This window comes from Siphateles boraxobius, unplaced genomic scaffold (genome assembly GCF_051911475.1).
Source record: "Siphateles boraxobius isolate OS27281-9 unplaced genomic scaffold, OSU_SipBor_1 130, whole genome shotgun sequence".
NCBI classification, from domain to species: domain Eukaryota; kingdom Metazoa; phylum Chordata; class Actinopteri; order Cypriniformes; family Leuciscidae; genus Siphateles; species Siphateles boraxobius.
This window is the reverse complement of record NW_027508734.1, coordinates 22,876,305-23,096,191: the sequence shown is the minus strand read 5'-3', so window position 1 is coordinate 23,096,191 and position 219,887 is coordinate 22,876,305. Positions and strand designations below refer to the sequence as shown.

General features: G+C 38.3%; 9 protein-coding genes across 16 annotated transcripts; 5 read left to right on the top strand and 4 right to left on the bottom strand.

Annotated features, from left to right (window-relative positions):
• The first annotated feature begins 7,289 nt into the window (after positions 1-7,289).
• Positions 7,290-36,964, top strand: cd81a (CD81 molecule a). Its single transcript, XM_077228699.1, has 8 exons — positions 7,290-7,849; positions 14,614-14,728; positions 32,834-32,931; positions 33,238-33,312; positions 33,402-33,521; positions 33,641-33,730; positions 33,825-33,908; positions 34,023-36,964. The coding sequence occupies exons 1-8, from the start codon at positions 7,784-7,786 to the stop codon at positions 34,083-34,085; spliced, it is 711 nt and encodes a 236-aa protein (XP_077084814.1). The 5' UTR covers positions 7,290-7,783; the 3' UTR covers positions 34,086-36,964.
• Positions 36,965-46,223: 9,259 nt separating this feature from the next.
• pkp3b (plakophilin 3b) lies at positions 46,224-66,216 on the top strand. The gene is made up of 13 exons (XM_077228695.1): positions 46,224-46,688; positions 51,006-51,100; positions 51,768-52,399; positions 55,083-55,206; positions 56,522-56,726; positions 59,487-59,661; positions 60,288-60,405; positions 60,614-60,778; positions 61,575-61,754; positions 62,017-62,170; positions 62,629-62,824; positions 63,940-64,027; positions 65,441-66,216. Exons 1-13 carry the CDS (start codon positions 46,493-46,495, stop codon positions 65,480-65,482), a joined length of 2,370 nt encoding a protein of 789 aa, XP_077084810.1. The 5' UTR covers positions 46,224-46,492; the 3' UTR covers positions 65,483-66,216.
• A 1,818-nt stretch (positions 66,217-68,034) lies between these two features.
• On the bottom strand, positions 68,035-83,919 carry ano9b (anoctamin 9b). 2 transcript variants are annotated; one of them, XM_077228697.1, is made up of 24 exons: positions 83,646-83,919; positions 81,778-81,834; positions 81,273-81,404; positions 81,041-81,186; positions 80,879-80,928; positions 79,919-79,977; positions 79,706-79,791; positions 79,488-79,622; positions 79,259-79,352; positions 72,276-72,336; positions 72,107-72,189; positions 71,916-72,020; positions 71,620-71,784; positions 71,492-71,528; positions 71,287-71,398; positions 71,141-71,198; positions 70,875-70,972; positions 70,576-70,772; positions 70,230-70,382; positions 69,967-70,114; positions 69,684-69,800; positions 69,455-69,548; positions 69,228-69,340; positions 68,035-69,092 (listed from the first exon to the last, which is right to left on the bottom strand). In XM_077228697.1, exons 1-24 carry the CDS (start codon positions 83,664-83,666, stop codon positions 69,050-69,052), a joined length of 2,364 nt encoding a protein of 787 aa, XP_077084812.1. In that variant the 5' UTR covers positions 83,667-83,919; the 3' UTR covers positions 68,035-69,049. The 2 variants fall into 2 exon arrangements, with proteins under 2 accessions (XP_077084812.1, XP_077084813.1); XM_077228698.1 differs by having other exon boundaries at positions 81,273-81,384; positions 83,646-83,866.
• Positions 83,920-85,522: 1,603 nt separating this feature from the next.
• tssc4 (tumor suppressing subtransferable candidate 4) lies at positions 85,523-88,320 on the bottom strand. 3 transcript variants are annotated; one of them, XM_077228692.1, is made up of 4 exons: positions 88,254-88,320; positions 87,809-87,933; positions 87,523-87,541; positions 85,523-87,301 (listed from the first exon to the last, which is right to left on the bottom strand). In XM_077228692.1, the coding sequence occupies exon 4, from the start codon at positions 87,219-87,221 to the stop codon at positions 86,334-86,336; it is 888 nt and encodes a 295-aa protein (XP_077084807.1). In that variant the 5' UTR covers positions 87,222-87,301; positions 87,523-87,541; positions 87,809-87,933; positions 88,254-88,320; the 3' UTR covers positions 85,523-86,333. The 3 variants fall into 3 exon arrangements, with proteins under 3 accessions (XP_077084807.1, XP_077084809.1, XP_077084808.1); XM_077228694.1 differs by having other exon boundaries at positions 87,826-87,933; positions 88,254-88,314; XM_077228693.1 differs by lacking the exon at positions 87,523-87,541 and having other exon boundaries at positions 88,254-88,314.
• Positions 88,321-89,267: 947 nt separating this feature from the next.
• On the top strand, positions 89,268-130,035 carry ano5b (anoctamin 5b). 2 transcript variants are annotated; one of them, XM_077228668.1, is made up of 20 exons: positions 89,310-89,587; positions 97,792-97,836; positions 103,385-103,446; positions 107,018-107,125; positions 108,389-108,457; positions 109,804-110,208; positions 116,392-116,507; positions 116,690-116,824; positions 117,474-117,579; positions 117,656-117,716; positions 118,223-118,374; positions 121,830-121,904; positions 122,000-122,228; positions 124,438-124,616; positions 124,718-124,815; positions 124,978-125,108; positions 125,891-126,096; positions 126,294-126,496; positions 126,587-126,692; positions 127,835-130,028. In XM_077228668.1, the coding sequence occupies exons 1-20, from the start codon at positions 89,512-89,514 to the stop codon at positions 128,063-128,065; spliced, it is 2,793 nt and encodes a 930-aa protein (XP_077084783.1). In that variant the 5' UTR covers positions 89,310-89,511; the 3' UTR covers positions 128,066-130,028. The 2 variants fall into 2 exon arrangements, with proteins under 2 accessions (XP_077084782.1, XP_077084783.1); XM_077228667.1 differs by lacking the exon at positions 97,792-97,836 and having other exon boundaries at positions 89,268-89,587; positions 127,835-130,035.
• A 490-nt stretch (positions 130,036-130,525) lies between these two features.
• On the top strand, positions 130,526-143,381 carry slc17a6b (solute carrier family 17 member 6b). The gene is made up of 12 exons (XM_077228676.1): positions 130,526-131,348; positions 132,707-132,962; positions 133,609-133,727; positions 135,814-135,928; positions 136,378-136,465; positions 136,760-136,846; positions 137,209-137,351; positions 138,930-139,079; positions 139,710-139,842; positions 140,070-140,180; positions 140,953-141,080; positions 141,412-143,381. The coding sequence occupies exons 1-12, from the start codon at positions 131,263-131,265 to the stop codon at positions 141,751-141,753; spliced, it is 1,758 nt and encodes a 585-aa protein (XP_077084791.1). The 5' UTR covers positions 130,526-131,262; the 3' UTR covers positions 141,754-143,381.
• Positions 143,382-154,509: 11,128 nt separating this feature from the next.
• On the top strand, positions 154,510-173,798 carry gas2b (growth arrest-specific 2b). Of its 2 annotated transcripts, none has more exons than XM_077228679.1 (8): positions 154,510-154,584; positions 159,193-159,355; positions 162,685-162,794; positions 162,909-163,050; positions 166,323-166,386; positions 166,479-166,842; positions 166,941-167,048; positions 171,872-173,798. In XM_077228679.1, exons 2-8 carry the CDS (start codon positions 159,211-159,213, stop codon positions 172,079-172,081), a joined length of 1,143 nt encoding a protein of 380 aa, XP_077084794.1. In that variant the 5' UTR covers positions 154,510-154,584; positions 159,193-159,210; the 3' UTR covers positions 172,082-173,798. The 2 variants fall into 2 exon arrangements, with proteins under 2 accessions (XP_077084794.1, XP_077084795.1); XM_077228680.1 differs by lacking the exon at positions 154,510-154,584 and adding an exon at positions 158,330-158,531.
• Positions 173,358-191,293, bottom strand: tmem276b (transmembrane protein 276b). 2 transcript variants are annotated; one of them, XM_077228684.1, is made up of 5 exons: positions 190,911-191,293; positions 189,205-189,898; positions 177,483-177,596; positions 176,014-176,151; positions 173,358-175,709 (listed from the first exon to the last, which is right to left on the bottom strand). In XM_077228684.1, exons 2-5 carry the CDS (start codon positions 189,581-189,583, stop codon positions 175,459-175,461), a joined length of 882 nt encoding a protein of 293 aa, XP_077084799.1. In that variant the 5' UTR covers positions 189,584-189,898; positions 190,911-191,293; the 3' UTR covers positions 173,358-175,458. The 2 variants fall into 2 exon arrangements, with proteins under 2 accessions (XP_077084799.1, XP_077084800.1); XM_077228685.1 differs by lacking the exon at positions 190,911-191,293 and having other exon boundaries at positions 189,205-189,942.
• Positions 191,294-192,765: 1,472 nt separating this feature from the next.
• Positions 192,766-205,556, bottom strand: slc39a13 (solute carrier family 39 member 13). 2 transcript variants are annotated; one of them, XM_077228661.1, is made up of 10 exons: positions 205,392-205,556; positions 203,394-203,750; positions 199,701-199,808; positions 198,644-198,777; positions 195,888-196,016; positions 195,611-195,700; positions 194,918-194,968; positions 194,590-194,722; positions 194,134-194,233; positions 192,766-194,018 (listed from the first exon to the last, which is right to left on the bottom strand). In XM_077228661.1, the coding sequence occupies exons 2-10, from the start codon at positions 203,740-203,742 to the stop codon at positions 193,943-193,945; spliced, it is 1,170 nt and encodes a 389-aa protein (XP_077084776.1). In that variant the 5' UTR covers positions 203,743-203,750; positions 205,392-205,556; the 3' UTR covers positions 192,766-193,942. The 2 variants fall into 2 exon arrangements, with proteins under 2 accessions (XP_077084776.1, XP_077084777.1); XM_077228662.1 differs by having other exon boundaries at positions 203,394-203,769; positions 205,392-205,552.
• Positions 205,557-219,887: the final 14,331 nt, after the last annotated feature.

Sequence of the window (219,887 nt, the reverse complement as noted above, 5' to 3'; positions counted from 1 at the left end):
AATTTAGAAGTCCATTTTTTTATAATTTATTTGCATGTAGGCTATATTTGAAGTTAATTTTATTTTTGGTTGAATGAAAATGCCCTTGCATAGACTCTAATAAATTAGATAACAAATATTTGAATTATTATTAATTAATTTAATTAATGTAATATTATTAATTTCTAACACTAAATTGAATGTATATGTTGGGGTGCACTTTATTTTGATATGTCCACTTACGTGTAGGCTACTTACAGTCTACTTAACCTACCTAAGAAAGTATTGGGTAATATAAACATAGGTTAAGTTTATGTTTAGGGGTAGGTTGAGGGTTAATACATACCCCGTTACTGCAATTACTATAATAAGTATAGTATGGGGAACAGGACTGTAAAATAAAGTGCTACCTGTTTATTAATATCAGAATATCAATCCATTAGATGTCAGATAACCGTCCAGTCCTTGTAATCTTTGAAAACTTAAAACATAACTTCAAATCATGAAACATTATTTTTTAACAAACTGCAAAATTTGATCTAATATATTTTAAAAATCACATTATTGGTGACTATAGACCATTTTCAGTTCACATTTTGCTGTTATCTGTTTATTTTTCTATAATCATTCCCGACAATTTAAAGGCAGATTACAGTAGCCTATGCTTTGTCTCAGAAAACACATAATGGGATTTATCCCAAATTATCCTGTTCTGGTGAGGAAGAAAAGCAATTAGGCTTCAAAGTATAGATAATGTGGGTTCTTGGTGCGTGGTCCCATGGGCATCACCTCCACTGTCAGAAACCCATTAACCCATTAGTAGCATTCGTCTACTGCTTGTAATTAAATTAAAAGTAAGCCAATGCATTATATAAAAATACATATTTCATAAAATTGTATAATAAAAACGATACTCGGTTACTAACGTAACCTCGGTTCTCTCTAGAGAGGGAACGAGTATTGCGTAAGTTTAGCTTACGCTATGGGAAAGATTCATCTTCTCGAGATACTGAAGCCAAAAAATTATCCTTAATTTTGTATTCCTTGTCAACGCAGTGCAGCAGCTAGCAGACCTAGAGCAGGCCATCTAGCGTGCTCATTGGCTGCCCTGCGGGCAACTGCTGCAGCCTACCAGTGAGCCCGGCGTGACGTCACGCCCAATGAAGGGCGCCCGCGCCTTCATAGCGTCATAGCCCGCCAGAATGGGCGTGGCTTAGCGTATAACACTAGGGGCTGTAGGCTGACTTCCCTGGTTTTCGTCGACTGAAGCGAAGTCGCTCGTGGCGCGAGCACGGCCGGTTACGCAATACTCGTTCCCTCTCTAGAGAGAACCGAGGTTACGTTAGTAACCGAGTATCGTTCTCTTACGAGAGGTTCTCTCGTATTGCGTAAGTTTAGCTTACGCTACGGGAACACTTTGTCAACGCCGTGCGCGCCAAGCATCCACATGAGACCCCGAGCTTTCAGGGGAACCCCATAAGTGGAAAAAATAAGGTGGCCAGCCACGCGGGCCATCACTTGTACATAAGCACACATAGGGAATACAGAGCAGCGCGCCGGTCTGTATAGGCACATACCCTACTTAGTGCAGCTCAACCAGGAGAGCTGAGTCATGTGAGAGTGATCTGAGCAGGAGATCTGGGCAGAATACACCTCTCCTTCAGACTGACAACAGTTTAGCCTGCAAGGCAGGAACTTCTAGGTTATAAAACCTGACAAAGGTAGACGGGGAGCTCCAGCCCGCTGCTACACATATGTCATGGATAGAAATTCCACTGGACCATGCCCACGAAGAGGCCACGCCTCTCGTGGAATGAGCCCTGATGCCCAGAGGGCATTGCAGACCTTTTGACGCGTAAGCGGCCGCTATAGCGTCTACTATCCATCTGGACAGGCTCTGTTTCGAGAAGGCGAGACCCTTGGTGCGCCCACCAAACGAAACAAAAAGCTGTTCCGAACGCCTGAAGGAGGCAGAGCGCGTAATGTAAAACCTCAGCGCTCTGACAGGGCAGAGGAGATTCACATCACCTTCGCTGTCAGATGCTGGGAGAGCTGACAACGAAATAACTTGCGCTCTGAATGGAGTGCCCATCACTTTAGGGACATAGCCATGTCTAGGTCTGAGGATGACTTTAGAGTCATTCGGTCCGACCTCAAGACCCGACGCGCTGACAGACGGCACATGCAGGTCCCCTACACGTTTTACTGACGACAGTGCAGTCAGAAAGACGGTTTTCAGTGATAGATATTTCAACCCCACGGTGTCTAGTGGTTCAAATGGAAAAGCTTTCAGGGCCTCGCGGACCAATGAAAGATCCACATGGGAACCGACGGGGGGCGTGGCGGATTCATCCTTCTAGCTCCTCTAAGGAAGCGGATGGCCAACTCGTGTCTTCCCAATGACTGGCCGTGCGTCGATTCTGCGAACGCTGCCACGGCCGCCACGTATACATTGAGCGTGGATGGGGACCTTCCCTTATCCAACAGCTCTAGTAGGAAGGTGAGCAGATGCGCCACCCCGCATGTCCGCGGGTCCAGACCTCTGTCGGTGCACCATCCAGAGAAAACCGACCATTTAGACGCGTAGAGCCTTCTCGTGGAAGGGGCTCTAGACTGCGTGATCGTGTTCATCACTCCTTCTGGCAGGGCAACGAGTACCCGTTGATCAACCAAATCTGATTCTCCCAACGCGGGGCTATGAGGAGCACCGAGTGGCGCGTTTCCCTGATTCTCTTGATCACCTGTGGCAACAGAGAGACCGGAGGGAAAGCATATAGCGGGAGGCTGGGCCAAACCTGGGCCAGCGCGTCCTCGTCCTTCGAACAGACCGTCGGGCATTGAGCGTTGTCTTTTGACGCAAATAGGTTGACTTCTGCTCTGCCGAATAGGCGCCACAGTTTCTGGACCGTTTGGGGTGCAGGGACCATTCCCCTGGGGGAACATTGTCCCTGGACAGTTTGTCTGGGCCGTCGTTCAAATGGCCAGGCACATGCGCCGCCCTCAGCGAGCGCAGGTGCATCTGAGACCAAATAAGGAGGTGTTCTGTCAGATTGCAGAGATTTCTGGATCTGACACCGCCCTGACGGTTTACATAGGATACCACAGACATGTTGTCCGAGCGGACAAGAACATGCTGGTCCTGTATGAACGGGAGGAAGCACTTCAGCGCGTTCTCGACCGCTATCATTTCCAGACAGTTTATGTGAAAACCCTTCTCCTGGTCTGACCACTGGCCAAAGGCCGGTCTGCCCTCGAACAGTGCGCCCCAACCCGAGTTGGACGCGTCTGTCGAGATGACTTTACGATAAGAGATGGTTCCCATCATTACTCCCTGCTGGTACCAGTCGGCCACTAACCAGGGCTGCAGAGCTGCTATGCAGGCCTGAGTCACTCTGATTTTCTGGCCGCCAGACACCCGGCGGGACACGCAAGCATTCAACCAGCGTTGGAGCGGGCGCACGCGCAGTAGGCCCAGCTGGAGCACCGCTGCAGCTGATGCCATACAGCCCAACATCCTTTGAAATGTTTTCAAAGGGAGACAGCTGCCCTTCTGGAAAGATGCGGCTAGGTGGCGAACACGGCGCGCGCGCTGTGTCGATAAATGAGCCGTCATGGTCACCGAGTCCAGTGCTATTCCTAAAAAGGAAATTGACTGGCTGGGCAGTAATGAGCTCTTGGTCCAGTTGACCGTGAGACCAGAGCTTTCCAGATGACTGAGAAGCACTGTTCTGTGAGATAGCAGTTCTGTCTCTGACTGTGCCAATATCAGCCAATCGTCCAGATAGTTCATTATTCGCAGCCCCTGACTTCTCAGGGGGGCGAGCGCCGCGTCCATGCACTTTGTAAATGTACAGGGTGCCAGGGACAGGCCGAACGGCAGGACGGTGTAATGATATACCTGACCATCAAAGGCGAATCTCAAAAATTGCCTGTGACGGGGTACTGTCTGAATCTGAAAATAGGCATCCTTCAGATCTAGAGAAATAAACCAGTCCCTCGGGCGAACGTGCGCGAGGATTTTCCTGGTCGTAAGCATTTTGAACGGTCTTTTCGCAAGCACTTAGTTCAAATGTCTCAGATCTAGGATAGGTCTGAAGGCTCCGTCCTTCTTGGGTACGAGAAAATATCGGCTGTAAAAGCCTGACTCGCTCAGAGAAGGCGGTACCTTTTCTATAGCTCCTTTGCACAGCAGCTTTGCTATTTCTGCGTGAAGAAGTTGTGCTACTTCCGCATTCACTATCGTCGCGGTCCGGGCTTGAAAGCGCGGGGGACGGCGAATGAATTGAAGTGTATAGCCCTGCTTTATTGTGCTCAACACCCATTCTGAAATCCCTGGGATAGTTTCCCACGCAGCTATGTGAGCCGCTAGGGGGCGAATGGCCTCCGGGTTCAGACCGCCGCCGTTTGCGGGCTTGTGAAACTGAACCGGAGCCGAAAGCGCGGTGCGCGCGCTCTCGGTTCTGGGCAATGGCTGCTCGCTGAAAACCGAGACCGGCTGATTTATGTGAGATGTCCCAATCATAAGGAATGGGGAACATTCTTTTTTTTTTTTTTTTTCACTTTTTGACGCGCGAGCAGCGCTCCGGGCTGAAAAGCTTCCTGTAAGCGTGAGCGCGGGCACGAGACTTACAAGTGTATTTGACGCCCCGATCATAATGGATGTGGAGCGTTTTATTAATGCCCTGCGTTTTGTGAGAACACTTAAAAACGTGCGGGCGGAGCCCGGGGGGAGGTTTGTGTTAGCAAGCGTGAACGCACTCTGGCGGGCACGAGACTTACATCCATAACCTGCTTTCTTTTGTGAAACTGACCCGGAGCCGAAAGCGCGGCGCCCGCGCTCTCGGTTCTGGGCAATGGCTGCTCGCTGAAAGCCGAGACCGGCTGATTTATGTGAGATGTCCCAATAGTAAGGGATGGGGAACATTCTTTTTTTTCACTCTTTGACGCGCGAGCAGCGCTCCGGGCGGAAAAGCTTCCTGTAAGCGTGAGCGCGGGCACTAGACTTACAAGTGTATTTGACGCCCCGATCATAATGGATGGGGAGCGTTTTATTAATGCCTTGCGTTTTGTGATAACACTTAAACGCGCGGGCGGAGCCCGGGGGGAGGTTTGTGTTAGCAAGCGTGAACGCACTCTGGCGGGCACGAGACTTACATTCATAACCTGCTTTCTTGATCGTGTAACAGAGCGGGCAGATAGTGGGCACAGACTTGTGGACACATTTCTTACATTCAACACTCGAGCGGCTTTTCTGCGCATCATGAGAGTGTGCTCTGCGAGGTTCGGAGTGCTTATGTGTAGTGGTGAACACTGGGGCGTGGGCACTTTCATTACACTTACAACACCGACGGCATGAGCCGGACCAGACATTAAATACTCTTTGAGATTTTTCTGGGTCGCAGTGAAAACGGCGTTTGTGTGCAGGCGAGAGGGTCAACAAACCGGCTCGTTGGCTGCTAATTGAACCACTGCAGTAGCCTGTTTGAAAGGGACTGACAGGGAATAAACTTAAACACGCATGTCTTTTCGGAGGCGATGTGTCTGTTAGTAAGCGTGAGCGCTCGTGAGCGGGCACGTAACTTACATTCTTAATCTGACATTATACTCACTTGACCTTTCTCTGGGTCGCCGCGAGAACGGCGGATGTGTGCAGGCGAGCGGGTTGCATTACCGGCTCGTTGGCTGCCAAATACACCACTGCAGTAGCCTTATCTAAGGGGACTGACATGGCGAGACATTTCGACGGCGGCGCGCAAGCCCGTCCGGGTCATGCAGAGAGCTCGAGAGGGCTCTGCATGACGCGTGAACGGGGACGCGAGGGCGGGATAGCTCTCTTGTAACGTAAAGAGAGCTAGCCGCGTGCTCGGTGGTCGAGCAGAACTGGAACAGTGTTTGTACGAGGGCGCGCGCACGAGTAGTGGGCACGGGACCTACATGTAACACAGATGATGCCCGTCCGGGTCATGCAGAGAGCTCGAGAGGGCTCTGCATGACGCGCGAACGGGGACACGAGGGCGGGGTAGCTCTCTTGTAACGTAAAGAGAGCTAGCCGCGTGCTCGTACGTGTCCCTCGGCCTCATTCTCAGATGCGACGGCAGTGAGGCTCGTGAGCGGCAGCTGCGCGTCGGTGAGGAGAGGCGGGGGGTGTTGAAGGCTTCGAGTCGAGCCCGCAGGGTCGACAGCGGAAGCGCTTCACAGCCGGAAGTGCGAGGCGTCTTAAAAAAAGACACTCGCTGCTCTTTTAGAATAGGTTCTAGAATAGGTTTTAGCAAGGTAAAGGATACGTCGCCGGATAGCGTAGCTCGCACGGATGGCTGAAGGTGGCGAAGACGGCCGGCTTCCTCAGCGCTCTCCTAAGCTGGCTGTCCGCTGTTCGACGGCGGCGGTGGCTTCTCTCAGATCCAGCGATGCGAAGAGCTCGCTGAAGAGACGAAAATCAGGGAAGTCAGCCTACAGCCCCTAGTGTTATACGCTAAGCCACGCCCATTCTGGCGGGCTGTGACGCTATGAAGGCGCGGGCGCCCTTCATTGGGCGTGACGTCACGCGGGCTCACTGGTAGGCTGCAGCAGTTGCCCGCAGGGCAGCCAATGAGCACGCTAGATGGCCTGCTCTAGGTCTGCTAGCTGCTGCACTGCGTTGACAAGGAATACAAAATTAAGGATAATTTTTTGGCTTCAGTATCTCGAGAAGATGAATCTTTCCCGTAGCGTAAGCTAAACTTACGCAATACGAGAGAACCTCTCGTAAGAGAACCGTATAGCCTATTCTAAACCTATAGGCTGAAGGCTATATCTTTACCAATTTTGATTTACCAGCTTTTCTACTGGTCACTATGTGAACAGATGCTATAGTATGTATATCAAAATATTAGTGATATCTAGCGGCAGAAAGTTTTTTTTTTTTGTACAGTCTCCATAAAGTTTTTCTCTATGGTTTTTCTTCACATGCGTAAAACATACTGCACCTGCCTACTAACTGCTGAAAATTATAGCACTTCTACTTTCAATAATAAGTGTAGGGTAGGCCTATAACTAATATTAAATAAATATAGGGCATAAATATATGGATCAATATGTATTAGAATGATTTATTTAATTTGATCATTATGTTTATAATAATTGTTATATGAGAGTTACCAATTTTAGGTGAGAAAATAACACAGTTATCTTTGTCTTAATGTTTGGCTATCATAAAGTTTCTGTGGTGGCGATTAATGCATCCATATTTATAATTGTCACAGTTTAAAATCTCTGAAGCTCTGTTTCCTTTTCCGCCACAAGGTGGAGACATACACATATTTTGAATGAGTGAAACGCAAATGTCCTGTAATCTCATTTATAGGCCTAACGTTACCCCTGGCCTTCCATTATTTGTTCAACATCGTTATTTTTAACATCCCAAATCGATTTTAAAATCGGCGTGACTGAAACGCATCAGAGGATAAGAGCACTGCTTTTGAGCTGTATTAATAAGAAATCAAAACAAAGAAAAAATCGAAATGTTCAGAAATGAACCAGACAGCTTATGTATTTTGAACGAGTGTCTACTCAGTATATTTATTTGTTTAGTAACGAATATTTTTGTACGGTCTCTATGGTGTTATTTGGTCGTGTTTAGGGGGACTCTCTAAGGGGGAGGAAACTGGGTGTTGCCCTTTTTACGTCGTCTGAATCAGAGGAGCAGCAACACACAGACACGGAGATTGGAGTTCAGTCTGCGCGAGCACTGTGTAAGTTAACGGCGGCTTCATCGAGACACTTCTTCGTTAACCGGCTTAAAAAACATCCTCAAAAAACCGACACCATGGGCGTCGAAGGGTGCACGAAATGTATTAAATACATGCTCTTCTTCTTCAATTTCATCTTCTGGGTAAGTGGTCATTCATTCTGTGTGATATTCCTGCGTCTGGCCTGAGAAACCGCCATTGTTTTGTTTTATTATTATTATTATTATTATTATTAAGATGACTAGTATCCTTAATGTAATCCATTATGAACTGGAATTTAATTCGCAGGCTTGCGCCGCTAATCTTGTGTAATATTAGCTAACTTCTGGTAGGATGTGACTAATTCGTTGAACATGAATTTGTTCAAATACAGATGTTTTATGTTAAAGGCACGCGATGGTAGAATCGCTGAGACAAAACGATAAAGATGTTCGCCATAAAATGCTATAATAGGAGCTCTTTTTTCGACCTCAGAGCGAAATAACGGACATTGGGAGGAGACCATCAACAAGACTTCATCACAGCTGTCGTCTATTAAAACTCCCCACAAAGAATAGTCTTGTGTTTATTATGCCTGTCAAACTTTTTTAATTTCACAAAACTACTGACTAATAGTTTCCCAATTCACACTTGGCGACACACTGAAGGAATAAAATAGCGCAGTAATAAATTGGCGTTGTCTGGTCCCTCCCACTCGCTGTAGTTTGGAAAAGAACCTGAGAAAAGTGAATGGTACTAAAATATTCCACCATAGCCAGATTCTGTTAAAAGTTGTTGCTCATCGTGCAGGCGTGTAATAGTCACATTAGTCATGTTGCATGTGTCTTCATTCATTTCTAAGTGTTTTTTTTAGCAACTTTCTCTTACCAAACAGTCTAAATGGAAATCATTCACACATGTGTAGGCCTACAGTGTTCCATCATATGTCTCATCTACAGCTCTTTCTTGTTGTTAGTCAAGCATTCACATTGTCCTCTCAAAATGGCTGGTAGATTAATCAGGTCTCAATTTACATTTTACATTTAGTCTCTTGGTTGGTTAGCCTATTTCTAAACCTAAGAAATGAGAACATTGCGTAACTGCATTAATAATTACGTACAAAAGTACCACGGGTTTATACGTGCTAAAACTAAAATTTTCTTATTTTCTTCCCAGAAAGTGGCTTCATGAACAATTCAATGAACAGGAATTCAATACAGTTGCAGTGTTTAGGCCCGTTCACACCAAGGGCGATAACTATAATTATGAAGTTGCTTGTAATAATTGTTCTAGTTCAATTCTATTTTCTGAAACGATAATAACACAGAAGATATTTCAGAAAGATTTTTTCCCCCAGCAGATTCCTGATGAAAACATTCAGAGCCAATCCGAATCCACCTGCCTTTAAAGAGCTTAAACATTTAAAGCGGCAGAGACAAAACTGCAGTGCACACTAGGGATAAAGCAAACATTATTGTCCGTTGGTGTGGATGCAAATATAGTTATTATCATTATAGTTATCTTTAAGGTTATTGCTCTTGGCATGAATGGGCCTTTAGGCACATTGAGAAACTAAATCTTGTAGCCATTGAGATGAAACAAGAAACCAACATCAACCATTAAACAGAAGGATATTTTCCTGCTGGCTAATGGGTTTAACACCCACACTCATTTCTTTACAGGCCCAACAGGTGGTGAGACCACTCATGTGTGAATGAACATTTCAAAACAGCATAATGGCTTTTTACTTTAAAGAATTTTGCTTTGAGAACTGACCTATAGAGACGGTGTTGGAAAATACCTATAAAGAAGGTGTTAGATCTAAGAGTCCATTGCCAAACCCATATATGACGAGTTTGACAGTAAGTTGTGGTTAATGCAGAATGGCTGCGGGGGTTTGACAGAATGTCTGGACCTTCTTCTTCTGTGCCTCATGCTTTGACATGCCACGCATTCTACAACAACCTCACATTGGGTCATGGGTCAAAAATAGAACCCACACCGGACTGCTGGCAACAGACAGGAGAGGTCTGAGAGGGGGCTCTATTTCTAATACCCTTACACATTTTGATAACAGTGTGTGAGTGATAGGGAGAAGTGTGCGTGGGAGTGCAGATGCAAATTTCGCCATGTTACTGGAAATATTAAGCAAAATGATGGTGCAAACAGTTTTTTGTATACTCAACCCAGGGCATTGGCTTCTATTTGTGTTCCCTTGACAACCCACTTATGAGGGTGAAAATTAGTTCATGGCTGACTTCCTGTGCTGAGTTAAATTTATGCATGTAAGCCGTTGTATATGGAAGGCATTTTCTGCCAATTTTAAATAAATCAATTAAACAATAAAAATTAAAACTTAAACCAGATGCATCATCCCTGTCAAATTGAAAAATAAAATGGAATTGGTGATTTGACATTTTCATTTACTCTACAATCTGGAGGCAAGACTGCCAAAAAGGCAAACGTGAAAAAGAAACTGCAAATACAGTTTTTACAAAGCTTTTTATTAATGCTCATGCAATAATAGTGACACAATTCAAATTAAAATGTAATGTTTAGTTTTATTTTAACTCTTTTATTTCACAGTTATCGTTTTCATTTTCAAAGTCAACCTGTATGCAAATTATATGTTATTGAGTGGGTGTGGCTTATTCAAGTAACTCAGAGTTTATGAAAGTGAATGAGTGAGTGTGGAGTGCGGAGCAAGTTATTGAAACTACAATGTCGTGATCATATTGTATTTGAGACAAGTCACGATAGCCAAAACTGTAAGCCAGCCTTGGAACAACAAGAACAGAACAACACAAACCAGACTTTCCAAGCATCAAACCCAGGCCCTTAGTCTGGCTTCATCGGTTGCCGGAGAAGCTGTTCAGCGTAAGTAGGCCATGTCACTAAGTTCACAAGGATTGTCCTCCATTATACTTTCCCTCAGGGTCAGTAGGGAAGATGATCACAATTTTCAGTTCATGCCAACTTAGTATTGGCTATTTGCACTCCGCTAAATATTTTTTGCACTTTTAGCAACAGATTAAAAAGCATTGATTCACCAAGCATTTTGTGACTCACAATTCTGCAATGATTGAGTAGTTGCTGTCCATGTTTTTTCTGTGTAAACGGGCCATTTGATGTTTTAAAATTCACAATAAAATGACAAAAAAAAAATTGTAATTCAATGAGTAAAAGTTTTTATGAGCATACTCCGCTTATATTTAAAAGCATTGTAGCATGGATTGCAATATTATTTCCTGTAATAGCACCTTGTAATAGGGCCAAATATCCTGTATGACAAATAGATTATTATTAAATTAATCCTTGTGTTTGGCTCTACAAAATGAATGGCATTTCCTGCCTTTTTTTACATAAATTCAGTTAAAGTATGGAAACTGAGAAGGGAGGATGCCCCCAGATCGCCCCACAAGAATAATGGCTTATTCTGGTTATAACTCCCCCTGACACCTCTGGTCAACTGGAAACTCCTGTGTTTAGGGGAATCTCCGTTTACTCCGATAATCCCAAACTCCTTATGAGTGAATCAATGTAATATGAATCCACCGAGAACTTGCTTGAAGTGACAGAGCTTCTCCATGAACATCACTTCAGAACCTCTCCCTTTGGCTGGCCTCTGTTTACCCAGTTGCTAAGCAGCGGGGCTGCCTGAGCTCTGGAATGGGCCTATCTGGCCTTTGGAGAGAGACTGAGAAAGACAGAAAGAGAAATGGAAAGAACTCTCTCTCACAAACTTTAACCCTCTCTGGAAAAGATTTTTCTTCTCTGTGTTTAGCCGCAGAGAGAATTCCTTATTCAAAATTTGTTTATTTTCAGCATGCTAGTCTGTAAATTTAAGCAAATAATTAAAAAATCTAATTGTATTAGATAAAACATGTGTTTAAACAAATTACATTTTGAATTTTAATTTTATATTTTCAGTTATTTTTTATACGGCTCGTATTTTAGTAATCTTGTCGTGCCTTTGTCATGTGTTTTTTTCCTATTTCTATTTAGCTTTAATTTATTTTAGTTTATTTTAGTTATTTCAGTTAGTTCCCAAGGCAGCATTTCTAATTTTTACGTTTAAGTTTTTATCTACTATTTATATTTATTTTATTTTAGCTTTTTCAATTAACAAAAAATATTTTTGAATGTTTTAGTTTCAGTTCACAATACCAACAATGGTTATAAATGCTCCAAAAATTTGATTTTGTAGAGGAGAGGCTGTGGTTTCTTTTTTACATCAACAGGTGTGAAAGACCAGTAATGGTGGGGAAAAAAAACATTAAGAGAGAAGAGAACGTGCCCAGTGTTTCCCTTGTGATCCTTTATAGGGGTTATGGTGTAAGAACCTCACCAACAAATGCTTTTTGGTTTGACCTAAAGCAAATAACTTTGGCAATGCAGCTGTTTGCATATGTAGAGCTGGTGCGAGAGTTGGATTCTTGATTGGAAAGGGGTAGCAGAACAAGAGAAAGGAAAGGAAGAAAGTACACGTCTATTGTTTTCACAGCCAGAGCTGCGCGTTCTGCCCATCCCAGCATTCCTGCTAATGGTCTTTGCTCTGTCTCACATTCCCGTTACTCTCCCCTGTGCGGTGTAGCCGGATCACCTTGCTTCTAACGGCACCCACCATATGCTTGGCGGTCTCCTGCGCTCTTTATCTGCACTCTGCATTCCTCCACAGAGCCTACGCATTCCTGACAAGATCCAGCTGCTCACACAGGGCCCAGCTCTTGTCGGATTTGACAGTGATTTTGCTGTAAATAAAGTTGTATAAACAAAGCCAAATAAACCACTGCTGCAGTCGCCCCTCCCCCGCCTTAACTTTCCCGCTTCTTATCCGCTTGCGCATACAATACCACACATTGTAGCGCTACTTTAAATGGTCTTCTCGACCGCCTACGCCCTCTTTGCTTTCCCCCCATTTTCTATCTCTCCCTCCCCTTAGCCGCAAGAGTCTCTCTTGTGAATATGCCATGTGTTTATGGGCCTCACTCAACTGAATGCTCATCACTGTGAGCCGTGTAAAGAGAAAGCGGGTTGAATCATACTGCTGTGGCATACAGTGATGTTTTGATATTCTTAACCCTCGGCACTGTGGGCCTCTAGATGGGGTCTGTAACAAGATCCCTCCCTTCCCCTGCCTCAGAGAATGTGTCTCTCTTTCTCTTTGTTGAATGGAAAAAAGGCAGACTATAAGAGATAGATCCAAGGAGACTGACAAAATGCATCCTCACACCACTTTATAGGAGAACTTTTAATATTGAGCTCATTTTTGTGTAAATTTGGAGTGCTGTCAGTACAGAGAACAACGACAAAAATCGGTGTTGCCTACACCGTGTTATCCCCTTTTTAAAATTTGCACCCTGTTGACTTAAATGGGGCAAGTTTTCACATACCTGTATTTACTTCCTGTTTTCGATCGAAGTCCACAGTAGTCGATTGTCGAGTGCGCGTGCGCGATCATTGGTAACTAAGCAACAGTGGAGACCCAGAATGTCAGCTGTCAGCCGATGACGGTGCTGTGTGGTGTTCTGAGAATATCAGCTCAAATGGATAGTTCATCCGAATCAGATGTTGAACACACGGAAGAGGTTTTTTACCAATGATCGCACGCACGCACTCGACAATCGACTACTGTGGACTTTGACCGAAAACAGGAAGTAAATACAGGTATGTGAGCTGGCTGAATTAACATCACTTTTATTCATATCTTTCACATCTACTGCAGTCAGATTCCCATGTTCTCTCTGAATAAAATCACTCACATGGCTGTGCACTTGTAATGACACATAAAGGATGTTAAGAGGCTAAAAGCAGGTTTAAAACCTGCCCCATTTAAAGGGTTAGTTCACCCAAAAATGAAAATTCTGTCAGTATTTACTCACCCTCATGTTGTTCCAACCCTGTAAGACTTTTGTTCATCTTCGGAACACAAATTAAGATATTTTTGATGAAATCTGAGAGCTGGATCACTCCTCCATAGGCTTCGAAGGGATTGAAACTTGCCAGCCCCAAAAAGTTATTAAAGATATCGTTAAAATAGTCCAAGTGACTACACTGGCTCAATCTTAAGTTTATCAAGCGACGAGAATACTTTTTGTTTTCGCAAAAAATAAATAAATAACGACTTTATTTCAACTATTCGTTTCCTTCTCTGTAGGCCTCGAGTCAGTTCACTAGTGATATAGCGCAGTTCTTGTGTTATCACACGCATCACACACATGACCAGCTTCGGCCAATAGTGAGGCTACGTGTGACGTAGCACTGCCCTATCACACTAAGTTAACTGACTCGAGGCCCACAGAGAAGGAAATGAATAGTTGAAATAAAGTCGTTATTTTTGGTTTTTTTTGCGCACAAAAAGTATTCTCGTCGCTTGATAAACTTAAGATTGAGCCACTGTAGTCACTTGGACTATTTTAACGATAGTATCTATCGTTATCTTTCCGGGGCTGGCAAGTTTCAATCCCATAGAAGCCTATGGAGGAGTGATCCAGCTCTCAGATTTCATCAAAAATATCTTAATTCGTGTTCCGAAGATGAACGAAGGTCTTACGAGGTTGGAACAACATGAGGGTGAGTAAATACTGACAGAATTTTCATTTTTGGGTGAACTATCCCTTTAAGTCAACAGGGTGCAAATTTTAAAAAGGGGATAACATGGTGCAGGCAACACCGATTGTTGTTGTTGTTGTTCTCTGTACTGACAGCACTCCAAATTTACAAAAAAATTAGCTCAATGTAAAAATTGACCGGAGGTCTCCTTTAAATGTTGAGATGAAAAAAAGTTCTATTATGTAAATACTTAAAGATTAGAAAAAAAATTATAAATTTCACAAAAAGTCTTGCTTCTTTACTCTTCTCTGGTTTCTTTACTGCATTTAATAACAGTGACCAAATGTGTTAAAGTTGCACAATTTCTCTTCCTTAGCTGGCTGGTTGTGTAATCTTGGGGGTTTCACTATGGCTTCGTCATGACAATAAAACAAGCAGTCTTCTGGACCTGCGGTTTGAGGGCACAGAACCACCCACCACCTTCTACGTTAGTAAGTACATCACTTTCTCTCTTTATTTCTCTCATTTAGTCTGTTTTTTTTTTTCCATCTCTCATTTCTCAGTCTCTTAACCCATCCATAAATCGTATCACACAAAGTCTTGAGTCTTGAGTAGCACACACACACACACAAATATATATATATATAATAATTTCTAATAAGTAGGGATGCACCGAAATGAAAATTCTGGGCCGAAACCGAAAATTACTTTTTTTTTGTTCTAAATTAAAAAAAAAATTTTTATTATTATTAGACTTTTAATTAAATTCAATAATTTTACTGAATCTGAATTTTAAAAACACAAGCCAATAAAATAAAATAACCACACTTTTATTTAAAGGAACACCAAAATTGGACAGAAAATAATTACTAAGCAACCACTGCATGGAATAACACAAAATAGGTATCATTTTAAAGCTCAGACATCAGCTTTTTAATGCATATAACCATTTTGATCAACTCTTAATTAATAATTAATTAATAATCATATTTTTCAAAACTGCTGCCTTGATCAACACAACATGTGTCATTTGAAAGCTTAGAGCCTAAACTTTACAATGAATATAGCCAATTTGATTAGCTCCTAAGTAGTGCTAAGTTATTTGCTGATAAATTTAAGAAAGAAAATCATAATTTATCAAATACTTTTTTGTACTATAGTATGTACTGTAATATGTCAAAAACATCATACAGCTCAGATAGTCATATGTCAATTGAAAGGGCTCACATAGAATACAACATGCATAATTGTTTTGGGCTTTGACAAACTTAAGCGAGTTTTTGAACGTGAAGCCCCGCAAGACTGATATGTAAATAATATACGGATGTGGCATTTATGTCACGTTTTCACTTGTCACGGTTCCCACGGATCCATAAAAAGTCTTAAATTAGATTTTTAAAATTTAAGGCCATAAAAAGTCTTATTTTTACTTATGAAAGGTCTTACATTTTTGATGGCACTTTGACTTAGACGTATCTGAATGATTTCCAAATTAAAACTGTCTAATTAGCATACATATTCTTTTTTATTATTCAATTTTTTGTGGATTTGCTTGTTCACATGACAATTCGCGTCATTCGCAGCAGCATATTACGTCTGTTTCCTGCACGCGAAGGGAGGAGAGGAGAAGAAAGTTGGTAATTGTCAGTTCAATTGTAAGTTCATTCTTTATGTGCTTAGGAATGTGCGATATGTATCGTCTATGATGTTTTAACTATGTACGAGGAAATGCGAGCTGACATCGCATTTGTCTCTCATGCTTGCTTTCACTGCGTGATGTGCCCCTATGTCCCCGAATGAGTTTTTTGTCTTATATTTATATCATATTATGTTGTTATATTAGAATATCACATGAGCAAGAGTGCAGTTTTCCTGTGCACAATTGCAAACGTGATACTTATTTTATACAACAGTTAAATTAACAATAAGTTAACATTGAGTTACTTTTTAGACACAATATTGTCAATTTTGTTTATTTTCACTTTATTTTGCCGATGAGAATTTCAAAATGAAACCGTAGCAGAGTCTCAATGCAACAGACAGCGATGATTTTTTGACTGAAATCCGCGTTTTGAACAAACAATTTTAACAATTCAATGAACAATCACTTGCTTTTTCTGAATGAATCAGCCGTTTGAACAAATTGGTTGAATGAATGACTCCCTCAACTCAATAAAGACGTAAGTGACTTGCCGCCACCTACTCGTGGTTTCATATTTAAAGTAGCTACCCTTTAAAGGGGTGGTAAAACACAATTTCACTTTTCTAACTTTAGCTATTGTGTAATGTTGCTGTTTGAGCATAAACAACATCTGCAAAGTTACAGCGCTCAAAGTTCAAAGCACAGGGAGATATTTTCTTTTAAAGAAATCAATTTCTAAGGACTACAGCAAGCGGCTGATAGCGACTATATGACATTCCTCCAGGGTTGTTGACATCACTAACCCCAATAAACCCCTCCTCCGAGAATACGAAATATGGGGGGCGAGGCCATTTTATATTGCTTTGGAGAAGAGTTGTTGTGGTATACTAGGCTATTGTTGCCACAATGCCCTCGAAACGCTGTTATTTTCATCCGGATTGCAGGTCCGCTTTGTTCAGCCTTCCTAGGGTCAGGGGAGTTAGGGATCAATGGTTAAAATTTATTTTTAACTCGGTCCCTCATAATTATTATGAGCTGTTGTTTACGGGCCACAACCTGTAAGTATGATTTATTTTTCGCCGTGTTGTCCTGTAATAGTTCGCATTGTTAATTGTACGTTGTAGCAACGAAGTAAACAAATGACAACGCTGTTTGGCTCTGCAAACCAGTTTGTTAATGCTCATTCATACTTAACGTTATCCGACAAAAACCTAACGTTACAGACTTTTTTTTAATCTCAACAGCGAACTTGGAATTAGAGTAAATTATTCTTTGATTAGAGCTTTTATGTTTTGTTTATCTACATGCTTGTTTATCTACAGGCATGCTAAACATTGTTCTGTGTTTGATTTGGCTACTGCAGTAAAGCCAATTTTTAGTGTTCGTTTTGCGTTAATAGTTCTGTCGAAAGATATTTGGCTACAATCATTCTAAAAATACAAAAGTAACCGTGCCATACAGTCAGTAACGATCACTATAGATCCGCAGTCTTTACTCAAAAAAAATCCCTTTGAGGACTGTAGTATAATTTGTTAGAACGATTATATGAAATTCTTGTTTATGAAGCTTATTTTTTTGTAATATTATAATAATTAGTACAATTAAATAACAGCATATCTAAAAAGTAATGAGAGGACAACAAAAAAACAAACCTTTCTGAAACATCGTTTAACAGCCGTTCTTGAACAGGTTCTGCTCGATCATCTTCACTAATAGGGGTGTCACGATTCTCCTAATCCTCGATTCGATTACATTTTCGATTCTAAGGTCACGGTTAGATTCGATTCTCGATTATTATTTTTTTTAAGCACAGCTTGCTGTTGCTCCTAAAAAGCTGACATCAGTTCATCGCAATCTCACACATCTCTGTTATTATCAGTGAAGCTGACTGGACAATGAATCTTTCATAATATATAGCCTACACTTTGTTTGTTATAATTAGAGGATTTGCCAGCTTACAGAATTCAGCACTGAACAAAAAGTCTGTTTTGAGCGGTGTGGAGAGTCTATCTTAAATGCTTTTGATTGGTCATTGCGTTCAAGAAATCAACACATATGTCTGTGATTGGCTAAATCGCTCAACGCTGCAAACATGTTATAAATAGAAACTCTGGCCTGTAAATCGTTTCTATTTTGTTTTAGTTGTTCTTGTTGCTTTTCTGCAACAGATGAAAAAAATGTATTAGTTTATGTATTATATGTTTTATTCATAGATATTTCTAGTTTGCGGGAGTCCCGCGAATCTTTTTATTCTCCCGCACACACAGAGTGAGTGCATTACCGCCCGCTCTCGCACTCGGCCATCAAATCTAGTCCCGCGCCGCACTCTATTGCGTTGGGAGTGCAAGTCTATAGATCAAGAGCCCGGCCCGAGGATAGTGACGGGAAATATCGGCCAAGTTCGGGCTCGGGCATAGAATCCAAGTTAGAGGACTCACAGCCTTTCAACGTGTGTTTTTTTCCCGCGCCGTGAGTCGTTCATGAACGATCCGTTCATTGCCTCTGTCACGCGACAAATGAACAAAAGACTCGGAAGGTAAAGTAATTATTAATGTTCCCTGTAAATTACTTTTGAATGCATTATAATTATTTCTTAATTCAGAATATGATCAAGATTGCGTAGGTGGATGTGTTCGGGGAATTTGCCTGTTAAAAGTATGACATTTAAAGCCCCTGAAATGACTAGAAAAAAGATTAGTTAATTTTGATGAATGAGATTGAACAATAGAGTCAGTAAAACGATCCGAACTTTCCATCACGGGCGCGACATGGGGGCGTGGCAGTATCGACGATTCCATTTTTTATTTCGATTTTTGAGTTTGTGAATTAATTTCGATCGATTTCGAATTAAAATCGAAATCGTGACACCCTTATTCACTAAGCATGTACTCACACTTGCCATGAACCGGGCCCGAGGACGATTGTCCCCCCTCCCCACTCCCCCTCTGGCCTGCACTCACATAGGGTTTCAGCATTCGTGCCGGAGCACGCTTAAGTCATTATGGTGCGACGGTTTCGGGATAAACAAGAAGAGCGGCGCTTTCTGAACACAATGGAGTCCATCGCTCTGTTTTCTTTGTGGATAATTTTGTGTCGTTTGGTCCACGGTGGTCCACAGCCCTCTCACAGCCTGTTGTTAAACAGATGTGTCGCCTTAGTGGTGTGAAAATTTTCACGTAATCGTGCTGCTCGTATGAGGAGGTTTGCAAGGTACCAGCTGAAGTGCAGCAAGGACTTTACAGCTTTGATTACGGTCTACAGTTCCCGTACATCACGCGTCCTGTTCCGTGCTCCAGCACAGTTAGCGCTCACACTGCATGCGAACCGCGCCCAAGTCCAACTGAACCGTGCTCTGGCCCACCTCTTCCAAGCGGGCCAGGGCCGGCTAATCGAGCCGCGCCCGGGCACGGTTCGGAGCACTCACACTAGTCAAACGAACCGCGCTTTTGTGGTCAAACGCACTCGGACACGGTTCAAACTGGCTAGTGTGAGTACACCCTAACATTCTCTGGGTCCGATTGGTTTTATTGACGCCATTGTTTATAATACACCAAAGCACAAACTACCGGTAAAGGCAAGGGTGTGACGTTTCCGAAAAACGTGCACTAGGCGGTTAGCGAATCACAACACACTGGGCCAGCTAACCAATCTGAGCCCATTGCGTATTTTTGAGGGACTGGCTTCATAGAACCCGGAAACCATCAGACCGCTTTTACAAGGAGGGACAGAGCAGTGTAGAATAAAGGTAAAATATATGAAAAATAATGTAATTTTTTTGTTACAGCAAACAGGCCTAAACCAGCCATGGTACCAGTACAAAAACACAATCAGTAAAATATCATCTAATTATTATCAGCAAAACTTTGAAAGTATCGAGGTATATTTTTGTCAATATTGCGCTCTCCTAATGTACGGTATTAATTTTGAGGTCTTAAAAGGTCTTAAAAAGCCTTAAATTTGACTTTAAAAAGTGTGCAGCAACCCTTCATGATATGCTCTGATCATAACATCATTACTTAGAACAGATTATCACGCTTACAATGAGTCTAAATTCAAACCATTGCTTCGATCATGAGTTATTCCTCACGGAGTTACGACACATAAAACTCCACAGGCCCTAATTAAAAACAAATGTAGCTTTCACGTGGTGTTTTCGCTTGTAACTTTATGAAACATGCACAGATCGTAGAAAGAGTCATTACTTACAGTTGATGCTCCTGACTGAAATGAGTCCAAAATCAGCATAATCCCTTGCGTTGATCACAAGATATTCCTTACGGAGGAACAACCATTTAAAAAATGTCCATTAGGGGGTGTCAAGGGCTAATCAAAAAGGCTGCCTTGTTTCCAAATGCTGTAACTTTTGATTACGGTATGCTATCACCACAAAATTTTATCCAGATTCAGCTCACAAGGGAACTTCACCAAAAGAATTGTCCTCCTATTTTATTTCCTTCCTGAGTTATTGCATGTCATATAAGAAAGATATCAAAATATATATATAATATATATGTTTTTGTCTTTTATCAGCAGTTTCAAAGCATGAGATGCCCAAATGTGATATTTTTTTTTTCTACAAATTTTAAAAGTTTTATACAGTCTATGGTAATTACAGGCCTATTTCCTACACATATTTTTGGGGACATGTCAAACAAATACTTCCAATTTAGTCTGTGTTAGTAAATGTTACGCTATTTATGAAATGCAGGCGTAACATTATATGACAACGTTTCAGACTGTTTTATACAGTCTATGGTTTCAGTCTACAGCTAATCACAGTCTGTCGGATTCTGGAGTGTAGTAAAGTTTTAAATAAAATTATAAATAATAAATAAAAATGGAACCCAGACTTCTTGGACGGTCTGTTAGTACAATTAACCGCACAGCACGCCATATTATTTGATAATTGTATGAAATGATGAATGGCAGTTTAAGTCTCTTCCGTGTTGGATTCATGAGAGAGACCGGAAGGTTGCCGCTGGGTTTCAAATGATAAGCCATATCTGAGGTTGATGGATGATGGGTGAACATTTGGATTTCCTGCCTGACATACTGTTATTATCACAAGGACCTTCTGTTAACAATCTGTGTGTCAAAGTGCTTGACCTCACAACTTTCTGTGGCGTTTTCGGAAGGCGAAATGCACCAAATTGAAAATGTGTGTTTTATTTATTTGTCATTACCATCTGTACTGTCCACACTCCACACTAACACGTTTTTGTTTGAAATGCATCTTTTTCTCTCCGTTTTGGCCTTCGTCCACACTGAGATGGTGTTTTTGTCCTGCGAAAACTGAGCTTTTTGAAAATGCTTTCCCAAGTGGAAAGATTTGAAAACAGTGTTTTTGCGTTGTAGTGTGGGCTGTGTAAACAGAGGTATTTAAAAACACAATGATGCATGTTTAGTCATGTGACGCATGTTGAACTGATAAGTTGGTTCACATGGATATTTGTGAGGTCAGAGGTTGTCAAGGACTCCCAACAGATGCACCACTGGGCTGTTTCAGGTGACGAGGGGGAACTGTTAAAAGCCTTTTATTTATTCAGGAAGGCCCTGTGCCTGTTCAGTCACAGAGGTTAACAACTGGGTAAACAATTCTCCAGTTCTTATTAATGGTATTATAAGACCTAAAAATTGAGGAATGGATTTCAAGAGAGAAATATCTTATCTATACCTTAAGTGTTAACCAAAAAGTATTTAAAGTCAACCTAAAATGAAAATTCAGTCATCATTTATTCATCTTTTTTTACATTGTTATAGATTTCGTTTATTAGATGTATGTTAATGCCCTGCAAATGTAAACATTGAGTTTTATTGTAATATTGTGCCATCAGTAAGAAATTATTAGAAATTGCTTACCAGGCAGTCAGATATGTTTTGCATTGACTATTGTTTTCCAGCTGTATTGTTTATAAATATAGATTTCATAGACATGCATTATAGCTTACAGCTATTATTTAAAATTAATATAAAAAGGGAAAAATCTAAATACTAAAATATATTCTCATATTTTAAAGTGTGTGTGTGTGTGTGTGTGTGTGTGTGTGTGTGTGTGTGTGTGTGTGTGTGTGTGTGTGTGTGTGTGTGTGTGTGTGTGTGTGTGTATATTAGGGGTGGAGCGGTACATGTATTCGTTATTGAACCGAATCGGATCCAGGCGTCACGGTTCGTTGCACGAATTTACACGTAGAATACACGGTATAAAAATAAATGAAACTCTTAATAGCAATAAAATTCGATCAATTCGCGTTTGGTCTGAACGCAGCATAATGAACAGACTGTGATGTCAATATTGCAATGCTGAACTGTGTGTACGCGCACGAGAGAGGGAGAGGCGCGGGCACGATCGAACTGTGCGTGTGTGTGTGTGAGAGAAAGAGAGAGGCGCGGGCGCGATCGAACTGTGTGTGTGTGTGTGTGAGAGAGAGAGAGAGAGAGAGAGAGAGAGAGAGAGGCGCGGGAGCGATCGAACAGTGGAAACGACAACATACTCCGTAAACGTATAATTCAAACTGCAAAGTGTTAACATATATTTGTGTACACTCGCAATAAAACACAACATTGTGCTTTTGTCACACTCTCTTGTCAAACTGTAATCTACAACTGTCACCCAACCAAAATCGCACGCACGCACACACACACACACATACACGCACACAAACACTCACACAGTTTTACTTTTAAATTACACATTCTACATTGATTAAAAAAAGAAAATCAAATATGGTTTTTAATGGTAGCCTAGTATTATTTTATACGGAAATCAATTATTTATAATTCAGGGTTAATTAAAATGAAGAAAAACAAATATATTGATCTAAAATATGGCAAATTAATTTTAAATTCATTCAAACATATTGCAAGGTCTTTCTTTTTATTAATTTAATTAATAAACTAATTAAATTATATAAAACTATTGTCAGTGCACTACAAATAAACTGGTTCTATGCCTTTGTTAATAAGACTTATTTAAAAAATACAAGGCTTAAGACATTTATAAAAATGCCTTCTGCATTTTTGTTTTGCTTTTCACTCCATTGTACCGAAATCGTACCGAACCGAGGTATGAACCGAACCGTGACTTCTGTGAACCGTTCCACCCCTAATATATATATATATATATATATATATATAATAAAAAACAAAACAAAAATTATTGTTGGAGCTCTGCAACTGAAGCAAACAAACCAAATTGATACTAGGATAGAAGGACTAAAGAGCATAGAAAAAAGAAACTGAGGAAATAGAGTGGTGTTTACTCATTCTAATGTTTTGTTGAATAATGCATATACCTTTTTAAAAAACATCTCTTTGTCATTTTATTTTTAACTCGGCTGTGTATTTAATCTTGTGATAATCTTGTGGAAACTGTAACATGTTTGAGTGCAGATGTCTGCTTTCTCAGGCTGTGGAAAAACCCTCTCGGCCTCTTTTTGTGAAAACACTGTTCTCTCTCCCATTTACTCTCTCCTATCTGTTGGTCTTGAAGGTATTTGCCAGAGTTTTTCAGCTTGATCAGTTTGCTTGCATTTCGGAAAACACGTGGCTCACATTCATCCAAAAGTGAAACCTAGTATTTCCAACATGTTTTTTTAACAGAAAATATGTTATGCTTAATTGGAGATATTATTGCAACTTTGTGTGCTAAAGGGAGGAGTTTAATACACGTGTTCCTGTTTAGGGTTTGAAAAATGTGAAATTCCCAGTGAGTCATGTTAAGTATTTTGCTGAACATTTAGGGCTGGTTACAGATGTGATTAACTGTGTGTTTATGTGTGTGTATGTCTTGTGTGTAAACGTGAATATAGCTTAAACAGTAGTACGAATAACACCCCTGACCGGATTGCCTGAAGCAAAATGTTTGTTTCACACCATTTGAAACTAATTTTGAAAAACTAGCCTATTTTGGCAAATTGGCACAAGTTTCCAAAAGGATTTTTGTGTCTGTAATGTTAAGCATCACCAGCTTTGTGTCAATATTTCTACTAATTAATGTATGATTCCCAAAGTTTTTTCAAATATAGTTTCCTTTATCTCAATATTTGATTATATTAACATGAGAATATGTGAAATAGTGCTTTAGCCTTAAAGGGCCTAAATATACATAAATCAAAATCAAAGAATCAACTGGTGATTTCGAACAAAATCAGGCCAAAATCAAGTTCATTTCGTGTAGGGATGCACCTGTCATGATTTTTTATGGGCGATTATGATTTCCAATTTTTTAAAGATTTAAAGCAAAAACAGAATGATTTGACTTGTGAAATGACATACCTGCGCGGAACAAACACGGCTGACAAGCTGAATGAAAATGCAAATTCACTTTCTGTCACTAGGTGGCACTTGTGAAACAGCAGCGACATAACATTTCCTTGGTTCCAAAGCAGCACTACGCTTATAAACACTACTTTAATAGGAATTATACGGAGGTAAGAGGGGAAAAAAAGCTACTGAAACTTTTCTAAAGACAGTCAGTTCCCTTCAGAGATACAATATAAACCCCCACCTCCAATTCAATAAATATATTTTCTTCCAATGTTTCGTGAACAGTGAGCTTGCTGTGCCTGGTACAGTATTGGGTCTGTTGGTGCTTCTGTGTTCATTTTGGCAAATTATTGCAATTCAGTTTGTGTGCAAGTCTAGTACAAAAATGGGCATTTTTTACAAAATCAGTTTATGGCCCGGTCCATCAGTTCCTCTTGGCAAAGCAAACTTTCCAAAAAAGTTCACTTTGACTGGTAAACACCTTTGAACAACGATTGGTTGCTGACAGTATATACTGTATTACGGCTCAGGTATTTCAAACTTCATTTCACCCCGAAACAAAAAACGAAAAGGCCTAAACCTTTTGACCATAAAGGTCCAGCGCTTCAGTGGTATATAACCACTATTATAAAAGCTCAGCGGGTGGCCTGCCTGATGTCTGGGAACAGCTGAGGGCTTGACTGGACGATCACACATGGCTCAGGCACGATGGGAGTGGCAGTGGTTGGGGGGTCGGGGGGCGGGGGGTGGCCATAAAGGCGAGAGGTGAAACTCAGATTTGTGGCATCCAAGCACATGGTAAACTAATAAAGAATACTGTCAGGAAAAAACAGAGCAGCTTATTTCTGTAACTTAGCAGATCTGAATGCAAAGCCAGAGAACCAGCAAATATGCTTTTGGCAGAATTCGAGATTTAGGGGAATGATGCAACACAAGTGATGAATGACAGAATGCGCATCACTATACTGTGATCTTTTGTCTGTCTGCAAAGTGCAAAGATGCTATGTAAGGAGCTGCAGATAAAACATTACAGCTCTCAACATCTTAATGTGAGGAAATGGCCTGCAGCCAGAAGCTCTATACACCCTGCCTTGCTCTTTATGGAGTGTAATGTGAGAGAACACAACTAGAGCTCATGTCCATCAGAGAAAGAGCATTGGACGGCTCCAGGTGGGGAAGCTATTCGTTCTGATCTGAATAGAATAAAGGATTGTGCTTGCTTTAATAGTCTCTTTAAAAGTCATCACTTCGTCTTGTGGCTACAATATAGAATGCGATTAAAGAATAAGCACTCATAAATATTAAATAGTAAGTAAATTATTAATTTCCGTAAATCATTGTTGTGATATTTACTAATAGATTACGTTCTAGAAACGGCATCAGAATGTGATATGCTGTAGCTGAACACAAACTCAAATGACTAAAAATATCCAAGACTCATCATTGTTTTTGTTGTACACAGATTTGAGATGCTTTTCCTTCACTTATCTTTACTTGAGCAATTCCCATCAGCCATTGTGTAATCTCATGGTGGTGTGTGGTCAGGTCAGCCATTCCCTGAAAATGCCTGCTGCTGAGTGTGAGGGGAATGGAGCTGGCCCGGGTGACTCAATTATTCCATATTGGCAGGGGAGGGATGTATCCATAGCAACACAATTAGATAAGTGGCTGCTGCTGTACTTAAACAACACAGTTTGAATAAGACTGAATTCACGACTCAAACAAATATGACTTAAGTGTCATTAGTGCATCTTCTTGCTGTCTTGGCTCTTGTTCACAAAGTTGCCAAACTAATCGTAGAGCTCAGCAATAAGAATGTTCCTCTTTTAGTGGTCAGCCCCACCCAGTAACCACAAGCTGATTCTGGCTAAAGACAATGTATTTTTTTCGACCAATATCAGACACATGACAAACTATAAACTCAATGGCAATCTAATAAAAACATCCCATGGAGATCCCCAGTGGGAGCTGTCAGTCTGAAAGAAAAACTCAAGTACTCCTGCATGAATTACAAAAAGAAACCTTGTTGACCAACATGATACTGAAAGTAAGCTTAACATGGTTGAATGTTCTCATTTGAAAAGTCTCCACCCTTTGGCATAACCTACGTGTGATAGCATACCAGTGTCAGCAGGCCTCATGAAACACTTAGCTAAAATGTTTTTTCAGTCAATACCTAGAATTCATTTATATTTAGTTAGCACAAATGGCTTCCTGTTCCTATGATCGCAATCACTTTGAAAATCCATCAGCACTCAGCATTAGCTTTGCAGCTCATAATCTTGAGTCATTTGTACCACAGAACTGATGTGGATTTATGCTCTTCTCCACTGAAAGCCTATTCAAGTGTACAAATTAATTTCAGGAGTTTTACTGGTTGCCAGGTTGAAGCACTTTGTGAAGAGTTGATGAGGAAAATAAACAATCGTCAGACCTTACTGAGATACATCTTAAGCAATCCTGCTACTGCTAGTAAATGTAATCATTTAGTAATCATTTAATTTTAGTGTTAATAATGTAGCTTGTTTTTTGTTTCTGTTTTGTACAGTGTACAAATATTATTACTATATCACATTTTAATAAATTTAAAAACATAATACATTAATGCTAGTTTTTTTTCTTCAAAAGCATGTTGTATACTTCCTTGGAATACAAAACTAATGCAATTTGTTCCGGTATGCTCTTGCTTAACAGACGGCTGTAGACGTGCATTTGTATACTTATCTCCAGTTCTTTGGCTTAATTTGCTGTATTTTAAAGTTTCTTAGCTGATCAAACATTACACTTCCTTCTGAGGAAGTGACCTTGAAGTATTGTGACATGGCCTTTTGTGTTTTTTATTGTTTCCTGCCTTCGATTTCTCTAGTTTCTTTAAATTTGAATGGCACATCTGAAGAGTCCAGTTTGGGCTGTTAATTCCTGACTTGCTAAAACAAAGTTTGTTTTTTCATCTGTGAAAGAAGAGTACTATCCCACATTTTTCCGACTCTCTCTTTTCTCTACCACTTTACAACAAAGTCTGCACCAAGGTCTGAACCAAAGTTCACGTTTTGATACATTTTTATACTTTCATAAAGTTTTGGTTTGGTTTCACGCTGCAATTATGCGAGCGCACTAAAGAACTTTTCGTGACGTCCTGTCGTCATCATCTATGTTGGCTGCATCTCGACATTGATTGGTTTGTAAATGGACGTGCGTCTGACATCAGCGTGTTGTCAATTCGGCGGGTAACTTTGACAACATGAATGAACAGACGCATATCGTTGCTACTGTATTGTTATTTTTATGGCATAATTACCTGCAGCACCAACTATACACAAGGCTAGTTCAAATTCGCCAAATGAACGTCCTCGTCGTGCGAACATTTTATCGTCGCCGGCAGGAAAGGAGGAGAAGACTGCAAGCAATCATGCGAGCTCTGGCACCATTAAAAACCTCGTCTCCTCCTCTCCCCATGTGCCACCACGGCTCATTTTTCCTGCCACCTTCTGTTTTTTCGGCTATGTGGGAACCAACGGAACTTCCTGTAAAAGGTCTGAAAGTCCGAACCATACAGAAATGCTTTCACACTAGAAACGAACCAAACCTTTGTTCAGTTTGATCCGGACCGAGTCTACCTCTTTTCGTCGAACCAAATTTTGTATGTTTGGTCCGGACCGTGGTCCGGGGGAGGTTTCACACACCTGTAATTTTGATTTGGACCGAAAGTCCGGACCAAACAAGGTAGGTGTGAAAGGGCCCTTACTTTCATAGTTCGTTGATACCATACTATCAAATATTGAAAATCAGTGTCTCAAAATAAGCTTTGGGAACCAAGATGAAGGGTGAACGTGTGAATCTTGAAATCAGTCAGAGATGAGATTGGGAACACAAAGGTCTTGATATCACATCTTTGAGACTGAGTGATTAGTGATGTTTGAGACTGAGGAAAACAGGAAAAGGAAGTCATTATTCTTAGAGAATCAACAAAGTGTACTTCCAGAATAATACTAGCCACAGCCTACACCTTAAAAAGTGTTTCCTCAAGGACCTATTTCCACTTGATCCGGCCCTTAAAATTATATTTATTAGTGTTACTTGATGTATTTAAGTTGATTTCAGTAATATTTGTTTTTCTTGACACAAAAAAAATTGTGAAATGTTATGAGAAGCGTAAATGGATGGAGAAGCATAGGTTACTGTAAAGCTACGTCTTAGTTGGTGCTTATCTTGGGGAAAGCCGAGTACAAATCATCATGAAATTTTAACATCTACTCTCGTGTAATGGGAATCTTTTGTTGAAATGTAGGCCTGATGATAAATTGCACAATTCGAGATTGATTGCTAAGCATCAAGTATAGAGAAGTGTAAATGTTCCCCTAAAAATGTGCTAAAAAATGTGGTAACATCCAAATTATTGATTTTATTCAAGTCAAAAAATGTTATTTAACATCACTAAATCAGCCTGAATATATTAGGCTAAACCAAAAAAAAATTTAAGGCTTAGGTGAGGTAGAAACAGCTCCTTATAGGTAACAGTTTCAGGTTACCATGTTGCTTTATTGTGCAGACACAAGAAAGCAAATCAAATGTGCATGTTTGGACTTTCAAAAGCAAAGATGTTTGCGTTCAAAGGACACAAGTTACAGAAAACAGTCTCTAGAGAAAAAAAACGAAAGGAAAAATTTGCTCACACATCCCGGCACCCCTCCTCCACTACAGCTCCGCCTGTTGTCTGAGAACATGCCTCCCTCCCTCTCTCCCTCCCTCTCTCCCTCCCCCTCTCCCTCTCTCTGCAGCTTTTCCACTCACCATTACTTCCATTGTGGTTCAACTCTGAACTCTGGCATCATCTGTTTGTGCTTAAAGTTTGCAGCGTGTGCACTGACTTTCCCATTCCTTTTTCTCCCTTAAGAGGTGGAGTCACATTAGCAAAATTTTGCTTGCAAAAAAGGTCAATTATATCTTGTCAATATTTTAGCGATGTATGAAGCACAGAAGTCAATTACAAACCAAGCAGCTGGTTAATGCGGTGAATCCGCTTGATAAACTTGAAACCGTAGCAAAATCTGTCTTGGGACATTTTCCGCTTTCACGCGAAATTCCGTGGATGCCTGTTGAAATGACTGAATTTCAACCGCACCTTTACCCCTGTCCACTCCTTCACCTCCTTTCCTTGGTCTCATTCTTCTCATAATTCTTTTGTCCACCATCCTCCTTTTCCTGTTCTTCTCCATCATATTTTCCTGTTTTTTCTCTTCTCTTCATATCCTCATGCCCTCTCTCTCATTTTCTTTTTGTTTCTCTCTTTAACTGGCTGAGAGCCAGGCGTCTGCTCTTGGAATTAACGAAAATTGCAGCTACATTTGGCAACTTTCTTTGCACTCACAAGTGAATTCAGACGCTCTAACAGAGGCTCACGTAGACTCAGACAGAGACGCAGACAGCAGAGTCAGTGTCTCGATCCAGGAGGTTGAGGGTCTCTTCATTGTATTGTGTCATAAGACATTCCCTACTGGAAGCACCTGCAACTAAGCAAATGCTTAGACACATCCTTACATTCTTCTCTATTCACATCAGTTATTTTTGGATTGTACAAGAAATTCATCTCAAAGTAATCACGCTCTTTACAGCTAGTCAGTGGTACAGTCATTATGGACTTGGTAATTGGACATGGATATCCAAAGACATCCGAAAGAGGGTTGTTTAAAGAGAAAGTGAAAGTGTGACAGAGGGAGAGTTTGAGTGTATTATACAGCTGTTCAGTATGCTAGTCACATCGTAGCGCTCCACTCAGACCTGTCACGCTGAGAAATGGCCTGGTGGCGATTCCTTTTAGCCCCGTACCCACTGCAATTAAGTAAATGGAACCAGAACTCAGTCAGTCCCCTCCCGGGCCACCCAACATCCCATTGATTTTATTAATTTTTTATTCTCTTGCAAGGGAATGGGCACAGTTGCTAAATGACAGCGGGACATTTAGACATTTTAAAAACTTAATTTAATTATGCTCTGGAGATTCAGTTTGTGTTACCAGCAGCATTAGAGAAGTGCCATGGGCGTGTCTGTATGGCCGGAGGATGAGAGCGAGGGGGGCTGGCAGGACAGAATTAACTGAATTTGAATAAGACCTTCAAGTTACAGGTCCGACTCTAACCATTAGGCCACAACTGTCCACATAAGTTCAAATGGCTTATTTTTTTCAATTTTAAATTAAGTTTATTTGCTTAACAATTTTAAGGCAACGGATTTCCTCATTTTTTTAAGTTATGTCAACTGATCACTTTCTACAGTGTACAGAGAAAGAAATAGTGTACCGAATGTCCCTGCACAAAGTGATTGACAAGATAGAATCAATTAGTGAATTGAGTAAACCTGACAAAATTTCAGATTTTGATCAGATTGCAAGGACATATTTTTTTCCTGTGGATTAACTTGCACTTAGTTACTTTTGATTTCATGCAGACTTTAAGGGGCCATTTCTGCTTAATCTGACTGTTAAAATTGCATTTGTCATTGGAACTCTGATGTATTGATTCAGTAATATTAAATAATTGTTTCTGACTTAAAACCATTCGATTTAGAATCTTTCAATTTTAGATGCTACCATGTAAAGCACATTTTTACTTATTTTTTCCTGACACAAAAATAGCTTTTGTTGAAATAGGCTTATAAATAATAAAATGTATGATTGAAGTGTATGCATTGTAACAAAAATAAAGGGTGTTGTTGGGACATTTTATTTTATGATTTTGGGTTGGGAATTGAGGAGAAGTTCCTGTAGAAGTAAGAAGGTGTGTTTCATATACCTCTGCATGAAGTGATTGACACGATAGAATCAGTCAAACAAAACAATTTCCAGAACAGTTCACCAAATTGGATTCTTGTTGTTTTGTTTATGTATGCATTTATGTATTGTTGGAGGGAAGAAATAATAATGATTATTGATGTACTAATGATGTTAATAACAACAAAAATAAACAACGACAAACCAAGGTTATTTCTGTAAACGAAAACTGAAAGACTAAACTATTGGTCTAAAAACATTTCCGTAAACTGAAATAAAATAGAAATTTCTAAAGCGAAACGAAACTAACAACAGTTACTGAAAAACGAACTGACATAAAATAATAATTAGCATAAATGAATAATCGTTTGCGTAATTAAGAAGCTCTCAATCTGTACCGGAAAGATCACGTTCCACATATGAGCTGCGTTATTTTATTTTTCAATGTAAACACAGCGCCCGTTGTTATCGCGTCTTCTGAGGCGTCTCGCGCATGACACGGCGTTCTAAATTGCGGCACTCAAGTTAAAATAAGTTCAACTTTTAGAAGACGCATCTTGAGATCTTGCGCTTTTTCCTCATTCCATTGCCCGCGTCTCGCGTTTTTCATGTCTAGCCCACAAATGTATGAGTAGCCTATGTGATATTAAAATATAGCTACAATAGACAAAATGCATAAATGGATCAATACAAGAATAATATTTGAAAGAATCCATCATAGAAATAACCATAAAAGAATAATTATAATAATATAAAAAATATATATATATTTTTCTGATGCACCACACGTTTAACAAGAGTTCAACTTTAATATGAATGAGTACGAATGAATAATATTTACTTTTATACTTTATAAGTTGCATTTGTTTGGTTCTTTGTTCAATCTCAAACAATTATTTTATTTTTATTATTAAGAGGTTTGCACGAAAGTTAACTGAAAAATGCAAACATCAAACTTTGCTGAAATTAAATGTCTTTAACTCAAAGTTTTGTGTTAACTCATTTAACTAAAACTGAAACTAAATATATGAAAACTAAATAGAAATGTGTTCACAAAATAAAAACTAAACTAAAACTAACAAAACCATTAATGAAACTAACTCAAACTAAACTGAAATTTGAAAATGCTATTAAAATAAAAACTATTTTATAAATGCAAAACTATTATAACCTTGCAAAAAAAAAAACATTTAAATATCAATGGTAAATGAACAAAACAAAATAACCGATATTACAAGAGAGGAAAATACAGTTTCAAGATAATTCATGCTCACTCATTCTGCATGCTGAGTCACAATGATTTCAGTTTGTGTGTGGCTTTTTGTTTCTTAAGAAAGAGAGAGAGTTTTCTGTTCTATTTCTCTTTCTCTATCCCTCTATTCTCTGCCATTGGAACATCCATGCAAACACTGCTGCTGCGCCTACTGGGGTTGCTATGGTTACAGCAGTTATCACTGAGCCTGTGTTACTAACCGATGTAAACACTTGGAAAAAAATCTTTCTTTCTGAGAAAGCTGTTGAATCTTTAAATCCACAGCTCTCTTTTTACCCTTCTAGCAGTTTACGTCATGTTACATAAGAACCCTGATTTGCTATTAACTGAAGGCTTTTTTTTATGTGAATGAGGGAATGGAAACAAAAAGTTAATTTGGGCCTCTTAGTATGACTTCCAAATGTCCTGCAGTTTTCCTTCTGCTTAAAGTAAACTTACCACCCTATCAAAGTGAACACACAGTGCCTCCTGCTGGTCACGATGATGTAATGCACCCTCGATATATAAACTATTTTGATTGGATGACTTTTCAAATCTAGTTTGGCTGTTCAGATTGCACTGAGCTTCATGGCTCCCTCTTTGATCTCAGTTTTTTGTTTAAAGTACGTAGATATTCCCTTAGGATAACACACATGCTTTTCATTTTGTAGGTGTCTACATCTTGATTGCTGTTGGTGCTGTGATGATGTTTGTTGGATTCCTTGGTTGTTATGGAGCCATACAGGAATCCCAGTGTCTTCTCGGAACAGTGAGTAACAAATCCTGTGACCACTCAGCAAATTCCTCAAATCACATGTTGCCTAACATTAACCAGAAGTAAATATTAATAGAATGACTGTAAAAGCAACACTGATGTTTGAATTGCTTTTCAGTTGAATTTATCGAATTATTCTAAGTAAAGCATTCGCTGAACTTGTTATGGTGCCATTACTTTGTCATTATTTTAACAATTGCTGTTTTAGACTTCTGTTGGTAAGTTTGGGTTCTTGCACTGTACGGAGAACAGACTCTTGCCCATATGCAGTACACATCCTTTTTTGTTTCTCTCCAACAGTTCTTTGCCTGCCTTGTAATTCTGTTTGCCTGTGAAGTTGCTGCTGGAATCGTGGGATTCATGAACAAAGACAAGGTTGGTTTCATGTATACACCGTGTCAAGCTGACACATACACGTCTGTTTACATATTTTTGTTATTATATCTTCTTCTTTTTCCTGTCAGATCTCCAAAGAGCTGATCACTTTCTATGACAATGTGTATGACAAAGGCAATTCAATTCCAATCGGACAAAATGAACAACAGCAGGCTGCCGCTACTGCCTTGAAGGTCTTTCACGAGACTGTAAGTAGTCCTTGTGTACTGAGGAGCACAACAATAATCAAGCTAACACAAACTACACTCAAACCAGATAATGTTCTTGTAATGACGATTCTCTAATCAGTGTCATCTCTGGCTTTCAGCTGAACTGCTGTGGCAAAGGAACCTCATGGGTAAATCTTGGAGTATTGCTCACAGATATCTGTCCTGGACAATTGAAAGTTACGGCTGTAGTAAGTCTCCCCCAGTAAACCCTCGAGAAGCAGAATTCTCATCCAAATCATCTCTCATAGCATGACAAAAAAAAACCTTTTCTCCGTTTTTCAGAACTGTCACTCCAAGATCAAAGAGCTTTTCTCAGAGAAGATCTACCTGATTGGCATCGCCGCCCTGGTTGTTGCTGTAATCATGGTGAGGGATTCTTGAGTGGTTTTGTATAGGGGCCTGTGTGTCAAGTTATATTCTACTATCATTTGATGTTGCTTACATCACATTTTACACTTATTGTGCCCTTTTTCCTTTTAGATCTTTGAGATGATCTTCAGCATGGTGCTCTGCTGCGGTATCAGGAACAGCCCTGTTTACTAAAACACAGGGGCAAGATATGTCCTTTAAAAATATCAGCCCAAAAAAATTTTTTTTTGTTTTATATCTCCTATTTTGTTTTTTATCTACCATCGTTTTATAATATAGTCACTCTGTCCTGTTCCTAAAGTCTCAGAACATTTTTTGTGCATTTTTGTTCAAATGTGGCAGTGGAACCACCAACAACTAGTCTGCTATTGTTTACGCTGTAGTTGGCGATGACTAGTTGCGATCTGTAGCTTAAGCAGTAGACTTATAAACACATACATACACACACACACACACACACACACACACACAGTACATTATCACATGAAGGATGGATACATTTATTTGCTTGTAGTTTTATTTTGTGTGTTAACTGTTAAGTTCTGCTATTGCTAACGGTTACTATCATTCTTTTCATATGTACATGTATAAACTGTATATATTTGCAGCCCTGTATGGCTGAATAAGCATGAATCTCGTATTGAACACTCCTGTCCATCATCTTCTCTGAGACTGCTGCTTGTATGTACACGTTTCTTCCTGAGAAACCACTAAATAAACAGTGTTAGCTAGGTGAGAGAGAAAGTCAGAATACAGTGCTTATTGGAGGTGAGAATGTAAAGATTGAAGAATGTTTAAAGACCCGTTTTCCAAAATACTCCTCCTAGCGGCTAGCGCACAGTTGAGCGAGAAAGTATACTCTCGTGACCGTGCGCGTGCACTACCAGGTTGACCGTTGTTATCAAGCGCTCAAATCACTCGCCCAGACACAAAAACCAGGCTACACGCGCCACGCGACAGGGGAAGTATACTTTCGTCTTAATATTACAGAGCCGACAAGCACTACGTTTGCTTCTTACTCTGTGCCATTCAGTAGAGCTCAGTCGGTGCAAACAAATCTTAAATGTATATTCCAGATTCAGTAGAAATGAATATCAGGAGACAGCACTTTTCCAAATGAACTTTAGGCTACTTCATTTTCTTCAAAAACAGCTACAATCTGGGTTACAGCAAAGTAGGCTACTTACATGGGGGTTGAATGGGGCTGATTCACAAAAATTGTATATAGTATATTCAATAGTATAGCCTCAGGACGCAAATTACATGCATGCTGACATGATTTTAATGTGAAAACCTTTTTTTTCTGTGTAAAGTTGTATCCAATTTTACAACTTTGTTGCCATGAGAAATTAAGTCTAAAACCTTATAATGACTGTAAAAAAAAACATTAGAACTAAAGTTTTTAACAGAAACATTAGTGCTTTTAAAAGTACACAAGCTACACATTTCTCCAGAAATGTGCTCCATTCACTTCCATTTTAAGTGTCTCACCGCAGCCAGAATTAGTTTATGTGGCAACAACGATCCACAAATGCTGTCTGTTGAGCTTATCAACCTGTGAATTGTATTGAACCTGTAATATTCCTTTAATGGCAGAAAGGGCGCTGATCTACTGTATGATCATTGTGGATCTTGTATGTGGAATCACACGGACGAAAGAGCTGATCCTAGATCAGCGTTTTGCTGTAGAAAGCTGGAAACACAGCTCCTGATGCCCAATACAATCTACTATCTTTGTATGTTCTATAAGACTAATATAGTGCAATGTGTTTTTTTCATGCAAAGAGTTGGAGTAAGAAGTACTGCCCCGGTCAAGTTCTGCCTCTCTTTACAGTAATCGCAGCCATGGACAGGATCCTAACAGCCTTAATGAATAAATGAAACCCACTATCCCTTAATCACTCAAATCTTGTCAGATTTTCGCAATGTGAGAGACGCAATGAGAGATGAAATGGCGATAATAGTGTTTGTACTGCTTTTCAGATGAAGTCGTGTTATGCTTCTGTCTTCTGTCAGCTAGCTCTCTGGTTGTGTATCGTTTCGTTCCCCCCCACACAACAGGATTTCATGTCGGATATGTACGATTTGATATCGACACGGTCCCGACGTTTTTCGCAAACAGATTCGCTCTCTTAATACACCTCACACCACTAGAAAGTCTGATAAAATAATCTGTGGACCATCAAGATAATCGGGACTTTACCTATGGTCGTCGGAAGGGACAAATTGGTTCCAAATTAGGCCCGATTATCTTGTGGGTGCCTGTAATGTGTAATATCACTCAACTGAAAAATCCAGTGAGTTTGTGTGAATGTACATGTATGCTATATGTTGACAGTGAATTCAGATGGACAGGCTTGAATGGTTATAGAATGGACAAGCTCTCTTCACTGCCATCTCTATCACAGATGTAGTTGCTGTAATGCCGTGCCACTTTCACTAGGTGGCAAAGATGTTTCACTTTTACTGGTGATTACACCCTTACTATGCCTGTGTACATGTCTATCGTGCACTTATTCTTCTAGACCGCACTAATACGAAGCGTTGTATAAATACCTTCAGGTTTGTGATTTAGGCTACTTCATGCATTATGCAACCCTTGTCCTGTTAACACATATTGCCTATGCTGATATGCTTAAAAAGTGTCTTGTACAGCTATATAGTATACTAATGACCATGTAAAGACAATGTATGCCTTTAATTGTGATATCTTTTTCCTGGTACTTGTCAAAAACAAAGAGAGAGAACCTCAGCAATGATTTCAGTTGAAGCATGTAAGAATTTTAGGAGGTCCTGACAAGTCGAGCATGATCTTCTAACTATTACGTATTATGAAGGTGAAACAGTTGTTTATGAAAATAACTGCTGTAGTTAAAACACATCAAGGTATTTCAACACTATCAAATATAGCCTTTGTGTTGTAAGGATCTCATACTTATTTGATACCTAAATTGACAGCTGTTGCTCAAATTTCTACCCTGACACACCAATTGTAGATTTTGGTCTGGTTTTGTTTCCCAAATATTCAGGAATTAAATGTATTTTACAAATAACATGTCTTCATTTTGTTCTTGTCTTCATTTTTGCCTTGATGGTTGTAAATAAGAGATGTAAAAGTTGTCATCAAGTACCATTCCGTGTCAAATCAACCAGAGGTCCAGATAAATATTTTCATTTAGTTTCAAAAAATAATTCTGGTGAAAGAAATACATAAATGAAGAAGAAAGCCAAAATATTAAATGTTATGGATTGATATTTACTGAGAAATACACTAAAGGATGGTGAAAATAACAATTTTCAGGAGGGTAAAATGGCTTTAGAAATTAAGATGGCAGCATCATGATTTTATTTTTACACCGAGATTGATCCTTCTATTGGTAAAATATGTTGATCCTTCTATTGGTAAAATATGTTGAGCGATCTTTGTTACATTGTATGCCAATGGTGACAATTCAGAAATGGTAAAAGCCAATGTGCTTTACCCCCGAAGTTTTTATGTATTTCAAGTATTTAAGATCATTTTAGATTCGGGTATAATGAACTTTTCTAAGCTATCTTATTTTTTAAGGCTCATGGTTAATTTCCAGGGGATTTCAATGTGGTTCCATCAATAAATGGGTAAATTAATTTTCAGTGGTCAAAAACCAAACCAAACTGCATCCGACTGCTTTCTCTTTTAAAGAGGAATATCTGAAGAACAAATAATGTTGAAACTTGAAATGTATCTTGTTTCTTTTTTTTTTAAGTGCAGCTGTGTAATTGCCATAAATATTGTTTTTACAAGTTTGCGTGCCTGTAGCCCAAGAAGTATTATCTTGATATCCTTCTAGATTCAAATTCTTCATAACATTTAATTTTGTAGTCCCCATTTTTAAGGCCCAATGTAGTTCAAGCCCTTATGGGGATCTTCAGAAGCTCTTAAAATGAAAAAAAAAAATCCTGAAACTAATTCAAATATTCTTATAAATACACTTTTGAGAGCAAGTTAATGTGCATCAACTTGACCATTTCAGTGTTTATTTTTGGCACTCAGAAGAATGTCATATGTAATTGTTTGATTGAGGGAAACAAGATACTTCAGACATTCCCCTTTAAACTGTAAGGCGGGTGCCAGAAAGTCTGGGCTACCCCACGAGAAAGCAAAAAGCTCTCCTGAGAATTCATATTTGAACCCTCTCATGCATAATTATGACCCTGGATCACAAAACCAGTCTTAAGTAGCACGGGTATATTTGTGGGAATAGCCAACAATACATTGTATGGGTCAAGATTATACATTTTTCTTTAATGCCAAAAATCATTAGGATATTAAGTAAAGATCATGTTCCATGAAGATATTTTATAAATTTTCTACCGTAAATGTATAAAACATTTGTTTTTGTGATTGAATGCATTACAATCGCGAACATAAATAGACGACTTTAAAGGCAATTTTCTCAATGTTTCGATTTTTTTGCACCCTCAGATTCCAGATTTTCAAATAGTTGTATATCGGCCAAATATTGTCCTATCCCAACAAACCATACATCAATGGAAATCTTATTTATTCAGCTTTCATTTTATGTATAAATCTCAATTTTAAAAAAAATGACCCATGTTGGTTTTGTCATCCAGGGTCACAGTTATGTAACAGCAACATCCGAGACGCAGCAGCACACAGTGCACCTCACACCTAACTTTGACAATCTCCCCCTTCAACTCCTCACTTGAAACTCACCGAAAAACCCATGAAATGTTAAGTGTGTACAAAAAAGAGTAACTATACAATGTTTGGTATCATTTAAAGTGTCTCAGTGCGTCTGGTAAAATGGTCTCATTCTCCCAACCATAATGAAAAGCTAAAAGAAGTTATAAAATATGAGAAAAGGGATGTGTACCTTAAAGGTGATCCCTCACCCAGATCCTCCATTCTGATCTCACAGTTGTGAGCCCCTCATAGGGGACCAAAATCTAATTATACTATAATGACAGACACCACCATTTGGTAAGAAAATTGAATTATCTGGGTTTGTAAGGAAATTGGGCAAAAAGGTTCGGGGAGTCTGTAGGTAGACTTCCCACACGATTGCTGTTTTTCGTTGCAGGTAAACATTGAATTTCCTTGATTTCCAAATTGTTGTTATTATAGACTATTTGATTGATTAATTGATTTTGAATTATTGTTCTATTACCTGGTCAATAAATTGTAAACATTTGATTTTATTCTGACTGACTCTAAAATTGTTTTCCCGTGTAGATTAACTGGATTCGTATGTTCCCGCAAGTTTGCGTCAGATTAGTGACGACTAATATTTGGCACTAATTCAAGTGTACTTGTTTTGCAGAGACAAGTTATTTCCGTTTAGGGCAGCAAACGCACTGCTTGACCAACCTAAATCTGGGTGTATACTTTAAATTCAAGTCTATGCAAATTCAAGGGGGCTATTTAAAAGTATCTTTGATTGTGTAACGGTGAATCCGACCATCTAAGAAATTAGCCAATTACCTCTGTTTGGTGACCGAAACTGGCGAGATTGTGAGCGTGAGACCCACAGACGTGAGTATTATAGCTTCCTAATCTGAGCGGGTAAAACTTCACTTTTATTGATGTATTACATCATTAAAACCTTTTTCATTTATGGAGTCAGATGAAATAACGAGTTGATACATATGGGAAAATGTATTCCATTTAATCTTGAATGTTGCGAAAAAGGAAAGACAGTAACACGCAGAGACCTTCACCCGCTGATCGGAAGACCTCCTTTGGGCCGATCGAGCCGTCCCAGACTAAAATGCATGTTTGAGCTGTTTTAACTGAAAGCAATTTGCATGGACATGTCTAACAAATGTCAGTGCCATTGTTTTGTCTTAAGATGCACACAGTAATGTTTTTTTTCTAAGGCATGTTTATAAAACCCTATTAAATGCCCTAACTAAGGCCTAATCCTGGCTTAATCTAAGCACTGTCTGTAAAACCGGGCCAATAAGTATCAGCTGCGTGCAAAGTGAACCACATTTTATTTTCATCAATTTGAACATAGAGCAGCAATGAGATCCCCAAATGGGGTTAAACCATATAGGGTTAAAAAAAAAAAAATTAGTTAAGAACCAGAATCTAAAATCATGTTGAGATATCTTTAATACTTTATTGGCACTCAAATAAAGTAAAACCAATATGCCAATCAGAGAGGTATGTTCAATGCAATTGTGTTGATAGAAAATAACAACATACATTTCTAGTTTCAACATAATTTGTTATGTAGATGTTCTTCTTTGTAAGAAAAAGTATCAGCCATATCTAAAGTGACCCACATTTAGTTTTTGACCACTGAAAATGGTTAATACAACAAACATTGCTAAAGTCAACATATTTTACTAATATAATTACATTTTTTACTTACAGATTAATAGATTTATTAGACATAGTTACTAATAGAGCCAATCTCTGTTTAAAAAAATAACAATAAAATAAAATAAGTATGCTCCCATCTTTCTAAAGTAATTTTTTTACCCCTCTGTTATTTGGCTCCAAATCTCATGTGAAAACTGACCCCCCTCTACAAAATAGTGGATTACTCAATATATACATCCATGACATTTAATATTTTGTCTTTCATCACTATTTATGTTTGTATTTCTTTTTGTTAAAAATATTAACAAAATAAAAAATTTGAGGTGAGGAAGTTTCTGAAATTTGGCTGATTTGTGATTTTACATGAAATGTATATATATATATAGAGAGAGAGAGAGAGAGAGAGAGAGAGAGAGAGAGAGAGAGAGAGAGAGAGAGAGAGAGAGAGAGAGAGAGAGAGAGAGAGAGAGAGAGAGAGAATTTAGTATAAAGATAATAAAGAATTTAGTATATTTCGAATATGCTTTGTGCATTGGCTCATACATTGTCAGTCAAATACAATTAAAAAAGAATACTTTTGTTTATTTATTTAGTCAAATACCTCCAGACATATACAGCAAAGGTGTCATTTTAGTAGCAGTTTCTCGGTTTCATTGTTATGGGATATAGTGACCTGGGGCATCATTTATAAAACTTTGCGTAGGATTTGCGTCAGAAGTGGCGAACGAATGAAACATAGGACGTGCGTACACACAGAAATATTCGGATTTATAAAACCGTGCGCACGCACATCCTACGCATTTTCCCCTTAATAAATCACAATCAATTCTAAATATAGCGCAGCTTTTGAGGCTTCATGTCACGCCCATAGTTGCCCATAAATAGTCCGTGAAACGCCCACAAGTTAATATTCATCAATTGCGAAATCATGGCAAACACAGAGAGGAAATCAAAAAAACGTAACTTCACTCAATGGCCCTCATTTATCATTCTTGCGTAGAAACGGGCGTATATGTTGGCGTAAGATTATGCTTACACTCCTCTCACCGCCTGATTTATGAAGCTGTGCGTACCTTTGAAATCCAGGTGTACGCAATACCTGCCCTTGATAAATGCCGCGGCTGAAAACGATCGTCATTAGAATAACACGCCCCTATATATTCAAGTATCCGCTTCCCCCACACCCTCATTTTACGCCATGGACACACGGAAGACGGCAAAGAGGAGACACTTCTCTGGAGATCGAGACCATCACCATCATGAAAAATTATTATTAAATCAAACAACAATATTGTTGATGATAAATTCAAAGTTAATTGTATTTTTTTTCAAAACGCTATAAATCCATCCATTTTTTTGTCTAAAAAAACAACAACAAAAACAACAAGAAGAGAACATGCAACATATAATCAGGGACTCATACTATAAATTAATATAAATTAAATAAGTGCAACTGCATGAAATAAATAAAAGCCAAACAAAATAAATAGTAAAATAAATAAAATAGTAAAAATAAAATAAATATTTCCAATGTCACGTTCCAATATTGTCCACCACATAAAACAAATAATTTAAAAATAACACACAAATACAGTCCTTAAATACAACAATGTTAAAAATACATTCAAATCATTTAGTAACACATTTAGGCTAATAGTAATTCGTGCCGAACTTGAAAAAAGTAATGATAACAATATTCAGGCCTACTATTAGGCGTGTTGTAGCCATTAACTAAGTGCATTTAGTTTCATATTTGTTAAAAAATAATAATGTTATTTTTTCCCCATCTATGTTGATTATGAAAAGTGAACATAGGCTAAGATAGGATGCGCAATATATCGGGAGACATGCTCAGACATGATTTTGGCCACTTAATTAAGTTTTGTTTTGTTTTGTTGAAAGCCTTTCTTTAAAGTGAATTTCGTTTTGTATAAATTGTATCTTAATTTTAATATTTTTTTCATCAACCAATTGCCTGGATTTAATAAATAAGAAGCAAATAGCAGACAATATAATCATGAGTCATGACATGGAGGCGCTGGCGCGGTCCCTTGCATTGCACGTGAACTGGGGCGCATCTCATCACAAATTAACCGAAACTCAGTACATGCCTCACAGACATGAGAAATATATCTATAAAGAAAGCTTGAAATGTCTTTAAACGAAACAATTATAAACGAAAAGAAATAGGCTACTCTCTCTATAGGCGCGTTCACTACGGAGATGGTGATCATCAATTTCATCTTTGCAGACACAACACTAGTTTATTAATAGAAATAAAATACAAATTTATTTTTAAAAATGCTGTTTATCGCGTTTTGGAAAAGAGCTCCTCATAACTTTTAGTTTGTCAGTGCGTTTTGTGGTGTTAGGAATTGTTTTTCTGCGCATTTCCGCACTAACTCAAAACGTGCGTACATGTACACCACCTCCTGACCTGGCGTAGGATTTGAGCGTGCCGTAAGCCAACGTCCATATTGATAAATATCAAAGTCACCGTGGTTTTGGGTGTACGCCAGGTGTACGCTGGAAATTTGGTGTATGCACTTTTGATAAATGAGGGCCAATGTGAATTAGAAGTTATCGTTGGCGAGGTGGAAAAGAGGAGAAAAATGTTGTTTGGAGGGCACAGTGTGGGCATTACTAATGCCAAAAAGGCACTTGAGTGGCAAAAGGTTGCAGACGCCGTAAATGCTGTAGCCTCACAACCTCGGACTGTGGCAGAAATAAAAAAGAAATGGCCGGACATTTGCCTCATTTGCCAGCAAGTCTTCTTGCTGTCTGAAGATGCGTTCACTCCGAATCCTTCCATAAAACAAACTAAAGGCATATGCATGAATACCATGATTCCTTAGCTGATGAAGACATTTTTACTATGAAAACAACTTTCCCCAGTGGACAAATAATAGGCTACATCTATCTATCTATCTATCTATCTATCTATCTATCTATCTATCTATCTATCTATCTATCTATCTATCTATCTATCTATCTATCTATCTATCTATCTATCTATCTGACTGACTATCTAATTGCATCTATATCTGCTCCGCCAGACGGACACATTGGCGAGAATATCAGTTTTGTACATTATTTCGTTCTGTTTACCATCTTATTTATGAGGATGAATTGTATAACATGCCAATATTATTGCAGAACATATTTCACTTTTCTTTTTGAAAATATGTGTTAATTTGCATTTCTGTTGCAGATCGATCAAACGGGTTTTCGTGTAGGCTGTTAATTGTAAGACTTGCTTTGTGAAGTCTTCGTGTTATTTATGAGAGGCGGTATTGCCATTCATTTTACACAACGGTCTACAGTTTCACACACTTTCACGTGTTTCTTCCATCTGCCGACGGTGTCGCCATTTCTCATTTCACCCGTTTTTGTGCGTACGCCTGGGTCAGAGCTTGCGTGAAGGACTGCACATTTTACCGTCAAGTTTGCTTATAAATAACAATTATTGTGTAGAGAGCGGCGTACGCCTTCTTTTGTGCGTACAACGTTTATAAATGAGGCCCCTGGTCTGGTGCATTGGGTGTGTCTTTCTGAACTATGCGGGGTTTTCCTTTGTTTACAACAAAAGGCAATGGCCATTTCAGTAAATGGATAAAGCAATCAGCCAAAATAATGCATTCTTTACTGTATGAGTCACTGATGCTTCTAATCGTATACGCAGAATGTAATCACCCCCCCCCCAAATGTCTCTCTGCCTGTTGACTAAACAGTTTTCACATCCTCTCCTCCTTAAAGGGATAGTTCACCCAAAAATGATTTTTAATAACTTACCCTTAAGTTGTTCCAAACCACCTGTATGAGTTAAAAAAAATCTTTAAAAAACATATTTTAAAGATTGTTGGTAATCAAACAGTTGACAGTAGCCATTGAATTCCATAGTAGGAGAAAAATGAAGTCAATGGCTACCGTTAACTGTTTGATTACCAACATTCTTTAAAATATCTTCGTTTGTGTTCTGGAACAACTTGAGGGTTATTTATTGATGACAAAATTTTTATTTTTGGGTGAACTATCCCTTTAAAGTGGGATTTTTTTTCTAACCCTGCATTTTTTCTCCAATCTTTCCTCAAAAAAAGGATTAACTAAAGTTCCTGGGAGGATGGATGATGCAAGGTCAGTATTTGGGTGCAGCACACATTTTAAGATACTCCTCTTTAAACAGAATAGTTAAAAACAAGAGAAGAAAGAGAAATGAGCAAGAGTTGCTTATAAAAGGATATTGTGAGGCTGTGTTATCTAAAACCTACAAAAGACAAATAAATAAGGAGGAGGAACATATCAAACAATGAAACCAGAGTCTTTATTGGAGGTGAGTAATACATTTGTCATGTTTACTTATATATAGTATTAGTTTTAGGTTCCTTTGAAAAAAATGATTTGTAAGCGATATATTTATTCAAAAAACTGTTAAGCTACCCTAAAATAACTTAAACGGTAACACTTTATTTATTGTGTCCTTGTTACATGTGTTATGTAGTTAGTAATAACTATAAATTATGCATAATCACATGTAACTAACCCTAAACCAAACCCTCATCCTAACCCTATAAGTAAGTGTAGTTAATTATTATTACTCAGCACTTAAATGTATAATTACACTGTAAAACGCCTAAACCAAAAAAAGTTCTGTGGTATCAGATAGTAATAGGCATGACCCTCACTGTTTAGCACATTCAAGTATTTGTGAGCTTAGAATTATACAGTTCTATCTCCGTTTAGGGTAGTTCTGAGATATGGAGCATCAAAGTTTTTAAATCCCTGCTGTTTTGTGAGATGGAACCTTTTTATTTTATTAATAACTACTAACAAAATAATTTTTTTTACAAAAATAACACCACACAGGCATTAATAAAATTATGTCAAAAACTCAAATCGGCCAAAAGTGTAGATAGAACCATATAATTCTAAGTTCACGCATTGTAATTACTCAGAGAAAACCATAGCATGCCCATGGTACCATGTCAAAAACATGGTAAAACTACTTTAAGGTGAGGACATAATGTACATGTGGATCTAGGGTGACTGACCACCATCAAACAAACCAAATGTGGGACGATTATAAGTTTTTGTGGGACAATGAGGACATGTTAACATTAAAACATAACCTGAAACTGTTATATAATGTTTATCTAACTTAATAAAAAAACATTTGTATTCTGCCTGTCAGCTGATAAAAAGTCTTTGTTCTTTAGTCCCTTCCAGAAAACACCATTACATCACAATGTAACATAACATGTCTTTATTTTACATGACATTTAAATTCAACATCACTGAGCAAGGCAGCATGCATCATGCAGATAACTATTTTAGAAACAGTTCTGACCAAGTCCAACTAAAATCCAACAAAATTAATAATGAACAAATAAAATATAAACCAACATGAATTTAGATCATTGACAGTCTTATATATTAAACCAAAAACTTTCATATTTTTTAGAAAGGATGTGAATCCAGCAGGTAACAAGTTGATAAATTCTGTTAAATTTTAATTTTAATTTACCGAATTATCCATATGTTTTCTGAAAGGGAAAACATGGAACGAATCACCGCTCCACATTTTGATTGACAGCCGTCACAACCCTCTAGTGACCATGTTTACTCCTGTCCTTTCAACCATTGGATAGGATTTTAAAAACGGCTGTTATTTGTAGGCCTACATCTGACAAAGTGCTGTTAAATATAGATGAAAAACTACACCGCAAAAAAATTAAATAAAATGCTTTCTTAAAAAGGCAAAAGAACGCATGCACGTTTTCTTAATATGATATTCAAAAACCAACAGGCTGATGAAAATGCGGGACATTTTCTCAATACGCGAGGTGCGGGACAAGGGGTGAAAATGCTGCGGGAGGGGTGGTCACCCTGGATCTCATATTACCATTGTAACTCTAAACTATGTGATAAACGCATATCTCAGTGCTGAGAGCATGTTGAATGAGGACGCCCCGCCCCCGTCCGGCCACTCTCTCCCTGTCTCTATTGACGACAGTAGCGCACTCACTGCTGCCTACGTAGAGCTGGAGATCAAGTGTACGGAGCGCTGTTCATTTGACCTGCGCTCCGGGCAAATTACTTTTATTTCATATTGGAATTCTTTTAGAAGAACATTCGTGGTGGGGAAAAATATACTTTCTCACGAAATTCGGATTTCGAAAAAAATCTTTTTCAACGCGCAAATAGCAAACTATTTGGATTGTGTCATTTTTCGAGCGAGTTTTCGGACTTCACGATGAGTGCAGTTGTGGCCACTGAGGGCCTATTCTTCTCCGCCTTACAGCCCAGCACCTCGGTCACTACATATGCGATCCCGACCGACGACCATCCCAGGAAGGATCACCTATCGAAAGCCAGACGCGTCCAGCAGCAGGTCCAGCAGCGCATGGCGGAGAAATCCTCATCCTCATCCCGACTCAACGCCTCTACAGGTGAGTAAAACCTGCTGAGGATGATCCCGTATGAGGTGCTGTGCTCTTCACAACTCGGATAGCATATAAACTGCCCTGGAATGTGCACATTGGACTTATTTATTTTTTTTTTATTTTTTTTTACATTTAGTAAACTACAGTGTACAATTTTAAACATATTTCAGTTTACATAGCACTGTATAGCAGCTCATCAAAATAGTACATGAAGAATTTTTAATACTAAGTGAATTTAGGATGATTCTAAAGACATACCCCCCCCCCCAAAAAACAAACAAAAAACAAACAAACAACAATTTCAACTTTGAAATACAGTTTAAAAAATGTAAAATTGTTATTTCCTCTTTAAGTAACTTTTAAAAATGTTGGTGTTTTCAAATGTTAAATTCGCCAGAATTACTCTTTTTTTTGTCTCCTGTATTTTAATAGTTTAAAATTCTAACTAATTTGTTATACCAGAAAAAACCAAGGCTCGTCATACCAGTAATTATGTAAATATAACATGGATACTATAATATGAATAATTCTATTATATATTCTGTAGTTTAAGGAAACAATCAGAATATAAGAAAAATCTTACATCATTCCGGCTGAACTTTTGAACACAATAGCTCTGCATATACTCTGGGTGAGACAGATAGGATTTGATTTGCATCAGTATGCAAATATCTGTAGGTCTTCATGTGTTCATTGCATATGCTGCAGGTGTGCACAGCATGCTTGTTGTGTTGCTTTGTATCTTGGATAATAGAGACAAAACACTGACTTTTGTGAGTGATCATTTTCATTCATTTTGTTTTGCATTTGGCTGAGTTTGGCTGCTGGGAACCCCCTAAAAACAGGACACAAATACTTTGGAACAGCTGATATCCTGACGTTTTCCTGAAAACTAAACGGTCAATTGGCCCTCAGAATGGAGTTAAACTTGTAAACGTTACGAATGGAATAAGCTTGTGTAAATGGGCCCATTGTTCTGCAATGAAACCTTGACAAGATATATAGAGGCATTCAAATGCAGATGTGTAAAATGAATCACTCAGCACTTGTGATTTAGAGATGTAAGCCATTGTGAGCAGTGTGTATGTAGATGTTTGTGGAGGAGGTGGAGTGTAACCCGTGGGAAAGGTATCGCTTTCCTCTCTGGCTTAGAAAGACAGGTAGAAATTAGGCCAAACCTCAGTCTCCACCTCCCCAACACCCCACACCCCACCACCCACTGCCCTGTAGCGAAACTTCTCTTGTCAAGAAGGTGGCTGAAATATAACTGAACTAATGCTTTACTGAAGCACTTAGGTCAAAAATCACAAATTAACAGGAATAGGTACCTAAGGATTAAGCTATAGTGTAGTATACCATTCTTAAAGATGAAGTATACAGCAGATCTCATGCAAATTATAGCAAAGTCCATTTCTTATTTAATATTTCACTAAAATTGTGACGACTGATTAATACGACTAGAAAAAACGAGGCTAACCGGTAACATTTAAATCCGGCAGAAACTCTTGCCTTTGGGATGCCTGTTAGCAAGAGGAATGTTAGGCATTTAAACTTTGACCCTATTGTTGAGCCTAATCGCAGCGAGTGACTTTGAGAGCTCCTATCTGGCTTATGTTCAAAAATGAGCTCGGACGTGACCTTTTGAAAAGAAGACGAAATGACCAAGCTGCTGTTCTTCAGTGATTTCTCCCAAGTACAGAATGAACTACAACAGAAGAAATCATTGGAATATATATTTGGTATATTTATCTTTTACATTTGTTTATGCATATTCAGCTTGAACATGAGCTCAGTTTGACCTGGTCTGTCGCACACTTGGTCACACTTCCACGTCCTTTGCAGAAGAGTTTCCTGCTTTGATTCAGAGTGTTTTGTCAGTACGGCAGTGCTATTTTAACTTATGGGAGACTTGAATGGGAGGATGTGAAGAATGAGTAACTGTGAAAAAACAGTTGTCTTGTTTTTAAGGTGCATTCACTGGCATGCAACAGACAACATGCTGCTTTGCAATTATCCTAAATATGGCGCACAGTGCTATTGAATTATCATCAAGATTTATGCTCAGTTACTCAGATTTGGTAACCAACATGTCAGGGAATTTAGGGATTGCATGGGTTTTAATCATCCTCAGACTCATTCTAGTGATTTATTGAGCATGTGCATTAAGAATCTCACATTTTATCAATTCCAGCAGCAGTGTTGTGTTGTTATTGCACTTGGGCTTATAATGGGACAATTTTAGATGGTCCAGTGACAGTCACATCCCTCGTAAACACGGGGCGGATTTGCTTTTTTGTAATAGTTTATAGTTTGTTTGTTTTTTATGTATATTTTAATTTTTACATTTTGCTAATGTTTTTGTAGAAAACAAAGTAATACAACTAATTCTGTAGTCTAATAATGTATGTATTTAAAATCAACACCACCGTTGAAGTATCAATACAGCCTGCATATCAGTAACATTAAGGAATTAATTAAGGTTGTGGAATGTACTCTTAATCTACTGAAAAACAGAAGGAGATGAGCAAAGACAAAAATGTCATGCCAAGGATCTCTAAAACAAAACAGATGTTTAAATTTTAGAAGTTATGTTCCTTAAACACTCTTCCGCAAAATATAAATGAATTTATCATTTAATAAACTTCTGTATTTACTGGCTATCCGTGCCGGGAACCCTCAATACAGTGCACTTCAAAGGTCTGAAATAGTGCCAGTTCAAGAAAATGCTGATTTAAAAAAAAGATTTATAGTCACAGTGAATCAAGATAAAGACAGCTTTGGTCAGGTCTCGAACCTTTAGACATTCTTGCCAAGACTTTAATTTGGGCGTTTGTGTTTCCTGTCAGACTTCCCACGGACAGATTAGAAACGTCAGTGGAAACAGGAATTAGCTAGACATTTGAATGGGAAAATGTTTTACGATAAAGACAGTTTGAGGAGAAAGGTGTGATAATGAGGATAATTAAGAATCTTTAAACATTTTAAATGATTATGGAAATGGAGATCACTGCATTTTCTGCATTATTATTGTCTTATTAGATTCCAGCATTGAATAAAGATATTAAGATAGATGGTTTTAGTCTAATAAGTTCCGTAAAAATAGTAAGTTCAGAAAATATTATAAAGATCTGCCAAAGTCAATCTGATCTTTTCATCTATTGAGCAACATCGCGACACATTTATATGGAGCTTCGGCTGAAATTCATCTCTCCTCTGGGAGGAGCAATATATGGTTGACCTCATCTTTCAGTCATCACAAAAACTGAAGCAATTCCACTCCTCTGAACCCAGTCATATGGGTTTGTTGCTTGTCCTTATATCCAGTGGTACTGGAATGGATTGCTGACTCACTTTGGTTTGTTGAATGTTGACAATTTCTGTTTCTTACTGTCCAACTGCTTTATCGTGAGGTTTTCTTTCATACAGGGATCAACCACTCAAGTTGTTTTTTGTTTGTCTACAAAAGTCAGTGTACAGAGGAAAGAAAGAGAAAAAAAGAGAATAAGAACATAAAAAAACGAGAATAGAGCACTGAAGTACCTCCAAAAAACAGAAAATAAGACAAAGGACCACCCTATGACGTCATCGTCTTTTCCCTCTGTTTCATTCCTTTACGGTGTGATTGCTATAGCAGACTTCCTCTCTCACCCATGAAATAACTTCCTTTGAGCATGTTTTGGAGACTTAAACCTAATGCATTTTCACGTCTATTATATGTGAACAACTAGTAGTCAGCACTGTTTGAAACAGACTGGGTTGAGAAGCCATGCACTGATAGAAACCTGATCTTTTAAAATTTGCTGAAGCACAAAGTCAGAGAGCTGAATGGCAAACAAAGATCAGGTGACACAACTGGGTCTTGTGTCACTTTTGACCAAGGTAATGCTTTGGAAGAAATCCCATCAAAATGAAAGCCACCTGGAAAGTTTCATGAGTTGTTCTTGTTTCTACGAATATAATTATCTGGATTGCAAAATGGACCAAAAAAACTTTTTCTGTGAAACTTAAAAGAAGATATTTTTAACAGTTTCCTCAATGTTGTATTGAATATCCCATTTAAAATATTTTTATTTTCTGTTTCAAAGAAGAAAAGTATGGACAAAAAACAGTTGAGACATTCTTTAAAATATTTTTATTTTCTGTTTTTGGAGAAGAAAAGTCATTAATGTTGTAGTTAAGTTAATGATGACATAATTTATTTATTTATTTATTTATTTTTGCTAAAGGGAAATAATATATGTATAATACAAACATGTTAGCCATAAATATGCTCATAAACAAATACATTGTTTTAACATTTTATTTAATGGTCCTCTTTTCTAGAATTTAATGGCCACTCATCCACTGTGAGATACCAATCCAAAAGCCCTGGATTCAGTTCCAAGTCTCTTATCTACAATGGCAACAGAACAATGGCGGTAAGTGTGACCACATTCACAAAATTTTCAATTGCATCCTCACTTATTTGAAACAATAATATTCAAGCTTGTTTTAGCAATGGATTTAGCCTTGCAACATTTCCATTTAAAACCCTGCAGTAACACATCCATTTAATTTCAAGGTCCAATTTTAAAAGAACTTTAAAGCCTTTAAGAAATTACATTGTTAATTTCAATTGGTACGTTTTTTCTAGTTTTATGCTAGCTACTTACTAAAATTCTTTAATTTTACATACTTTTTCACTGTTAGCACTTTTAAAATCAGATCAGTACTGCCTACTATGAATGTTTTTTTATTGGATTAATTTGCCAAGTCCACAATCCCTTGACAATGACACCCTGTGTGGCTGCACCCTGCACACACAATGATGCGGTATTTTGCGTATTCCTGTGGGAGCTGTGTTTAGAAAGTGAAGTGCAGTTTCTAGCAAGCTGCGGAATTGAGCTCAGAGCCCAAAGTGCATCTGAAACATTCCTAACCCAAGACCTCATGTGCCAAATGGTAGACCGGAGGCCGTTACGTTACCCCTTCTGTGAGATAGCAGTGAGCCTTGCAAGAAGAGTTAGCATGTACTTAATCACTCATATCAGACAAAAATGTTGCTTTTATATAATTCTAATATTCGTATGACTTGCTTTTGCACAGACGCCCCGACTGTCTCAGTACGCAGGGGAATTTTCCTCTCGCTCTGTGGCAGAAATGGGCACACGGAAAAGAATAAGCCATGGCGTGCCCATTCCCGCCGTAGTGGGCCGCCCGTACATGTACAACGATGATTCACATCTGAGTGGCTCTTACAACCAAATGCAAACATCAGAATCGAGGACACTGAATCGGACTGAGCAGGAGATGGCAGCAATGGCCGGGCTCACGTTGCAACGGCAGCCATCTCCTGAAGCGAATTGGGTGCCGTCCTATGGCCACAGCCCTTCACCCAATGCGGTGCACAGGCAACTCAGTGGGACCCTGGCACGGGAGGGTTTCAACACAGGATGGAGGGAGGCAGAGTTGGCTAATCAATATTCATTTAAAGGCCCTTCCCACCGGACCATCAACCGCATAAATAATCGTCAGGTGCAGCAGCAACAGCAGCAAAGGCTTAGCGGCAGCTCAATGCAGTGGCAACAGATGTCCACTGGGGGCACCAGTCTGATGGGTGCTGGGCAATACCAGAGCACCATGAGGAGAGCAGGTTCTGTGCATAGTATGAAGAGTGTCGGTCGTGGTGTGGACGTTTATGATGGATTTGCCAATGAAACCGTGGATACTCTTGGCGGGTAATATACAATTTTCTTTTAACTACAAAAAAGCAGTACATCTCCATTTAGCTGTATTCTCATGCTATGTCTACAAAATTCTTCATATATGTGGCTATTAATGACTCAAGGTTAATAAATATACAACATAGAAGCATTCATACAATGCAGTGTACATGATAAAAACTTTTGAGGGTACAAGGTATCAACACTTGATACATCATCAATTAGTATATCTTAAACACATTCACTGCCGTTCAAAATTTTGGGAGCCGTTATTTTTTTTAAAGAGTTAAGGCCCGTTCACACCAAGCACCATAACTATAAAGATAACGATAAATATATAATTCTAAAAATCGTTCTCCATATTAAAGAATAACAGAGTTCACACCACAACTATAACGATAAAGATATGAGGAACGATATAGTTGGGATCACTTTCAGAACGATTTTTTCCCATCTGTCTAATGATAAAACACTGACAGCCAATCAGAATCCATTCTAATTCAAAGGTCTCGCGCGTTTAAAATGTAAGATGACACTGCAGAGAAGTTAATCATCGAGGTTCAAAAAAATCCCCCAGTGTTTGACAGGTCAAACCCCCTTTTCAAGGATACGTTAAAAAAGATGGATATATGGAAAGCAATCGGTCGTATCCTGGGAATAAATGGTGAGAAGTATTAACGATGAGATATTATGCAGTTTAGCATAGTGTAACTTAACAAAATTACCTCAGGTAGGCTATCCAGCGCTAGTTTTGACAACATTGCTGGAGTTGCAGTGAAAAAGGCATTGTATGCATAAAGTTGTTGACTAGTTGATGTTTTTATCCCATCATTGACTTCGTCAGATAAATTCACTGTTAGATTAGATCGATTACACTAGACTTGCTAAATTCAGTGTTTAGATGCACTCGGAACATAGCATGCTGGCTGAGGACATCTGCTGGGAAAGACATGTAAAGGCAATAAGAACAGCAAAAACATATTCAATGACATGTTGTAAACAACAATTATAATAAAATTCGGATTCTCCCAACTCCTCTCGTCTTTTAAGGATATCGTGTACCCAAAAGCGCCTGTTTTTCTTTTGATATTTTTTTGTAACGTAAAGCAGCAGCAGGTCATCCATTTTCGCTACTTTGAAACCGCAGCGCGGGCGCGCGCATGCTTAGAATAAAAAGACCGTTATCGGTCGTTGGTGTGGACGCATATATAGTTATCTTTATCGTTATCTTTATAGTTATCGTGCTTGGTGTGAACGGGCCTTTATGCTCACCAAGGCTGCATTTATTTGAATTAAAATACAGATAAAACAGTAATATTGCGAAATAGTATTACAATTTAACATCTAATTAAAGGTGCAGTGTGTGACTTTTAACGACATCTAGCGGTTCGGTTGCGAGTTTACACTAAGGGCTCAGCCCACCGCTCACCCCTCCCTTTCGAAGAAGCTACTGTGGCGAAAACGGGACAAACATTGTCGTCTGAGACGGCAGAGAATAGCCAGAGTATACCAAGTTTCTGTACCACAGTCCATTATAAACCACATCATGGATAAAGTTTACAGAGCCATAGTCAGGTGAGGATCAAGGGTCTTAATACGTAATATAATAATAGTAATTAGTTGATTGTCTCACGAACGTAACAAGCACATCTCTCCCCACATAGCAAACCCATAATACAGCGAGGGAGAAGAACCACATGAAACTATGCAACTATATATTTTTTCTAACAGGGTATTAAACGTTTAGCTGGCTAAATATGAGCTGTTACTGTGGCTTCCGCATCCCCTAGACACCATTTACTACACACAATAGGCTTTTTTTCTCTGATTTTGGAAACTCGATCGACTTAAAATGCTTCCAAGATCGACGGGTTGGTGATTCCTGTAACTGTTTTACGGTCAATGACAAGAGTACTAATCAGCTGTCTCACGAACGTAACCAGCACATTTATCCCCACATAGCAAAGCCATAACACAGCGAGGGAGAAGAATTAAGTTACATGAAACAATCCAACTACATATTACTGACAAGGGAAAAGTCACTACTCAAGGTGTTTATGGCTAGCTTCTAGCTTTCTGCGGCTTCTCTTTCAAGGTAGTGACGAAACGTGCTCTGTAACGCTGTTTGTTCGCTGTCGGCTACGGTATAAACATGACGTCACAATATGTCGACCTTCATAGAAGTGGATTCCCGCACTTATGTAGATATAAATGCTCATTCTAAGGTCATAAAAACCTTACGGTTTATTAAGTAAGTTCTTTATACACAACTGAACACATAGTTATGGATGTCATATTGCATTTCTGTTAATAGATACTCAAAATTTTACACATTGCACCTTTAAATATATTTTTATAAAAACAGTCCACAAAAACAGTAAATATTTTTGTGGGAACTGTGATACATTTTGTCAGGATCCTTCGATGAATAGAAAGTTCACAAGAACAGTATTTATTTAAAATATAAATATTTGGTAACAATGTAAAAGTCTTTAGCCTACTGTCAATTTTGATCAACTTAATACATCCTTGCTGAAAAAGAGTGTTTCTTACTCTTACTTACCCAAACTTTTGAATATTAGTGTATTCGACTTATATATTAAATGTTATGTTTTTGTTTAAACACATTAATGTATGACTTATTTTAAGTATCATATATTTTTGTAACACTTTCCATTTTGTTTGTGTTAATGAGCAGAATCCATAACCTGGACATGACCACAGCAGTCAGTTACATCTCTTCTACTGACGTTGCAATGCAGATGTTGGGAGCAGCCTACATACAGCATCAGTGTTACCACAGCAATGAAGCTAAGACCATGGTAAAAACAAAAACAAACATTATATTAGTTCAGCAATAAGCATCTGAAACAATGGACACTATGGAAATAACACATACGATGGAAGAACTAAGGAAAATTTTGACTTCAATCAACAACAAAGTGAGATCGTATTTTAAATTTGGTGATTATTTACGGTGTCCAAATTTCTGGTACCTTGGAGTCCAACCAGGGCAAAATTTGCTTGTGTTGTACATGAAAACCTTTTGTCCAGGGCAGCAACAGAGCTCTGTTTAGACAAGATTAGAGGGCGTACACACAGGATGTGTTCTTCCTTTCAAAAACAGCCAGATGAAGTGCATCCGACAGGAACAGAATGCCGGGGTCTAGTGACGTTTTTTTGAAAGGCAAAGTGTTTTGAACTATACTCAGTCTTAAAAAGTGTGAAGTTCATGCCGCGAGACACTGAAGAAACAGAAATGATCAGTGACAAAAGACTTATACATAAGTACAATAACACATCATTTAAAAAATAGCACAGGTGGAAACTCCCCCCAAGTAGTTGGAAGATTTGTCTGTTGAGTTGTAAAGTAGACAAAGTTATCGAAGCTTGTTTCCACCACAGAATAGAAATTAAAAATGTAATTGCGACTTATTATTTTATTTCAAAATTAATTTCTCACTATTCCAAGATTATAACTCACAATTCTGAGAAAAAATGTAAAGATTTAAACTCGCAAATGCAAGAAATAAAATCAGAATGGCTATATATAAACTAGCAATTGCGAGTGTATATCTCACAATTCTGACTTAATTTCTTGCAATCCAAGAATATAGCTTGCAATTCTGCGAAAAAAAAGTCAATATCTTGCAATTATTCAAAATTAATAATAATTCCATACAAAATGACAAAAATCCCTTTCTAGGCCATGTTCAAGGGAAAAAAATTATTCCTGTCCTCTTAGATGTAAGTAAAATATCTATTTGTATAGCTGATTGAGCATGGTCAAGCTCTAGGCTAAGCTACTTTTTCTTCACTATTGTTATATTTTATACTCAAGCCAGATGGAGAGAATACCTTCACCCTGTCCTCAATCTTTATCCTGAACCTCAGGGAGCAGAACATTCCGCCTGAGAGCACATGATGGCAAAACATAGACAGATGTCAGAGCAGGTTGCCATGTTAGGCTGAAAAAGTGTTGTTGAGTAGATTAACTATTTTTGTCTGCTAAGTGTGAAGCACAGAAATGGGATTCAGAGACCTGGGATAATTTAGGAATCAATATAAGTAATGAACTGATTAAAAATTATTTTTCTTTCTCGCCGAACTAAACTAGATGTTTTTATTCTCGCGCAGGTGCGCAGTTTGAAGGGCATTTCAGCATTAGTACAGCTGTTCAGCAGTGAGAACCAGGAGGTGCAGCGCTATGCGACAGGTGCTACACGCAACCTCATCTATGAGAATATGGACAACAAGACAGCACTTATCGAAGCTGGTGGCATTAGCAAACTAGTTGGAGCTTTAAGAGAACCAGATGATGAACTACGCAAAAATATCACAGGTACGCATGTTTGAGTGAGTTTTTTTTTTCAGAGCAGGGCAAATGTTTTGGACTATGAACTTCACTTTGGGAATAAACAGCGGCACTCATATATTAGCTAGAAGGCCGGTGTATTTAGTAGTTTTGATTGAGTACAAAAGTCCTCCACATCAGAAAGGTCTGGTGATTTTAGATGACAACTTGGAGCAGATTTGTCAGTGCATACAGGTGGAGAGTTAAGTTAAGCAGTGAGCATATTCAAAGAAAGAGACAGAGAGAGCAGAAAAGAAAAGTTGTCTGGCTGTTACCTGGAATCACTCCAAGTCTCAGAGGCAGTGGGAAGTAGACTCCCAGAGGCCTTTGTGCTTTGTGAGCTCTGCTATCACTCCCACCCCCTCACACACTCACACTCACTTAGTAAACAATCCTTGACATTCTTTCCTGCTGGACTCAGGGTTGCCAGGTCTCTTAGTGGCATTTTATGACTTGTACTCTTATCTGTGATGAGTTTAAAACCTCACAAGACACTAGCAGCTTAGTGATCTGTGTACTAAACATCTCCCAATGGTTTTATACATTTGAGAATTTAGTGTTTTTTTTGTTTCGTTTTCAAAATTAATTTTAGGTCACACTTTAGATTAGGGTCCAATTCTCACTATGAACTAACTATTAACTACGACTTTTGCCCCAATAAACTCATAATTATTGCTTATTAATAGTTAGTAAGGTCAGGGAACTACACTAACCTTTTCCACTGGTGGCACTTGCACTACTAACTTTTTCAGTTACTAGCGCAAAATATGATTTGGTCGCACAAATTATTTATAGTAAGCCGCTCTGGATAATAATGAACAATAATGAAACTGTATTGCATACAGATGTGCTTTTTATTTTACTTGCCATGTTTTAAACCACATGCCGCCTTGTTTTTGTTTTCTTTAACATTGGTTGGGATAGATTTACTGCAATAGAAAATACTGTACACAATAAAGAGCAAAATGGATTTCAACATGCTATGGTTTGCACAGATGGGCAGACTCGTGAACTCGTAAGTAGTGATGCACCGATGTGAAAATTGTGGCCGATACCGATAACCGATATTAATATTGCTGTTATGGTCGATATCTTTGTATAGAAAACAAATTTACTGATAATCAAATAAAGAGATATTTTTAAAAACACTTTTCTTTTCTTTTTTTAACTTTAGAAATGACTGATATTGGGCACCTTTACCTGTGTGCAAAATATGTCACACATAGGACACGCATGCATTATATTGCATTGCATATAATGTGTGCTGGTCAACTTGTCTAAAATTAAGAAACCCCTAGAAAAGAGTAAAAAAAAAAATGCTGAAAAAAAAAAGTGTTGTATTTATTATTCCAATATCCAGGGAAAACGGCTTCTATTTGTGACGTGCTGTCTTTGCGTTTGAACATTGCACATTTTAAACAGGACACGCATTAGCTGAATAAATGTTAGCCAATACAAACATATTTATAGAAAACAGTTGACAATGAATAGAAAGAAGTCCAATAATAGCATAACAAATCACTTATTATAAAAATAATATCAAGTATAAGTTAAATGAATCCGACATAGGCCTATAATGAGGGCTGTGTTAGCAGTAAAACGGCCGTCATTTAACGAATTTTAAAAACACGGATGGATAATACAAAATGCTTTCTGACATTTTGACAGAAAAAAAACAAGCAAGAACAAAATTTAAACTATAGCCAATTTTCATTTTACAATTATCTTCTCTCTCTCTGTGTGCGCGCGTCCGTGTTTCTGAGAGAGAGAGCTCGCGCAGCACTGATACAATGGTACGTTTTAATCTAAGTAACGGTCGCGGGGCTGTAGCCAACTTGATGTGTTGAATGCTCAGAGCACGTTATAAAACGTATTCTTAAAATACACATTTCTGTTTTAATAAATGCTCATAGTAAAGCATAGCATATTGCCTAAAAACATAGGTACAAAAATAATCAGTGATACATTTGCGACCCATTAAAAATTAGGGTCGCAATGGCATTTCAAAAGGTCGCATATGCGACCATTTTGGTCGCAGTGTAGTTCCCTGAAGGTAGTTGTTAAGTTTAGGTATTGGGTAGGATTGGGGGATGTAGAATATGTTCAGGCAGAATAAGGCATTAGTATGTGCTTTATAAGTACTAAAAACAGCCAATATCCTAGTAATATGCATGCTGATAAGCAACTAGTTAATAGTGAAAATTAAACCCTAAACGCATTTAATACTATTTCTACCAAACTATTACTTGTAATATGTATAGTAGTGTAGCAGTTTAGCAGTTTTTTGTAAAAAAAACAAAAAACAAATGTTATGCTTGATAACCATGACTAGGCAGTCATGTGTTAATATATTCATCCCTACATGTCAGTTAATTAGTTTTTTTCATAATGAACTTAATAAACTATATGATTACATAGCTCATTAGATCATTTAATTTAATTATTTAATAAAAATGTGATGATATTATCCCTTTAAGGAAATTTCTTATGTAGTTTTATGTAGTCTGAATGATAAAAATCCGCATAAATGGCGTAGGTGGAAATATTTTATGTAAATAATTTTTTGGGATACTACACATATGTGTGTTCATAAAATTGTATATATACTGTATATACTGTAGTGAAATATAAATATAAATTTAAATATAAATATATTAGTTGTTATACTCCTTCAAGATGTGCGAATGAATGTTATATTTATAAGTAAAAAGAAAAAAGAGGTTTAAATTGTGAGTGTCTCTTCTGTAGGCATTTTGTGGAACCTGTCTTCTAAAGACAGTCTGAAGGAGAGACTGGCCAGAGAGAGTTTGTCTGAGCTGACGGAGAGAGTGCTGGTGCCTCTATCTGGAGGAGGAGATGCTGGTGTCATTCAACAGAGCGCGTCTGAGTCTGATATATTCTACAACACCACAGGCTGCCTCAGGTACAGCCATCACACATACATGCCTGCATTTAAAAGCATTCATGTTCTAATACCTGCAAGCATACCAATCCACAGCATGGTCAAAAATTAACCAGAGCATGGGGCAAAAATGTCAACTAATGTTGTAACAAGCCCACGATATTTAAAACCTGGGGTTGTAAAATGTATCCATAATGAATGCCTCTTATTTAACATAAAAAATAGTATTCGAAATTTAAATTTTCTAATATTGAAATTATATATTGTATATTTCATAATATCATAATATCATATTATAGAGCTAGACCTGATGTTGTCTATTATGTCAGGTACTATTTGCATTATTTCTAGTACTTTTTACTTAAATAAAAATAAAAAGAGTTCAATTCTGACACTGATGCACAGACATGCCGTACACACTATCACTCATATGCTTTCACTGGGTGACAATCACAAATATGAATGTTTATGGCTGGTTGCTACTGTGTAGTTTGCAAGTTTGTAAAAGACACCAGACAAAGAGTATACAACATATCACATTTCCTGCTGGAAAGATTTATAGACCTGATTTAAATATTTAAAGACAAATGCATGAAAAAAACAAACATCTTGGGATGTTAACATCACCCATTTGTATGTATTGAAAGGAACCTGAGCTCAGTGAATGAAAGAACCAGGCAGCAGATGCGGGAATCTCGGGGGCTGGTAGACTCTCTGGTTGGATACATCGAAAACGCCATACAGGAGGGGAAAGGAGAGGACAAGGTCAGACCTGAGAATCAACATTCAAGTTTTGTGCTTGATAATATGCTAGCCTTGAGCCTGTGTTAGTGTGGCATTATTTATAAAGAGAAAACCATTTTCAGGTGGCAATTAGAAAACTATTGTTATTAAATCAAGAACATCAGTTGCTGTAATCTACAACATTTCCAAAACCATTTGAAATCCTTATTCTGTACCTCTGTATCTCTAGGGTGTAGAAAACGGTGTATGTGTCCTGCGCAACCTGTCGTACCAGCTGTACTCTGAGATCCCTGCTTCGGTTCAGATGCGTTTGGAAGGACCCACTCGAGCACAGGACGTGCGACACAATGACCCAATCAGCTGCTTCACACCACAGAGCAAGAAAGCAAAAGATGTCAGTCACTCTTCCCCTCTGCCTGTTATATGTATAAGCAATATTATTCTATTTTATATTATTCATATATGATTATTTCTTTGAAAATACAGTATAGTGATAATAATAAATACTATTGTTCAAAGTCTGGGGTCAGAAGAAGTCTCTAATGATCATCAAGGGTTCGTTTATTTGATCAGAAATACTGTAAAATCAAAAAATAGTAATATTGTGAAATATTATTACAATTTAAAATAACCTTTTCTAATTTTAAATTTATTCATGTGATGTCAAAGCTGAATTTTAGATTTTTTAATTTTTAATTTTAATTTTTTCCGATCATTACTCCAGTCTTCAGTGTCACATGATCCTTCAGAAATCATTCTAATATGATGATTTGGTGAAACATTTCAAGATTCTTTGATCAAAATTTATTTGAAATAGAAATCTTTTTAAACGTTATTTATAAATCCTTACTGTCACATTTGTTTAATTTAATTATTTACTTGATGAATAAAAGTATTATTTTTTCTCTTTCAAAAAAAAAAAAAGAAAAGAAAAAAATTCGTATTGACCCAAAACTTTTGTATGGTTGTACTGCATTTTTGTGGAAACCGTAATACTTTTTTTTTTAGGATTAGAAAGTTGAATAAAAGTATTCATTTCTTTCAGAAAGAAAAAAAAATCTCACTGACCCGAAACTTTTGAACATTAGTGTGGTTCTGTGCTCTCAGCAGTGTACTGAAAGTATTATTATAGTTCATCTAGTCGACTCCCTGCTGTCTGTCTTTAATGAGTTTATAATGTGTCTCTTTAGAGGAATCAAGAGCTGTCCACCTTCTCTGAAGTGGCAAGAGTCCCTAAAGGAGCAGAGTGGCTTTGGCACCCTCAGATAGTCGGTCTGTACAACCGCATTCTGCAGAGCTGCGAGTCAAGCACAGCCACACGTGAGGCAGCAGCGGGAGCCCTGCAGAACATCACAGCGGGTGACAGCAGGGTGAGATACCAGATCTGACATTATCATATTCCATATCAGCTGCATCTGTCACTTTTTATCACTTTTAGTGTTAATTGTCAGTGTGTTCTTCAACTCTCCAACTTATTCCATCTGTATGTTCCCTTTTTTTAGTTTTTCCATTGCTCTAATTTTACAGCATCCCCCTATGTTTCTTTGTGTTTTATCTGGCTGGACGTTTAACTAATTGTTATCATTCTCTCTCGTTTTCCTTCACTCACGATTTTCCTTTGTTCTCTCTTAGTGGGCCTCTGTGTTGAGTCGTGTGGCACTGGAGCAGGAGCGGATGTTGCCGGTGATTCTTGACCTGTTGCGAAGCCCCACAGATGCTGAGCTCCGTTCTCTCACGGGTCTGCTGAGGAACCTCTCCCGACACTGCAAAAACAAAGCTGATATGGGTTAGGGAATGACTTTCTGTCCCAGCTCTCTGTCTTTAATTACATTTCAATGTGTAAAACGCCCCTGCCAAGATTGCAACATTCTGGCAAAGAAAATGTCTAGATCAGCAAAAACCTACATAACGTTATTGCACAAGCCCATAACTATAAAAAACACTGATTACAACTAAACTTCCCTTCTCATTGCCCATTGTTCGCCCCCACCTTAGACAGATTACTTGCACATTTTTACTCCCACACATTCTTTTCGGTTCCCATCAGACTCATACTTGTATCATTCCCAATATCCGCTGAATTCTTCCCCAGCCTGACCTCAGCTCTCTGCTTCACTATAATCCATCCCTGCTGGGCCACAGGGCGCCTCCTTCATCAAACTACACTTACAGTACATCAATCACTCTTACACTCTTCTTGTTTGTGTAATTCCAGCTAAATTTGTTTTTGCTTCCTATCCGTAGCTACCAAAGTGGTGAATATTCTGGTGAACAAACTCCCCAGTGATGGGCATCAGAAGGAACCTTCCAGTGACGTGGTGGTCAACATTTGTGGGGTTCTCAACAATCTGGTTACAGGAAGCTCTCTAGCTGCAAGAGATATCACTTACTTTGATGGACTACCCAAGCTGGTCAGCATTAAGACATCTCATGACAACAGGTAAAACAGTTGCAATGCTATTTACGACAGCTTTACTTCACTTTTTTAATATTGTCAATGTTTCAGATGAAAACCAAAAACATTATCATTTCTCAAGCCTGGTCTTGATACTGAACTGAAAAAAGTGAACGTTTTTTTCAGGAAGGATGCATTAAAATGATTAAATGTGACAATAAATACATTTATAATGATACAGAAGATTTCTAGTTCAAATAAATGCTGTTCTTTTTATCTTTCTATTTATCAAAGAATCCTGAACAAAATGTATCACATTTTCCAGAATAATATTAAGCAACATTGATGATGATAATACATGTTTCTTGAGCAGCAAATCAGCATATCAGAATGATTTCTTAAGGATCACGTGACACTGACGCTGAAAATGCCATGAGATGAATAAATTACATTTTAAAATATATTCAAATAGAAAAATATTTATTTTAAATTGTAATAATTTTTTATTCAATTCATAAATGCAGTCTTGGTGAGCATAAGAGACTTTTTTCATAAACATTAAAAAACTCTTACCAACCCCTCTTAAATACTTTAAATAGACAGTGTAAAAACATTATGAGCTTGTCACAAATATAAATGCTTTAATTTGTGGGCAAATGACTGAAAAAAGCCTTACACTCTATGATACATTTGGGTTATTATCGGGAATATTGATATAATAGACTTGATAATGGGAAATAAATGAAATTCTTTGATGGATTCACTGTAACTCTTTTTAATTTGTAATAGAATAAAATCTAATTATCTTCCAGCTAAAATGTGCCATAAAATATAAGCTTTACTGTTTATAATTTGTGAATTTACTGAAAAAAAGTGGTGATCCCCAAAGTTTATGGTGCTTACAGTTTTGTTACTTTAGAGCTACAGTAAGGTGAGAAAGCATAATTTCTTTAAATTTCACCGGTAACCCAACTGATATGATAAGAAATAATTTTATCAGGCACTCTAAATGACCCATTTATATTGGACCTCACCAACCAGCTCTCACAGAACTACTGTTGTAATATAGCCTACAGGCTGTTTCATTATTTAGCTGTTTAATTAAGAGCACCATGTCCCAGCATTGCCTCTCATGTTTCTCCCTTCTTATTCTATCTCAGTCCTGGGAAGCTGAAAGCAGCTAGGGCCGCCTCCACTGTTCTGTCCAACATGTTTCAGTACAGCAAACTTCACAGAGACTACAAACAGGTGAGTCTCAGTATAAAACACGGCTAAAAGCACAAATTAATGTTACTGTTCAGAGTTGCCAGTAGTAGGCGTGTGCGACAAATGGCCTGTTCTCTGTAATCTGATATGAAAATGGATACCTTACTGTATACAGACTTTGCACTGATGGGTATTCTGTGCATTTGCTTACCGAGTATCAGCCTGCTTGGCCAATGGTCAGTTATTTTATTATGTCAAGTCAATAAATATGGGCGGTTACAGTGTGTGAATAGCTCCTTAAGGATACTGTAAAGCTGTTTAACTGTAAAATTGCTCATAACTGTGCTCTCCTATGTGATATGAGCTGTGTTAGTCAGTTATATAACTGAACTGGAATAATATTTACCCACAACCCGTTACTGATTACCAGACTTTACTTTAATTAAAGAAAACATGTAGTCTTTTCTGTTTTTACTGTTGAAATTACTTTTCTTTTCTCACGTCTCAAATTATATTGCTGCATATTTACAACAAAATGAATTTACTCAGAAAGAATGGCAAGCACACTACCAAAAACTGCTGACAAAAGCAACTATTTAACACTCGAGCTGAAGGCCGTATCAGTCAGGTTATTTCTCTGGCATCAACACAAGATGCAGTTAAACTGATTTTGAACTCACTTAAAGCTTTCCCCCCCAAAGTGGTTCTGTTGTTTTAAATAGTTAAAGCCTAGCCTTGTAGACAATGGCCAATTACACAGGAAGAGACCTTCTGACTTACTGTATATATGACTGTCCAACCCTACATTCTTGTAAAAGTACAGCACGATATCCAAATCTGAAATGCATATAACAATAAGTCGGTGAATTAATGCACAGAAAACAATGACTCAAATTTGAGTCAATTGTGATCAGAATACATGTACAGATTTTTTGAAATGTGGGCTAATGCAGACAACTAAGTGAGATGTACAGTTCTCCTCATATCTAGTAGTGGCCCAAACTTAACTTTTGAATGCCAAGTACCTCAAAAAGTGTGCAATCCAGTGATTTATTCTTCTTTAGAAGCGTTCATTGTTAGAGGCCAGTACTTTGTTTCTAAAGAGGCCATATTTTACCAGCTCTTGCCATTTTTATGGGCGGTGTGCATCAAATGGTCAGTAAATGAACTGTGGGCGGTCCATGGACTTACCATCCGAGGCTGAGACTAGTTAAAGTCTGTTGTCTGTGGTGTTCAAAATGGCGTTGGTCAGATCAGTGGTCCATGTGGAATGTGACAGTGGAATGCAAGAAGTTCCTTTTTGATCAAAGTTTGGGGCAACTTCTTTCCTTTCCATCATCTAGATATAATATACCAATATATTTATTCATATGACAATTACCTTTTACATTTAGACTATTATATACTTCTAATTAAGAACTAATTTCTCTTTTTTTTCTGTTTTCAATTTTACAGAAAGGGTTCACAAGACGAGATTTCACTGATGTGGCCATGTAATCTGTGTCCATGACTCGATGCTAAACTCAGTGGACAAGATGGCATTTAACATCTATGGGATTTTACTTTACCACCAAAGTGAATGCTACCAGCCTGTTTATCTCAAACACACACATATTGTGACATGTACCGGAGAGAGTGAATTCTAATGTTTTCAAGTAGAGTATACATTTTAGTTAACAGCACCCTTAAAGTATTACAACATGGCAGAGATGTTGAGGAATGCTTGCGGAGCACTTAGTCTAACAGACAGGCTGAGATGCTTGTGTGTGTGTGTGTGTGTGTGTGTGTGTGTGTGTGCGTGCGTGCGTGTGTGTGTGTGTGTGATAAACCTCAAGCCTGTTTGAGAGAAGACATTAACAACCATTAATTCCATTACATACCGTGGCAACACGTCAAGTCAAAGACTAATTCATCTTCATCAGACAGTTTTTTTTAACATAGATTTGAAGTTGAATTTATATATATATATATATTCACACAGATTCATAGTTCACAGACTAAAATCATGACCTTTAGAGAAAAAGAGACTGAAGTGGACTGTGAACTAAAATGTTGTAGTTATTTACAACTAAAGAAACAGATTTGCTGGCTTTGCAATAAATATTTTTGCTTTTCATGTAACATTGCTGCAGGCTTTTTACGATAACTTGTTACAGCAATAATAGCTTTGGATTTTGAGTGCAAATGAGCTTAAAAGTGACATCGCACCTGAAATAAACCTTTGAAGCAAAGTATCTTGTTAAAGCCTTACTCTGAAAGCACAAAAATTACACACCTATTGCCTTTGGAAACAGATAGAAATGCATCTTTAAACATTTGCATCATCATTTCCAAAGGATTGTATAACAAAAGAATTTGTGTGCCACTTGTAAAGGTTAAACAGGAAACACAAATAATTTTTATATAACATATTGATGTCAATATTTAATGTACTTCATCCCAAAGCACAATCAAAATGGTTCTGATGGTTATTATGTATAAAGAGGTTCATGAACGTTGAACGTTACACTCTCCAGAAAAGGAACTGACACAAAAAGCCTTGTGAAATACATGCTCAACTCTTTTTCTATCTTTTTTTGGGTAGGTTTCTTGAGGCTAATGACTGATAGGTTAGAATGCATTATGGGTCAGTGTTCAATTGTTGTGGCCTTTAGTTGAGTGCATGGGAACATGCTGGGCAGCCAATAACCAAAAACAGCTCTCTCTTCAGTATAAAGACAGAATTGTAAAATGCTGAAACAGAGCTTTGGCCTAACTGGATGAACAGAGTGCAATGTTTGATTTAAAAAAAATCTGACCAGATAAATGGTTCTAACTGTTTACTCTCTAAATACTTTTTTTTTTTAAATAGAGGTAAAATCCAAGACAGTTTATCCACAAGAGAAAAGAAATGATAATTAAAAAGGAAGATTAAGATCTTTAATGTTAGCAAATTACAAAGGCAGTCCACATTTTATGCATATCGGGTTTGCGTGGTATGAGCCAAGTATGTTTGGCTGAAAGAAAAGTCCAACTCAGCCACAGAAATATGCACACATGAAATTACTCAGTTCCCCATATGTGGCCCAGCAACACTTAAATGAAGCAGTACAAGACTATAATTTCTTTAAAAAAAAAAAGTTTCTGTTTCATATAAAAAAAATGCATGCACACACTCTAACACAAGATTCACAGCTGCCTCATCTCAAACAGCTAGTCTTCCGTATAGTGAAAAATAAATATACCATAATTTATTTGAAATAATTTTATTTTATGCAGCACTTTTGGTATACTATATTGATATACTTAAAGTCTGTACTTAATGCACTTTAGTTATCCAGAAATAGTGCTGAGGTCCAGCTAAAGATATACTTAAGTATTTTTGATTGTGCTAAAGTGGAACTGTTGCAAGTATACTTTAAATACACTTTAAATATCTTTCATTTAAAGACTGATATGCACACATAGTGATGTGTGTGACAGTGAGTGATCATACTATCCTTAATAATAGTGAGTAAAACATAGTTTAGGCATAATATTACCAAATGTGTATTGTGCAATAAAGAAGTACTCCAAATAAAGTTTAAGTATAATATTTACATCAGTAAGTCTCAAGCGATATGTCAAAAAAATTTTTTATGGATTTAATAATGTATTTTGATAACGTAATAAATGTATTTTAAATACATTTTGGTGTAGATATTTTCACTAGGATTCAAGGACTTTTATTATTAGATACATAAAAAGGTTAAATAAAACAATGCAGCTTTGTGCCAACAGAGAATGACTTCAGATGTTGCGTTCCAAATCCAGGAAAATAACAAAACCTTTCTTCACATTGTATTTACTATAAAAATCTTATTATTATTAGAATATAAATATTAGCTTATTAATAACCCATCAATAACAACGTAATAGAAATCTTAAGCAACTGACAGAATAAGACAAAACGCATTTTCCAAAAGTAACTTTGTCGAACGCAAGTATTCATCCTTTGTCTGAAGCAACTCAGCAGAGTAGACATGCATTTCTACTGACATCTTGTGGAGGACAAAATGGATGGACAACGGTTTAATTTCAACTTCACCTTCAATATTTATTTCACCCTTTCGTTCCTGGAACACAATCCCCGGTTTCACAGACAAGGCTTTAACCCAGTCCTAGACTAAAATGCATGTTTGAGCTGTTTTAACTGAAAGAAACTTGCAATGACATATCTTCAAATATGCCATGGTTTTGTCTCACAATGCACATCAGTAATGTTTTTTTCTAAGGCAAGTTTATAAAAGCTACTTCAATGCCTAATCCTGGCTTAATCTAAACCCTGTCTGTGAAACCGGGCCAATAGGACAATATCAAAAATACAATATCAAAATATATTTATATGTACTACTGAGACAGTTGTTTAGAATTGTTATGTACAGCATTGTAAAGATAATAACATTGGCACAATTCCTGATATTTTTTGTTTGTCACATTCGGGTCTTAATATTTAAGTAAAAGTCCTCATGAAACTAGGTTTTCATTGTGAGGCTAAAAACCGCTTTTTTTTACTTTTATTAAGAGTAAACATTAAAACACATTAATATATTCTGTTAAAACATTCTATGTAATTGCCATAAAATGTTTTTGGCAGCACAATGAATGGATTATTTTAGGCTTGTTGGACTTTCTCTAAGACGCACACACACTAAACAAAATAATAGGCATCATCTGTCTGATTTGACATTTTCACATTTTTTTTCTTAAAAAAATTCCCATTTTCTTTCATTGCTCAGAAATATAGTTCATTTATGACACAACCAGAAACATGCATGGTGTATCCCTCTGAAGCAGACCAAATATGACTCATCTTGAGGGGAAACTGTAAACGGCAACGAGAGCTTTCCACTGAGTTCCAGTAAGATTCTGAAGGCTCTGAAGTAGTGAAGTGAAGAGATCTGTCCCACGTACTGAACTGATGCAAGTGAGATAATGATCTCAGTCAAATACAGAAATCTGCTTTGTGTCGAGTCTTGTTTGCACACTGAGGTCAGAAAGTTTTCAAATCTCTCATATGAAAGAACATGGTTTGAACCTTCACTGTCACACCTCAGTAGATCTGCTTTCATATGTTGCATTTGCTTCCCTGTTAAAATCAAAGAATCAACAACTGTAAATAAGCATCACAGTGAGGCTTGAAATTATACTCTTAAATATTTGTATATAAATCTACAACATGAGCAAAGCAGCGGTTACATGTGAGACACATGAAAATACTTACTGAAGTTCCTTTTTCAGTCTTCCCAGTTTGTCTTTTAGCCTTTCATTCTTCACTCTGGTGGGATTGTCAGGTATAAACCAGGCAGCAATAAATTTGCACATCACCACCACATGCTGAGCGAAGAGAAGAACAAATCTCAGGCAATATTGAACAAAATATATTAATGTTTGTTAAAAACCAAATAAAATAAAATAGAAAAATAAGTTAAATAGCTCTAACATTTGTACCTCAAACAGAATAACAAAGGCAAAGCGGAGTGCCAGAATGAGCCAAAATTGAGAGGTGAGGCTCAGGTCTTCATCACTGCGATAATCTTTGTAACTGTAGTACACACAATACACATTCAATGCAATGACTCGTATCACATGAAACATTTCCTCATTAGCCCGTATGAACTAACCAATCAAATTCATCCGTATTAATATTAGTAGAAGTAAAAATCAACAAAGTTTTCACCTGCACTGCGTAACATTATACCCGTTGTCTGTGATCAATTCCTTGAAGTCATCTTTCACTCTCTTATTGGACATGAACGCTGTTGCCAGAGTGTTGTTGATATACCCTGTCATACAGCTATCAGAAAAAATAAATGCACTCATTACAGAAGTAATCTACTATCATATATGCTTGAAAACAAATAAAACAACTCTTTGGATATGACACTTTTTTTCCAATATTGTAGTGGTGAGAGAAAAAGGTGGACAAAAACAGCTTATTTTGTCTTAGCTCAGATACTCACTCCAGGTCTGTACTATTGCTGACAGCACAAGGTCCATAATGGTATCGATACACCAGGCGAGGTATGAAGTCAGAGGAAATCCCAATCACTAGTCCATTAGCAATGACAGCCATCACACCAACAGCTTCTAATATTCCATTCCACACACCTGCCACAGGAGAACACACAGCACATCATGGTTTACTCAATGACGATAGCTAAACTCACACATCGCCACTACACAAATACATGTACAAAAAGAGCCAATACAGTTAGCTATTCACCAATGTCATTTGTCTTTTTGGGCACAAGACGGCGCTCAAGGCTGACCATCTTGATGGCATCCAGCCTGATCTCAAATATGTTATTGATGAGAGCCAATAAAGGAGCCAGAGGAAATGCAGCCACAAAGATGGTGGTGAAACTGAACTGAAGAACTAATGACACAGGGAAGAACAGCATGTGTTAGTGTACAATATTTTAGCATAGCAACATTACAGCCACATTTGCACTAAAATACATCTTTACAATTCAAATATGATATTACAATCAAAAAATAGATTTTATAGAAGTCAGCAATACTGTAAAAATAGTTTGTGCTGAAGACTGGTAAAAGAGAGAGATACAAACCCATTTCCAAAAACTCATTAAACAAGCTGAAAGCATTAACATCATTCAGGTCGTAGTTTTCCTGCCAGTTACGAAGGTTGCAGATGTCACATGGGAACAAGTTACTATCCTCAGCTCGACATGCCTTCCGGTAACAGTTAACACACTTTCTGCGTAACGACTTAGCTTTTGTGCGCCTGAAAAACAGCTTTAACCAGCTGCAGAGAAACAACATAGCCAGGGATAGAAAGTGAGAGAACAATTCTATCAGCGAAAGAAGACGTCATTGGGTTTTAGTGTATATTTCTGAAAACACTTACGGAACTGTGAACTCAAATATGTTGTTGATTGTTTGTTTGAGCACCAGAATCACAGCCATCTGGATGAAGAGATCCGTAAGGCAGCCGCTTGGATGACACTAAATCAGAGAGAGAGATAAAAAATGACTTTTACCTCTTATTTTTGTTTACAATTACATTTGAAGATTTGATTCAGTTTTGGATAAAAGCGTCTGCCAAATGCAAATATGTAAATATGCATTTGTAAATATAAATGTAATGTACAATGATTCCTGCATGAATCGTACCTCTTCTAGCCTCCATTTCCCTGCAATTCGAACATAGTTTCCAGGATAGCCATTGATCCTAAGCACAGCATAAAGAGAAACTTTGAATAGATTGTTAAGAGTAAATAGCTAGATACGCACACACTCACACAGACGCACACAATTACCTTCCCAGAAAGAACGCCACATAAAATAGTGATGAGAAGAGAGTAAAGAATTGAAATGTGAACATCTTCACTGTGAAGCTCTTCTCTGTGGCTGCAAAGGAGCGAGTCTTCTCTACAAATAAATAAAAGAGACATTTTAAGTACTTAGCCTGTTTACTGACATAATGGATTTCATGCAAACTACTATTATTATTTATTTACCCACCAAACTCACACAGTTTGAATGCCACAATTCTGTTGATCTGAAAAGAATTATATTAATTAGAGAGGTGCTATGTTTTTTAACAAGCAGGTGCTTTATGCCCATTAGACAGTTTATCTGTCAGTTCTTACCCGAGTCATAACCTGAATAGTAATGTAGTGTAGCACTGCTCCGAACAACATGGCTATTGTGGTAGCACGCTCACGCAGAAAGTGCCAGTTGCTTTCGTCCAATAATATTGAAGTTAAAACACGGCAGATCACCAGAGCCTGGGTCAGACCAATGATCACCACCAGCTGAAAACAATGAAGATACAGTTGTATTGTATGTTTATAAGTGTATATTTTTTTAAACAATAACAACTTTTGAAGTAATAATAATGCTAATGCATATATACACACATAGTAAAAATGAATGTGTTTCTCACCACTAATGTGACCAACAGAAGCACCACAATGCTGCGCAGGTAGGAATGTCTGAACTCTGTGGGTTTACACTGAGGGTCATTTACAATCTCCAAAATCAGTTCTTCCTGTGGACAAATAGTCATCCGGCTCCATCAGCAGATGCAAATTAAATATGCCAAAAGCAATGATCAGAAAAAAGTAATGAGTCTACCTCCTCCTCGCACCAGTCAAACACTTTCCACTTTGAAACAAACAGAGCTCGATGTCTCTTCCACATCTCGAAGAACAGGGTTGCTAGTCAAACAACATAACACTACCTTAGCATTTGTCAAATGACAGAGAAATATGTACTTTGCATTAGCTAAAGGTCAAAAACTCACCCCAAATCGCCATGAACATGGCAAAAGCCACCGTCCCTTCATTGTCAAAAAGTTGGCTCACCTGTTTGTAAGCATTTACAGTTAACACAACTAGTCCAGATGACACAGAGAAGCAAAGGCAGAAAATAGTGTGGCATTGAGCACTCACTTATTTTGAATATACACTACCAATCAAGTTTCTTTTTGAAAGAAAGTACTTCTTTCATTCAAAAAGGATATATTACATTAGAGTTTTCTTGATTGCTTAAACACTATAACCAGGCTGTTGAACTAAAATTTCAAAACCATAACGCCATTTATCAAAAAGCATTTCCCATCACACCCTAAACTATAAACACTATTCCTCTGTTTTGACACACAAGTCAGATTTGTTGAACTGTCACTGCAAAACACAAATCCCTTAATTTCTCATTGCCTACACCCTGTTGTCATTTAGAAAGCAAGAGCATTCAATATTGTTCAAGTGGTTCAAGTCACCACAGCTTCAACTCAGTTAGCACACAATTCATCAAAATTCGTCAAAATTGATCACACACCAATTAGAACCTTCAATAAGGGCCAGAGTCAGTTCATTGGGTTTTGGAACAATGGATCCAGAAAGACATGATGGAAGAGGTTGAGGACACTGGAGTGGAGGAGGAGGATGAATATGATGATGATGATGATGAGGAGGAGAAAGAGGAGGAGGAGGAGGCAGAGTAGATGGGAGTGGAGGAAGAGGTGAAGGAAGAGGAAAAGTAGGAGGTGGAGGGGGATAGAAGAGCAGTAGGGACTGGAGGAAGAGGTGAAGGAAGAGGATGAGGAAGGTGAAGGGCAAGGCCAAGGCCAAAGAGACAAGCATTGCCACTCTAGTTGCCCATGTCTTTGTCCTTTGACTGAGGGAAGATGGGCAATGAGTACAGCCAAACTTGAGTCGCTTCACCGTCGCCTCGATCATAAGAACTTTCATGGAGAAAAACAGGTACAGTAGATGTACTTCAGACTGCTCTCGACTGTAATTTTTGAGTGCAGTACCTGTGATGTTATCACACATACATGTACTGTACAGTAGTTGTTGCCCTATATTACTGTATTTTCTGAATGCTTCCATTTTGTAAAAAGGATGTGTTACAGTTACAGTAATCAGTATTCTATCAACACAGAGACGATGAAATGGAAGAAGCCTGCCAAATATTTCAGTTGATGCGTGCCAGCGAGAACAGGCATGCAAGTGGACTTTACCCCCGCTGCCCGGCTAAGGCCAATATAGCCTGATGCTCAGTGGTCCAAAGTACTTTTTTCGGATGAAAGCAAATTTTGCATGTCATTCGGAAATCAAGGTGCCAGAGTCTGGAGGAAGACTTGGGAGAAGGAAATGCCAAAATGCCTGAAGTCCAGTGTCAAGTACCCACAGTCAGTGATGGTCTGGGGTGCCATGTCAGCTGCTGTTGTTGGTCCACTGTGTTTTATCAAGGGCAGGGTCAATGGAGCTAGCTATCAGGAGATTTTGGAGCACTTCATGCTTCCACCTGCTAAAAAGCTTTATGGAGATGAAGATTTCATTTTTCAGCACGACCTGGCACCTGCTCACAGTGCCAAAACCACTGGTAAATGGTTTACTGACAATGGTATTACTGTGCTCAATTGGCCTGCCAACTCTCCTGACCTGAACCCCATAGAGAATCTGTGGGATATTGTGAAGCGAAAGTTGAGACACGCAAGACCCAACACTCTGGATGAGCTTAAGGCCGCTATCGAAGCATCCTGGGCCTCCAAAACACCTCAGCAGTGCCACAGGCTGATTGCCTCCATGCCACGCCGCACTGAAGCAGTCATTTCTGCAAAAGGATTCCCGACCAAGTATTGAGTGCATAACTGAACATAATTATTTGAAGGTTGACTTTTTTTGAATTAAAAAAACACTTATTTTATTGGTCGGATGAAATATCCTCATTTTTTGAGATAGGAATTTGGGGTTTTAATAAGTTGTATGCGAAAATCATCAGTATTAAAACAATAAAAGACCTGCAATATTTCAGTTGGTGCGCAATGAATCTAAAATATATGAAAGTTTAATTTTTATCATTACATTATGGAAAATAATGAACTTTATCACAATATGCTAATTTTTTGAGAAGGACCTGTATATGATGTCTATGCACATTACACGCATACACGCCCCCATCCAGGATCCGGCTAGCTATAAGAACAACTATCGTCCCATGGCAAAGCCGACATATAAGAAGCAGAAAGCTAGAAAAGCATTGTCGGAGAGACAGAGAAAGAGGAAACGGCAGACTGACCGAGCGAGGAGTCAGACACGAGTAAACATCGGACCTGCGTTTTCAGAATGGCGAAAAAAATGAAGCGCGCGCGGTCGGAAGGGTCTACAAAAAGGTAACGAGAATCTGACAGCGCGAGGAACCAGACAAGAGTCCCACTCGCTCAGGCTTTCACTGTTAAAGTTGATTCCTGCGATTATCATGAGAACAGTTGTCAATTTCTCACATAATTATCAGGACATAAATAAGCCTACGCTTTGTAAATGGTGTAAATGAGAGCAATTTGCAAACTGTTATGATAAATTGCAATAATCATGTCTAACAACATCATAACGGACATTGTTACGAAATAATGCGACGTACATGTAACTTTATTGGTGTCATCTGGCATTTAGGCTCAGGTAATCCTTACGCGGTAGGCTACTTTATTATTATGAAGTGCAGAGGCTGTGAGTCCAGATCATAGGTGCAGATACGCTCTGCGTGAGTTGTATTTACGACAGTAACGTTAAATACAAGTAATCTACAGCGACTCTAGGGATGGCTGTTTGACAAAAACAGAAATCCTGCATAGTGCCGCTTTAATCATGTGAAAAGGTTTGTGAGGGGTGGAACCACAAGCAACATAACTTACCAATTTTGAAAAATGTTGTTTTGAATTTATTGCACCAGTGTGTAAGACTATGTTAGTGTGTGTGTTTGTGAGAGCTTGTGTGTGATGTCTGAGGGCAAAGTTTGTTTTTTCAGCAAGAGTGAATGGTTTTGAGTGTAGAGCTTCATTTTGACCTGAAAATAGGATGTTTGGGGAATTGGGTGAGACGTTATGGATTTGTGTTTACTGGTTTGAGAATCCGAGGCATAGTTTCAAGAAATGTGTTTAAAGTAATCGAGAAGAACTGTAATCAAAAGTAAAAGAAACGTCTTTGGTTACGTATGTAACCCTCGTTCCCTGAGTAGGGAACGGAGACGTTACGTCGGATGACGACGAATGGGGTTTCGCTTAGAACACCTATCGACTTCGAGTATTACAAAACGAGCCAATGGCAAAGAAATGCCATGGGTCTGCGGAATTTGCATAGCGTATCTCCGCCTTTCCTCGTGGGTATAAAAGGAGGACGCCGGCAACATGCAGATATGTTTCTTCGCTGAGGAGCCAAGACTGAGCTCAGGCGATCCCCGCGGTACAGCGGAAAGTGGCAGGAAGACGTAACGTCTCCGTTCCCTACTCAGGGAACGAGGGTTACATACGTAACCAAAGACATTCCCTTTCGTTGTCACCCCGAGTTACGTCGGATGACGACGAATGGGGTTACCAGTCTAATCACGCCACCTTCTCAGCGGTCTTCCAGTGCCCTGCGTAAATCGAGATCCCTGTCGTAGACTGGACGAAGGACTCCATTTATCACAGGAATACCAAGGTACACTGGGAAGCATATCCCAAGTTAGGGGAAGTATGCAATTAATGCCAACCCAGAGGGGGGGGGGGGGGGGGGGGACTTAGAGAATACACATATGACCCGAAGGAAACATATGGAGAACACTGGGGTATCCAGCCGCAGGTGGAATATTTCAACCCCAGAGGTGACAAGGTGGCTTGCCAAGGGAAAGACACATGCTCAGAGAGGCTTACAGTGGAAATACACATGTGGGGGTCGCTCAGGGGAGGGACCATGCACACGGGAGGCACCTAGCCGACGCGCAGGCAATAGACAATGGCGCCAACGTCAGGAGTGCTGGAGGAACTCAGGGCTTTCGGGGAAGCTCACCTGAGGAGAATATCGCACGTATCCAGTCCGTGGAGTGGAATGCCGAGCAAGCGAAGACACCTGAGCGGGTCCAGTACTAGCTGGTTGAAGCGAGTACATGAGTGGACACTGGCTCCACTCGGAGATTGTAGAATCTGGCGAATGCCAGAGGAACTGAATGAGGAACAGTCTCAATCGCACCCATCGCCAGTAGGGTAGCAACCTCCGCTCTCATGATAGGGGCATAGCCACCGACCAAAGTGGAGCAGACTCCCCTGAAGCGGGGAGGAGACCGTGCGAACTGAATCGCAAGCCGAGCCGATGGTTCGCGCGACCCAGCGGAACAGAAGGGAAGCTCTAGGCAGGCTCCCAACTGTGCCAGCGGCGTCAAGAACCACAGACGTCCCCCCGGTGGTGCAGCGAAGCGGATTGACCGGCCCAGACGTGGACGGCATAGCGGCCCGGTGTGGGGTAAGGTCAAAACCGCACCCCGACAGAGGAGGCCAGGGAAGGACCAGCGTTCCACGGGGGCCTGCTCTGTCAGGGGTCTGGCGACAGAGGAGGACAGGGGCGAAGCGGTCCGTGGACGGCACGCTGTGTCAACCGCCTCTGGGACAGAGGGGGACGAGGAGAGCACGGCTTGTGGGCGGCGCTCTGTGTCGTCCGAGAACTCTATATGCTCAGAGACGAGAGAGTCAGTTCTTTCTGAATAAGGATTCTTCGCCAGCCCTCCACCGGGGAAAGGAGTGGCCCTGCTACCAACTCCTGGAAAGAACTGAGTCTCATCTCTGAGCAGCCCATCTCAAAAGTGCCGCTTAACCCGGCGTTTAGCGGGGGGCGGGGCTGGAGAGGGCTGTGGCATCCCCCCTACGGTCTTCCAGAGCCAGGCCCTGTGAACGGGCGGGGTTGGAACCGTAGGAGGGCGCCTTCGGCGGTGGGCAGACTGAGGGATCTGAGCGGACGGCGGGGCCGTCGGGCAGAATAACCTCAATCTGCTCATGGGCGGTTGAGAACTGTTGGGCAAAAGGACTCAACCGCACCGCCGAAGAGGCCGACCTGGGAGATGGGGGTGTCGAGCAGACGGGTCCGCCCGACATGGTGCACATCAGACCGGTCAGCCTCAGAACGGTGAACATCACCTGACTCCGAGAGCGTACGGCCACTTTCGTTGCTCGGAGAGCAAGGTCAGTGGCGGCGCGCAGCTCACTGAAGAGCCTCGGGTCAGTCCCGCCCTCCTGCATGTCCATGAGTATCTGGGTCAGGTAGACCAGCAGAACGGTCATGGGATGCAGTGAGGCGGCTGCCTGTCCTGTGGCACTATAGGATTTCGCTACAGATTAGTGTAGACGAAAAGAACTACAGGCTTTGGACGGGTGCTTAGGATTGCGCCGGGAAGCACTCTGAGGACACAGTAGCATGGCAACAGAGCGTTCAACCGGGGGGACCCCAGTGTACCCATGGGCAGCGGCCCCTGAGGGGAGGAAAGGCGGATGAGACCAACGAGCGGACCCGTGATCTCATCATGAACGTCCGGGAGGAAAGATATTGGGGTTTGCCATGGACGCGGGTCGGCGGCCTCACCCAAAAACCAATCGTCCCGGGAAAGCATGGCTGTCATCTCCGGATCAGACTCAGGCACAGCTGTATGCACACCAGAGGGTGGCAGCTGTGACGAGTCGTCATTTCCAGAAGAATCAAGCCAACCTAGTGATGCTGCTACAGACACAGCATCATCCTCTGTAGCTTCAAATGAAAACACACGGGTCACCCGAGGGTAGACTCGTGGAATCATCAGTTCGCTAGCGGGCACCGTCATTAAAGAGGGGGGCTGGGGTCGCGGACACAGAGTCGGCGCCTTGTTCCAGACCAACACCCTCAGGTAACCCTGGCCACCAGCCGAAGATCGGGGGGTGGATGAGGGGACTCTCACTCTTGCGAGTTCACCGAGTCTCGACCTATATATGACGCGATGATCACGTTCCCAGAGAGAACATGAGTCATCCACGAGCGCTGTTCAAGCATGATCAAAGCCCAAACACACTAGACAGCGCTCGTGCCCATCAGAGTCCGATACCAGTCTGCTGCAACCAGAAATGCACGGGCGAGCCGTCTTTAAAAAGACGTGCCGCGTGCGAGCTCTTTTAAGAGATGAGAGAAAAACTCTGCGATGTTGAAGCACACAGGGAGACACACACACACTGGCAGATCACTGCACAGATCAGCAGGCACTGTGAGCTCGCTGCAGATCGCCGTCACACCAACATCGGAGAGAGAAGCTCGTCTTGTAGAGCGAAGTTAGAGATGACTGTGGAGTGAAGAAATATTCTTGGCTCCGAAGCGAAAACATATCTGCATGTTGCCAGAGTCCTTCTTTTATACCCACGAGGTAAGGTGGAGATACGCTATGCAAATTCCGCAGACCCATGGCATTTCTTTGCCATTGGCTCGTTTTGTAATACTCGAAGTCGATAGGTGTTCTAAGCGAAACCCCATTCGTCGTCATCCGACGTAACTCGGAGTGACAACGAAAGGGAAAGACATTTATAATGTTAAAATAAATGCTGTTCTTTTTCTTTTCAACATTCTATTCATTAAAGAATCCTGAAAAAAAGCATGGCGGTTTCCACGAAACTATTAAGCAGCATCACTGTTTTTAACATTGATAACTATAAGAAATGTTTATGAGCACCAAATCAGCATATTAGAATGATTTCGGAAGGATCATGTGACACTTTAGACTGGAGTGATTATGCAGAAAATTCAGCTTAACCATCAGAGGAATACATTTAATTTTAAAATATATTTTAAATCTTATATTATATTGTAATATTCACAAAATCATAAGAGACTTCTTTCAAAAACATCAAACAAATCTTACCAACCCCAAACTTTTGAACAGTAGTGTATCATTTACAACAATTAATGGTGTCAAGAAATGCTCAATTATAATCAAAGAGTGACATGTTTATTCACTGACCTTGGCATATGTACAAGTGTCAGACAGGTTCCACACGCTGCATCTTGTGTCACATCTTGGACACATGATGATGTTGGAGTCACAGACTTCATGACTGTAAGAACACCCAGACACCACGATTTAGAGATAATTGGGAGTTAATTAAAATCAGATTATTCTGTCTGCATACGATCTGTAATCTATCTCTACACCTCAACACTCATCATTTGTTTGCTGTAAATATACTCACATGAGTGGACTGGTATTGAAGAAGGCAAGGCCGTATAAGAACACAACAATACCAATGATAGCTGCAGGGATAAGCATCCGTGTGTACCAGCCCAGCCACAGGTAATACAGTGCCACTTTCTCCCCAAAATAGTCCCTAAAAATTACATATGTGAACATAGTGTTAAAAAAAAAAGATTTTCAAGGAACAGAGAACAATATAAAACCAGTAGAACTTACTTGACATCAGTGACAGGCTGTTTAAAAAGCTTCAATACTGAGAGCCAGCTTGCCCACTTCTTCCTTAGTTTTTTCTGCTCTTTTTTCTGAAGAGACAAGTCAAATAAAGTTTTATATGACCTTTTACAATGAAAATCATCAGATGTTTATTTAATGTTTTCCTAGCTACAGTCTATAATATATGAATATACTCAAACAAATCAGGGCTTTCACCTCATGCAGACAGAAGATGGACTCAAAAGCACCTTCATGCAGCAGCTCATCAAGGCTCTCTTACAGAGTAAAATAGCGAATAGAGACATTGATAATATTACAAAGTTCAGTCCTGGTCCCTTTCATTATTTCTTTAAAAACATTGAACATGAATGGGTGTCTTTGTTATTTACTTCTGAGCCCTTTTAATACATGCATAGGAAAATTTAAACACTTTTAGATTCAATGCAGTTTCATATTACATACATTTTATGTGAAGCTTTTTGTAGAAAAAGTGTTTTAAAGGTTTAAAGATAACAAACTCAAGTTATACAACCGTAATTTTTTGGGGGGCAAGTAAGATATATTTTTTAAAGAAAATGAATACTGTTATTCAGATAGGATGCACTAAATTGGTCAAAAGTGACAGTAAAGACATACAACTATATAAATAAAACTACAAAAAAATCTATTTAAAATAAATGCTTTTAAATTGTATTACATTTTTCAAAGAAACCTGAAAACAATGTATCAGTTTCCACAAAAATATTAAGCAGCACAACTGTATAGCACTGATTATAATAACAAATGTTTCTTGAGCACAAGATCAACATATTAAAATGATTCCTGAAGGATCATGTGACACCGAAGACTAGAGTAATGATGCTGAAAATTCATCTTTGCCATTACAGGAATAAATTACATTTTTAAAATATATTCCAATAGAAAACAGTCTTTTTAAATTGAAATAATATTTCACAAAAAGTATTGATTTTAAAGGTTTTTTTTTTTTAAATCAATTCAGCCTTGGAGAGCAAAGACTTTTTTCAAAACATCAAAAATTCATACAGACTCCAAACTTTTGAACAGGGTAAGTTTTTAGTTTTAGTTTTAAAGGTTTAGAATGAGTCAAGACAACAATGGGAAAAATATGAAGTGAAAGTGAAAAGGAAAGACAGAGAGTGGAAGAAAAAAGTGTACCTCCTGTTCCTATAGATGTATTAAACAAGACAAAGTGGACAATCCTGATTCTATGAAACAAAGGAATAGAAACCCATTACAAAAGCTATGAAAAGAACGTCTTATGTGGCAGATTTCAAATTCAATTTTAAGCAGTGTAGAGGTGCTTTCTGTGACACTTACCTGGTGCAGAACGACACAGATGATTCACACTTTTGCTCTGCGCTCCAGTTACAGGCATCAGACACCTTTAGCAAGTACTTGTACTTTGCAAACATCTCCTCAGGTGCACAGATACCGAAGAACACCTTTCCAGCATGTTCAATTCTCTGTTCAACAGTAAATAGAGCCTTGAGTAAGACAGTCAAATTGAACTGAAAGACACAATACTATGTGTGTGATGGTGACAACTTACAGTCACTTTAATGTTCTTCCGTTTCAGTTCGCCAATAAAGGCATCCTGCTTCTTGAAGGTTTGGTCCTCCATGTCCTCCACTTTATCAGCCACCAGGACATAGTCATATAATCTAGGGTGGTATGAGTTATGCTGAACGAAACAAATGCAGAAATAACCAAGACAGAAAGAAACATGCTTGCAGAGCAGACATACCATTTTCTCTGAATATCAAATAATGATCAGACTGTATTACTTCTGCTGACTGTGGGATTGTTTTAGTTGAGAGTTTGGGTCTGTGACTGTCACCTGTTTTTTCCAAAAGTTTAGGTCATCTAGGGTAAGAAGTTATGTGAATGTGACATTATGACCATAGTTTGGTAAGATATACCATCGTCATGTGCTTTGCATGTGAAGTCATCATAACTGAACATGTGCTCGGGTAGAAATGTGACTGTGGTGACTGTGGTATTTAAATCCTATTGGTCAACAAATGCACAAAAACACGTCTGGTCTCTTTTCTTACCTGTGGTGCAAGTAAAGTCTCATTTGCACTGTCCAGCTCATACATAGCCATTTCATCCTGCAATACATAGAAATAACAGAGAACTATAAATAGGTAAAAAATAAAAAATAAAAAGTTTACTGACCAATGCACAATTTCTGAATATTAAGTGCATATATTGTAAAAAAACAAAACAAAAAAAACAGTGTTTAATTTCACCGTATTTGTAAACTCCATCTGTCATAAACAGAATTCATCTACTGCCAATGTCATTCATGTATTGAGGACAGCATAAGACTTATCTATGTAGTTAATTCAACCCGGTATCACCCTGAGACAGAGGAAAATGTGCATTGTGCAAACTGACATTTGTGTGCGATGCCAAACCTTATCTCAATTGAAACGCAAATTTCTAACCTGCATGTCTTCATGCAAGCTACTACAGTAATACTTAATGACTAACCAGCTTTATATAAAGCAAACATACAGCAGGATCCAAATATCTTTTTAAAGTTTTTCGTTCACATTGTTATGATGATAGTATAATTTGTATTTATACTTTTTAAAGATTAAATATAAAATAAAAAAGCAAAATAAAAGACTTTTCACCAGTTTTGTCAAGTGTAACCGGACTTCAATGGAGCTCACTTACAGTCTTACAGAAAACACGTGGCCATATAAAACCGTGTGTTTTGTAGAAATTAAAGCCAGTTGGATGGGAAATGTATTATTGTAGATATTGTAGGATGAATTCAGGTTGATTGGGACAAAAAAAATCTGAATTTGTATGATAATTTCTTGTAGCATTAAAGCTTTCTTTCCCTTTTTTTCCCTACATCTGATTTCACTTTGACAGCAGCTACTCCTGCTGGTATGATGGCAGGTCAAGACATGCCTCTGGGTAACCTTATACTACAACTGTTTGCTAAGAGTTTGTGTTTGTGGGTGTCAGAAAGACAGGAATCACTAAGAATTTAGATTATTATTCCTCACCTCTGCCTTACTAAACCATTAACTGAAATCACAGTAATAAAAATATGTTATTGCTCTAGTCTCTGACGTATTAAGAAGCAGCAGATGACAAATAACCTGTTTAACCACAACATAACCATTATTCATTCAGTTTTTGCCTACATTTACGTAATATGAACACGTACCTGATCAATTTTTCTCTACCAAAATAGATTAATCAATAATGAGTCTAAAAAAAAATCTAATTCCCTAATCAAGTTTTTGTATTATGCAAGATTAAGGGAGGTCATAAGCAAAATACTGAGTTGTCTGTTGTGAGCATAAACATGTAAATGTTGATGTACAACTCATGTTTTATACAGAGTCTTTCTTCTGAAACGTACACATGAAAGATCTCAACAACAAGATGTCCATGTCAGGTGAGTGTTCTGCAGAATAGTTCATCCTTTTCTGAGTACATTAATCTTTCCTAAATAATGCATTTTAAACTGTCTGAAACAACTATAATAGACACATTTTAATAACAGTTACTTGTAAATCCTAAGACAAAGTCAGTCACTAAGAAGAATTAAAATATTAAATAAAATAGGATGCACCACCCTATTTTAAACAGTGTTATGGTGTATACTATTACTGTTGGCTATGTTGGATATGACAGGATGAGTGCAACACAGAGACTATATAATACCAAATATTATATATTTAAAACGGTATAAACTGCACATTTAATATTACTAAACAGCATAATTGTGTAACTAAACATCTGTAACTAAAATACTAAGAAAATAAAATAGTATTTTCTCTTCGACCAGTTAAATTAATAAACATCTCAAGATCAATCAGACAGGCATTGACCTATGCACCTACACGCACAAACACACACACACACACACACACACACACACACTGTAGCCTACCTCTCGATCAGTGAAGAACATTCTCAGATCAAAGTTATCAAAGCAGCTCAGTTAAGTTTAGGCAGACCGATGTCAGTCTCTCTTCTCTTATCCTCACATACCCGAAGACCAGCTTTAACTACTGAGAGAAATTCAAACCGATCGAAAGCAGTGTAACCTACACTTCCGCATTTGCCATCTTATATTTAAGACATCCGCGAGCTCGACGGTATGATCGTGATGCCTTTACAGGTGAGACTACAGACGTCATCGCTTTCTGATGAAGGGCGGGTCCAAGGTTGTATTTCTCTAAATACCAAGCTCTATACAGAGAGATCTATTCTGAAAACCTGAGATCGAAACTCAGACGTTACTGCATTGGCAACAGTCATTCGGCTCTGAATGTGTTATTAAAGTCATAAAAGGAGTTAGGATAATTGGGCACAGTTGTCACTGCACTGCTATATTTTTTTTTACATGCAAATACTTGCTGCTTTAACCTCCTAGAATCCAGAAAAAAAGGAAAAAATAAAAATAAAACTTTGGAACCATAGTATTTCATTTTAAAAAAATGGTACAATAAATAATTGTATCTCAGTCAAGAAAATGAAGGCAACACATTATGCTAAGACAGAACATGAGATAAAAAAACCCTGCAATAAAACTGCCATTTGGACATTTAAGTAGCTTTTATAAACTTGCCTTAGAAAAAAACATTACTGGTGTTGCATATTAAGACAAAACAGTGGCAGTGATATGTCAGTGCAAGTTGCTTTAGTTAAAACAGCTCAAACATGCATTTTAGTCTGGGACTGTCTGACTGAGAAACCTGGTGTAAAACTCAAATCTGGAGAAATGATCTCAAAGAAAAAGCATAGGAAAACGCCCAGACTTCTATCCTCGTCCATGAGCCCCCCTCTCCTTACTCCCCTCCTTTCACATGGCTCAAGTCACTGTAGGTTCACTAATAATGACGATATAAAACATGATGTATCTTGTGAATCTATTTTTTCCTCCTTTCATGTTTTTTTTTTTTTTTCATTTTAAATAATGTCTCAGTGTGTTCGGTAAAATTTTGGGTGGGGTCTCTTTAAGATACAGTATAATCATTGCTCCTCTCCCCCGAAACCAGATTCAACCATTTGGGGCATAGGAATAGGTACATCAAGATAAATCTAAAAATATTTGTGTAAATAAAATCGTACAACTCTTTTATTCTAGTCTGGGTATTTAAGGGAAACTGGCAGAATAGTCTTTGGGGATTCTGTAACCAGAAAACCTCCACACACTGCTGTGTGTGTATCTCCACTGTCAGGTATACATTTCTTACTCTTAGATTCATTCTTTGAGCAATTGATGTTATTTATTATTTCTGAATTGGCTTCTAATTGCTTAGTTGTGTACTTGGCATGATTTTTTACCTGACGAATAAAATATTATATTTAATTTATTCTGTATTCTTAAATCATTATGAGTACATTATGGTCAAACTAAAGGCTCATGAATAAATGGAAAATTAGGCACCTCATCTGAGACCTTTTGATTTCTATCGATCACTGACTTAGCAATTTGTACGGCAGTGGATGAGTAAGCAGTATGCAACCATCTAAAGGTAATAGCTAACCCTGTTCGTATTCCACATAACCAGGCCGGCGTGCGACTCCATGTGACATCAGGTACCTAATGAATGAATAATTGAAAGTATGGGATACCCAGAATAAAATCTAAATGAATAACCAATATTTATGATTTGTTCCTAATTAGAAACAGTCTAAATTTAATAATCATTTGAAATTGGAGTCAGATTAAGCAAGCAGCTTAAGTAGGCCGTTCGATTCCGTCGTTGGGCCAGCAAAATTGTTTGCATGAAAATGCAAAATAACTACAAAACACAGGGATTGCATTCACAAAGTATTTTTAATCCAATTAAATACTTTATAACCAAGTATAACTACTAAGAATTATTCAGACTACATACATTTCAATGACTTTTCTAGACCCGCAAATTGTGCTTTTGCAATACCTTGATTTTTCCAGGTTTACCAGGACCATAAGGTCATTAAAAAAAAAAAACTAAGGAGAAAGTTGGTGAAACCACCTAACATTTGGTTTCTCTGAAAATACCTGGATATTATTCTAAAGACTTTAAACTGTAATAATTTCCTAAAACACAAATGCTCTAAAGAGGAGGGGAAAATGTGTCTGAATCCAAGAATGGTGTACAGTGGGATTTGGCTGAAAGCAGATGTCCTCAAACTCCATGGTTCATCTAGCCTTTTGCTGCAGTACCAGAAGTGGGATTAATCTCCTCATTTGCATTGTTCATCATCAACCACATGACCATGCAAAACATTGAGCAAACACTTCCACCAACATTAAGACAAAGCATACTTATTTAATGTGATCTCAAAGTACACAACAGAGTCAAATTTATTCATGAAAAGTGGTCATAAAAATGACCACAGAATAATTGTATACACACTAAACCACTGATACCACTGCATACAGGTTTGCAATCTATAGATGTGGGTTATTTTTTATGCTATCCTTTGAGAAATAACCTGTACAGTACGACAGAAAGAGCTTTTCATTGATTATACAGTCTAAACCAAGATAATTGGATTGTCAAACCACTTTATACAAAACGACGTTATGTTTGAAGTACATAAACATTAAAACAGTAGTTTTAAATATTTAGGTTCAAAGTGCTCACTCTGCGCCACCTTCATCATCTTCCAGTGTTTTACGGAAGTGTTTGCGATTTACTTTCTTGCCACTGTTGAAGACAGCACTGGACACCGTTTTGTCTTCTTCCTCTTTCTCAGACCCCCACTTCCTTTTTTTCTCTTTATTGCCCCATGAAATGTGATGATCATCCAAATGTTGAAGGCCAACTGCTTCCTTCTTAGCATGGTCAAGTTTGCTCCCACTTTGATCTTTGCTTTTGGGTTTAGTGAACACAATCTTATTATCACTGCTGCTGCTGTGATCCTGGTTGAAAGTTGGAGTGAAAGTCTCCAGCGTGGCTTTTTGAGACCTCCGGCTGTCTTGAAGCTCCTGAATGTACTCATGAGCGACCTGACTATTCTTTCTATCACTGGTTTCAGCAATATCTTCAAGACTGTAGCGGGTCCAGCGCTCGGGGTTTGCTAGGTAGTCTGGGAGTTTTTTACCTGGAGGTTGTTTTTTGGTTGCCTCTTGGCCAACACTACACTTCCCTTGAGCTTCCTGCGGAGGTGACGGTGGAGCAGGACGGGCAAACATGCCATCAAGAATGTTGTCTTCACCTAGATCCTTAGACGTGAGCTTCGCTGCACTATCCAACTGTGCAAAGATGTCTTTGCTCCGATCACAGAAACCAGAGCTCCCACCTATCAGTCTGAAGGTGGGATTTTCTTGAGGAACAGACTTGACATGCTGCTGAGTCTCACCTTCATCCTCGGAGGATGATGACAAGTCCTCAATCTTTCTGCCGAAATGCTCTGTGGGTTCATCAGAGTCAGAGTCGCTCAGGGAGAGATCATCTGGAAGTTCAATCGTATCTCTATTAGACAGACTGTTGGGAGCATCCTTTTCTTTGCAGTTTGGGTCACTCATTGTGCTACAACTATTCCGAGGTTAGTTCAAGAGATACGATTAGAAGGTGGATATTTATGCTGTGATGCTGAGTGAAAGATCTAAAGAAGAAAGAAATACTTGTATTAGTAATGCACAAACAGACAGTTTATTCAAAGAGTAGCATATAAAGTAAATAGGAAAGGCATTGACTCCACATAACACTAGTGCTAATAAACTTCATAGAATGTTGATATTGAACTTTATTTTATGACAAACTCATAACAAACCAACTGACATGAACTATGGAGAGAAAAGCAAAGATGAGGAACTTCTCACTCACCAAAAGGCTCTTGAGACACCTATAGGAACCAGAATGAGAAACAAGCAGTGAGATCTTCACTCAGAAAACATATAATTACATAACAGTATTATACGGTGATCTAATAATACTTAAGGACATGCATTTCAATAGGCTACATTATCTATATTAAAATCCATATTCATTTATTTTACAGATCTTGTGATGGTGTTGTTCTTTATGCCCTTGTTACATAATCCCACTAATCTTAAGAAAGTAAAAAATATATACAGCTGGAACAATGCTTGGGTGCATGGAGGTATCTTACTGCGGTTGAAGACTCACAGTTACTGCGAGCTGTTCCGTTTAGCTAAAATCATTGATTCCAGAGTATTGATCAAAGTTATGGCCATAGCGTTTAGTCTGAAGGTTGTCCTCTTCTTATGGTGTAAGCTTGAATAAAACAAAAACGGAATCAGCATGTCTACGTATTAGATCAAGAAGAAGAAATTTGCAAAACTACAGGCATTTAAAACAAATCATGACGTTAATGTAATGTCAGTGAGCATTATCTTCTGATGACACGTTAAGCCAGCTAACGCAGCTAAGTTATCCCGCCTAGCTGTGATGATAAACGTGATCAAAATATCTCAAAATGCCCTCAGAACCTACGACATTTACGGTAACACGCTGGTAGAAATATAACAACCATAAATTATAAGTTTCTTAGTTATTTGACACGTATCTAGTTGTCCACATAAGCAGTAGCATACCTTTAGCTGCAGTTAGTACCCATAATCAATGAAGAGATGCTTTGTGGGAAATGTAGTTTATCTGTTAGACTGAAAACAACAGCTGCGTTCTAGTTCTCACATGGTCAGTGTTCACAGCTCCCTACATGCATAGCAAGGGGTGTATGAATATAATATAATATAATATAATTTAATTTTAAAAAAATTGTCAGTTTACAGTGTTGTTCAAATATCTGCGAGATTATATACGATTTTATTTATGTAGTTTTTAATAACTTAATAATTATTATTTATACTTGAAACCACTAAATTTAGTGATAAATTAATGTTTAATATGGTTAATTTCACTAATATGTCTCAGATTTACAAAAAAATGGCTACTCCGGTTGCCCTGCTCGCTCCCTAAGATTTCGGTGCGCCACGCCATTACCGTAACTATTCTGATTTACGTGATCGTGGAACTCATAATTGAAATTTTTGCGAGCTACGACTTGTACCACGTGACCGCTGTACCACGCGACCAGTGCAAGGAAAAGTATCTGAATCCGAGGACGTTAACAGCTCCAAGTACAGCGTCATCTCTTATTTACGGTAATTCTTCTAACATTGCGTGAACGCAGCCTATCAAAATACATTGAATGGCTAAATGCCTTTAAAGTCCACTTCACGGGGCACTACGGAGGATTGGGAAACCCGGCGTCTGTCTGTCCAATAACCAGCAGAGGGCGCCAATGCTGTAAGATAGAAGCACGAGCGAACTGACCCAGTGTACTTTAATTAAAAATTAATTGAGGTAATGGATTTATAGAATAGTATAAGATGCATAATGCCCTTAGCAGTGCAGTACAGAAATGCTCAATAGATATACACTTTTACAGATTAATCCTGTATTCTATTTTTTTTTTAAATGTAGAAATGACTGAACATATGTAAAAAAGAACACAGTAATAAAGAACGTGACCTTATAGAGACCCCGTAAATAATACTTTTCAGTATTTTAATGTCAGTATGCCGACGGAAAGTCACTCCCCTTTAAGACATCATCATCATCATCATCACATCTCCAGTCATCAGCTCGCCGCTGCTTGCTGTAACGTTAGTTATTGATGTTATGGAGAAGAAAGCTAGCGACGGATTCACAGCTTAGCCACTAACGTTACATTCTCCCTACTAAAATCTTAAAGCTTGAAATCGAAAATCGCCTCCGGCCAAAAAGGCAGACTGAATTACAGATTTTGTTTCATTGTCCCGTGGGAGAAAAGAAACGCACGAACTTAACATGAAGAGAATAACGGGGAAGACGAAAGAAGCTACTTTAATAGAAATGTCCCACACTCTGGATTCTCAGATTGAAGGTAAGAACTGCTACAATAGTTATGTAAATCTTACATGCAGTATTCAAAATCGTAATGAGAAGGTTAGTCTGGGAGTTGTCATCGTAAATGAAAAGATAAATGAATGTGACGCTGCATTAAATCAGCTGACAGGATCACTTCAAAGACAAAGAACGATGAAAAAACAATGCAACATGTTCACCAGGTCAGGTCCCTTTAACAAAATATAAAGGTATAAACAGTACATGTATTCAAATAAGCGGCGTTGAACTGAAATTAAAATAGGCTAAGTTCCTAAAATGGCAAAGGTATGGAAAAGTTGCGGTCTAACGTTACACCCAGAGACTGGTAGCTGCTACTACCTCATCGTGCTGTATTACAAAAGTGTGTTTTTGACATTGTTTAAATCCACAAAAACAGCCCTGGTTTGAGTGTAGAGGACAGACCAATTACATGAGCATAGGCTACGTGACCTACGGATTTCGAAAAAGAACATAAACGTGATATTTATTCATACGCATCATTGTATGAATGGTAGTTTTAAAAGCAGTTTGAACCAGCTCTTTTATTAGCTTTCACGTTACTCCGTCTTGCCACATGCCTTGACCTCAGTCCCATAACTTGAGAATCAAACAGTCCATGTTGAATCAGTTAAATGTTTGCTGTCATTCTGACTCATTCACAGTTCATTCAGTTCCCCTGCACACAGGACATTTTTTGACTAAAACATCAGGCGTGATGATGTTTTCACACTAATAATGTGGTATAAAGAAGTGGAGTGAATGGTCTTTGTATTCATATTGAATAGAGTAGTGTATTAGTTACGATTTTGAAGTAACCAAACAAAGAGAAAAATCATATTATATTTATATATATTTGTAGGATGATAACCAATGAATAGGCTCCATAGAGGATCTTAGTGGGGCCACCTTTGACACAGGACCTAGGTAGGAACATATTCCTGATTTTCCCCCTCTGACAACTAAATGTGAGGTATTATCTAAACAGAATATCCTGCGCTGATGTTTTAGCTCAGGGATGTGACAGATGTTTGATCCCACATTTAATATTACTCGGCTTGTTTTTTAATAATGTAAAATGAATAATTGAGCAGAGCTGAAATGAATCAGTATTGGGTCTGATGTGGCTCTTGCCGTCCCGAGGCTTGTTGCACAGCTAGAGTAAAAGCTGCTAATGCATTTAGGCTAAGAGACTTATTAAGTGTGAGGTGTGTAGGTGTATGTTTATGTCCACGGCTCATGTTCACATTGGTGTGTTTGTTTGCCCGAGTGACTTATTATTATTATTATTATTATTAATAATAATATTATTATTTGCTCTGCAGTTTTTCTGACTGATGCCGAGGTTTGCCTGTGTCACAACAGTGTATGTTTTGTAAGAGGGAGTGGTTGAAAGGAATGAGAAAATGTAGAATATAAGGGATATACTGTATTTCAGGGGAACCCCAGCCTAATCTCTCTGTTCCCTCCTGCTTTGGATTTCACTGCAACTAATTAATCCATGTACTAATCATAGGTGATTCACTGGAAAGTAATATGATTATGCTTCTCGACCAGGACTGTGGCAGTGCCATGGCTCACATTGTTAAGTCTGCAATGTGTGATTAAAAAACAGAGGGATTTACAGTGACTCTGAATTTTGTGTCTATATATCTTACTTGCACTTTATTTTATTAACATACGGAAATATTTTGCACTGAAATGCATTGAACCTCAAAGTTAATTATTTTTATATATTTAATTAATTTTATATTGGCCAGATGCTTAGCGGCAACCAGAGGTGGACAAAGTACACAACTTCCCTTTTTAAATATAAGTAATATTATAAATATAAATATAACAAATAAATATATTTAAAATAAATATAAATAATATATAAACTTAAACTCAAATATTACTCTGTTACAAGTAAAAGTTGTAAAGACCGATTTTTACTTTAGTAAAAGCACAGAAGTACTCGTTTTTAAAGTACTTATTAAGTAGGCCTATCAAAAGTAAATGTCAATGCATTGTTTTATTATTGTTACATTGTTGTATGTAATACTTACAGTATCTTATGCCTCTGAATCAATGCCCGCCTACCTACCCTTATATCAATATCACATTTATTTCTAGAACAAAATTCCAGTTGTGGGATTGAATGTGAGATTGAATAAATGTTCTCAATAACGTCCACAATGGTTTCAGACACCCAAATGCTGATCCCTTAAATAGTGGCCTATTTAAAGTTTTTTGCCGTTTAGCATGAATATGTTTGCCTTACTGTTATCTATAAGCTAGTGTGCTCCAAAACAATGACAAAAATAGCATTTAGAAGACCAAACCCAATGTTGAAAATTAAAATCAGGTTGATGTCAGAATCCAAAGTCAGAATGATGTCAATCCGACTTTTTATTTCCGATCAAAATCATCCACTGACTGATGTTACTACTTTTCTACTCAAAGGCATTGACAGAATTGTAGTGGAGTAAAAAGTACGATATTTGTCTTTCAAATGTAGTGAAGTTAAAGTAAAAAGTTTCCAGAAAAAAATAATACTCAAGTTAAGTACAGATACTCAAAAAGTGTACTTAAATACAGTACTCAAGTAAATGTACTAGTACTTTGTTACTGTCTACCTCTGGCGGCAACAAGTGCACTACAAGAAACCACAGCTAATGGCCAACTCATTAAATCTGCATAACATAACTTTAATATCACTAATACAACTATAAAACTTCCTGTTGCTGCAGTAATTAAGCCTGGTAATATAGGATATTGCTTCCTATCATCATCCTCGTAATTGCTGTAAAAACAATATAGTTTCATCATTACTGGGCATCAGTTTAATTGTGTTTAGTGTTAGATAGCTTGTTAAAATGGTCTTTTATATAAATTACACTTCTTAGATATGCTAAAATATTTAAATCCAATTACTTTTTTGTAAACATTGAGTTGGACTCGGGTAATCAATCCCATGTCGTCCAAATAGAGGTTACTTGACCATTTTTTATTTTTCTAATTTTGTTTGCATGACTACCTCTGTTTTTTTTTTTTAGTATTGCAATTTTTGTTTTACTTGGTTTAATTACAGCTGCCTTCTTTATGTCATGGCCCACAACAAATTTTGGTTATACAGATGTTTACGTAAACCTCAGTATCTCAACTCAGGATGTTCTGAGCTCCTTGGAACAGAATCTGTAGAGCAGTGTTTCCCAACCAAATACCTAAATAAATTAATAAATAAAAATAAATGCTACAAATAAGAATATATCGTCACTCTCAGGTGGAAACCACGTTTCTTATATTTAGTAATTTTTGTTTGAAGTTTTACCAAAGACTTTATATACAGTAAGACGGTCACTCGTATTACTATGAATTGGAGAAAGTGCAACGCGCAATGTGGTGGAATAAGTCCCGCCTTCTAAAGAAAAGAGCCAATCGACAATTGGTAATGTCATCGCTGACGCAGCTGCCGTTGGAAGCTCCGGTTCCATTATCGGATCCTCAAACCGTCGGCCAAACCCAAGCGTGCCGCACAAGCCCTGAAAAGTGAAGCCAAAGCGTCTCGATCGCCCCCCGGTGACTGGTCCTAGTATAGGTCATAAACCCCGCCTCCCTGTGTTATTCAATGGGACGTGAGACCAACTAAACAATTAAATTACACTTCACATATCTTTTTTCCAAAGATAGTTTCTGTCATTTACTGTAGTTTTCATCACGATGATGTAATTTCAAGTGTTTGTTTTTAAAATAAGTTTGTTTTTAGTTAGTTATTTGATGCTATAAAAACGGTGCTGTGGCGTACATGATTGACAGCTGTGATTGACAGGTTCTCTGAGCAAAGTAGTCACTGAAGCTACAACTGACTTTTTTTCGGGATCTTTGGAGGACTGAGGAGATTGGAGCTTTAAATTTAATATCTAAATTTCTATAATTAATTATTTCACACCGACATAATGGTTTGTTCTGCAGCAGAGGCGCGTGCTTACGCTTGATTCAGCGAGAGTGAGGGTGGGACCAGAGCGGGACGTTGATTTCGCGGCTTTACTTCCTGCTCACTACTGCGCATGTCTGGTCCCGAAATCGCAACTGCGCAGACTCAAGTCCCAAGATGTCAGCGCCATATCGGGACAATGGCGGCTTCACTTCTCGACAATGGAAGAGAATGAAGGGGCGTCGTCCATTTTTTTTTACAGTCTATGGTCAAACCTCATAACTCCACCTGCCTCCATCGTAAATTATTTGCACACATTTTGGATATCTTTGCTTGTTTGCAATGCAAAGGTAAATAAAGAACTGATGTTTGAATAAGTATGTTTTCTTTACTCAAGAAACACTATGGGCCCTATCTTGCACCCAGCGCAATTGACTTTGTACACCGACGCATGTATCATTCCTATTTTGCACCCGACGCACAGCGGAATTTTCCCTCCACTGACGCATGTCCGTCTCGCGTTATAAGTGACTCAAACTCGCAGTGCTTTCAGATGGAGCAGCGTTTACACAGCCGTACATCAATGACAAGCTGCGCATAAAAAATAATTGCAGCCCTTGCGATTTCAAAATCGCGATAAGCCAACTTGATTTAAGTGCAATTTCATGTAAATTGCGATTAATCGCGCAGCCCTACTCATCATTTTTACAGCAAAATGGACACATTACAATTGTTAATAATCCAACTGGATCATAGAAATGCCATTATTAAAAGATTATTTTGAAGTTTACCATCTGAGCTCTCGTCATCAGAAAGTAATTTTGTCAATGCAAAGTGTTGTTATTTCTGTCCTGTGGAAAAACTTGTATTTAGTCTCTTGCTTTTCCAAGGGATTGTATAATAAACTATAGTGTCTGACAGTGTGAATGGTCCTATCGTCTCTTCAGAGTTTATCAGTGCATTGTCACGCTGGACTGTCACACAGAAGAACGAGTCTCTTATCAGGGCAGACCTCATGGTATCCTCTTTAGAGAATGCGACATAGACACCCGGTGTGGACCCTGATTAGATTCCCGCGCCATCCCTGCCACACCATGCCTGCTGTGTTTGTATGTGTTCTCTTGATCTGTCATGTAAAGTAATAATTCATTTAGTTACAGAGGTACTCTACTAAAATGTTTTATTATTCAAATAGCATAAATAAAATTACTTGATTTTGTTTTGTTCAAAAGAGCACATCTGAATTAAATTGTTTAATTGTCACAACACTTGCAGACAACAGCCAACAAGTGTGGCTGCGCTTGTTGGTGAACAGGCAAAAGAAAGTGAGAGTTGTTGCTATAGCAACATGCAGTTTAATTTAGTTTTTTCTTTGATAGCCATACTTTATGAACTAGTAGTTGACCCAGTAAAAGTCATAAATAATATATATATTTATATGTATCATGGCCCTTGAGCATCAACAGAGTGATAAGGAACATTTAAAAAAAATTAATTGAGATAAGGGAGCTGTTCTTTATTAATTCGGAGAACTGTATTAGGATTTATGCATTTTTTTTTGTGTACGTGACTCAAAGTTGTTTGTATACATCTAATTTGAATTATGAATATTATCTGTACATCTATAAACACTCCTTCTCCTGACCTCACAGTATACTCATTGTTTGCTTCGCTATTTAAGAGTAAGACTTTGCTGGAGATCCCCAATTACTTTCCGAGCCACCATTGCATCCTGTTGATAAAGATACGGTTCCTGTGTTATTGTGCAGCTTTTTCAAAGACTTTGCCATGGATACAAAATGTGGTTGGGAATTGTGGTTTAGTTGCCGTTAATGTGAAATCTTCTCTGACCTGAATCTATGACGTTTCCCGACACACTTTTCCTGTTGGGAGTTATGTGTTTTGCCATGCATTAAGAGTGCAATGGTTTAAGCTTGATTCATTCAGCCGATAAATTCAGTTCACTTTATATTCATACTACAGCTAGTCATGTGACAGTGTGAGGCTGAATTGGAGTTGTGAATATATTTTCTGCCCATCTGCTGAGCCCATCTCTGCTGAACAGTAAATTTATGCTTTAGCACACAGATTCAGTTAAACAACTGTTGATTTGTTTACTAGGAAATTACTGTGGTGGCCACAGGTTTGTATTCAGACAGGTTTTATCAACACTACTGCTGCTTGTTCCCTCTCTGCTTCAAAGTATTACACAAAGGTGTCATTATCAAAGCCTTTCTTTCCCAGAAGGCCTAATCATCACTCATAATAACATGATCAGAGGAAGCCTGTGAGACCACACCCGTTGGCTCTGCTCGGAGCAAATATTAGCCTTCTCATAGAATGGAAATGATAGAGACCAGCCATCTATACAGGGGTGCACATAACTTTTTTGGTCTGGTTCTCAAAGGAGCACCTGGAGAGCTTGGTAGTCACACTTCAAGTTGTCGTCATCACTTTCCTCCTGACTGCTCTCCTCACTGTCCTCTTTTCTCTCGAACATGGTAGAAGATGATGATGTTTTTGTTTTATTTGTATTAACTAGGGCTGGGTATTGTTAGGAATTTCAAAATTCGATTCGATCTCGATTCTTGAGGCTTCGATTCGATTTCGATTCGATATTGATTTATTAGCTTCGATATCGATTCAATAATAAGTAAATACAAAAGTAATTAAGTACCTGAGTATATTTTTAAATAATGTTTGCAGTATTGCCAATGTTTAAGAACAAATTGACCCCAGCATGTTTCCTGTCATGGTTTATTTAGCAGAACAAACTGTATAATATTGTAAATGTGTTGAATACAAACCACAACTGTAACAAACAGGTGCTTTATTAACACCTCTAAAGTGCATGTAACTGTAAGTAGTAGAAAGTATATTTCTTTCTTCCTATACATTCAAGTTATAAAAGAAATGTACACAGAAGCACAAAATGTGCATACTCAAAAATGTGCTTCGTGAGGCACACGTGTGCACATTCGCACACACACGCACGGGCTCTTCCTCTGTCGTGCGCGCGCTACGCGGTTTGGAGCTCGCGAGCTCTAGATTCCGGGAGATTTGAACTAATTTGCGTACATCAGGGAGCCGCTATCAATATGCGGGAGACTCCCAGATACTTATGTTGTTCTTATTATCATTTAGGGGGGCTTAGGAAAATTTTGGGGTAGCTTCAGCCCCCCTAAAATAGGCCTAACGACGTCCCTGGTTGGTGGTGCAGGCTTGAACGGAGTGCAGCTGCTGTCCGTCATCTTGCTGTTTTGGTAAAGCGCCTCTTGTACAACGCTGAACGCTCTCACTAGAGTGTTGCACACAGCGCCGCCACTGGCCGGTGGGCTGAATCGATTAGTAGGGTTTGATGAATCGATATTGAATTGAGAAACAAATAATTGCAATGCATTTATGAATCGAAATTTTTACCCAGCCCTATTATTAACATTAATGAGGCAGACAACAGCAGGAATATTAGGCTGATGTCACTTTAAGACCGAATGAATGGACGGAATATACTGCCACACATCTAGTTTCTTTCTCAACTGTTCACTTATGACAAACAGAAAGAATACTTAGAGAGACGGCTATTTTGGCATAATAAGCGCAAGTGAACATGAAAGAGGAATCAATTCGGTGTTCAAACACTGTCTGAAACGTCTCTCTCTCTCTCTCTCTCTCTCTCTCTCTCTCTCTGACTGTGTGTGCGCGTGCTTTGGGTGTCTGTGGCTGTGTGCACAGATAATAGCGAGCGAGTCCCGATTTTTGCCTCTTCTTCCGCATTTACAATCGTTTTAATGTGTAAATTGGCAAGACAAAACATTTCCAAATGATAAACTTTCACTCTATGATGGTTAAACTTAGCAGTTAATTCGTGAATCATATGCGGACTGAACCACGGGGTCTGGTCAGTATGGATCACGGACAATTGCGATCTGTTGCACCCCTTTTAATTAATGAACACACTTATCATCAAGATTGCCAGAGAACAAGTAAACATTTCCAAGTAAATGTGTCCCTGTCCCCAAAAATGTTGGTACTCAAAAACGCTTCCCTCCATTTTCTGCTGCGCTTCGTTTCTTTTTACCACACATGTGTACCTGCGCACCAGTTATGTGCACCCCTGCCTTTACACCTATTTACAAATGCAGTTTTTTGAGATTTTAGTAATGGGTTTTAAATGTTAGCCCAGACATGTAATAATTTCCCCCTAAAAGAAATGCATGTAGAAAGAGTTGCTTGTGTGGATTTAAATTTTTATTTCCATCTTTACACCCCTAACCGTCTCTTGAGTTAAGATGGCTGTGCCGTTCTGACGGGCTACCGGAGGACCTTACAGGCAGGTACGAACAGAGCTACGTGTGCCGCTTGTCTGTCAGTCCCCCGCTCTGCCATCTTCTCATCCTCTGATACTCTTTTGCTTCATAGTCGTTTCCTGTCATTATCATTTTATTACGCTTCATCAGCATCTCAGAAACCATATTGTGACAGATGTGCTTGTCTGTGGTACCACATATTTGGAGATGTAAACTTTGCTCCAAATGCTGAAGATGTTTTAAAAAATGTTGACGTCTTTGTCTGTTCTTTCATTCCGTTGGCCTTGTCAACTTGTTACGGTTCATGCCTCTGCTTTGAGGCTGGGTATGAGTGTGTGTTTAAAGCTTTTTTTGTCAGATTTGCACGAAAGTTTTACCTTGAATGTGTGAGAGATGTGTTTGATGACTGAAGTGTTGTGTAGCTTTGTGTTTTTGTTGTACATATTGATACCAGTGTTGTTCCGAAAGAACAAAGGCAGCGCAACTGAAAATCCAAAATTTAGTAAAGCAGAATCAAATTAACAGAACAACCAGTCTGAGACTGTAATCTAATCTGTCCATGGTGGAACATATATTTACTTGCACTAATTTTCAGTGTTAAATATATGTAATTTGATTGGGTGGTGATTTAGTGCTCATTGATTTAGTGATATCATGCACTAGCCACTAGCCAGGAATTATATGTTGTGTGTATCCTGTTTCAAAAAGAGAACACTATGTCTGACTGTTCCCCACAGGAAGTGCTTCTATCCCACAAAGTCGGCTGCTCAGCATTTAAGTCATTGGCTGACTAACCAATGGAATTTCTGCCAAAGTATGTGGGGGAGAGAAAGAGGAGAAGGGCCACAAAGACAAATAACACAACTGTAAAACTTTTTGTTAAAATGATGTGCTATGTGACCTTCACTTCAGCAGCTTTAAAATCGAATACGCTGCATAACACTGAATTTGTTTAAGTTGGAGCTGCTCTTCTGCAAAGGAAAATTAAATTAAATTAAATATTCTGAAAATTGAATGTGCCTCTTTAAGCATAGTGGAATGATTGTTATTTAAATACCTCTAGTCTGTAGTTTACATTAAAGGTGCAGTAAGCGATTTCTGAGAATCATTGTTGAACACTGTTGATATTTGAAATCAACCCAAACAAACAAACAATTTCCTTCTTTGCTCCGCCCCCAAACATGCAATGGATGTCTCTTTATCATAAGCGAAGCAAAATAAAGCTTTGGAAAAAATAAAGCAAACATGACGAACGACTGAAAAGGAAGAACACAATATGAACATGCAGTACACAAGAGTTAATATTAGAAAAGCGTTCCAGTGCTGGAGAAACTTAAGCAGGAAGGCCTGAAAACAGATGCCGAGGTTGTGTTGTTTCTGATCCATATGTGATTAACACAGTTTTGTCTGGAGCTGGTGTACTGCTGGCGACAAACAATGACACTCAAAACCAGTGTTACTCAACAACACAACTAAAGGCATCTGTTTTCAGGCCTTCCTGCTTAAGTCTCTGCCGCACTGATACGCTGCTCTAACCCTTCTTTTTCCAGTGATATGATTTGACCTTTTTTCTTTTGTAATGTCTCTCAGCCATCTCTCTTTCAACAGTCTTCAAATCTCAGTCTCTCCTTCTCTCATCATGAGTGGACACTAGGGCTGCTCGATTATGGAAAAAATCATAATCACGATTATTTTGGTCAGTATTGAAATCACTATTATGTAACACGATTATTTCACATGACTTTGGGAACATGTTGCATTTATTAAAAGACACCTTTCAACAATTCTTAAAAAAATCTAAATTTGAACATTTATTGTACTTTTTGAAATATTAAACAGACCTGCAAACTCACAAGTGGTGAAAAAGGTGACATGTTTACAAAGTAATTTGTTGTAGGGGGTCACCAGGGCGTTATTTGCCTTTATAAAGGACAATTTATTCAACCTTACTAAATATATATTTTATGTCAAATTCTTACATTTGATCAAATTCAGTTTTAATAAAAAGGGCTGTTATAAGGGATGTGAATTTCTGCCAAAAATGGCATTCGAAAATCGAGGAGCAAAAGTCGATTATCGATCGAAAATCGGAAAAAAAAACGGAAAAAAAACCCCCACACTCACAATGACAGAAAGGGAGGCCAATTTCATCTTTAGCGATTTGTCATCAAACAAACTGTTTATTAATTGAACAAGTAACATGTTTTCGTAGTTTTTTTTTAACATAGTTAACATAGAAGAAGAAAACAATAAGCACGACAGTCCGTTTTTGCATCGCCAAACCAGATGCTCGTTAGATAAAAAAATAATGTCATATGTCATAATGATTTTATGCGAACCTGCCTTGTTACGGCAATAGCCTACTTTTTAAACAAATTAGTTTAAATCAAAACCATTCGTGTGATGGCACTTGCGCAATATACACACATTACTGCGGGATGGCGGGTGTTCATTTCATAAACTGTAGACAATGGTAGCTTATTTAATGTAAGTGTTGGGTCCGAGTCCACCTTTGTCGAGTCCGAGTCGAGTCCAAGTCCTTAACAATCGAGTCCAAGTCCGAGTCCAAAGAGGGCGAGTCGGACTTGAGTCCGAGTCCTTAACATCCGAGTCCGAGTCGAGTCCGGCCGAGTCCACAAAGTTTTAAATGATTTGAAATTGACCTTTCACAAAGACCCGTCCCTCTTAGTTACTGTTGCTACGTCCGACAAGCCGTTCTGCTCTCACTCCACATGTTCTCTCACACATTGAAAAATATATTGCGGAGCAAAAGTGGACACTGACAATCTGCCAACATATAAGACAGAGCAACCTACTTTTGGTATGAAATAAAGTCTCATCTTTCAAATTTTTATAATTATTTTGAAATTCAAACAATAAATACTGTTTTGTGGTGCTTTAATGTGTAGGCCTCAGTTCAAGCAGCACATGAACTGATCTCTTCTAGTTATAGCACAAATTAAACATGAATGAAAATCAGAACTGCAAAAAGAAATTAATACACACCATTTTTCAAGTTCAAGTCCTCTGACTTTAATCTACTAACTGGTTTGGTTTGTTTGTCTGACAAAAATGGCGTGAATCTTCATTATGATTGGTCAGATCGGCTACCAATCAAATTCCGGCGAAAGGTCTCAACACTGAGCTCTTAAATTAATATTTTAAACCTTACAAAATGGTTGCAATGTATAGTCAAAGTCATACATTTACCTATTGTACATCTTTCAAAATCTGCAAGGTAATGCTCAAGAATGCAACACGATGCATTAAGAGCCAGGGGTAAACTTTAGAGCAAGATAATGGTGATGTTTAAATGTTTCTTATTTTGTTTTACTTGCATATATATTTTTTAGCCTCTGAAGGGCAGGACTAAATTAATATAATTTTTCAACAAAATAAGAACAATTTACATCCAGTTCCATCCTTAATGGACTTCTTGAGCATCACTAAATGTTTGCAGGGTTTGTGATAGTTGTGTTTGAGTCCCTCAGTTGTCAACAGTGCGAAAAGATGGATCTCACAATCATAGTCACTGCTAGTAAGTTAAATATGCAGAAGATGCTGGAAAAGCAAAGAATGTGCAGGAGCTGGGGGATTGTTCCTCATGAACAACCATTACAAAAACAAAAAACAAACATAAAAACAGTTGTGGATCATTCAGGTAATGACACACAATATTACAATCAAGTAATTTGTCTTGTATTTTGTGTTTGTATTTTGTCTTGTGGACTAGGCTATTAAACATCTGTTATGTGAAAAAGTTTTTCAATGCAGTACTAAAAAGAAACAATGTTTTTATGATCCTTCGTATTAATAAATAAATAAAAGTTACATTTTGGAGATTCTGAAAGGTGTATGTAAACTTTTGACTAAAGTGTAAATGTAACAAAAATCATAAAATGATTAGACGCCAAAATGTTGCTATGGTTATCACTTTCGCAATTTCAAGACTAACAGGACTAAAATTTAGCGGATTCACTCTCAAATTTAAATGCATTTATCACTCTTTATAATTTACAGTGTGAACGTAATCTCTGGTCCTCTAGAAGCACGAAAAACAAAACTATTAGTTAGATTGTCAATAGCGCTTGCTCCCGCTAAGCCATCACTTACCGCGTTCTGCACTCTCCCTAAAACTCTCGTCATAAACACTGAAGTGTCCACACTGCACAGTGAATCTCTCATTTATATCGAGTCTAGACTTTGTTTACGAGGGGATTTGCGAAAGGATAAAGCTTGTGCTGATTCTGAACATACATTTTAAGCGTATTCTCCGCATGTTGACTCTAAAATGCCTCTGATTTGTCACTTTGTTCATGCACTTAATATACATGTCTGTGATTGGCTAATGTTCAACGCGGAAACAGCACAAATAGTTTTGTTTAGTTTTTGAATAATATTGTGTCCTCCAGTGCCCGGACTCGACTGGACTCGGACATTTTTCTGAGTCCAAAAGGTCTGAATCCGAGTCAAGTCCGAGTACAAATTCATCCGAGTGCGTGACAAGTCCGAGCTCATTCAAAATTGGACTCGAGTCCGAGACCGAGGTCGAGTACCCCAACTCTGTTTTGTTGTAAAATGTATTACCTCAATGAAATGAACTCGAATGTATCGTCCTGTGGAATCATTCATTCACAGACATCATACGAAGATGTTCAACTAGATCTTCATAGCTGGCAAAAATATGATGCATTTGCAGATTTGCTTTCACTAGACTAGACTGTAGACTAGACTAGACTGTCTTGATGTTCTTAAATCTTCCTGTTACGACTCTGAGTGTGAATTGAAAGTGCTTCAGACGATTCAGTGCGTGCAGGAAACTGAACAGATCATTCCAACTGATTCGCGAACTGATTTAGACAGATCTGCCAACTTGTTTGATGAAGTCTTTGAACAGAATCGACTCGAAAGAGTGATTCATTTGTGAATTGAGCATCGCTCATGCCCATAAAAAAGATACAGTGCGCTTGGAATAAACTATGCATTTAACAGCATGTATTGCATTAAAATAAAGTAACGAGAGGAACGTCGCCCTAACGTAAGGAAGTAAATGTAGCCTACTTTGTTACTACCATAGACGGTTACAAGACAAAATAACATGACAAAATAATCGTTTTTACTCGATTGTACTATTTTGGAGATCGTTGGGAGCTAAAATTGAAATTGAAATCAAAATTCGATTAATTGCACTGCCCTAGTGGACACGCCCCCGTACTGCTGATTGGCTACAAGTTTATTATGGCGCTCGGTCCGATCCACTTTCTACATCGTTTTTCAGAAATTGCTTACTGCACCTTTAATACTGCCCACCTTTGGTTTGCGATCTACTGTGCTGAAAAAGCCCTATTTTAATGTAATCAAATATTTCCTGTTTTTATACTCAATCTTAAAAACATACTAAAGTTGTATAGCTTTACATTTTAACAGCACAACAGCTTGTTACCCTTAAAGGGAACACTTTGTACCTTATCTACCACTAAAAGGTGCAACGTTTTGAACTATATAGCATTTGTGGTTCTGATATATATGTGTATATATATATATATTAATGTCATTTCCCCTGTGTCATTTGCAGGTAATAATGGCAGCATTAACTCCATCTCTGACCGAGGGACACAGCTGCCTGGTCACCGGGAGGTAAGATATCAGATATTTTCATCTCAGTCAGATATATTGTCATAGTTTATGGTTCAGCTCTACCCTGTTCGAAGAAGCAACAGATTACTACTGTACTATTTTGTAATGTGGTAAGTGGGTCACATTTTAAGGTTGTGGTACTTTAAATGTGTGTGAATGTACTCACAACACGAGGTCTCCCAACTGCCCTCAACATCTCTGCTTTAAACATTTATGTTGGGCCAATTTGAACTAAATATCCAAGTATAGCTCTTGAAGACAGGTCAAAGGGATTTGGGGGGTTCTCCCATTAATACACTTTTATAATGTCCACCAAACGCAACATACAATGATTTACACTCTTTATCATAATAGAATTTGTGAACAAAAAATGACATTTGTTGACAAATGATTTTTGTTGATTGTTTTGAAAAGAACCAACTCTAAAGAACAATTTGCCCACAAATCAAACTCTTTTATGGCATGTAAAATGGGTTTTACTCTATTTAAGGAAAATTAAGACTAGAAAATAACTATTCAATTGACGTTTCCATGATCTTAAAGATTGCATTAATTTAATTGCAATAATGACTTTTCTTGGCCTCAAAACACATTTTTAACATTTCCTGGTATGTTGATGACTTAAGCAACCGCGAAGATATTCAAATTCTCACACGTTTAGAAAACTCTTATGTTTATTATACAGAAGGAGATTCTGGTTGTTCCTGAGATGGACATTGGACCTTTTAGTATATTTTTCCACTGCATTAAAAATATAAAAGTACTCACTTTCCTCAGTCTTAAGCATTGATTTTGCCATATTTACATGAAGCTATGTAAGCAGCAATCATCAATAGATTATGCATTTGCTTTGTTTCTCTTGCTGGTGCACTTTGCTAATGATACTTTCCTCATCTTAGTGCAGTCAGCAATAAAGGAGTGTTTTGGCAAGCCATCTGCAATGGTACATTTTTTTCTCAATATTTCTCTAAACCTGGATGCTGAATTACTCACTCGTGTGTTACCAGTTTAGTGAGGGGGCATCTAGAACTGAAACTGTAGCTCTGCTTTTTAGTGAATAATGAAGTATTACAATGAGCATGTGATTGTGATCTCAGTCCCAGAACACAGTGTAAAGCAGTTCATCACAGGAGAGTCTCCAGGCCAAGGCATGTTTCCTGCAGTTCTCTGCAGTGAGGGGGAGTGACCTACTCTTATCAGAGGTCTCTGTGTGAGAGAGTGTGCAGCTTGCTGTTTACATTTGCTAGCACTATTTTGGACAAATACCTCTCTGTGACATAACACCATTGGAGCACTTTATGAAAATTATGACAGCTCGAACTGAGATATGGATGCAACGTTCACGTCGAGGGCATCAGAGATTGTTGCTTACTTCCAAGCGTGCCGCACAAGTCCTGAAAAGTGAAGCCAAAGCGCCTCGATCGATTTTTTACATTCTGTGCTTACTTCGTTAGAGCTGTTTTTTAAATGACTCTTTTTAAAATTAAACCTTTTTAGGGTTGAACATTAAATTTCTTGAATAGTGCATTGTTATTCACAACAAATCTTTAAACCACAAGTTCCCTATGAAATATGCAGAATGTGTAATGTTTAAATGATTATAGTTTTTATTCAGTGTACTATATATTAATAGCATATACTGTATTATTATTTTCCATTGATGATAGTCTTTTTTCCTGAACACATTGAGACTGGACAACATCGACATATTTTATTTCGATTGTTTCACTTTGGGAAAGTTTTTTTTTTGAGAGAGAGGTGAGTCATAAGGGGAGGAAGGGTGGACTTTCAGTATCTGTCTTGAACACAAGCCATGATTTGTCACTGTTTTAACACTTCAACAGCTCTGTTGGAATAATGGGACTAGTGCTTTTTTCATCTACTTGGCCTTGATTTGAACACCCAATGTCTAGTGCTTAAATTATTCAGATTAGTAGAAATTAATTTGTATGAGTAAAGACATTAAATAATGAGAATTCCTGGAGTTTAAATGATTTTGTTGATTTGTTGTTGCTTTATAGATTGCTTGGAAGCATTTGATTGTCATTTTGACGTCAACAGTGATCAATAACCCTCCATGTCCTTTCCTAAAGGAGCAGCGTGCAAAGGTCCCATCTGACCAGTAATGCTGATTAACAAAGAACCTCTTTGAAAATAAGTGCTCCTGTCAGCTCTCTCACATTTAATTAGTGGTCTACAATAAAATGCCTTCACATATGGCACATTGCCTTGACTTTATTAGTTTAATGACTTTCCCTGGTTTGATCACTGACTGGCCTTTTTTAGACGGACGTGGCAAGCAGGCAACCATTTTTGTGATTGATCTGTTTTGGCTTGTTTTACTGTCTGGAGGAGCATATTTGTAGGGACAGCTGCTATTTCCTCCTCCTCTGTGCCTGTGGGATTTGTATGCAGGATGAAGAAGATAGAGTACAGTATGTTTCTCAATAGCAAAACAGGTCTTGCAGACATACCTCAAAGGCATGTTTGTACAAGTATGATGTTAGATGTATTGTGAATCTCCTTAGGTTTCCTGAGGTTTTATTATACTCCATTTGCATAATTGTATTAATGTCAGTGGTTTCGGTATTTTGGTTTTGTGTCTGGGATGGCTGGGGTGTTTGTTTGTTTGTCTGTGTGTTTGTTTGTTTTTTGTCTTTTTGCATTTGCATTTTTTGCATAAAACATTCACAACAAGTTACCATAATATTAGCATATCTTTTATTGACTTGTGTCTGGATAAAAACTTTGCCATTGTTTGAAATGTCTTGGTATATAAGATAAATACTAGGACATCGATAAACAAATTATTCAATAATCATCAATAGCAAGAAAATACCAAAGGAATTATCATCTGATACAATCACTGTATCATGGCAGCATCACAATTTTATTAGAGAAGATTGACTACAAATTTGTCACTTGATGTGTTCTTTTAAATTCATATTTTTGTACAAAAATGTGTACCCAGAAGTGACATAAACCTGAAAAAACCTTCTCTTGACAACACCCTCATCTAAAAAATAAATATATAAAATGCTAAGCAGTTTACAGTAGCAGGTTACAGTAATTGTAACTAGCTGTATAGGAAAAACAATAGAGGTCACCACTATGGAACGTCACCATTTAGAGAGCTAAGCCAGTGTGTGTGGGTGTGTGTTGATCTTACACTCAACATGTGTGCAGAAGTAACCGCTCTGTTCATACTGTACCTGTGGTTTTCTCAGCACATCTTGCTGCAGCTCTTCCTGGAGCCTCTCATGCTGTCATGATACTATTTCTGCTGTGTTAGTGGGATGATGTTTTTCTCGGCAGTACATTTCTGCTCTCACTACCCTGAGCACTAAAGTGATTTATGCAGTATGTTGAGCATCACCTCCTTTGATGTTTTCTCCACTGGTCTGTTGGGGTTTTGTCAACTGAAAAAATAAGCACAGTTAATAGAAATCACTTGCGTCATGACACATTTGTTTATTGTGACAGGAGGCAACTCTGAAAGCCTGTATGGTCATGTAGTTGTGTATAAGTGGGAATGCTGTTGATATGAATCTTCAGAATGTTTCTTTTTTAGATAGACAAGTTTGAGGAGAACAGGGACTCTGTGTACTTCAAGGATGGTGTACGGCGCATCGACTTCGTCCTGTCCTACGTTGACGACAAGGATGGAGACAAAAAAGCGGTATGACACTAATATGGGGACTTTCGTAGTAATATTATTAACAACACACTTCACAGACAAGACAGTCACTTATTAGTCCTATCTTCTAATTCATTCAAAGATGCATTTAAAATGCAATTCACACAATGACTTGAATATACTTCCTACATGATAGTTTTTAAAGCAGAAATAAGGTTGCAAAATGTGCCGCAAATCCCCCAAAAACTTGTATTAATTAATTAATTTGTTATATTTGTAAAAAAAAAAATATATATATATATATATATATATATATATATATTGAAGAACATTATTGAAAATAGTTTGCACTCACATATTCGAGGTGTTTAAAAAATACTTTAAATGTATTTATTTTCTTAAACGTTTTTCAAAACCATATGAAATCAACATAAATACAAAGAGTGTTTAAAAACAAAAAATCATTTCATTTTCATGCACACTTTGAGACTGACACATACTCATGCACAGATTTTCTGCTCCCCTCATTAATAGTTTGTTTTCCACAGTCCTCATCTCTGTCATGCTTAAAATTCTGGTATTGCTCCATCATCTGTAATTACTATTGATGGAGTAATTCTAATTAGTGTGTGTTCTCTCCAAAATGTTCTGTACTTGGCCTTGTTAAGCAATCAAACAATGGCTGGTTTAATATACTTCACTGTGTACTAAAATAGTGTGATGGGGACCTATACGTAGGCATGCTGTGGTATGGAGATGGGTGAGATGTCTGCTGGGTCATAAGGCACAGTGAGAAACAGTGAGTCAGAGTCAGATAGAAGCTGTTGCACAATAAACTGCACGACAAACAGTCATTGCATAAAATGAGAGCAGGGGGTCAACCACTTCTCTTTAGTCAGACCCTTCATTCAGTTCAATCGCTGAAAACACTGAAGGGTTTGCTGGTGAACCGGCTTGATCCTCTGTTTTCTCCTGTATACAGAGGTTGATGTGCGGTCAGGCTCTCTGCTTAATGAAGGTCATATCCCTTGAGTCACCCATTTGAGGTGGTGTTCCATAAGATAAGATGTGGTAGCCATAGGTCACCGGTGCTTGTGGGAAAAACGAGTTTTCTCTAAAGACGTAGTCCAAAGCTTGTTTACAACCATCAGGACTTTAAATATCACATATAAAATAGCCTCATGTACAAAGCTGAATCAATCGATGACTTAAAACTAATGATAAAAAAGAGAAAGAGACCATGAATGATATAGTACAATGATAAAGTTGAAAGAAACTGATGTTTTTGTGTGGCCTTTCTTCCAGGAGAGAAGAAGAGAGTTTGAAGCCAATCTGGAGAAGTCTGGTCTTGAGCTGGAGACTGAAGATAAATCGGTGAGGTTCTGAGCCTCAGATGCCCCCTCATGGTTGCACTTCTATTATGGATCTTTTATTTTATTATTTAAAAAATATATATTTTATGCATTTATTTTATTTATATATATCAGCAATATCACACGAGTAGCCGTGCAATATGGCTGTAGGCTATATAAGCACGGCTGTGATTCGGCCGTAGGTAATCACAGCGCGCCGATATACAGCCATATCGCACAGCTACTCGTGTGATATTGCATTTATACAACCGTTCGACTGCACACGTGAGTAAAAAAATAAGAAACAACAACGGATTGTCTTTAAAAACCCTCTTTTGTGCTAAACTACTTCCACCATGGATTCAAATCTCAAGTTGACAGTTTGACAGTTGAGCCACCTTTACTAATTCTAAAATGTAGCTTTAGAACTAGTAACGAAGGAACATTGAGTCGCTTCATTAAAGGTTGAGGTGTTATGTAGAGGACAGTATGGTATTAAGAGAGAGAGATCGACTAAACGAGTGTATTACCTGCATCTGATATAGCATTCATTCTTCAGGTCGATGTCCATAATATTATGTCCAAAAATGACCGCTGAGGAAAGCGATATCTCCGTAATTGTCCTTCCCATGACAGCGCTAAAACAACTTCCTTGTTCTGGCTCACAATAAAGACTGTCTAATGCCGTAATAATGTAACTTTCATTGAAGTCCATATCACAGTCCTTTCTCAATACCAAATACGGCATATTATTTATATAAAATATGTATTGTGCAAAAATATTTAAATTAACAACAATAGCCATTATAAAAGACTATAGGAAATGAACACAAGCAAACAAATCTCTCAAACGTACAAGCAGCACTCTAGTACAGGATTTAAGTGAAATATAGCCTAAATATAGAGTTATGAAACTTAATGTTCACCTTAACCAAAAACGATTTGCTCTGGAACAAGTAATAGATTAATAAGACCTAAGATTGCCCAATTTATACATACACTATATATATATATATATATATATATATATATATATAGTGTATGTATCTCCTATATCAAAGCACAGACCTTAATCTTGTTTTTTCTGCTTTATATAAAAAATATATATTGTGCATTTATTATTCAGATTTTATTTAATTGTATTTGTTATGTTATTTTATTATATTTATGATTAAAGGTCTATAAGCTTAGACCCTTCACTTGTTTTTTTAAAGCTTTATTTAAACTAACAAAATTGCAGTTAATGTATTACTTCAAGGTATCTTTTGATGTGATTTTGTACAAATGCTGTTTTGTTATGCATACTGATATCTTGTTACGCATTTTCCAATATAACACTTCCCCTCTCAAAAAAATCTCCCCCTGCAGGAGTCAGATGATCGTAAGACACATTATCTGAAAATCCACGCTCCATGGGAGGTGTTGGCCACCTATGCGGATGTGCTAAAGATCAAGGTGCCCTTTAAAGCGAGCGATATTCCCAAAGCTCGAGAAGTTCCTCTGGAGTGGCTCACTCACCCTTTCCGGCTTCCAGACAGCATCATGAGGCCAGAGCCGGACTACTTCACTGCACCTTTTGACAAGAACAAGGTTGACTTCTTCCTGATTGATGATAAGGACACGTTTTTTCCTCCCTCCACACGCAACAGGATAGTGTACTACATCCTGACCCGCTGCCCTTACTACAAGGAAGACCGCAAAGAGAAAGATAAGACGGGAATCAAACGACTGCTGAACAACGGCACCTACACCTCAGCTTATCCCCTTCATGACGTGAGTGTGAGATTTATGCACTTTTGTGTTTTTGTGCTGTGACTTGTTTCCAATTTAGTATAGATCCATCTAGAGCTCCATTCATGTTAATGTTATCTAGCAGAAGTTGTTTGTGGATTCCAGTGGATTTTGAATACATATTCCATAATAATAAAAATAGATTATTATTATTATTAGTAGTAGTAGTAGTAACAACAATGATATTATATTATATTAAACCAAAGAAAACTACAAAGGTAAAGGGATCATGAATTGAGAAATTTTCCTTGATCATATAAGAGGTATTACTATAAAAATATCCTGTAGGTTTCAGAACTTCCTCGTAATTCCAAAAACAGCTTTTACTGAAACCAAGCTGGCAAAATGGCTCATTGGGTTGTCTCATTATGAAAATGCAATAAAAAACTGCCTCTGCAGAAGAAGCCTACTTCTACATCATTGCCTCTTTAGCCCCGCCCACTGATTAGCATGTCATGTTGTCATGTCAAGTAAATACGAAACTGACGCAAACACAGGATTACTGCTCCAGCAACAAAACGATGCCTCTGAGGATTTTGAAGTGGCAAGTTTTGGAAAAAAACTGTTTTTGCATTGCAATCATGTGATCCTAACATTAAGAAAACACAAATGAACATTAATTTTAACGTAGTTCCCATCAGATCGTGTCAGTAAGACGGTTAGTTTTTCCTCATAATCTTTACTACAGATTCATTTTTAAACAAGGCATAGTTCGACAGGCTTTTCAGTAGGGTTGGAAAGACGTGTCGACGTAATTGATTAATTAGTCGATTTGTGTGGAATGCGTCGCTTTGTCGTACTGTTTATGTTCCCCAATGATGGCGGCTCTCAGGCATTCTGAAAATTGCCCTTATTATTGCCCTCATCATTATAACAAAAAAATAGAACCTAATGTAAAGTGTGGATAGTCTGGAAATGTTTTAAACTGGCGAAGCTGTGACACGTGCTGCTCAAAAGTACTCTCTGCAACTAGTTGCAAAGGATTTAACACTGTTGTTGGTTATTTAAATATCTAATGGATGAACTTGCGCCTCGATTGGACTCATTTATTTAATTTTATTATTTAATTTAATTACGTGCTGTCGATCATGGTAAAACTTCATGGTTTTATGGACACCGCCATGTTTGAAAATGTTGCTATGGTTTGTTAGACTCAAGGGGGTAATCCATCAGCCGGAAACTGAAGCCTCGCGGGAGCCGCCATTGTAGCAGAACTTCACCTGCTGTTAGCATTCCATTGACTCCCATTCATTCTGGCGTCACTTTGACAGCTAATAACTTTACATCTGAGGCGTCCAAAGACTTAATTTGTCCATTGTTTATTTCTAAAGAAACACGACAATGTATAAAAGGCTCCATTACTTTGTATCTTACGTTATGGCCCCGTAGAAGCCGTTTTTGTAAAAATAGGCTAACGATTGCATCATAACCACGCGACTCTCTTGTTGCATAATAGTGAAATTACCGTATAGACAGGAGGAGAAGCTCACAGGCAATCTTTTACTGTCTATGAGCCAATCGGGGGGACATGGAGAAATAAAGTCAAGGCAGAAGCCCATAGATAGGCTTCAGTTGCTGCTCTAAATCCCAAAAAGTGACTGTGAACTCAGCCATAGTAAAACACCTTTCCTAATTAGGCCTACACAGCATAAACCTTATCTTTTGTGATTAAATATTATAATTAGGTTAAAGTTCATACATAGATTAGTTGCGGTTATTATTTATTTGTAAATTATTGGTTATTATTTATCAGTAAATGAATCAATGGATTAATCAATTATTCAGAAAAAAGCAAAAGATTCACCAGTAGGAAAATAATAATCGTTAAATTATTCGATTAATCGAGAAAAATAATCGATAGACCCGAAATTATGGCGTTAATGGGAAGACTAATTAACTAAAGGTTTAGTAAACAAAAGTAAGTAAACTACACACCCACTTCGATATCACTGCTTTGTCACATCAAAATAAATCTTGAAATGGCCTGAAAACATGACGACAGGCTTTTTAATGAGCAATCAGCTTGGGGTAATTAAAGATACATCTTTTTGTCTGTGACAGACAGTGTTTAATGAACATGACTGATGATCTGAAAATAAGTTGACTTACAAAGAACAGCTGAACATTCAATACACAAATAAAATATATTGTTTAAATACTACCTTTAGTTATTATTTTGGAATAAATGTAAAAATGCTTTAAACACTAACTTGAGATTTCGATCTAAGATATTCGCTGTAATCCTGAATAAAAAAGCTTAATTGAGCGACATCATCTGTTTTGTCATCAGTAAGTAATTACAACACGTTTCATTTTATTAAAAAAATGTAAAAGTTTTTCACTTTTTCGAAAAGGATGAACTATGAATAGCCTATAAGAATGACAGTGCAACAAACGATGGTACATTCATTCATAATTCCGTTTACATGAAACACCATAAGTCATACTTTGTCAACTATAACTGTGGTAACTCCGTACTTTAACTTTAACTTTATTTGCCACAACAAAGACTTATAAAGCATGTGTAATATGCATAAATGTTTCACATTGAAGCAATTTTCGAAACAACTCCGGATGTAATGGCAGGGACGTTGAAAATAATTTTAAAGGTACAATATGTAGGATTTTTGCAGTAAAATATCCAAAAACCACTAGGCCAATGTTATATATTTTGTTTAGTTGATTACTTACAATATCCCAAATGTTTCAAACAATTTGTAAATCGTGAGAAAATTGCGATTTTAACCAAGGAAACGGGGCGTGTGAGCAGAGGTGAGGAGTCGACAGTCAATGACGTCATATCCGCGTAACCCTCGGTCTGTTATGCCTAGCAGGACGCTCACGCTGTTGTTGTTTTGTTCAAACATTATGGACCATGGCAAGCAGTCTTTGAGACAAAAAGAGGACTAAAACGAAGATCAGCATCTTTCGAGATGCCGAGAGCTCCACGTCCGCGACTAACTTCGACTTGACAGAGACGCGAGTGTTGCATGTACTTTATTAGACAGGTGAGCAAATGTACATAAAACAAATGTTATCAATGTTATTTAGTTCAACACGATGAAATGTTAGAATATGATCTGTATGTTATTCTAATTTTGATCTAGCTTAACGTACTTAGTCTCATACAGCCATCACACAACCTAACTACATTTAGATTTATTCATTTAGCTGACGCTTTTATCCAAAGCGACTTACAATTGCTATATTTCAGAGGTCGCACGCCTCTGGAGCAACTAGGGGTTAAGTGTCTTGCTCAGGGACACATTGGTGTCTCACAGTGGATTCGAACCCGGGTCTCTCACACCAAAGGCATGTGTCTTATCCACTGCGCCATCACCACCCATAAGGCATAACTAACAACATTCAACACACTCATTCAATTCGTCTAATAAACTGACCTGTGTGAGTATTTATTCAGCACTTGTGCTGCGTGTAGTTCGGTAGAATGAAATGTCCTTATTCTTTTATATCAGCGGGACTCGCGTTGCGACTGGCGCTGGTATACGTCTAGCAATCATGCCCTGCTTCACACCACAGTCATGTTAAAACATTAATGTATTCACTCATCCATAAAAGATCCATCAGCTTGAAGACAAGATCCATAATTCAGCTTAAAGGGACATAAAGTAAGAATTACTCCCATCTAGCGGTGAAATTGTATTTTGCATTCAAACGAATTGTGCTCTCCAGCGCCTCAGGTTTCAAATGCGTGTTGCATCTACGGTAGCCGTTATGTACCAAAAAGCTATGACAGGATGTCTTCAAGTAGCATTTCGTCGAGTTTTCCTTCGGGTGAACAGGTTTGTTATTTCAAACAAACTTCAAATTGACACAACGAACAAACGAATGTTACAGTATGAAGTAATGAGTGTCAAAAACATGAACTATTGTAATTAGTAGTTATACCTTGTTTACTCGTTATATTTTTTTGAAGTATGTGCATTGTTAGATATCATCATCAGATGATTCAACAGTAGGGAGAGGAAGAAGTAGAGGTAGAGGAAGAGGACAGAGAGGCAGAGGATCAGTGGGATCTAGGCAAGGAGGTGGACGACCAGGAAGAGGAGGAGAGTGAGTGTCAATACAACGACGACAAAGATGCCCGGCAGTTACAAGAGCTACATACAGAATTTATTCGTCTGTATTATTCAATGCATCTGTTTAACTTTTAATTGTAAATGTTATTCTGTCTATATAATAAACAACCAAGCATTTAAAAAAAACTTGTAATTAAGACTGTAACATTGATTTACCTGTCGAGGAGAAAGCAGGACTTCAGCGTCTCTTTTGTATTCTTTCTCCTGCATTATCCTTTTCCACCGGGAAAAAGCAATCCTGACATTCACTCGTGTTTTTTGTATCCTCCGGTCACGTTTCCTTTTACGATCATTTTTGGTCTGTGTTACGACCCGTTGTAGGTCTAGGGCTGGTACCGCAACATTTATATATTGAGTATACTGCTGGAAGTGGCGCGTGGTGAAAAAACACATGTCAGACTCATTTTGAAGAGAAAAACTGGAATTTATTTCCATAAGCCGAAACCAATGAATCCAGTCAAATAATAATGTGTGCTATATACAATAAATTATAGGGTGAGTAAACAAACAATAAATAGGAAAAGAACAAAAGTGGCGCCAAAAGAAAGAACGCAAGATAACAAAACACTCCTTAATCTAAACTAATCTATCCAAAGTAAAATTTAGAAAATAAACCGAAATCTTCGGTGCATCCGGCACCCTAACTAAACTATCTAATAAAACAGAAATACAAGGAGTGGCGCTCACTTCTTACCTGGTGTGTCTAACAATTATCTGCTACGGGTACAATGTATATCGCGATATACTTGCCTATGTTCTTTCCCCAGAAAAGCAAACAAAAGGTAGACAACACAAATGAATCTCACCCATCCAAAAGGAAAACATGTCCAGTACAAAGCACATAGCACAACACTCATTCAGGCAAAAGCATACACAAACTCATTCCGCTACTAAGAGCACAGATCACTACAAAGAGCACAGAGTTTGCTACCAAAAGCTACAGAGAGAGAGTGCATCAATGAACACAACATTCTTTTAACCAGCTAGGACGGCCTCCAATTAATCATCAAGCCCTGCCTTAAAGATGAATGACGTCCGACTCGGCCAATCACAGCAACCTATAAGCAGAGATAGGGTGATAGAGACAGAGAGAGGATAATGAGCATAACATAACACACACGCGTGGAACGTAACAGTCTGTTTTGGCGAAGAGGATTTCTTATCCAGTGGCTCAGCATAGGTATGGTCCGCCATTAAAAATTAAAAAGTGACAAGCGGCTCTCACTGCTCTGCTCCTCCGTTTCTGCTGCTTTCAGTTACGTCACGCTGGCTCTGAACGAAAACGCGTTGTGGAAACGCGTTGGCGTACTTTTTGTCCCTCTCTGCTATTGTGGAATCTCTCTGCTAACTTTAGCTGGAAAAAACTTTTTTTAAGAACCACTATAAAACCAAACCAAATCTCTGTTACCTTAAATTATATGTTTATCTCTGTAAAGCTGCTTTGAAACAATCTACATTGTTAAAAGCGCTATATAAATGAGGATGACTTGACTTGACTTGACTTATAGTTTTTCAAGATGGCGGAACTACATGGTAGCCTCCGTGGACCAACCCGTCCCATGTATATAAATATAATAAATTCTTCGTTTACGAGGATAAATCAGATAATTGGCAGAAGTATTTGTACACCATTGGGGACATATTTATGAATAAAAATATTGATTTTAGATTATAAATTACCTAAAAAGTTACTTATAGTCCCTTTAATGTGGAATATATGTCATCAGTATACGCCTTTGTTATTGTAAGATGTTAGCTACCCCTGGTGGCGAAAAATCCTTGCATATTGTACCTTAAATATGCAAAACTGTTATCCAATCATAGCATTGGGCGTTTACTTCCAAGTCTTGAATTTTGAATTTTGAGCTGTTTTAAAAAGAGTCAAAAACAAGAGAGTAAATAACTTATTACTTCTAAATTAAGATGTTTTTTTTTTTATGTAAAAATATTGATAACATTATAAGTGGACCTCAGAGAACAATTACATATAAAAAATGCAGTTCATGAACCCTTTAAAAGTTTGTGTATATCTTTGATTGACATTTATCTGCTGTTTGTTCCTCAGTGTCGGTATTGGAAGAAAGCACAAGACATGCAGTGTGAGAGTGAAAGGTATCACCTGTATAGGCACTGGGCTCGATTCCTCGGCTTCTACAAGGAGCAGCCACTCAATCTGATCAAGTGAGGACACTGCAGACATGAAATCTGAAATCTGTGCAATAACCAAATCTGGAGCAGACAGTTAGATGCTTTATCATTAGACTGCTGATTGCAAGAGTACAACTTAGTGAAGCAAAACACCTCACTTTTCTAGTGCAGCATATCAAACCAGCATTACATTTCCTGTTTGTATTTTGTCATAGGAAGTACTATGGTGAGAAGATTGGTATCTACTTTGCCTGGCTGGGCTTTTACACAGAAATGCTGTTTTTTGCTGCAGTCATGGGTGTGATCTGTTTTGTTTATGGTGTGCTCAGTTACGATGACAACATCTCAAGGTTGGTGGCACTGGCAGGATATATGAACGCAGATCTTTACCTGAGCCTCCTGAGTCCCATACTGTGTGGTTACATGCATTGTTGTTGCCCTTAGCTATTTGTAACTAGTGGCTGATAACTGTTAAAACTAAGCCTTCAGGAGCTTGCTTTGTTTCTTAATTATTGTGTACAGTCAGTGTGTTTTTGCAGTTGCACACTAAATGTTGTTATATTGAATAAGATGCAATATCTGTATTCTTTTGTTGACCATAACCTCTGATAGCAGCTATATACTTTTCAGTCAAATGTTTCTCATTTGTCAAAAAAAATGCTTTATCAAATGGCATCGAAAATGAAAAAAGATTGAGTCGGTGTGTTGAGACTTGCCATACAATCTGTAATGTAATGTGAGGACAGAGGGACTCTAGAGGCTCGATACATTTGTTTTTCTTGTTTCAGGACTATAGATGTTTATGGAACATGCTCATTGAATGTGATATTTGTTGTTAAGCCTGGTTTATTTGTGTCCAAGTTTTCCATGTTGTGGTAATTGCATTACGTCAGGAATAGGGGTAGTAGAAAATGTTGTCACAGAGATTTTGGACATGTTCACTTCTGCATTACAGTAATATTTCTCCCCATCTCTCTCTCTCCCCCTCCGTCTTTTCAGCAAGGAGATCTGTGACCCAGAAATTGGAGGGAAGATTGTCATGTGTCCGCTCTGTGATAAAAAGTGTAGCTACTGGAAACTCAACTCAACATGTCTGTCCTCCTGGGTGAGAAAGGAAGTTTTAAATGCACTGTCCCTTCATCATAGACAGATTTTCCTCATATGTGATCCTTTTTTCTCAGCAATCCCATCTATTTGATAACGAGGGGACAGTGTTCTTCGCCATGTTCATGGGCATTTGGGGTGAGTGCACTTCTATTGTTCAAATATTAGCTTAATAGCTCCATCTAGAGGTCAGCAGGATATCTCTAGGGAGACTCAGTATCTAATGAGAGATTAGTAGTAACTGTGAATGAAGCATTTCAAAGTATTCAAACTGTCACAGAATTTGTTCACTAAATAAATCTACAATGGAGGAGGATAATTTGTGTATGCTTTTTGATAATGTGTCTGTAATCACTTTAGGGTAGTGGTGCATGCTGATTATCCATTACTGAACACTGAATTAATTTTACACAGGGCTCAAAATGAGCTCTGCTTATGCAGTGATTTCATTAATCAGCACTGTGTTCCTGCACCCAGTGCACTGTGTATTCATACATTTTAAAAATGTTTATTTAGTTTCTAATCTTTTGTAAGATTAACTTGAAGTACAATTATTTTGTATTAAGTGTGAGCATATACTCCTAAAATGTATTTTCTCTTTCTTCTACTCTGTTTGTCTCTTTCTTTCCCTGGGTGATTTGCAGTGACCCTGTTCCTAGAGTTCTGGAAACGACGGCAGGCCCGTCTGGAATATGAGTGGGACCTCGTGGACTTTGAAGAGGAACAGCAGCAGCTACAGATCAGGCCAGAGTATGAGTTGAAGTGCACAGGCCACAGACTCAACCGCTTCACTCAGGTACCTGCGAACACTACAGCGTGATTTAAAGGGTTAGTTCACCCAAAAATGAAAATTCTGTCAGTAATTACCCTCATGTTGTTCCAACCCTTAAGAATTTCTTTCATCTTCGGAACACAAATTAAGATATTTTTTATGAAATCTGAGAGCTGGCTCACTCCTTCATAGGCTTCTAGGCAATTTCATTCTGCCGGCCCAGAAAAGATAACTAAAAACATTGTTGAAATAGTCCAAGTGACTACAGTGGCTCAACCTTAAGCTTATCAAGCGACGAGAATACTTCTTGTGCTAAAAACCGCTCCAAAAAATAACGACTTTATTCAACTATTCATTTTCTTCTGTGTGGGCCTCTGACGCAAGTTCACGAGAGCGCCACGACGCATACGCGAGAACTGAGAAGATGCCGCTCACGATCATTTGATGGGAAAGTGTGAAAGGTAAGGCACTTTTACGTTTTATTGTTGGTTTCTCCATTTTCGAACCATTTTAAACCCTACATCGAGACCCATCTGTGTCATCTTCTCACTTCTTCTCGTGAACTCACGTCAGAGGCCCACACAGAAGAAAATGAATAGTTGAATAAAGTCGTTATTTTTGGGGGTTTTTTGAGCACAAAAAGTATTCTCGTCGCTTGATAAACTTAAGGTTGAGCCACTGTAGTCACTTGGACTATTTTAACGATGTCCTTACTAACTTTTCTGGACCGGCAGAATGAAATTGCCTAGAAGCCTATGAAGGAGTGAGCCAGCTCTCAGATTTCATCAAAAATATCTTAATTTGTGTTGCGAAGATGAACAAAAGTCTTACGAGATTGGAACAACTTGAGGGTGAGTAATTACTGACAGAGTTTTCATTTTTGGGTGAACTAACCCTTTAATACTAGAAGTGCCAGAATTCCATAACTACTAGAACTGCCACAAGCGGTCATTTTGACCGCTAGATTCCAAACTCGATACCGCCTACCCCAGAGGGTTAATGATAAATATCAATTGAGAGATTAATGCATTTATTGTATTAGGATATCTTTTAAAAACAAAACAACACCAAACTGTACATTTAAACAAGTTTAATTATACATTTATAAATAATAATATCATTAGTAGTCTACCGTAATTATCACATATGCTGTGGGAGAAAGGGGGAATAGGGAGCTGTTCCTTTCATGTTGTAAGGACGTGAAATTGTAGGTCAAGCGGGAGGGAATTATGGGTAGTGTAGTCCAAAACAGGCATGGTCGCATGTGCAGCGCTGAATAGAGCGGAAATGTATGTTACCTTATTTTCTTGTTATATTCAGTGGAAATGAACAGAGTATTTATGTTCACTGCAACATTGAAAGTCATGTGGATGCATGCCGAAGAGATCAATAAAGCAGTATACTTCTTCTCACTCATCATTTGCACGGACTTGAGTAACTAGTGAATTGTTACGTACACACATAACGTTACGGCTGCTGAGACGGGTAGCGCAGAAGAGAAAAGGTAACACATATTCACAACAGATAGGCTATATTTTCATATCCATTCAACATAACTCAGAACAAGACAAGAACAACTAAAAGTATCTTATTTAGATATTCTGTTGACAGTGAGAGAGACAAAGGTGGGGGGAATGTAACAAAAGAATACCGCGAAATTCAGTGCGGTCAATATGACCATCTATGGCCGAAATAGATAAATATGTTCATTTGTTTTTTTGCCTTATGTGTAATTTATATGAAAAACATTTTAAAATTAAAATACAGACACTTTTAGGAAAAGTCAGGTACCAGCAGGATTTTATTTATTTTTTCATCAAAGTTATTGCAGATATAAAATTCAAAATGGCCGTCATGGCCGTTCTAGTGTTAAGAACACATTCCTGCATCAGTAGTCTGTGTTAGTCCTGGAGCAACATACCCTTCAAACAATCATAAGCCTAACTCTAATCATGACCAGATCCTATACTACCATTCATAAGTCTGGTGTCTGTAAGATTATTATTATTATTATTTTAATTTTACTCAGCAACACATTCAAGTGATCAAAATTATAAGCAAAGCATCTTTAATGTCATCGAATATTTCTATCTTAAATAAATGCTGTTCTTTTGATGACTTTGATGAAAAAAAAAACATTTTGTGGATACACTGAGACATTTTTTTAAGCAGCACAATATTCATAATAATAATAATAAATGTTTCTTGAACACCTAATCAGTATATTAGGAAGATTTATGAAGGATCATGATTCATTTAACACTGAAGACTGGAGTAATGATGCTGAAAATTCAGGAATAAATACATTTTAAAATGTATTAAAATGGAAAACATTTATTTTAAATGGTAATATGTATAAATTGTTATAATGTCTATTTAATAATGTATGTGTCATTTTAATAATATGAAGTAATATTACAGTTTTACTGTATTTTCAAATAACAGACAACACAGTTTTTAAGCTTTATGGTATGCAGACATAAAGCTTAAAAACTTTGTCTAGGATATTTGAGAAATCTACAATGGAAAACCAAACAAGTTGTTGGATCGAGGTCCTTTTGGTTGACAGGCAAAATCTAAATAAAATATCATGTCATAGAAGTAGAATATTGATAGAATTGGTTGAATGAGAATATAACAGGAGACAAACAAATCAAAAGCAGGGTGAAGAATGTAAACTGAACACTTCAAAGAGCTTCTCTTAACAGGACATTTCAAGCATGTTGCTTTTTCAGATTTCAAATGCATGCTGATAACACTATCTTAATAGGCTTTGTCATGTGTGGATTTGTGACGGAGAATCTGCCTGATATGTTTTAAATCATTTGCATGATCCGAGTCAATATTTGCATTTGTCTTCTGCCCAAACTGGTTTTTGCCACATCATTTAACACGTTATCATAAACATGGCAAAGGCATGGCACATAAACATGGCAAAGGCAAGTCTTCTGCTGTGAAATCAGCCATTTTTGTTTTTGTTCCATATCACAAATATGCTGTCCTTTTTGAACTTCCTATTAATCAAAGAATCCTGGAGAAATTAACAGAAAAAAACTTTTGAATGTTAGTGTAAATGTACTTTGCTTTGGGTTCTTCAAATCCAGTCCTGGAGGGCGAGTGTTTTGCTGAATTTTGCAAACAAGCCAACCACTGTGTTCAGAATAACTTTTAAATCACAGACCAGTGTGTTTAATTAGGGTTGGAACTGAAGTCTGCTGTAGAAGAGTCCTGTTATACAACAACCTAGACATGTTTATTAAGAACCTAAATGGGATCATTTTGGATTCCATGTTAACTTTGAGAATTCTAAAGTTTGTTCAAAATGAATTTATTCATCATCTCATATATTTTTTCATATGTTGTTTAACATAGTCATTTTTATTTACACAAAATACATTTACATATTGTACCATGACTGCAGTTGCACTTAAACACTTGTAGTACTAATTGGCTTCCTGATACTCTCTTTATTCTAACAGGAAATGGAGCCTTATCTTTCTTTCCCCAGCAAGTGTGCTCGATTCTGCCTGTCTGGAGCAACTGTTCTCTTCTGGGTGAGTTTTCTACCAATTTCCTACACTGTTTTAGTTAGCTAATGTAAAGAAAGTTCAATCTGTTTAAAAGTCCCTTCTTCTCTTTGTTTTGTCAGACGTTTCTGATAGTGGCCTGTATAATGGGGGTGATCGCTTACAGATTAGCGGTTTATGCAGCATTCGCCAGCATCATGAAGGACAGCCCCACCAGTAAAATCCAGCTTGTTGGTTCTCTCATCACTCCTCAACTTGCCACCTCTGTCACTGCTTCATGCATCAACTTTGTCATTATCCTCATTCTCAACTTCCTCTATGAGCAAGTGGCCATCTGGATCACTGATATGGGTGAGCGAAAACCGCATCCTCATTTCACACAGAAAAGCAGTTTCGAGATATATTTATTGAGTGTGTTTGACATGTTCAATCACAAGTTTACAGTTTGTATAATTAAAGGAGCCGTATGTAAGAATGTGGCCAAAACTGGTACTGCAATCACTTTCAAATTACTGTAGAGCGGTGTATCCCCTCCCCCTCCTCCCTGACTCCAGGTTGCCAGATAGGCTGCAGGATCCAGCAGGAACGTATACAGGCTGCTACAAGAAGCTTTTTCTGTTAATTATGTTTATGCTTCAAATGAGAGATGTTTTGCAAAGTAATTATATATCGCAAAATTTTACTAATGGTGATTAGCCAAATATAATCGTAAAGATGTACGCTCGTATGTGACAGTACATTGTTAGAACAGTAGCTGTTAGTCTAACTTGTAACGGTAGGTATCTGTCATTTACGTAATTACAAGCACAAGCCTCTGTCACTGTGTCTAATCGATATCAAAGATACAGCTATTCATTTAGCTGACGCTATAAGTGAAAGCGACCAGCTGTATTTTTCAACTTACCCTGCAGTACACGTCCATAACGCTAAAATATGTGATGTGAAAGATTACATTTCATTCTATTATTTTTGGCTGTAGAACTTGCATGATAAACAGTAATGGGCGTACTTATGTTGTTTTCCTCGGCGTCCCAGCATAATGACAGAGAAACGGGCTCTGATAATGCATTGCTAATGATAGTAATGACGACTCGCCGTTTTTATTACCCAAACAATTCCTTACCTTTTCAATTCGATGACCCACCTCCTCCATATGAGCTAACGTAATGTTACTTTGCACGAACATGCATAACTTTGTTCGACTGTCATGAATATTTGAAATGTCCATTTACATAAAGTACAAGTTAGCCAAACATAGATGAATCTTAGTTACCAGTCCAGAAATTCTTCTCCGTTTTCAGCCGTCTCCATCTTTCAAAGGCATCTCCTATACAGATCCTTGTTTTATTTCGGACCTGGTCACAAAGTATTTTGGATTCATAACGAGTTTTTTTTTGTTTCGCAACGTTAGACATTTTTTTTATCTGATTCCCACACGTTTGTAGTTGCAGCTGTGGTAACTAAAGCAGAGCTGGCAATCCGGATGCCGCAACACTACTGACTTCGTGATTGGTAGATAGGTGGAGGGTGACGCATCAGACCAAAACACAACATGACAACATAAACATCAGTTGAGGGCTGCAACTTCACTTTTTAAATGACAATATCCTGGCCAGACTATTGTTGTCAGTGATATAAGTATTTGAAATCAACATGATTTCTTAATGTCTAGTGACATATCAGAGCCATTTTATGATTAATTGAAATAAATTTATTACATACAGCTCCTTTAATGAATTACATTAATTACAGTTTGGAATAAATGAATGTGTCCACTTTGGTGTTATTAGTTGTGTACTAAGCTGGATAATGTACAGTCAGACTGTAGCCGCGTTTCCATTACCCTTCAATTGAAATTGCGAATTGAAAATGCGCCCAATTTCGCAAAAACTCCCATTTATCACAAAAATGTTTTTACGCTCGCATGAGGTGATTTTTCAGGCAATTCGAAAAAGGAATATTTCGCAAAACTGCAATGGAAATAGTTTTTACCGCATTTACAGGTCACCTGACATAGATGAACACGGTATGTTTGGACAGAAGACCAGACAGAGTTCTTTATTAAACTCATAAAATACAAAAGAATTACGAGAATACTTGATACTAAGACTTTGAGGCAGATAGAAGGGAGAAACACCCAGAAGCCGCTCCTCAGTATAAGGGGCTTTCCTTGCCAATAATGCTTGGATAACATGACTAAGTCTCCTTGATTAAAAATAGTGGCTTTGATATATGTAAACCTACCAACACCCATTGCCATGATTTTTGGAATGACTTATCGCAAGTGGAAAAAGTTATATTTTATTTGCATAACATCAGTTAATGAAAACGGCGTCATTTCACAATATTTTTTTTAGCGACATTTAGGAAATAACGCAAAAGTTTTGTGCAAATCTGCAATGGAAACGCGGCTTGTGATTATTACAAAATAACAATACGGTATGCGTTTATTTTACGATAATGACCATTTGACTACATAATCCTTCACATATTTGCTCATCTGTACAGCTGAGCTGTATGAAAAAATATTTTAAGAACTTCCTCTATTTTTAACTCTCAGAGATCCCCAAGACCCATCTGGAGTATGAGAACAAGCTGACCATGAAGATGTTTATGTTCCAGTTTGTGAACTACTACTCTTCCTGTTTCTATGTGGCCTTCTTTAAAGGGAAGTTTGTGGGTTATCCGGGAAACTACAGTTATATGTTTGGAAAATGGACTAGTCTAAGAAATGAAGAGGTGAGACAGTCTGAAATATCAGTTCTCCAGAGGACCTAATGTTCTTCAGGTGAATCTCAAAATAAGTAGGTCTAACATGAAACATGCATTTTAATATTTAGTGTGCCCCCGGGGGCTGTCTGATTGAGCTGACCACACAGCTGCTCATCGTCATGGCTGGAAAACAGATGGTTGGGAACGTCCAGGAGGCTCTGCTTCCGTAAGCGTTATGAACTTTGACCTATAACACTGATTTGGTGTTTGTTTTATACTTGCATTTTTATGTCGCATATGTATTTTTAGAAGGTCAGAATGTAGTTGTCCTCTTGGCAATTTTCAAATCCAAGAAAACACATAATGGTCCCTTGTGTCTGTGTCTCAGACTTCTCAGAAACTGGTGGGGCAGCAGGAAAGGGCGGAGTCATCCAGAAAGTACATACAGTCGATGGGAGCAGGACCACGATCTGCAGAACTTCAGCCAGTTTGGACTCTTCTATGAGTATCTGGAGATGGGTACGATTTTACACACGTATACTATACATGTTGGAGTTATTTGGTGTTGATATAACAAAACACTAGTGAATTATAATTAGTGTACTAGAATTACTATTATTATAATTTATTTAGTTTTGCAAAATTAAATAATATTGTATAATACACTTTTTAAAAAAATATTAAATTGATCAAAAGTGACAGTAAAGACTTACATTGTTACTAATCTTTCTATTTCAGATAAATGCAGTTATTTTGAACTTTCTTTTAATATTTCAAAAATGTTAAGTATCACTACTGTTTCCCCATTGATAGTAATAATAAATGTTTCTTTGAGCAGAAAATCAGCATATTAGAATGATTTCTGAATGATCACGTGACACTGAAGACTGGAGTAATGTTGCTGAAAATCCAGCTTTTTTTTACATTTTAAAATGTAAAACAGTTGTAACCATATTTCAGATTATTGCTGTTTTACTGTATTTCTAATCAAATAAATGCAGCCATGGTGAGCATAAGATACTTCTTTCGAAAAGCATTAAAAAATCTTACTGACTCCAAACTTTTGAACAGTAGTATATATTAAATATAGACTATATATAATACATTTTGCTAATATAATATAATACTATTTTTAATGTTCATTTCTTTATCATTATACATAAAAATATATTTGTTATCTTTAAGTTCCTGTAAAAGAAGTCTCAAGTAAGGATCTGGATCTTCAAATCTGCTAGGGTTGTCTGTGAGCTTTTTCATTCCTTGATCAATTAAACCAGTTGTTCCCTGTGTGTTTTAAACAGTGATCCAGTTTGGCTTCATAACACTTTTCGTAGCCTCTTTTCCACTGGCCCCTCTTCTTGCCCTCTTCAACAACATCCTGGAGGTGCGAGTCGATGCTTGGAAGTTTACCACACAGTTCAGAAGGCCAGTGGCAGCAAAGGCACGCAACATAGGAGCGTGGGAAGAGATCCTTAATGTGGTGGCCATCTTGTCCGTAGTCACAAATGTAAATGCAAACTGTTTTGTTCTGCTTTCTATTTAATTGACTCATCCCATAATGTTACTGTCTTGTGTAAAATTGGATGTGGTTTGCTTAACTTGCTCATTCTCAATATAGCTTACTGATTTTAGTGAAATCAAGCATTATTTCCACCATACTTAAAATCTATTGTGGTTTCTTTTCTCCTCTCATTTGCACTTGAGGCCTTCATCATGGCATTCACCTCAGATATGATTCCTCGTCTGGTCCATCTGTACGCCTACCACCAAGGCAGCGAGGCCTCTATGAGTGGTTACATCACCAACAGCCTCTCCTTTTACAACATCTCTCAGATCCCTGAAGATAACCTACCCGAACCTGGAGAAAACCCATCCTGGTTTAACAGCTCTACCATCACGACATGCCGGTTTGTGATTGCCTTGTGGGAATTATAGTTTGAATTAGATCTACACCTCTATATACTAAATTAACAGCATGATCAATTTATTGTTTCCAGGTATCGGGACTACAGATACCCACCCGGCCATGAAAAGCAATACACACACACAATGCAGTTCTGGCACATCTTGGCTGCTAAGCTAGCCTTCATCATCATCATGGAAGTAAGCAACTGCATGATCCAAAGGACTCTTCATTTAATTTAATTGAGCTAATATGGTGGAATATGCAGGAGAATTTGAAATAACTTTTATTTTTTTTTATTGGGATATAAAGCCTGTGATCAGGAAATTGAAGTAGAGAATTAGAAAAAGCAAGTAAGAGAAAGTAAGCAGTCATTAAGTTCAGTAGCTTACACTACTATTCGAAAGTTTCAGTCAGTAAGATTTGTATTAATTAAATTAATCAAAACTGACAGGAAAACCTTTTACATCGTTACAAATATGTTCTATTTCTAATAAATGCTGTCTTTTTGAACTTTATATACATCAAAGTATCCTGGAAAAAAATGCATCATGGTTTCCAGAAGCAAAAAAAACAAAACAATAGGAAGCAGCACAACTGTTGTTAACATTAATAATTAAAAATAATAAATGTTTCTTGAACACCAAATCAGCAAATTAGACTGATTTCTGGATCAAGTGACACTGAAGACTGGAGAGTGTTTATAGAAATGTTATTTGAGTTTTTGTTAGCTTTAGTTTTTATTTATTACCAGTTCATATTTTAGTGCTTCAACTTCAATTAACAGAAATGTTTTAATAGTTATCATTTTAGATAATAATAACCCTGGTATGTAATAAATAATAGGTCTGTCTGTTAGTTTAAAAACTTGATACTTGAAGAAAGAAATAGTGCAGAAATAGAAAATGGAGGATTAGAACTGTATGTTATGATTTCTGACCATACACTGCTGTGTACTCTGATCTTGCTTTAACATGAACATTGTTTTTAGCATCTGAATTTTTATAAAGAAAATGAAGTGAGCTCAATACAGTGATGAAAAGACGTACTATATGTACATTAATATTTGCTAAGCAGTTAGTTACCTTTTGACACACAAGCGTACCCTGGTTTCACAGACAAGGCTTAAGACTAAAAATTTTAGTACCTTCTCAAGATGAAACACCAGTAATTTTTTTTTCTAAGGCATTTTTATAAAAGCCAGTTTAATGTCCTGATTGAACTATGGCCTAATCATGACTTGATCTAAACCCTGTCTGTGAAACCAGGCCTTAGCGGTCTAAACTTGGTTGTATAGTATGTGCACAAGATGACTGTTCCTCTGTTTCCCCTCGTTTCTCAGCACGTTGTATTTGTGGTGAAATTCTTCGTGGCGTGGCTGATTCCAGATGTGCCGTCAGACGTGAAAGCGCGTATAAAGCGTGAACGCTTTCTGGTTCAGGAATACCTGCACAACTACGAAGTGGAGAAACTCAAGATGCAGCTGAGCCAGAGTTTCTGCCTGTCCACAGAAACGGCCTCACTGCTGCCCTCTAGTCCTAGTAAACACCAAGTGCTTTCTGAATGTATTTGAACATCCATGAGCCCTCAGGACTAATCAAATGTACTGTACACTGCAAAGCATGGAGGAATCGAATCTTCCTGACCCCCTTCAAATATTTATTGCAAAAAAACTGCCCGCCCTCATCCAGACAACTGCCAGAACTTTTACAAAGAACGACGCGCCTAACAATGGTACAAACCTGCAGCTTTTTTTTCTGCTTGCGGTTTATGGGAGAACAATACAGTTTCCTCTTTGTTTTTTTATTTTTTTCACTTATTTTTTTAAACCGCAAACCCTCTGGAATGCAGCCTGGTGCTCCTCATGTTGCCTCGAGAGCAAGTTGCCGTGAAGACAACTTTAGAGTAATCGGATATGACCATTAAAAGACTTATGAAAATGTTTTTCGAAGGCAAATAAAGCTTTTACGTCTGTCCAGCTTGTTGCCATAAACTTTTTCTTGTGAAGATGTGATCTGCATGTTTTTCCCTGTATGTCTGAATGTGAAAGATGTACTTGTAGTCTTTTTTGTTTGTTTTTTGCTTCTCTTTTTCTGATCTGTCAGGGTTTTTAAAAAAATTTTTTTTTTAGATTTAACAGTTAATTATCATGTTTCAATTATCATGTCAATTAACAAGCGTTATCATGTTTCTCAAAGTATTTATATTTTATTGTTGATATTCTTTTAATTAATACTGTAGCTTGTAGAAAATGTACTACCCACTCATTCTGTTCAGTGTAATATTAAAATGTAATGATATTTTTGTTATTATTATTATTATTAGCTTTCTTCAAGGATGTATTGCATCAGAATAATCATATAACATATTTATTATCTTTGTGGAAGGATTGTGTTTTAAGCTCTATAATGACTTGCTATGTATTTTCTGATGCTTCAGAAACTCAAGCCATTATGCATCACCTCATTCTGTCAATGTTTGCAAATATCGTATATCTGAGGCCAATGAACATTATATCTTGTCTGTAATCATGACTAGGAGAACACTAGTCTTTTTTTTATATTATTTCACTGCTGAGTTCTGCACAATTGCACTTAACAGGATCAGTTCAGATTTTTGCCATCAGTTCTCTGTGCATTAGTGACTTTGATATTCACCCTGATAACTGCATTTGATGTTGTAGCAGTGATGGGGCAAATTATTTCAGGGAAACAGGCTTTCAGAGATTCCCCCTATAAGACCAAGTTAAACATCTCTGTTGGTCTATACATGCAAAAGGACACAAATTTAACTGAGTGAGTTGAAGAAATGTATTACTGACCTGGTGCAAAGAGATTTGGTTTGAACTGCCCCATTCGCATTTCAGATGTTTGGTTACTACATTCTCTAGCACTGTTGATAAACACTATTCACTCAGCACCAACCATCCTCTACAGAGACTTGACCGGTTTGAAAACAAGCATGTCAATATTATGTCCCAGGTGTTTGAAAGTGTCCTATCAATTCAACTACACATTACTTCCATGTACACACCATTTTGTGAGCCATACATGTTCAATTCTCACAAATGTGTTATAAATTCTCTCTGTATTTTTTTTTAGACTGTCAAATGTGATTTATGCTGATCTTTTATGGATAATACAATTACTGTTTACAGAATTATTCTGATTATTGTGTGTTGCTATACTTGTAAACAAAGTTTTATTCCAAACAAAATATAATCTATGTGCCCAATGTGACAATATTTAATACATGGTACATGGACATTTTAAAAAAAATTCTAAAAAAAATTAATAAAAAATTGCACTTAGTGTAGGATTTTTTTGTGTTCAGATGAGATCATGCCTTTGCCTTATTTTCTTTGACAATGATACTTATGTGTATTTTTTATTTGGCCTACAAATGTTTACAGGATGAGTTGCATGAAAGCCGTGTGAAAAAAAGAAGTGTGAATATTCATGAATCAAGGTTTTAAAAGAAATTATTGTTTGCATTCCAATGACGAGAATGTGCCAAAATAAATGAAGTATATTACACGTGTTAGCACTTGTTGTGCGTCCTCTTCACTGTCTGCATTACGCTAAATGAACGCAAGATGGCGCCAGCGCTTCACTAAACGCGCCATCGTCAACCTGTTGTGAGCATCTTTCAAGGACGCGCACAGCGTCGCAACAGCGTAGTTGCTTTCCCGTGAAGAGCTCTGTGATTTATCTAGATATCAAAATAATAAATTACTAGTAATTTATGAAAATGCCCCGCCAGCATATCCCGCATTTCCCCCAGCCATTAGAAACAGACTTAATTTCAGAATTATCTGCATTGGCCTCGAATTTGACACACGCGCACATCCAATTGCAATTTTTATTTATTTATTTGAGCTGTGGAGAACAGTGAAACAGAGAGAGGGAGGGGGACTGCGAGATATGTATAAATTATTAATACGCTTTTCCTTCACACCAGCATATAAGCACTTGGACGGGGGGAAACTCCCCTCATTCGGTTTCCATAGCACCGCCCCCAGGAGGCTTGCACTGCCTTTGATGGAAAACAACGATAGGCATTAAAGCACAAATGTAGAAACTTCGAATGTCACGTCACGTGCCTTTCATATACGCATCGAAAAACTATAATTTTCCCGAGACGTGGAACATAATCAGATTATCTGAGGACAAAATAAAAAAAATGTGAATGGAATGTGAACATTGTCCGCCCTCTCTAACCCCTCCCAAAGCAGTGAACCGGCGCTGCTGGTACTGATCCGCCTCGCGCGCAGCACACACTACTAGTTGGCAAAGGAGTGGCGGCGGGAGCTCGCGGCTCTGATCGCGAGACTGTCGCTGACCTTGGTGCTGAACGCTTTCACTTCCCTTAACTGTCACTTTGCACCTAAATAAGTGACAGTAGGAGACAACAAACTGGGCCAGTTCTTATTTGATCATACCTCGTTTTTTATTTGTTGTAATCCGATTTTATTTCCTACTCAATTTAAAGCTAACAATAATTTCTTGACTCAAATCTGAGATGGCATCGCGTGCCCTTATCGCGCGCAGGGCAGTTTATGAGTTTATAATTATGAGTAGACAGAGCCAGACCACTTCTGATATCTCTCTTGTGTAGGCGGATTTTTTTTTCTTCGCTCGTGAATTTTCCTTATCTGTCTTACTGAATCATCGATCCGCAGGGTATCGGTCTGGTATGCTCTGTCATCTCACACAGTGACATGGTACTTTAACATTACCGGGGAAAAACGAGGGATTATCACATTTGGACATGGAGACTCCGAGGGAGCCTGGTTTTGTGCCCAGCAAAGAGGGGCTGAAGCAACTAGCGGGGAAGACACTGGGGCGCGTGTACAAGTAAGATATTTTAACATTTTCCAATTGATTCAGTCATTTTAAAATAATAGGCCTAGAAAAGTGCATATTGTGGCTCTGAATACATATTAACTCTAACTATAGCTATAACGGAACAAAAAATGCACTAATTTGTTTTTAGTTTGATCTGTTCAATAACGAGTTTCCCCGGTCGGGTTTGGCGTCACGCCTCACGGGGACGTGCAGAAAATTATGTAATTCTGCATAATCTTGGGAGGAGGTGATGGAAGCATGCACGTTTTTCTATCTTGAAAGGTTATCATTGTAACCCGGTGATTAAAATGCATTTACGACTGAATAATCGTTCAATCCCCTTGAGTGTCTCTTCTTTTTTTAGAGTTCATTCACATATACTTGCAAAAAAGACCACGATTTAAATCATATGAGAAAATCGGTTAATCCATAATCATTTAACATTGCTCCTTTTATGTGCGCGTGTCTTTAAAAAAAACTTTTTGTAATTGGGGGAAAAGATCGAGCGCTTCGACCTTGGGAACGAATTGTTCTTTCGGAAATGAAAATCCCCCCCCACCACTACATTTCATAAATGTGTCTCATCATATTTAATTTTTTCGTTTAGGCTACTTATAGAAATTTTGTAATCTGGAAAAAAAGAGTATTTTCCAAAATACAAGGATATTGTCTTTTATTTGTCTACTGAAATTAAACAACTGTAATGACGTTCATAATGCAGTTCATGTGCATTTTATGCAGTTTACACGTGCAAAATATTACAAAATAAAATGTATTTAATTCCGTCACACCTGCTTATTAAATCATGTATGAATCGAAATCTATGACATTTTTAATTTCTTTAAACAAATATATTCATACGTGTTTGCACATTAATTTATTGAATCCATCTGCACATACTATAATAGTAATTAACTGTAAGTAAATAACTCTCTTGTTGGATACCCATGGCACTAGTATAATAATATTAATATCGTGTTAGTGAATATGAGTGGACCTAAGCCCGTGTGAATGTAAATAAGGTGAAGGTGAAGGGAATGCTGCAATGCGGTATACAGTGCGCTTTACAGCAGCACACGAAGCATATGTGGAGTTTACATAAAAATATCTGTGGAGGAAAAAATAAATATGCAAACTATTCCTGCATGCCATTTCAATAACTATTGTCTAAATCTGTCCGTACAGTTTAGAGTAGGCCTACTTGTAAAAATATATAGGCCTATTTCAATTCAGTTAAATGCCAAAAGGGTATTTTGATGCGTTTGTCAATAATAAAAGTGATGAAATTCCTATTAATTGGTTCATTCGGACCACAGTCGTTATAGTGTCCTTCAAGGAGTCTGACAACTCTCTTCTGACATATGCAGAGTGCTAGAAAAGAGGCAAAAACCTGGCGACAACATTGAATTGACCGAGGATGGACGGCCTTCCCAGACCAGCGAGAAAAAGCCACCTTTGTGTGACTGCACGTGCTTCGGACTTCCGCGCCGCTACATCATCGCCGTCATGAGCGGCCTCGGGTTCTGCATCTCCTTCGGAATTCGGTGCAACTTAGGCGTGGCAATAGTGAGCATGGTGAACAACAGCACCATTCATCTGAACGGAAAGATCGTCATCAAAGAGGTTTGTGCGCGTGGCACACTTGGGTTTTATATGTTCACGTCAGCTACGTGGTACCCCCACTCACACACACACACACACACACACACACACACACACACACACACACACACACACACACACACACACACACACACAGAGAGAGAGAGAGAGAGAGAGAGAGAGAGAGAGAGACTCAAATAAATTTATGGAAATACAAAAAAATAATAAAGGGAATAATTCAAAGGCACAATGGTTTGTGTTTGTCGAAAAGAGACTTAAACGCCCCAATACCAGCTTGGAAAATATTGAAAACAAGTAGGCTACTCATGCAAAAAAATTGACCTTGGTTAGCCTATATCAAACTCAAATTGATTAACTCTTCAGCTGGAAACTAATCCTTCGCTCTTGTCATTTCATTTATTGTGCACAATAATCAATACATATTTTGTGCTAGCCTAAGTGTTTAAAAAAATAAAAGTTAATCTTTCCCATAACGAATGCTATCATAGGCTAGGCTATATTATATTTTTACCTGTTATTAGAGGTGTGTGGAAACGTGTGCATATTAGCTTGAGGATTTTCATATTTTCAGTTTCTCTCGCCTTTTACAGGATTAATTTTCGACAGGATTTGCAATTTGGTATGTTCTGGTATTTCTCTTCCATAGAAGGCAAAGTTCAACTGGGACCCGGAAACAGTTGGAATGATCCATGGCTCGTTTTTCTGGGGTTATATTGTGACACAAATTCCCGGAGGATACATTTGTTCTAGACTGGCGGCAAACAGGTAAAGCTTTAGAAACATAGACTAATATGTATTTGTTAATTCATTCAGATTATTATTATTATTATTTATATTATTATTATTTCAGTAATTAATTGCTTTTAAAGTCGCATTTGGTTTATATATTTTCCACTTTGCAATAGGCTACCTTAGGAAAAAGCCTAATATTAACGAAAGAACATTAATATGCAAATTAATTATTAACAATTTTACTAACAATAAATATTCTATAACAATAATTGATTTTATTGATAAATTATATAATTTAGTTTTAAACGGATCACAGATGTTTGTCCCTATAATGTTGCAAACCAAGCCATTAAAATGATTGCATCTTACACCCGTTAGCCTACTAAAAGATGGTGTTGCCCACGTTTTCCAAACCAGCAGGATCGCGCACAGAGCTTCTGCACATAACAGGAGCTGGCAATTTTAAATGCAGTCAGTGCCGCATCTCAAGGTGTTAGTCAAACCAACACGAAAGCAGAGCGAAAATAATGCCCAACAAAGAATTTCGTTACATTTATCAAAGATATATTTTAAATGTATTAAACATTATTCGATGTAATAGTAGAAATAATTATTACATGGCTTCAGTCATAAGACTTTAAAAATATTTGAAATAAATATTTGAAATAAGCAATAGCCGAATTCGCATTTGCAAAATCGAGCTGCAAAAATTGTCTAAAGGCCTACATCCGTGGTGCGTTCTTCGTTTTATTCATTAGCTAGCTAATAGCGATGACTGCATACTGTATTATTTAAGACACTGGTTATTCATAGCTCCTGCTGGATCTACCTGTCATTGGAGGAAAAGGGGGATGGGAGGAGCTGATTTAGCACAAGTGCAACCCAACCCCCAATTTGATTGGTCGATTGTGTAAAGACTTGTAAGGAGGGCACGCATTTTGTGTGAAATTAATTTCGTTAAAGCCGATTATAGCTTACTTGACTTTATGTATTGTTATAGTTTTTATTGATTCAATTTTGTTACAGAAAAACGAAGAAAGGAGAAAGATCTCTAACTTACGAAATTCTTATTAAATGTTTAGGAAAACGTCTCAAGTCAAACGTTTCCATTTGAAGGCCATGGTCTTACAGAAGGCATAGGCTAACCTACAGGACTGTTCTAATTTTATTATTACAATATAATCCTTATCAATATGCTAGTATTTTTTATTCAAGTTTTCAAGTGGAAAGGAAATCAAATAAATAAACAAACGTATAAATCACGGTTTCAGACAGGCAGAGGGAGAGTTCATTGCTATGGTTGACTCGTTGCGTGAGTGGCAGACTGAAGGCTGACCCGTCGTGTGAGTTGTAGGATTAGACTCTGTCTTTGGGGCATTCTCCACCTGTTAATGAGGTCCCGGGGGGAACCGTGTCTAATCTGCTCTATGAGGGGGGAATGGCAACCAGCCCCGGACATGCTGCCAGAGGGTTTGGCCGTGCCTCATATATCACGCAACAAATTTATCAAAAATGAAACTGCCATGTCGGTAGCTGGAAATATTTGGAACATTGGACACAATTGGTTCTCGCTTAAACATCTGTTTTGATGGTTGGCCAATAATGCCAAGGATCGACATATTATTGAAATGCTGTGCAATTGTGTTCTATTAACTCAGTACGTCAAATCTTTGACATAATTGACGTCGCAGAAATTATACATCAGTTTTCAGTTCATATTTCGGCTATTGGTTGACGTGATTGAGATGTAATAGAATCAGCGAGTCTCGTGCCGGAGAACTCCCTCAATCCGATTAGCGAGTGCCGGTGGAAGAGAGGTGAGAGAACGGGTCTTGAGCTCTACAGGACGTCAGGAAAATTGGAAATAAATGGAAACACGTAGCCTATTTCTTCACCCCGCGCTACCAATAGGCTATCCCTGTTTTTCTTTTCTTCATAGAAAGAATATTTGAATTGTAGGCTATAATAGGACCATTTTTGGGTTTAAAGAAACCAATGCTGAAATAGAACAGCTTTACACGCTAGAAATAATACATATGTAAAAAATAAAGAATGCTTTTGCATTCTATAATCCAATGGTATGCTATATAATTAAACCATGTTTCCATCTGTTATTCAGGGTATTCGGGGCAGCCATTTTCCTCACGTCCACACTGAATATGTTCATCCCCTCAGCTGCACGTGCTCACTATGGTTGCGTCATATTCGTCAGGATATTACAAGGGCTTGTAGAGGTAAGTGCGATTTTCTCTCATTTCATTCTAATTGCTTGTTTGCTAATAACGATCTAATATCATAACCTTCTATAGGTATTCATATCTAAAATTTGGGCACTTGGACATTTTCTCAAAAAGCCATTTGTGGGAATTCTTTCTAGGAAAAGCCCATGGTCCTGTAACAATCAGTTATGGCCTGAGGATATTCTGAGAGAATAATAACCCAGGCTTTGTCTTTACTACAGTTGCCTGTATTGATCTGTAGAGGCACATGTTCCTATAAATAGACAACTAGATTACTTCCATCTTGACAACGATGTATATATTATTATTTTATTTATAACAAATGGAATATAAATTTGCATTTAAATAGATTTACGTGATGTAACTTTTTATATTTTTTATAATTTGAAAATCTGTCTATTCTTTGTAATCTAAAACTGATGTGTAGTATTATTGTTATCTAGGGTGTGACCTACCCAGCCTGTCATGGGATCTGGAGTAAATGGGCTCCTCCACTGGAAAGAAGCCGTCTGGCCACAACCTCTTTCTGTGGTAATTTACATCTTTATTTTCTTTAAAGCAAATATAGATCAGTGAATGGATAGTAAAGAAAATCGTGTGTCATTGTATTTTGTTTAGCTACCTCATTATTGTTTTCATGTTAAAATTAAAAGATACATTTGTTGTTTGTCCTCAAGAATTCTAGGAAACACTATTTATGCATGGACTGTATTTTCCTGTGTTGTTTTAATGCATTTATTCAGCAATTTTGATTTGGAAGCTGCCAGAGTTGTTTTTGGTTCCATTTGAGCTCTCACATGGCCCTTATCCTCTCCCGTTCTGTAGGTTCCTATGCTGGAGCTGTCATTGCCATGCCTCTCGCTGGGATCCTGGTGCAGTACACTGGCTGGTCATCTGTTTTCTATGTCTATGGTAAGAGTGGTTTGTGTGTGCACCACTGTATGAGCCATGGTTATAGTGTAAAGCATAATTTTATGAGTGTGCTTAGCGGTCTTGATGAGTGTATTTAGAAAGTGTAGTATGGATCAACTCTGATGCTGAGTATTGATTTTTCCTCTGATGCTGCCATGTGTCTATCCTCTGCACTGACACTGAATCTGCCTGTCCCTGTGCCAAGAATTAGCACACTCTGACTGGAAAGCAATGAACTGTAATCCATTTAGTTATATGAGGAGTTTTCAGTCAGCTGATCTTTCTGTATGCTTCTTATCGGACATCATTTTATGATGTTTTCTTTTAATATCAACATCTAATAATTCTTTGTTTCTCTTTAGGGTGTTTTGGGATGTTCTGGTATATGTTCTGGATCTTGGTGTCATATGAGAGCCCTGCTGTACATCCCACCATCACTGCTGAAGAACGCTGCTTCATTGAAGAGAGTATCGGAGAGAGCGCTAAGCTGCTAGGACCTGCAGAAGTGAGTGACCCCAAACATAATCATACTCCAAACTTCTAGCTGGATAAGACTCAGAAGAAAATATCAAAGCACAAAATGCTTGACTGAAGGACTCGAGTCCTAAAAAGAGATGGTTTGACTAATGGAATAAGATCCCCTCTCATGCAAACCTATAAGCATCACTTTTATAATTATCTGTAATTATAATACTCAGTTGTTGCTTGACACAAATCTAATTCATATGGTTGTGCTTTGAAAGATTGTAGAGATTAACAGCATAAAGTGCCATTGTCTATTTATTTTGACATCAGGTTAATAATTGGCACAAGGATGGGATATTTTTTGTTTTAAGATTTTGACCTTCTTTAAGATCGGGAGCTTTGATGGAGAGAGAAACCCCTGTTTGCAGTTACTGTGAACAAAATTATGACATTGCTGTAGTTTAAAACTTGTTTTGAGTGATTTGCAATTTGATAGAGGGTCAATGAAACCATAGAATTATTTAAATTTTCCCTATTACGCTATTTTAAAGGTTCCTAATTTTATTTTGAAGGTCTCATAGGTTTACATGCATCCATGGTCAAAAAACACTTTAATTTTCTCATCATATACATTGCACGTCACCGCTTTTTTCACAGTGTTTGAAATGTCTTGATAAATCATTAACTCTCTCTTAACCCCTCCTTTCTGAGAGCTTCTGCTCTGATTGGTCAGATGGCCCAGTCTGTTGTGATTGGTCAACTGCTTACAGCACGTGTGGGAAATGAAAGGTCCATGACCATATCTGAATTTTAGCTCCAGAGGCTTCCTCAGCACTTGCATACATGAACAGTAACAATGGCATTGGTTTTAAGTCCTCATCCTTTGGAAGAGCATGCAAAGTGGATTTACAGAGCAAAAAAAACAGTGTATTCTTGATATGTCGACATTCTCAGCTACAACTACATTGTTTGAGGGTGGGCCAAAGTACTTAGTAGATATTGTTCACAGCAATGAAGACCATTGGCTGGCATTATGAAAATTTGTTACTAACTTACATAGATATGTTACCCTGGAATTGCTGACGACTCATTCAGAATCAACACTTTCTTTTAGGACAACATTTTTTTTTTGTGCACTTTGATCTTTAAAACTTTGCAGACCTTTTACATGAAACCTTTTTACATGAAAGGTAATATTTGAAAAAGCATATTAGGGGATCTTTAAGTCAGGATGTGTTGAAAAACATGACGAGATAAATGTGTGGCCACCAAAAAATGTGGCCTTTAAAGTCTAAACTTATTTTGTTAATCTATTGTGGTCTTATAGATTTTGAGGTAGACGCCAATATATTTAGTGTCACCATATGAGGATATCTAATTAAATCTGTAACATATCAAAGACATATCTGAGAAGTCTTGCACATCAGTTGTTTTGATGCATTAAAATGTAAGTCAGGTACAGGTACGATTCCTTTGGTGTAAATGCCATGCACTCCTAGAGAACATCAGTACTGACAAAGAATCAAAAATGTTCAAGACATGACAGTTAAAATCATTATCAGTAAGGGTATATTCTAACACTTCACTCAATAAGCTGCAATACTAATTTCTCCTACAGAAATTCAAGACACCTTGGAAGAAATTTTTCACGTCCATGCCTGTCTATGCAATCATTGTGGCCAACTTCTGCAGGAGTTGGACCTTCTACTTGCTGCTCATCAGCCAGCCTGCATACTTTGAGGAGGTGTTTGGCTTTGAGATTAGCAAGGTAATTTCAGTTTACCTTTTATATTGCATGTATTTCAGTTGGAATTTGTTTTAGACAAAATGCATGATTGATTAAAATATTAGCAATTACTTAATCAGCGATTGGATCAAAATGGCTAGCCTTAGAATCTAAGTTGCATATGATTTTTGACTACAATTCCATTGTATATCAGCAAATGGGTGACCTTTGTCATTCCCTAAGGTCTGAAATAGGTTTATGAATTATTCATTGTGAATAGTTCATGATGAATTATTCATTTATTGGTGATTTAAGTCTGTGCTTGCATCTCATTTTGCTCTTGTTTCCTCACTTCCTACAGTTAAACCTGCAATCATGTCTTTGCATCTAGTTGTAGAATTAACATACTAATTAATAGTGATGTCTTGCATATTACAGTAATGTCAGTTTATTCATTTATTTATTTTTATCCAACTACTTCATAATGGTTGTGACCATTTAAATTTAAGTAAAATTAAATGCTCAGTTTTTTTGTAGATTAGACTTTGGACTTTTTTCTTTTTTCTGTGGTGAAACCACATCTTTGGTCAATTGGTCAATGGCTAATGCTTTCATTCTGCAGCGTGTTTTGAATAAGATGCTTCTGAGCCTGACGGCTACTGTCTTATTCAGGTTGGCATGCTGTCAGCCCTGCCCCATCTGGTGATGACCATTATCGTACCCATTGGAGGACAGTTAGCTGATTACCTTCGCGCCAAAAACATCCTGTCAACTACAACAGTTCGGAAGATCATGAACTGCGGAGGTGAGTGGAGCCTATTGCAGGAACACACACAGAGCCATATATGTCCTACATGGCTGAATTTTGGTTAAATCCATGTGAACTAGGAATGTTACATGAGAATTTTTCATCAACCTAAATATTTTACACTTATACCTTTTCGGCATTTCCTCTAAATATATTTTCATTGTCATTTATTTGTCTATTTTAGCTTAGTGAATTGTTTATCCACATGTTTGTTCCTTTCACAGGCTTTGGGATGGAGGCCACTCTATTATTGGTTGTTGGTTACTCGCACAGTAAAGGGGTGGCCATTTCATTCCTTGTGTTGGCTGTCGGCTTCAGTGGATTTGCAATATCAGGCAAGTCTTTAGGGAAACAATATGTCTGATTTAATAATTTCCCATGCAAAACTGCCGTTTATACACAACAATGACAAGAAAAAGCAGCAATAAAAAGCAACCATACGCAGCCAGGGAAGACTGTAAATAATGCCTTATTTGTAACAAAATTCCATTGTCCTCTCAAACACACACTTCCTCCACTGCAGCTTGGAAGGAATACGTGGTTTAGCTGGACTTTTTAAATAATTCATACACACTGTCCCCCGAGAGCAGCCTCACAGGCAGCACATCCAGACAGAGCACTCAATGCCTCCGCTCTACAAGATGGCGTATCTTTCTATTTTTAGTCTGTATCTCCAACATCATGTTAGAGATACTGAAAAAATGTGCACTTGTCTTGATACAGAACAGTATAGAACAGAGTGTTTGAAAATATCTTTCTGTAATGTTGTTTGTTGCAGTGTTATTATAGTATCAGATATACTAGCCTATTATAGTTTTTGTTCATATTTTAAAGTAGATTTTTTAAAATATCTATATAGCTTTATTTAATTTGAGTTATTTTAGTACTTCACAAAAATGAGAAATATTGAAATAAAGTTAATGTTTTTATTTATTTATTTGTTTATTTTAATGTAACGAAAATATTTTTTAATGGTTTTAGTTTTAATGATAACATGCCTGGTTTGTTGTTATTAACGCAGAGCCAAATATAGAAAAATATATAATTTTTTAGTTATTTCACTTTTCGTAAGATGTTAAATAAATTTAAACCTCTATTGTCTATCAGGTTTCAATGTCAATCATTTAGACATCGCTCCTCGCTATGCCAGTATCCTCATGGGAATCTCTAATGGAGTGGGAACTCTGTCAGGAATGGTGTGTCCTCTTATAGTGGGTGCCATGACCAAACACAAGGTAAGACCAGTTTGAATTGTCAGGACTTTCCTTTGAATTCTAGATGTTTAGTACTATGTGTTTGGACTGGATGCCTTGAATGACTGATGTTGCTATAGAAGGTTGAGTTTTTGTCATCTTGATTCCTTGATATTTTATTATACCTGAAATATACATGATATTGTGATATTTAAAAAAAGGTTTTGTGCGACAAATTTTTTGATCTTTCTCCATATTTATTGTCAAAAGTGCTCAGATTTAACTGCATGTTTATTTCATCTGTTATTCTTGCAGCTCCCAGGATGAGTTTCTTTATGTCAATGAATACTTGACAACTCTTTTATCCTTTCAGACCCGAGAAGAGTGGCAGTATGTGTTCCTTATCGCTTCCATGGTGCATTATGGCGGTGTAATCTTCTATGGCATCTTCGCCTCGGGGGAGAAGCAGCCGTGGGCAGATCCGGAGCAGACCAGTGAAGAGAAGTGTGGTTTCATTGATGAAGATGAGCTGGCTGAGGAAACAGGGGACATCACCCAGAGCTACGGTGCCCTGGGAGGTCCAGCCAAGACCTACGGGGCCACCACACAGTTGAACGGAGGATGGGCAGAAGGATGGGATAAACGAGAAGTGTTTGTACAGGATGGTGTGGAAGAAGAGGGTTACGGATACAGGCAGGGTGGGGATTACTCCTAGATCTTGCAAGTACACACTATGACACACACACACACACACACACACACACACACACACACACACACACACACACACACACAGACACAGACACACACAAACATAAACACACAGTGGCGCAAAAAAGTATTTGAAAAAAACTACGCAAGTCACAGTTGAAATCGTGTAAATTCCATTGCATTAAATAACAAGATATCGAACCAAATGCAATCTGCAACAAATCAGCTTTTCTTTAGTGGATGTATAAAGTGTCCATTTGAAGTGTCTTCGTAAACATATGTATATGTAGTTATATATAAATAATGTATATGATATATAGTTATATCATCAAACCTACCAAACTTTTTTTGTAAGATTATAAGTTTTAAAAAATGAGCTAATGTAATGACATTTATACATTTTAACTATGACTTAAACATCCAGATACTTTTTGAGCCACTACATACAGCACAAAATATATGATAGATTTTGTAGTGTCTGTGAGCCCTGAAAAAAGATTACAAAATACAAAACCCTAAGAATTGTTATGTTTGCACAAATTGAAATGATCAAATCCTACATTTAAATATGGATTTAAATGTGTCAATTATACAAAGGGGAAATTCCATATCAAAATTGGCTGACTGTAAATGTTCTATGTATTAAAAAGTAGTAGAGTAACTCAATTCCAAGTGCAATCGTGCTTTACAAGTTTTTCACCCCATTATTCTGAGCCTTTGCAACATAGAGAAGCCTTTAGAGTTAGTCAGGCAACTGGCTTCCAGAACTAAGGCTCAGATAATGAATCTCATCCATGGAGAAAAACTGCTATAGAGAATTCCAACCAAGCAACAGGTTTACACTGTCTTTTTTCTGATTGCACTAAGGGAGCTGTACAATGTCATTTAACAGCACACAAAGTGAGTGTTTATATCTCATGATGTGTTACTTGTCCATCGTATAATTCATGTTTCTGAGAGATTAAAGAGGACTTTGGTCTTTGACACTGCAGAGAAAAAAAAGCACAGTTGTTTAGATGACAAAAGCAACAAAAAATGTTTCTCAAGCTCAGTAGGTGGTTTCAATTGGATGGTGCTGTTCGATTTGGTGTCTGGTGTAACAGATGAAACTTGAGAAGGGGTTTGATTTTAGATCATTGGAAATGCCTGGGAACATTATCGCAAAAACTACAAAAAGCGAAAGCACAGGGTGTCAAAACTACAGACTCTTTAAATTGCATTCCATTCTTTTAACTCCATGCCATTTTGACATCTGTGAATGTTAGTTATGCATGGGTTCAAATTGTTTTTGTAAATGTTTTTTTTTTTATTTGACTATAACTATGTTCTTTTACTTTACAAAACTGTTACTGACGTGTCAATTTCTTTGCACAATTAACCAAAGGTAACCTGTAGTGTGGGATTTTAGCTGGGATGGGGGAAAAGTGTCCATTGGGAAAACAAGGGAGAACCTGTCTAAGGGCTGACACAGTCCTAGCAGCAGGTAATAACCATATCCAATGTACAAAGCAATAAAGCCATGGTAACAGTTACTTAGCAGTCACTTCACCCAAAAATATGTAACAAGTTAGCACATTTAACTGTAATCATTTTGTTTTAAATGTTTTGTGATGACAATTAAAAAAAAGAAAAGATTAAACAATTACTTACTGTTAAAGTATAATATATATATATATATATATATATATATATATATATATATGAAAATATATTTAGATTTAGTAAGAGTCCAGTGCAACTCTCTTTGAGAGTTTGTGTGCTGGACCCACTCACCAGAAGAGAATGATTCTTAAGTGTCACCTGCAGCTGCTTCCCGGCCGGGCGAAAGTCTTTCCGGGGTCCTCAGCTCCGCAGGTGGCCGCACCTCTGTAGTCGTCCTGTATGGTTGCCAGTGGTTGCTTTTTGAGAGTATGTTGTTGTCGGGTATCTTTTATGTTAATCCTCTCTTTTTGTCCTTCCCCATTGTTTCTGGTCTGTGTTTTGTCTGTGGCTAGAGAAGCGCTCCCTTGCTCCCCTGTTCCCGTTCCCTCTTTCTTCTTGCATTTTCCCACTACTGTTGCAATATTCAGTGACACAAGGATTGTGTGTAAAGGTATTCAAATATCTTCAAAAATGACAGTAATTTGCCTGATGATTTTGAGGTACCTTATTCCTGTTTCCTGCCTATGAGTAAAGTGTGGATATATGGCTTCCTTTTGCTGTGTTACTGTAAATGGAGAGGTTTGTTGATGTGAAATTGAAATGCTCTATATAGCCTTTTTTTATATAAAATTATAACAAAATTGTACTCGCCTGTGTTGTTTTACTGGGATTCCAATAAGCTTTGAAGGCCAAAGACTCCCTGCTTAAAATTGTGGAAAATGTACTGCCAATATGTCTGATACAGTCGTCAAGCGCAATGTACTTTGTCCACCTGTTGTGTGTCTGCGTGTTGGTAAATCACATCTAAGTTTTTAGCCCCAACATTGGTTATCTGTCACCCATATAGCATCTGTGTCCTTTCCCTGCTCTAGTAAAATCAATGTAAGGGCCCCTCGAGATCAGCAAAACCTATTGAGCACACAAACCTCCTAATGGAGGCTGGAAGGAGGGGCTGCACTTAGAAGCGGTTTAGAGGATTTGTTCAGAAAACCTACTGCCCTCCGAAATACTATGTTGTGTATCATTAGCAAACAAATAAAAAAGCATTTGTAACATTTTTTAATGAATATTTTTAATAGTATTAATTCATTAAATCTAGAATTTCATAATTTGGAGCATCTAGTGCCAAGTTCAAACATCTGAACTTTAACAAAAGTATGGTCTATTAGGCTGCAGAGCATAGATATGGTCAGTTTCAGTCTGTTTGAGCCTATGCCAGTTCTTTCAGCCTTAGTCCTCTGATTCAGACACATCCGCATCCCTGCAGGACACCACACAGTAAGAGAGGTGCAAATGAGACACTCTCCTGCCAGACGCGCGCAGACAATGTCCTTCACACTAGCTTTAGAGGTTGTGACCTTAGCAGTATTTTTTGTCTTGGTGTAGGATATTCATTCTATCTATCCATCCATCCATCTATCTATCTATCTATCTACATCCATCATCCATCTATCTATCTACATCCATCCATCTTGTCAATGCTTTGTAATGGGGAGATAATTATTTAGCTATTATATTGAAGTATGCAGCAAAGGAAAAAGGATATTTGTATACTTACGAGCTTCATATGCTCAGATGTCACAAATATCCTCCACAACCTGGAACACAGCCGAGTGGCCCTGTGCATTCACTACAGCAGTCAAAGACAAGCTACAGTCCCGCTGGAGGAAACCCTCACAGTCTGGACTATGTCCAGCTTTGCCCTTTCTAGTACATTGTGTAAATCAGTTACTAATTGGATAACCTTTCTTTCAGCAACTGATTTACAATATCAGATTGACTGAAGAAACACGTTCACACTCTGGTGAACGTAATTGAAAGCTTGTCAATTGAGTGTGGACGTGTAATTGCTCCAAGTGAGGTTTTGTTCAAATGCCACAAAACAAAGATGCACAGGTTACTATTTTCACTGAAATATTGATTTAAAGCACGCATTCCAATGTGAAGACTTCAATAATAGCACAAAGGCAATATTTGGTAACTTTTATAATAGTATACTGTGTTCATTTATTTTAATACTTTTATAATACTAATAATACTTTAAAATGGTTTAATAAATAATAATACGTTTTAAAATATGAATGAAAAATCATACCCAAGAATAAAGTAGGCCTAACTAGTCTTCCTTTTGACAATGCATTTGTAAGCAGGTTTAGTGTCGAGCTATTGCTTTTGCTAATTAGACAACCACAATGAGACATCACTTGTGACCCTATTACATGTGTTTACTCTGGTTCTCTCAGCCGTAACCGTCATGGATGTCCAACACAGATCGCAGTCCACGCCCTCCTCACTTAGTGTTCATTCAAGCTTCTCCGTTCTAATGTCACACTGAGAATAAATACAAGAACGTGCACAGACTATACTGGCATAATAGCTTAATATTAGCATGTGTAAATACTTATTTAGAAGTAAACATGAACCCATATGTGTTTTTGCTTGTGTGTGTGTGTGTGTTTTTGTTGGTGGGTGGGGGCGGGCGTGCATCCACGATTGGGGGGCAGGTGTTACAGTGGTCTCTTGGGACGTGGAGGGCTGGTGTAGTGAGACTGGAATCACTCTTTGATGACAGGGGCCTGTATGAGGACCCTGAAGACTCGCCTCAACTCATAAATATCCCCTGATCCCCTCATGGACCTGGGGCAGGCGACTGGTTGGCGCATACAGTGTTTCGTTCTCCACTGGGAGAAGGAGGGAGAGTTGAGGGTAGATGTCTATGTAATCCATCTCATGTGTGAGGGGGAAAACAGCGAATGAATGAGCTCTCATATATTAAAACCGAATAAGTCCCTTCCCCCACTGGCCCAGCTCTCAGTATCCTCATCAATTATTCCACAGCCATTAAAAAGTCGTCTATCCCAGTAGAGGAACATATAAGCGAATGGAAAGGAATTTTTATGTAGTTGTTGTTTAAGTGGCAAGTGATATGTGGTGATGTGTACCACTATCTCAAACCCGACAAGTGTAACTGTTCAATTCAACATATACATTTTAAAAAGCAGAGGGAGAATCTTAGAAACCACCTGACTGCAGGAGTGTGTGTGTGTGTGTGTGTGTGTGTGTGTGTGTGTGTGTGTGTGTGTGTGTGTGTGTGTGTGTGTGTGTGTGTGTGTGTGTGTGTGTGTGTTTGACTATAGTCTTGGGTGAGTGTCTCATATTAATTTCCTGTGATCAAGATTCACATCATGTTCAGGTGCTGGAAGAGGAAATCTTGTGGGCGGGGGAAGTCTTGACACAGAAAGGGGAAGCCATTACAGCTGCTGAAGGAATTCAGCAGATCATGGACATGAATGTCTGCTACTGTGCATAATTCAACAGATACATCTGTTGAATCCTGTTATAGAATTATCAACATTATTAACAAAGCACTATCATTTTAATGCATCGCGTGAGTCTTGTAGCATTAGCAAGACTGAAAGATCATGAATGATCCTGTTTCTAAAAACTCTATTCGGAAAAGAACATAATCAGGAAATTAGGGATAGTAAATTAAAATAGGGGTTTTCTGGGCAATAATGGTGAATATTTTAATATTATGGCTGAAACTGATAAGCAGTCATTATTTTTTATACTATTTTTGCAAAAAAAAAAAAAAAAGAAAAAAGAAAAAATCAAGTGTTTTAAATGCGATGAGCGAATTTATGCATCGTAACAATGTACAGTTTAAAAAAAGAATATTCATTTTGACAATTGTTAAATATTGCATTCAACACTTTTAAGATTAATTTTAGTGAGTATTAGGTGACTGCAGATACAGTAATATAATGAAAATGCACAATTAAATATCAAATTTCAATCGTTACCAAAAAACTCAATCAGCCATTAACTGATGTGGTACATTGTGCATCTCTATACGTAGCGGCGCTCCTCACCATCATCTGAATGACAGAGAGGAGAGAGAGAGCGACTGAGGGACTCAGGGGAGAAGCCTGACCTTTAAACAGAGCTGGCTACCAGTCCAAAATGAGACATGCGTCCCACAAAGGTGCAAGACACAGTGGAGACGGCGCATAGGAAATGGGCTTTGTGTTGTGTATATAAATTAACTATATTTAATGCAATACTAAAACCTTATGTATGTTTTTAAACATTTTGTGGAACTCTTTTTGTTATGAAGCGCTGTAAAACTGCAAAATACTCAACAAATATTTTCCCCACTAAAGCAAATATACATTTTTATAGTTATAGGCCTGTTCAAAACATGAGAACTTTTCCTCATACAAATGACAGAATTTCAAAAATGAACGATAGAGGGAGAGAATTAGCAATCAATTAGTGGAGTCATTCTTTGTGTGTGGTGGTGGGTATGTGTGTGTGTGTGTGTGTGTGTGTGTGTGTGTGTGTGTGTGTGTGTGTGTGTGTGTGTGTGTGTGTGTCAATGCTGCCAGACTGGGCTTTATTTACTTAGCTCTCACAATACCCCTTCACCAGATGGGAACCAACAGAGTGAGGGGGGAAAGAGAGAGGAAAAGAGACCGGGAGAGAGAGGAAACCGAGGGAAAGAGAGAAGTGGGAGGTGTGTGCCCCATACTCAGAGCCATGAGGACTCCTTTGTTCCTCATCAGACCCCTATTGCAGCATGGCAGGGTGACACAGGCTGGCTGTAAAATCTCATTAAAAGAAAGAGAGAGAGAGAGGCCTCAAGAGGGCTTGAGATCCCATTAAGACGTCGGCACACAGACTTCGGTCATAAAGCGCCATGGACCCCTGTCAACATGCATGTGCAAAAACATCAGAGAAAAGAGAGTGATTTTTATTCAGAACAAAACACAGAAAAACTGAAATTGATCTCCAAGAGAGAGCAGAGCATTTTGAAAGAATGAATGAATAATTAAATAAATACCTAAACTAATCAAAGAAAATACAGAAGATTTTTATATGTTGTAGTTGTGCTAAAAATCTATTTATGTATAGATAATCTAAATATTTCGAAATAAATAGTTATATTACTTAGATTATAGAAATACAATTACATTGTGTATATATAGTTAATAAATATTATACCAATCATGTTTAGTTGAGTTTTTTTGCTTTTCCCCACTGTTGCATAAAATATATACCCACACACACACACACACAAACACACACACACACACACACACACACACACACACACACACACACACACACACACACACACACACACACACACACACACACACACACACACACACACACACACACGGCCTGACTCCCCAATGCACCTCATGGGCTGATTATTGATTTCACTCCTGTTGTGTAGACACCTCCTCTGTAGATTTGATTAGTCACACAGAGGTGACAGAGGGGAAGTAAAGCTCTTAGGTTAGAGAGAGTGATGACAGAGAGAAGATGAGAAGACAGCTTAAAAATGGTGGAGAAACTTTACTGGGTGACTTTGTGCTTGTGTCTAATTTTGGAGTAATATTTTGAAACAATGATAAAAAAACAATAGATTCTTTTGTGCTTAAATTATTCTCCACATTTTTCTTAATTTGAATATGCTGTCGTAATACATTCAAAGCTTTAATATGTTTTGCAGGAAGTGAGAGATCACATTATGATACCTGCTGGTTTTTCAGGTTTGATGTCATCATTTTCTTCATGGCACCTTGCTGTCTAATGCACTGATGAACTGACTAACTGCTTTCTTACTAATGTGTCTTTTAACTGCTGTGATTAAAAACACACACATAAAATATATTTCTTTACATCACATTTTCCCATGTTTGTGCTTATGCAGGTTGCACAGTGAAAGAGTGTTAAATCACACATGCTGTAAAAAGCTAAAAGTGAAAATAAAATCTAATCCATGTGTGAACACACATCTTAGAAGGCTCTCGGGAGAGTGCTTGTCCTTAACACTCCTCTTTTAGTTAACAGTCACATGGAATAAAGAAAATTCTGCAGAGACCATCCAGCTATTTGTTTGTTTTGTTTTGTCCTGGCCTGCATGCCAGATATTAGTCTAAGCAGATTTTAAATAGGTTTAATTGGATGTGATTGTTTTGGACTGTCTTTATTTTCAAAGGCCCATAATTTCCAAATTAAATTCTGGCTCCACATTGATGCTTTAAAATTAAACCATGAAAATGCATTTTTCTTCTGGGAACATACATGTCAAAATACGGAATATGCAAAATGCAATAATATGCAATAATAAGGAATATGCAAAAAAAAAAACAAAAAAAAAACGGGGCAACTAATTTGAAACTAATTTCGGAAACATGCACAAAGCGACCAATCACACACTGGTCCAGCCAACTAATCAGACATATTGCGCTTTTCGGAAGGAAGGGCTTTATAGAGATCGGAACAAAACAGCATGTTACTGAACGATTGGGAAGAGAGGTGATGCAACAATGTAAAATATGGGAAAAATAACATTGTTGTTTTTTTCATTCAAGCATGAAACCCTATTCTAGTAGACAAAATCAAAACTTTCAAAAAAGGACATAATATAGGTCCCTTTTAAAATTAGTTTGTCTGTCCTAAATGAATCCTGACAGAGAAAACTATACCCCTGATGTCCTTTTTGACATACACTTTCATTCGTCATTTTACCTATAGGTGACTCACACACCGCAGCATGGTCTGATCGAGGTGATGCGGCTGGTGACTCATTAGCACACACATGCTCTCACTCAGTACATTGTTTTTCTGGCCAGCGTTTAATATACTGCTCTACGCCTCCGTTCCCGTTTCTACCTTCTATTGTTTGTTTTGATCATTGCATAATCATCTTTCCATTCCAATATTGTATGCACAAATATTCACCGAACTCTGTCATACTGTCTGTCAATCATTCCTTTGGTCTAAACAGCGCTTTCTAGCCAATTATTTCAGTATACAGCAGTCTGGATGAACCAGCTAACTGTCACTCAAGTGGGCAGAACAGCAGAAGAGGTAAGGCTATATGAGACAGAATGAGTGATGCAGAAAGAATGGAAGAGAGATGAGAAGAAGAGCTGCTTAACTGATCAGTAGCTGTCCATGTTCCACTGATTCATTTTTAACACAACACACAGGCCTGGGTACATACTATTGAGACTTAGACTGACAGACAGGATATGTCTATGCAGGTCTACCTGTATATGGAGGTGCATGTTTGTGTCTTTGTGTGCGTCCTAGATCCTGTTGGTCTTGTGATTCTAAGGACAGAACAGACAGACACACTTCTGAAACAGATACGAAGTATTCAGTTGATTGTTGGGATTATTTTAACATCCTTTAAGTCCATTTAAGAAGACATAAAAGGTTTGAATGAACAAGATCATGTATTTGAATGTTTCAAAAAAAGAATAATGTCTCTGTATGTCCATGCGATGAGTCATCCTGAACCTGGAGACACTTACACCAGTTTCCTCAGCTACAGCACCCAAGAAATGTAGCCATCCCCTGAAGATTCAATGAACAAATCAAGTTCAGACAGAGAGCTGTAGTAGAACTCACACACTTGCTTGCATGGACTGGAAGAGAAGTATACAGCTGCTACAATACTGACAGTTTGAGTATGGATGTGTGTGCGCGTGGGTTTGCATGTGTTAAACTTTGAGTAGTGTTATATCAAATTCATGCAGGAGAGAAATACTTCCTCCTTTTACCCCCTCCCTCAAGGTTACTATTCTGAAATGTGAGATTTTGACGCACATTGTGACGCACTACTGGGGGACTCTAGCCCCACCCACCAACTCTACCTGAACCAATGAAATTCCATATGATCTCTCTTCCTAAATGTGGTCCCATCAACACCACGGAATGGCTGCAGCAACACCGAGCATGACTATATCGTACCACACTAACATCTATTCCAAAAATCCGCATAGATAGATAGAGTGAGAGATTGAGAGAGAGAGAGAGAGAGAGAGAGAGAGAGAGAGAGAGAGAGAGAGAGAGAGAGAGAAATAGATAGATGATAGATAGATAGATAGATATACAGACAGACAGACAGACAGACAGATAGATAGATAGATAGATAGATAGATAGATAGATAGATAGATAGATAGATAGATAGATAGATAGATAGATAGATAGATAGATAGATAGAACTGAAAAAGTGTGAATATGAAAGAGAGATCAGAGAGAGAATTTCCATTTGTCATTGAGATGCTGTATGCTATTTCCAAACAGAACATCCGCCTGGCCTTGGCTCTCTCCATCTCATTCTTTTCTCTCTGAATCTTTAGAGAGGAGAGAATGTTGCCATAGTGACAGAGATGCTTAGAGTAGCAAAGAAGGAATGTGGTTGTCATGGGATATTTTGTAAAATAGGAGAAAATCAATGAATTATTGAAACTGTGCAAGAACACAAACGCAAGGCGACTATAAAAAGAGAGAAAGAAAGAAAATAGGTAGAGAGAACATTCTGTTCGAATTAATAATTACAAAATGCAAGCATTTGTTTAGTTTAGCTTGAGTGTTTGTTATATTAAAACATTGACCAGCTCCAGCGTTTGGACATTGTTACAGACCTGATGATGTGGATGAGTGAAAGCTGATAACGCACTAAGATAGTTCTCCATCATGTGATAATTACATTACAGCAGCTACACTTGATATCATCCTCGCTCACAAGTAGCCTAATCTTATTAGTGTACACATACAGAGCGGGAGCGAAAGAGAGAGAGAAAGTCGAGGGATCATAAGAATATGTTCCCGTGTTTCGGCTAGTAGTTTCCAATACAGATCCATCTAGCACAAACTAAAAAAAAATAGATCAAATATCATTAGTATTACCATTCTCGCTAATGAAACATAAATCTGATTTAGTAAAAGTGATATGGATTCGCCTCTCAATGAGCTTGAAACCCACAGCCACAGGAATACTGTAGCACCACCTAGTGACGACTTGAATAAATCGCGTGAGGCATCTCTTCTGTAGGCTACAACTGCTCGATTTAGCCCTACGTCTCCTGTATTTATTTCACAATCTATTTCTGAATATGTCCTAATCCAGGAAAATCCAACAAAAAATACTTTAGGTATAGGCCATCATATAAAATGTCATGTTTTTGTTTTCTCATAATTACAAAGCAGTAGTTAACTAGCAGGCCTACTACACGCGAAACAAAAACTCAAGTGGCAAACATGTGGAACAAACTGTATACTACAGTTTCAAGATATGATGTGAACCAAATAATTGAACTAATAGAACATTTTACAGCAGTCATTCTATTAACTTCACGTCCTCTGCAGCAGCAGTGTAGCCTACAATCTGACAGCTGCAGTACAGTAATTACTGCAGTCTCACCCTGAGGCCATTGACCCGGATGTTGAGTTGCCACTATGAACAGTGACTGCATGGAAGCAATACTATAATTAAATCGGTGCCTTTTTGAGTAAATTAAGACATGCACTTACCTGCGCGACTGTAGGTGTGATGTGTAATTAGCTATTTTCCTCTCTTCCTTATTTTTTCATCCTTGTTTCTCTAAGTCAAATGGAGTAAATGACTGAATTATAGAATTTACTCATATTTAGATATAGTTCAGTTGAGAGCATGACAAGTCATGAATCTATATCGAGCAGAAAGACTAATGCTGTGGGACAAAGAAAGAACTCCAATTAGCGATGGGCCCATCTGATGCTGAGCGGGCCCACACACCCCAGGGACCAATTTGGACAGGCACGTGTCTGGTGGCGTTCGCTGGGTTCCCGCGTGTCTATCCAAACACCAGACGCGTTCCTTGGTTGTCCAGGAAACGCATAATCCCACCATCTGTCACGGACCTCCGCAGTGATCCCTGTCGTGTAACACCGGCTTTCTAACTAGGGAGAACACAAATGTATCTATTACCCGCCATTAACTACAGAGTGGGCGGAAAACTGACATCTTTGACACGCCCTTTCAGGTCTAAAACACACCTTTTAAAACCTGGGTCCTAATGGATTAGCTATAAATTTATGGTTTAATTTCATAACATCAACACAGAAATTAATTCGGAATTTATGGACCTTTAAAAATAATAGGCCTCGTAAATTCTCAATATCAGCATTTCCACAACAGACATTTCAAATTAAACATTATTTAAAATCTGCTTAGACCAGCAAAAAACAAGCGCTCTCTACATTAAGAGAACAGAACTGATGCAAACTCATCCTCCATAACATTAGCCTATTTCTGAATGGACATTAGGCTACTTGGACACAGTCACACCTAATAACAGATCTAAATTATAATGTAGACACATGCATTTTCTGTAAAGCTGCTTCGAAACGATATCTACAGTATTGTGAAAAGCGATAAATGTGAATTGATTACCCTACATCTAATTAACATTTTACAGCGGTTTTTGACCAGATGATAGACGAGTAGCTATAACGCCATCTGCTGGTAACGCAAGTAGGCTACTAAATGAGTGCTCGTGGTTTTGGATACAATCATATTGGTTTAATCACCCGAGACTACGGGGTATGTTTGACAACCTTGCTTTCTGGGAGATGGTTTAGCCTACTTTGCTATCTGAACGAAATTGAATGGAAGTGGAATTTTCTACTGGTGAAAGTTAAAACTAACCCGTTCGACGTTAGTGAACAAACAGACTTATAAATGCGAATATAAATCACATGTGGGTAAACAAACAATCATCGGACAGAAATGGAGATGGGTCAGTCTATTGTAGAAATGAGCCCATATGCAAAATAATTCCACTGAAAAGTAGCTAGGCTCTAAAAATACATCCTGTTCCCTGTGGTTCTGTAAACCACGAAAATTATGTAGATTAGCCTACGCTCCATTTTTAGAAGAACATCAACTGAAGATGACATGTTTGTAAAACTACAGTAGCTTAAGTTATTATCCCCAAAGAATTCGGAGAGACGTAACTGCTCCCTAAACGGTGTTTTTATAATCTTGAACCGCAAACAAACTTGAAATTTACGAAACCTACGGTTTACGTTAGCCTATTTGTTGGCGAAACATAGACATTTAAGTTTAGATGGCACTAAATGCAAAATAATATAGAATATTCGTTCTTTATGTTTTGTCTCTGATGAAAAAAAAACTTTCTGCCCAAAACAATTGTTTTGTGGGAGCTTTGTGTAATATCTGGCTACACAATTATGAATGATTACAGGCGTGCTGTTAAACACGTCAGTGATACTACGTGAATTTGCACTGCCAGTGTGTAAATGCAACTTGACACCGTGAGTGTGTATGGAGAGAGTGAAAGTTTTGACAGTGACATTGTTGGCTGATCTGCTGAGGACACAGAGGTAGGCACCGTTTCATGCTTTTTTTGTCTTAAGATACACCTATAACACGATAACATAAAACAGAATTTCAGTTTGTTATGCTACAATTATACATCCGTTTATTTACATAAGTTAACAAATTAATCGTTTCTTAGCCTATATTTTAAGGTCGGTCTCGAAACTTCACTAGTGGTCATTAGCCTGTAAGTAGTGTAATGTAATGGAGTGCTTTTCTCCGATCTGAGGCCAGATATTTATCATACAACTCTTTTGGTGAGGTCAGATATATACAAATATGTAAATAAATGTATAAAGGAGCTACTGAAATAGTCTTCATCGTGAAGTTAAGTATTAGTATCATGACAAGTCCTACTTGATGTATTATACAGCAATAGAATATTGTAGCCTGTTTTATGCACCCCAACAAATTATTGCCATACATTATAGGGCCACATTTTTCGCTGTATAACAAAACTTAACTCTGCACTTATAGAAAGTTCATTAAGGCTGTGTATTTTCTAAGCATGTGAGAAGATGTTTGTTGAAGAGCTTAACCTGGCCCAAATCTCTTACTTCTGGAGCCTAATAAGTGTTTTACTATCACAGTACTGCCCAGTAATCTGGACTTAAACTAGGCAAGAATGGGGAAGGAGGAGACAATATTTGCTTAACTATAGATAGTTCAACCAAAAATTAAATGTAGCCTAATAATTTATTTGCCCTCATCATGTCATTCCAAACATGTTTGACTTTCTTTCTTCCGTGGAACACAAGAGAAGTTTTGAAGAATGTTTGTGCTGCTCTATACCATACTACTATTCAAGTGAAAGGTGACCATGGCCAAAACTCACCAAAAATGAAGTCCATGCTGCATTATATTCCAAGTATATCTATATTCTAATCTACACAATCTTCAAAGTTTTGTGTTGTCATATGTAGTGTAGTCATTCCTTGAAAGTCTTCCCTTGAAAATTTTGCTTCATGCACGGCAGTGTTCACCATTCACCTTCATTACATCCGTAAACGATCCGTAGTCTGTTGTAAAAAATGCTTATGGGTTCAATGGAAGAAAGAAAGACATGAAAGCGTGAATATGATGAGCACATATTTTAATTCATGAATACATATACATTTTTTGGGTGAACTGTTCCTCTATGCATTTGCCAAACTTTCCCTCTGGTTCAGATATGTTGACCTTTACCATGATGTAAGGTGAGACATATGGGGTAAGACAAATCTGAACATAATTATAAAAGAAATTATTAAAAAAAGAAAAACGTTAAATATTAATCTAAAATGTTCACATATTTTGGCAGATTTTCAGAAACTAGACAACAGTTAACGCACAAAAAAACTATTAACGTGTCCATCACATTCACAGAGAGCTATATCCTTCCTAAATATTTGATCACCTAACAAGAATTGTACACAGTTTGCTAAATACAGAGGGTGCTCGTCTTTCACTCCAAATCATTTTACCCCACATTCCCAATGGCTTGAATGAATTGCAAGTTTCACTTACACTGTTTGTGGTTGTGATCCACTCACTATAAGCAATGTCACTTTTGCTAATGGCTGTTTCTCAAGTTTCATTGAAATATATACCTTTGTAGTAGAAAAATATGTTGAGTGTGCTAACATTCTCACTGTTATTGTTCAGCTTTACATGCCATTAAAATAAACACAGAGTCTGTGTTGGTTTCATACATGGATTTACTCCAGAAGTAAATTAGTTGCCGTGGGTGTTACCCTGTCATGCTTTGAAGCAGAGATCTTTTCTTTTCACTCAAACTCCTTGATAAAACAAGTACTCTACATTTTGCCCGTCAACCCAGTATTAGGTATGATAAATGTCAAGCCCTTTCTCTACAGTAACTCATGGCTGTAATTTAACAGAGGCAAGAGAAGCCAGACTACCAGACCAGCAGAAATGTGATTTATTGTGGTGGATGTACCCTGAACCTGACACTTAGATTGGTATGGCAGTTAAAAAAATAATATTTCGTATCTGTTTTAGCTTGTATTCCCAGACGAGATCTTTCAGCATTCATTAAGTTATTAACCCTAACATGAGTGGATGACACAATTACATCCTGTAAAATAAGACCGATTTCTCTGTTTGATGAGGAGCTTGCACGGAAATATCATTGGATGAGTGCAGTTGATCCTCTGTATCTCATGTGTTGCCTTGTGTCAGTCGTGTATCAATGAATGTTCACACCTATCTGTGAGCGGTGAACTGGAGCGTAAGTCTCTCTCTGTGTGTGTGTGTGTGTGTGTGAGTGTGTATGTGTGAACAAGCCTCTTTTTGTCTGTGGGTTTGGATGAAGACCTCTTCCTCTCCTCCTGTCTGAGTATGATCAGGTTGCAGTGTAAGTGTGAATGTGGCACCTGTGTGCTGTAATCCTGTTGTGTGGGCTTCCCATGCTCCATCGGTCAAAGAGGCTCAGCCTTCATCATTGACACACGAGGCCCTGGAGTTTAAGACATCTTCAGTTCTTGCCTTTCTTTAATCATCCATTCCGCCAGAGCATGTCAATTACCGCTGTGCATTTCTGCATCGTACAAACAGTACGTTAAAAGAATATGTCCGAATTCACAGTATTCATAAAACAGCAAGCAAAAAGGTACCCGGATGACCTACTTCTGGCGAGATTCTAAAGTGCGCATTTAATGGACACTTTACTATCCCATGAGGCCAAAGGAGAGGATTTGTGATCCAGATCTGGATCCAAGTCTGGATCTGGTATCCTCATCATGGCAGTCTTTGCGATTCGATGCGATGGTCCATTCTGAGGACATGTCCAAGCCATCGGCTTTGACGACGCTTGATCTCAGGGACCTCACTTTAAATTTTTGTCCTACAGTTATTTTTTGATGATTTTCATAGTCCAGGTATATACAACATATCCTCCTATGGCATCCATTGTGAAATGTGCTGATCTTCATGCTCATGTCACCCTCAGTAACTCGCCAGCATTCTGAGCCGTACAGCAGGACTATCTTTAGTCTGGCGAATGAATCTCTAGCTTTTCCGGGCCTTGCTTGCATGTCTTTTTGTACTGCATTATCCTTTCTGATGAGGCTTCCTAGATATGTAAAGTTGTTGACATATTCCAGCGGTTCATTATCGACAGTGATTATTGGATTAGGGATTGAATAAATGCATATAACTTTGGCCTTTGATTTGTTCAGGTTCAGGCCCACCTGTATGGCAAAGCTATTCAGCCTGTCAGTAGATGAAGTATGTCAAATATCCACACAAAAAAACCCCCAATGTTTCTTTTGGCACTTTCATGCAGATAACTAATATATATTCTCAGGATATCTGTAGAGTAACTCAACTACAGGATTTGTGTACTCCGTCTACCTGGATATATCAGCTTGTCAAAGTCCTGGTCATCTTTGTATCCTCTTTTCACTCATGTATGTGGTTTCAATGTTTCACAATCTTCTGTTGTATCACCAAAAACATTGATACAAAAAACTTTAAGCTTGAGCACTTCTGGGATATAGACTTTCTTCTTTGCCTCCGATTTCTCCCTGCTCTCATGAAACCACTCTTAACATACCATCTCATCACCCCTCACTTTATGCTGTTGAGGACAACATCTAATTGTGTCAGAGTATATGTGTCTTAGTCTCCTGTTCCTCACCATCTCACTCAAGATCTTCAGGTCATAATAAAATAAATGGGGGTTGGGGTGGACTTACATTTACCACTATTTCTCTCTGTGCCTGTTTCAATTGCACACATCTGCCCTGCAGGTGTCTACACTCCTTCCTCTGCCTTACAAAGACTGTGGCAGTTATGGGAAACAGGGGCATGTTTCTACACGTGAAAGGCCCCTCTGATGAATAGTTGCCTGAGTAGGGGGGAAATTACAGGACAGAGCATTCTTCAGTTGCTAAGGATTGAGAAGACCTGAACATTAAATCCTCCCCTGAGTGAGAGTTTGTCTGAGCTGGTATTTGTCTTTTTGTGTTTGCCCTTTTCTCCATCCAGTCTAGCATGACACATCTTAATTCCATCATTCAAATTCATACCTAAAATTGATAAATTGTGAAATACCTGGCGGCAGTCAGACATGGAAACAGCTGTCTTTGAAACAGTATTACACTGATTCCCATCACTATTTATTATTCCTGTTTGCCTGTTAGCAATGTTAATATTTCCCTTTCATTGCTTCGGTCCGTTTTAAAGAACAGTTGAAATGAGGTAGATGTGCATCATTAGGTTCAGTGCAAATCCCATGGTGGTTGAGGTAAATTCAGACAGTGGCCCATATACAGAAGCATTGAGAGAACAGATGCTCTGCTATAATTCATATGTATAGAACATTTAATAGTCCATTCAGGACCATTCAGCCTGACCATTGCTGCAGAAGGTATGCATGGTAGATTATTTAAAGAGGTGCTGGATTTTTGATCCAATTAATAGTGTATGATTTATAACAAATCATACCCTATTAATTGGATCAAAAATCCAGTCAACATTTTTGGGCACTTTTAATTAACACATTAATTCACCAAGGATGAAAACAAAGATACATTTTTTTGGAAGTTGTATAGATTTGTTATGAACATTGAACATTCACTAACTCTTTTCTTTCCTTCTCTATCCTGCAGTCCACTACTTGAGTCAGTATGAATTGTCCCTTAAGTCCCAGGCGGGAACCAGGACCTGACCTCTCCTGTCTTCACCTGTACAACGAGTGGTTGGCATGTAGGCATGAGTCCAGTCTCCTGCCCATGAAAGAAGATATGGCCATCTGGCTAAACAGGATCCTTGGTAAGAAAATATAAGTATATTCATATTTGCATAAGAATTAGCGATTTCTGATTTGATAATCTTTAAGAGATCCAGACATGGAAATTCTGTCATCCTTTACTCACCCTCATGTCATTTTAAAACTATATGACTTTATTTCTTCTATGGATCACTAAAAATTTATATATTTTGAAGAGTGCTTGTAACCAAACTGATTTGGTCACCATTGGCTTCCAGTGTATGCAGAAAAAAACACTGAGACATTTCTCAAAAATACACTGGCTAGGCTTAATCTTTAGGGCAACATTGAGTCTTTTACAACAACCATAAATTGCTTTTGGCAGTTCAACACATGGAAACTTCTAACTAGATCTCAAGTGCGTCAAGGAAAGTTGTAAATGTAAAATTATAGCCATCCCTGGTCACCAATAGGCCAACTTGTTTTATTATCAGTCACAACTCCAGGAGAAGATGGCACTGTACCTTATGCTTCCCAAATAAAATTTTCTGTACATGTTTTGCAGTTCGGCTTTACTGCAGTGTCAGTAATTAAAGTTAGTTTTTCTAATTTGAGTAAAATCTTCTGACTAACAGAGATTCAAGTTTACCCTTTCTCCCATTCCCATTACTGGGTGTCAGTTCAAAGGATAAAACCTTATTTACACAGTCGGATAAAATCTCGATTAAATCCTGCACAAGCCAACCGATATGGATTATTCTGTATCTGCCCATCAGATCAGGAATATCATGGTGTTTACAGACAGCCATTTTAAATAGAATTCCTTAAATTCCTCTGCATCTTGGATAAATGGAACATGCCCTGATGGGACCTTAAAATAGGAATTGCCTTTCTCAAACAGACCAGGAAATGAGCGTCTTATACGAGTCCCTGCGTGTCTTGACCTTTGTTGTCAGAACCTCCTAAGAGGGCTGAAGAGGCTTCATAAAAACAAAACACAACATGTAAAGATATATAAAAAAAAAACACGCAAAACCCTTTAGCCAACAGGCTGGCGGTACTTAAATATAAGTCAAAACACAACCACCTGAGAAATGAGATTAGAAGGGAGACTACATCAGAGTTGTTGTTTTCACCAAAGAAGCTGATGATGGATTTCTCTGATTAACACACACTTCTCTCCCTCAACTCTTCCTGTTCCTGTTGATCTCAGGGCAAGCATTGTGGCTCTGTGGTTGACAGACAGCAGGAGACCTCTTTGTTTCCTTACACACTTCTCTCTCACTCTGAGCTAATGATCATCCCCAGTCATTCTGCACATCAGGATTTCTGTTTTTGTTGTGGTTTCCCTCCGCCGTCACTTCCTGTATTCCCCCTTCCCCAGGCCCCCCAGGCCGCCCACTCCCCCTTCACCGTGATGATTGAGCTCCGGTACCACTGCTGTGTCTGAATCTGTATGTACTTAACACCCAAGCCTCAGGAATGTGTCTGCACAGCCGTGAGAATCTCAGAGAAAGTATACTTAGAGGATTTTTGGGGCGTCTTCGAGTTGCCTAAGGTACTGAAAACTGATAAATAAAATATGGAGAAGAGGGAATGTAAGGAAGGTAAAACAATAACCATAAAACTTGTATTGTACTGTGTGTACGACAGTAGCGAACCCCTTTCCCTTATAGGAAAAAAATTAAACTCGGCCTTTAAATCAGCCTAGTTTACTGTGTCCTCTTCTAAAATATAGCATGTTACCTTTGACAAGAAATGCAACAAGCAAACATCAGAGTGAGCGTGAGAGTTATCACCAAAATTAAACAAAAAGTAATGAATTGCAAATCATTATTACAAAGTACTGCATCATCATCACTGTAATTTCAGCGGAATATGGTGACAATTGGCCACAAAACCAACAAAATTTAATGGAAGCCGACGCATCATGACATCGCTCAGACCAAAGCACATTAGCGACAGACATTTCCTCATATTTTGATAATGAATCATATCATTAGACTGGCACGGCAGCCGATTAAATGTATGTAACAGACCGTATTAAACTTATGATTTGAGAAAAATTTAACTATTATGCAGAATTAGCTACAGCAAATGTGCATGGTCGCTAAGTCAGTAAATTTACAGACTGACCGGTAATTCTGCAAAATAACTGTTTTCTCAACTAAGGGTACATTTACACGACAAAGATATGCTTAAAACTGAGAAGTTTTTCCTTAAATTTTCCGAGTACAGACGACACCATTGTCAAAACTATCCCCATTTACACGGATCCGCAAAAACGACTAAAAATGCTGTATTCTGCTGCCAGGCCATTAGATGGCGATGAAACACTATAGATTGAACACATAATACGCATGTGCATGACGTCATCGTTTTCAGAGATTGTTTTTGATGTTTACATGGAGACCGTTTTCAAAGGTTTGCGTTTTCAGGCCACCAAAACGCCGTTGTTGCATAAGAAGTCTTCAGTTTTTAGTTGAAAACGGTGTCATGTAAAACGCCCCCTAAAGCTTGACAAAACATTGGCAGTTGCAGCGGCGGCCAGAATATAATCAGTCATGTAACCTATTAGAATTAAAATAACTTACCCAAACAACAAACAATTCCAGCAGAAAAGCTTTACCTTCTTGATTGATTCTGTCTTTCAGTTTTATCGCTTATAATTGCTGGGATCGAAATGGTTTAAATAAAGCTTTGGCTTTCTGCACAAAATTAAGCTCTGGTGTTGGTCTTCCTCTGCCACTGAAACCTGCTTTTCTTTAAAAGTTAACCTTGAAAACGGAGTGGATGATAAATTAACAACGATCTCCTAATCAGTATTCTTTCGTGCGGTTTCCATAGTGAATAACGATTTTATCAGCGTTTTTTTTTATTTTTCGATCGAGTTCCTCACCGCGAGCCATATGCGTCATAAACTTGATCATAGCAATTCCCACCCGTTTAGAAGAAAGATATGATTGGGCATTTTTCCTGTCATTTGAAATCAGTCTGTAATTTCACAGCTGGACCACCAATCACAGAGCTGAAAGCAGATTTGAAGGGTTTCTTTCCTCAAAAAGATTTAGATGTTTATTGTCAAGTTATAAATTCTTAAAATAACTTTACAACGGATGACTTTTTATTAAAAAGGTTTTTACTTTTTAAACGTTATTTAAAAGTTTGTAAATATATTTTTACAATAGTTTAGGCCTGCTCTTCGGGCCTAGAGGGCTCCGACGGTTCCCCTTGTACTAAGTGTCACTATGCATTTAGTCACAGCTACCAGTTCAACCACTACAATTTAATCATTGCTTTTATAACCTCACTCTTTATTACTATAAGCCTATTGATCATTCTTTATCTCTCTCCTAATGTTCATTTTTCTCTTGGAATGCTTCCTGTACAGGTTTGGATATAACTGTGGATAACTTCATGGACAGACTAGACACTGGTGTCGTCTTGTGTCAGCTTGCAGAAGCGCTACAGGAGAAAATGATTATGGCCAGCATTGGCAAGGTGCTCATATTATGGGTAGTTTGATCCTAAACTTAATCTGAAGATGTGTCCTAAAATGAGCACACAATAAGCTAACCAAAGTTACAATTTGGTTGGTTTCTGTTGTGTTCATAGCCCTTTATTCGGCGCGTGGTTCGCTGGTGGCCTGATGCAGCCTCTGGATCGTTCTTTGCTCGGGACAATACAGCTAACTTTCTGTTCTGGTGCCGTAAAATTGGGGTGGAGCCATCACATCTGTTTGAGTCTGAAGATCTTGGTGAGTATTTCAAAGCAGCAGCAGATTTCTCTTATCCTATCAAGGATAGGTTTTTTGTTTGTTTGTTTATGTTTAAGATATTAGCTTGTGAATACTTTCTGAATACTTTTCTACTTTTCTTTGTGATTAAAGGTGGGGTAAGTCGTTTTTGAAATATGCTGTTGGCCAATGTTGACATTTGAAATTTGACAAACACACCCCTTCTTCATTGCTCCGCCTCCAAAATGCACAATCCAATCCTAACAGCCTTGTTTTGAGTTGGTCTCGATCCCCTTGCAAGCGAGTCGAGTGCACTAAACGATTAGCCTGGTTCTACCAGACTCTCGTACATTTCATTTGTACAGAGAGTCTGGCACCGCTCCATTGACAAGCGTTAACTTCCTTGTAGGCGGGTATTCTATTGAAGTCTAAAACTATTGGATCTGCCCAGAGTCACTCTATCTGCCATAACCAATCGCTAACGTTTGGTCGTGACATATGTCTTTTCCCGAACCCCGTGGGAGGATGGCCATAAACACAAAACTAAGTGTAACGGAGGCCAGCTAGTAGTTGCTGTGCGAGTAAACCTCACTCCTCTGATCTCAAAAGGCTCTCTAGCGACAGATGCTAGAGGCTGCAGTCTTTAGCCTCCTTGTTAGAGCGCCTGACTCTCATGCCGGAGACCCGGGTTCGAGGCCCGCTCGGAGCGGGTCGAGTGGGACCCGGGTGAAGGGGGGTTACATTGGTGCCGTGACCCGGATGGGAGTGAGGTTTAGGGGGGTGAGTGTAACGGAGGCCAGCTAGTAGTTGCTGTGTGAGTAAACCTCACTCCTCTGATCTCAAAAGGCTCTCTAGCGACAGATGCTAGAGGCTGCAGTCTTTAGCCTCCTTGTTAGAGCGCCTGACTCTCATGCCGGAGACCCGGGTTCGAGGCCCGCTCGGAGCGGGTCGAGTGGGACCCGGGTGAAGGGGGGTTACATAAGCAAAGATTGTACTTGCTCCGGCTTTAACTTCTTGATATTCGGCAGCGTTGCCACAACGGACCGAATGGCTTCGCTCGCATCTTTCTTATTTTGAACTACAACTCAAAATAACGCACGAGTCGACATCAACGTCATCGTTCTCAGCCACTCCCTCTGTTCGCTGATTGGCCCGGTAAAAAATTTATCGGAGAAAACCAAAGTCTACAGCGCAATCCCAGACGTAGTACTGAAGGAAAATGAAATTGAGCGGAAGTACGTAGGCCAGGCTACTAAACGATGACGCCAAACACCAAATTCACTAGCAGTCGTCAGCGCGACTCTGACTAACTGGCCTCCGGACCGTTACGCACGCAATCCAAGAGTGGATGTCTGCTTACAGAAGTGGATGTCTGCGCAACATAATAATGCTTCATGAAAAATAAAGCGCAGATGATGAACGAATGACGAGGAAGCACAAAAAATCCAACTAAAATCCAAACAGTATATTTCAAAAACTCCTGATCCCACCTTTAAGCTGACTAGGTTATTTGGTTTCAATACAAGTGGCAATGTGCTTGTACTTCTGAGACTATTCACCAACAATCCTGAGAACTATGGACACATTTTCAGCACAGAAAGATCCTGTGATGTCCTTGTCCACTTTTACACTTATGAGATCATTAAAGGGTTAATTTACCCAAAAATTTAAATTCTGTCATCATTTACTCACCCTCATTCGTTCAAAACCTGCAAGACTTTTTATACGATTATTATTTATTTATTTTTTTAATTCATTTTGGTTGGACTAACCCTTTAAGTGAGATGTCCAGTTAGAACAGGCCTCAATTCCTCTATCTCTGTGTCTATGCAGGCTGTCGTTCTGTGGGGCTGTGGCCCTAAAGAACTGCCGAATAGCCAAGCAGTATCAATATCTGTGTCACTCTACTGTTCACAGTGTCACACCCTTGGCCCCTGCTGTCCATCACTGTGTGATGAATAATGGAGAGAAAGAGAAAGAAATAGAAATGAAAGGACAGTATGTCAGGGGGAAAAAGGGGAATGAGAAATAGGGTCAAAGATAGATAGAGAATATAATACAAGAATTGTGAAAATGAAAAAGAGCGCACATTGACAGGTTTTGAGAGGATAGATAAAATAATGCAGCACGAGCTAGTGTTCAATAACTGCTATAAACACAACAAAACCCCTTTTCTCAGTCTTTTAGCTCTGGTTGTTCTACAGGTTTATAGGTCATATTACAAAAGAAGCATGAGGGACATTTGCAGTGACAGAAGTTGAACTGGTGTGTCGATCTAACTTTGTGTCTGTGCTTTTTAAAGAGTCCCGCAGTTGACTTTTGTATGTGCAAATGCCTGTCTGTTTAAATGCATTTCACTGTTTAAAACTAAAATTAATGTGCATTTTCCAAATTCAGAAAAATAACATTGTTTATTTTAAACCTCAAATTAGTGTATATTGATATCCAATTATCAGGACTGTAAATCTAGCCGACATTTATCAGTTTCAAAAACGAGTCTATTTTGGATTTACTTTTACTGGAGGGTTACTTTGTTTTCATAAGGATTCACACATTCAAACCTTGTCAGAATGTAAGGGAGATATTTCTAATTTCGTTTTTATTGATACAAGTTTCAACACCCTTTTACCACAAAATTAGCATCTAGTTATTTTTTCAACTTTTCCACTGAAAAACAAGGATAACACTAATGTCACTGCAAACACTACAAAGTTTGTTTTGTGTCTGCATGGCAAATGCTCAAAAATGGGTTGGGAAGCTCATGCAAACATCTTTTAATAACTTACTTAGAGGATGAAAATGCTCTTCAGGATTTAGTATGGCTATTGTCTCATTAAGACATGACAAAGTCTTTTTACTCAGTATTTTTGTCTTGTTTTCCAGGAAAAATATAAAAACATCCTTAAAGCAAGATACATTTTCTTGAAACAAAATGACAAGACATAAAGGCTTTTTTTTTCAGAGAAATCAAACTCAAATTTAGTGAGATGAAGAGAAAATTATTTGCCAATGGGGTAAGAAATAATAATTTATAATACATTTACAAATAATAATTATTTTTAAAACTAATAAAAGTCTTTATTAAAAGTCGTTATTTGAGAGTGTATAATGTTATTTAGCTGAATAGACGTATCAAATATCATTTCGCTTCAAGAATCTTTGTGTGTGACTATCAAAGCTCGATATTGTCCATTGTTACACCCAGGGTAAAGTATATGTTTGTTTTAAACATGCTAATATCATATGTCTCAGAGGATTTTGCTGTGTGCATATGATAATGTATGTTTTACCAGTTCTTCAGAGAAATCCGAGGGATGTGTGCTTGTGCCTCATGCAACTTGGCAGAATTGCTTCAAGGTGAGCTCCTTTGATCCTTTACAGTCATTTACTATCACATGCCATCATCATATTTTCATCTCGGTCTCAGCTGAATAAACGTTCTCTCTCAGGTATGGCGTTGAGCCGCCCGCGTTGGTCAAGCTTGAGAGAGAGATTGAGAAAGAGGAAGATGAGTCTCTGTCACCATCCATGTTCTTTGCCTCACCTCTGCCATCTCCCTCCACCCCACCTGTTTTTTTCCCTCCTGATCCAGAGCCGCCTGCAATCTCAACCCCCTCATCCATCTCTCCTCCTTCCCCTCCTCTGGCCCCTACCCCTCCCCCAGAGTCCACGTCCATCTTCTCTGACTCAAACACCCAGTCAGAACCTCAGCAAATTTCACCAACACCCGTCAAATCAAAGCCACCCTCTCCGACAAACGGCCTTGCAAAGACTAATGGGAAAAAGAGCAGCGGTAACTTGCTGGATGAGATTGTGAGTACTTTCAGGGTCATATACTGTATGTGGTTTCCCAATCCTGAGACTTCCTGAGACATGATCAAAAGCATGTTTTCTTTGTTGCTTTGTTTCAGGTGAGGGAGATATCAGAGGGTCCACCATGCAAATGCCCAGTCAAATTCTGTATTGAGAAGCAGCCAAAAGGCCATTATCGTGTTGGAGACAAAGTTCTCTATGTCAGGGTATGTACCATGTACTGCTCTTTCCACCACAATTGTTTGTCGATTTTATTATTGCAGGTTTCCATTTATTTCTGTGGAAGGATATGAAGCGATATGAAAACTCATGTCTCATTATGTTATAAGCTTCGACATGTCAACAAGCTTTGCTGTGCTTTCAAATATTCAAATATTAGTTTTGAACCTGAAAGAACACAGTACTCAGTCAAAGCAAAGCCTCATGGGAGCTGGTGTTGCCTGGCAACATGAAGAAAAGGTTCACACCTTTGAATAGGGAAAAAGGAGGTTCAGACTAACAAATGTCTAGGATCAGGGCTGGAAAGTTGGTTCATATATACCAGAAAAGAACACAAATATAAATAAAATGCTCAGTCAAACTGAAAATACACAGAATTTAGATTATATTAAAATTCTAAATGCCTAAAAGGTCACATATGGTATTGAGTATATGGTATATGGTATTTTGAGTCTTTAAAAGAGATAATGCATCTAAAACCTGTCAGGGAACAGTTGAATTCTTAACAGAATTGTTACTTTGTTAATTTGGGGTCATATACAAACTCATTACATGCTTAATTAAACATATTGGAATACACTTACTGTATGTAACACTGTCAAATTAATAGCTATCAATACATCAAGCTGTTTGTGAATGTTAATGAGAACTTCCTTTGCTTTTGTCATTTTGAAATGTATCTAGCTAGCAATATAAAGTTCTGTCATGAAACTCTGGACGGCGGTGGCTAATAGCTCCTTAATTCAATCTGATTCTGCTTGCAATCACATCATTCTCTATAGGGCACAGCTGATTGGTTCCTGCTGTATAAGTAGCCAATGAGCTGCTGCTCAACCTTCAAATACTTGGTCAGAATTTGCTGTAGCATTTGCAGCACGCTTTCAGAATCCCTCCACCTTCCCCAGCTCCACCTCTATGGATCTGCTATGGGTAATTCATGTATTCTATATTATACAGCAGCTATATGTCTTACTTGGTCACAGCACCGTATCGGTGTATGTATTGGCAGTAGCAAGTCCCGTACTTGCTCGGTAGCAGCAGCTGCAATAAGAGCTCCAGCAGCCAGAGCGCCAAGACCAAACATACAGTATCTATCCATTACCACCATGCCAAATACTCAGAGAGTTGTCACTCATGACTCTAGAAACACAAATCAAACATTGAAATCTGCTTTCAAATATCAAGTCAAAAACATGTGTATAGTCTCTCAACTGGAGAGGAGATTTGAAATAAATCTATTTTTCATTTTCTCCAATGATACTATTCAACAACCAATGATTGACACTCTGGGGTCATTTGAAACTACAAGAGACAAGTTACTTAGAAGGCACTGTTGTTAGACTATAGATCTGCACTTTTTTGATTGCAAAAGTTGCCATAAAAGTAGAATTAATTTATACGTTGGTTACTGATCGAGTGATTAGTAGCGTGATTGTATTCAGAGAATTAAAGCCTTCACTCCACCACTCCCTTTTACAATCAGACAAATCCTTCAGGGCAACAGTATGTGTGAAAAGCAGCTGCTTTCTGTCAGAGATCCAATTAGAGAGAGGCTTACTGTAGCTCTCAAAGAGAAAGGGAGCTTTTAATATCATTTCTAAACCTTCTTTTCTGTGGAAGTGGAACATGTTTTTTTTTTGGGTGTGTGTGTGTGTGTGTGTGTGTGTGTGTGTGTGTGTGTGTGTGTGTGTGTGTGTGTGTGTGTGACAGAGAGAGAGAGAGAGAGAGAGAGACATCCTGGGCTAAAATGAAAGAGAAGGAAGATCCATTAGATCATCACAATGGCTGAGCTGTGTAACGGAAGGGGTGAAGAATTGGTGAATCATTAAGAAATCCGATTCGTGCCATGTCTGTCATTACCAGGGATGTTAATGGGTTCATGAATACGTCTCTCTTTAGATCTGACTGGAAAGCATAATGCCATTTATAAATAAAACCAAAAAACAATAAAGCCAATCTTATCTTATCTTATTTAAAGACAGACTGTTGAAAACTGTTTACCTTTATCTGGCAATACTCTCCTTTCAAGGACACCTTGATGGCTAACACATCTTCTCAGCCTTTTAGCACTTTTTGTACATTTGTGTATTTTTGCTGTATGTGTTCCACTAAGTTTATCTTGCTTTGTGATCTGTTCAGTAATTAAGGACATATTATTCGTTCTTTTTACACAAAAGGCAGATTAAAGGTCCGATATGAATCTCATCCAGGTGCGTCGAGGACAGAGGCAGATAGCATAACAGACCAGGTCATGGTGGTTTGTTTTTGTCTCTATAGCTTGATGTGCTTTAAAGAGCTTTTCCTGTGTACAAATTACAGCTAAACTGTTTTTTTAAGTGGGTTACTACTGTTTGCCATCTCAGTCATTTCTTCTACTATTGGCTACAAGCTGCACTTCACTAATATAAATGTGTGTAATATAATACAGGCCCTTTTTAGAACACATACTAGCTATTTTAACGCTATCATGGATGTGTACTCAATCAGGTCCTGTTCAAAGAAACAAGGATATAAAAGCTACAATCTGCCATCTAGTGGTGCAGTGTATTAACAACAGCGCGGTCGCTCTCGTCTCTTTCCCTTTCTGTTTTCAGTGGAGAAAAAAAGACGAGCGAAAAAGACTAAAAATCAATTTCGCTGTCAGTATAGAGAATGAGATGAGGCTAAAGGAGGGTTGTAAATGCGAATAATATGAAACGAGGTTGGAGTTTGACTTTGAGTTTGACCACACAATCTTTCAGAATATACGTAGCCTAAATTATTTGTAGCCTAATGGAACATACTGTTCGTCCCACTCTATTCCATGTTTGCATCACTGAATTAATGTGTAGGGCCTAATATCGTTCTGCACTGTCGTCGACTGTTTTTATGTAGCCTAGGTATACCTGTAGCATAGGTTTGACTGACGCGGGGTTTCCTTAAACAGACACCCTCCTCCGAGTCCTCCCTCGTGGGTTTCTGTGTTTGTTAATTCTGCATCGCCCTCGCCTCGTCTGTCAACCCTGACATTTTAATCTGCTTGGGAACAGCTGAGACTGATCAAACCGCATGGTAATTGGAATTACCCTGCTTGGCAAACGTGCGCGCGCGTGAATAAGCTATATCCCTCTATTAGTAGGCTATACCAAGCTAAAAGGGTTTTGAGGGGTGGGAGGTGCAAAACATATAAATCTGGTTGTATTACCAACAGCTTAACAGCTTTGTAATGAGAGGGTCAAGACTGATAAGGTGTAGGGGAGGAGGAAATAGATGACTGTCGTGCCTCAAGGGACAGAGATACATTTCTCTGGAGACATGACCCTTCTATTTCGTGTGTCTTGTTCATGCTCGGGAGGGGTTGTTGTGGCAGCGAGTGAGCTTCACGCCACGCGCCGTAGATGATGTCGGAAATGCCCGTGTGTGGATTTTTCCTGCGATGGTGCTCAGCTGGTGACGTGAGAGGTGGTGTTTCATTAGGCTTAATGAGATTTTAACTGCACAGTCTCTCTCTCTCTCTCTCTCTCTCTCTCTCTCTCTCTCTCTCTCTCTCTCTCTCTCTCTCTCTCTCTCTCACACACACTCACACACACACACACAGTCTCTCTCTCTCTCACACACACACACACACACACACACAGACACACACACACACACACACACACTCTCTCTCTCTCTCTGTCTCTCTTTCGCCCATTTCTGACTGGAATCATTTGCCTTACATCGGATCTGTTGCATATTAGATGTAGGCTTTGAATATTTTATGAAGGAGGAGGGGGTATTAGGGAGATCATTTTAAAGACACTGCACTTTGTGTTTTATGGCTGAGTTAAACTGAGAACTGCGCATGTGCGTAGAGTGTCAGTTAGATTTTGACAAGTGAGGAGAGGAGATAACCGCTCTGCCGACTATCTTTGTATTCTTTCTTTTATTTCCTTTTTTCTATTGTGACCAGAGTTGGATGTTTGTTTTTGTGTACTTTTTCTCGCTCGATCCCCATGTATGCCGACGAGTGTGACGTTTGAGTGGTTTTATTAAACGCGGGGAAAATACGACAACTCTCGTCTCTCGTGCATCTTTTCATCCGACATCTAATGTTTTTCTCTCTTGGCTTTACATCTCAACTTTGCGTTACAACACACACACACACACACACACACACACACACACACACACACACACACACACACACACACACACACACACACACACACACACACACACACACACACACACACACACACACACACACAGCAGAAATTGCAGTTGTTTCATATAGCTACACAAGTGTTTATATAAACATGTTTATATCACAAGTTGATATAAAGAGATTTTATTTGTGAAGATCACATTAAAAGCCATTAATGTGTAGATTTTTGTTAAATCTTAAACTAAAATTAAATATAAATATAAACATAAAATATTAATTATTACATAATTTCAGTATTTGTTTTGTGGAAATTATTTATATAAATTGCAGGCTTCAAAAAAGTTACTGTCCCACAGCATGGCATCATTGCCCCTAATAAAGTTTTTTAGAAGTTATAGTGTAAATGTTAGCCAACGACAGTATTGGCGAGTAACATGTTTCCGATGTAATATGTGATGTGTGAAGAAACCAATAAAAAAAAAAATCAAGGTAGGCTATAGGTTGTGAGCATTATATTTTGATTGTGTGTCATTGCCAATAATTGTTATATAAATGCTAGCATTAAACAGAAAGACAATTTCCAGATTTTATTTTAAAAAAATGTACAGGGCTAAAAATGCCAATAGTTGAAGAAACATCAGTGAAATGGTTTTATTGAACAAATCCTGTTTCTCACTTTTACAGATGTTGAATGATAAACATGCCATGGTGCGTGTTGGTGGTGGATGGGAGACCTTTGGTACTTACTTATTAAAGCATGACCCGTGCAGGATGACCATGATTGCCCGGCCTGGAACCAAAACCTGCAAGCCTAGCGGCAGGTCCCCAGTCAAGAGAGAGCTGTCCCGGGACAGTTATATGGTCGTGGGTACTCACTCCCTCTTTAAGAAGTGATGTGACAACTGTTAAATCAACAGCAGGCTGATTTTGTTTTTCTCGGAGGGAAGCAGCCCAGGTGGCTTGATCTTTTCATTTTGTAATTCTTCTTTTTTTAGGGCAGTGGTCCTGAGCCTTTTGGGTCATCATGACTCGCAAATATGTTGTATGTTCTGATAGAATCGCAGACACCTTATCAATTTATTCAGAGGATGCAATATATTCAGCCCAAGGTATGCCAATGTTGCTTATTGATCAATCTACACTTAATGATTATATTAACGAATTTCTGAGTTTTTGGAACAATCTGTTTGCTTTTGTATGATACACAATTTTGGTACTGGGCTTGGGTCACCATTTGAAGTCCAATGTAAAATCTGGCATGATGCAAAGGAATATTGACCTTTGTGGTCTTATATATAGAGTATACATTTTTATAAACATCTTTTCTTTTTGTTCACAGATATTAAGAATTTCTAAGACTTTTTTTTCTTTAAATATTAAAAGCATAAAGGGAGGGATCTCTAATATTAAATAATTAACTGGGAAGCCAATATTGATTTACTTTATTATTTTTTATTTTATTGTAACTTTTCATTTTTTTTAATCGATTAATGGCTGTTATGCTGTATTCTGAAGTTTAAGTTTACAAAAACTTCTGGAATTTCTTTTGAATGAGGGTTTAAAATGAACTTGTTCCACAAAGATACTCTAGGTGGTGCCCTATATCAAGTCATCAGCTGTATTTCAGTACTATATAGAATTATGGCAACATAACATGTTTTGTGTAGACAATGCAATAGGTAACACTTTACAATGAGGACCGATTAGTTAACGTTAGCAAATATTAACTAATGAGCAGTACATTTGTTAAAAGTATTTATAAATCTGGGTTAACATTAGTTAATAAAAATACAACTGTTCATTGTTAGTTCAGGTCCATTTAATAATATTAAGAGATACAACTTTTGATTTTAATAATGTATTAGTAAATGTTGAAATTAACATTAACTAAGACTTAAAAAATATTTCTAAAGCATTTGTAAATGTTATTTCATGTCAACTAATGTATTTAACTAGTTAACAAATGAAACCTTATTGTAAAGTGTTACCGAAAGTATATTAAACCAGACTCGGCTGCCCCATTTACTTCCCTTCAGGATTATTATTATTATAAATTGTTTTACACAAGCATGTGCTCTTGTATATGTACTCCTATAACAAGCCAAACTGAAGCCCAGGAGGGGCTATTACATTTAAAAAGTATGAAATATAAATGAAAAGTACCTCTTGATGAAATGCTACTAACATTTTATTTCATAAAATAAAAGTCATTTAAAAAAAATTGACACAATCTAAATACACTGAAATTAATCAATATGACAGCATGCGAGACAATGACACCTGTTTTCTCCTTATGGAATGAACCAGTAAAACAGTTCATACCCCAAAATAAATAAAAAGGTGGTGCTACTTCCACTGCCAAAGAAAATGGCAGCATTTGTACAAATGTCTTTCATATCTCCCCAAAAGTGACAAAGCTGCTTTTATTTGAGAAGTATTTTTTTTTACACATTGTTCTTGTGCTCTTTTTCTATCCTCTCCATAACATTCACATTTTCATATTTACTAAGTGCCATTTATTACTTCTTTGACACTTTGTTTCCAGTCAATACATTATCTGCAGTTCATCCGAAAGGTCACACTCAATAAAACACTTTCCTAACTACCTAAAGGGATTTGTTCTTTTGGCTTTGTTCATTCTGTCTATGACATAAATGTGTGTGCCAATCAGCTGTATAGCATTAAATACAACCATAAAGGGGACTGGACTCCCCTGTTTCCCTCAAATGTTGTCATTTACAAACAGATTCCAATTTCCCAAAATACGCACTCAGAATACTTCAGTCTTTGCTGTCTTATGTTAACTATTGCATTTACCTATCCCCACTGTGAATACCAACATCAGTACGTTACTCTCAAGAATTGATCTGGATTTTGTGGAGGTCTATGAGACTATGAATGTACATTTGACAAAGACATGTGCGGCATTGTTAAATGATTTATTGTAACTGTGCTTTTCACGGTAGTGTCCTCAATAAATAATATCCATTGTGGACATCTAATGTGGAGACACACTCACTCTTAAAAAAGACATTTCTATATTATTACTATATTAAAGCCTGTTGGGGTTGTTTAAAATATTGTTTGGTTGGAGTTGGTCCTACAAATATTACATGAGGTAAACATTAATAGCTTGTTGCGTGTCATGTAGCTATTGCAGCAAACTAAACACCCCACTCCTGCAATCCATCATCTTGATTTAAATTCTGTACATTATGCTTTCTGTATTTAGACCTCATATATCACTTTTTTGTGTTTAAACATAACACTGAAATCCCTTAGAAATCCTCAACTTGCATGTGCATCAAGAGCTTTAATTGCATCTTGACTATTCAACAACATTCAGTCGTGGTTGGAAGTTGCGGAGCTCTTGTATAACTCTGATTCTAAGCATGTTGTGCTTATAACAGCAATAAGGCTTCATGAGAAATGACGTTCAGAAATAACCTCCACAAACAAATTAGGTTCACATGCCATTAAGTAGTAAATTTGGTCAGTTTCCTCAAAACAGCTATACCACAGCCCAAGCCCGGTCACCGATCGTTACAATCATATAACAAAGAGAGAAAAGTCTCCATTTGTATCCGTAAGCGTAATTTCATACAAATGTAGACCTGAAATCTAGACAAAATGAAGTATTTTTACACGTACAGACTCTTTGAGGCCTTAGGAAATGTGCTTTTCAAAGCTTGACTGACAGAAATATTTTTCTCTCTCCTTTCTGTTGCTCCCCACTTCATTCTGGGCTTAAAGTCATCCACACCATCAGTCAGCTATAAGAAAACCTGTGGATTTATTTGTTCTTTTGATGTCTTTGAAAAGATTTCTGCGCAGTTGTGAAATTTTGAAAAGAGAGCACCATTTTATTATGAATCCTCTTGGAGAGAAGACAGTTGCCTCCAGCTCGCTTCTCTGTCATGAAGCAGAGCAGTGAAAAATGTCATTGTTTTGGGTGTGTGTGTGTGTGTGTGTGTGTCACAAAAGACCAGAGTGAGACATGTGAGGGGGTGGAAGATGCTCAGTGGTCTGTGTATGTGTCTCCGTCTTGACTCCCAGCAGTGTCCAGACCATGTACAGATTTTAACCTTTTAATCAAATGGACGGTGTACACAAGTTGTGTTGACATCGGCGATCAACAAGAGCCCAAAAGTCATATGAAAATGATCCAGTCAGTATAACGCATGATGAATAGGCCAGATGTTTTGTCCTTATGTAGACGCTGTATACATGTTTTGAAAATGTTGCTGCAACGTTTCTCCGGAAGTCTCTCCTCACACAGTCCCATTTTCGTGCCTGGACTTGTGGACTGTGGTGCGGGCCAAGGGGCTGCTTAAAGAAGGGGCTAGCGTACATAAGAAACCGGCCAGCAGGGTGAGACCCAGTCCGCCCCAGGCACAGAACATGGACCAGCCGTACCCATGACTGATGTCCTCTGGAAGGCCGTAAAGGTAACGTGGGTAACGGGACAGCTCAAAGTTAATGCCCGCCACACACGTACAAAGGGAGATAATACAGCAGGTTCCTGTCAAAGAGAAAATTACTTAAGATGTATCATCAGACATTCATGAAACACACTTTCCTTTTAGATCAAAAATATAGGATGCAAAGAGTTCATGGTTTTGATCTATTTTCAAAGCACCTTTGTGTATTTACATAATGTTGTATGAGAAACCAACCACTAGATGGCGACATAATTGAGCAGTCAAGTTACACTCCGTCACTTTTCTCTCTCTCTCTCTCTCTCTCTCTCTCTCTCTCTCTCTCTCTCTCTCTCTCTCTCTCTCTCTCTCTCTCGCACACAAACACACACACTCTCTGTCTCTTACCGCCCATGAGGAAGAGTAGTCCAGCTACATACTGCATGAGATCATGTTGTTGACAGCATCCAAGAACTCCGATGATCCAGCCAAAAAGAATGATAGAGACCGCCATGCCCACAAAACCTGCTGTCATCCTCCGCAGATCTGCAGCACAAAACACAATCATCAAGGAGCTTTATAAGCATCTAGTGATGACTTTAAGACTGCATGTTAAATATTTACGTTGTGCTTTTATTTTATTCGTCAATTACTTTTTATTATATATATATATACATTCATAGATACTATATACTACAACTGTAATAATGAAACTAATACCATTGCATCAAGAAAGCAACCAATTCCTACGATGCTATTATTATACCCATAAAAAAATAAAATAAAAAATATGGTCATACAGGGCCATTTAAATTATTGATTCTAAATACGGATCAGTTTACTGTGCATATTATTATATCTTGAGCAAACTATTTTGTCTATTCACTCATTTAAAAATAAAATGTCTTATTAATATCACAGTTGAAAACAGTTCCTGCTGCTTAATATTTTTGTAAAAATCTGATACTTTTTTTCAGAATTCTCTGATGAATTGTAAGTTCAAAATAACAGCATTTGTTAAAAAAAAAAAAAAAAAAAATATATATATATATATATATATATTAACATTATAAAAGGTCTTTACTGTCACTTTAATGGATCCTTGCTGAATAAAAGTAGTTATTTAAAAAAAAGTATTTATTTAAAAAAAGAGTAACACTTTAGTTTAGAGTCCAATTCTCATTAACTAGCCTAGTTATTACTAGGATATTGGCTGTTTATTAGTACTTATAAACCACATAACCAAGCCTTATTCTGTATGACCATATTCTACATCCCTTAATCCTACCCAATAATACCTAAACTTAACAACTACCTTACTAACTATTAAAAAGCAGTAATTAGGAATGTATTAAGGCAAACGTTGGAGTTAATAATTAGTTAATAGTGAGAACTGGACCCTAGTCTAAAGTGTGACCAAAAAAGCTAGAGGTAAATCAGTAAATCTAATTAAGAGGAGGGAAATATTCACATCAGTGTTATAGTAGAATATTCTGTATTTGTCAGTACAGGCTGGCAAGCAGTATAAAATGTTTGACCTTTTTGGTGAAATTAATGTGCTTTCATTTAAAGTTAACAATATAAGATGTCTTGGAGCAATACAATAAATGTTCATCCATACATTCATTCTCAAAACCATTAATCCTCTATAGTGTCACAAAAAAGTATCATATTTTACAAACATACAACTGGGGATTGGAGAAGGATCAGTTACAATCCCCTTTATAAGTAAAAAGTGTGTATACACAGTTTCACAAATATTGTCTTTAAACATGCACATCACAGACAGAATTGTTTATGAATGCATGAACTGATCAACCCCACAGGCATGCATTTTGTATATCTGACACAAGTAAAAAAGCGTCTTTCAGACTCACGCAGAGCATGCCACTCATCTTGTCGGATGGTCTTGGTGATATTGACGGGAAGGTTTCGAGGCAGGATTGAAGAGGTGTAATGATACTTTACAGGGGTGCATCTCTGAATCAAACCTATTTGAACAAAACAATGAATCAAGAAGTATACTCTTTTATGACATTTATAGCATTTAGTGTTTAGGAAAAGCAAATCAGCCCGAGGCTTTAATCTCCTGAGGAACAGCAGGTCTGTTGTGATCATAAAATGCAACAAAGCGGCCCATGCTTGTATTCACTTTAATTAAAGCATTTCCTGGAGAGCAATTAGGCACACATGATAAAATGCACAGGGTCATAAATGTCATAGTTACACGTTGATTTTATTTTCATGTGAAATTAGAGAAACAGGCTTTAAAAACGAACCTACTTCCTTCAGTTGTAGAATTTGAATACTAGCCCTCAGTATTTAAGAATACCTGAACTGCAATGGCTATCACTAATGTCTGTGAAATATAGCCTATGAAAGGAAAACTGCTATTTTTAAATGGGAAGAGTTAAATGTTACATGGATAGTCATTCCTAAACAGTAGAATGTATACCATTACAAATTATTTTTATTATAAAAAATTGTGAGATAGAGACACATTTGCAGCCATATCACCCTGTAGCCCAAGACTGGTTGCCAACTGAAGCTAAGTAGGGTTGAGCCTGGTGAGTAACTGGATGGGAGACCTCCTGGGAAAACTAGGTTGCTGCTGGAAGAGGGGTTAGTGAGGCCAGCAGGGGGCCGCTCACCCTGTGGTCGGTGCGGGTCCTAACGCCCCAGTGTAGTGACGGGGACACTATACTATCAAAGAACACCGTCCTTCGGATGAGACGCTAAACCGAGTTCCTGACTCTCTGTGGTCATTAAAAATCCCATGGCACTTCTCGTAAAAAGTAGGGGTGTAACCCCGGTGCCACATTCCCTCCAATGGCCCTTGCCAATCATGAACTCCTAATAATCCCCATCCACTGAATTGGCTCTATCACTCTCTCTCCTCTCTCCACCTATAGCTGGTGTGTGGTGAGCGCACTGGCGCCGTTGTACTATGGCTGCGTCGCATCATCCAAGTGGATGCTGCACACTGGTGGTGGTTGAGGAGAGATCCCGACATGATTGTAAAGCGCTTTAGGTGTATAGTACATATGAAAGCGCTATATAAATGCCTCATTCATTCATTCATTCATTCATTCATTCATTCATTTGTTCATTTGTTTGGCACTGTAAGGTCTTGAATGACGTAAGTGTGTTGTGTATCAGACAAGATGTGTATAGTGCTGATTGCCTTCCTCCCTGATGAGAACCTTATGAATCCTGAACAGGCCAGTGTGTGAACCTTAGAATAATTAACTTGCACTTTACGAAATTTTCATTCATAAGGTTTCCTTTGTCTGGACATAAAACAGATAGCCTGGATGCCAGGCTGAACCCCGCCTATAATTTTTTTAATTTTAGCACATTCATTTTAGAAGAGGAACAGAGAACCGCGATCAAGGCATTTGTCGATGGAAAAGATGTTTTTGCCGTCCTTCCTACGGGATTCGGAAAAAGTTTGATCCATCAACTTTAATATATCTCTCAACATACGTCATTTACTCGGTTGCTCTGATTGGTTCTAGGTCTATCCAATTGAGTGCAGAGGCCTTTTATTTCCTGGTTCGGTTGACACAAGCATAGACATAATAAATACATAGACGCCCTATTGGCCGCTTTGGAACGTTGCTGCGATACGTCAACGCGTCCGCCATTTTGCGGAGGGCAAGACTGCGCTGTAAACACAAGCAAGTAAACGGGTGAGCTGCGGTTTTTCTGGATAAAAACAAAAAATATTTTTACATTTATCAGCCGATTTCAGTAGTTTGTATGTGGTGTACAAAAAGTTTCATCTCCAGTTATTTAAAATCTCGATAGACTTATAAAAATAATGTATTAGGAATTGTCAAAGCTCAGGCTTGTCATGTAGGCTATTTGGCTTTTTATTCTTGGATAAGAATTGTGAAGACCCCCATACTGAGATTTAAAGGGTTAGTTCACCCAAAAATGAAAATTAAGTCATTAATTACTCACCCCCATGCTGTACCAACCCCGTAAGACCTTCGTTCATCTTCGGAACACAAATGAAGATAATTTTGATTAAATCTGAGAGGTGGATCACTGCTACATAGGCTGCCAGAGGGAATGAAACTTGACGGCCCAGAAAGTCATTAAAGAACATGTTTAAATATTCCATGTGCCTACAGTGGCTCAACTATAAGTTTATCAAGCGACGAGAATACTTTTTTCCCGAAAAAACCCCCATAAATAACGACTTTATTCGACTATTCCTTTTCTTCCTTGTGGGCCTGAGACGAGAGTTCAAGAGATTTCCACGACGCATGCGCGAGAACTGAGAAGAGGACGTTCTTCTTCTAATACTTCTTGTTCAGTTCTCGCGCATGCGTCGTGGAAATCTCTTGAACTCTCGTCTCAGGCCCACAAGGAAGAAAAGGAGTAGTCGAATAAAGTCGTTATTTATGGGGGTTTTTTCGGGAAAAAAGTATTCTCGTCGCTTGATAAACTTATAGTTGAGCCACTGTAGGCACATGGAATATTTAAACATGTTCTTTAATGACTTTCTGGGCCGTCAAGTTTCATTCCCTCTGGCAGCCTATGTAGCAGTGATCCACCTCTCAGATTTAATCAAAATTATCTTCATTTGTGTTCCGAAGATGAACGAAGGTCTTACGGGGTTGGTACAGCATGGGGGTGAGTAATTAATGACTTAATTTTCATTTTTGGGTGAACTAACCCTTTAATATAATGTTCACATTAAATGAAATAAAGTTTTCTTATTGTGGAAAAAACATTTTCTGTGATTGACCCGATTTTAGCAATAACAAAGATAACGGATGGATCCTTTATGGTAATACATATGATATGGTACAACTACAGTGAAATGCAAATAGTAAATATAAGATAAAGTGAGAAGTAATAGTAAATAGTTTAGTCAATAAAATAAACAAACAGTATACAGCAAATAAAATAGTAATGGATAGTATAGTTATATAATATCATAAGTACAATAAAACAATCATACAAATATTGATAATAGCATATAGTTTATGTATAATACTATAAGAATAGCAATATAATAAGAAATATCAATTACAGTATATAGACAGTAAAAATAATAAGTTAGTGACTATGATAGCATAACTATAATAGATTGATAATCACAAGTGGTATAATATTATAATAACAATAATAATAAGAACAGCAAATACAATGTAATATCAATTGCAGAATAATATAGACAATATGAAAAAAATATGAAACATTATAATATTGATCATTAAACTGACATTAGATTTGTCATTTTATTTTATGTAGGCCTACATACAGTGAAGATAATGTATAAATATGCAAATATAATTTATATATTTTAAAATATTCCTACATAGGCTATATAAAATAAAATGACACAACCCTGTCTCTTTTTTGTTAAATTTCAGTTTTATTGATCAGTAATAGCCATCATAACAGTATAAGTAGCCTAAAAGGTATAAAAAGCTATACAAGACAAGAAATAAAGTAAACGATTCAGTCAAACACACAGCAGGATACAACGTTAAATAGCCTAAATATAAAGTTATGAAACTTTAGAACGTCAGAAGCACTAGCCGAGGTAAGGCTGTTCCAGGCGGTGTACATGAGCGCTGAGCGCCCGGTGATTGCCTGTATCTCACAACTCCGAAAACATCCAAATAAATTTTTAAATAGGTGCTATATTTTTAAATAAACCACAGATCTGAGCTCTAAACAACTACATTGTCGACTGAAAAACTATTAAGACCACATTTCGTGACACAATAACAGTAGTATTTTTAAATTTCACGGCCTTTCTCCTCTGAACGTTACTATTACTAATTATATCATGACCAAATACAACCAGAAACAAATGTTCAGTCTTGCTTGTGAAAGGTAATTCCTCGAGACCTGTTTTCAGTTGTTTGGCGATTTGTGCAGCACACGAAAAGTGCATTTTTCTCTATTCCCGGTATGAGAGGTATGGGAAAGTTGCCCTCCGCAATATGGCGGCGCCGTTGACGTACGCTCCAGTGGCCAATAGGGCGTCTATGTATTTATTATGTCTATGGACACAAGCATAGACAGTAAAAGAAATGGACACAGCGACCCCATTGATTTCAATGGAGAAGACTGAAGCCCAATTATTGCACTTCCTGTCTGATGGCTGAGCGACTGCGCAGGCTCCAACTGAGCTTGACGATAGTCTGACAGTTGTACATTTTCTAGTAGCTGTGCCAAGACAAATCTGAATCACCTAATTCCTCAAAAGCATTGAAATATTTTGTCCTGTTGCTTTTATGGATTCTCTATCTATGGGCTTCTCCCTTGACTTTATGCCTCTATGTTCCCCCGATTGGCTCATAGACAGTAAAAGATTGCCTGCGAGCTTCTCCTCCTGTCTATACGGTAATGACTCCATTGTGCGACAGAAAGTCGCGTGGTTACAGTGTTGACAGATGTACGATAATTATCGTATTTGTACAATAATTTTGACCTCTGTACGATGTACGATCAATAATGAAAAAAATCCCATAATGTACGATAATTTCAGTGTTTTCAGTCGTTCGTCCAAACACACATCCTACCGCTTCTCTTTCTGACCCAAACACACATCCTACCGCTTCTCTCTCTGACCCAAACACACATCCTACCGCTTCTCTTTCTGACCCAAACACACATCCTACCGCTTCTCTCTCTGACCCAGCATCATTTCGCACGCAAGCACGTATACACACACATACACACGCACCACCCGGCCCGCTCGTCAACACTACATCCCCCCCCCCCCCAAACAAAACCAAACAATCCATCCTACATGTTGGGATAAATTGCTGTATTCCGCACGTTTACGTCGTGTACAATAATTTTCTTCCAAATACGATAATTTTGAACTACTGGTACGATAATTGGACATTTCCAATCTGGCAACACTGTGTGGTTATGACGCAATCGTTAGCCTATTTGTACAAAAACGGCTTCTACGGGGCCATAAAGTAAGATACAAAGTAATGGAGCCTTTTATACTTTGTCGTGTTTCTTTAGAAATAAATAATGGACAAATGAAGTCTTTGGACGCCTCAGATGTAAAGTTTTTCGCTGTCAAAGTGACGCCAAAATGAATGGGAGTCAATGGAATGCTAACAGCAGGTGAAGTTCTGCTACAATGGCGGCCCCGAGGGAGGCTTCAGTTTCCGGCTGATGGATTACCCCCTTGGACACACGCCCCATAATCACAGCCCAATAGAGCATCACAGTCCCGCCCACAGCCGGTGCCGGAAGTATGAATTCAATACAATTTCTCCATTGACAGTTGGGGTATAAGCCATAAAAACGTAAACATACATGGTAGACTTAAAACCAGCTACGCCTGTACTAAGCGATTGTATATGCTCATATAAATGCCAAAGGTTCATGGGGCACTAACCTTGTTTTGAGATAAATGCCTTTTATACGCGATGTCTTGGATAAGTACTTCATTACCCAGAATCCTGAACAATCCCACAACCCCACAGTGATGCATCTGATTGGTGGAAAGTGTGTAACTGTCTGGTTAAACCCCGTGAAGGTCCGTGAAAACTGAAGATCATTAATAAAAAAAAACTTTAAAAAAAAACCTGTGCTGCATTTTTGCACGGTACACCTTCTTGGCTGCCATGGTGCCTTTTTTCAAGGAGGAAAACAGAAGTGTTCAAAGGGGTGAAAACCACTTCAAATTGGGTCATGTAGTTGAGTGTAGCGTGTCCAAGGGTCAGCTTGTGGGTTTTGTAGTGGCCAGCATGAGGGACAAGATACAAAGATGTGGTGAGTTTTGCAGGGAGGTTGGTAACGTTAGTTAGCATTATCGTTCACTTTAGCTAGGCTACTGTAGCCTTCATATGGTATGAGTCATATCAAGCAATTTATGATGCCACTGTCAAAACAATATTTAGCCTAGGCATACCTCTTCATGCATTTACTGAACATTTGTGTAATAATTCATGGCAAGTTAATAAACTGAATATGATGGTGGTGGTCGAAGAGCAGAACATGCACCGGTCCATGCATCAGACCGGTGGCGTGGTGCACTTTCTGGTTTGCTGACCATCACTTTTTAATTTTCACTTGTTGTAGATTTTAAGAAAATACTTTAAATGTTATTAAAATTAAGGATGAACGAACTATAACTTCATGAATAAAATGAGCATGGACCTCAACCTGTCCTGTCAGCAGAGTGTCCTGTGTCATTAAGGGCTTTGAAATAAACACACAAACTACAAAACGAACACACACGGAGGAATGGACGCTGGGGAGCAGCGACTCTCTCTCACACACACACACACACACACACACACACACACACACACACACACACACACACGCGCGCGCACGCTCACGCACGCACGCACGCACACACACACACACACACACGCACACACACACACACACACACACAAAACACAAAGAACTGCTATTAACTGCACATTCATTATATAAAATTTACTAGAGGAAAAAGTTCGCGTGGCCGTCGTCAGATTTGGAAGTCGCTCAAAAGGCTCTTTCGCGGTTGTGGCTTCAGTCGACTTCAGTGAGGTGCGGTGGTTTATGGGATGAGTAGTTCCTTCGCTCGGAAATGAAAATATGTACACAGTCTTGTACCTTTGACTTTTTTTTTGATTTCTCTTCGTTTTTTCACTCGAAATGATATGTTGTATGCTTATGAGTTCAGCCGTAGCTGGTTATCCTCAGACATGCTCTAAAACTCTTTAGATACGGATTTTTCCAAAACGTCAATGGAAGAAATGAATGGGAAATTTACTTCCGGCACCTAAGCTCTCTCGGGCTGTGGGCGGGACTGTGATGCTCTATGGAGCAGTTTCATACTCACATTCTGACTAGAATCTCACGTCAGGCTATAAAACAGACTTAATCTGGTAGAAATTAAAATCTTTATCAGAGAAACCTCAAATGTAAATCAGATAACATGAAATGTTGTGACTTTCACAGAGTTTGCTGTGTTGTAGGCTACCAATACATTGCAGTCCCCACAGGCTATGCAGGGTTTTTCAAGGTACAGTTTGTCTTCTTTTCACCCACATCAGCATTATTTTTAGCATTCCTCAAGCTGATGATTTGGTCTAGGATTGATTTGCATAAATCAGAGCAGGCTTTCATGTTCTATTCATAAGTGTTGCAAAGTGTGTGGTATGGTTTGACGCTCTTTCAGTTGTTAGACTAGATGATGGTGATGCAAGAACTGAGGCCTCGTTTATAAAATGTTGCATAGAAATCATCCTACATTTGATCTTACGATCATTTCACAAATGTATATATATATGTTGTGATTCAGAGAATAAACGTACGCACAAAAAAACCTGTGTATGCCTCTCATCCAGATGGGAAATTGATCAATCTCAAATGATCTTGAAATTGTGCGCAGCTGAATAGTTTTAGATCTCTGACTAATTAATGTCATCTGCATATAAAAGAGCACCAGTCAACGTCCAAATCCTTTACCTGAGAAGTGCTAAGATTTCCAAACACCTGCAGTACTCTGACTCTCTGGCACAAGGAAAAGTGTGTATGTCTGCTTAGACACTCACGTGGAACTAAGCACTTTTCCAAGTCAAAGACCGTCTTGTATAAATATAAACGTTGGTGTGGATTTTAGCGTACACAGTTTAGCGTTGAACTAAGTTCAAATCTGTGCATAAGCACGTTTTATAAATGAGGGCCAAGGAGTGGTTTTCTGTTTGGATGCCTCAATATCTCTTGATGTTTTAGCTGTGTTACAGTATATAGATATATGATTGCATCTTATGGAGTCTTTCTCTGCCTGCATGCAACATTTATTTTAGATACCCAATTTAAAGTTTTGCTTTATTTTCAATATTGTCACATGTTCTATACATTGACACTTATGTAAAACATTAACTTGACTTAATGTTGGAAGTTAAAGGGGTAGTAGTTCACTCAAAAATAAAAAAAATGTGTCATCATTTTCTCACCCTCAAGTTGTTCCAAACCTTTATAAATGTCTTTGTATTGCTGAACACAAAAGAAGATATTTGGAAGATTGTTTGTAACCAAACAGTTGTGGGACACCATTGACTTCCATAATATTTTTTTCTCCATACTATGGAAGTCAATGGTGCCACACAACATTTTAGTTACCCATATTCTTCAAAATATCTTCCTTTGTATTCAGCAGAAGAAAGAAACTCATACAGGTTACCCCTTCAAGTAAGTTTTAAAACGTTTTAAAAATGTACCTCTAGGCAATAATGACATTTCACATATATGTTTAACCTGAAAAATATTGAGAAACTTCTGTTGGAAGCTAACCTGGGATGATATTAAGCACAAAAATACTTTCATACAGCAGTGATTTTCTTCAGAGCGATTTCATGATGCAGATAGTCAACTGTATTACTAAAGCACACACATCGAATTGGTTCTCAATAGCCCATCGAAATATTACCACATCTTGCTGCATAGCCTAGTTTAGATTTTCTTTTTCTACCACAGAATGTGATTTTATTCAGTCATAAACAACAATATAAAACACATACGCTGCACAACTGGTTCAATGGATTCTCAGATGATTCTCAGTCATCAGAAACATGTTGGGTCAAAGGGTGAGATAGACATATTGTGGATTAAACAAAACAAGAGATCAGAGGTGAAGTCAAGGATAGAGAGGACGTGCTGCCATTTAATTAGTCTTTATAGAAATTAGACTGTTAAATTCATTAATAAAAGTGTTTTCTAAGGCACAAAAACACATTGAGTTTGCTGCTATACAGATCTGTGATGAAATGACGAGTACAGACCTCATGCGTGAGCTGAGCAGATAGTGTCATGTTTATCATATCTATGTGTCAAATATATTGTGACAGCTTGTTTTATGTTACAATCCCAAACTGGCACATCAAAGGAACCAGGAATCTCTTACAAAGACACTTTGCACATTCTGTCCAGACCATTTCTCTGCTGAAGAAAATGCATTCTTGTATTCTTATTTGTGTAAACAAGGAAAAACATGTCTGTGAAATCTGATGGAAACTCTACAAAGAGACTTCAATTTAATTGTTGAACCAAAGTTATAACAAAAGAAACAAAAATCAATACCCTGTGCAGATCCGATTTTTAGGAAACAATTCAAATTTTCTTGAATTACAGTATTAAGCATGACATATGATCTTGTCCTATTCAGTTTTTAAAACATTCTGACATGTTTAAAATATTTTACATTTGGAGAACACATGGTGTACTATAATGATTCGATTTAGTCTGAAATGTTCCAGTTCTCTAAATTTCACTTTCAGTTTGTTTAGGTAGATTAACAGTGCTCAGATACTTTTTAACCAATAGGACAAGTAGACATCAATAGTATGTTTTACTGTTCGTATATTTAGAACCAATTATGTTAATTCTGCTCAGGAGAGTATCACTGACAATCAGGAACAATGTTTTGCCTGCTTTATCTGAACACAAAGATTACTGGGCTGACACGGGTTGGGTGAATAAACTGGACTATAAATCTGGAAGAAATGTTTTCCTGGATGTTGGCTCACAGTCTAGCTGGAGTGGTTGCACACCATCACTACTTCATCATTCATGACATCTACAGAGCCACTTAGGGTGACCTGGGAAAATCAATGAACAAATTATTGATGAAGATATGGTCAAGTGAGCAGCGTTTCTTCTCTTTGCAACCCAGCAAGAGAAATGGCTGCTGTAAGAGCTCACACTTAATATTTAAGGCCTGTACAAAAAATAGGAGGGTGCAGTAAATCTCTTATGAGATCAGTATTCATATGACGAGGAAAGTAAAACATGATCAATTTGCTTTAAGTTTAATCATCTTATGGATATTGTTATCTGATAAACGATATAGTCTATACATTCTTTAACACAGTGTTATTAGAGAAGGTAATTTGTTAGTAGGCTACTAGTAGGCTAGTACACTAATAGGCTACTTCACAGTTCGAATTATGGGGGGTATTGGGGGGGTCCGACCCCCGTAGATGAGACTTGATCCCTCCCAAAAGGAATGAAAATAATAATTTTGGGGGTACTGAAAAAATTGAAATAAAATATAATGTTAGCCTATCCACAAATTATGTATTTAAATGCAGTATTACCATCACATACCAACAATTCAGGAAATAAACGAATGAAATACGATTTTCAAACCCTCACTCCCCATTGGGCTGTACCATTTATCTGGTACGTTCGGACTGTTCTTTGCTATGGTTCTTTGATATCACTTTACTAGCTGTCAAAACGTACATACCTGGTGTGTCAGCGAAAAATTAAGAGTAAGTGGCTGAATCAATTTTAATCTATGTCTATAGTTTTGACTGCCACCATGTATATGGTCATGCGTTGTGCTTTGTGGTAAATGTTATGATCAGCTCGTCATAAACAGGCTTTCAAAACTGTTCATAGTTTTGCTGTCATCTATAATGAAGTCATAGTTTAACTTAGCTAGTTCACGCAGCTCCTGAAGCTCTCTGTATCAAGCAAATATTGTCCGTATCTTGGTGAAACTAAGCCAAGAATGGTTGCATTAATCACAGAATAGGTTGTTGTATGGAAACATGCTCAAATGTGTGTGTTTGAACTGCTGAATTTCGCATAGATTAGTGGTTCTCATGTGTAAGCCTATATAAAATGGAGAGTATCGTCACCAGTCGAAATAGCTGTACCCCCCAAAGCTCACGGTATAATTCGAACACTGGGCTACTACATTAAATGCCACAGTATACTGTAAATATTGCTCTGTTTCTTAAAAAGCCAACCCTGAGCATTCAGATTACATAAGATTTAGAATAATTGAAGTTCACAACATACACCTCATCCCACATTGTCACAGGATGCTCAGGTGCTCCCTTGAACTTTGCTATTGTTATCCCAGAATAAATATTAGTCAGACAAGAATAGAAGAAAAATAAGAAGAAAAGAAATAGAAAATGTGGTTTAGGTAGTTTGGCATAATCCCTTCTTTATTTAAATAGTTTTGTTATGAAATATTATTAATAGGCCTTTGCAAAAAACAAAAAACATTTTTGTCTGTCAAATCAGTGTGTAATGAAAAAGCAGGTTTCAATGTGACGTCTCGGTTATCAAAGAAATTATCCTATATATCATCTCAGGCATCCTTATTTATCACAGATCCTCATCATTTATTTTGAATACTTTTAAAAATATATTATATTCGTAATTTAACATTTCCAATTGCTATACAAATACACGTATGCTCTGTGCAGCATTATGTAAATGCACCTTCATTATGGTGGTCTCTAAGCAGTTTCTGTTCCGCCTTTACAGATGGCACAGGTAGGCTGAATTCAGCACCTCGGATAGCGACAGGGATCAGATTCAGGCCTTCCACATTTCCCTTCATTGTTGACATCACTTTACAACTAAACTTAATAAAGGAAGTGCCACTTAGCGAAGACTAATGCCACGTATGTGCAGAGACAACGGAAAGAACCAGCCTATCCAAATGGCATTGATAACAGTTAGGCAAAATGTTCGTGTGAGATTTACCGCTGGATGAACGTCCACATCCGATCGCTTCGAAACAAAACGGCCTGGACCGAGGCTCTAGTGCTTGACAAAGGCACCTCAAAACAGAAAGCAACTCACCTTTGTAAATGAGATCCTCAGTCTCCAGGTCAAAGCCCTCGCGATGACACTTTCTCCACAGACCGGAGATCGTGGAGTTGAACTGGCGGCTGCAGTGAGACTCCATGGCCGTCGCCGATGCCGGAGCGTGCCGCTTCACGCGCGCCTCCGTCGCTTTCCTCTCATAGCCCTTTGGAGGCATCTGGAGTGGCAAGTTGTGATTTGAGATGTAAATGTATCCGGGATCGTTCCGCTTGTTTGCGTAGTTCTTACAGCGTTCGCGGTGCCGCCGAGCATCCGTCTCGTACCAATAATCGGTGCAGATGGCCATAGCCAACAAGACCAGAGCGGAAAACGCCAAGAAAAGCCCCGCGCTGGTTAAAATCTTAATGGCGGCCATCTTCTCTGCTCGTTGGAGAGCCCAGACAGACGCTCGGTCCTCCCTCGGCAGCCGTTGTGAAAGGCAAAGCAAGAAAACACACCGAATCTCTAGCAGCTCTCGGACGCTGACATGACCAGGCTCGATCCCAGCTCGATGAGATCTATTGTTGCAGAGCGCCCGGCCAGATGTGCTGGTTTTCCACCATCTATTTTGATTTTGAGTTAAGGAGAGGGGAGAGATGGGAAGAGGAGAGGCGATGCGAGAACCAGGACTGAGTGAGTGGTGGTTTGGTTTGAATGCAATGCACTCTCTTTCCTCTTGGGCCTCAGCGAACTGAGTGAGAAGAGACCAATTAGGTGCACCGGGAACATGAGGAATAGATAAACGTGAGAGGGTCATTTATTGATTGCAAACTCCAGCACAGCAATACACATGTAAACACCTGTTCAAATATTTCTTCAAGACTGTACTGTATCCTTTTTTAGCTCTCTTGCTCTCCTTGATGTTTACTAATTTTAATTATTGGGGAATTCCATGAAATGGATGCATTTTTCATTAAAAAAAAAAGTAAATTACATTTAACATTCCATATAGGCTATGTTTTACAGAAGGCTATACAATGTGAACATCTATAGACTCTTAAATCCATCAGTTGTTTACTGTAAAAATTTAAAAAAAAATTGCATATATGTCCATTTTTCAGGACACTGTATTTTAAAAATAATTTTGTAAAATCCAAATAAGCTTTACAGATCTTTATTATAAAGGGTTTAAACAATATTTGTCCTGATTGTTCAATGAACCATCCACAATATTGCACATGCACCTGTGGAACAGTCCTTCACCCAAAAATGAAATTTCTGTCATTAATTACTCATCCTCATGTTAGTTCCAAATCCGCAAGACCTTCATTCATCTTCGGGACACAAATTAAGATATTTTTTATGAAAACCCAGAGCTTTCTGACCCCCTATACAACAACGTTATTACCACTTTAAAGGCCCAGAAAGGTAGTGAAGAATTTATATATATATATTTATATACATTTCAGCAATGTTTTTGTTGGGGTCATCACACATTTATTTTATTTTTAAACACACATTATTATAGTAAATATGGGGACAGGCCAAAAAGGCATCTTGTTGAAAGATTTTAATATAAGAACAAATGCCTAACATACATATATATATATTTATATATATATATATTTTTTTTTAACAGATTAGTGAGAGACACAATTTCCCTTCTCAGAGTTAAATATTACCAAACAGGCAACAGAAAATCCTTGTCATTTGAATTTGCTGGAATAAATTGAAATATTAGCACATTGAGAAAGTAAACAAACCTGAACAGAAAATTGCTCAAGGGAAACTCTCTTCTCCAAGCACTGTGTCCTGCCCACGTACGGTAGACTTTGTCTTCGGAAAACATTCCCAGCAGCAGTAAAAAAATAAATAAAACTGTAGGCCTACAAATCCATAACCCATATTATAAGAACTGAGAAAGTATTTGTGTTATTGTGCTATATTAAAACACATATTTAGCCTGAAATATCAAATATGATGCACAATTGGCCTTACACATCACATGCAGTGTGTGAAATGTTTTACTGTCTAACTTTTGCATCTGACTTTTCAAGACTTTTTTTTCTTCTAGTTTCTCCCCCACTATTGTTATTTCAGCATTATTTTACTTCGCTGCTCCTCTCTTTCTCCCAATTTTCAACATGATCAGGTGTACTCAAATCTTTTATTAATATACTTGGTGTGAACTGTAGCAGCACTAACTTGCCACCTGTCATCCATGGAGGCGGCCCACAGAGAGGAGCTTCAGAAGCGTGGGAGGTTCAGGTCAAGATACAGGAAAATAAATCATGTTAGTACAAGCAGCCACGTTTTAGGTGTCCATCGGAAGCCGTTTTGAAGGACAAGCCCTAAAGGCTTTCGAAAAAAATAAATGAAATAAAGTGGGACCTCATTGTCCAAAGTTCCAGGCAGTTTCCCACACACTGGGCTCTGTCAGGACAGATGACAAAGGAAGACAACCCACAGGCTAGTCGTTATGGCAACGGTCCCTTGCCAAACAGACTGTGTTGAAATAGGACAAGTGTGAACAAAATCAATACCACCCCCTGATTCCCATATGACATTTCAGACCCAGACTGTGCAGAAAAATGTGCTTGTGGCACGCATCTTGGCATAGCCGACACCGTTGCAGAACTACTACGCTTTGAACATACAGGACTTGGAGTGGCAGGCAATTCAAGCCATTTGGGAGTATGAAAAATGCAAAGACATTGCAGAGACAAAATAGACTCCAAAGATGTGCAAATAAACTCCACACAGTTGTCAAGCCAAACTGCATCAGCATAGAACAGTAGTGAAAGTCAAAGCTCACGGATATGTATAGCTTGCTAATGGTTAAACATGGTAGGGGATACATAATAGTAAGGGTAGCCATCTCATAAGAGTCATTAGGCATTATAGTTCCTCCACATGGGCATAACAGCCAAGGGATAGCTGGTAATTCAGCAGGTCATGAGTATGCGCCCTCATGATTAAATGCATCTTCCGGAAGGTACTGCGTATTCCTGAAAAGTCATTCTGATATGCAAACCAGAACTGCTAAATGTCATTTAGGATCCATTAACACCAATACAATAGAGAAAACCCATTTTCGATGCAGGAAAAACACTCTGACTAAACATGCATAAATTCAATTGGTGGATATTTACCAGACAGTACATGAAGCAATCTTGAGAATTGTTCTGCAATCTAAAAAAGAAATAAAAGAAAAACAATCACAAACATGTGTTAGCAATTTAGAAAAACCTAACATAGAAAAAGCAGTTAATCGTTAAATGTTGATTAAAACATATTTCTGAAATGTTTCTCATTTTTTGTGACCTATCCCTTTAATTGACACAATAACATTCATTTTTAGTATTTCTATTCATTTGTACTGAATACGAGTAATTGGAGATTTCAATCATCCATTATTAAGCCTATCTTTTTAGCAGTAAACTGAATAGACATTTGGTTAGAAGGTTAGCAAATGATTGAGATTTAAACTGTCAGATGAACTAACAAATACATTTCTAAAAAGAGTTTCTACAGCGCTGGATTGCAATGGTGATTCTACAAGTGAAAGCTGCACATAGTTAAAAAAACAACAACAACAAAAACAGCCACAACAACAGGTTTAAAATCAAACATCTTTATTTCAACTATACAATGGGAGGACTCAGGTCTTAAAAGTTATAAATTTTTCTTTCAACATGACATTGTTAATAGAATAAATATATATAATCTCTTTTCAAATATTTACATTTTGGCAAAGACCGTTCTGACCTGCCAAGTGATGCACTCAGAACATTTTCAGTAACATTCCATGAACAAAACAGGCAATCCATTTATCAACTATTTCATTATCTTCTTTAAAATTTTATCGAAATGTATGAAATGGCACCAAGTCATTCGAGTTAAAGAACGGTCTGCTTATGAATCTGTCAATCCTCTAGACTAAATCACTCAAAACTCTGAATCGCAATGCCAGGACCACAACGAACAGAAAATCAGAGAAATAAAATTAAAATGCAGCAATGTAGTGGCTATCAGGATATAATCAATAACAAGAGTAAATACTGTAAGAAGATAAGGCCTGTTGAGTATTTTCAAAAGTGTTTGACAGGAGTGTGTTCAATGATGTATGTGCAAGAGGTATATGTACTCATGCAAAGCGTGGATGTCTTTAGCAAATGAAGTGTGAAATGAGCTTAAACAGATTTAAGTTCCACAGAATCATTTATAAAAGTGAAGCAGTATTATTAGCTTTTTAAAAAAGCAATGATGATGACCATCAAAAATCGGCTTATGTAAGTGTATGTGCTTGTACACTGTCTCTTAATAAAGAATGTCTTGACCTCTTGTGAAACTGCATGTGCAGTACGTTGACTTACAACTAAAGCAAATCACAGTGATAAAACCTACTGTCAATGGCTGACAGGCTGGAACATGATTATGAACAAGGATGCAAAATAGGAGCAGCTTAAATGGCGTATTTGAACCAAAACAACTACTGTTAATTCTGAGCACCATTTGCACAAACCTGTATTTCCAAACTCAGTTTCAGCTGGTGCCTATAAGGCATCATGAGTTAAGTCTGAATTAAATCTGGACACAGACGGTTCCCGGTGTTTGAAGGATAAGGCTAAAATCCCACCTGATTGTCAAGGCTGTTTCTTTATTTGGTCTTTCCTCACATGGTCTTTGGGGTGACAAAAATGTCTAAATTATTTAAAGCTAGAACAGTGATGTGAATAGTCCATGCTAGGTTACACTGTAAACGTCCCTTGATAAAAGCAGTGCTCGCCTGTGGCTAGTCCATGACGACTGAGAGAACAGCCATGACTGCAATCCCACAAAACAACAGCAGAACCTGCAGAAAGGAGTTCCTGTGGGAACAGGGGACATGGTCATGGACATTCAGTCATTTAATATGTGAAGTATGAGAGGAATTTTAGATGTGGGAGGTAAAAAAAAAAAAAAAAAGGTGGAAGTGGACCTTACCTAGGGTTGGTCTCTTCAAGCAGATCAGGCACCACATTGACCAAGGCGATGTAGATAAAGCCACCAGAGGTGAAGGGCAGGATCCAGGCAGTGGCATTCTCTATAAAGACACAAATGAGCAGAATCAACACTGAAGAATATGTTTGATAAGGATCTTATATTAAACACACTGATCCACATATAAAGTCCAGAAAGGGATGATCAAATGTTTATTTTGTGGAAAACCCAAACAAAGACAATGATTTATTTATTAAGCATCAGTAGCTGCTAAAAATCATGTTAGGAATGGGAACAAACACTGACATCAGAAGGATGGTGATCCACTCCAGATCAAAGATACACTAGCACCCAAAAGTTTGGGGTAGGTACGATTTTTTCGATGAGATGTCATTTAAAAAAAACAAAAACAAACGGTAGTACATATAATGTATAGTCTGAGACTATGAGATGTCTCACCTGCCCCATGCTGTGATTGGGAACAAAGAGCAAAACACGTCCCCAGGACTCCTCCTAATGCTGTAGAGAGCTGCATACGGGTGGCTTTCCAACGGTCAAAGCCTGCTCGCAGCAAAATGGCAAAATCGCCCACCTTTCCATCAAGACAGTAATGCATGTACAGCAACAGAAACTGGTAAGTACTCAGACAATTGATGTACAGTAACTGTTGGAATGACGAATGGAATGAGTATAAATTATTATCGATCAGCTAAAAATGAAATGCATTGCTTCCTTATAATAATTACTTGGCTAAAACTCAAGAGACTCAAGATATTGAGATACGTACCTCATGAGGGATCTCATGAAGCAAAATAGCGAACGTTGTTAAGAATCCAACCTGTTAGGACAGGTAAAGACAGACATAGTAAAGTTCTCAGAATAAACAAATTATTTAGTAAGCTAAGCCCTTGTTTTCTAATAGAATCATGGCAGGGAAGTGAAGCCATATTATGTTTTGTAATTTGGCACGTATGTTTAACTGAAACGTCAACAGAAGCTATGGGGGAGGTAAGAGAAAACCGTAAAATGGCACAGTTCTACATCAGTACTCTGCCTTGCATTTATGCAGCCAAATATGCATGTCCAGGCCAGTGAGCAAATGTCTAAAAGTGTGTTTTTATGTGCAAGTATGTTGCACCAAGTCCATTTCCTCTGAAACTCCCTCCCCACGCATGCTGGGAGCCTTATGCTTCTCCACCTGGACTTCAACTTCACATAAGCCATATAAATACTGCTGAACTATAAATATTACCACACATCACATAAACATCTCTATCTCACGGTTTGCAATGGTCCAAAAGAATCATGGGAGAACCTTCTTAAATGCTTTAAAATTGAAGTTTCAAAATGCTTAAAAGTGGCCAAAGCATACTATATTTATACAGTAAATTAATCTATTTACATAACAGTCATCCTTGCTAGACAGTAGTAGAAGTACTGCCAAATCACTTTTATATGGAATTTGTCTGTTTGCTCTTACCTTTCGGCTTACTAAGAAGCTTCCTGCTACTGCCAGCCCATGAGTGAAGTTATCAATGCAGTTAGCAAGAAGGTTTAGATAACCACTTGTCTGAAGAAATAAAGAAACATTGCATATGTAAATGGAAGAGAAAGAAAAGAGATAAGACCGTTTTCAAATGCTGTATGATTGGTTAAAAGGAAACCGTCTCAGATTCAGATGCACTTGTCTCTAATAATCTAATGACCACTTAGACCTTTATTGTGCACAAGGCATGATTACTGTGTGCACATCTTACCTTTATTTTCTCTGGCTCTGTGTAAGGGCTGATGTCAGTCTTTGGCTTGGAGTCGGAGTTGTTGTTTGAGCAGATGCCATTTGTTTGTGGGGACACAGAGATCTCGCTGCTCGTATCTGTTGAAGAGGACTAATATGGGGAGAGAAAACACCACAATAAGCCATTCTAATCTGGGATCATTTCACAGCATTCAAGAGCAAAAAGAATTCCCCCACATTCAAATAAACTTGGGATTTAAAAACCGTAAAAAAAAAAAAAAATCAATACTTAAATTCAGCATGGATGTATTAAATTTATCAAAAGTGACAGTGACATTTTACACAAAATATTAAGCAGCATAACTGCTTTCAACATTGATTAGAAATGTTACTCGAGCAGGAAATCAGCATGTTAGACTGATTTCTGAATGTTCATGTGATACTGAAGTGAAGCCTGAAGTAATGATGCTGAAAATTCAGCTTAACCATCATAGGAATAAATTACATTTTAAAATATATTTCACAATATCACTCTTTTTACAGTATTTTGATTGAAGAGAATTGTATCAAAAACATTAAAGAAACTTTTTTTCTTCACCAATTTTACTCCCACTGATTACAAGGACACTGCTATAAACATTTTCCATTCATTTTTATTAACTGAGGAAAATACCGAACTTGTCTGTGGGAATGCACAGCACTCTGTGCATAGATAGTAAGCTGTAAATGACTAAGTAATCCTTTAATTCTCAAATTAAACAGACTAAATACTCAGCAGAGAGATAACACTCAGTTTAGTTCCATTTCAACCGAACATTAGTTCCATTTCAACCGAACATTAGCTCACACTCAAAGCCTAAACATCTAAGTATTTCAGTTGTCAAAATTCTTTCCATATCAGTTTTTTGAGACAGTACTTGGCTGGCTGGCAACAGCAGACTGTGAGAAAAGAATCTGTCTCTACAGCAACGAGGTTTTCAGAATGTAATAACAGAACTTGACGCTTCCTCCCTGTTCTAGGCTCTCAGCTGTGGTTTCTGTGCACCGTGGCAGACTTCTGTGGCCTTCTGTCTGCTGATGGAATGCTGGTGGCGGCTGCTTCCTGCTAAACACTATTTATAGCTACCTAAACAGAGCAGAGGCTATCAATCAAACTCACAGGTCTCCCCTAAGCTAGACAGAAGACTCAGACGTATACATTTACAAACAGATAAAAGTCATAATCCAAGTCAAATTAAGTTATAACTAAGGGCAGGCAGAGAGTGGGTGAAAAATGGACGTATACATTACAGTTGCAATCTACATTACTGCAATCTCCTCTGTTTTGTGCGATTTGAGTGATCAAGGCACCAAAGACTCCCTCTAAAAAAAGTAAGAGTTGATCCATCCAAGCACATTTCTATTGTTGCATGCACATGCAGTGCACAAAGCTTAAATGGTGCAGCCCTGGCACAAACCAAAATCCACAAAATTAGAAAAAGGGACCAGACAAAAAGAAACAAACATGGGAGGTGGAAAGATGGACACCATCACTTTATTTGTAAATGGGTGTTTATTTGTTGACAAAGCAAGCCATGTCATGTCTACGCTTGAAAGTAAGCAGAACAAATATGTTATTCATTTGTCTTAGGAAGCATCTAAGAGCAAATATTTTAAGGCATATCCCTTGGGGTGGAGCCCGCAAAGTGAAAAAGGTGTGTGTTTGTTTAACTGGCACTGATGCAATATACTGAAATGAGCCCAGAATAAAGAGGTTTGGGTTCTTCTTGAATGCCAGGAATGGTCCTTTTTGTATTTGAATAGGAGATGAATTGGGATTTTGAATATCTGTCTGACACGGACAGTAATTCATGATTCAAGACTCTACAACATTTGCTTCAAAGTAAATGTAAATGAATGCCATTTTTCCATATCGATCCCAGTACGAGCCAGAGTTACCAAGGGGACGGGGTTTAGTGTAGGGTCAAATACTGGACTAGACTATTGATAAAATGTTTAAAAGGCATAGTTTTCCCATGAGATTCCCATTCCAAAGACTGTAAAAGAAAAAGAAGTATATCCATCTGATACAGTGATTCATGATTCCACAACATTCCTATAGCATCGATTATTCAGTCAGGACTATTCCTTCCCTATGTGTGCTCACCAAAACATTTTAATCTTTAAAGTAACACGTTTAAACAATAATTATTTATATAAGAACTGGTAAAAGCTTATAGCAGTTGGCATTAAGAGCTGAAATGAACCAGAGAGAAGCTCAGACACAGGTTTGCCCAAATATTCAAAGTCTGTCAAGCTTTTCCCAGAGACTCGAAGATAAAAACATTATGTTCTACAAATATTTATAACACTTGGGACATTGTTAACAAAACAGAGAGAAAGCCGGCACCACAAACTATTACTCCTTTTTGAGCCAGTCCTCAAAATGAAAATGTGCCAGAATAATTTTTTTTTTAATAGTTGTACTTGTGACTTTTTTAGTTAAATAAGACGAAAAAATTAAGAAATAAAATAAAATAATAAAACGGAATTTTAAATATTACAACTGCATTCTGATTGTTTTCTACGTGATGCAGTGCATAACTCCACCATCGTTCTTTTGGCTCCCCCATGAGGTTCAGAATTGCAATGTTCCACTTTATCAATTAAACTGATTCAAAGCGCATGTAGTGTATAAACTATGGCTATATAACTACATTATAGACTAAAAGGTTGTTAAATAGTTAAAAATGTCAGGTGAGGAAATGAAGTGACAGGGCAAAAGCACATGTAACTTACTTTGGCTTTTTGGCATGCAGCTTTGCTCTCTGGGTCACTGTCTTCATCAGGGAACATCTTCTCCAAGATCAGAAAAGACAGCAGACCCCCTATAACCCACAAACCCTGCGTACGATAGTGTCTGTGGGACCCATCTATCCAGCATATGCACACACAAGAAGGGGAGAGAAAGAGAAATTTTCCTTTTCTACATACATCTAATAAGAGTAAAAAATTCAACTTCACTAAGCTTCATCTATTAACTAAAACTATTAAAAAGCATTTCAGTAATTGGAAAAATAAATAAACAAATAAACAGATGAAAAACTTAAACTTAAGTCAATACATTTAAGTAGTAAAATTACTTAAAAAAAGAAAGAAAATTAAATATAAACATTAAAATATAAAAAATATATTAAATCTAACACATATAAAACTATAAAATTTTATATAAAATATATAAAAAACTATAATTTAAATAAAAAATTAAACTGAAAATATACAAGTAAATCATTCAAAATATTAATTATATTATTCTATAAAAGTATACTGTGAACAGTAAAAAAAACAACAACAAAGCAATTCAATGGCTGTGCCTTAAAAACTGCAGGCTACTGTATACGGACCAATCCTGCCTTTATTCAAAATATTTGACAAGCTTTTGGTCTTATCTATTTATTGAAAATGTATATCTAGTTTATTGATGTTCTGTGTGTTTCTATTTTTAATGTCGATGGAAGCTGTGAATTGCACTGTGTGAGCCTTGAATCCCAAAAATAAAGACATAAGATCAATAAGGGCACTAACACTTGCTTCAAAGTAAATGTTACTTAGTGCCATTTTTCCATATCTATTCCAGTACCATAGTGAATATAAGAGAACGAGCCAGAGTTAGCAAGGGGACGGGATTTAGTGAAGGGTCAATTACTGGACTAGACTATTGATTGTAAAATGTTAAAAATGCATAGTTCCCTAAGAGATTCCCATTCCAAAGACTGTGAAAGAGAAAGAGCACACAGATGATAATGATTAATGCAGGAACAACAGCAAATGTTATATATAATGTGAGATTTCTCACCAGGACTGGAAGTGTAAGCCCAGGCTTCAGGAAGGAGGTGGAGAAACACGTCTCCTAGGAGACCACCAATGGCAAAACTCAGCAGCTTCTTCAGCTTCTGACACCCAGCTGCAATCAGTGTGAAAGCATCAGCGCCACTTCATAAACACGACAAGAAATGCTTGATGTGCATCTTGCTGTGCTAAACAAACTGAGCAAATCCTTCACACATAGCAGATGGCAGATGAAGAAACCTCTATACAGTTGCACAATCATTCAACAAACTCTTACATATCTTTAACAATTATTTTGTTTTTCCATTCAGCTTAGGTTTTGAAGCTGCAAAGCTGTAATAAGCTAGTTTTGCAATTGCAACCCTGAAGTGTGGGAATATAACAGGCCTAAAATACAGTATCTCACAAAAGTGAGTACACCCCTCACATTTCAGCAAACATTTTAGTATATCTTCTCAAGGGACAATACTATAGAAATCAAACTTGGAAAGATTTTAGAGTAGTCAATGTGCTGCTTGTAATGCAGTATATATTTTCTGTCCTCTGAAAATAACTCAACATACAGCCATTATTGTCAAAATAGCTGGCAACAAAAGTCAATACACCCTACGTGAAGTCAAAACGGTCTCCAAAGTGTCAATATTTAGTGTGAGCAACATTGTTATCTAGCACTGCCTTAATCCTCCTGGGCACGGAGTTCACCAGAGCTGCACAGGTTGTTGCTGGGATCCTCTTCCACTCCTCCATAATGGCATCATGGAGCTGCCGGATGTTAGACACATGGCGCCTCTCCACCTTCCGCTTGAGGACGCCCCACAGGTGCTCAATAGGGTTCAGGTCTGGAGACATATTTGGCCACTCCATTACCTTCACCTCCAGTGTCCTCAGCAAGGCAGTTGTCATCTTGGGGGTGTGTTTGGGGTCGTTATCATGCCGTTCGGCCCAGTTTCTGAAGGGAGGGCATCATGTTCTGCTTCAGAATTTCACAGTACATGTTGGAATCCATGTTTCCCTCAATGAAGCGCAGCTTCTCAGTACCAGCAGCACTCATGCAGCCCCAGACCATGATACCACCACCATGCTTGACTGTAGGCAAGCCACAATTTTCTTGGTACTCTTTACTAAGGCGTCGCCACACATGCTGGACACCATCTGAGCCAAACAACTTTATCTTACTCTCATCAGGCCACAGGAAATGGTTCCAGTAATTCATGCTCTTGAACGGGTTGCTTTCAGCAAACTGTTTGTGGGCTTTCTTGTGAGCCAGCTTCAGAAGAGGCTTCCTTCTAGGATGACCAACATGCAAACCGACTTGTTGCAGTGTGTGTGGTGTATGGTCTGAGCACTGACAAGCTGACCTTCCACTTCTGCAACCTCTGTAAGCAATGCTGGCAGCACTCATGGGTTTGTTTTTTGAAGCCAGATTCTGCACCTGATGCACAGCACGAGGACTCAACTTCTTTGATTGACCCTTGCGAGGCCTGTTCCAAGTGGAACCCATCTTGGAAAACCTCTGTATGACCCTGGCCTGTAATGTATCTCATTTTCAGGGTGTTACCAATCTTCTTATAGCCTAGGTCAACTTTGTGGAGACCAACAATTCTAGTTCGCAAATCCTTAGAGAGTTGTTTGCCATGAGGTGCCATGTTGAACATCCAGTGGTCAGTATGAGAGAATTGTCCTCAAAGCACACATTTTAACTCTTCTTACACAAGATACACAACTTTGTATGGTCCTGTCAAGCAGACAAAAACATGAAAATGATGAATAGGACGTGGCTTTGCATGGTTAAACGACATACAGCTATTATCACTTAGGGTGTACTTATTTTTGTTGCCAGCTATTTTGACAATAATGGCTGTATGTTGAGTTATTTTCAGAGGACAGTAAATATATACTGATATACAAGCAGCACATTGACTACTCTAAAATATATCCAAGTTTCATTTCTATAGTATTGTCCCTTGAGAAGATATACTAAAATGTTTTCTGAAATGTGAGGGGTGTACTCACTTTCATGAGATACTGTATTTAACGCCATTATTTACCACTGCTTTGAGAATCATGTGGTGAGCCTCTGTGGTACAGTAACAGGACACACCTAAATTGCTTATAATTCCATCTAACCCTATGCTGCCCTGCCCACAGCACCCTACACTGGTAGGTCGGAACAGACCTACTCTTAAGCCAGTCTACTTCCTGAGTGAGATCCACTGCCAGACTCGGATCTATTTCTGCATGACTGACATCATCACAGACAAAAGTTTCACTGCAGCATTGCCCTCTGCAAGGGTCTTTAGAAACCAACCTGTTCACCAAATAATGTTACTGTGCAACACACTTATTTGCATTTCCTATTTTGGTTCTGTTGGCTCTTCTCTTGAACGTCCAATACAACAAGAATTATTTGGACAAGCCATGACAGGTGTAGCTGAAGATGTGATTGCTCAACAAATTCTTTTCAAGGTCAAGCATGCTCACACAACATTTTTCTCAGTGTCGGTTGGATATTCTCTCTGCAAGATCATTTATATCATATAATGAATACAGTGGCAACTTCTGACTTTTGTTCTCAGAATCAAGAGATATAAACTCGCAATTTCTAGTTATAAAGTCAGAATAACGAGATATAAACTCGTAATTGTGAGAAAAGTCAGAATTGTGTGATATAAAGTCGCAATTGCGAGTTATATATTAATATATATATTTTCCCCCTCAAAATTTGACTTTTTTACAAATCGCGAAAATGCGAATTTATATCTCACAATTCTGAGAAAAGTCAAAATTGCAAGATGTAAACTAGCAACTGTGAGATAAAAATAATTCTCTTTTAAAATGGTTTATTCTGTGGTGGAAACAAGCTTCCATGAGTAACTGATTAAGTTATGAAATATTTAAGATTTGCTTACACATCGTCAGCTAACTAACAGTGGGAACTGTAGTATAACCAGGATGAACACAAATAAATAGCTAAATAGCTATTTGATTTTATCTATTTGATTTTATTTAAATAGAATATTCTATTTATTTCAAATAAAATAAAACAAATAACACACACAAAAAAACAAAATTTAAATAAACACTTCTTTTTACAGATTAATTTCAGGATTGGACTTGATGCCATATTAGTCTCCAATAAAGCATTTTTTTATTTTATTTTATCATAAATGTGGCTTATTTAGTGGCTGGGAAATTACTTTAACATGGTACGAAAAACAAAAGACTGAGGAATCAGTCAAAAGCAGCAAAGGGAAAAATCCCACAGAGAACATGATCTTGAATTAAAAGGAGGAAGTTATATTAACCAGACAACTGTGTGAAGACCTGCATCAATCTACAAGCCGATTATCTCTTGCTTTGTATTAATAACAAACACATGTCTGTTTTTCACAGGCCTGATGTGTGACCAGAATCATCAAATTTTTTCCATAGGTCACCTGCACAGGACAAGAAAAGAAAACCTTTTCAACCAAAGGAAGGAACAAAGAAAAGACACATAAATAGTATTATTAAATAAAGATCCCTGTCCGTTAGTAAGCACCGGGACACAGCTGCGAATATCTGGATCAGCTCTGACTGTCACACAATCAGCCGGACCTGGTTAGTATGTAACCTGATGCTAGATTAGTTGTTACAATGAGCTGGTTACATACACAGGCCTAGATTAAAAATAGCATGCAAGCATATAAATGTGACTTACCCTCAGTTTTTAAAGTTGTTCCAGCTTCAATGGGTATCACAAAAAGCGGAAAGATACCACTGAGTCCAATGGCAATCGATCCCAAGAGGGAGCAGAACCAAACATCTAGGTTGTCAACGGAGAACAGCTCATCCAGGTACTGGAGGTCTAGAAGGTCCTTAATGCTCCATGGTCCTGGTCCTGCAGCTGCAGTCTTTGCCTGGGCCACAGCGGTCTGAGCCATCATATTCCCGCCGAAGGATGACGCCAGTAGGGCGGCGCCAAGGAGCAGCACAGCAAATGCCCAAATGGGCCTCTCGGGTCCTGCGCTCATCAGCCCAGACCTCCGCAATGCACGTGGAAGAAACATGTAGGGTGCTGTAATGAATAGAGGTGCCTTCAAACAGAATTTCATGAAGTGGAAAGATTAGTTTTAATAAGGTTCTGGGTTTCTTAGTCCCGAATGAAATAAACCGTATATAACGCAGTTATTTTTTCATATGAGTGTTTGAGCAACTTTGAGTTGCAATTAAGAGCGTCACAAGCAGGAAAATGTATTATTCTGTATACAGTAGTTCAAATTTTGGGGTCAGTAAGATTAAGATTAAATTAATTATTCAGCAAGGCCACATTAAATTGATCAAATGTGACAGTAACACTATAATGCTCTTGTTTTGAACTTTAAAAAAAAGACATTGTCCACAAAAACAGTAAGCAGCACAAGCACAATTGTTCAACGTGGATAAGAAATACACAAAATCAGCATATTAGAATATTTTCTGAAATATAATGCAGTAGAAAAGTTATTTACGCTATAATTTACTCGATTTTAATCAAATAAATGCATTACACGATGAGCATAAGAGACTGCTTTCAAAACTCTTCTAGACCCTAAACTTTTTGAACGGTTGAGTGAAATCTGTGAAATTATTAGCATTGTATGGAATTTTTTTTTGTCTATAGAACCATTATTTATTTATTTTTTCACAAGGCACCTATAAAAAGGATATGAATACCTTTACAAAAGTGATATCTGTTGTAGTTCTTATATAGCAATCTGTTAACCACAGCTTCAAAATTCAAGTATGAATGTGAGAACTTTATGTTTTAAAATATGAAAGACATTTTACTCATAATTCGAAAACAGCAATTCTAAAAAGAAAAAAAACCCATTTGATTATAGAAGTCATGGTGAATTAGCCCTTTGGCTTTACCTACAAATTGAAATGTCTGGACATGGTGACTAAGTGCCTCCACATCCCAAAAAAAGCACAGTAAACAGAAGACACCACATAAAAAGACCAAGGCCATGTGACTCATAGCCCACACAAAACACCACACATGACAGTTACTGTCAACACAGGGAATAATCTATAGGCTATAGAAATTAAACAATTAAAACATGATAGTAGATAATGCATTAGAGCCAGGCCTAACACAATATCTTCCAATAGTAACCGTATCTAACAACAGTAGCCTAGGCTATCACCCAATAATAATGAGGCTAAACGAGTTCAGCCGTCTCCAGCAGGTGAACTTCATCCAATACTGAAACTTAACATAAGAGTATAAATTTCCTTTATTATGTATTGATAAACAAATAAAAGAATAAATAACCGATGCTAATGACACCAATAATGCACGTTATGGGATTCACACAGGAGCCGCAAGCTTGGACGGGTCTGCGGACGTGCACGAGTTCAGGGAGCGGTGAGATTCCCGAGGAATTCTAGACCGTTTTCTGACCGTTTTCACTCTATAGTTTGCAAAGTTTCAGCGTTTCGCTGCTAAACTAATTAAAAAAGCAAAAAATGCCCGAATGCAAAACCAGCAGTGTTTATCTGATAACGTTGTACTTATGGGCAATGAACAAAAATTCGCAAAACCCAACGTTGCTCCAATATTGTTTCCGATAAAAACAACTGCTTACTCGCAAACTACCTCGATAAAGTTGCGTGCCTTGAAAAAAAATCACTGCCTAGCAGATTTGAAGCGATAAATAAAAACGTTTTATCTTACCCTGCTTTATTTCCTACAGTTTTCACTCCGGGTTGACCCTGCCATCCAGGCACTGCTGAGTAGAAGAGATGGAGCACTTCAGCAGACTCCCGTTTTCTCTCTGCTGAAAGATTTTCCACTGTCAGCCACGTCTCACCGACCGGAAGTGCATTTCCAGACTGGACCGGAGGCGCACTAACCGGAGGAGGAGACTAAACGCCAAACGTGGAGAACTTGCTAGAAGATGATTGTTTAACCCCCTGCAGTTATATGGCAACGAGTAAAAACTATTAGTTTTTAAAGTACATCCGTTTTGAGGTTCGAAGAGGAACTACTTTTTTAAAATAAAAATTCCCTAGGCCTATATCATGAATTCTTAGTGTTTAACATGCATATCCATTCATCCATCTATCCATCCATCTATCCATCCATTCTATCTATCTATCTATCTATCTATCTATCTATCTATCTATCTATCTATCTATCTATCTATCTATCTATCTATCTATCTATCTATCTATCTATCTATCTATCTATCATCATCTAGCATTATATTGTCACGTACAATATCCACATATGCACAGCAGTGGCGCCTCAAGAAATTTTTCATAGGGGTGGCCAGATGGGGCCACTTAAAATCTTAGGGTGGCACACCAAAACTATAAACCATAATTTCAGAATGTTATTCTACTGTTGTAGTAAACCGGCCTGTAGAAAACTATCAGAAAGACTTAAGGAAACTCCTACTGATATACTTTGGTTTATTGTGTTATATGTAATGTTTCTAATGATATAATGATAATGCAACAAACTCCTACAAAATAAAGTAATTTTATGCAAATCTACAGCATTTTATCTACAGATCATGCATTATAATGTGAATATATTATATTGGAGAGAGTTTTACCGTGCATCCAAGAGGTGCGCTGTTGAATATGAATGGAGAATGATTGACAGCCGCAGAGGAGGGAAAACGAATTTCCGTATACTTTATTGATGTAAATAGACTTCTGTCCTTCACATTAAACTATGGAATGACTTCAGATGACTTTGTCACCCAAACTGACGTGAAAAAAGCGGGAGGCGCGGCGCCGAAAAGCGCACTGTTTGCATCCCTGCTTGTCAAAACGTGGCAAAGAAAGATCAAAAGCTGCTGTAACGGTATACTGTAACCATTTGGCACTTAAAAAGCACGACACATAATTCCCCGTCTTCTTTTACTAAATAATATTTTTGACTTATTTATGAAATGCATAACTGATGCTACTAAAATATATACTGGCCATTGGGGTGGCCAGGGGTGGGTACAGCCTGGCCACCCCCTGGTGGCGCCATTGATGCTGCTATGCATAAGCAAACACCTAATTTGAAGTACTTTTATATTGGTATAAACTTTAAAACAAGGCCTTTCCAAAGTCTTGATGAACTTTTCTTTTCAAGGTCATCTTGGTATTGTTCTCTATTGTTAGGAGTAGGAATGGGATGATAGTTTGTAACATATTTTGTTTAATGACTAATCAATCACTCTGGGAGTTTTGCATCTGGACATCTCACATGTCTTAAATACAGAGTCTCTCCAGACGTCGGACTTAACTTGTGGTTATAATGCAGACAACAATTGTAATTATGGTAATTTGTAACAATAAGAGGAAAGCACAAATGAAGTGCACATTATATGTTTTTATAGTTTGTTGTATCCTTAATGAACAGACATGAAAAACAACGTGATATTGTGAGTTAGTGTTTGGCAACTAAACAAGTTAAGGTTGGAGTGGTGCAGTGGTTTTATAGTTAGAAATGATGGATGGAAAGTGAAGATCCTTTTCTAGCTCTAATGTTGCTGTGGATTGTATGCTTTTCTGTCAAATTCTATAATTTATTCACCTTCGTGTTGTTCTGAACATGTACAGTTTGAGTTTCGTTCTTCTGCAGAACACAAAAGAAAATATTTTGAAGAATAAATTATGATATAATTTATCCCACTCCTGACCACAAGATGGCGCGGTTGATTGTGGTGTATTGTCTGAAACACAGATAGAACAAACATTTAGCCTACCAGGCCATATCACTGTGTTATTTCCAAAAGCATGTCAAACTATCTACGTCTTTAAATTTTATGGAGAAAGTGCCTATTCTAGTTCCCGCCCCACCGTCAATAGTTGGACAAATCTAATAAAACTAATTTAAAATGTGCAAATAAGATTTAAATGGCTTCCACTGCACTTTGTCAAATAATCAGTCATCGCTGAATCACTTAACACAACTCACATATTCATAAAACATTAACAATATCATCAACTCTTTCACTCAACAAGAGTATCTATTCTTGAACAATTTATATATATATATATATACACTCACCTAAAGGATTATTAGGAACACCATACTAATACTGTGTTTGACCCCCTTTCACCTTCAAAACTGCCTTAATTCTACGTGGCATTGATTCAACAAGGTGCTGAAAGCATTCTTTAGAAATGTTGGCCCATATTGATAGGATAGCATCTTGCAGTTGATGGAGATTTGTGGGATGCACATCCAGGGCACGAAGCTCCCTTTCCACCACATCCCAAAGATGCTCTATTGGGTTGAGATCTGGTGACTGTGGGGGCCATTTTAGTACAGTGAACTCATTGTCATGTTCAAGAAACCTATTTGAAATGATTCGAGCTTTGTGACATGGTGCATTATCCTTCTTGAAGTAGCCATCAGAGGATGGGTACATGGTGGCCATAAAGGGACTGACATGGTCAGAAACAATGCTCAGGTAGGCCGTGGCATTTAAACGGTGCCCAATTGGCACTAAGGGGCCTAAAGTGTGCCAAGAAAACATCCCCCACACCATTACACCACCAGCCTGCAGAGTGGTAACAAGGCATGATGGATCCATGTTCTCATTCTGTTTACGCCAAATTCTGACTCTACCATCTGAATGTCTCAACAGAAATCAAGACTCATCAGACCAGGCAACATTTTTCCAGTCTTCAACTATCCAATTTTGGTGAGCTCTTGCAAATTGTAGCCTCTTTTTCCTATTTGTAGTGGAGATGAGTGGTACCCGGTGGGGTCTTCTGCTGTTGTAGCCCATCCGCCTCAAGGTTGTGCGTGTTGTGGCTTCACAAATGCTTTGCTGCATACCTCTGTTGTAACGAGTTGTTATTTCAGTCAAAGTTGCTCTTCTATCAGCTTGAATCATTTGGCCCATTCTCCTCTGACCTCTAGCAACAACAAGGCATTTTCGCCCACAGGACTGCCGCATACTGGACGTTTTTCCCTTTTCACACCATTCTTTGTAAACCCTAGAAATGGTTGTGCGTGAAAATCCCAGTAACTGAGCAGATTGTGAAATTCTCAGAGAGGCCCGTCTGGCACCAACAACCATGCCACGCTCAAAATCGCTTAAATCACCTTTCTTTCCCATTCTGACATTCAGTTTGGAGTTCAGGAGATTGTCTTGACCAGGACCACACCCCTAAATGCATTGAAGCAACTGCCATGGGATTGGTTGCTTAGATAATTGCATTAATGAGAAATTGAACAGGTGTTCCTAATAATCCTTTAGGTGAGTGTATATATAATGTATATGTATGTATAGGCTATCTAGGGGGATATGAAAAAAATTGTTTAAGAATAGATAATAATAATAAACTTTATTTTATAGAGCGCCTTTAAAAGCAGCTTCTCAAAGCGCTGTACATAAAATCATAATCCACCGTAAAAGACAAATAAAAGTTAATAAAAACAAAAGCAGCAACATTAATAATAAAAATGAGCTGTAAAGCGATCACGAAGAGACATCAGCAGTCAAATGCAAGTTTAAAAAAATGTGTCTTGAGAAGAGCTTTAAAAATGCCAAGAGTCTGTGCTTCCCTTAGTTCAGGAGGGAGAGATTTCCAAAGTCTAGGAGCGTAAACAGAAAAAGCCCTATCACCCATAGATTTTAGATGTGTTTGTGGAACAGTTAATAAATTGCACTGTGAGGAACGCAGTCTGCGATTAGGAGAATAAGTGATTAATAAGCCAGATAAGTATTGCGGAGCTAAGCCGTGTAAAACCTTGTATGTCAGAATCATGATCTTAAAGTCAACACGGAACCTGACCGGGAGCCAGTGTAAGGACTTCAAAACTGGAGTAATATGGTCAAATTTCCTGGTTCCCGTCAGGATCCGGGCGGCAGAGTTCTGAACATATTGCAATTTGCTAATAGTGGTTTTAGAAACTCCAGCTAAAACAACATTACAATAATCCAGCCGTGAGAACACAAATGAATTAATCAACTTTTCAGCGACAGATAGGTTTAGCATTGGGCGTAGTCTGGCAATATTTCTGAGATGGAAAAGGATGCCTTAACAGTGCTCTGTACAAAAAAATCAAAAGTGAGGCTGGTGTCAAAAATTACACCAAGGTTCCTCATTGTACTTTGGGTCTCTAAAACAGAGCCATCAACAGACAGGGAAAGTGGAGCCGCTTTGCGAACTTGATGACGGGAACCTATAAGCATAACCTCAGTTTTCCCGCTGTTCAGGCAAAGAAAGTTATTGTTCAACCATGCTTTTATCTCAGAGATACAGCCAGAAAGATAACAAGCATCGATGTCTTCACCAGATTTAGAATGGATGTAGATATGGGTATCGTCAGCATAAAAGTGATAGTGGAGACCAAGCGATCGCAGCAGATGCCCAAGTGGAGATAGATAAATATTGAAGAGTAGAGGGCCCAGAACTGATCCCTGAGGAACACCAGTGAGCACTGAGCAAGTGTCAGACCTAAAGCCACACGTAGAAATGAAATGGGTTGGTCAATAAAATAGGATTTAAACCAGTTTAAAACTGTCCCGGACACACCAAAGACACTTTCAAGACGGGTAAGTAATAGACCATAATCCACAGTATCAAAAGCAGCTCGAAGATCAAGAAGAATGAGAAGTGAGGTAGCTCCAGAATCAGAGGCCATCAACAAGTCATTGGTAACTTTGACCAACGCCGTTTCAGTGCTATGTAATTTACGAAAACCTGACTGAAGGGGTTCAAAAAGGTTATTGGTTGTAAGATGATTACAGAGTTGAGAGGCAACAACACGCTCAAGTATTTTTTATTTTTATAAACATAACATTGTTGTTTTTTACCCCCATTTTTCATGAGATGAATTCAAAGATCTAAGACTTTTTCTTTGTACACAAAAGGTCTATTTCTCTCAAATATTGTTCACAAGTCTGTCTAAATCTGTGTTAGTGTGTTAGTGAGCACTTCTACTTCTACTACCAGATACTGACTGGTTTTCGGACCCCTCCGGACCCCCCCAATACAGTAAAACTGCACATTTTAGAGTGGCCTTTTATTGTGGCCAGCCTAAGGCACCCCTGTGCAATAATCATGCTGTCTAATCAGCATCTTGATATGCCACACCTGTGAGGTGGATGGATTATCTCGGCAAAGGAGAAGTGCTCACTAACACAGATTTAGACAGATTTGTGAACAATATTTGAGAGAAATAGGCCTTTTGTGCACATAGAAAAAGTCTTAGATCTTTGAGTTCAGCTTATGAAAAATTGGGGCAAAAACAAAAGTGTTACGTTTATAATTTTGTTCAGTGTATATATATATATATATATATATATATATATATATATATATATATTGCCTGGTTAAAATTAATGTTCCTTTATATAGAGATAGGAAATATCTACTATAGACTGACTCACACCAAAATTCACTGTGGTTAATCATTCAGAGTATCCCTCACTAAAACATTGCTATATAAGTCCTTTTTTCCATGAGTGACATTTGATTGCCGATGGCTAAGGGTGGGTTAAGACTCCATGCTCCAGTACAGATGATACATGGTGTCTGAGTCATCCTGGCTTGACTTGAGCAATACATTTAGAAAGAGGAAGCGTTTTGAGCTATGGGCCTCACAAAACTAGAATGACAGGGACACTTGTGTGCGTCTTTAAGTTTTTACATTATTGTTGATCATTCATTCTTTCTGAGAACAAAAACACAGTCTTGCATTGCAAGAACTATAAGATAATTCAGCCTAGAGTGCCATGAGACTCTTAGTAATCCACAAGAAAATGTATCTCAGCTTCAGTTGTAGTCATCCTGATCATTATTCATACAGACAGGCAACTTGCATCTGTTCACCCCAAATTAACAGGGAAAATGTCAAGAAATCTTAGTGCTATGTTAGGATGTAGCATATGGTGAACTTGTGGACAGGCAGCCCAATAAATGCACAAGACACCATCATAATAGTTTATCATATGATATTAATCTCCGTAAATAAAATATCAACAGTAAATTAGTCCTGTGTAAAGCGTTCTTTATGATATTGTGTTAAATATTCCATCCCTCAAGAAACTTGACTTCACTTGAGGAACTAAGTTAAATGGCATATGAAAACACTAGTCTCTGCCTAGCATCAGTGTATAAAGTCAGCTGAAACAATGCAGCAAGATATGAAGCATTATATTTTTCCTAAGTAGACACTTGATGAGTATGAGTGAATTTGAGTTGTCATTTCTCATACAAATGTCTCATACAGCTTGTTAATCTACAAAATGATACAGATAAATCTTCAAATTGTAGCAAGCAGTGATCTCCTTAGATCAACGTGGTTGGATGTCCTGTTGAGTCAACATGAAATAGCATTATCACCCATTTAACTTGTGTAATGTGTTATTTTCTCAAGTAAAAAGGATATTCAAAGAGAACAACAAATGTGGATAAAAATTGTATGCACTATAATTAATATATAGTGAAAACATATGGAATTTGGAAAGGATGCATTGAAATAAGGGATAGGAACAGTAAATGGGGTCAGTTTTGATTCCATGATGACTTTAACAGTCTGCTGCCCTGCCATCTTCTCATTTCCTGTCAGAATGTTTTTCTTGTATTCCTTTTAATGCTTGCACTATCATTTTATCATTATTTTAAATCAGCAACAAATTTCCTTTGACTAGGATAAGTGTTGCATCAGGTCAGTTGTCGCAATTGTCTGTAAGAGCAGCATTGAGGGTTTTTTTCGGGTCAGTTCGGTCTTGTCCCATTTCATTCTTCATGTAGCACTGCCATATAATAATCCATGAACTTACCAACAGCTTTCTGCCCACTGCCATAAACTGGACTGCTCAATGGCATCAATCAATTGAACCATTTTCACTTCTAATTTCATACCAAACACTGTTCCTACCTCTATATAAGCTTATGGTGTGTATGTAGGAATGAACAACAATTGTATTCCTTGTACAGTATGTCTACACTGATGATGATGATTTTTTTTTCTTGATCACAGCCTACAGTGACCATTGGTTGATGTGTGGTTCTAGGTGTCTGTTAGTGCAGGTGTGACCACTTGGGCTGGACCCTGGGAGGAAGTATTGAACCTTACAGGAAGTCTGCTTTGTTAAGATAAAACATGCAGCCAGCCTCAGGTCAACCGCCCCCTCCACAACAAGTACATGCACTCACAAAAATTCAAACACACCTTACTGTTTGATGTGGCTAATTTTGCACACCAAAACCACAGAGATAAAGATCAGAGAATGTTTTTTTTATCCTCATGTTTGGAACCCTTCGCTGGAAGTACAGTTCCATTCATTTTTAACCTGTTGACCTTTACCAAAGACATATTTGAGAATGAAAAAAACCCGACTTAATAAGGAATAAAAAGACTCAATAAGGAATGAATAAATAGAGATTCCATTGAATAATATATCTCAAATATATTATTTGATTTATAATATCTTCATGTTTGTGCTTCTCTTTTCTTATGGGCAGTTGTCTCAAAATGGCAAATCCCTTTTAGTCATACAGCATGTAGTGTAATATGAGGAATTAGTTGACCTTGTTTTTGATTAAACACAGTCCCTGTTAAGATCATATTTGCTACAAAAGCTGCTCTAAAATCACACTTACCATAAAAATACCAAAAAACTAATTTTCCTTTTATAATACATTTTTTTATTATGAACTCATGCACCATAGAGCAGAGCTCAACAAAAGGTTGACTGTGTGTATGTGTTTCTGCATCCATCGATGTGTGATAAAACATCTATAAATAGTTATTTGACCATATAATCTGCTGGTGGATTGTTCATTCTGCAGTCAAAGTTAAGAGGAAAATGAGGAATTGGGAATAAGAACTGAGAGGGTTGGATGTTCCCCTGCTGGCCGGGTCCGAGGCTTGGTTTGTGTCATTGTGAAAGACGAGGAGGCCACCAAAACCTCCTCCAACTTGCAGACAGGAAATTAAGGCTATTCTGTGGCAGGTCCACTGCATGGTGTAAGAAATCTTTCACATTCCCAACAGGTGCTCCCTTTTCGAGAAAGTTTTTAGAGATCTGAGAATTCGTGTGTTCGTAGGCATCCTTACCCACAACACATATATAAATTTGACCCTGTATGGCACAGGCGGCCCAAAAAACGAATACTCTTAGAAATAGAATTTTTGGATTTTAAGTGACCCGTTCCCTGTTATGAACTCTTACCATCTAGAAGAAGGTATAGAACTCTCAGTTATAAACAGAACAGGTTTAAAAACTCTTATGTGCCGGTATCAATTAGACTGTTGAACATGGATTAGCTACGTCTAACTATTCTTATACGTGTATGAATATTTTGAGTAATTTTTTAATGTATCAGGTTCTGCCAAAATGCTGGCTATTGAGTTCATTACTAATTTCCCTATCAGGGTCAACAAAGTGTATTTCATTTCAAATCACGCTCATTTTCAGGCAGTAAATAAATAAAAACAAAAGACTATGGCTGAGAAAAATCTGGAGAAGAACCTTAAAGTGCTAGACTGCATGCAGAATAAGGGAAGTTTCAAGTTCCCCAAAGAATTATGTGATTTAAAAGACTTTCCTTAAAAAGTCTATGCAATCAGACCTAAATAAATAATGAAGTAATTGCCAAAAACATGTTATGACATTTTGAGTGTTTTTGTAAGTCCTTATCTACTGTCCAGCAGCGCTGTTCTGCCAGCCCTATTATGTCTGAGGCTCTGTTTCAGTCGGTTAACTTTTTTTAAATGGTTTTGACTTCTACAATCGGGTATGTTATTGTTGACCCAACAATTGATATTTAATTGATCGTTTTGATTTCCATATTTTAATGTTTAAACACAACACAACACAACACAACACAACACACTATATGAGCTTAATTAGAAATGCAAGTTTCAATACTTTAAACTCATTTTCCCTCATTTTTATACAATTCTCCAAATACAGCTAATCAATCAGTAAAAATACACACTGTTGAACATTTCAGCTACTTAATATTATTAGAACTAGAATGAGCAAGTTGTGAAGTTGGGCTGTAGGGTTAAGGTGATCTCATAACGGATTTTGATACAGCTCCTTGATGTCAACATGAGCATGTGGACATCATCTGGTGAAACTTCAGCCAAGGCAGGTCATTATTTAACAACATACCCTTTTGCAATCTACCACATGGCTTCCTGTTTTTCTTAATATACTGTGTGGTCATAAGAACAGAAAATGCCGGCTGACCTAGTCTGCCCTGTGAAAGAGAACTTAGTATCTGGGGTCATCCAAGTCTTTATTTTTCATGTTGCAGCATTTTGAACACTCAGGTGTTATATGAAGCTAGGAGTCATCATTGTGCATCATTGGATTTATCATATAATTTCACGTCTTTCAATGAATAATCATTTGCTACAGTCTACACATTTTACTCTACCCATCTAATGTAATGATGTTTTATCATCAATGTTGGGGACGAGCATGTTCTGATAGTCTTCCCATAAGCACAAGAGGAAGCTTAAATATAGAGCCGGGGGGGAATGGGTTGAGTGCCTGGGTTCAGGGCAAATTCCGAGCTTGGAGCCAAATGCGCATATTTTATTCTAATTCTAATTATATGTAGGCTAAGTGTGAATTTTTCGAAACTATGCCAAATAAGTGCTATGTAAAACAGATTATAACTGCACACTCACTTAAGTATTTTTATTGTTTCCAAGTTTCGACAGACAAGCAGCCTTTGTCAAGGTATTTTCTAAATAAGTGCAATAGCACAGCTGTATTTGAACAGCTAGGACAACCTGGAACTTCAGTACTGATGATTCTTTAACCTGTGGATTGACATTAGAAGCTGCAATATTAGCAATGAACATATTGAAATGTATGGTTTTGTATTTGATTCTTGTTGTGGACTGTCACAATGGCCTGGGGTGCGTTTCCCGAAAGCATCGTTAGCCAACTATGGTCGCAAGTTCCGTCGTTATCAGCATAGTTGAACGAGTCTTTGTTTCCCGAAACCATCGTTCCAAAGAACATTCGCAAACAGCATCGCAAAGTTGTGTGGTTGAAACGACAGCTCTCGAGCTGTGGCTAGATTGCGTGACGTGGACTTAATAAATCCGTATCTTGAGTAAAATAAGCAAGCTGACATTCAGTACAACCTGTGTATTTTATTTAGAATACATACAAATGTCATTTACATCTTTGAGTTTGTCAAGATATATAAAGTACCGTTTTTGAAGACTGCGCATGTGCGAACGTGGTCTATTATGTAAGAACGGGCCTATGATTGAATCTGGAAATAAAGAAAAATAACTGAGAAAAATGAGAAATAGTCCTCAGATGCCATGTCTGTAATTTATATCAAAACATCTAGCATTAATTCGATCTTAAACAGTTTCATTAAAATAAGTAATTTCTCTACCACGTGACTGACGTCATAAACCAACGTGGTTGAACGACCACTTTGCGACAATACGGTTTTGGGAAACAGTCGGAACTAGCTAGTTGATTTCTCCAACGATGCATCGTATTATGGTAGTGAAGCATCGAGTTCCGTCGTTGTACGGGAAATGCATCTCTGACCTGTTGCAGCAGATTTTTTATCGAACTTGCAATGTTAGTCAAGCAACTGAATAACTGATTAAAAAAAAAGTTGACAGTGTCAAATTAAAACTCTTTGTGCTTACTAAATGTTCATATGGTTAGCTGCTGAAATTCAAGAAAATATGACACAAGCATATATTTACAGAATACAGTAGGAAGGCAGACAAATGTGTGAAAAATGTGTCATTAACACCCCATGGTGCAGTATGGCCACAGTGTGCTGCAAACATGAAATGGCAATAGTGTTTCCTGTGCTTCTTTGCAACTGTCTTATATTCAGAAATAACTAGTTCTGGTTCTTTTTGCTTGGCAAAATCTATATTTTTATATGTCTTTAAATCAATATATACACAAACATTGTTTATTTCTATTTTAAGCCTCATTTATGAATGTATGGTTTTATTTCTGTATTCCCCTTAACTACGCTGTATTCTCCTCCCTGAAATAATACAATGACAATGAAGTAGCTATTGAATGTACACACCATTTTCTGTCTCTCAGATAATTAATATTTGTGTGTTTCCAAAATAAACATGATTCATGCAGCTGCACTGTTGGAAAACTGACTGCTGACCAGCCATGTGACTTATTGGCAGACCCACTTGAAATATGTGGGTGCAAAACACTGCAGAAAGCTCTTTAGTTTCCTTTCGAGAGCGGTAACTCTACATTGCGTAGCAACGCTGTGGGAACTGTCACAGTTGTGTTTGGTTTAGTTTGTTTTCTTTTGGACTTGTCTGCCTGTCATCACATATCACGTGTCATCTTCACTGTCATTATCAGTTTAGCTGTATCACCTGTGTTTAGTAAATCATCGTCATCTGTATCACCTGTGTTCCGTTATTTATTGTCATCTGTGTTTGCATCTAAGTTCCGTCTGTTCAGACAGTCTTTGTTTGATCTCTGTTGTATTTAGTGTGTTGCTGTCTGTTCTGCTGTCCTGTATAATTACCATTAAACCTTCGAGTTGGAAATATATCCTTGTCTCCGTCTGCCTTCCTGCAACCACCCGTGACAGGAACTCCTCCCTTCTCCACTTTTGTTATAATCTTATGGGCTAACGCCAGCTTGGAACAGCTGGCCAATTGCCACGAAGTATGCAAATACTGACAGGCTCGCGGGCAGTATAAAATGCATGGGCGCGACAATTGCGTCAGAATCTCTTTCTTCACGCTGTAATCGTGGTAGCTGCACCAGGAGGACTAGGAATCTTTTTTCTAAGCATCCGATGGCGTCAACATGCCAGATTTGTGCGGGCCCCATCGACCCGCCCGACGAACATGAGTTCTGCATCGCCTGCCTGGGCCTCGCCTGCCTGAGCCTCACCCACGCCAAGGCTGCCTTCATGGACTTCACGTGCGCCCACTGTGCCGAGCTGCCGGTGCACGCCCTAAGAACCAGGAGGGATATGGTTTGTGCTATAACGGGGACGAGGCCCACTGCCACCAGCAAGCCGCTGGTGGGCCCTGCCCCGACTGAAGGAGAAGATGGCGACGGGGCCTGGAGCCGCCATAATCCATCATCATCGCGCTCACCTGTCCTCTTCGCGGACGTGAGCTTTTATGGTTTTATGCACCCCAATCGGCACGCACCCACTCTGCCACACAGGCTATGTTTGCCCGCGTGGACGGGTGGAAGCCCACAGCTACATGCGCATGCTCCCCGCCGAGCACCTGTGCCCATCCTATTCTTCTCTGAGCACGGACCTCAGCCTGCCGTCCAAGCAGTGCAGATTCACGGACCACCAGGCTAAAAAGGCCTACGCATCTGCGGGCGAAGCAGCATCTGCTCTTCACTCCATGGCCATACTGGAGGTGTTCCAGGCCAAACTTCTGGATGGCGGCGTCACGGACGCTGACGTCATCAAGGATCTGCGCGTGGCGACGGACCTCACGCTTATGGCGACCACAAGCTCCGCCCAGGCCATTGGCCATAACCTGTGGTTAACCTTAGCTGACCTGAAAGACTCGGACCGCAAGATGCTCCTTAACGCTCCAGTCACTTCCTCCAGCCTCTTTGGTGACGCCGTGGAGTCAGTCACGGAGCGTTTCTCCAAGACGTGATGCCCCATCGCTCGCTCCAGCCCTCGTTGAGATCTCGCTCTTCCTCTGCGCCTCTCCCCACTCAGGGACCAGCTAGACAGCCCGCCGAGGCGCCCCGCCCCAAACCGGATGTTCACCGCAAGCAAGGGCCAGGCAGGAAGCGTCAGGGTCAGAGGAAAAGCCCGCACCGCAAGAAAGTCAGCGCGCCATCCTCAGCTACCAAGCCGAGGATGCTGACGGATCGGTCAAGAGGAGGAGAGAGTTTGCTGGAGGCTCCGCCCCCAAGTGCCGTGTTCTGCATCGTGTCCACTGTGTTCCTGCAGGCGACAAATGCAATGTTGCAATGTAAATACTGTGTCTGTTTGTGTGAGTTCCACAATAAAAACACGTATCCATTCACAAAAAGAGATTTTTCCTCCTCTTACACCCAACACTGTGTCACTCGCCCTGCCCCAGAGAAGCACGTAATCACAGCCCATCAGTATCATAGTATCTTGAGGGCGTGAGAGTGCCAATATTCCCCCATCGTGCACGACCCGGCTCGTGCCCGATCGGCTGCCAGCCTATCCTCCACGGGCCGTTTCCCCGGCAGTGCTTTTAGCCTCGCTGGGGCGGGGCTCCAATCAAAACACCAATGGCAACGGTCGCCAATGGCCAATGACGGTGGCCATAGAACTATCGCGAACGCTGTGTTATTTCCTAGATGCGTGGAGGGCTATTCCGGGCGTTTCACCGTGGCTACTGGGATTAATTCAACAGGGATATTCTCTTCAGTTCAGACGCAGACTACCCCGCTTCAATGGCATGGTCCCATCACTGATATTGCCCCAAAACCCCCCCGTTCTGAGACAGGAAGTTCTAGTCTGCTCGAGAATAGAGTGATAGAGCGCGTCCCTCCAAGCGAGCAGGAGAGCGGATTTTACAGCCGCTATTTCGTGGTGCCAAACAAGGATGGAGGACTCCGTCCGATCCTGGACCTGAGACCCATCAACCGAGCACTTCACAAGAGCGCGTTCAGGAACACTGAAGCAGATCCGTCCCGGGGACTGGTTCGCTTCAGTGTATTTAAAGGACGCGTACTTCCATATTCAAATAGCGACGCGCCACAAGCGCTTCCTGAGATTTTCTTTCAAAGCCACGGCATACCAGTATTCAGTGTTTCTGCTCGGGCTGGCCCTAGCCACTCAAAATTTTTCTAAATGTGTGGACGCAGCGCTTTCTCCCCTCAGAACGAGCAGAATGCACATTTTGAATTATTTGGACGATTAGCTGATTTTAGCTCGTTCAAGGGATGTGCTAATCAGTCACGTGGAAACGCTGCTTCGCCATCTGGATACGCTGGGACTGCGTGTGAATGTGCAGGAGAGCGTGTTTATCCCGAGTCAGACTATAACATATCTGGGCGTGTGTTTCGACTCGGTGGCGATGCGAGCACACCTCTCTCAAGAGCGCATAGAGAAAATTTCATCGACTCTGCGTTGTTTCAGACTGGGCAGGTCTTTTTCACTGAGGCAATTTCAGAGGGTTCTGGGGCTGATGGCGGCAGCTTCTTCAGTATGCCATCTGGGCCTGCTGCATATGCGGCCGCTGCAGTTTTGGCTG

What these genes read in the sequence shown, in the direction of transcription:
- cd81a (XM_077228699.1), top strand. Translation starts at nt 7,784, where the DNA reads ATGGGCGTCGAAGGGTGCACGAAATGTATTAAATACATGCTCTTCTTC. An exon ending in CCCAGTGTCTTCTCGGAACA is followed by an intron (nt 32,932 to 33,237) that starts GTGAGTAACAAA and finishes TCTCTCCAACAG; the next exon opens with TTCTTTGCCTGCCTTGTAAT. An exon ending in GATTCATGAACAAAGACAAG is followed by an intron (nt 33,313 to 33,401) that starts GTTGGTTTCATG and finishes TTTTCCTGTCAG; the next exon opens with ATCTCCAAAGAGCTGATCAC.
- pkp3b (XM_077228695.1), top strand. Translation starts at nt 46,493, where the DNA reads ATGAGTGCAGTTGTGGCCACTGAGGGCCTATTCTTCTCCGCCTTACAG. An exon ending in ACCGTGGATACTCTTGGCGG is followed by an intron (nt 52,400 to 55,082) that starts GTAATATACAAT and finishes GTTAATGAGCAG; the next exon opens with AATCCATAACCTGGACATGA. An exon ending in AGGGGAAAGGAGAGGACAAG is followed by an intron (nt 60,406 to 60,613) that starts GTCAGACCTGAG and finishes CTGTATCTCTAG; the next exon opens with GGTGTAGAAAACGGTGTATG.
- ano9b (XM_077228697.1), bottom strand. Translation starts at nt 83,666, where the DNA reads ATGTTCTTCACTGATCGAGAG. An exon ending in TTCTGTTGGTCACATTAGTG is followed by an intron (nt 71,785 to 71,915) that starts GTGAGAAACACA and finishes CATTGTTTTCAG; the next exon opens with CTGGTGGTGATCATTGGTCT. An exon ending in CCTTTGTTATTCTGTTTGAG is followed by an intron (nt 69,341 to 69,454) that starts GTACAAATGTTA and finishes CTCTTCGCTCAG; the next exon opens with CATGTGGTGGTGATGTGCAA.
- tssc4 (XM_077228692.1), bottom strand. Translation starts at nt 87,221, where the DNA reads ATGAGTGACCCAAACTGCAAAGAAAAGGATGCTCCCAACAGTCTGTCT.
- ano5b (XM_077228668.1), top strand. Translation starts at nt 89,512, where the DNA reads ATGAAGAGAATAACGGGGAAGACGAAAGAAGCTACTTTAATAGAAATG. An exon ending in CAGCCACTCAATCTGATCAA is followed by an intron (nt 116,508 to 116,689) that starts GTGAGGACACTG and finishes ATTTTGTCATAG; the next exon opens with GAAGTACTATGGTGAGAAGA. An exon ending in TCTTGTCCGTAGTCACAAAT is followed by an intron (nt 126,097 to 126,293) that starts GTAAATGCAAAC and finishes TTTGCACTTGAG; the next exon opens with GCCTTCATCATGGCATTCAC.
- slc17a6b (XM_077228676.1), top strand. Translation starts at nt 131,263, where the DNA reads ATGGAGACTCCGAGGGAGCCTGGTTTTGTGCCCAGCAAAGAGGGGCTG. An exon ending in AGCTGCTAGGACCTGCAGAA is followed by an intron (nt 137,352 to 138,929) that starts GTGAGTGACCCC and finishes TTTCTCCTACAG; the next exon opens with AAATTCAAGACACCTTGGAA. An exon ending in TTGGCTTTGAGATTAGCAAG is followed by an intron (nt 139,080 to 139,709) that starts GTAATTTCAGTT and finishes TGTCTTATTCAG; the next exon opens with GTTGGCATGCTGTCAGCCCT.
- gas2b (XM_077228679.1), top strand. Translation starts at nt 159,211, where the DNA reads ATGAATTGTCCCTTAAGTCCCAGGCGGGAACCAGGACCTGACCTCTCC. An exon ending in GTTTGAGTCTGAAGATCTTG is followed by an intron (nt 163,051 to 166,322) that starts GTGAGTATTTCA and finishes ATGTTTTACCAG; the next exon opens with TTCTTCAGAGAAATCCGAGG. An exon ending in GTAACTTGCTGGATGAGATT is followed by an intron (nt 166,843 to 166,940) that starts GTGAGTACTTTC and finishes GCTTTGTTTCAG; the next exon opens with GTGAGGGAGATATCAGAGGG.
- tmem276b (XM_077228684.1), bottom strand. Translation starts at nt 189,583, where the DNA reads ATGGCCGCCATTAAGATTTTAACCAGCGCGGGGCTTTTCTTGGCGTTT. An exon ending in AGATGAGTGGCATGCTCTGC is followed by an intron (nt 176,152 to 177,482) that starts GTGAGTCTGAAA and finishes TTTGTGCTGCAG; the next exon opens with ATCTGCGGAGGATGACAGCA. An exon ending in ACTACTCTTCCTCATGGGCG is followed by an intron (nt 175,710 to 176,013) that starts GTAAGAGACAGA and finishes TCTCTTTGACAG; the next exon opens with GAACCTGCTGTATTATCTCC.
- slc39a13 (XM_077228661.1), bottom strand. Translation starts at nt 203,742, where the DNA reads ATGTTTCTTCCACGTGCATTGCGGAGGTCTGGGCTGATGAGCGCAGGA. An exon ending in CAGAGCCAGAGAAAATAAAG is followed by an intron (nt 195,701 to 195,887) that starts GTAAGATGTGCA and finishes TTATTTCTTCAG; the next exon opens with ACAAGTGGTTATCTAAACCT. An exon ending in GCTTCTTAGTAAGCCGAAAG is followed by an intron (nt 194,969 to 195,610) that starts GTAAGAGCAAAC and finishes CTGTCCTAACAG; the next exon opens with GTTGGATTCTTAACAACGTT.